General features: G+C 40.9%; 25 protein-coding genes across 40 annotated transcripts; 24 read left to right on the plus strand and 1 right to left on the minus strand.

The window, feature by feature from the left end:
- Positions 1 to 367: 367 nt before the first annotated feature.
- On the plus strand, positions 368 to 3,815 carry LOC122766122 (extracellular calcium-sensing receptor-like). Its single transcript, XM_044020761.1, has 6 exons — positions 368 to 585; positions 659 to 947; positions 1,052 to 1,804; positions 1,880 to 2,107; positions 2,196 to 2,319; positions 2,451 to 3,815. Exons 1-6 carry the CDS (start codon positions 368 to 370, stop codon positions 3,347 to 3,349), a joined length of 2,511 nt encoding a protein of 836 aa, XP_043876696.1. The 3' UTR covers positions 3,350 to 3,815.
- Positions 3,816 to 5,117: 1,302 nt separating this feature from the next.
- LOC122765740 (extracellular calcium-sensing receptor-like) lies at positions 5,118 to 11,042 on the plus strand. Its single transcript, XM_044020137.1, has 6 exons — positions 5,118 to 5,398; positions 5,476 to 5,773; positions 5,896 to 6,690; positions 6,772 to 6,999; positions 7,082 to 7,205; positions 9,985 to 11,042. The coding sequence occupies exons 1-6, from the start codon at positions 5,151 to 5,153 to the stop codon at positions 10,890 to 10,892; spliced, it is 2,601 nt and encodes an 866-aa protein (XP_043876072.1). The 5' UTR covers positions 5,118 to 5,150; the 3' UTR covers positions 10,893 to 11,042.
- An 820-nt stretch (positions 11,043 to 11,862) lies between these two features.
- On the plus strand, positions 11,863 to 16,087 carry LOC122765741 (extracellular calcium-sensing receptor-like). The gene is made up of 6 exons (XM_044020138.1): positions 11,863 to 12,148; positions 12,231 to 12,528; positions 12,652 to 13,449; positions 13,531 to 13,758; positions 13,842 to 13,965; positions 15,015 to 16,087. Exons 1-6 carry the CDS (start codon positions 11,916 to 11,918, stop codon positions 15,914 to 15,916), a joined length of 2,583 nt encoding a protein of 860 aa, XP_043876073.1. The 5' UTR covers positions 11,863 to 11,915; the 3' UTR covers positions 15,917 to 16,087.
- An 824-nt stretch (positions 16,088 to 16,911) lies between these two features.
- LOC122765744 (extracellular calcium-sensing receptor) lies at positions 16,912 to 20,975 on the plus strand. Of its 2 annotated transcripts, none has more exons than XM_044020144.1 (6): positions 16,912 to 17,168; positions 17,245 to 17,533; positions 17,684 to 18,487; positions 18,569 to 18,796; positions 18,969 to 19,092; positions 19,765 to 20,975. In XM_044020144.1, the coding sequence occupies exons 1-6, from the start codon at positions 16,954 to 16,956 to the stop codon at positions 20,658 to 20,660; spliced, it is 2,556 nt and encodes an 851-aa protein (XP_043876079.1). In that variant the 5' UTR covers positions 16,912 to 16,953; the 3' UTR covers positions 20,661 to 20,975. The 2 variants fall into 2 exon arrangements, with proteins under 2 accessions (XP_043876079.1, XP_043876080.1); XM_044020145.1 differs by having other exon boundaries at positions 17,116 to 17,168; positions 17,348 to 17,533.
- Positions 20,976 to 20,986: 11 nt separating this feature from the next.
- Positions 20,987 to 24,954, plus strand: LOC122765735 (extracellular calcium-sensing receptor). Of its 2 annotated transcripts, XM_044020130.1 has the most exons (6): positions 21,106 to 21,528; positions 21,636 to 21,921; positions 22,115 to 22,933; positions 23,021 to 23,251; positions 23,500 to 23,623; positions 23,756 to 24,953. In XM_044020130.1, exons 1-6 carry the CDS (start codon positions 21,320 to 21,322, stop codon positions 24,667 to 24,669), a joined length of 2,583 nt encoding a protein of 860 aa, XP_043876065.1. In that variant the 5' UTR covers positions 21,106 to 21,319; the 3' UTR covers positions 24,670 to 24,953. The 2 variants fall into 2 exon arrangements, with proteins under 2 accessions (XP_043876064.1, XP_043876065.1); XM_044020129.1 differs by having other exon boundaries at positions 20,987 to 21,528; positions 23,500 to 24,954.
- Positions 24,955 to 27,724: 2,770 nt separating this feature from the next.
- On the plus strand, positions 27,725 to 31,439 carry LOC122765737 (extracellular calcium-sensing receptor-like). Of its 2 annotated transcripts, none has more exons than XM_044020132.1 (6): positions 27,725 to 28,005; positions 28,087 to 28,384; positions 28,527 to 29,330; positions 29,412 to 29,639; positions 29,752 to 29,875; positions 30,399 to 31,439. In XM_044020132.1, the coding sequence occupies exons 1-6, from the start codon at positions 27,740 to 27,742 to the stop codon at positions 31,304 to 31,306; spliced, it is 2,628 nt and encodes an 875-aa protein (XP_043876067.1). In that variant the 5' UTR covers positions 27,725 to 27,739; the 3' UTR covers positions 31,307 to 31,439. The 2 variants fall into 2 exon arrangements, with proteins under 2 accessions (XP_043876067.1, XP_043876068.1); XM_044020133.1 differs by having other exon boundaries at positions 28,219 to 28,384.
- Positions 31,440 to 35,755: 4,316 nt separating this feature from the next.
- LOC122765734 (extracellular calcium-sensing receptor-like) lies at positions 35,756 to 55,471 on the plus strand. Of its 8 annotated transcripts, none has more exons than XM_044020120.1 (7): positions 35,756 to 36,024; positions 36,134 to 36,431; positions 36,550 to 37,347; positions 37,432 to 37,659; positions 45,783 to 45,928; positions 52,618 to 52,754; positions 54,426 to 55,471. In XM_044020120.1, the coding sequence occupies exons 1-7, from the start codon at positions 35,759 to 35,761 to the stop codon at positions 55,337 to 55,339; spliced, it is 2,787 nt and encodes a 928-aa protein (XP_043876055.1). In that variant the 5' UTR covers positions 35,756 to 35,758; the 3' UTR covers positions 55,340 to 55,471. The 8 variants fall into 8 exon arrangements, with proteins under 8 accessions (XP_043876055.1, XP_043876059.1, XP_043876060.1 ...); XM_044020121.1 differs by lacking the exons at positions 35,756 to 36,024; positions 36,134 to 36,431; positions 36,550 to 37,347; positions 37,432 to 37,659 and adding exons at positions 43,763 to 44,025; positions 44,109 to 44,406; positions 44,533 to 45,357; positions 45,441 to 45,668; XM_044020122.1 differs by lacking the exons at positions 35,756 to 36,024; positions 36,134 to 36,431; positions 36,550 to 37,347; positions 37,432 to 37,659 and adding exons at positions 43,763 to 44,025; positions 44,109 to 44,406; positions 44,554 to 45,357; positions 45,441 to 45,668.
- Positions 55,472 to 57,981: 2,510 nt separating this feature from the next.
- Positions 57,982 to 61,944, plus strand: LOC122765739 (extracellular calcium-sensing receptor-like). 2 transcript variants are annotated; one of them, XM_044020134.1, is made up of 6 exons: positions 57,982 to 58,244; positions 58,328 to 58,625; positions 58,744 to 59,553; positions 59,630 to 59,857; positions 59,943 to 60,066; positions 60,882 to 61,944. In XM_044020134.1, the coding sequence occupies exons 1-6, from the start codon at positions 58,012 to 58,014 to the stop codon at positions 61,793 to 61,795; spliced, it is 2,607 nt and encodes an 868-aa protein (XP_043876069.1). In that variant the 5' UTR covers positions 57,982 to 58,011; the 3' UTR covers positions 61,796 to 61,944. The 2 variants fall into 2 exon arrangements, with proteins under 2 accessions (XP_043876069.1, XP_043876070.1); XM_044020135.1 differs by having other exon boundaries at positions 58,340 to 58,625.
- Positions 61,945 to 65,743: 3,799 nt separating this feature from the next.
- Positions 65,744 to 69,916, plus strand: LOC122765743 (extracellular calcium-sensing receptor-like). Of its 2 annotated transcripts, XM_044020143.1 has the most exons (7): positions 65,744 to 65,971; positions 66,076 to 66,364; positions 66,512 to 67,324; positions 67,739 to 67,966; positions 68,149 to 68,272; positions 68,362 to 68,432; positions 68,543 to 68,634. In XM_044020143.1, the coding sequence occupies exons 1-7, from the start codon at positions 65,772 to 65,774 to the stop codon at positions 68,573 to 68,575; spliced, it is 1,758 nt and encodes a 585-aa protein (XP_043876078.1). In that variant the 5' UTR covers positions 65,744 to 65,771; the 3' UTR covers positions 68,576 to 68,634. The 2 variants fall into 2 exon arrangements, with proteins under 2 accessions (XP_043876078.1, XP_043876077.1); XM_044020142.1 differs by having other exon boundaries at positions 68,362 to 69,916.
- A 1,425-nt stretch (positions 69,917 to 71,341) lies between these two features.
- LOC122765760 lies at positions 71,342 to 73,636 on the plus strand. The gene is made up of 4 exons (XM_044020162.1): positions 71,342 to 71,528; positions 71,929 to 72,133; positions 72,664 to 72,706; positions 72,816 to 73,636. The coding sequence occupies exons 1-4, from the start codon at positions 71,383 to 71,385 to the stop codon at positions 73,436 to 73,438; spliced, it is 1,017 nt and encodes a 338-aa protein (XP_043876097.1). The 5' UTR covers positions 71,342 to 71,382; the 3' UTR covers positions 73,439 to 73,636.
- A 4,447-nt stretch (positions 73,637 to 78,083) lies between these two features.
- On the plus strand, positions 78,084 to 80,707 carry LOC122765754 (extracellular calcium-sensing receptor-like). 2 transcript variants are annotated; one of them, XM_044020155.1, is made up of 5 exons: positions 78,084 to 78,262; positions 78,387 to 78,672; positions 79,006 to 79,830; positions 79,943 to 80,164; positions 80,254 to 80,707. In XM_044020155.1, exons 1-5 carry the CDS (start codon positions 78,144 to 78,146, stop codon positions 80,455 to 80,457), a joined length of 1,656 nt encoding a protein of 551 aa, XP_043876090.1. In that variant the 5' UTR covers positions 78,084 to 78,143; the 3' UTR covers positions 80,458 to 80,707. The 2 variants fall into 2 exon arrangements, with proteins under 2 accessions (XP_043876090.1, XP_043876091.1); XM_044020156.1 differs by having other exon boundaries at positions 80,288 to 80,355.
- Positions 80,708 to 80,732: 25 nt separating this feature from the next.
- Positions 80,733 to 82,124, plus strand: LOC122765758 (extracellular calcium-sensing receptor-like). Its single transcript, XM_044020160.1, has one exon. The coding sequence runs from the start codon at positions 80,792 to 80,794 to the stop codon at positions 81,827 to 81,829; it is 1,038 nt and encodes a 345-aa protein (XP_043876095.1). The 5' UTR covers positions 80,733 to 80,791; the 3' UTR covers positions 81,830 to 82,124.
- A 1,813-nt stretch (positions 82,125 to 83,937) lies between these two features.
- Positions 83,938 to 88,399, plus strand: LOC122765742 (extracellular calcium-sensing receptor-like). Of its 3 annotated transcripts, XM_044020139.1 has the most exons (6): positions 83,938 to 84,137; positions 84,250 to 84,535; positions 84,718 to 85,542; positions 85,662 to 85,883; positions 85,980 to 86,103; positions 87,004 to 88,399. In XM_044020139.1, the coding sequence occupies exons 1-6, from the start codon at positions 83,938 to 83,940 to the stop codon at positions 87,924 to 87,926; spliced, it is 2,580 nt and encodes an 859-aa protein (XP_043876074.1). In that variant the 3' UTR covers positions 87,927 to 88,399. The 3 variants fall into 3 exon arrangements, with proteins under 3 accessions (XP_043876074.1, XP_043876075.1, XP_043876076.1); XM_044020140.1 differs by lacking the exon at positions 87,004 to 88,399 and having other exon boundaries at positions 85,980 to 86,254; XM_044020141.1 differs by lacking the exon at positions 87,004 to 88,399 and having other exon boundaries at positions 86,014 to 86,081.
- A 37-nt stretch (positions 88,400 to 88,436) lies between these two features.
- LOC122765736 (extracellular calcium-sensing receptor-like) lies at positions 88,437 to 93,718 on the minus strand. The gene is made up of 8 exons (XM_044020131.1): positions 93,460 to 93,718; positions 93,008 to 93,359; positions 92,388 to 92,675; positions 91,435 to 91,983; positions 91,107 to 91,328; positions 90,068 to 90,191; positions 89,505 to 89,977; positions 88,437 to 89,411 (listed from the first exon to the last, which is right to left on the minus strand). Exons 1-8 carry the CDS (start codon positions 93,681 to 93,683, stop codon positions 88,989 to 88,991), a joined length of 2,655 nt encoding a protein of 884 aa, XP_043876066.1. The 5' UTR covers positions 93,684 to 93,718; the 3' UTR covers positions 88,437 to 88,988.
- A 1,356-nt stretch (positions 93,719 to 95,074) lies between these two features.
- On the plus strand, positions 95,075 to 100,218 carry LOC122765746 (extracellular calcium-sensing receptor-like). Its single transcript, XM_044020146.1, has 8 exons — positions 95,075 to 95,328; positions 95,703 to 95,997; positions 96,079 to 96,165; positions 96,600 to 96,791; positions 97,205 to 97,738; positions 98,317 to 98,523; positions 98,779 to 98,902; positions 99,010 to 100,218. Exons 1-8 carry the CDS (start codon positions 95,096 to 95,098, stop codon positions 99,909 to 99,911), a joined length of 2,574 nt encoding a protein of 857 aa, XP_043876081.1. The 5' UTR covers positions 95,075 to 95,095; the 3' UTR covers positions 99,912 to 100,218.
- Positions 100,219 to 105,229: 5,011 nt separating this feature from the next.
- Positions 105,230 to 111,790, plus strand: LOC122765748 (extracellular calcium-sensing receptor-like). The gene is made up of 7 exons (XM_044020149.1): positions 105,230 to 105,481; positions 105,641 to 105,929; positions 106,012 to 106,098; positions 106,659 to 106,850; positions 107,551 to 108,084; positions 108,508 to 108,727; positions 110,767 to 111,790. Exons 1-7 carry the CDS (start codon positions 105,234 to 105,236, stop codon positions 111,660 to 111,662), a joined length of 2,466 nt encoding a protein of 821 aa, XP_043876084.1. The 5' UTR covers positions 105,230 to 105,233; the 3' UTR covers positions 111,663 to 111,790.
- Positions 111,791 to 118,821: 7,031 nt separating this feature from the next.
- On the plus strand, positions 118,822 to 131,949 carry LOC122766175 (extracellular calcium-sensing receptor-like). The gene is made up of 15 exons (XM_044020840.1): positions 118,822 to 119,055; positions 119,201 to 119,489; positions 119,571 to 119,657; positions 120,205 to 120,396; positions 121,264 to 121,797; positions 122,213 to 122,227; positions 123,573 to 123,653; positions 126,033 to 126,262; positions 126,414 to 126,702; positions 126,784 to 126,870; positions 127,408 to 127,599; positions 128,422 to 128,955; positions 129,365 to 129,589; positions 130,295 to 130,418; positions 130,523 to 131,949. The coding sequence occupies exons 1-15, from the start codon at positions 118,826 to 118,828 to the stop codon at positions 131,422 to 131,424; spliced, it is 4,011 nt and encodes a 1,336-aa protein (XP_043876775.1). The 5' UTR covers positions 118,822 to 118,825; the 3' UTR covers positions 131,425 to 131,949.
- A 2,023-nt stretch (positions 131,950 to 133,972) lies between these two features.
- LOC122765750 (extracellular calcium-sensing receptor-like) lies at positions 133,973 to 139,718 on the plus strand. Its single transcript, XM_044020151.1, has 8 exons — positions 133,973 to 134,087; positions 134,239 to 134,533; positions 134,615 to 134,701; positions 135,240 to 135,431; positions 136,238 to 136,771; positions 137,579 to 137,803; positions 138,505 to 138,628; positions 138,727 to 139,718. The coding sequence occupies exons 1-8, from the start codon at positions 134,038 to 134,040 to the stop codon at positions 139,626 to 139,628; spliced, it is 2,409 nt and encodes an 802-aa protein (XP_043876086.1). The 5' UTR covers positions 133,973 to 134,037; the 3' UTR covers positions 139,629 to 139,718.
- Positions 139,719 to 141,156: 1,438 nt separating this feature from the next.
- LOC122765751 (extracellular calcium-sensing receptor-like) lies at positions 141,157 to 150,590 on the plus strand. The gene is made up of 8 exons (XM_044020152.1): positions 141,157 to 141,251; positions 141,403 to 141,697; positions 141,779 to 141,865; positions 142,362 to 142,553; positions 145,610 to 146,143; positions 147,059 to 147,265; positions 148,916 to 149,039; positions 149,144 to 150,590. The coding sequence occupies exons 1-8, from the start codon at positions 141,202 to 141,204 to the stop codon at positions 150,043 to 150,045; spliced, it is 2,391 nt and encodes a 796-aa protein (XP_043876087.1). The 5' UTR covers positions 141,157 to 141,201; the 3' UTR covers positions 150,046 to 150,590.
- Positions 150,591 to 154,142: 3,552 nt separating this feature from the next.
- On the plus strand, positions 154,143 to 157,085 carry LOC122765757 (extracellular calcium-sensing receptor-like; the record flags this gene model as incomplete). Its single annotated transcript, XM_044020158.1, has 5 exons — positions 154,143 to 154,390; positions 154,550 to 154,838; positions 154,921 to 155,007; positions 155,559 to 155,750; positions 156,843 to 157,085. Coding segments are annotated over exons 1-5 (1,041 nt in total), but the record flags the coding sequence as incomplete, so codon positions are not given.
- Positions 157,086 to 157,120: 35 nt separating this feature from the next.
- On the plus strand, positions 157,121 to 160,423 carry LOC122765756 (extracellular calcium-sensing receptor-like). Its single transcript, XM_044020157.1, has 4 exons — positions 157,121 to 157,376; positions 157,790 to 158,014; positions 158,760 to 158,883; positions 158,973 to 160,423. The coding sequence occupies exons 1-4, from the start codon at positions 157,224 to 157,226 to the stop codon at positions 159,872 to 159,874; spliced, it is 1,404 nt and encodes a 467-aa protein (XP_043876092.1). The 5' UTR covers positions 157,121 to 157,223; the 3' UTR covers positions 159,875 to 160,423.
- A 2,798-nt stretch (positions 160,424 to 163,221) lies between these two features.
- Positions 163,222 to 169,945, plus strand: LOC122765753 (extracellular calcium-sensing receptor-like; the record flags this gene model as incomplete). Its single annotated transcript, XM_044020154.1, has 9 exons — positions 163,222 to 163,391; positions 163,547 to 163,841; positions 163,922 to 164,008; positions 165,573 to 165,764; positions 166,598 to 166,867; positions 166,928 to 167,131; positions 167,474 to 167,693; positions 168,365 to 168,481; positions 168,592 to 169,945. Coding segments are annotated over 9 exons (2,451 nt in total), but the record flags the coding sequence as incomplete, so codon positions are not given.
- Positions 169,946 to 171,709: 1,764 nt separating this feature from the next.
- On the plus strand, positions 171,710 to 220,121 carry LOC122765761 (extracellular calcium-sensing receptor-like). The gene is made up of 8 exons (XM_044020163.1): positions 171,710 to 171,801; positions 214,216 to 214,504; positions 214,586 to 214,672; positions 215,469 to 215,660; positions 216,599 to 217,132; positions 217,607 to 217,831; positions 218,532 to 218,655; positions 218,760 to 220,121. Exons 1-8 carry the CDS (start codon positions 171,752 to 171,754, stop codon positions 219,659 to 219,661), a joined length of 2,403 nt encoding a protein of 800 aa, XP_043876098.1. The 5' UTR covers positions 171,710 to 171,751; the 3' UTR covers positions 219,662 to 220,121.
- A 1,605-nt stretch (positions 220,122 to 221,726) lies between these two features.
- Positions 221,727 to 229,005, plus strand: LOC122766177 (extracellular calcium-sensing receptor-like). Its single transcript, XM_044020843.1, has 8 exons — positions 221,727 to 221,988; positions 222,140 to 222,434; positions 222,515 to 222,601; positions 223,388 to 223,579; positions 224,488 to 224,757; positions 225,488 to 225,712; positions 227,031 to 227,154; positions 227,245 to 229,005. The coding sequence occupies exons 1-8, from the start codon at positions 221,741 to 221,743 to the stop codon at positions 228,144 to 228,146; spliced, it is 2,343 nt and encodes a 780-aa protein (XP_043876778.1). The 5' UTR covers positions 221,727 to 221,740; the 3' UTR covers positions 228,147 to 229,005.
- A 1,020-nt stretch (positions 229,006 to 230,025) lies between these two features.
- LOC122766178 (extracellular calcium-sensing receptor-like) lies at positions 230,026 to 239,988 on the plus strand. Its single transcript, XM_044020844.1, has 9 exons — positions 230,026 to 230,140; positions 231,846 to 232,042; positions 233,702 to 233,799; positions 233,950 to 234,244; positions 234,326 to 234,412; positions 235,209 to 235,400; positions 236,357 to 236,626; positions 238,769 to 238,892; positions 239,000 to 239,988. The coding sequence occupies exons 1-9, from the start codon at positions 230,026 to 230,028 to the stop codon at positions 239,899 to 239,901; spliced, it is 2,280 nt and encodes a 759-aa protein (XP_043876779.1). The 3' UTR covers positions 239,902 to 239,988.
- The last annotated feature ends 6,332 nt before the right edge of the window (positions 239,989 to 246,320 follow it).

Below are 246,320 nucleotides of genomic sequence, written 5' to 3' on the forward strand. Positions count from 1 at the left end.
GACCTGAGAACAAGTCATCTCATCTGTTCCTCTTCAGTTCCCAAAATCCACTCAGAACTTGGTGAAATGGTTGCACTTGTTATGGAACAATCTGCAAAATTCACTCCAACTTTAGAATTTTATTTCCCCGAGTGAAATCATCTACTGACAAACAGTTTAACAGAAGAGTATAATTGTTATTCTGAAACTGGACTGAAATCATTTTACTGGAGTGCCCCTTGGTCTGGTCTCAAGGGATTATAAAACATGTTTGGGGGAAAGGTCAAATTAAAGCTGGTCAACCTAATTCATCTGTGATTTGTCACTGAGAGATGATCAAAGATTATAAAACATGCACTCTGTACTCATCACCTTGTGAGAGGACAAAATGTCTCCAGTGATCACGGTGTTTTTTGCAGAGTTGCTGTTCGTGCTTGCAGCAGCAGAGGATGAACCTGCTTCCTGTCAGATTCTGGGGAGTCCAGAGTTTCCTCTGTTGTCGAAAGAGGGAGATGTCATGATCGGTGGCATCTTTTCCATCCACAGCAAAATCACACAACCTCCACTTTCCTTTACGGCGAAACCGACGCGGCTCACATGCTCCAGGTAGTCGCATAGGCTTTGTATAACAAAACTGTCTCAGTGAACACAAGATTCTATGTTGTTCTTTTTGTTTCAGTGTCAACCTCAGGGAGTTCCGATTTGCCCAGACCATGATATTTGCAATAGAAGAAATAAACCAGAGTGACTTTCTTCTTCCAAATGTTTCTGTTGGATACCGTGTTTATGACAACTGTGGCTCAACATTGTCCTCCATGCGTGCAGTGATGGCCCTGATGAACGGTGATGAGCAGACTGCGGGGAAGACATGCTTCGGTAAATCAGCTGTTCATGCGATCATTGGAGAGTCTGAGTCTTCTTCAACAATAGTATTGTCGCGTACTACAGGACCGTTCAAAATACCAGTGGTAAGTAAAAAGTGCCTGTGGGGGTTATTTGGTGTATTTTGAGCAAACTCTTTCATAGTCTCTCTCTCTTGTTCTCTCTCTCTTTGCCTGTAAATGATCATCAGATAAGTCATTCAGCTACTTGTGAGTGTTTAAGCAGCAGGAAGGCATTTCCCTCTTTTTTTCGAACCATTGCCAGTGACCTCTATCAAAGCAGGGCCCTTGCTCAGCTGGTCAAACACTTTGGTTGGACGTGGGTCGGGGCAGTCAACAGTGACAGTGATTATGGCAACAACGGCATGGCCATCTTCCTTACTGCAGCCAGAGAGGAGGGTGTGTGTGTGGAGTACACCGAGAAATTTCACAGAGCAGAGCCAGAAAAACTGATGAAAGTGGTCGAAGTGATCCGTAAAAGCACCGCACAGGTCATTGTGGGTTTCCTGGCCCACGTAGAGATGAACAACCTCTTGGAGCAGCTGAGTCTGCACAACATTACAGGCCGTCAGTTCATTGGTGTGGAGGCCTGGATCACTGCTGACAGTCTTGTCACTCCCACCAGCTTTAGTGTGCTGGGAGGTTCACTGGGCTTTGCTGTGCAAAAGGCCAACATCAGCGGTTTGGATGATTTTTTGATCAAAGGTTTCTGGGAGAGAGACTGCCAGGAGAACAGTGGGGGCACCATGGCAGAGACTGTACCATGCAAAGAAAACCAAAAACTTATCGAGCTCAAAGATGATGATGATGATGATGTGGCAGAGCTGAGATACTCCAGCAACATCTACAAAGCCATCTATGCCGTGGCCTATTCTCTGCACAGCATACTGAAGTGTAATTACAACGGGGGGTGTGACAAGACAGTGAATGTAAATCCCTGGCAGGTAAAGTTAACTGATGTCAACACTCTGCATTAGTCACATGTAACTTAGTGCTAACATTCAGTTCTGAAATTTTAGGTAGTGAATTCTTTGAAACACGTGAACTTCACAATTAAAAATGGGGACCAAGTGTGGTTTGACAGAACGGGAGCTGCTGTGGCTCGGTATGAGGTGGTGAACTGGCAGCGTGAATCAGATGGGTCGGTCCTCTTTAAACCTGTTGGTTACTATGATGCCTCTCTGCCTTCAGGACAAAGGTTTGCCCTCAGGACTGAAGACATAATGTGGCCTGGAGGAAACAAAGAGGCAATTATAAAAAAGTAGCCTATCCATTTCTGCTGTGGCCTTGTAGTTTGACAATGACGTCACTGTTTCTTTCTCCTCTCATTCAAAGTTGCCTGTATCAGTTTGCAGTGAAAGCTGCCATCCAGGAACGCGTAAAGTCCTTCAAAAAGGAAAGCCCGTGTGCTGCTACGACTGCGTACCATGTGCAGAGGGAGAAATCAGCAACACCACAGGTGCCACCAACCCAACATACGGCAACTTGGACACACTGTTTGTCTGCTTGCACTGTGTCATGTTAAAGTTTGCGATGGTAAAAAGTCTTACTCGTGTTTTTGGTATGTAACAAACCACATTTCTATTACAGATGCTAATGGATGCAGCAAGTGTCCTGAAGAGTACTGGTCAAATCAAAACAGAGATGCATGTATTCTGAAAGACATTGAGTTCCTCTCCTTCCCAGAGGTGATGAGTAAAATACTTGTGTTTTTCACTCTCTTTGGAGTCGTTCTTACCTTACTTGTGGCCACACTTTTTCTGATCAATAAGGACACTCCCTTGGTAAAAGCCAACAACTCTGAGCTGAGCTTCCTGCTGCTCTTCTCCTTGACTCTGTGTTTCCTGTGTTCTCTGACCTTCATCGGCCGGCCGTCAGCGTGGTCCTGCATGCTGAGACACACTGCGTTCGGCATCACCTTTGTCCTCTGTATCTCTTGTATTCTGGGGAAAACCATAGTTGTTTTAATGGCCTTTAAAGCGACACTTCCAGGCAGTAATATGATGAAGTGGTTTGGACCGGCACAGCAGAGACTCAGTGTTCTGGCTTTCACTCTCATACAGGTTTTAATTTGTATTCTGTGGCTGACGATCAAACCTCCATTACCCTTCAAAAACATCAAACACTATAAAGAGAAGATAATACTGGAGTGTGCTCTGGGTTCACCTGTCGGCTTCTGGGCTGTGTTAGGATACATAGGACTCTTAGCTTTGTTATGTTTCGTTCTCGCCTTTTTGGCTCGGAAGTTGCCAGATAATTTTAACGAAGCTAAATTCATCACGTTCAGCATGTTAATATTCTGTGCAGTCTGGATCACATTTATTCCGGCTTATGTCAGCTCACCTGGGAAATTCACTGTGGCTGTGGAGATATTTGCTATTTTAGCCTCTAGTTATGGGATACTTTTCTGCATATTTGCTCCAAAATGTTTCATTATTGTACTCAAACCTGAACTGAACACAAAGAAACATTTGATGGGAAAAGGGTAATCACACGTGATTAAATTTGGTTTTAAAATGTGTTAAAAACCTCACAGTGTCTCTGCAGAGGCAGGAATAATAAAATATCCTTCACATCCTTTCTACAGATTATTCTCTTCCTTCCTGTAGGAATCAGTGCATCAGAAGCAAAACATCCATTATTATGTGATAATTGAACCCCCCAAAAGTATTTCTTTGTCACTTCGTGTCTCAATTTTATTTATAAAACCCAACATCACAAACACAGTTGCAGCCTATACAGCAAGTGACTCCCTTTGTCCTCAGACCCTCTGTCCTTACACCCTCACATCGAGTGAGGACAAACGCCACAAAAACCTTTCCACAGCGAAAAAATGGGAGAAACCTCAGGAAGAGCCACAGAGGAGGGATCCCTCTGTCAGGACGGACAGGTGGACATCAGATCTGTCCATTAGGACGGAGAGATGTGCTGTAGATCTGTCTGTCAGAATGGACAGATGCGCAGATTCCAAAAAAAATAAAATAAAAATATAAATCACTCATTATTGTGGTAACACCATCATAATTTACACACATTTTAGAAAATCATGTGACTCAAACTAAACATTATTGACCGGTGATTGGTCTATGTTTGTACAAATCTAAATACTGTTCATTCTCTGGGGGCAATAAAGTAATTATACCACTCATCTTAAAATCCCAGTGGACTTTCATTCGTCCACTATAACAAGCTTGATGAATTCTGTATGGAGTTTCCTTTTATATGAACATATTAAACTACATAAAAAACACATTTCCTGAAAAGTTGTGACACCTAGAAATGCAATAAAGCCTAAAATCTGTAATTTGTTGTATAACTTGAACGTTTATTTCATTCTCTTTGGATTTTTACATCTGCACACAGGAAGTGATTTGTATCACTATGGGGTCAGATAGCTGTCAAAAAGAAGCGCACATACCCGGTTGTGATTTATTCAACATGAATATGAATTGAGAACCGCGAGAAAAGTTACGACTGCGCACACACACTGCACATGCTTTCACAGCTAGCACAGAGCTAGCGCCGAGATGAACGAGGAAGAATGATTAAATTAGTAATAAACAGTCTTGTATAAGTACTTGAAAGCAATACTTTAGTATATGTACAAGCTTACCAGATCATGTTCTGATATAAAACTTAAGTTTTAGAAGTAAATGTAAAAGTATTTAAACAAAGTGAGCAATTACAATTTTGAATATGAGATTTATTGTAGCTTCTTAACAATAAAAGCATAACAGGTAGGTACAGGGGAACAACTTCAAACAACATTACAATTAACCTTCTATCATGTATGGTGACAAGCTCTCTCTCAAGCGCCCTGTGCCTGCTTGTATTTTTGAAACTTTTTGAAACTTTTTTAGTTTGTGGAGCTTCCAGACACACTGTGTTTCAATTCAACTTGGAAGTTGAACCTGCGTTTCTCTGCATGAGCTAGCTAGCAAGCTGTGAGCAAGAGATGAAACAGCAGATAGCTGAAACCCAGAGTATGGAGTGTACAATAGAAACCCGGAGACCAGAGACTTTGTGTCGGACACGGTAAACAACGAGCCGCTGGTGTGTTTTAAGTCCACTTGGAGCTGGAATCTGCGGCTAACAGCTGGTGCCGCTAAAAACAACTAGCTACAACAAACAGCCATTACGTTGCTATCTATGCAAACTATCCTGTACAAGAACCTCCCTCCTCTCGTCCCAGAGAAATTGAACATGAATATGAATTTCTAAGCTGCAAACATGTATAAATCCCAGTGCAGACTCCGATTCACATGGAGGTTCATGCCTCCATGTGGTTAAATGATCTGTCACACAATGGTGTCCCTACAGTGGTGTCCAGATAAAGGGTGGACACTTTTACAGCTGCTGTTGGTGGCATCTTTCTCTCAGGCCAAGGAGCTGATGTGCAGACAGAGAGGAGATCCTGAAAACCCTCAGGTGTTTAAGAATGGGGACATCATGTTGGGGGGAATATTCTCTTTCCACAGCAGCTGGAAAACCCGATGGGAAAACTATATTGACAAACCATCACCACTGGAGTGTACCAGGTAAATTATACACTGTGGAAATCTGTTTAAATGTAACATTTTATCATACAGGACTTTTCATTAATGTTTGCAATAAGTTTGAATTTCAGGGGTTTCCAGTTTGCCCAGGCTATGCGTTTTGCCATCGAGGAGATTAATAACTCCACAGACCTACTGCCTGCCGTCTCTCTGGGCTATAAAATTTATGACGATTGTGGCTCTGTTGGCATAAGTGTGAGAGCTGCACTGGCACAGGCAAATGGTCATGAAGTGACTTCTGCTCCATCCAACACACCATGTATCACACCTGCACAGGTGCTGGCCATTATAGGAGAAACATCCTCTTCTCCTTGTATGGCCATAGCTACTGTCATCGGGCCATTTCATATCCCAATGGTGGGTAAGTTTAAATGACTACATTTGATTCATAAAAAGAAAAAAATACACAATAATTCTACCTGCTGCTCAGAGGAGATATGATAGTGTCACTATTTTACTTTTGATATCTTCCTCTTCAGATCAGCCACTTTGCCACCTGTGCTTGTCTCAGTGACAAAACCAAGTACCCGTCCTTCCTCAGAACAATACCCAGTGACTACTACCAGAGCAGAGCCCTGGCCCTTTTAGTCAAGCACTTTGGTTGGACTTGGGTGGGAGCAATCAGAACCAATGATGACTATGGTAATAATGGAATAGCTATATTCACAGAGACTGCACAGCAGCTGGGTGTCTGTCTGGAGTATTCTGTTGCTATTTTTAGAACAGATCCACCAGAAAAAATGCAAAAGATAATTGATATTATCAAGGCTTCCACCTCCAAGGTAATTGTTGCTTTCCTCTCCAACATGGATATGGATGTGCTAATACAAGAGTTGACCCACTACAACATAACTGGATACCAGTGGGTAGGAAGTGAGGGCTGGATTAGTGATTACCAAATTGCAAAACTAGATAGGCATCACATTCTCGATGGTTCCATAGGCCTGTCCATCCCTAAAGCACATGTCAGTGGCATGAGAGAGTTCATGCTGGACGTGAAGCCACTCAATTCAAGTACTGACTTTTTCACAGAGTTCTGGGAGACATTATTTAGCTGCAAGTTCAATCAATCAAAGTCATCATTATCAGGGAATCAGAGAGAATGTACTGGACATGAAGATCTGACTGGAGTCCATAACAGCTTCACTGATATGTCACTCATGCCTATATTTAACAATGTCTACAAAGGAGTGTATGCTGTGGCCCACGCACTTCACCGTGTTCTTGGCTGTAATGAAACATGTAACAACAAGGTGCAGCCAGATCCATTCACAGTGAGTTTTAAACCTAATCATGTTTTTAATTTCAACAAAAAAAGTATGTCATATGATTAACTAAATGATCTCCTATTTAAGATTTTACAGCATGTAAGAAAGATTCACTTCAAAACAAAGGAAGGAGACGAGGTTTACTTTAATGAGGATGGAGACCCAGCAGCAAAGTATGATATTATCAACTGGCAGCCAACAGAACATGGTGTTGTGGACTTTGTCACTGTTGGTCTTTATGATGCTTCTTTACCTTCAGACAAACAGCTGAATCTGTACAATAAATCTCTCATTTTTGCACAGAACTCAAAACTGGTAAGTAACCATGATGTGACCTGTAATATAGTTGTTTAATTATGACCTGACTGAACACTAATAAGACATGTTGTTCATGCAGGTGCCTGTGTCAGTTTGCAGTGAGATGTGTCCCTCAGGAACTCGCAAGGTTCTCCAAAAAGGAAAACCTGTCTGCTGCTTTGACTGTATAAGATGTGCAGAAGGAGAAATAAGCAACGACACAGGTCCAGTAATAATCCATCAAAGGTTTTTCACTTCACTTAAAAAATCTTTGGTTAATTCTTAATCAGAGAACATTCCCCAGGGGAATTTACTATGTGATTTGTGGGGTATTTTTTAAAATTATAAATATATGAAATGATAGCAATGCAATACATACATATATATATATATATATATATATATATATATATATATCTGTGTATAAATATATATACATATGTACAAATATATACTTACATATATACACACGTGGCAAAATTGTTGGTACCCTTCGGTTAATGAAAGAAAAACTCACAATGGTCACAGAAATAACTTGAATCTGGCAAAAGTAATAATAAATAAAAATTCTATGCAATTTAACCATTTAAAGCCAGACATTGCTTTTTAACCATGCTTTAACAGAATTATTTTAAAAAATAAACTCATGAAATCGGCCTGGACAAAAATGATGGTACCCTTAACTTAATATTTTGTTGCACAACCTTTTGAGGCAATCACTGCAATCAAACAATTCCTGTAACTGTCAATGAGACTTCTGCACCTCTCAGCAGGTATTTTGCCCCACTCCTCATGAGCAAACTGCTCCAGTTGTCTCAGGTTTGAAGTGTGCCTTTTCCAGACAACATGTTTCAGCTCCTTCCAAAGATGCTCAATAGGATTTAGGTCAGGGCTCATAGAAGGCCACTTTAGAAAAGTCCAATGTTTTCCTCTTAGCCATTCTGGTGTTTTTAGCTGTGCGTTTTGGGTCACTGTCCTGTTCCAAGACCAATGACCTGCGACTGAGACCAAGCTTTCTGACACTGGCCAACACATTTCTCTCTAGAATCCCTTGATAGTCTTGAGATTTCATTGTACCCTGCGCAGATTCGAGACACCCTGTGCCAGATGCAGCAAAGCAGCCCCAGAACGTAACAGAGCCTCCTCCATGTTTACAGCAGGGACAGTGTTCTTTTCTTTATATGCTTCATTTTTCCGTCTGTAAACATAGAGCTGATGTGCCTTGGCAAAAAGTTCAATTTTTGTCTCATCTGTCCATAGGACATTCTCCGAGAAGCTTTGTGACTTGTCAACATGTAGTTTGGCAAATTCTAGTCTAGCTTTTTTATGATTTGTTGTCAACAATGGTGTCCTTCTTGGTCGTCTTGGTCGTCTCCCATTAAGTCCACTTAACTCAAACAACGACGGATGGTACGATCTGACACTGATGTTCCTGGAGCTTGAATTTCACCTTTAATCTCTTTAGAAGTTTTTCTGGGCTCTTTTGTTACCATTCGTATTATCCGTCTCTTTGATTTGTCATCAATTTTCCTCCTGCGGCCACGTCCAGGGAGGTTGGCTACAGTCCCATGGACCTTAAATTTCTGAATAATATGTGCAACTGTAGTCACAGGAACAGCAAGCTGCTTGGAGATGGTCTTATAGCCTTTACCTTTAACATGCTTGTCTATAATTTTCTTTCTAATCTCCTGAGACAACTCTTTCCTTCGCTTTCTCTGGTCCATATTGAGTGTGGTACACACCATGTCACCAAACAGCACAGTGACTACCTGTAGCCCTATATATAGGCCCACTGACTATTACAAGATTGTAGACACCTGTGATGCCAATTAGTGGACACACCTTGAATTAACATGTCCCTTTGGTCACATTATTTTCAGTCTTTTCTAGGGGTACCATCATTTTTGTCCAGGCCTGTTTCATGAGTTTATTTTTTAAAATAATTCTGTTGAAGCATGGTTGAAAAGCAATGTCTGACTTTCATTGGTTAAATTTCATAGAATTTTTATTTATTATTACTTTTGTCAGATTCAGGTTATTTCTGTGACCATTGTGAGTTTTTCTTTCATTAACCGAAGGGTACCAACAATTTTGTCCATGTGTGTAAATATATATATATAAATAAGTGTATATATGTATATATGTTTATATATATATATATATATATATATATATATTTATACACACACTTATGTGACACATACATATATCACCTACATATATACATGTATGTGATGGACACCGTTAAATGATTATCACATGATCATGTTTGAAAACAATAACCCTCAAAATACACTGGTTGCGTTGCACTACTCAGTGAATGTAATCATCATCCATCACTTCTTGTTCAAATGACCTTATTTCAAGACCTTATCCTTAAGGCCCTAGTATACTTCTGTGCACATCAGCGTGTGGCATTGCACGGACCCTGGTATACTTGCGTGTCAGGGTCCTGTGGTATCTGACTTCACCATCGGGTGGCGGTACAAGTCTGGTCGGTGGGAAAAGGAAGCATTCCGACCATCCTCCCACTGCGCGCGCTTCCAAAAACTGGGCCGTTGCTTTGTTTGTCATCAACTGTGCGCAGAAGTATACCAGGGCCGTTACACTGTCTTACACTTAAGGGATGTTTATTTTTGTGTAATTGACACTTCATTAAAATGGTGGATGATTGCTGAGATCTGTGATAGCATTTACTTACTTCCACATTTCCGTTTTAGGCTAAATATTTTTTAATCATGTGAAGCACTTCTTGTATTGTTCGTTTAATGAAAAACTTCATCTGCACAGAGGTTCCTGACACCAAATCAGATTACATGTTGGAAGCTCATAGTGTTGGTGGTGTTGATGTTGTTGGTTATTGTGATGAATAAAAGTCTGATATTTTTGTTTTTACAGTTGGTATTGGCTTATTGTTTTAAAGAACAAAAACATTACTAACTTTCAATGGCATCGTCTCTGTGAACTCAATAATGAATGATCTGCTTCATCACTACTTTTCAGATTCTGTCACCTGTGTGCAGTGTCATCCTGAATTCTGGTCAAATGAGAGAAGAGATGCCTGCGTCAAGAAGGAGATAGAGTTTCTATCATATGAAGAAATTATGGGAGCACTTCTCACTGCAGCGTCCCTATTTGGAACATTCACGACCGCTTTTGTATCGCTGATTTTTTTCATGCACAGGAAATCTCCCATTGTCAGAGCCAACAACTCTGAGCTGAGCTTCCTGCTGCTCTTCTCCTTGACTCTGTGTTTCCTGTGTTCTCTGAGCTTCATTGGCCAGCCGTCAGAGTGGTCCTGCATGCTGCGACACACTGCGTTCGGCATCACTTTTGTCCTGTGCATCTCTTGTATCCTGGGGAAAACTATGGTGGTCTTAATGGCCTTCAGGGCGACACTTCCAGGAAGTAATATGATGAAATGGTTTGGGCCTACACAGCAGAGACTCAGCGTTCTGGCTTTCACTCTCATACAAATTGTCATATGTATCATCTGGTTAACAACTTCTCCTCCTTTTCCATTGAAGAATTTTCAAGAACTCAAGGACAAGATCATCCTGGAGTGTGCTCTGGGCTCAGCTGTAGGCTATTGGGCTGTACTTGGATATATAGGAATTCTGTCCATCCTGTGTTTTATTCTTGCTTTTCTGGCTCGGAAATTGCCCGATAACTTTAATGAAGCTAAATTCATCACTTTCAGCATGTTGATATTCTGTGCAGTCTGGATCACCTTTATCCCAGCCTATGTCAGCTCTCCTGGAAAGTTCAGTGTTGCTGTTGAAATATTTGCTATTCTGGCCTCAAGTTTTGGATTGTTGTTTTGCATTTTTATCCCAAAATGCTACATTATCTTATTAAAACCAGAGAAGAATACAAAGAAGAATATGATGGGGAAGATGATACCAAACTAATTCTAAATGTAATTAGGTGGCAAGTGCCTTTTAATGCAAGTCTATATTTCATGTAACATTTTGTTTGACTCTAATATCTCATATTGTGTATAAGTAACCTGTAACATAATATGGGGGCAACATGATTCAATAAAATTAATTACAAATAAACTCAGAAGCCGAATGCATAATAATTACTTACTGATTTTGGGTTTATCACAGTTTGTAAAGTAAAGTAAAGTAAAGTAATCACAGTATTACAACATGCCTGGATGTTTTCACTTTTCAAATGACACCTTGCATTAGGTTATGCAGGACACAGTAGTCATCTGCCCCAGCTGTAATCAACTGACAGTCAGCTGACTGCAATCTTGCTCAAATCACAGCCACTCTCACACAAAGACGGTCAATTCATCCCTCACTCATTGCTTGCTACACCAATGCTGCCTCACACTGCTGCAGATCTTCAGATCAAAAGACCCAGATCACAAATTTGAAATTTCAATCAATGACTTACTATTCTTTTTTTTTTTTTGGATTTTCTTGTACATGGTTCATGTGTGTGTTTATCTGCACTGAGAGCTGTGTTCAAGGAACTTATAAAGTCCTTCAGAAAGGAAGACCCGTCTGTTGTTATGGCTGTGTACCCAGTCAAGCAGGTGAAATCAATAATCAATAAATAATAAATCAATAATATAGCAGGTAAATAACTCTCTCTCTCTCTCTCTCCATATATATATATATATATATATATATATATATATATATATACATATATACATATATGTATGTATACATATTTAATTTAATTGTATAAATGTATAAAACAAAGCAAGATATTGCTATTTCGACAAACTATTCTGTGTAGGAACCTCCCTCCTCTCACCCCGCCTTTCAGGTCCGGAGATATGAAACATGAATATTGATTTATATGCTGCAGAAATGTATAAATATATACCAGTATACCAGTATATACCAGTGCAGACTCAGATTTACACTGAGGTTCATGTGATGCCTCCACATGGTTAAATTATCTGTCACACAATGATGTCCCTGCAGAGGTGTCCAGATAAAGGGTGGACACTTTTACAACTGCTGTTGGTTGCATCTTTTTCTCAGGCCAAGGAGCTGCTGTGCAGACAGAGAGGAGATCCTGAAAAACCTCAGCTGTTTAAGAATGGGGACATCATGTTGGGGGGAATATTCTCTTTCCACAGCAGCTGGAAAACCCGATGGGAAAACTATATTGACAAACCATCACCATTGGAGTGTACCAGGTAAATCATATACTGTGGAAATCTGTTTAAATGTAATATTTTATCTAAGAACAACTAAACTTTTCATTAATGTTGCATTAAGTTTGAATTTCAGGGGTTTCCAGTTTGCCCAGGCTATGCGTTTTGCCGTTGAGGAGATTAATAACTCCACAGACCTACTGCCTGCCGTCTCACTGGGCTATAAAATTTATGACGAATGTGGCTCCATTGCCATAAGTGTGAGAGCTGCACTAGCACAGGCAAATGGTAATGAAGTGACTTCTGCTCCCTCCAACACACCATGTGTCAGACCTGCACAGGTGCTGGCCATTATAGGAGAAACATCCTCTTCTCCTTGTATGGCCATAGCTACTGTCATCGGGCCATTTCATATCCCAATGGTGGGTGAGTTTAAATGACTACATTAGATTCATAAAAATAAAAAAAATACACAATAATTCTACCTGCTGCTCAGAGGAGATATGATAGTGTCACTATTTTACTTTTGATATCTTCATCTTCAGATCAGCCACTTTGCCACCTGTGCTTGTCTCAGTGACAAAACCAAGTACCCGTCCTTCCTCAGAACGATACCCAGTGACTACTACCAGAGCAGAGCCCTGGCCCTTTTAGTCAAGCACTTTGGTTGGACTTGGGTGGGAGCAATCAGAAGCAATGATGATTATGGTAATAATGGAATGGCTATATTCACAGAGACTGCACAGCAGCTGGGCGTCTGTCTGGAGTATTCTGTTGCTGTTTTTAGAACAGATCCACCAGAAAAACTACAAAAGATAATTGATATTATCAAGGCTTCCACCTCCAAGGTAATTGTTGCTTTCCTCTCACACATGGATATGGATGTGCTAATACATGAGTTGACCCACCACAACTTAACTGGATACCAGTGGGTCGGAAGTGAGGGCTGGATTGGCGATTACCAAATTGCAGAAGTAGATAGGCATCACATTCTGGATGGTGCCATAGGCCTGTCCATCCCTAAAGCACATGTCAGTGGCATGAGAGAGTTCATACTGGACGTGAAGCCACTCAATTCAACAAGTACAGACTTTTTCACAGAGTTCTATGAGTCATTATTCAGCTGCAAGTTCAATCAATCAAAGTCATCATCATCAGGGAATCAGAGAGAATGTACTGGACATGAAGATCTGACTGGAGTCCATAACAGCTTCACTGATATGTCACTCATGCCTATATTTAACAATGTCTACAAAGGAGTGTATGCTGTGGCCCACGCACTTCACCGTGTTCTTGGCTGTAATGAAACATGTAACAACAAGTTGCAGCCAGATCCATTCACAGTGAGTTTTAAACCTAAACATGTTTTTGATTTCAACAAAAAAAGTATGTCATATGATTAACTAAATGATCTCCTATTCAAGATTTTACAGCATGTAAGAAAGATTCACTTCAAAACAAAGGAAGGAGATGAGGTTTACTTTAATGAGGATGGAGACCCAGCAGCAAAGTATGAAATTATCAACTGGCAGCCAACAGAACATGGTGCTGTGGACTTTGTCACTGTTGGTCTTTATGATGCTTCTTTACCTTCAGACAAACAGCTGAATCTGTACATTAAATCGCTCATTTTTGCACAGAACTCAAAACTGGTAAGTAACCATGATGTGAACTCTATTATGACTTAGTTAAAATGTTGGATTTAAGCTGAAAAATGTTGTTGTTGTTCATGCAGGTGCCTGTGTCAGTTTGCAGTGAGATGTGTCCCCCAGGAACTCGCCAGGTCCTTCAAAAAGGAAAACCTGTCTGCTGCTTTGACTGTATAAGATGTGCAGAAGGAGAAATAAGCAACGTCACAGGTCCAGTAATAATCCATCAAAGGTTTTTCACTTCACTGAAAAAATCTTTGGTTTAGTCTTAATCCGAGAACATTCCCCTGGGGAATGTACTGTATGATTTGTGGGGTATTTTTAAAAAATTACACACATATGAAATGATAGCAATGCAATGAATATATATATATATATATATATATATATATATATATATATATATATATATATATATATATATATATATACATGTATACATGTAGATACATATATATATATATGTATCTACATGTATACATACATATATGTATACATGGTATATACAGGTTTGAAAACAATAAACCCCAAATTACACTGCTTGCATAACAGTTGCGTTGCATCTCAGAACCGATGTCGGAGCTGATACACATCCATTCTCATCCATGTGTCAAAGGTCACTGGTTGCGAACGTCTGGGTAACGGCTGCGCGTCGTGTTCGCTCGGTTGCGGAAGTTCGGAGCGGATACGCAGCACGCACGAATTCAGCAGAATTCAGCACAAGCCCGTGGGAGTAGGAAAATACCACATCATATTTCATTAATTGTCCCTGTAAGCCCAGCGTGCTCCTGTTTCTTTGGTCGGCATAAATACTGCTCTGTTTGTTGTGTTTACAACGTGTTTGCGCGCAAGAAGTACCACGAGAAAACCTAGTCTCGCGACTCCAGTGAGACGCAAGCAGTGTAAATTGGCGTAGCTGTGGATCTTATGGAGCTGAAAGATTCTGTGAACTAACTTGATTGAATTTAACAGACATTGATAATAAGTAAAAAGTTATGCACTACTCAGTGAATTTAATCATCATCCATTACTTCTCAACATGACCTTGTCCTTAAGGCCCTGGTATACTTCTGCGCACATTGGTGTGCGGCATTGCGCGACCCCGGTATACTTGCGTGTCAGGGTCCTGCAGTATCTGACTTCACCATCAGGTGGCGGTACGAGTCTGGACACAGGGAAAACAAAAACATTCCTAACTTTCAATGGCATCGTCTCTGTGAACTCAATCATGAATGATCTGCTTCATCACTACTTTTCAGATTCTGTCACCTGTGTGCAGTGTCATCCTGAATTCTGGTCAAATGAGAGAAGAGATGCCTGTGTGAAGAAGGAGATAGAGTTTCTATCATATGAAGAAATTATGGGAGCACTTCTCACTGCAGCGTCCCTATTTGGAACCATCATGACTGCTTTTGTATCGCTGATTTTTTTCATGCACAGGAAATCTCCCATTGTCAGAGCCAACAACTCTGAGCTGAGCTTCCTGCTGCTCTTCTCCTTGACTCTGTGTTTCCTGTGTTCTCTGAGCTTCATTGGCCAGCCGTCAGAGTGGTCCTGCATGCTGCGACACACTGCGTTCGGCATCACTTTTGTCCTGTGCATCTCTTGTATCCTGGGGAAAACTATAGTAGTCTTAATGGCCTTCAGGGCGACACTTCCAGGAAGTAATATGATGAAATGGTTTGGGCCTACACAGCAGAGACTCAGCGTTCTGGCTTTCACTCTCATACAAATTGTCATATGTATCATCTGGTTAACAACTTCTCCTCCTTTTCCATTGAAGAATTTTCAAGAACTCAAGGACAAGATCATCCTGGAGTGTGCTCTGGGCTCAGCTGTAGGCTTTTGGGCTGTACTTGGATATATAGGAATTCTGGCCATCCTGTGTTTTATTCTTGCTTTTCTGGCTCGGAAATTGCCTGATAACTTTAATGAAGCTAAATTCATCACTTTCAGCATGTTGATATTCTGTGCAGTCTGGATCACCTTTATCCCAGCCTATGTCAGCTCTCCTGGAAAGTTCAGTGTTGCTATAGAAATATTTGCAATTCTAGCTTCAAGTTTTGGATTGTTGTTTTGCATTTTTATCCCAAAATGCTATATTATCTTATTAAAACCAGAGAAGAATACAAAGAAGAATATGATGGGGAAGACAACATAGTTAGGTGGTCTAGTTTTCATGTATTATTCGGTAAACCCAACTTGCGTTTCTATTACTCACATATTTTATATTGTATGTAATTAAGTACAAGTAATTGCTTCCTCCTTTCAAATGTATCACTGTGTGTAGCGTGCACTCAAACAATAAAACCTATCATTTCACAGACAAAAATATTACTTGGCTTTCATCCCCTGAGGCTTCAATTCAGCTCCTCCTTGTTGTTAAATGAGAATAAAGCTCTGCAGTGAGATGTCGAGCTTGTTGTTCTGGAGAGAGGGGGAGTGTGTGTGTGTGTGTGTGTGTGTGCGTTGATTAAAGGGTTCACTGCAAACACCTGAACTGGCTCAAGATCAGAACCAGAATACTTTATCAATAAAAAGAAGACACAGCTAATATATATATGTACATATTAAAAAACAGATGAATTGATATATATATATCGATGTATATATATATATATGGATATATATACATAAGAACTATGTGCTTAGTAAGAAACATGACACTCTCAATTGTGACAAGTAAAGACCACCCATAAATAGAATGTGTGAATGTAATGTAAAAGTAAATCAAAACAAAACGCATAATTTGCTGCCAAACTCAGAGTTTATAAAAGCACACTTATCACAATAGCAGTAAGTATAGTGAATGTTCGGCTGCAGTTGTAATAATGTGTCGTCAGGTGAATCTGGCTGTAGAAGATGCACATGATGATGATGATGATGAGGATTATAGTTTATGATTCTTGTAAACTTAGTAAACACTATTAAATGTGCTGCAGCTTGCCAGCAGACATTTGTGAAGAGATTTTGTCCTGGTTAATAGGTCAAAATAATAATCTCCCAACAAATGCAACAGTTATGACTCATGACATCATGTTGTTTTTTTTTTTTAGGGTAGCAAAGTGGTCTGACGTCATCGCTCTGGACCACAGTTACTGATGCAGAATTATAAATCTCTGCCCACAGGCCATCTTGTTTAGTTGGTTACACAGGTCTGCATTTGTGTGCCTCTTGTTTTGCACCAGATGAGAGACTATGGGTGTCCTTGCATTACTATCATGTGTACTTTTTATAGGAGTCTTTGGAGCAAATGAAGACGCCGTCATCTGTGAGATGCTGAGTAGTCCAGAGTTTCCTCTGTTATCAAAGGAGGGCGACGTGACTATCGGTGGAGCATTCTCCATCCATAGTCACATCACAAATCCTCCATTGTCCTTCACAGAACTTCCAGAGCCTCTCAAGTGCTCCAGGTACTCTTTGCTGTGTTATGCTTAATAGTTTTGTTTCATAATGGAAGAAAAGTAAAAATACTTGTGTCTCTTTCAGGATAAATTTAAGAGAATTTCGATTTGCCCAAACAATGATTTTTGCCATTGAAGAGATCAACAACAACAGTTCTTTACTACCTAACATCTCCATTGGTTATAAGCTATTCGACAGCTGCGGTTCGACTTTGCCTTCGACACGTGCCGTGATGGCTCTGATGAATGAGGAGGAGAGGACACCAAGACAGACCTGCTGGAGTCAGTCACCTGTTCATGCCATCATTGGAGCCTCTGAGTCCTCCTCCACTATTGTGATGGTACAGATTGCAGGGACGTTTCAAATACCAGTGGTAAATATTTGTCATTGAAAAAAAAAATACTTGATCTATATTACAAAAAAACAGAAGGAGCTCAAAGATCCTGAGAATGTTATTGTTTCCCTTTAACCACTCAGATATTGTCGATGTATTCTTATCTCTGTCATTCTTCTTGTCTTTCAGATCAGCCACTTTGCTACATGTGCTTGTCTAAGTAACAGGAAGGAGTACCCCTTCTTCTTCAGAACCATCCCCAGTGACTACTACCAGAGCCGGGCACTGGCTAAACTGGTGAAACACCTTGGCTGGACATGGGTTGGGGCAGTTAGAAGTGACAATGACTATGGTAACAATGGCATGGCTGCTTTTATTGCGGCTGCAAGTCAGGAAGGGGTTTGTGTAGAGTACTCAGTGGCCATTTCACGAACTGACCGCAGGGAGCAGGTTTCCAGGCTGATCAGAGTGATCCGTGAGGGAAGTGCAAGAGTTTTAGTTGCCTTTCTCGCCCAGGGTGAGATGGACATCCTCCTTGAGGAAACTTTGAAGCAAAACATGACTGGGTTGCAGTGGGTTGGCAGTGAATCCTGGATTACATCAGGTTATTTTTCCCATAAGAGGTACTCTGCCATTCTCACAGGGTCTCTGGGCTTCAACATCAAAAAGACAAAGATTGCAGGATTACGAGAGTTTCTTTTAAAAGTGGGGCCACATCAGGACCCTCATAATAATATACTGAAAGAGTTCTGGGAAGAAACCTTTGGCTGCAGTTTCCAGTCCACTCATGGCCAGACCCAGTGCCACGGCTCTGAGAGATTGCAGGACGTCAACAATCCCTTCACAGATGTGTCAGAGTTAAGGATATCTAACAACGTCTATAAGGCTGTATATGCTGTGGCACATGCTTTGCATGAAATGTTGAAATGTGGACAAAGCGGTGAAGTCGGAAACCAGTCCTGTACATGGAAAGATAATTTAGAACTAAAACAGGTGAGAGGTGAACTGCTCATTAATCAAAACAAATCAATATGAGATAGCTATTTTAACTTGTACATCACATTTCTTCACAAGGTTGCAAAGCAGCTCCAAGGTGTGAATTTCACGCTTGGGTCTGGAGAGAGAGTGTATTTTGACAAAAATGGAGACCCTGCAGCAACATATGAACTGGTGAACTGGCAGAAAAACCAGGCAGGAGACACAGTGTTTGTGGCTGTAGGGAGCTATGATGCATCACAACCAGATGGAAAACAGTTCAACATGAATGGACTTCAGATTACATGGCCCGCTGACTCCCTCAAGGTATAAATGTTTTCACTCGTTATGAAGGTGTGTGTTTTCTATCATTTTGTAACCAAGGTCACAAATTACATGCAATTTTATTTACTCTTCGTGACAAATTATATCCCTCAACTAAATGACATATTTGAACAACAACAACAAACTCTGACAGTGGTCTTGTGTATTGTTTCAGAGGCCACAGTCTGTTTGCAGTGAGAGTTGTCTGCCAGGTTTTCGTCAGGCTGTGATTAAAGGAAAACCCATCTGCTGTTTCTCCTGCATTGCCTGTGCCGCTGGAGAGATTAGCAACTCCAACAGTGAGCAAATAATAATAATGATAATAATAATGCATTTTTTTTGTGTAGCACCTTTCACAGACATGACATTCACAAGAAAACAAATTAAAAAGAGAGACCAACAAGGTAAAACAAAAACAGTAAAGACAAAAAAAGCCTCTGGCAAAAACAGACAAATCACAAGTATACAGTTAAACTCAAGGCAATAAAGAGGCCTGCACAAGCTGGTCTTTAACTGTTTTTTTTTTTAAACATATAGACATGCTGCTGTATCACTCCATCACCCTTAGTTTTAAGAGAAAAGAATCAGATTGTCTTAAAACCCGGTTTACACGGATGGGACAATTCACTGAAACCTTCAGGTGCCTGATCATGTGGAGCTTTATACTGTAATAAAATGTTGTATCTCCCTCAAAAACATAACAATGGTTATTCATAAAGCAGAAATAAATGCATTACAAATTAATGTTACCAATCATTTTGTGACACATTGTTTAAATACTTTACTTTGCCACATGCAGCTGTATTTTCATTAACACATTAATCTCAAGCCCAGTGTCAGTGTCCCAAATGTTCTGTATCCACCTTCCACCACATATAATATTATCATCAGTCATTATTATGTCAGTGAGGTTTTGATAACATGTATCTAACAGCAAAAACACATTTCAGTGACGCATGTTTCCCATCCAGATTCTGCAGAATGCTCTCAGTGTCCACTGGAGTACTGGTCAAACGAAGATAAGAGCCAGTGTGTTCCAAAGGTGATCGAGTTCCTGTCTTACAGAGAAACCATGGGTGCCCTCCTCACCTCCTTCTCATTATTTGGAGCAGGTTTAACGCTCCTGGTGTCAGGCATTTTCTTTCATTTCCGTCACACACCTCTTGTCAAAGCCAGTAACTCGGAACTGAGTTTCCTGCTACTCTTCTCCTTGACTATGTGTTTCCTATGTTCTCTGACCTTCATAGGCCAGCCCACCAAGTGGTCCTGCATGCTGCGACACACTGCTTTTGGCATCACCTTTGCCCTGTGCATGTCTTGCATCTTAGCCAAGACCGTAGCAGTTGTCATGGCGTTTAAGGCTAAAATGCCTGCAAACACACTTCCTCAGTGTTCTGCCCTGTGTCAGAGAACAAGTGTTCTTAGCTGCACTCTACTGCAGGTTATGGTTTGTGTCATGTGGCTAAGTCTCGCCCCGCCGTTGCCCCACAAAAACACTGCCATTGCCACAGAGAGGATTATTCTGGAGTGTCATTTTGGCTCTGCAATCGGCTTCTGGGCTGTGTTGGGGTATATCGGACTTTTGGCTGTGCTCTGCCTCATCCTTGCTTTTCTGGCACGGAAATTGCCGGATAATTTCAATGAAGCCAAATTTATCACCTTCAGCATGCTAATATTCTGCACAGTCTGGCTCACTTTCATCCCAGCATATGTCAGCTCTCCTGGGAAGTTCACTGTAGCTGTGGAAATATTTGCTATTCTAGCCTCTAGCTTTGGATTGCTTTTCTGTATATATGCTCCAAAATGTTATATTTTACTATTTAAACCAGAGAGAAATACTAAAAGGCATATGATGGGGAGAAACTAGTCACCTCACTATGAATATACTGTATATATGTACAACAAGTGCCCAAAATCACTTTATACCTCCTTTAAAAGTAAAGCAGAGTACAAATGACTTGCTCACATTTGTTTCTGAAGAACTGGTCATGAATGAAGTTTTGAATCCAAAACAAAAGTTAAAGTAAAAAATATCTGTAAAATAAAACTAAAATGTTTATTCAGGGAGAAATTTCATTTGCAATAATCAAAACTTCAAAATCTTTTGGATTCAGAAGTGGTTTGTTTTGGTTTGAATATATGACGTGGAAAATAGCAGCTCTCAGTGAGTGGAAAACCTTCATATGTTGCCCCATCGTCCCACTCTTCGATGGCCAACATTAATGGTTAACATTTAAATACAAATATACGATAGGTTTACAGAACCCATCTCCTGAAAGCATGCTTAGGTTATTGAAGTCATGATAATCATGAAATGGTTATGCAAAAAAAGGAAGGTCATGTTATAGGCCCATCCACCTGTCAGCCAGACTACAAGATCTGTCATTGGTGGGGAAAGCAATATTATTCACACATGTTGCATGGAAACCCCTGAGGGTTTATGATAGTTTAAAGATAAAGCCTATAAAATACTCAGCACTGAGTGTTTTGTATCTCCACCTCGAGCAGTAAATGTTCTAGTGAAGGATGATTCTGCTGAGAGCAGCTCTGCATCTTCTCTCCCTCCTGACTGTCAGAGGAGGGCAACCTGTATGTCAGACATACGGAACAAAAGAACTGTCTCAGTTTTCTAAAGAGGGAGACATCAACCTTGGAGGCATTTTCTCCTTCCATCAGAACCCAGTCACTGTCAATCCAGGTCTACAGGTGAATCCAGGAACAATCCAATGTGAAGGGTAAGGATATCACAAAATGTACTGATTGGGTTTCATTGTGTCATCCCATGTGTATAATTCATCTGTGTTTCTTCTTTTCACAAATTTTCAAACTCCTCATGTGTCAGACTGGACCCAGGAGAGCTCCAGTATGCATACACTATGATGTTCGCCATAGAGGAGATCAACAACAGCTCGGAGCTGCTGCCAGGGTTGACACTCGGCTACACAATCTTTGACTCCTGCCCCAGTATCCCTCTGTCCATCAAGGCGTCATTAAACCTGATGAACAGGTATGCCAGTGGGGAAGTAAGCTGCCCCAGACTCTCCAATGTACATGCAGTCATAGGAGAAACCACATCCACCTCCACAATAGGTATTGCACGCACTGTGGGACCCTTCCATATACCTGTGGTGAGTGTCGGGGCCACAGACATCCTCTACACAATAACTGCAGAGTGAAAATGCGCTGTTTAATGAAGAGTAATGTCATATTTGAAAATGCTGTATTATGTGTGTGATTCATATCAGGCATTGTCTACTTTCATGTCTTCACAATGTGCAGCAACATGATGAAAATGCACTATTTCTCTCTGTTTCGTTTCAGATCAGTCACTCAGCTACTTGTGCATGTCTTGGTAACAGAAGAGATTACCTGTCCTTCTTCAGAACGATACCAAGTGACATTTACCAGAGCAAAGCGTTGGCAAAGCTGGTAAAACACTTTGGCTGGACCTGGGTGGGGGCTATCAGAACTAACAGTGACTATGGAAATGGTGGCATGGCCACGTTCCTGGAAGCAGCTGAAAAGGAAGGTGTATGTGTTGAGTACTCGGTGGCTATTTACAGGACTGACCCCAGAAAGCGGTTCTTAGAGGTGGTTGATATCATAAAGAAATCCACGTCGAAAGTGATCGTAGCATTCGCTGACGGCACAGACCTTGACATTCTCATCAAAGAGCTTCATGCTCAGAATGTGACCGGCCTGCAGTGGGTGGGCAGTGAGGGCTGGATCACATATCGCTATATTGCCTCTCCTGTCAACTACGCTGTGGTTCAGGGGGCAGTAGGCTTTGCGGCACTCAATGCTCACATCCCTGGATTACAGGAGTTCCTGGTCAACAGCAGACCCTCGACCGCACCAGGAGACCGGGGACTGCTGGAGCTGTGGGAGAAGGTGTTCAGCTGCACCCTGACTCCCCATGCAGAGACTCAGGGTTCAGTGGCAGCGTGCACTGGAAAGGAGTCTCTGCGGGATACAAACACACGCTTCACTGATGTTTCAGATGCTAGTCTGCTGAATAATGTTTACAAGGCTACATATGCTGTAGGCCATGCATTGCACATGCTGTTTACCTGCAAAGATGGACAGGGGCCTTTTGAGAACAACACCTGTGCTGACAGGGAAAATATTCAACCATGGCAGGTAAATATTTACAGTGCCCCACCCATCACCAACTGTGTATGTGACATTAATAATTATATATAAAATTAAAAATAAAATTCTGTGCAGGTGCTGCATTATCTGACTCAGGTGAATTTCACCACTAAGATTGGTGAAAATGTGTTCTTTGATGAGTTGGGGGACCCTGTGGCACGTTACGCTCTGGTAAACTGGCAGATGGGTGAGACAGGTTACATACTCTTTGAGACTATTGGTTACTATGATGCTTCCCATCCTGAGGGTCAGCAGTTTGAGATGAAAGGAGACAGAAAAGCCATCTGGGCAGATGAGAGTCTTGAGGTGAGTGAACACTGAGCACCAGCTTATCATCGCTGGCTCCTCATGTCTCTGACTTTTAGTCTGGAATTGATTCCCATTGCAATTGAGTAGAGCAAATGCATTGCAAATGATCCCTGAATTATTCTCAGTGTTGTGCCAATTAATTGTGTCACTATTGACATGCAAAGACATTAACATTCTAAATAATTATCTCAAGGGGAGTCCATTCATATTAGGGTCTGATTTCCACTGCGTTCACTGTGATGCAGGTGCCGCGGTCCATTTGCAGTGAGAGGTGTTTGCCAGGGACCCGTCGGGCTTTTGTGAAGGGCAAACCTATCTGCTGCTTCGATTGCATCATCTGTGCTGAAGGGGAGTTCAGCAACAGTACAAGTGAGACAGCAGGACTCTTGGCCTTTACTCTCGCGCTCATCATGTTTCTGTTGGGCAAAATCCCTGCCAGCGCTTTACTGTTCTATCTGAGGATGTGTGTGCTGTACAGCTTAAATATATCTATGCTTTCAGATGCAGTGAAATGTGACAAATGTCCGCCCGACTACAAGTCCAATGAAGAGAGGAACAGCTGTGACTTGAAAGTCATCGAGTTCCTCACCTTCAGAGAACTCATGGGTATCCTGTTGGTCACTTTCTCTGTCTTCGGGGCGTGTCTGGCGATGACAATAGCCTTGATTTTTTTCCACTACAGACAGACTCCCGTTGTCAGAGCCAACAACTCAGAGCTGAGCTTCCTGCTGCTCTTCTCCTTGACTCTGTGTTTCCTGTGTTCTCTGACCTTCATCGGCCGGCCGTCAGAGTGGTCCTGCATGCTGAGACACACTGCGTTCGGCATCACCTTTGTCCTCTGTATCTCTTGTGTTCTGGGGAAAACCATAGTTGTTTTAATGGCCTTTAAAGCGACACTTCCAGGCAGTAACGTGATGAAATGGTTTGGACCCGCACAGCAGAGACTCAGTGTTCTGGCTTTCACTCTCATACAGGTTTTAATTTGTATTCTGTGGCTGACGATCAAACCTCCATTTCCCTTAAAAAATACAGAACACTATAAAGACAAGATTATACTGGAGTGTGCTCTGGGTTCACCTGTCGGCTTCTGGGCTGTGTTAGGATACATAGGACTCTTAGCATTGTTATGTTTCTTTCTTGCCTTTTTGGCTCGAAAGTTACCAGATAATTTTAACGAAGCTAAATTCATCACGTTCAGCATGTTGATATTCTGTGCAGTCTGGATCACATTTATTCCGGCTTATGTCAGCTCACCTGGGAAATTCACTGTGGCTGTGGAGATATTTGCTATTTTAGCCTCTAGTTATGGACTTCTCTTCTGCATTTTTATTCCCAAGTGTTACATCATTTTATTGAAACCTGAGAACAATACAAAGAAACATTTAATGGGTAAATTGACCTCAAGAGCCCTTTAATGTTTTATTTAATTAAAAAAAACAAAAACAGCAATCAATTGTCAACATTTGTCTGTCTCTAGTTTGTTTATAGATGTATTAATTATATATGAAGACATTTTAGGTGGCAGATGATTTATTAAAACTATTCTTATAGTGTTATTTATCAATAATGACATTTTCAAGAGTGTAATATTGTATAAATGATTAATTAAGACATGGAATGTGGCACTGATACCACTGATTGTGCTTGTGTAACTATTTCTTTGAGTTGTTTGACATTGATACAGTACTGTTTTATAAAAAAAATTAAACAATAAAACTCAAAAGCACTTTCGACTTCTCCCATGCTCATCAGTGTCATAAATACCCCTTCCACTGAACTTCTGCACAAGCTGCTTAGATGCTGTGTTGTTTGTCCCTTCTTGTAACATACAATATATATATAATCTATGATAAACAATATAATAAATAATATATCAAAATATTCACATAAAGTCAGTACTAAACGATCATTGTGAAGGAAAATGGGAAACCAGGAACAAGACTCCCGAGTGGCATTGTGAGTTATTTACAGATTCTGAAAGTGTGATTTCTAAGCTTTTCAACAATTCAAACACATGAATCTGCAATCTGATAATATTTGAATTTTGGCCTCAAAGATTTACACCTTCTGGGAAGCCAAGTGACAGTATCATCACATTTACAGAGTCCAATCCCCTCCCAGTCTAGCTGTCAGTAACATCTGGTATCTGTTAGCCCACAGGATAGAAACGATTGTAGTAGTTTGAACAATGCTTATCAATAGCAGGTCTTAGGACCCAGAGGGCTCGATGAAGAGGTCCCATAGGGTTCCAAGAGAAAGATAAAATGAAATATGGATATAAATTTCATAAAAATGAAAAAAAAGAAAGATAATATACTTAAAAGTTAGAGGGATCAAGGATACATATGTGACCAGCCACAAGTAAACCAGCAACATGTTGGCCCAGCACAAATCAAGTAAAGAAAATTTTTTTGAGATTGGGTTTGAAATTTCAAAGAAGCCACTTTCAAATAACAGTATGGTGGGTCTTAAAATGATGAACTTTGTATTTGAATTGATTGCTTGCTGTGAATCAATTCCTAGTTAGGGTGTGGTAACATCACATTCCAGTGCTTTTGTTGTTTTTTTGCAACCAATCATCTGCATGTCACAGAGAAAACACATGGCTACTTAATATGCTTAATATGTGTACGTTTTCACTGTTGAATAAAGATAAATAAAGAAGATAAGATTGCAGAAGAACTAAATCCCACAAATGTTTGACGACTACGTTTCATAACGAAGACGGAGGCTTTTGGTCATGCCGACACCGATCTCGATTCTGCTATGCTACCGGACTTTAGTGCTAACACGTTAGCATTTAAGCTAGCAGACTTCATCGCTAACACACTAGCATTTAAGATGGAGGACTTCATAGTCACAAACATTTCTTCAGAGCTTATTTACAACAAACAGATGGATTATTTAGCGGGCCGAAAGAGAGTGTGTTAGGAACGGAGATTACACGGCTTGGACCCAAATGCACGAGACAGGAGGCACGATGAATGATTCAAGAGTATTTATTTTCCTCTTCAGAAAAACAGGCAAATCAAAATCACTTCTTATTACTAGACTTGGCACTCGAGTTTACAAATAAAAGGCAAAGCAGGCTTGGACTCTGATGTGTTCTCTTGAAAGCGAAAACGACGCACTGTCAAATGACCTGGGGACACTATATAGGGGAGAGGGAATCAAGGGCAGGTGCGAGTGATTACTGAAGGATCACCAGGTGAAGTGCATGAGGGAATTAGGGGGGGATGTGTCAAAACAACTGAAGAAACCACGCAACAGGAAGACATGACATTTACCAAAATAAAAGGGGAAGTGAAAATCAAACCCACACCAAAAGTGACATCAACCTAACGTGACTTTAAACCTAAACTAACACAATAACTAAACTAAGCAGCACAAAAACACTAACACTTCGTGACAGAGTGGCAGGACATGAGAATAATTGAACACCTTGAGGCAAACAGACATACGGTAGTAAGCACCCCAAACCTCTTATTAACCTGAGTTTTCATTAACGTTGTTAATCTACGTTACGTTAGTGTTCATTCGAAGTCACATACAGGGATAACAAATATTTTTTCATGCTATAGCATTGTTATTAGCCATAGCTCAGTATTGTCATTTTAAAATGCAAATGATACGCACATCGAAATTTCTGTTTGATCAGATAATTGCATTATAAACTATAAGGAGCATCTATTAATACGAATAACAAACCAACCTGATGTGCTTGAATAATGTGTGAATGACACAGCTTTGGGTATTGACGGTGATGCTAATGATTGAGCAATGAGCTGAGCGTTAGCACATCCTCAGTTCATTTAGCAAAAGACAGTACGTGACACTGAGGGATGAGAAAGGTGGGGTCACACCCTGGACAGATAATCACTCCATCACAGGGCCTACATACCTACAGTCAATATAAAGTGTCCAATTAACCTCTGCATGTTTTTGGCCTGGAATAAATAATGGAAAATAAGAGATGAAATCTCTGAGTCTATGAGATAGAATATGACATGAATATAAGATAGTGTACACGAGAACATTTTGTCCTTGGTGTTTCATTTCATGAATGTACTATTGCCATTAAAATTCAGCTCTACACACTGTGGTATTCAGGTCATGCAAATTGGGCCTGTTAAAGCACTGTAACACTGTGTATCTTATGTTATCTTCTATTGTAGGAAATAAGATGGTTAAAGAAGAACTGTTGTTGGTCAGTACTGGTCCAAGAATGTGGTGGAACTGTACATATATACAGTCTTAAATATGTCCTGTGAACAATATTAACAATATATAAACTGCAAAATGAATGTCTCCACTCTGAATAGTCTCCCCATTTACAAACACATTTAAATATTCTAGTTTTTTCTCTATCCCGTACAGGAACCTCCCTCCTCTCATCCCAGAGAGATGAGACATGAATATGAATTTATATGCTGCAAAAGTGTATTAATAGCAGTGCAGACTGAGATTTACACTGAGGTTCATGTGATGCCTCTTTGTGGTTTAATTATCTGTGACACAATGATGTCCATACAGAGGTGGCCAGAACATGGGTGGACACTTTTACAGCTTCTGTTGGTGGCATCTTTCTCTCAGGCTGAGGAGCTACTGTGCAGACAGAGAGGAGATCCTGAAAACCCTCAGCTGTTGAAGGATGGTGACATCATGTTGGGGGGAATATTCTCTTTCCACAGCAGCTGGAAAAATAGATGGGAAAACTACGCAGACAAGCCATCACCACTGGAATGTACAAGGTAAATTATACAGTGGAAATCTGTTCAAATGTAACATTTTATCTACGAACAACTGGACTTTTCATTAATATTTGCATTAAGTTTGAATTTCAGGGGGTTCCAGTTTGCCCAGGCTATGCGTTTTGCCGTCGAGGAGATTAATAACTCCACAGACCTACTGCCTGCTGTCTCTCTGGGTTATAAATTTTATGACACCTGTGGCTCCATTGCCAGGGGTGTGAGAGCTGCACTGGCACTGGCAAATGGTAATGAAGTGAATTCTGCTCCCTCCAACACATCATGTGTCAAACCTGCACAGGTGCTGGCCATTATGGGAGAAACATCCTCTTCTCCTTGTATGGCCATAGCTACTGTCATCGGGCCATTTCATATCCCAATGGTGGGTGAGTTTAAATGACTACATTAGATAACATAAGAAAAGAAATACACAATAATTCTACCTGCTGCTCATAGGAGATACGACAGTGTGACTGTTACTTTTTATATCTTTATCTTTGGAGGTAATTCATGTTTTCTTTCAGATCAGCCACTTTGCCACTTGTGCTTGTCTCAGTGACAAAACCAAGTACCCGTCCTTCCTCAGAACGATACCCAGTGACTACTACCAGAGCAGAGCCCTGGCCCTTTTAGTCAAGCACTTTGGTTGGACTTGGGTGGGAGCAATCAGAACCAATGATGACTATGGTAATAATGGAATGGCTATATTCACAGAGACTGCACAGCAGCTGGGTGTCTGTCTGGAGTATTCTGTTGCTGTTTTTAGAACAGATCCACCAGAAAAACTACAAAAGATAATTGATATCATCAAGGCTTCCACCGCCAAGGTAATTGTTGCTTTCCTTTCCCACATGGATATGGATGTGCTAATACATGAGTTGACCCACCACAACTTAACTGGATACCAGTGGGTAGGAAGTGAAAGCTGGATCTTTGATTCACAAATTGCGAAACTAGATAGGCATCACATTCTGGATGGTGCCATAGGCCTGTCCATCCCTACAGCACATGTCAGTGGCATGAGAGAGTTCATGCTGGACGTGAAGCCACTCAATTCAACAAATACTGACTTTTTCACAGAGTTCTGGGAGACATTATTTAGCTGCAAGTTCAAGCAGTCAAAGTCATCATCATCATCATCAGGGAATCAGAGAAAATGTACTGGACATGAAGATCTGACTGGAGTCCATAACAGCTTCACTGATATGTCACTCATGCCTATATTTAACAATGTCTACAAAGGAGTGTATGCTGTGGCCCACGCACTTCACCGTGTTCTTGGCTGTAATGAAACATGTAACAACAAGTTGCAGCCAGATCCATTCACAGTGAGTTTTAAACCTAAACATGTTTTTAATTTCAACAAAAAAAGTATGTCATATGATTAACTAAATGATCACCTATTTAAGATTTTACAGCACGTAAGAAAGATTCACTTCAAAACAAAGGAAGGAGACGAGGTTTACTTTAATGAGGATGGAGACCCAGCAGCAAAGTATGAAATTATCAACTGGCAGCCAACAGAACATGGTGCTGTGGACTTTGTCACTGTTGGTCTTTATGATGCTTCTTTACCTTCAGACAAACAGCTGAATCTGCTTAATAAAGCTCTCTTTTTTGCACAGAACTCAAAAGTGGTAAGTAACCATGTGACCTGTACTATAGTTGTTCAATTATGACTTAATCAAAATGTTTGGTTTAGGCAGGAAAATAATCAGACATGGTTACAAAAACATGTCGTTCATGCAGGTACCCGTGTCAGTTTGCAGTGAGATGTGTCCCCCAGGAACTCGCAAGGTTCTCCATAAAGGAAAACCTATCTGCTGCTTTGACTGTATAAGATGTGCAGAGGGAGAAATAAGCAACGTCACAGGTCCAGTAATAATCCATCAAAGGTTATTTTTATCGGGTAGTCTTTTGAAAAATACAACCACATCATATTGTAAATATAATTGAGAAATTCATTCACTTTTACCCTCATGTAGGATAAAGTGGGAGACAATGTGTTATTGATATTACCATGAATTAGTTATGGACATTAAATATGCCAACTGCAGTTACAAACGGTCTCTTTCCAGATTTAGAAATGACAACTATGATTATAATTGAAATGTGAGTTTTGCACAACATTTCGTCACATCAAATCTAATGACACGTTGGAAGGTGGTGTTGAAGTCATGGGAGAGAAGTGTCTGTACTCTGTTAACGTGCTGTTGTAGAATTGAAATTAAAAAAGAAAAAGAAAAAAGAAGACGTTTTTAGAGAACCAGTAAATTATTTATTTTAGTGTCATTCTACGCTGAACTTAATAATGAATGAAAATAACCTGCTAGTATCTCATTATCATGTTGTGTTTTTCTTCAGTATCTCACATCTGCTTCATCACTACTTTTCAGATTCTGTCACCTGTGTGCAGTGTCATCCTGAATTCTGGTCAAATGAGAGAAGAGATGCTTGTGTGAAGAAGGAGATAGAGTTTCTATCATATGAAGAAATTATGGGAGCACTTCTCACTGCAGCGTCCCTATTTGGAACATTCACGACTGCTTTTGTATCGCTGATTTTTTTCATGCACAGGAAATCTCCCATTGTCAGAGCCAACAACTCTGAGCTGAGCTTCCTGCTGCTCTTCTCCTTGACTCTGTGTTTCCTGTGTTCTCTGAGCTTCATTGGCCAGCCGTCAGAGTGGTCCTGCATGCTGCGACACACTGCGTTCGGAATCACTTTTGTCCTGTGCATCTCTTGTATCCTGGGGAAAACTATGGTGGTCTTAATGGCCTTCAGGGCGACACTTCCAGGAAGTAATATGATGAAATGGTTTGGGCCTACACAGCAGAGACTCAGCGTTCTGGCTTTTACTCTCATACAAATTGTCATATGTATCATCTGGTTAACAACTTCTCCTCCTTTTCCATTGAAGAATTTTCAAGAACTCAAGGACAAGATCATCCTGGAGTGTGCTCTGGGCTCAGCTGTAGGCTTTTGGGCTGTACTTGGATATATAGGAATTCTGGCCATCCTGTGTTTTATTCTTGCTTTTCTGGCTCGGAAATTGCCCGATAACTTTAATGAAGCTAAATTCATCACTTTCAGCATGTTGATATTCTGTGCAGTCTGGATCACCTTTATCCCAGCCTATGTCAGCTCTCCTGGAAAGTTCAGTGTTGCTGTCGAAATATTTGCTATTCTGGCTTCAAGTTTTGGATTGTTGTTTTGCATTTTTATTCCAAAATGCTACATTATCTTATTAAAACCAGAGAAGAATACAAAGAAGAATATGATGGGGAAGATGATAGCAAACTAATTCTTAATGAAATTAGGTGGCAACTACAGTTGTACGTCTACATTTTATGTAATATTTTGTCAACCAAACTTGTGTTGTACAACTCTAATATCTGACATTGTATATAATGAACATAAATTATGTATTCTGCTCCTTTTGTAGAAAATGCTTTGCAACCACACAACACCAACCTAACCAACATTGATACAAATTAATGAACTGAAAGAAGGAAATTCTATTCTACTGTTTTTGTTTACAGTGTATAATATGTACAAACAGAAATGGTCTATGTGGCTGAGCAAATAACACAAAACAGGCTGATAATTGTTCGTAGACTTTACTCGCAAACTCCACATGAGACAAATTTTCCAGAGTTGTTTATGTTTCTGCAACTCAGTCAATTGGAAAGAGGTCCTGCCTTTCAGACAGTTCCTCCAATCATCATGCATCAGCTCAACGTCTGCCCCGCCCACTGTTTGATTGACACCCTGAGACGCTGAGCTTCACTGGAAGTGACAATTTTGTGGCATTCATCCAATCACCGCCTAGGCGATCGCAGTGAAAAAAAACCCTTTCTATGCCGTCTTGTAAAGAACAGTTGAACGGAGCTTCCACTGGTTTCGATGCACCGTGCTGCTGTGGGAATGTGTGACAAGAAAATTGTACATATTTGATATTTAAGATATGCTTGCTATCAGAATCGCTTCTGATATAAAGAGGTGACATAATGTAATAAGGGCTGTCAAACGATTATTTTTTTAATCGCGATTAATCAAATTTTTTCCATAGTTAACTCGCAATTAATCTCTATATTAAAAATATGGAGTTAGAATCAAATAAACACAAAGAAAAAATGTCTTTTATCTTCTATTTCTTCTTTCAAATAAAAAAGTGCATTGTAGACCCACTTGACATGTCTATTTCAAAAACACAGCACATAAAATTCCACAACAATGTGGTCTTGAAACTGAAGAGGTAGTAGACAACAAACGACAAACAGAACAGGGCCTAATGACAGTTAGATGAATGAAAAACTGCAGTCATTAGACACATCAGATTCAGAACCCTGAACTCTAAGTTCTAACTTTTTTCCTATTCATTAAGCCAATTGCTAAGGCAGACCAGTCTGGTAACGATAAACTGTCATCACCGAAAAAAAGAAAAAAAAAAAAATCTCTGACAGAACTGGACTCAGATATGTGCAGCATTATACACTCTAAAGTGAGATTTTTTGCTGGTTTACTTGGGCTTCAGCAGAGCAGAGAAAAACATTTTTCAGGCTGTTCCACCTGTTACATGTGTGTGTATGTATGTATATTCTGTTGTGCAAAATGCAATATTTAATTTTTCAAACCAAATATAAATACTAAAAAGCACATGAAGGGGATACATGATTGTATAAAGGAAGCATAATTGTTATCAAGGCCTTGTAGAACAGGTGAACCACAAGGTTCAAATTTAGGACCAATACTCTACACTTTATATATTAACAAACTCCCTTCCGTTTGTGACAATGTGAATGTACTTATGTATGCAGATGACACAATTATTTACACAAAAGGCAGGAATGTAACAGAGGTAGTGACAAAATGAACAGCAGCCATTGGAAATCTGGCCAAGTTGGTCAGAGACTCTAGTCTCACTATAAATATAGTTCCAATACCTGGGCATAATATTAGAACCTACTCTCAGTTTAAAAAAAACAAACAAAAGAAAAAACAAACAAAAGAAAAAACATAAAGATCTGCAAGACCCTGAAATTTAACCTGGTCACTTTCAAAAGCCTAATGAATTCACTCAAAATGGAGGCAGCTAAATGATTCCTGAATCCAGTGATCATACCTCATTTCTCCTTTTGCATTTCAAGCTGGTCACAAGCAAATAAACCACCTAAAGTCCATAAGAGTCACTTTACAAACAGGCACACACAACAATTTCACATACTGTCACATACTGAGGAAGCATGATATCCTAAACTTTGAGAATGTTCTTCTTTCTGATTAGTTTACAAAACCATTCACGGTCTTGCTTCCCCTACTTTTAAAAACTTTGTTCATCAGACATCTGCAATAAAACCTAGAGTTACGAGATCTACATCCACTGTAGTCTGCACAGTCTGCATTTCCATATAAATCTATAAAGCAGTGGAATTAGTGCAGTCCAGAACATTTAGAATTTTACCACTTTCTCCAGAGAATTAATGAATTATGGAATAATGAATTTATTTCTCCAGGCTACTCCAGTCAAGGACTAGTGAGGAAATACCAAAGTCAAATCCGGGGAAATCTATCCTGGTGTATTAACAAAAATTGTGGTCAATTAAAGGCCACATAGACCGGAATCTCCAATTAACGCTGCGTTTGTGTGTGTGTATTTGTGTCATTACCTCGTTTATGAAACCCTAAAGTTTCAGAACAACAGTTCAGCCACTGCTGAGAAAATAGCGTTGTATTGTTTTCCTGGGCTCTGTGAAGCGGATCGGCACTTCCGTAGGCTGATGTCGTCATCAGAAATCCTCACCACTCCTCTCACCACCGTAGCGCCTCCTGGTGCGGCACTAGTCTGGGCACATCCGGTTGCGTACATTCAACCGCAGAAGAAGAAGAACTACTCTCGTTGTAGCTGCTGTGATGCAGAGCATCCACCGTGCCAGAAGGGGGAGCTGTGTATCTGAGAGCTGGCCTATCTATTACGTCACTTCCAGGTACCTGTCCAGTCACAGGACAGTGGGAAAGCTCTCGTTGACGGGCCAATCACAACACAGTCCACGTTATGGGGGTGTGGTTTTGGTCTGAAACAGCGCGGCTGACTCACACGGGGCATCATTATGTTGGAGGAACCAACGCTATTGGTTATGAATTTTGAAGTACTTAATTATGGAATAATTAATTTCTTATAGAAAAATTTATTCAAATTGTAATCAAGGCACCACTCCTCTTAAACAGAGGTGTACAATTGGTTCTGAATGAACCATTAACTTATACCCTCCAAAATCAGTCTCATAAACCAAGATTAATAATTAATTTAATAATTGATGAATCACAATAACACATCAATGGTTAGCTTGAATTGAAGGATTAGAGGTCTAGAGGGAAGAGGTTGGCGATGTACACACTTGTGCAATATTAATCAGACCAGACTGTATTATCTTAGGAAGTCTCACAAAGCTTGGACCCATATGCACAAGACCAGAAGAAGGTTTTAAAGAGCTTAATTGACTCCTTAATTCAGCAAACAAAAGGTGAGCTGGAACAGCTCTGAAACAAAGGCTAAACGCTAAACTTGACTTTGAACTGAGAAACAAACAAAAACCTTAGCTAGACTATAACAACAAAAGATCTCTTTCTTTGTTCGTAACATGAAGTGGCACAGATACTGACAACACACGCAAGACGCTCTGGCAACAGGAAATGGGAGAAGGGAGTATATATTTAGGGAGTGAGGTTATGAGCACCAGGTGAAAACAATCAGGAAATCAGAAGAGACACAGGAGGTAGATAAACCCCTTACCAAAATAAAACAGGAAGTGACACTGAACTAAAACTAACACAAAATAAAACAGAAAGTGACACTGAACTAAAACTACTAACACAACTGATGGTGCATGACATTGTTATTATTATTTTTATTATGATTATTTTTATTAGTTTGTACAGTATTGTATTGTGTGTACAGACTAAGACGTCAAGTCAGATAGAGGTAGACTACAAATAAAGATAGTAGTTGACAAATAAACTACAACAAGATGGCAGAATCAAAGATTGCTCGTTGACCAAATGGCTGCTGTGTTTCTTTGTTAACCATTTTTGTGGGATGAGGTGCCAGGTTAGAAGTGTGCACATCTAGAGCTAGAAGCCAGGAAGCATGGACATCAAGCAAGTAAGCTCAATATAACATTTCACAAGGTTAAACAGTTTATGCTAAGCCAAGCCGTATGATGCTATGCTAGGCCCAGTTACATTACCAAGTCCTTGAAAGACGCAAATGTTTCCTTTTGAGGTGCTGTCTGTTGGTCCAGGAACTGTAGATTGTTGATAGTTTCTGGTGTCTGTTGCTCAGGTTCCTCCTTACAGAGGTGGCTAGTTGGAGCTAATATGGCTCAGGTTCTGGTGTCACTTCCTCTGATGGGAGGATAACAGGCTGCTACGAGCAGCCTGCTTGGAGATCAGCAGAAAGGGTTTACTTGTTATGTTTTAACTTTTGATAGAAGGATGAATTTGATGTTTCATTGTCTTTAAATGGCATTTATGATGATAGCACTTTAGGTAAAGTATGTTTGAGCTGCTAAGACAATAAGCGCCCCCTGAATGTTTTTCAACCTCCTTTGTTTCACCAAACCATTCTGTGCAGGAACCTCCCTCCTCTCACCCCGCCTTTCATGTCCAGAGAGATGAAACATGAATATTAATTTCTAAGCTGAAAAAAAAAGTATAAACACAATGGCAGACTCAGATTTACACTGAGGTTCATGTGATGCCTCCTTGTGGTTTAATTATCTGTGACACAATGGCATCCCTACAGAGGTGTCCAGAACAAGGGTGGACACTTTTACAGCTGCTGTTGGTGGCATCTTTCTCTCAGGCTGAGGAGCTGCTGTGCAGACAGAGAGGAGATCCTGAAAACCCTCAGCTGTTGAAGGATGGTGACATCATGATGGGGGGAATCTTCACTTTCCACAGCAACTGGAAAAACAGACGGGAAGACTATATTGACAAACCATCACCACTGGAATGTACAAGGTAAATTATATACTGTGGAAATATGTTTATGTAACATTTTATCTAAGAACTGCACTGGACTGTTGTTTCTGTATGACTAGTACGGCTACTCATATATATTTCCATTAAGTTTGAATTTCAGGGGGATCCAGTTTGCCCAGGCTATGCGTTTTGCTGTCGAGGAGATTAATAACTCCACAGACTTACTGCCTACCATCTCTCTGGGCTATAAAATTTACGACACCTGTGGCTCCATTGCCAGAGGTGTGAGAGCTGCACTGGCACTGGCAAATGGTAATGAAGTGACTTCTGCTCCCTCCAACACACCATGTGTCAGACCTGCACAGGTGCTGGCCATTATGGGAGAACAATCCTCTTCTCCTTGTATGGCCATAGCTACTGTCATCGGGCCATTTCATATACCAATGGTGGGTGAGTTTAAATGACTGCATTAGATTCATAAAAAGAAAAACACAATAATTCTACCTGCTGCTCAGTGGAGATATGATAGTGTCACTATTTTACTTTTGATATCTTTCTCTTCAGATCAGCCACTTTGCCACCTGTGCTTGTCTCAGTGACAAAACCAAGTACCCGTCCTTCCTCAGAACGATACCCAGTGACTACTACCAGAGCAGAGCCCTGGCCCTTTTAGTCAAGCACTTTGGTTGGACTTGGGTGGGAGCAATCAAAACCAATGATGATTATGGTATTAATGGAATGGCTATATTTACAGAGACTGCACAGCAGCTGGGCGTTTGTCTGGAGTATTCTGTTTCTGTTTTTAGAACAGATCCACCAGAAAAAATACAAAAGATAATTGATATCATCAAGGCTTCCACCTCGAAGGTAATTGTTGCTTTCCTCTCCCACATGGATATGGATGTGCTAATACCTGTGTTTACCCACCACAACATCACTGGATACCAGTGGCTTGGCAGTGAAAGCTGGATCTTTGATTCACAAACTGCAAAACTAGATAGGCATCACATTCTGGATGGTGCCATAGGCCTGTCCATCCCTAAAGCACATGTCAGTGGCATGAGAGAGTTCATACTGGACATGAAGCCACTCAATTCAACAAATACTGACTTTTTCACAGAGTTCTATGAGTCATTTTTCAGCTGCAAGTTCAATCAATCAAAGTCATCATCATCAGGGAATCAGAGAGAATGTACTGGACATGAAGATCTGACTGGAGTCCATAACAGCTTCACTGATATGTCACTCATGCCTATATTTTACAATGTCTACAAAGGAGTGTATGCTGTGGCCCACGCACTTCACCGTGTTCTTGGCTGTAATGAAACATGTAACAACAAGGTGCAGCCAGATCCATTCACAGTGAGTTTTAAACCTAAACATGTTTTTAATTAATTTGAACAAAACAAGTATGTCATATAATAACTAAATGATCACCCATTTAAGATTTTACAGCACACAAGAAAGATTCACTTCAAAACAAAGGAAGGAGATGAGGTTTACTTTAATGAGGATGGAGACCCAGCAGCGAAGTATGAAATTATCAACTGGCAGCCAACAGAACATGGTGTTGTGGACTTTGTCACTGTTGGTCTTTATGATGCGTCTTTACCTTCAGACAAACAGCTGAATCTGAACAACAAATCTCTCATTTTCGCACAGAACTCAAAACTGGTAAGTAACCATGTGACCTGTATTGAAGTTTTTTAATCATGACTTAATCAAAATGTTTGGTTTAAGCAGAAGAATAATGAGCATGTTGTTCATACAGGTGACTGTGTCAGTTTGCAGTGAGATGTGTCCCCCAGGAACTCGCAAGGTTCTCCATAAAGGAAAACCTGTCTGCTGCTTTGACTGTATAAGATGTGCAGAGGGAGAAATAAGCAACGTTACAGGTCCAGTAATAATCCATCAAAGGTTTTTCACTTCACTTTAAAAAATCTTTGGTTATTTGGAAGATAACATTCAGAGAACAGTTTAACTTATGAATATTGCGAGGTTGTCTTTTAAGAAAACAAACATATCATACACAGTAAAATATATCTAAATTAGTGGAAGATTCCTCTGGTGAACATAATGTATGATTGCTGTATGGTATTCTTGTTGAAATTACAATATACCAAATGGGTTAGGATTCATTTTAGAATCCGGGTCAAATTGTATATCGTTAAACATAGAAATCAATCACAAAGATTACACAGATTGTCAAAAAAACTTTAGGGGATTAAACTATTAATCCTTATCCTTATTTGTCAAATTAAAAATCACATGCATTTATGTGTACAAAGGCTGAGAGAAAAGTGATCATAAAATTCAGAGGTTTCAATCAAAAGCATTTTTTTTGGATATACTCGATAAAAACTATTGGTTATTTTATCTTTTGATACATAAATTCACTCTTTTTTTAGTTCACCCATGACATTTTTAAAGGTTGGCATTTGTTAGTTAGTTATGAAACATTACTTATTTCAAATGCTATCATATATCACTACCAACTGCCTAAGTTTAATAATCCATCACTTCTTCATGATGCCCTTATTTCAAAAAATGTTATTATCATCCCTACACTTAGTGTTTTTCTTCAGTGTCTCCATCTCTGACATCTGCTTCATCACTACTTTGTAGATTCTGTCACCTGTGTGCAGTGTCATCCTGAATTCTGGTCAAATGAGAGAAGAGATGCCTGCGTCAAGAAGGAGATAGAGTTTCTATCATATGAAGAAATTATGGGAGCACTTCTCACTGCAGCGTCCCTATTTGGAACATTCACGACTGCTTTTGTATCGCTGATTTTTTTCATGCACAGAAACTCTCCCATTGTCAGAGCCAACAACTCTGAGCTGAGCTTCCTGCTGCTCTTCTCCTTGACTCTGTGTTTCCTGTGTTCTCTGAGCTTCATTGGCCAGCCGTCAGAGTGGTCCTGCATGCTGCGACACACTGCATTTGGCATCACTTTTGTCCTGTGTATGTCTTGTATCCTGGGGAAAACTATAGTAGTCCTAATGGCCTTCAGGGCGACACTTCCAGGAAGTAATATGATGAAATGGTTTGGGCCTACACAGCAGAGACTCAGCGTTCTGGCTTTCACTCTCATACAAATTGTCATATGTATCATCTGGTTAACAACTTCTCCTCCTTTTCCATTGAAGAATTTTCAAGAACTCAAGGACAAGATCATCCTGGAGTGTGCTCTGGGCTCAGCTGTAGGCTATTGGGCTGTACTTGGATATATAGGAATTCTGGCCATCCTGTGTTTTATTCTTGCTTTTCTGGCTCGGAAATTGCCCGATAACTTTAATGAAGCTAAATTCATCACTTTCAGCATGTTGATATTCTGTGCAGTCTGGATCACCTTTATCCCAGCCTATGTCAGCTCTCCTGGAAAGTTCAGTGTTGCTGTCGAAATATTTGCAATTCTGGCTTCAAGTTTTGGATTGTTGTTTTGCATTTTTATCCCAAAATGCTATATTATCTTATTAAAACCAGAGAAGAATACAAAGAAGAATATGATGGGGAAGACAACACCAAACTAATTCTGAATGTAATTAGGTGGCAACTATTTTTCTTTAATGCATTATTCTTTAGATAAACTTGTATTGTACGTGAAAAAAGTAATCTCATAACAATTACAAATAAACGCTATTTACTTTCTGATTTCAAATTCATGACAGTTTGTAGAGTGCACTCAAACCATAAACGTGTGTATGTTAACTACAGTTTTCAACATAATTAATCAATAATAAACATATATTTATATTTGTAACTATTTATCACAGATACAATTAAATACAAAGTACTTTACAAAGATAAAACACAAATGCAACTCATTATGAACGAAGAAATCATAAAGGCCAGAATCCATCATACATGAGTTTGCAGAGGTAGATTTATTTATACATTTATTATAATACAATAGATACATTTAAAATATATACAAGTAACCAATACATAAATTAAATGTAAAATACAAAAAATGTATAGACAAAATCCGAAAAAACTAATCAGTGATGAATATTGGGAACTAAAATGTAATACAAAAAAAACAAAAAAACTATACATAAGAAAACAAACAAAACAGTAAATGAAGCAGATTGAAAGCAGTTGTAGGGCAAATTATGCTTTACCTGTCCTCAGGTGTTCAGAAAGGCTGCTGTCAGAAAATGACACCTTATTGTGGGTCTTAGTTCTAACTATTGGAATCATTAGAAGGCAACGACCCGAAGACCTGAGGGTTCTGAGCGCTGGCAATTTAAAAGCAAATCAGACAGTCCAGTTTTAAAAACCATTAGAATTATTTCAAAATAAATTCTAAAGCATACATGGTGCCAGTGACTTCAAAAGTGTTACTTGTGCACTCTTTATTTCATAATAATGTTATTGTATTACAAAGTAATTTATACTAGTAGGGTTAGGGTTAGGGTTAGCAAAATTATACTGATATCAATTATTAATTGCAATTTTAAAAATGTATTACAAAGGCAGATGATAAGATATCTTAACCAGATTTGTTTCATTCTAATCAGTGTTTGTCAAAGGTTTTTTACCTCATTTAATACACCTCTGTATGGGCACCATTAGTTGCATGAAGCACATCAAGACGGAACTCGATTTCTTGCCAAGTTCGCTGTAGCATAGCCTCATTAATGGTAGCAATGGCATCAGAAATCTTTTGCTTCAACTTAGTAATGTCCCGTATCTTTGTTCAATACACGATATCTTCAACATAACCCCATAGAAAGAAGTCCAAGGGAGTGATATCTGGTGAACGTGGTGGCCAAGGAATTGGCCCATCCCTTCCAATCCACCAGTCTGGAAATATTTGATTGAGAAACTGACAAAAATGGTTGTTGGTTGAATGTCAATAAGTTGTGGTGCCACATACTGTATTCAGTCAAAAGGTCAAGGTAAACATCTGCAGTAATTGATGCCTCATGGAAGAAAAATGCACCAATTATTTGATTGCACGTGATTCCACACCACACATTCACTTTGGGCTATCCCGGTGAACTTCCCTAGTCACATGCGGGTGTTCTGATCCCCAGATTCTCACATTGTGTTTGTTTATTTTCCCTGAAACATGAAAGGTTGCCACATCTTTTTTAAGGTTTCATTTAACTGTACCTATTTCACCAACAGGATACCTGAAACACACAATTTCAATGTGATCACTAACCTTCTATCTGGTTAAGATATCAACTGCCTTTGTAATACATTTTTAAAATTGTAAAGATACTTTATGGACACCCTGTATATATATATAATACTCATAGCATAATAACAATGATGACAATAAGTAATAATAATAGCCTCACAACTTGACCTGGATCCTGCAGCCCAGGAGTCATGGGTACCTGCAGAGTAAGCACAGGAAAATGCTTATATACTAATAATGATTTATCTCATAGATAAGATAAGACTTTATTAATCCCATGATGGGTAAATTAAGTCTTTGCGCAACATGAAGGTGGTAGAGCTCTCAACGGTCCTGAAAATTACAACCTGACCCGACCCGCAGGTCCTCCTACCAGCTGCTGCACAGCGAACAGACTGGACTACACATACTGCGGTACATTTGCCCTTTGGTCAGCGGGCAGCATCCACAACTGGTTCAATTTAGGCCGGTGATCGGTGATGGACTTGGTCGTTTTTTCCCCCAACCGGTGTGCATGCCGTTGACACACGGCTGCCAGATGTGCAGTATCGTTCTGAGTCGTTCTGCCCATAGTGGCACAAGATGCAGAGTGGGATCTTTGTCTCTGTCCAGTTCACGCTGAGCATCATAAAAGGGCTCTAAAAATGACACTAACATGCCCAAAGTGTCGGGGTTACGTACGCAGTGGCGTCAGGTCTGCCACTCTCCATCAAGCAGTTAGCCAGATTTACTCTTAACCACACATGAACAGCGATGATTCACAACAAACAACATATAATTTACAACCTGCAAGAAATGTGTTTTATGAGTGGAATAAAGGAAGCCGGAGGCCAACCCGACCCGACTCATTTGCACATTTTTTCGGCCCGAACCCGGCCCTAACCTGCGGGTCCAGTCCACAATATACATATGTACACATAGAAAAAGTATATAACTACCAAACGGGTATAATAATGATGTTAATGTGATGAACATGATTATTGTGTGGAATCTGATTGCAGTGCTGATAAATTACCCATGTAGTGCGCCTTCTTGCACTGCAGGTGTCACAGTCTTCCACTGAAATCTATCAGGGCCATGACTGTGTGGTGTTTGTCCAGTGGGCTGTCCAGGACAGAGCCTGCTCTCCTAACCAGCTTGTTCAGTCTTTTCCTATCTCTGTCCCTGCTGCCCCCTGCCCATCACACCACAAACTCACACTGAAGGCTCTCAGTCTTCTCAACAGGTGGAGGTGAGATTGGCCCTTCTTGTATAGAGTGATATTGGACCAGTCCAGTTTATTGTTAAGGTGAACACCTAGGTATCTGAATCTCTGTACCATCTCTATGTCAGAACCTTGGATATTCAGTGTCAATCACCACCTCCTTTGTCTTACTGGTGTTCAGATGCAGGTGGTGGAGAACTTCTGCAGGAGGCAGTCAAATGTTTTGCGATGGAAGTCCGAAGTGTAGAGGGAAGAGGAAGGAAGAGAGCACTGGATCAAAATCTATTGAAGAAAATATTGAATTCATTAACCCATTCATGGTCTCCTGTGGTCTGGGGCCACACTTGTCCATGGCCCGAACAGCTTCAGTCCTCTCCACACATCGTGGACGTTGCCACCCTTACAGTTCTGGATTTTGTATTTCAGCTCCTCTGTAGCTAATCCTCCCCTTTTTAATAATGTTCATAATCTTTAAATAAATAGTGAATTTGTCCTCTACCACTTCAAAGATGGGCAATTAACCTAATTTTTGTTGCTAAAACTTAACTTTCACCCTGGATTACACCAAATGTATTGCTTCTGCATGAAGTACAATTAGTACTACAGTAAGTCCAATACAACTGATATCATCAACTACTAATACAGGTACATCTCAAATTTCAGTTATTTCAGTAAGTCAACTCAAACAGTGAAACTTGTGTATTATATAAATTCAATACACACAGACTGAAGAAGTTTACATCTTTGTTTTTTTAATTGTGATGATTTTGGCTTAAATTTAACAAGAACCCAAAATTCAGTATCTCAAAAATTTGAATATGGTGAAAAAGTTAGAAGAAAAAGTTCACTATTGTAACTTTATGGTGTCACATGCCAATCAGCTAATCAACTCAAAACACTTGCAAAGGTTTCCTGAGCCTTCAAAATTGTCTCTCAGGTTGGTTTAATAGGCTACAATCATGGGGAATCAATATGACATAAAATTTTGTTGCTGAGTGTCACAATTATTGGAGATTGAACACATGTGCTTTTATTTACTATGAAAAGGACAAAAAAAAAAAACAGTTTAAATATCACCCTCCATTTTTGTTTGATACTCAATGAACAAAATTAGTCTATAAGGAAGGAAGGCTGACACTAGTGTGCTTGAGGTGGCACTGTCAAATACCATGTAAAAAATCTGAAAGAAAGTCAAAAGATAATGAAGTGGATGAGTGTTCAATCTACCTTACCTGCCTTGATGATTTTCATCATTCCCTAGAGATTAGGTTATGTCATGGCTATCGCACCAAACTGTGGGCACCTCCTTCCTCTCACCCCTCCTTGCAGGTCCAGGGATTTGAAACATCTTAATATTTTAATTTGCAGAAAATGTATAAATACCAGTGCAGACTCAGATTTACACAGAGGTTCATGTGATGCCTCCTTGTGGTTTAAATATCTGTGACACAATGATGTCCATACAGAGGTGGCCAGAACAAGGGTGGACACTTTTACAGCTGCTGTTGATGGCATCTTTCTCTCAGGCTGAGGAGCTGCTGTGCAGACAAAGAGGAGATCCTGAAAACCCTCAGCTGTTAATGGATGGTGACATCATGTTGGGGGGAATATTCTCTTTCCACAGCAACTGGAAAAACAGACGGGAAAACTACACACAAAGACCATCACCACTGGAATGTACCAGGTAAATTATATAATGTGGAAATCTGTTCAAATGTAACATTTTACCTAAGAACAGCTGGACTTTTCATTAATGTTTGCATTAAGTTTGAATTTCAGGGGGTTCCAGTTTGCCCAGGCTATGCGTTTTGCCGTCGAGGAGATTAATAACTCCACAGACCTACTGCCTACCGTTTCTCTGGGCTATAAAATTTATGACACCTGTGGCTCCATTGCCAGAGGTGTGAGAGCTGCACTGGCACTGGCAAATGGTAATGAAGTGACTTCTGCTCCCTCCAACACACCGTGTATCAGACCTGCACAGGTGCTGGCCATTATGGGAGAACAATCCTCTTCTCCTTGTATGGCCATAGCTACTGTCATAGGGCCACTTCATATCCCAATGGTGGGTGAGTTCAAATGACTACATTAGATAAGAAAAGAAAAACAAAAGAAAAAAAATACACAATAATAATGCTCAGAGGAGATATGACAGTGTGACTGTTTTGTTTCTGTTTCTTCATCTTTGGAGGTAATCCATGTTTTCTTTCAGATCAGCTACTTTGCCACCTGTGCTTGTCTCAGTGACAAAACCAAGTACCCGTCCTTCCTCAGAACGATACCCAGTGACTACTACCAGAGCAGAGCCCTGGCCTTTTTAGTCAAGCACTTTGGTTGGACTTGGGTGGGAGCAATTAGAAGCAATAATGATTATGGTAATAATGGAATGGCTATATTCACAGAGACTGCACAGCAGCTGGGTGTCTGTCTGGAGTATTCTGTTGCTGTTTTTAGAACAGATCCACCAGAAAAAATACAAAAGATAATTGATATCATCAAGGCTTCCACCTCCAAGGTAATTGTTGCTTTCCTCTCCCACATGGATATGGATGTGCTAATGCATGAGTTGACCCACCACAACTTAACTGGATACCAGTGGGTAGGAAGTGAAAGCTGGATCTTTGATTCACAAATTGCGAAACTAGATAGGCATCACATTCTGGATGGTGCCATAGGCCTGTCCATCCCTAAAGCACATGTCAGTGGCATGAGAGAGTTCATACTGGACGTGAAACCACTCAATTCAACAAGTGCTGACTTTTTCACAGAGTTCTGGGAGACATTATTTAGCTGCAAGTTCAAGCAGTCAAAGTCATCATCATCATCATCAGGGAATCAAAGAGAATGTACTGGAGATGAAGATCTGACTGGAGTCCATAACAGCTTCACTGATATGTCACTCATGCCTATATTTAACAATGTCTACAAAGGAGTGTATGCTGTGGCCCACGCACTTCACCGTGTTCTTGGCTGTAATGAAACATGTAACAACAAGGTGCAGCCAGATCCATTCACAGTGAGTTTTAAACCTAAACATGTTTTTAATTTCAACAACAAAAAAGTATGTCAGATGATTAAATTAATTATTACCTATTTAAGATTTTACAGCACATTAGAAAGATTCACTTCAAAACAAAGGAAGGAGATGAGGTTTACTTTAATGAGGATGGAGACCCAGCAGCAAAGTATGAAATTATCAACTGGCAGCCAACAGAACATGGTGCTGTGGACTTTGTCACTGTTGGTCTTTATGATGCTTCTTTAGCTTCAGACAAACAGCTGAATCTGCTAAATAAATCTCTTTTTTTTGCACAGAACTCAAAACTGGTAAGTAACCATGTGATCTATATTATTATATGTTGTTTAATTTGGACTTAATCAAAATGTTTTGTTAACGAAGGAATAATCAGTCATGCTTACAAAGACATGTTTTTCATGCAGGTGCCTGTGTCAGTTTGCAGTGAGATGTGTCACCCAGGAACTCGCAAGGTTCTCCATAAAGGAAAACCTGTCTGCTGCTTTGACTGTATAAGATGTGCAGAAGGAGAAATAAACAACGTTACAGGTCCAGTAATAATCCATCAAAGGTTTTTCACTTCACTTTAAAAAATCTTTGGTTATTTGGAAGATAACATTCAGAGAACAGTTCAAGAGAACATTCAGAGAGCAATTTACTGTATAACTATTGTGGGATAGTCTTTTTTAAAAAATGCAAATTTATCAAATAATAAATATAATGAAGAATCAAATCACCCTCCAATATTGCACACACACTGTCAAAATTTAAGTTACATTTCAGACTGAAAAACAAAAAAAAGTGACACATCAAATGTCAAAAATAAAACAATCAAAGTTTGCATCTTGTATTAAGTGCTGCTGTCCTAAAATCTAATAATAGTTTTGTATATTTGCTGTTCGGTTCCTTCATCCCAGTTATTGTGTGGGTATGTAGATAATTGTGATGAACAAAATGTCACAACCGAACAAGGACTTGAACCCAATAGCACGACTCAGAGACAACTTCCAAAAATACTATAATTTATTGGACAAAGTAACAAATAAAAATCACTCTCAAAGGGAGGAAAAGTATCAACAGAAAATCACTCTATCGAGGAATCACTAGATAAGCAAAAGGCCAAAGTAACAAATTATAATCACTCACTGGGAGGAGACAAAAGGTCTAGGCAAGGTGCCAAATCAAAATCACTCTTCACGAGGAAAAAACTCTGATGGCTCAAAAAGGGACAAAACAAAGTAGCAACTAAGAAAAGCAAAAACCTTACAAACAATTGACGTGGCATGGATTGGCGTGGGTTCTCTGGCATGACAGACAAGACGAACTGACGCAGGGCAGAGGGAAGCACAGGCTATATGTAACTCAAAGTAAATGGGGAACAGGTGGAAACAATCAGGGCGGGGAAGATAATCAGACTGGCGGGAAAACTACAGGGGAAGGGCAAGTTATCTGAAACAAGAGGAAAGAGAGATGTCAAAATAAAACAGGAAGTCACAAAACAAATAGAAGGCAAAACTAAACATAACTTAACACAACTTTCTGGATATGACAGTACCCCCCCCTCTAGGGACGGCACCTGACGGCCCAGATAACTGAGGGTGGCGTCTGTAAAAGTCTGTGATGAGGTCAGGATCCACAATAAAGCTAGCAGGAACCCATGATCGTTCCTCTGGACCGTAGCCCTCCCAATCCACCAGGAACTGCCTGCCCCGGCCCCTGTTGCGCACAGCCAGCAGAGCCTTGACTGAGTAGACAGGGCCGCCGTCGACCATCTGGGGAGGTGGAGGGGGTGCGGCTGCGGGCACCATGAGGCTTTCCTTAACCGGTTTCACCCGGCTGACGTGGAAGGTGGGGTGGACTCTCATGGACCGGGGCAAACGCAGACGGACAGCGGAAGGGCCGATGACCTTGGACACTGGGAAAGGCCCCACGAACCGTGGAGCCAACTTCCTGGAGGCGACTTGGAGAGGCAAATCCCGCGTAGAGAGCCAGACCTTCTGGCCAGGCTTGTATACAGGCGCAGGTAGGCGCCTCCGATCAGCAGCCCTCTTCATGCGGTCCACACTGCGTAGGAGTGCCTTACGGGCGGCTGCCCAGATGCGGTGGCATCGCCGGACCATGGCATGGGCCGACGGGACGATGATCTCCTTTTCTGTCTCGGAGAAGACAGGGGGCTGGTAGCCGAAGACGCACTGGAATGGAGACATGCCAGTTGCCGAGGTGAGAAGAGAGTTGTGGGCATATTCCACCCACACCAGCTTCTTGCTCCAGGAAGCCGGATTCTGCGACACCAGGCATCGAAGACAGGTCTCTAACTCCTGGTTGAGACGTTCCGTCTGGCCGTTGGCTTCTGGGTGATAACCAGAGGTGAGGCTGACGGTGGCCCCGATGAGCTTGCAGAACTCTTTCCAGAACCTGGATATGAACTGGGGCCCCCGGTCTGAAACAATGTCTTTGGGAAAACCATGAATACGAAATACTTGAGTCATCATAATCTCTGCCGTTCTTTTGGCAGATGGAAGCTTGGGTAATGCTATGAAATGAGTCATTTTAGAAAACCTGTCTACCACTGTGAGCACAGTGGTGTTTCCTTCAGAGACCGGGAGCCCCGTGACGAAGTCGAGTGAGATCTCAGCCCATGGACGAGTGGGAACAGGGAGTGGCTGCAGCAACCCCATCTGCGCTCTGGAGGAGGTCTTGTTGCGGGCACAGATGGAACACGCCTCCACATACTCCCGAACCTCCCTCTCCATGGAGGGCCACCAAAACCTCTGGGAAATGACATACATGGTCCTCTTAACTCCTGGATGGCAGGTGAGCAGTCCGGTGTGAGCCCAATGGATCACCTGTGGACGCATAACAACAGGGACAAACAAGCGATTCTCCGGACAACCACTAGGTGTCGGATTCTCACCATTAGCCTGCTTCACCTGAGATTCTATCTGCCAACTCACCGCTCCTACCACACGGTTCAGTGGTAGGATGGGCTCCGGTTCCTTGGCAGTAGGCTCGGGGTCAAACAGACGGGACAAGGCATCGGGCTTGGTGTTCTGGGACCCCGGCCTATAAGACAAAACAAAGTTAAATCTGTTAAAAAAAAATGTCCATCTGGCTTGGCGAGAGTTCAGTCTCTTTGCTTTGCGAATATATTCCAGATTCTTATGATCTGTCCATACAATGAATGGGTGCTGTGCGCCCTCTAACCAATGTCTCCACTCTTCCAAAGCTTTTTTCACTGCTAATAACTCACGGTTCCCAACATCGTAGTTTCTCTCTGCCGGCGAGAGTTTATGAGACAGGAAGGCGCAGGGATGAAGCTTGTTGTCCTTCTCAGAGTGCTGGGAGAGTACTGCCCCCACTCCATTATTGGAGGCATCCACCTCCACCACAAACTGCCGGCTGGGATCAGGAACTGTGAGAATGGGGGCAGTAGTGAATCGCACTTTGAGCTGCTGGAAGGCCTCCTCAGCTTGAGGGGACCACAAAAAGGGAGACTGAGGAGAGGTAAGTGCATGTAGAGGTGCAGCTGTGGCACTGAAGTTTCGGATAAACCTCCTGTAAAAGTTAGCAAATCCTAAGAATTGTTGAACCTTTTTGCGGCTATCAGGTGTTGGCCACTGAGCCACAGCGCTAACTTTAGCCGGATCCATTTGCACCTTTCCAGGGGCTATGATAAAGCCAAGGAAAGATACAGTGTCGGCATGGAATTCGCTCTTTTCTGTCTTGACATATAATTGGTTCTCCAGCAGTCGCTGGAGAACCTGCCGTACATGATGCACATGAGAGTCTAAATCTGGGGAGAAGATCAATATGTCATCTAAATACACGAACACAAAGTGGTTCAGGAAGTCTCTCAGTACATCGTTGATCATTGCTTGGAAGACAGCAGGAGCATTGGTCAACCCAAACGGCATGACTAGGTACTCGTAATGACCACTAGGAGTGTTAAAGCCTGTTTTCCATTCATCCCCCTCTCTGATCCTAACCAGATGATAGGCGTTTCTGAGGTCTAATTTAGTGAAAACCTTAGCTTGCTGAAGCTGATCAAAAGCTGATGACATTAGTGGCAGAGGGTACCGATTCTTAACAGTTATGTCATTAAGTGGTGCATAGTCTATACATGGTCGGAGTGTCCCATCTTTCTTTCCCACAAAAAAGAACCCTGCCCCCGCTGGAGATGAAGAGGGGCGGATAAGACCAGCCTTTAACGAGGACTCAATATACTCGGTCATAGCCTTCTTTTCGGGGCCAGAGATGGAATATAGTCTACCCTTAGGAATAGGGGACCCCGGGATCAAATCAATGGGGCAATCATAAGGCCTGTGGGGAGGAAGGGAGGTTGCCTTCTTTTTACTAAATACCTCACTCAACTCGTGGTAACATCTTGGGACCGAAGTCAGGTCAGGAGTTTCAGAGTCTGTGACATGAACAGAGGCAATGTTATCACTAGTTTTCACATTATGACAAGACTTTAAACACTTGGTTTTACATTCTTCTGCCCAGTTCAAGACCCTCCCAGTACTCCAGTCAATGTGCGGGTTATGTTTCTTCAGCCAGGGAAAACCCAAAATGAGAGGATACTGGGCAGAGTTGTATAAATGAAATTGCATAAGTTCATAGTGGTTATCAATGATAACTGTGAGCAGTTCAGTCTTGTGCGTCACTCGAAAAATCAGACTGCCATCGAGAGCGCTGGCCTCTATAGGCTGAGATAATTGTTCTGTTTTTAGCTTGAGTCTCATGGCAAAATCCCAGTCCATGAGACTTTCATCAGCCCCCGAGTCAATGAGAGTCTCCAAACTAAGTGTGGTGTTGTGATGCCTCACCTTAGTCTGGGTTAAAGCTCGAGGAGGGAATTCCGTGGAGGAGAAACGTCTCCCCAGTACCCCCCTGTCGACTGGTGAGCCTGTGCCTTTTGCCGGACACGCTGCTAGCAGATGCCCTTGCTGTCCGCAATAGAAGCACCTGCCTTCCTGCAGGCGACGACGGCGCTCCTCTGTGGACAGTTTGGTTCGCCCCAACTGCATGGGCTCCTCCACCTCCTCGGATGGCCTCTCCCTCCGGGTAATGGGTGATGGAGCACGTGAGGAGCTCCGCCAACTGGGTGTAGTGACAGCAGCGCGACCCTGATGACGACCAGCTGCAGAGGCCATTCGGCTTCGTTGTAGCTCCTGTAAGCGGTTGTCTGTTCTTATGGCCAGAGTCATTACTGAGTCTAGATCAGAAGGCAAATCTAGGGGCACTAACAAGTCTTGAATTTGATCTGAAAGTCCCTTGAGAAAAACATCATACAGGGCCGTGGTATTCCATCCGCTATCCGTGGCTAGGGTGCGAAAGCGGATAGCATAGTCACAAACAGAGTCTCTATTTTGTTTGATGTTGCTCAACTCACGTGCTTTCTCTCGGTCGGATGAGAGGGGATCGAAAGCCTTCCGCAGAGCCTGTTTAAACTCCTTGAGGGATCCGCAGATCATTGAATCCCGAGACCATTCAGCCGTAGCCCATGCCCTCGCCCTCCCGGTGAGGTGGGAGATCATGAATGCCACCTTCGATCGTTCCGTAGGAAAGGCTGAGGGCAAGTGTTCATAATGCATATCACAGTCCACAATAAACGCCCGACATCCTCCTGACTCACCAGAAAACTTTTCTGGGGGGGAAAGGCGAAGAGTCGTGGCATGGGGAGCTGAGATCAATGAAGCTCTGGTATCCGCCGGAGATGGTGTGGTCATGGTGTCTGAGGGAGAGGGATCCCTTGTGAGATGAGCAAGGACTTGATGTACTTGGTTTGCCAGGAGGTTAACTTGGGCTGTCATAGAGGCTTTGAACTCCTCCTGACTTTTAGCCATCCCCTTCACGCCACTGTGCAGAGAGGCCATGTGCTCCTCCTGCTGAGTCAGGCGGGTGTTCTGGGAGCGAACGGCCGCTGTCAGTTGTTCTGAGTCGGCTGGGTTCATGCTGGTCAGTTCGTAATGTCACAACCGAACAAGGACTTGAACCCAATAGCACGACTCAGAGACAACTTCCAAAAAATACTCTAATTTATTGGACAAAGTAACAAATAAAAATCACTCTCAAAGGGAGGAAAAGTATCAACAGAAAATCACTCTATCGAGGAATCACTAGATAAGCAAAAGGCCAAAGTAACAAATTATAATCACTCACTGGGAGGAGACAAAAGGTCTAGGCAAGGTGCCAAATCAAAATCACTCTTCACGAGGAAAAAACTCTGATGGCTCAAAAAGGGACAAAACAAAGTAGCAACTAAGAAAAGCAAAAACCTTACAAACAATTGACGTGGCATGGATTGGCGTGGGTTCTCTGGCATGACAGACAAGACGAACTGACGCAGGGCAGAGGGAAGCACAGGCTATATGTAACTCAAAGTAAATGGGGAACAGGTGGAAACAATCAGGGCGGGGAAGATAATCAGACTGGCGGGAAAACTACAGGGGAAGGGCAAGTTATCTGAAACAAGAGGAAAGAGAGATGTCAAAATAAAACAGGAAGTCACAAAACAAATAGAAGGCAAAACTAAACATAACTTAACACAACTTTCTGGATATGACACAAAAGTATTATAAGTCTTCTTCAAATTCAAGCCAAAGTTTACTTATATGTCTCCCGTTGCAGAAAGGGGACCATGCTGCAGTGCAATACAAGACATATACATAATAGATAGATAAACATAAACCATACATGCAATGCATGTAGTGCACAGAAATACATAAAAACATACATACATACGCCCATGCATATTCTTGTACATACATACATACATACATAAATACACACATACTGCTGTACAATTTGAAGATACATGTGATGCACCTCCACCGGTGCCCTGGTGCAAGTGTACACCTCTGAACACCCCTCAAGCAAGAAACTTGCTGCAAGGCCTAAGGCCCGAACCTGTCACTCAACCTACCCACCGGCAATGGCTACTGAGACGTCTCTGGGGGTCGTCCCTTTGTTAGCGTTTTGCCTTCTTATACCCAATACATCCCCAGGAGGCCAGGCGGTGAGCTCTGGCGTCACAGTGTCACCCCCCCAGTGCCAGTTTACATTGCCCCTATACAACCCAAACAGTACTGCCACATTCAACTAACCCAGGCTCCATTCATGCAAGCTCCAGGTATTGTCCAGTGTTGATACTACATAATAGGATCATCAGCTGGGGCCTTGGGTGTTATGTCACCCCCAACTCATATCCTTCCTCCTTAGCCACAGCTGAAGACTGTCTTTCTCTGCCTCCTCCGCCAGTTCTTTGATGGCTTTCCTACGCCCTGCCCCTGTGCATCCGATGTCGTGGAGCAGGCGAATAGTTGAGGACCCAACAAAGCCCCTGCATCCTACTTCAACGGGGCACATGAGGGCTTTCCAGCCAGCCTCTTTGCAAGGTAAGGTGTCGTAGGTGGCTCTGATCAGGAAGCTGAGCCTGGTTTGGGGGGTCTTCCACAGGTCGGACCTTCCCATGGCTTCCCATGACATCCAGCCTTCCCTGCTGGCTTTGCAACACCACTTTGATGTTAAGGTGCCCCTGCTTGGTCCTCGTCACTTCTGCCACCACCATGGCTTTCCGCTCATCCTTGGAGGCCTTTGACCAGAAGAGGGGGGTCTCACTCCTCCCAAGGCCTGCTCGACCCTCCTGGACTCTGCTCAGTGTTTCCTGCTGATTGCCATGTCGACCTCTTCCTGGGCTTTCCACTTCCTCCCTGTTCGTATCTGGGCACCAGCTGCTCTCACCAGTTGATCAGTGGATTCCCTCAGCTCTAGCACCATCCTAGCCTTCTCCTGCTTGTATCACAGGCCAATGGATCGCAGTGGCAGCTGCAATGTGTTCCTGCCAAAGAGGCCAACATCTGACAGGCATCTCGGCAGTCCTAGCCACTTCCTGATGAATGAATTTGCCAGCCTATCCATCTTGTCTGCCTCAGAGGAAGAGACTTTGTTCATCTTCAGAGGCCTCATCACCCTTGGGTACAGTATGAACTGGTAACGCCATACTTTGTACTTGCTGGGGAGCTGGCTCTGATTGATCCTGGCCAGGCCATCTGCATCTACATACACATCGTCATCTTTGAGATTTAAAGAAAAAGCTTACATCCATGAATATGATTGACTGGATAGTTGCAAGTTGCAAGCAAAAATACACACTCGTCCTTTGGTTTATCCAGTCAGCTGCGCAGTCACCCCAAGGCTCTGTGAACAGCAAAGGACAACAGTCCCTGCTTTCAAATTGTGTTTGTAGTGTGGCTCTTAGTTTGTCCAACTTTTTCTCCACTGCACAAGCTAGTGAACAGAAGGCTGGGCAGCAGTGGTTGAGGTGTTCAGGTGATACAGGGTGGAAGAGCCTCTACCTTAGTAACAGTCAGTCAGTCATCATCTAACCGCTTTATCCTCCACCAGAGGGTCGCGGGGGGTGCTGTGCCAATCTCAGCTACATCGGGCGATAGGCGAGGTACACCCTGGACAGTTCGCCAGTCCATCGCAGGGCCACACACAACTAGAGACAAACAACCATTCACTCTCACACTCACTCCTACGGTCAATTTAGAGTGTCCAATTCACCTAATCCCCACATTGCATGTTTTTGGACTGTGGGAGGAAGCCGGAGAACCCGGAGAGAACCCACGCACACACGGGGAGAACATGCAAACTCCATGCAGAAAGGCCCTTGTTCCAACCGGGACTCAAACCCGGGTCTTCTCGCTGCAAGGCGAGAGTGCTAACCACTACATCACCGTGTGGCCCACCTTAGTAACAACTATTGAGAAAAATACAACAAAAGGTACAAAAAAGCACAGTGATCAGGAGATAGACACTGGAGAGATATCTGTCATGGTGGCCACCATCTTGACATCATATTATTGTGTAAAAATCTGAAATTTAATAAAAATCCATCCTGTCCCTTGGTTTATAGAGAACCAGTAACATATTAATTTCAGGGTCATACTACTCTGAACTGAATAATGAATGAACATATAATGAACCTTGTATTATATCGTTATCATCTAGTGTTTTTCTCTGTTGTCTCCATCTCTTACATCTGCTTCATCTCTACTTTTCAGATTCTGTCACCTGTGTGCAGTGTCATCCTGAATTCTGGTCAAATGAGAGAAGAGATGCCTGTGTGAAGAAGGAGATAGAGTTTCTATCATATGAAGAAATTATGGGAGCACTTCTCACTGCAGCGTCCCTATTTGGAACATTCACGACTGCCTTTGTGGCTCTTATTTTTTTCATGCACAGGAAATCTCCCATTGTCAGAGCCAACAACTCTGAGCTGAGCTTCCTGCTGCTCTTCTCCTTGACTCTGTGTTTCCTGTGTTCTCTGAGCTTCATTGGCCAGCCGTCAGAGTGGTCCTGCATGCTGCGACACACTGCGTTCGGCATCACTTTTGTCCTGTGCATCTCTTGTATCCTGGGGAAAACTATGGTGGTCTTAATGGCCTTCAGGGCGACACTTCCAGGAAGTAATATGATGAAATGGTTTGGGCCTACACAGCAGAGACTCAGCGTTCTGGCTTTCACTCTCATACAAATTGTCATATGTATCATCTGGTTAACAAGTTCTCCTCCTTTTCCATTGAAGAATTTTCAAGAACTCAAGGACAAGATCATCCTGGAGTGTGCTCTGGGATCAGCTGTAGGCTATTGGGCTGTACTTGGATATATAGGAATTCTGGCCATCCTGTGTTTTATTCTTGCTTTTCTGGCTCGGAAATTGCCTGATAACTTTAATGAAGCTAAATTCATCACTTTCAGCATGTTGATATTCTGTGCAGTCTGGATCACTTTTATCCCAGCCTATGTCAGCTCTCCTGGAAAGTTCAGTGTTGCTGTTGAAATATTTGCTATTCTGGCCTCAAGTTTTGGATTGCTGTTTTGCATTTTTATCCCAAAATGCTACATTATCTTATTAAAACCAGAGAAGAATACAAAGAAGAATATGATGGGGAAGATGATACCAAACTCATTCTGAATGTGATTAGGTGGCAAGTGCATTTTAATGCAATTCTACATTTCATGTAACATTTTGTCAACCAAACCTGTCTTGTAGTACTCTAATATCTTTTATTGTGAATTAATGAATAAAATTACAAATAAACTCAGAAGCCGAATGCATAATAATTATTTACTGAGTTTCTGTTTATCTAGGAGAAAACAACCTTGAGTAACAACAAAACAATAGTAATAACAATAATACAAATATTTGTCTGTGCTTCAAAATATATTGGCAATTAGGTGTCTTCTGGATGGTGTCCTCATGGAACCGATATACAATACTTTTCTACTACAAAAGCACATAATATGTGTGTACATGTTCTTCTCTCCATCCTTTCCTGTTGATTCCATGATTCAGTACACAAGCGGATTTCATGAATAGGTTTGGTTCGGTCTTTAAACCATGGATTTGTAAATGAATGTCAAAACCAATGATAGTGAGTAGTATAGCTATATTATATTAAGATGAAAAGAATAATGACATAATTACAGGATAAAATGTTTAATTTAAAGGTTCATTTACTTGACCGTGAATATTAGTTTATACGTGTTTTTACAGTTATTATGTTGTTTTCTTGGATGCTATTTGCTTGATTTCCCATTCACTGATATACTGTATGCTAACCATCAAAAATGTTATAAAATACAAAATGTTGCTGTGACAGAACTCAGGGATTATATTATATTGTCCAAGAAAATAATGACATTGGTTTCAAATTCAAAGTCCAAATTTCTAACTGTTTGGGTATAGGTGGTTTACAAATAAAGCTAACTTATCGTTATAATTACAATGTATACAAATATAATAAATAAAATATTAAAATAAAGTCAGGCCAGAAAACCTGCAGACTCATGATCATATTATTAGGAACAATAACAACAACGTGTTAAAAGAAGTTTTATAACTCCAGATTTTTTCACTCTAATCCATGTGTTCATCATCTTTTATTTTTAATTTATCAGTAAATTTATGAACCGATCGTGACGATAAGACAAGCAGCCTCCTCGGGAATCAGTGGTGAAGTGACCGCAGGTCTCAGTGCATCACACCGTCACAGCTCCACAGTCCACACTGTCATCTGCCCCGTTTTCACGATGTCAGTATGAATCCACACAACAGTTTGTTAATACATCGATAATAAATTGGTATGTAATTGGTAGGCCAGCTCTCAGATACACAGCTCCCCCTATGGCACGGTGGATGCTCTGCATCTCAGCAGCTACAACGAGAGTAGTTCTTCTTCTTCTGCGGTTGAATGTACGCAACCGGATGTGCCCGGACTAGTGCCCGCACCAGGAGGTGGTGAGAGGAGTGGTGAGGTTTACTGATGACAACATCAACATACAGAGGTTTAGGGTTTCATAAACGAGGTAATGACGCAGATACACACACAAACGCAGCGTTAATTGGAGCTTCCGGTCTATGTCGCCTTTAAAAGAGAAGAAACCTGGAAAAAGGTAAAAAGATTTCGTATGGGAAAAAAATCCAGAAAATTATCACTATTTCAAGAAGTATAAAACTGAGATCCAACTGGATGTTTTCACTTTTTAAATGACACCTTGCATTAGGTCATGCAGGAAAAAGTAGTCATCTGCCCCAGCTGTAATCAACTAACAGTCAGCTGACTGCAATCTTGCTCAAATCACAGCCACTCTCACACAAAGATGGTCAATTCATTCCTCACTCATTGCTTGCTACACCAATGCTGCCTCACACTGCTGCAGATCTTCAGATCAAAAGACCCAGATCACAAATTTGAAATGCCAATTAATGTCGTACTTGGGCTTTAGTACATTGTTTTCTGAATTGCGCTCCCAGTTGGGCTTAGTTTATAAACAGCATATAAAGAGCAGAGCCAAGTCCTCTCACTGTGTTTATTAGTGTACTTCATAAACTATTTCTTAGCGTCTCCAACGCCGGCCGTACACCTGAAGGCACCCCAACGCCTTATGGCATATGGATTCATATGATAAACTAGAGAAACCGCAAAGGTGATTTCCTCCAAGTCCGCCTGGTTCTTTCTGCGGAAAAGATGCATTTTCTTGCGTATACTTTTGAAAGTCCTGATACTTCTGACAATGTGATGCTGATTTGCCAAAAGATTAAGTATCTCATTGTTTGTGAAACCTAGTACAATTCCATGAAATGCTCCACAGCTCTCATTTTAACAACTCTCCTCTTCTAAAACAACAGGTTAGAATATTACTTTATTATATTAACTTTACTCTCATACATTTACGACTTTATTCTCGAAGTCTGTAAAAAAAAAAGTTTTTCTCATTGTGGCCCCGATACTCCGTCGTACATATTTCTTCAGACTTTTATATATATTTATATTCAGACGTATATATATATATATATTCACATTTTCATTCAATATATATTCTTAAATGAATTTCCTGAATGGCATGCCATAATATGTATATATATGTATATATAAAGCAATTCTGGATTAAGCAAAGATATTGCTATTTAGACAAACTATTCTGTGCAGGAACCTCCCTCCTCTCACCCCGCCTTTCAGGTCCGGAGATATGAAACATGAATATGAATTTATATGCTGCAAAAATGTATAAATACCAGTGCAGACTCAGATTCACACTGAGGTTCATGTGACGCCTCCATGTGGTTTCATTATCTGTCACACAATGATGTCCATACAGAGGTGTCCGGATAAAGGGTGGACACTTTTACAACTGCTGTTGGTGGCATCTTTCTCTCGGGCTGAGGAGCTGCTGTGCAGACAGAGAGGAGATCCTGAAAAACCTCAGCTGTTGAAGGATGGGGACATCATGTTGGGGGGAATATTCTCTTTCCACAGCAGATGGAAAAACAGATGGGAAAACTATATTGAAAAACCATTACCACTGGAATGTAACAGGTAAATTATATACTGTGGAAATCTGTTCAAATGTAACATTTTATCTACGAACAACTGGACCTTTCATTAATGTTTGAATTAAGTTTAAATTTCAGGGGTTTCCAGTTTGCCCAGGCTATGCGTTTTGCCGTCGAGGAGATTAATAACTCCACGGACCTACTGCCTGCTGTCTCTCTGGGTTATAGAATGTATGATGCCTGTGGCTCTGCTGCCACAGGTGTGAGAGCTGCACTGGCACTGGCAAATAGTAATGAAGTTATTTCTGCTCCCTCCAACACATCATGTGTCAGACCTGCACAGGTGCTGGCCATTATGGGAGAAACATCCTCTTCTCCTTGTATGGCCATAGCTACTATCATCGGGCCATTTCATATCCCAATGGTGGGTGAGTTTAAATGACTGCATTAGATTCATAAAAAGAAAAACAAAATAATTCTACCTGCTGCTCAGCGGAGATATGATAGTGTCAATATTTTACTTTTGATATCTTTATCTTCAGATCAGCCACTTTGCCACCTGTGCTTGTCTCAGTGACAAAACCAAGTACCCGTCCTTCCTCAGAACGATACCCAGTGACTACTACCAGAGCAGAGCCCTGGCCCTTTTAGTCAAGCACTTTGGTTGGACTTGGGTGGGAGCAATCAGAAGCAATGATGATTATGGTAATAATGGAATGGCTATATTCACAGAGACTGCACAGCAGCTGGGTGTTTGTCTGGAGTATTCTGTTTCTGTTTTTAGAACAGATCCACCAGAAAAAATACAAAAGATAATTGATATCATCAAGGCTTCCACCTCCAAGGTAATTGTTGCTTTCCTCTCCCACATGGATATGGATGTGCTAGTACCTGTTTTTACCCACCACAACTTAACTGGATACCAGTGGGTAGGAAGTGAGGGCTGGATCTTTGATTCACAGACTATGAAACTAGATAGGCATCACATTCTGGATGGTGCCATAGGCCTGTCCATCGCTAAAGCACATGTCAGTGGCATGAGAGAGTTCATACTGGACGTGAAGCCACTCAATTCAACAAGTACTGACTTTTTCACAGAGTTCTGGGAGACATTATTTAGCTGCAAGTTCAAGCAATCAAAGTCATCATCATCATCATCATCATCAGGGAATCAGAGAGAATGTACTGGACATGAAGATCTGACTGGAGTCCATAACAGCTTCACTGATATGTCACTCATGCCTATATTTTACAATGTCTACAAAGGAGTGTATGCTGTGGCCCACGCACTTCACCGTGTTCTTGGCTGTAATGAAACATGTAACAACAAGGTGCAGCCAGATCCATTCACAGTGAGTTTTAAACCTAAACATGTTTTTAATTTGTCAGATCATGTCAGATGATTAACTAAATGATCACCTTTTTAAGATTTTACAGCACATTAGAAAGATTCACTTCAAAACAAAAGAAGGAGACGTGGTTCAATTTAATGAGGATGGAGACCCAGCAGCAAAGTATGAAATTATCAACTGGCAGCCAACAGAACATGGTGCTGTGGACTTTGTCACTGTTGGTCTTTATGATGCTTCTTTACCTTCAGACAAACAGCTGAATCTGTACAATAAATCGCTAATTTTTGCACAGAACTCAAAACTGGTAAGTGACCATGTGACCTGCATTATAGTTGTTTATATATGATTTAATCAAAATATTAAAATAATCAGACATGTTGTTCATGCAGGTGCCCGTGTCAGTTTGCAGTGAGATGTGTCCCCCAGGAACTCGCAAGGTTCTCCAAAAAGGAAAACCTGTCTGCTGCTTTGACTGTGTAAGATGTGCAGAGGGAGAAATAAGCAACGTCACAGGTCCAGTAATAATCCATCCATCCATCTATTTTCTACCACTTTAACCTCCACATGAGGGTCGCTGGTGCCAATCCCAGTTGACATAGGGCAAAAGGCAGGGACACATAGAAATAAACAACAACATCCACTCTCATAGTCACCCCTAAAATACACTGGTTGCAGAATGCACTCTGATCCACAGAGATGCAACGTAACCGTTCCGCAACCAGTGTATTTTGGAGTGTCCAATTTGCCCAATCCCCAAATCTGCATGTTTTTGTACAGTGGTAGGAAACCGAAGAATCTGGAAAAAACCCATGCACACACAGGGAGAAAATGCCCAGTAATATTCCCAAGTTTTTTCACATATTTTCACACTTCCTGGGGAATGTACTGTATAACTGCTGTGTGGTATTCTATTAAAAATGACAATTTTATCAAGCATTAGTAAGATTATGAAGAATTTACAGATATCAAGATAAGCTTCATGAATTGCTCAAATAGTCTCACAACAGGAGTATTTTCATTGTTACAGCACCAAAGACAGTCAAGGTAACGTTACAGATGTCAACTGCTGTTACGTATCTCTACTTTTGCCTCTTGCGAGTTGTAATCACCCATCACGTCTTCTCAGTTATGCCCTTATTTCAAAACATTATCCTTACAGGGAAGATGTTTTTGTTTTCATGAAACAGTTTGACATGACATGAACATGTTGAGTAAATGGTGAAGTGAAATCAATAATGAATGAACATATAATGAACCTTCTATTATTTTGTTGTCATATATTGTTTTTCTTCAGTATCTCTTACATCTGCTTCATCACTACTTTGTAGATTCTGTCACCTGTGTGCAGTGTCATCCTGAATTCTGGTCAAATGAGAGAAGACATGCCTGTGTGAAGAAGGAGATAGAGTTCCTATCATATGAAGAAATTATGGGAGCACTTCTCACTGCGGCGTCCCTATTCGGAACATTCACGACTGCCTTTGTGGCTCTTATTTTTTTCATGCACAGGAAATCTCCCATTGTCAGAGCCAACAACTCTGAGCTGAGCTTCCTGCTGCTCTTCTCCTTGACTCTGTGTTTCCTGTGTTCTCTGAGCTTCATTGGCCAGCCGTCAGAGTGGTCCTGCATGCTGCGACACACTGCGTTCGGCATCACTTTTGTCCTGTGCATCTCTTGTATCCTGGGGAAAACTATGGTGGTCTTAATGGCCTTCAGGGCGACACTTCCAGGAAGTAATATGATGAAATGGTTTGGGCCTACACAGCAGAGACTCAGCGTTCTGGCTTTCACTCTCATACAAATTGTCATATGTATCATCTGGTTAACAACTTCTCCTCCTTTTCCATTGAAGAATTTTCAAGAACTCAAGGACAAGATCATCCTGGAGTGTGCTCTGGGCTCAGCTGTAGGCTTTTGGGCTGTACTTGGATATATAGGAATTCTGGCCATCCTGTGTTTTATTCTTGCTTTTCTGGCTCGGAAATTGCCCGATAACTTTAATGAAGCTAAATTCATCACTTTCAGCATGTTGATATTCTGTGCAGTCTGGATCACCTTTATCCCAGCCTATGTCAGCTCTCCTGGAAAGTTCAGCGTTGCTGTCGAAATATTTGCTATTCTGGCTTCAAGTTTTGGATTGTTGTTTTGCATTTTTATCCCAAAATGTTACATTATCCTATTAAAACCAGAGAAGAATACAAAGAAAAGTATGATGGGAAAGATGACTCCAAACACATTATGAATGTAATTAGCAACTCGGTTTTCTTTTGTGTTTTTTTTTTAATGTATTATTCTGTTTAACTAAACATGTGCTGTACTACTCTAAAATGTATATGGAAATATGTGAAAGAAGAGTCATTGATGAAGTAAATGCTCCAGCCTAATACACAATTACTTTCTGATTTCAAATTGATCACAGTTTGTAGAGTGCACTCAAATTATGAAACCTACAATCTCATCGACAAAAACATTTGAGGCTTCACTTTAGCTCCTCCTTGTTTTTTAACTGCGTAAAAAGCTCTGCAGTGAGATGTCAAGCTGGTTGACGTGGCCTGCAGCAGAGCAGAGCTATGCTTTTGTTCAGGCTGCTCCTCGCGGTTCTGTTCATATAGAGGGAGAGTGTGTCAACACCAGGGCTCACCACAACCACCTGAAGTGGCTCAGGATGGCAACCTCATTATAGGAGGCATTTATTTTTTATTTTACAGGATCATGTATCCAAGACATTTCAGGAGTGCGGAAGTGTAACAGTAGGTGTTGCTTTTGTGGTACGTCGTAAAACAATCCTGAAATGATGCTTAATGTTAAACTAGATAGGCTAAATGATAACTGTGAAAGCATGTACATACTGAGAGCTGCCCTGGCACTGGTCAGTGGAATAAAGGGAGAACTCAGTGATGAAGGCTGCACTAATGCTGAGAAAGTACTAGCTATCCTAGCACACTCGGGATCAACACCAACTATTTCACATTACATTTACATTTTAAGCATTTAGCAGACACATTTATCCAAAGTGTCTTACAAGAGAGGAATAAGCAGAGCAAGTCTTGGAAAGACCTCCACTCGATCGGAACAGTGGACTGATAGAGGTTGAGAGTGTTAAGGCGGATACAAGTACAAAAGGAGATGCAGGGGATAGGGGAGGGGTAGGGTAAGTGCTAGGACAGAAGATGCTCCTGAAAGAGCTGGGTTTTCTAGAGCTTCTTGAAGATAGACAGAGATGCCCCTGTTCTGGTAGCATTTGTTAGGTCATTCCACCAGTGTGGAACGACACATGAAAGGCTGGATTGTCTTGAGCGGGGTGTTGGCACCGCCAGATGACAATACTTGGATGAACGGAGGGCAATCATAAGCCTTTAGGAGAGCATTTAAGTAGTTGGGAGCAGACCCATGAAGCACTTTGTAGGCTGGCATCAGTGATTTGAATTTGATGCGGGCAGCTAAGGGTAGCCAATGGAGCTCAATGAACAGAGGGGTGACATGTGCCCTTTTAGTCTGAATGAACGATTTCTGGTTAGAATGAGATCAAGCTCATTGCCAGCTTTGTGAGTTGGAGGGCTGTGAACCCGCTACAGCTCAAGGGAGTGCATCAGCAATAGGAAGTTTGAAAACCAGTATTGTCTGTTGCATTTGAAAGAGTTGTTGGAAGGTTTCATATACCTGTGGTAAGTATGTAACATTGTGTTAACTGGGCTTCTGTATACTTAAACATGTACACGGCACATTTGATGTATATCTCATTGCAGATCAGTCATTTTGCCACATGGTCCTGTCTGAGCAACAGGAAAGAGTATCCCACTTTCTTCAGAACAATTCCCAGTTTGGCAAAGCTGGTCAAATTCTTCAGCTGGACTTGAATCGGAGCAGTAGCTGTCGATGACAAATACGGGCACAGTGGCATAGCTGCATTTTATCGCATTGAGTACCACCTGATCATCTCCAAAGAATGATAAACATTATTAAACAAGCTGGCTCCAGAGTCATTGGGACTTTTATGTCTCACAGAGAAGTCAAGTTGCTGGCAAAACATGCAAACATATGCAATATGGCAATTAGGTAAATTGGAGACTGTAAATTGACCATAGGTGTGACAGTGAATGGTTGAATGGTTGTCCAGGGTGTACCCCTCCTATCGCCCTATGTCAGCTAAGATTGGCACAGAACCCCCGCGACCCTCCTGTGGAGGATAAAGCTGTAACAATTGGATGGATGAATGGAAGAAAATATAATCGTATGGAAGAGTATTAGGGCCAAAAAAAATGAAATTTGTTTTCTTTTTTTATATATAATTCTTTATACATATATTGTGTAACAATTGTAATTGACGAATCATGTGATAATACTTCATTTTGATAAATTACATAAGAAGTCCTCAAAGCAGACCCAGAATTCCCCCAACATTTAGACCAAAAAAAGAAAAACATATTCAAAAACAAGGGTAGAATCTCAAATAGACAATGATGCAACAAATTGTAAATAAGTTAGAGATACACACAAAAACAACGCTGAAGGAAAACAAAATAGAATAAATGAGTACCCGTGTGTTTAATACTCCTGTGGGGAAAACCACCACAGCGCTCCACGTTCCCACGTTACATTCACTTTAGTGGGAACAACAGATGGCACATTTGTTCAAGCATAACAATAGGAACTTTACTCATTAACTACTCTGTCAACATGTATGTTAAACTTGAATTGATTAAGGGTTTGTTTTGATCCCTCTTTCCCTGTTATTTTGTTCTCATCAATCACCTCCGGTAAACTGTATCATGTCATTGCTTCAAGCTAAATAACACATTTGTTCTGATTATTTATGAGTTAGATAACTTTGGAAACCACAAAGGCCCTAAAACAACAGTCCATAATGATTAAATGTATATTAGTATATAGTTTAATCAGGCGAGACTAGTGAATGAAACATTATTTATTATAACATGTACAAATAAAATGTGATCATAATGGACCTTATTTATCAATATGGATGTACTGTAGGCAGAGGATAAGATCAAATCTCACACCATCATGATTATTAGATAATGCAATACTTGGTCAGACAGAGGTCTACTCGCCTCGCCTCGCATTGCCTCGGCACGGTTTCCACTAGCATATTACCTTTCCACTAGCATAGTACCAAAAGCGTGCTGAGTCGGTACTAAGCGATGATTGGTCAGACTGCCGGCCACTGACTGGCCAGAGTGCCGTCACAGGAAGAGACATCCAACACAGAAATCAAGCCGATCAGTGCCGAACTGTAGATCAGTTAAAACTACTTAACAGTCCTAAAAATGTGGGTTAATGTCCAACAACTACCAGGAGTCTGGTATAAAGTCACTAGTCATTTGTTTGTGTGTGTGTGTCACGTATAAAATGAAGTCACCGCAGTTTTTCACGCAGCCGTGCAGTGATGACTCCGCCCCCAAAACCGTGCCGTGTCCTGCCGAGGCGAGTAGAGCCGGTGGAAATACGCTATAAGTCAATCAAAATGCTTTTCCACAGCATATTACCAGGAACCTTATGTACCTTGAATAGTTTTCAAGGCGCTAAAACAGTTCCTACAGAGCACCGTTTTCTGTCTTTCCATCATGGTGATAACCAGGAAAGATTGGTAAATTTAAAATCATGACAGGGTCGCTCAGTTTCCCACAGAGTCAGTACAGTCAGTTTACAATTGACTGGTTATTAATAAATTCATATAGTTAATGAGTACATTGGACATTATATACTCCATGCAGACAAGGGAATTAACAAAATGAAATTATCGAAAATCTAACTGAATAGAAGATGTGGAGAATCGTGACACCCCTATTCAATTCAACCCCAATTCAGATATGCTTCCGAATCACCAGCAAAATATGATAATTTCTACCAGGAGCCATCAACTACATCCCCCGAAGATTTAATCAGAATTCTAAACTTTTTAGGTTTAAAAAGACAAACAAACATGTCCCAAATACATATTAGAAAATAGTGGTGTAATATATTAGATCACAGTGAGCAGTGGTTAGGGTTATTTATATACAATTAAATGTTTTGCTCCTCAGAAGCTGCTCATTCTTACTTTACATGGCATCCTATGATAAAACAACCCCCCCACAGGACTTTAAACTATGAAGTAGCAGATCCCAACATTGACATGAGCTCAAATGAATGGGCACATGCTCAGTATAAAGAGTGCAGTCGAGGACAGAGCTCCAGCTCCCATCCTGCAGAGGGAAGCAATGCCACTGCTAAGTGTGTTCGTCATGCTTCTCGTGATCAGAGGCGTGACTCCTGTGTGCCGACTGTGGGCAACAGTGCAACCACCGGAGCTGACCAAAGACGCAGACCTCAGCTTAGGTGGCATTTTCACCTTTCGTACAGGTTACAAATTCAGTGTGCCCACATTTGAAAGCGTACCTGATCCTCCAGAATGCCTGAAGTAAGTATGTGTTATTATGGTGTCAGTGTGGCATTTCTGTATGAGGTGATTTCTTTATGTTTTTTGTGCAAATCTAATAATTCCAACTACTTTCTTTTGTCCAGCATTAATGCAAGAGAATTTAAATTTGCCCAGACGATGATCTTTGCAATTGAGGAAATAAACCAGAACCCTTCGATTCTTCCTAACCATACACTGGGATACAAGATATACAATCTCTGTGGAATGTCATCCATTATAAAGTCTGCTGTAGATTTAGCCAGTGGTCAGAGGAAGATCATAGATGAGAGGAACTGCACAGAGGCTGACACTGTCCTGGCCATAATAGGCCACTCTGGCTCTACACCTACCATGGGATTTGCTCGGATTATGGGACGATTTCAGATACCTGTGGTGAAAATCTTACTTTTTTTTACTTTTTGTTGAGTACATCATTTAGTCCATTGGGTTAGAATGCTTCCATAATTTGTAGCACAGTAGATATTCCTTGATGATTCCTGTGCAGTTACTAAATATCTATTTTGTTCCCCTTTGGCACAGGTGAGCCACTTTGCAACCTGTGCTTGTCTGAGTGACAGAGAGGAGTTTCCCTCCTTTTTCCGTACTATTCCCAGTGATCTCCACCAGAGCAGAGCTTTAGCAAAGCTGGTCAAGTTCTTTGGCTGGACCTGGGTCGGGGCAATAAGTAATATAAATGACTACGGCATCAACGGAATTACCAGATTTATGCACGCTGCACAAGAAGAGGGAGTGTGCATCGAGTATAACATGGCGTTTGAGCAAACAGATCATCTTCGTGAGTTAATGAAAGTGGTTGAGACGGTGAAGTATTCCACGTCGAAAGTCATTGTGGCCTTCATGTCTCACAGAGAGATTAAGGTACTTGCAGATGAACTGTACAAACAGAATATCACAGGACTGCAGTGGGTTGGCAGTGATGCCTGGATCACAGATCATTCTCTGACTGACACTGAAGGACACAACATTCTTCTGGGCTCACTGGGCTTCGTTGTAAACCGAGCTCAGATCCCGGGACTGGAGGAGCATCTCAGGCGGCTCCATCCCTCACGCTTCCCTCACAGTCAGTTTGTCAGAGACTTCTGGGAGGACACGTTTGACTGCTCACTGAACGAAACTGCTGACACACGAAGAAAACCATGCAGCGGTGCCGAGAGCTTGCAGAACACTGACACCTTTTTCACAGATGTTTCGGAGCTGAGATTCACTCACAATGTGTACAAGTCAGTTTATGCGGTGGCTCATTCTCTCCACAACCTGGTCACATGTGAAGAGGGGAAAGGCCACTTCTCTGACAGGAGCTGTGCTGATCCTGAGCACATTCAACCATGGCAGGCGAGCACGAAAGCAAACACACACACAAACGCTAACAGCGGACATGTCTGTACAATCAGAAAAAAAAACATCTGCAGTATCTGTCTCTGTCAGTTTCAGTGAAGGGACAATTACACAAAAATGGGGGACATAAGGCAGAGAACATAGGTTACATATATATATATATTTTTTCTATAGTATAATAGTGCTACTCATACTACCAGTAGCATGAATTATAGTAAAAATTATATTGATATCAATTGTAATCATAATGTTAGAGGTTATCAACAATAATAATAATAATAATAATAATAATAATAATAATAATAATAATAATAATAATAATAATAACAACAACAACACACAGTCCACTTGTGTTGGATTACTCAACGCTCAGAAATCACAAAAGAATGTCCTCTTCCTTCCTCTTTACAGGTGCTTCATTATTTACAACATATCAACTTCACAACCCTTCAGGGAGAGAGAGTGATGTTTGACCCAAGTGGGGATTCACCGGCAAGATATGAACTCATCAATTTGCAACACGTAACATCAGGGACCATGAATGTTGCCACTGTCGGCTTCTTTGATGCTACCCTGGCTCATGAGCGTCAGTTCAAGATGAATGGCGTGCAAATTGTCTGGGGAGGAGGAAGTCGTACGGTACATTTTCAGATTGCCTTGTTCTCACATTTCTGGATTGTCAGTCATAATGTCTTACTCCATAATATTTGATAATCCAGTGGAATAAATTACAGGGCGAAACGGATGTGATTTGATGTGCACTGTTGTTGACGTGAACACACTGTCGGTGACACAATTGCTCCACTGATTTTACACACCAGGTACCCGTGTCAGTGTGCAGTGACAGCTGCCCTCCAGGAAAGCACAAAGTCCTGCAGAAAGGAAAACCTGTTTGCTGTTATGACTGCATACCGTGTCCGGATGGAGAAATTAGCAACATAACAGGTTCGGCTAAATAAAAGAGAGTCAGAAATGTGCACATTACCAAGCTTAGCATATAATCTAATCAACCTCATTATCTCCTTGCAAAACAGACTCTGTGGAATGCATCAAATGTCCCATTGAATATTGGCCAAATACCAGAGGAGACACGTGCATCCTGAAGGAAATTGAGTTTCTGTCCTATTCTGAGATCATGGGAATTATTTTGACAATATTTTGTTTGGTGGGAGCAGTTCTGACTGTTTTAATTGCATTAGTGTTCTTTCACAACAGGCAGACTCCCGTTGTCAGAGCCAACAACTCTGAGCTGAGCTTCCTGCTGCTCTTCTCCTTGACTCTGTGTTTCCTGTGCTCTCTGACCTTCATCGGCCGGCCGTCAGAGTGGTCCTGCATGCTGAGACACACTGCGTTCGGCATCACCTTTGTCCTCTGTATCTCTTGTATTCTGGGGAAAACCATAGTTGTTTTAATGGCCTTTAAAGCGACACTTCCAGGCAGTAATGTGATGAAATGGTTTGGACCTGCACAGCAGAGACTCAGTGTTCTGGCTTTCACTCTCATACAGGTTTTAATTTGTATTCTGTGGCTGACGATCAAACCTCCATTTCCCTTAAAAAATACAGAACACTATAAAGAGAAGATTATACTGGAGTGTGCTCTGGGTTCACCTGTCGGCTTCTGGGCTGTGTTAGGATACATAGGACTCTTAGCCTTGTTATGTTTTGTTCTCGCCTTTTTGGCTCGAAAGTTACCAGATAATTTTAACGAAGCTAAATTCATCACGTTCAGCATGTTAATATTCTGTGCAGTCTGGATGACATTTATTCCAGCTTATGTCAGCTCACCTGGGAAATTCACTGTGGCTGTGGAAATATTTGCTATTTTAGCCTCTAGTTATGGACTTCTCTTCTGCATTTTTATTCCCAAATGTTACATTATTTTACTGAGACCAGAGCAAAACACAAAAAAGCATATGATGCGAAAACCAAATGATTCTCACTTATGATTTCACATTGTAGTGACACTATTATATGGATCCTTTAAAATTGGTCATTAATAATTGAATCTGTCAAGGTTCTAAAAATCCCATTTGGTCTAAATCATGTAAAATAACCTACATTTCTCTTTTGGACAAGATCCCATACAGTTCTGTTCAGGAATGGTCTTGTGTATCATCCGTCCATTCAATTAGTTATTTCAGCCCGGCAAACTAAAGAACAAAAAAAAAAGCAGAAAATGTTTTTTTTTTATGTATAAGCCAAATATCAGAAAAGCCACGTTTTTTTTTCCACCTTCAGTTTGAAAGGAAAAAGCAAGGAAACAATAACAAAGTAACACGTTAAACTTACGTTTTTGATACTACAGTGTGGACCAACTTCTGGTTTTATATATTAATATTTACTGAAAGGCAATAAAAAATAATAAACGTATTAAAAAGGAATAAGATTTTCCTTAACCAGCCACTGTAGTAATATTGCCCTGATTTTCAGTCATTAGGTCACATGACCTGGATGCTAATGAGCTAAAATGCTAACATTTACATTAAAATTTACATTAATTCAAAATGTATTAAAATGCAATACAAATTTCTGTATCTCAACAAGCCACCTTCTAGATAAAAGGAACATGAAAAGATGTCCATATGTATACTGTATATGTGCAAGTGTCTACATTCTTTTTAATTTAAGATATAAATAAACTATATTGTTAAAAAAAAGATCTTGTCATTTTAGCTCAATAGTTTCCAGATCATGTGACATAGGCTAATGACTCAAAACCAGTGTTTTATCATACTGACACGTCTCTTTTTCTAACCTTTTTATAACCCACGTTTTATTTTGAAAACCCGGAAGTTGGTCCACACTGTAGTACCCTAGCGCTAACTTTCTCAGCTGCGTCTGTGTATTTACCATAAAGTGTGCATCAGAAGTGTGTCCTTTTTGGTTCAAACAAAAAAACAAAAAAAAACTAACTTTCTGCTCCTTTTTTTTGTTTTTTATTTTGATAGTTTGAAATAAATGATTGAATGAATGGAGGACACACGGACCCATAAATCTTAGATTGGGTGGTGGTTTAGATTTTATTGTAAATATACTGTTTGCAAGGCAACAAAAAGTAGTCTACACTACAGATATAAACAAAACCTTACAATCAAGCCATCATTAATGAATAACCAACATTAAACAGCGGAGCCTGTGCAGTGCAGTCATGACTGTGAATGGACTGGAACAATCAGCAACAATTCTAGATAATAAACTTTTAACACAATTTATAATAATGAGCTTTTGAATTATTAATTATTAAGTGCTTGCATGGAGTTTTTTTTACATGTTTTCCCCGTGTGTGTGAGCTTTCCTCCTACAGTCCAAATTTCAAATTTTTAGAATAATTTCTAAAAATCTAATCCCCAAATTAGGTAAATTGGACTCTCTAAATTGACCATAGGTGTGAGTGTGAGAGTTAATGGTTGCTTGTCTCCATGTGACCCTGTAATGGATTGGTGATCTGTCCAGGATGTGACCCGGCCTTTAATTGAATACCAGAATTATTAGATGTTTGATCCAATAGTTTTCGGATTTAAAAATTCTATATGAAATAGTTATATCTTGTCAGTCTTGTGTCAAGTGTTTAAACTGTTGTCAGGAATCAGTTCAGAAGTGTTGCAGACAAAAAAGATTTCTGGAAAATAAACATGAACGTGTGGTACTTTTCCAGTATGTCTATCTTATATAGCTGCTTCATGCTGCTCATACATCAGAAAACTTACTCTCTCACATCTAAAAACAGTGAGGTTTTAGTCACAGACTATGATTTTGTAAATGCTGTGCATCTTGCACAGTCACCATATACAACGTGAATTTCTTGTGAAGAATTCCTGTCAGGAAACAATAAAAGCAGTCATTATTTGAAGTGTATCCTTGTATTGTGACATCACTACACAAAAAGACAAAAGTAAAGGTGCGTCCCTAAGAATGGCCCAGTACGTTCCCTCCAACAGTTCAAAAGCAGAGAGGAAGCTATAAAACTCGTCCTTCTAACAAATGCGCCAGTGCCAAAGGCGAGGCTGTGAGATGACAACAGTCAAATTTATCTTCTTAACACTGTTGACTTGGATGGTGCTGTCCGGCACGTGGCTCAGCCTGAACCGCCGCGAGCTCAGGCTGTACGGCCACGGCGGTGAGACGAAGAGCTTCTGCTCAAATGCATCGTATAAAAACGCTGTTGTTCACACATCACAACTGACAGTGACATGTGAGAGGTGAGTCAATTATTGGTAAATGACTTTACTGCCTGACTTGACTTGCTTTTTCTCCCTCTGTTTTTGTCAAAAGGTGTAGATACCCTAGTGTGGTTTCCCACAGATTCATCAGATGTAACTTAATGATTCCTCAGTGAGGAGGCAGCATAAATCATGGGGTCCTAAAGGCCCCGAACAAGACAATTACAAAATCCTCAGAGGAAATTTGATGAGTCAATTACAATTCAGTCATTTTACTCTAATTACAGACAAAATGAGAGTGTCATGTTTTAATGACGATACATTTGAATGTTGTTTGTGAGCAGATGGCAAAATAATGCAGCATAATAGTAATTAGGTGTAATGACTATGTGACATTACACTGTACAGTTTAATCATGAGCTGCTGTCTGCAACTTTAGATTTCTTGGAATATGGGGCGAGATCACAGAAGACTGCAGTTCCTTTGCTTCTCTGCCCGCGAACGTGACGTTTGTCAGGGGCTGCGTCAACACCTCCGAGCGAGCACGTGACGAGGCGCGAAACAGAAAGATCTGCATATATGATATTCAGCAGCTGTGGGCGTACTTCCAGTCAAAGACCAGCTGTCTTTTACATAGAACACAAGTGAGTACCTGAGCTGAAGTGTGAATCTAAAGGATATATTATTCTTTTGTCTATTATTTCTCACCACAGATAAGATTAGGTTTAATATTGGTCTGAAATCTGCAGCCTGTCTTCACAGTGTCGAAAGAGACTCGTGTCAGGATTTAACTTTTTTTCTTCTTAATTTGAATAACTCTCTGAAGATTTGTGTGTTTTAGTGTATCATTAGTGCTCACCCTTGGGGCTTTTGTGAAGTCATTTTATATACTGTCTCTACATAAGTATTACTTGGGCTTAGATGTTTAGTAAAATATAATTTTGTCTTTAGGAATTATTGTGGTATCTGCTGCTAGAGAACCATGAAAAGAGATTGATGTGTTACTGTTTGTTTGAAAATCCAATAGATCAATCTCTCAAAGATACAAGAATACACTTAATTCATATTCGTTTTTGCACACCTACCTTAAAAATAGTATAATGTATCCCATAGTATATATTGTCACCCACCTGTATTTGCAGAAATGTGTTTTAACAAATGATTCTGTCAACAGATAATGTCAGAGTGTTCCAAGGAGACATTTCTCACACAAGCAGGTAATATACAAGTAAAGACAAGCTCTTCATTTACAAAAAAGAGCAAATCTAATATTTCTCAGTGTTTTTATAATAAGCTAAAACCTGTTTTCTGCTGATGGCATCACAGGCAGAGTGAAGAGTGTGCGACCTTACGCCAGCAGATGGAAGGTAGAAGCTGGCCTTCTGGCAACTGTGCTACTGTTCGGAACCTACATGAAAAGAATGACGCCATCAGCGAACAGCGCTGCTCCTGTTAGTGACAGTAACTCCACAATGATGATGCTTTTAATCATGACACTGCACCGCCTCTCCCCGCCAGTCATCCAGCAGCCCTACATTACTGTGGTCATCTCTTCTGCAGTGTGTCTCTCTTATGCTTTGATTAGAGCTGCAAACGTGTCCTTGGCCTGCAAAGTTGCCTGTAAGATGATGAAAGGGCTTTGTCTGTTGCGGCAGCGGCTCTGGAGTCTGCCTTTTACTTTCATGTTGTTGTGGTTTCCATGTAGGCTACTTTTTCTCGACAAGATTGAAGACAACGATTTTGGATCGACATTAAGATACTGGGCTTTGTTGGAACTGCTGGTGACTTTGTATTGTATGTCCATCTTACTGCCCAGTTTGTTGCAGTTTATCCTGATGAAACTGGATTTTTTGAGTGTCCATTTACACGTGCAACTGGTAACATGTCTTCAGAATTCAAGGGTGCCCACAAAGTATGTTCTGGTTATGAAGATTCACAGGTTCATCTGAAGTTGTTTTTCTCACATCTTTGATTGTACCATTAATCTGTCATGATATTATTAAATTTCAGTGTCCAATGGTAGAAAAAGTCAAATAGGTTTTATATTATTTAGTGTTTCTTAATAGCAGACACTGAAGTCAAGGCAGCTCTGCAAATGCATTTGTACAAATTTCATTTTATTTAAATAAATGTCTCAGATGTGTTAATTGATGGAAATAATGCAAACTAATATAACATCTCACTTTGAGAACAATTAACTTGTTTGAAAAATCAAAAGCTAAAATCAATTTAACTAGATGCTTTGTTATTGTAAGATACTGGATGAATATACACCATGTCAAATAAAAAAAGGAGGTAATATGTACTTGTCTGTCCACTGCTCTGCTGAGAATTGACCTTTAAAACAGCAGCCTCAGGTTTTTACCATTGTCACACTTAAGAGCAGCTGTTTTTACAGGAGAGCAAATAATGCCACATTTATGTCATACAATGATTAATAATAACAATAATCAAAGTGTGCAACATTAGAACAATTACGCCACATTAAACAACATTTACATTGTGTAAACAGTGTCATCTTTTAAATATGAAGAAATTAGAAAAAACAAAACACCGTGAATATACTTTGGGATAAAGAATGAACGGATACAATTATGGAAGGCTTAACAGTTGAAATATAAAACTCCCCCGTCTCCTGCTAATTTTAGCTAAATGCTACAAAAACAAACAAACAAATCCAGGTGTATCAGGAATCACTGGACAGAAAGGAAACCAAACAAATAACAAAGAGTACAAAACACAACCAGCTCACTGAATGAGGAAGTTCACAAAGAAGGTGTCAACTCTCTGCCTTCACACTGCCTTTAAAACCTCACAGTCACACTGATTGTCCTCAGCTGTGAGGCAAACACAGGTTCAGTCAATAACAGATGATTAGCATTGAAACCTGTGACACAGATTGTGAAGCTGCGTCCCAATAGTCACAGCTTCTTCCGGGGACGGACGTCTGGATAAGGTCTTGTCCACAAAACTCACCAATAAATATTCTAATAATTTCCTAATCCTCATAAATTCTGACAGGCTGTACACTGAGAGGTCGATATATCGAAAACATATTTCATAATTTTCAACATAGTTGTTTTTTAAAATAGTGATTTTCTTCAGTCAGTTCTAGTTTTGTGCTGTACAAGTTTTAATATATTGTATGTAATACTGGATTAAATGGAGAGGACACTACTGTGTGATGTGTCTGAGAGACAAACATGGACAAGTCAAATAATTCACCTTCAATCTCAAATGTTATTAACTTGGAATATAATTTACAAGCAAAAATATCTCACTTATATCACAGATTTAAGATTTGGAGGTGAAACAGGTCAAAGGTCAAACCCAGTTAAGCTTAAATACAATTAAAAGTGAATTGAAATTACTTTAAAAAGTACATTTTATCAAATTATATCATAACTATAGCATATATTGTATTATTTTTATTTAAGAGTTTATTTATATTTATTCATGGTCTTCTCCAGGTTTTTAAAACAGCTGTAAGAATTCTGGAATATGGTTGGCCGTGAAGAATACACAAGACTTCACAAAGTCGGGCAAATGTCGGCTGCATGTGGAGCAGACAATTCCATGAATCCACACTTACAGGACGCACAAAATCTCTGTCTTAACAGGCCTGACTACATACACTGTGTGACCCATTGGCTGCAAGTCATTAAAATGATGTCCCATTGAAATCAGTGAGGTTAAACATTAGACATTAACATTAGTTACTTTGTGAAGCTAAGCTATATACAACATAAACACCAGTGTGTGTGTGTGTGTGTGTGTGTGTGTGTGTGTGCTCAATCTTGTGAAACAGGAGGTAAAGTGAAGTCACTCCCACTTCTGGAACCAAATCGTGGAGGCGTGCACAGTAGCAGTGACTGTAGACGCATGCCTCCACACAAGACGGCGCAAAGACACATTAACATAAGGACGCAGATCTTGGGCCACACGCACAACAGCATGGCTGTAGATGCGCATGTTTGATGCAAGATGGCGTCTATGAGGGAGCTCTCGTTCATGAATGAAACGTACATATAGGTCGTATGCAGGAATTACGTAGCTTCGCTGATGTCGGCATCGGCAGTCGGCTCAGTGGCGAGAGGACTGCGCCAGAGCGCGGTCGACAATGGTACGATTCCTAACTATACCCCCTTTTAATATTTTTTTAATTTTTACTACCTAACCGTGTCTTTTTTGCCCTAACCCTACCCTCAGTAACATCTGAGCATATTCGAGTTGGAAAATACTAGTAAAAACATACCTTTACGTAGCATTCAGGGGTTCGAAAAAAACGACCCACAGTCACGCTTTCACTAAACGACATAAATGTACGTTTTCAGAGGTTGAAAAAACGACCTATATATATATGTATAAACAAAATACAAACAGTTAACAAAGATAAAACAAATACAAACATGTGGGTTGGAGTTGTAGAGCGTGGATGGACAGTTGTTTGGCTCACAGCGGACAGCTGTTGGTCCTCTGCCTCTCTGGAAGAAAGCAGCTTGGATGTCAGGTTTAGAGGGAGGCATCAGCCCAGATGCGGACCTCTAGGGTGGAGGGATGGAAGCTGGCGGCTGCAGTTTCCATCTCGGGTCCGTAACTAGACGCAAAACAAGTTTATCACTTGGACAGGGAGTGTGAAACTGGCACGGCTTCTTCAGAAAGGGCATCGTTCCGGATAGTTCCGGATAGTTCGGATGAGACGGGTTGCCCATGTCAACAGTATACAGATACTGTTGGCTCTGCAGGCCTCTACCAGGTCAAGATATTTGGCCCTCTCAGTTCATGGGCCTCCTCTGTCTAGATGGGGGCTGGTATTTCGTAGCCTGGATTCCATTGCGGATGGTGTCAGGTGGTGTTTCTGGTAGGCCTCAGCCATGCAGGTTGGATGGGCTTTGGAGTACATCATACACTGCCTGGATCAGAAACTTGAGTCTTCCAGGTTCTGACTTCCAAAGTCCTGTCCAGGTGATTTTCCGGGTAGATGCTTGGTCCCAGTTGGTCCAAGCCCCCTTGCTGGCGCACTGTCCTACTGCACGGCTGCTCTTCCACCTCTGCACGGATTTTGCCCTGAATTAGTTGCCAAGTCCAGCTCGCCCAACTGCCATAGAGCCGACCATGATGCCATGTCTCAGTCTTGCTTCTGCCTGTGCGACCGGCTCCTGTGCATTCCTTCCTGTTCTGACTGCGATGCCTGCAGAGGAGATGCTAGTGTCCCTTGAGTCTCTATAGAGTAGAACCTCCTTGGCTCTGGTGACCTTAAACTCCTCTGTCAGACTAGTGAAGGGAAGCTGCAGCTTGTTGGTGTGTCCATAAAGGGCAATGCTGCTAAGGTTCTTTGGCAGCCCAAGCCACTTACACAGGAACTGGCTGATGTTTCTTTCGAAGCCCTTGACGGTGGTTATCGGTACTTTGTATATCAACAGCGGCCAGAGAAGCCTTTGCAGGATACCATGTTGATAAATCCATGCCCTGAACTTCCCTGGGAGGCCTGACTTGTCTACTGCTGATAGCCAGGTTTTCAGTTCTACTTGCGTAGACTGGACTGCTGCTGTGTCCCTCAGGATGGCGTCAAAGAACTTACATAGGCTTTTTATGGGTTTCTTGGACACCAGTGGTATTCAGGCTCCATCGAAGTGGAAGCAGTACTTTCTCCACTCTCCCCTTCCTCAGGACCGGGGACCTGGATTTGGCTGGCTTGAATGCCATTCTTGCCCATGTCATGAGCCTTTCCAGTCCCCGAAGGAGCCAGCGGCATCCTGTCACTGATGTAGCTGTGACCGTAAGATCGTCCATGAAGGCTCATATCGGAGGTTGGCAAATACCTGATTTGGACAGGGGGCACCTACATTCTACCTCTGCTGCCTTGACAAGCATGTTCATCACCAGGGGAAACAATGTCACTGATATGGTGCCACCAGTGATGATGCCTTTCTCTACGCGATGCCATGCAGATGTTGTACCACATGTGATTGAACCTGCTGTAGTAGTCCTGTATGAGCTCCTTGATCTTCTCTGGAACATCGTATGTCGCTAGAGTGGTTGCCACCAGCTTGTGTGGTATAGATCCATATGTGTTGGCAAGGTCTAGCCAAATGACTGACAGGTCTCCTCGGTTTTCCTTTGCCTCCGGATCAGCTGGGTGACCAATAATGTCTGTTATTATTGTTGCATAATAATTTACATAATAGGGGCTGCAGTCAAAGCTGCTGTATTAATAACTTTATTACAGACTCCTAACAGAAAACAATAAAACTCTTATATATGGCTGCCCCTGGTCTCTCTGTTGCCTCTTCACATTGTTTCCTTCAGCTTGTACATAAAATTCCATGATTTCAGTAACATTTGAACAAGTGCTTTAAATCCATTACTTGTGTCAGCAGCATGAGACGTGTGATTGAGACTGTGTGTATATTATAAACATCTTCTTTTCCTGCTGTACCACGATTACCAATCTAAGAATGCTCTGCCCTGTGGGGAATAAAACAACCTTGTATGAAGAGAGTATGCTGCCTGCCTTCAGCACAGCTATTATAAAAGCTGCATCCACAACTCCTTCAAAAATACAGAGCAAATATGCAGAGAGCCGTTCTCTTGTCTTTACTGATCCTCTACCTAAACACAGTGTCTGGCTGTGAACGGTTTGGTCGGTTTGATATGCCAAGTTTGTTCAAGCGGGGGGAAATAATGATTGGAGGAATTTTCCCTGTTTTCAACAAAGAGATTGGCAGCATTTATACGTTTGAAAGTGAACCACCAGGGGCAAAGTGTGCACGGTAAGTTTTACTTTTCTGTTTTGAATTGTTGTTCCTCTGCTGCTGAAAACTCATCATTGTATTAAAATGAAACAAAGCAGCTTTTTTAATTTTAAACATATTTGAATCCCCAAAACCTTTTTAGTTTTGACCTCCGAGCTTTTCGATGGACCCAAGTGATGATATTTGCAATAGAAGAAATCAACAAAGACCACACAATCCTGCCAGATATAACTCTTGGCTACAGGATCCTGAACTCATGTTCATCTCCCACAAATACTTTACGTGCAGCACTGACACTGGCAAGTGGGCAAGAGGAGAACAATTCAACATTATCGTGTTCTCCAGCAATATCAGCCCTCATAGCAGAGGCAGGATCATCTCAGTCCTTAGCTGTGGCTGGAATTCTTGGACCATTTCAAGTTCCAGTTGTAAGACATTAGTTTTTACAGTGATCTGTGATGTTTGATGCTTTTGTAGTTTGACTTGTAGTATTTTTATATAATGTAATTAAATGTAGTGTTAGTTTTTGTTTGTAGAGAAAGAGAGACTTTATATCATGTGTACAACATGTTCCATAAATCATATAGAGACACACTATAAATATACACATGCAACTTTTTCTTGCCAGTTGATTTTATAAATTACTGTTGGAGGAAATAGAGGGATAGAGAGGGAAAAGGACACAGAGAGAGTCAATAATTAATATAAAGTTAACTTTAATCTGCAAAGTTAAGCTGATATTATTTTGTTGATTTTTTTAGGTAAGTTACTTCTCAACATGCGCCTGCTTGAGTAACAGAGTTAAATACCCTACATTTTTTCGAACAATCCCCAGCGACTACTTCCAGGCAAAAGCTCTGGCAGCGCTGGTCAAACGTTTTGGCTGGCAGTGGATTGGCACTATACAGTCTGACAGTGATTATGGCCGGAATGGGATCCTGGCTTTCACAGAAGAGGTTAAGAAGCTTGGGATTTGTGTTGCATTTGTTGGAACAGTTCACCGTACATACACTGTAGATAAAATCCTGAAGGTTGTGGAAATGATCAAGCACTCAACGGTCAAAGTCATTTTGGCTTTTGTTCCTGAGGGCGACATTTATCCACTGATGAAAGAAGTAGTGAAACAGAACATTACTGGAATTCAGTGGATTGGTAGTGAGGCATGGATAACAGCAACACAGCCCTCCACACCTGAAATATATCAAGCTTTTGGTGGAGCTCTAGGATTTGTGATGCAGAAGATGGCGATACCAACTCTAAAACCATTTCTCACAAACATTAACCCGAATACAGATCTAAGTGCGGCCTTTGTCAGGACGTTCTGGGAGATTATGGTGGGATGTAAACCTGCTTTACGCAGTGAAAACACAGGTGCTGATGTGGCAAATGACATGTGCACAGGCAACGAGACATTATTGTATTCCCAGGATGCATTCTTTAATGTCACACAGCTCAGAGTGTCATATAATGTGTACAAGGCAGTCTATGCCATTGCACATGCCCTACATGAACTGGTATTCTGCCAACCAGCTGGAGGAGAAGCAGTGAGGCAATGTTTGAACATATCAGAAATTCAATCCAAGCAGGTGAGAAATGGTGCCAGTAAAATCCATCAATATCCCACTGTTGGCATATAAACAAGAAATGCATACATTTATACAGAATGAACACTATGAAACACTGTGTTCATTTTCTCAGGTCACTGCTCAGCTACAAAGGGTACGTTTCCAAAATAAATTTGGAGATTTGGTGTTCTTTGATGAGAACGGCAACCCTCCTGCTTCTTATGACATTATTAACTGGCAGCTGAGAGATGGTCAGGTCCAACATGTGACACTGGGCAATTTTGCTTCTTCTGCTAATGGTGATTATAAGCTAAGCATTCGGGAGGAAGAGATTGTGTGGAGAACAGGAAAACTGGTAAGTATAATCTTTTTCTTGCAAAAGTTTGTATGTGTGTCACATGTTGAATTTGATTACAGTATGTATGTCTGCACTGTTTTCCTCAGGTTCCCTCATCAGTATGCTCTATTGTTTGTCCAGTAGGAACCAGGAAAGCTCAAATTAAAGGAAAGCCTCTCTGCTGCTTTGACTGTATTCCTTGTGCAGATGGAACTATTGCCAACTCAACGGGTAAAGGGGAAAATGGACAGATCTACACAAAATACACATTTTTAGTGTTTGCTTATATTTTACATTTAAAAAAGCTTTGATATGCATGCATCACATAGATTGTTTTGCTTCAAAATGTAAATGATTTTCTCCTACAAAAGAATGATCTTTTTCATCTTTTGCACACACAAATTGAGTCTTTTTAATGAGGTCAGGTGACATACACAAGCACAAACAGGAGCTGTTGTGTGCCCACACTTAAATGAAAGAGTCTCAACTTTCTTGGAATCTAGTGATATTTTCATACATGGGCCAAAGAAGTAGGTCAATCTGGTATTTGTTGACCCAAAAAATGTTCACCCTATCGTCCAGTTGAAGCTGGTGAATTAGAGTATGCTCCAGACACAAAAAACCTTAAAAATGTATTAAGAGAGGATGCAGCAACTACACTGTTGTCTCAGTGTTGCTCCAACTACAAGTACAAGCACATTTGTAAAAGACACCTCTGGCTTCTTCCATGCATATGATCATCCCCTCACTTATTTTTCAGGTGCAGCAGACTGCACACCATGTCCACAAGAGTACTGGTCCAGTGACAGAAAAGATGAGTGCATTCCTAAATCAGTTGAATACCTGACATACCACGAGCCCATGGGGATAGCTATCACAGCTGTGTCCCTGCTGGGAGCCTTCTTGTCCCTGGCCACAGTGATGGTTTTTATCCAGTACAGAAAAACCCCAGTGATAAAGGCCAGCAACTCTGAGCTCAGCTGTTTCCTGTTGTTTTCACTTTTCCTGTGTTTTCTCTGTCCACTCACTTTCATTGGCAGACCTACAGTGTGGACATGCATGCTCCGCCACACAGCTTTTGGTGTGACATTTGCACTCTGTATTTCCTGTGTCTTGGGAAAAACTATTGTTGTTGTTACAGCTTTCAAAGCCACAATTCCAGGCAACAAAGTTGCAGGAAGGTTTGGACCCACACAACAAAGATTAATTGTTTGCTCCTGCACTTTAATTCAGATTGTAATATGTATCTTGTGGCTTAAGTTAAATCCTCCTTTCCCAGACATGGATTTTAGATACAGCAATAGGAAGATTGTGTTAGAATGTAACACAGGGTCAGAGGCTGCTTTCTATGCAGTGTTGGGTTATATAGGAATCCTTGCAATCATTTGTCTGGCCCTGGCATTTTTAGCAAGAAAGTTGCCAGATAACTTTAATGAAGCTAAATTTATCACATTCAGCATGTTGATATTCTGTGCGGTCTGGATCACCTTCATTCCAGCATACGTTAGCTCTCCTGGGAAGTTTACTGCAGCTGTGGAAACATTTGCAATTTTGTCCTCTGCATTTGGTCTGTTAATGTGTATATTTGCCCCAAAATGCTACATAATATTGATCAAACCAGAGAAAAATACCAAGAAACATGTCATGACAAAAAAAATACAACAACAAAATGTGACTTCTTAGTTATAAAACATGATGATACTGTTAAAATGCTGGGGAGGAACTTCCAGGAGTCACGTTTTGTTGGTTACGGGTGCAGTTTAAATGGCATATGTCAAACCAAAGTCAAGGAAAGCCATTAGTGTAATGACATTGTCATGTTCAGCTCAGGTAATTATCAAAACACATCAAGTCAGTAGCAACTGGACTTGAAATTTTCATCACCAGTGTTTGTTTTTTAAAAGGGTTCAATGTGACCATGCCATTACAAAATTACTGTTGAATAAAAGTTGAAGGCAAAAACTGTCATATGAAATAATTTTGGCATTTTTCATTTCAATTGTCATGTTTTCTTAACACTGTGTATTTGGGTATTTTATCACTCACTCAATCAATCAATCATACTGTAATGTCCAGCCAGATGCTTGAAATGAAGAATGCAGGGTTAGTCAACAACAGTGACTTTATTGAAGACACTGAACGGTTACTGTAGGCCGTAACCACGCCAAAACAATAAGAGCAACAAATCATCAGCTCTGCTGAGAACTTCTGCTCTCACTCGAATACTAGCAAAACACACAGTTATTGTGCCAACAACAGTGCAGTGGCTTGCATTGTTGCCTCACAGAAAGAAGGTCACCAATTTGAATCCCTGTTCGTGTGGAGGTTACTTGTTCTCTCCGGTTTCTCCAGGTTCTCCGATTTCCTCCCACAGTCCAAACACAGGCAGAGATTAAGGGTGCATTCACACCAGCCCTTCTAAATCAAATAGCCTAGTTAATTCCCAAAGAGGGAAATTCTTCTGTTACAAAAGCACTTGAATAAAAATGAACAATCAGCAGAGCCACCGCTCCCTTTACCCCTGACCAATTATGCTTAGGGCCCCCAAAAGCTTATCAGTGGCCCTGCACATCAGGTTGGCTTGTTATTCATATGAATAGTAGATGCTGACATGCTCCCGTTACAGCTTATGATACGATCATCTGATCGAACACAAGTTTCGATGTGTAACATTTGCATTTTAAAACAACAATACTGAGCTAGCTAATAATGTAGTAATAATGTAGCAACATAATGTTCTGAAATGCACAGTGGATTATTAAAAGACAGCGTCCAGCATGCTTTCTTTTGTCGTCATCTCAGAAGTGACTATAGTGTCTGTTCACCTCAAGGTGTCCAGTTATTCTCATGTCCTGCCACTCTCTTTGGCCGTCTGTGGGTGTTGACCCTGCGATGGACTGAAGACCTGTCCAGGTTGTGACATTGCCTTTGGCACAGTGTCTGTTAGGAATGGCTCCCCGTGATCCCCATGTGGAGGATACAGTGGTAGACAATGAGTGAGTTAGTGAGTGAGTGAGTTATTGATTTAAACTTGAGTCAAGAAATTTCAACTGTGATTGAGAACTTTGAACTGTGAAGGGCAGTATTACATCTCTCGGGATACACCCCGCCAGGAATTATTATAAGACGAAGAGTGAGTTATTGTGCAACCTACCAACAACAGGAGGTTCACCTAATGTCAAAAAAAATATATATAATTACATGAAAGTTCCAATTATTCCATTATATTACATACTCCATTACCAGTGAAACAACAGCAACTGATGCCAAGTTTATATGCACATTGAAGGCAAAATGTCACCAAATAATTTTCTAATGATTCATTTTTTTAATATTAATAATTGTATTAATAATATACAGTATACAAGACAGTACTTGTATAGTGTTACACATTTGCTTCTGGTGTCTCTTTTGGATCGACCTGTTTTATCTCATAATTTTTAAATTTTTCAGTTTTTTTCTCCCAAATGTAATTCTCTACATGTCTCCATATTCTTCATACCATAATACAATCCCCTTCATCTGCCTCCTCTTGTCTTACTAACCCTGCAGAACTGTAGGTGTTTTTCTATAATGAATCCATTGCTTGCATTGCGAGCACATGTTTTGAATGTGTGTGAATATTAAAGTAAAAACATCCTCTTTTCCTGCTGTACCACGCTTACCAATCTAAGAATGCTCAGCCCTGTGGGGAATAAAACAACCTTGTATGAAGAGAGTATGCTCCCTGCTTTCAGCACAGCTATTATAAAAGCTGCATCCACAACTCCTCAAGAAAATACAGAGCCAATATGCAGAGAGCCGTTCTCTTGTCTTTACTGATCCTTTACCTGAACACAGCGTCTGGCTGTGAACGATTTGGTCGGTTTGATATGACAAGTTTGTTCAAGCGGGGGGAAATAATGATTGGAGGAATTTTCCCTGTTTTCAACAAAGAGATTGGCAGCACATATACGTTTGAAAGTGAACCACCAGGGGTAAAGTGTGAAGGGTAAGTTTTACTTTTCTGTTTTGAATCTGCTGTTGAAAACTAATCATTGTATTAACATAGTTGCAGCTGCTTTAAATTTTAAAACATGTTTTAATTCCCAAAACCTTTTTAGCTTTGACCTCCGAGCTTTTCGATGGACCCAAGTGATGATATTTGCAATAGAAGAAATCAACAAAGACCACACACTCCTGCCAGACATAACTCTTGGCTACAGAATCCTGAACTCATGTGCATCTCCCACAAATACTTTACGTGCAGCACTGACACTGGCAAGTGGGCAAGAGGAGAACAATTCAACATTATCGTGTTCTCCAGCAATATCAGCCCTCATAGCAGAGTCAGGATCATCTCAGTCCTTAGCTGTGGCTGGAATTCTTGGACCATTTCAAGTTCCAGTTGTAAGACATCAGTTTTTACAGTGATCTGTGATGTTTGATGCTTTTGTGGTTTGACTTGTAGTATTTGTTTTTAAAAGTTATTTAAAATGTAGTGTTAGTTAGTTAGAGAGAGTCATTAATTAATATAACGTTAACTTTCATCTGCAAAGTTAGGCTGATATTATTTTGTTGATTTTTTTTAGGTAAGTTACTTCTCAACATGCGCCTGCCTGAGTAACAGAGCTAAATACCCTACATTTTTTCGAACAATCCCCAGCGACTACTTCCAGGCAAAAGCTCTGGCAGCACTGGTCAAACGTTTTGGCTGGCAGTGGATTGGCACTATACAGTCTGACAATGATTATGGCCGGAATGGGATCCTGGCTTTCACAGAAGAGGTTAAGAAGCTTGGGATTTGTGTTGCATTTGTTGGAACAGTTCTACGTACATACACTGTAGATAAAATCCTGAAGGTTGTGGAAATGATCAAGCAGTCAACGGTCAAAGTCATTCTGGCTTTTGTTCCTGAGGGCGACATTTATCCACTGATGAAAGAAGTAGTGAAACAGAACATTACTGGAATTCAGTGGATTGGTAGTGAGGCGTGGATAACAGCAACACGGCCCTCCACACCTGAAATATATCAAGCTTTTGGTGGAGCTCTAGGGTTTGTGATGCAGAAGATGGCGATACCAACTCTAAAACCATTTCTCACAAACATTAACCCGAATACAGATCTAAGTGCGGCCTTTGTCAGGACGTTCTGGGAGATTATGGTGGGATGTAAACCTGCTTTACGCAGTGAAAACACAGGTGCTGATGTGGCAAATGACATGTGCACAGGCAACGAGACATTATTGTATTCCCAGGATGCATTCTTTAATGTCACACAGCTCAGAGTGTCATATAATGTGTACAAGGCAGTCTATGCCATTGCACATGCCCTACATGAACTGGTATTCTGCCAACCAGCTGGAGGAGAAGCAGTGAGGCAATGTTTGAACATATCAGAAATTCAATCCAAGCAGGTGAGAAATGGTGCCAGTAAAATCCATGAATATCCCACTGTTGGCATATAAACAAGAAATGCATACATTTATACAGAATGAACACTATGAAATGTCTAACACTGTGTTCATTTTCTCAGGTCACTGCTCAGCTACAAAGGGTACGTTTCCTAAATAAATTTGGAGATAATGTGTTCTTTGATGAGAACGGCAACCCTCCTGCTTCGTATGACATTATTAACTGGCAGCTGAGAGATGGTCAGGTCCAACATGTGACACTGGGCAATTTTGCTTCTTCTGCTAATGGTGATTATAAGCTAAGCATTCGGGAGGAAGAGATTGTGTGGAGAACAGGAAAACTGGTAAGTATAATCTTTTTCTTGCAAAGGTTTGTATGTGTGTCACATGTTGAATAAAACATTTGATTACAGTATGTATGTCTGCACTGTTTCCCTCAGGTTCCCTCATCAGTATGCTCTATTGTTTGTCCAGTAGGAACCAGGAAAGCTCAAATTAAAGGAAAGCCTCTCTGCTGCTTTGACTGTATTCCTTGTGCAGATGGAACTATTGCCAACTCAACGGGTAAAGGGGAAAATGGACAGATCTACACAAATTATATATTTTTAGTCTTTGCTTATATTTTACATTTAAAATAAAAGCTTTGATATGCATGCATCATATAGATTTTTTTTCCCTTTACAATTTTTCTCCTACAAAAGAATAATCTTTTGCATCTTTTGTACACACAAATTCATTCTTTTTAATGAGGTCAGGTGACATACATCAGCACAAACAGGCGCTGTTGTGTGCCCACACTTAAATGAAAGAGTCTCAACTTTCTTGGAATCTAGTGAGCGCGTATTGTGGCGAGCTTCAAGTGGGAGACAGATCTTTAGTTTAACACGGATCTAGCGCTACTTTCTTATCCGTAACTTTATTGACAACCTGAGACATAAATATTGATGGACATCATCACCGCCCCACCACACTTGGTCATGGTGACACATGGCACATAGCAAAATCTCTGTCTCTGCTAATTTAACACCAAACATCCCCAGAACACAGCAGGGCACAACAACAACACTCAGAACATGCACACCAAACATCTGAAACACTTCACAACAACAAGTTTTATCAACACACAAGAACCCACTCCCATGAGTCTCTGCGCCATCAGCGCTCACTGTCCGCAAACGTTACTGCTCTGATCACTACAGTATTCATACATGGGCCAAATAAGTAGGTCAGTCTGGTATTTGGTACTCAAAAAAGTTTTCACTCTTTATCATCCAGATGAAGCTGGTGAATTAGAGTAGAGACACAACAAACTTTAGAGGAAATTCCTTTTCTGAAAATGTATTAAGAGAGGATGCAGCAACTACACTGTCATCTCAGCAGCTCCAACTACAAGTACAAGCACATTTATAAAAGACACCTCTGGCTTCTTCCATGCATATGATCATCCCCTCACTTATTTTTCAGGTGCAGCAGACTGCACACCATGTCCACAAGAGTACTGGTCCAGTGACAGAAAAGATGAGTGCATTCCTAAATCAGTTGAATACCTGACATACCACGAGCCCATGGGGATAGCTATCACAGCTGTGTCCCTGCTGGGAGCCTTCTTGTCCCTGGCCACAGTGATGGTTTTTATCCGGTACAGAAAAACCCCAGTGATAAAGGCCAGCAACTCTGAGCTCAGCTGTTTCCTGTTGTTTTCACTTTTCCTGTGTTTTCTCTGTCCACTCACCTTCATTGGCAGACCTACAGTGTGGACATGCATGCTCCGCCACACAGCTTTTGGTGTGACATTTGCACTCTGTATTTCCTGTGTCTTGGGAAAAACTATTGTTGTTGTTACAGCTTTCAAAGCCACAATTCCAGGCAACAAAGTTGCAGGAAGGTTTGGACCCGCACAACAAAGATTAATTGTTTGCTCCTGCACTTTAATTCAGATTGTAATATGTATCTTGTGGCTTAAGTTAAATCCTCCTTTCCCAGACATGGATTTCAGATACAGCAATAGGAAGATTGTGTTAGAATGTAACACAGGGTCAGAGGCTGCTTTCTATGTAGTGTTGGGTTATATAGGAATCCTTGCAATCATTTGTTTGGGCCTGGCATTTTTAGCAAGAAAGTTGCCAGATAACTATAATGAAGCTAAATTTATCACATTCAGCATGTTGATATTCTGTGCGGTCTGGATCACCTTCATTCCAGCATACGTTAGCTCTCCTGGGAAGTTTACTGCAGCTGTGGAAACATTTGCAATTTTGTCCTCTGCATTTGGTCTGTTAATGTGTATATTTGCCCCGAAATGCTACATAATATTGATCAAACCAGAGAAAAATACCAAGAAACATGTCATGACAAAAAAAATACAACAACAAAATGTGACTTCTTAGTTAAAACATGATGATACTGTTAATAGCATATGTCAAACCAAAGTCAAGGAAAGCCATTAGTGTAATGACATTGTCATGTTCAGCTCTTTGAAATGGTGATAATATCAGTTTGACTCCTCGATGAAGGTTTGAGAGTGAAACACATCAGTGTTTGTAGATTCTCATTCATCCAGGTAATTTTTATCAAAACTCATCGAGCCAGTAGCAACTGGACTTTTTCATTAATGTTTGTTTTTCTAAGGGTTCAATATGACCATGCCACGACTTTCTAATCTTTCAAGAGATAATGACTTAGAGCCTCTCAGGCTTTGTTCATGTAGATTATGTTGCATTAAATTGGTTAATTGTTTACTGTAAATTCTATAAAGCAAGATCTATTTCATCATATCATGCACTTCAGTGTCTGGATACAAGTAATGACTGTTCTGTACAAAATTACACTGTCAAATAAAAGTTAGAGACAAAAACTGTCATGTGAAATAGTTGATATATATCTTTTTTATTTTTTACCGAGTGTCATTCGTCACTTTTTTTATGCTTGTTTGCCTGGCTAACAGCAACCAAAAGTACAGCCTTTTGAGCAGTGGAAGTCGAGGGGTGTGCGCCACCGTCCACCCCTGTTTGATACCTCAATGTTTTCATGTCTTGCTATCAGGGCGTCCACTAGGATAGAATTACGTCCTCCTAGACGTTTTACCAATCACTCATTTCATAATATACCAGCAACTGAGATACAATAATGCTAATGCTACTGGGTTAGATGACTGACAGTTAAACTGAGTTTCTTAACTCTGTGTGAATGTTGGTATTTTATCAATCAATCAACATATCAGTCGATCAATGAATTTGGCTTTTTTATATAGCTATTTCCGTACACATAAATTGTACCAAAAAGTGCTATACACAATTAAATGAACTCTCCACATCCCATCCCAACCCCTCATAGAAAGAGACAAAACATTTGTTTTATTGTATTTCCAGCCTAAATATTTTAATTGAATAGTATACAAATAAGTGTAATTAACATTAATAGTTGGTTATTTTCACTGAGTCACTCAGTGTTCACCTTTGTATCATGTTTCGTTTGCTGTTTTTGTCTGGTTTCAGAATAATGACATAGCACTTTGGAACAAAAATACAAAACAGAAGTCCAAATGCTGAAGCTAAAATGGCAAAAATATGGACAGCCACTGTGTACTTTCCAGCTGTGCTCACATAAACTGGGATAAAAGTAATCCACACCGCAAAGAATATCAACATGCTGAAGGTGATGAGCTTTGCCTCGTTAAAATTATCAGGGAGCTTTCGAGCCAGAAAAGCCATTAGGAAGCACATGCAGGCCAAGATACCGATGTATCCTAGAACACACCAGAAGCCAACGTCTGAGCCAGCAACACATTCAATGATGATTGTAGCACTATGGTAACCTGTGTTGCTGTTGGCATGTGGTGGGTTAGTGAGCAGCCAGATAAGACATATTATTACCTGTGTAGAGGGAAACATGGGATTATAATCAATACAGGTAAAAATGAATGGATACAGTAGCTGAGGTTTAGGAAGATTTATATTTTTACTAACCTGTACAGTTGTTCCTAAAAGCACACTGGATCTCTGCTGGCATGGTCCAAACCACTTCATGACATTACTTCCTGGCAATGTGGACCTGAAAGCCATGAGGACCACGAGTGTCTTTGCCAGGAGGCATGAAATGCAGAGGGCAAAACTGATCCCAAATGCAGGGTACCTGATACGACAAAGCCAGTCTGAGGGCTCACCAATGAACAACAAGCCAACGAGGAAACAGATGGCAAGAAACACCAGCAGGAGGAAGCTCAGCTCCATGTTGTTGGCTCGTACCAGTGGTGTTTTTTTATATGCAAAGAAAATGGTGATGATAGAGAGGGTTATACAAGCTCCGAGGATAGACACAACACACAGCACTGTACCCATTAACTCATGGAATGACAGAAACTCAATAGTCTTTGGGATGCAGTGGTGTCTGGCTTTGTTGGGCCATGTGTACTTTGAACAGCGGGAACACTCTAAAGAATCTGGAGACAGAGAGGAGAGATTTGTTTGTGGTTAAGAGAAGACACTTTAAAATAAACAGTCCAGTATTTAAAATGGAAAACCAAACACACCACTCTTATTACTAACTTCTCCCTCAGCACAGGGGACACAGTCGAAACAGCAGACAGGTTCTCCTTTTCTCCTGGCAATGCGGGAACCGGGTGGACAGCTATCACTGCATACAGATCGGGAGGCCTGAGAAACAAAGTTAAGCAATTCAGAAACACTAATCTCAGTATCATGACACGCTTTTGTCTGTGTTACTTAGAAAGTTATTTCATTTAACATTGCACTATTGCACTATACCTCTTATACAAGATGCTTCCTCAGTTCTCAGGGTTTGTGAAATGTCGGCAGTGTTCACTAAGTTGTTGGGTTGTTCCAAAGTGTGATAGAAACTGCAATTGAGGAGTTGTGTTGCATAGTTATTTTATTTCTCCAATGCACAGGTCAGTATGTTCCCTACTTCATTGGAAGTTAATCTTCTGGGTGTGAGTGTGTATGATCTTTGGGGTGTACCAGTCTTTGTTTAAGGCTGTGGCTGGGTTTGAAAATGGAATAATGTGATGTTTGTTGAATATCATCTTGAGTTGTTTTTTTTCGGTACTCCCAACTCATATTCTCTCAAAAGTCCAGTTGGGTTTTCCAACACCTGAGTTTTGAGTAACTCATGTGTTGGAAACAACCCACTGGTGCCCATGGAAAGGAGTTCCAGCACTGCCCACATTTCACAGAGGTTAAATTCATGGGTTTTAACACAAAGTTTCAGAACTGAAGAGGCCTATAGGATGAAGGTAAAATGTCAAAGGGCTAGTATAAGAGTGTAAGTGTAAAAGCTAGTTACGTATGATAATAGGGTTCCCATATTCAAATTATGTTAATATACCCTCCTAAAACCTTAAAAGCTGTAATACAATCATGCATTCTTATTAAATACATTAACATACACATTTTAAATGCAATGTTATTACATTATTGGTTTTATTTTTGAAATACTCAAGAAAGCGTATTGCACAATAATACAAACACATTGGCTGATGTTTTGATCAACAGTGCATACAGTATTCTCAGAGGCGAACATGGCCTCAAGCCTGTTTGTGAAGAACACACCTGCTTCCCAAAAGGCCACTGAATCAGTGAGTCGTTTATGACCACGCTGGATCCAGCAGGTGACGCTGCATCATACAAACCTACTTTAACCAGATGTAGTGAGCCATCTGGATTCCTCTGCCAGTTCAAAAGATCATAATAAGCAATTGGATCACCATTCTGATCAAAAGATACTTTGGTCCCCAGGACAGAAAAATTAGCACGTTTCATGTAATGGACGAGCTGAGGAGGGAAGACATGTATATTATCTCATTTATGTGTTTGTCATCTCTCACACCCTTTTGTTACTTCATCTTCAAATTAAGATTTAAGCGAGAGTTCTACTCACATGCTGAGGTTTAAGGTTTTTAGGGTCTGCACAGGTGCCATTAAGGAAAGGGCCCTTTCCAACTTTGCAGTGACTCATATCTTGCAAGGCGTGGGCCACCAGATACACAGCCTTGTAGACATTATAGGACACGCGTAACTGTGTCACATCAGAATAAGAAGAGTAAACATCCTCTAAATTCTCTGTTCCTTTACATGGCAGTCTGTCATGATAGTTGACCATGTGAGAGTGGCTGTTCACTGACCCATTGAGCCGACAGTTAAACAGCTCCTCCCAAAATTCTGCCAAAAAAGCAGATGTATGAACAGTGGAGGGTTTGAGGCTAAGAAGATGCTGCTTCAGGCCTGGAATCACATCAACTCTCTGGATGGCAAATCCCAGTGTTCCCTTCAGGAGATCTCCAAAGTTTTCCCAGAGCAAAGTGGCAGTAGCCCAGGCTTCACTGGCAATCCACTGCAGGTCGGTTATGTTCCGACGTCTGATCTCTCTTAGAATGACCTGCATCTCTGACTCACTGCAAAAGTTAATGATGACCTTTGAGGACGCCATCTAAAAAGGAAGTGTTTAAGTGTTAGAGTTGAAGAGATTTATTGAAGTGATAGTGTAATAGATCTCATCAAGAAAGGTTGACTAATTTACTGCACAAATGAATACAGGGGAAAAAAGGCATGTGCACTGGAAAAGAGTACCAACATATAATATAAAATGTAAATCTGTTTGACATGCTTCAAATGCAGATTATACATATATATATACTATATATGTATAATCTCTTTCTATATATATATATACATATACATATCAGGCTTAAATAATTTCCATATTAATCTAATTTAAAATGTTTTAGTTTGTTGTCAGAGATGTAATTCGAATTTTGTAATTTACAGGTGCAAACATTCAGAAAGTTACATCACACTTCACAGTCTTTGCTGGGTTTTGAGATATCAAGTTACCTGAATAACATCAACAAGCTCATCTAGAGCCTGGCGACTGGGATTTACAGGGTAGAAATGTGTGTAGGCAACACACACTCCAAACTGCACAGACTCCTGGAGGAAGTGTTGAATGGCAAAGCGAGCGTAGTCAGATTCTACACCAATGACTCCCACCCAGGTCCAACCAAAATAGCTAACCAGACTGGCCAAGGCTCTGACCTGGAAAGCATCACTTGGCATCGTGCGCATGAAAGTGGGGAAATCCTGTTGGTTACTGAGACAGCTGCAGGATGCAAAATAGCTCACCTAGTATTATAAAACACAACAATTGTTGTCAAGAACCCTCCTGCTTAACTAAAGATGCTTTGAACGACCATTGTTTTCTTTTGTTTCTCCTGTATTTTAAATCAACACATTATCTGAGTCAAGTCAAGACCTCTACCAAGTTAAGGCTGATTTTTAAAATGAAAATGTCGTCTTGACTTTTAAAAATGCACTTGTATTATAAAATAAGCATAACACAAACTGATATTCTGAAGAGACATTTTGCAAATGTAAGGCACACCAAAGATTTGGAAAAACAATAAAAGACAGGTTAATATATTATCACATTATTACCACAACAAAACAACCCTCACCAGTGGTATATGGAAAGAACCCAGGCTTCTTAGCAGAGCCATAGAAACCCCTGAGGCAGCCCCTCCAATGATAACTGGTGACACACTCCTTTGTACAGAAGCACAGCTTAATTTTGACTCATTAATGTTCCTTTCTACACCTTTGTCTCCACTCTCACTGCCAACTCTGGAGCCTCTCTCTGGCTGTCCATTCACCAGCAGCAATGATTCTCGCAGGGCTATAGGAATGTCGTCGGAGCTGTCACGAATGTGGAAGCCCAGTTTAAGCTCAGGCAGGAAGTCACTGTGCTGGTTGATTTCTTTGATTGCAAAAATCATGGTCTGAATCCAGCGCAAGGCACGAGAGATAAAACTGTGACGATGTAAAAAGCACAAAGCACAAGTATACACGTTTAAAAAATATTCTAGACACACAGAATTCAACTTACACAAGTCAGTTAATCACCACTCACAACTTGTATGCAATAGGAGTTGGTTTGGTTCTGTAAGTTGGAAGAGAAGACACTGGTCTGTAGTGTAAAGGAAACAAACCCCCTATAACTACATCGCCATCTTCATACAGCCTGTTCTGCTCCTCTTCCCCCAAAAAAACACAGATATCCTGGGCAGCAGGTGAGCCAGGTGTGCCCCGAAAGAAAGAAAGCAACATGAGAAGCTTTGCAGCCCACAATGTCATACTGCTAAACTGAATATACAAGAGCAGCTGTCCGTCTGATCACATGCAAATGAATACCATATTTCAGGACACAGCTAATTTATACAGTTTAATGCAGTTGTGGGAGGGGCAGTTAGGTCTCAGCTGGACCTTTAATTTCATTCATCCTGTGAAAAACATGGAATGAAAATTGTCAATCGGGTCCAGCAGAAATATAAAAAAATATCCAAACTAGTAAAATATGCACCTTAAAGAGTAACTAAACACTAGTGTACAAGGTTATCTCGTAATATTATTCAGTGATGCAGGTCCAGCTCTTGGTAGATTTGTGTCAAGTTTTGTGGAAGAGCCATTCTGCCCAGCGACAGTGAACACTCCTTTCTGATTGGCTAATTCAAGACCGCTGCATGAATGAATTACGCAGCGCAATCTGCCTTCGTGTCACCGATTCATAGATTATCACTTCATGTGCGGTGACTTTTATCACTTATCAGTGTGAGATACGTCGCGTGGCATGTGAGCGTGGAAACTTATTGAAATGCACGTGTCTCACGCTGAATGCAGCTCTAAGCTGCCACCGGAGATGCAATTTCCGCAAATCCCCGCCCCCCCACTCCACAAACTGGTAGAATGTTGCTCTGCTGTTTGTGTGAGCAAAATAATCTGTAAAGCACTGTTATTATCTGGCATTGCTATCCCAGGATGCATTGGTGTCATTCCCACTTCTGAGTTACGCTAAAAATAGTGTCTTCTGTTTTCTTTATTAGTCAGAAAAGCAGAGTCGCGATTGTTTTCCTACATTTTATTTTGAGTTGCAGATGCTGACTCAGGATGTCTTGACAGCTCTCGCTTCCTCAATTTTCCAGCCAATTTAAATAATTTATCCGTCAAAATGTTCAAGTTGGTGAGGACATGCTAGCAGACAATTTGAGTTGTTTCTGATTATTTACTCTTTATAGTATTGAATGTTTGTTTGCATGTTATTCGTGCTCAGTGTCAGAAAAAAAAAACAAGTTTGGGGAGATTCTTCAGGTACACAAATACAAACTCCAGCAACCATTAGTCATATTTCTTTAATGGTAATTGTTCAAGGGTCATAGTCTTGAGTTTTTTCTGTCTGCATGTTGACATTGAGTAAACAGATGGGTAAAATTAAACACAAACATTTAAATAGAAACACAGAGAGAAATACAAACAGCAGGATCACAGCATTTTCAACTAGGTTTTCATTGACAGTTGGTTTAGGGCCTTAGCTTTTCCCCCACAGTTTGCATTCACCCACTTTAGTTCCTGATTGTGGACTGCTGTCCAATCCAAAGCCACTCTGTCATTAATAAGATGCAAGACTCAGAAGGTGAGCTACTGCAGCGTTTATAAAGTGTCTCACCTTTTGCTCTGTCCCTCTCATTCTCTCCTCATCCCAGAAAAACATTATGACTTCACTTGCTTTATTTTCTTTGCTTTACTCTGTCAGTGTCCTCACTTTAACTGATAGCTCACTTTCTAGCATCACAACAGCCTCAAAGTGCACTCTTCTGAACAGCTTCCAGCCGGGCTTTGTGGTCAAGGGGGACTATGTCATTGGTGGGATTTTCCCCCTTCATTATAACCAGGAGATGCCAGACCTTAACGGCACCTACAGACCACCACCGGTAAATTGCAATGGGTGAGTTGATAAGACTGCACAATTTTTCTATTAAGTATAAAAGTAGACTAAATATTTTACTTCATCAGCTTTTGTATCAAGGGAAAGGCAAAAAAGGGGAATTTAAGCAAGTTGCCAGAGACACTGACAGGAGTTAATTTGTTCACAATAATGGAGAACTCTCAAATTAATGTCATATTTGTGTAATGTATGTGTCCCATTTTTCTCAGGAGGCTGGTTCTTAACAGAGCCAACTCAATATTTCTTTTTAGTTATCATCATGAAGATTTTCTGTCTTTTAAGCAATTTTGCGTCCATTAATATATCCTGTACAACTTTCTGAATAACACACTATTTTGGAATAATCAGACTACATTCATCTGTATCGGCCACAGATTTGATCCTAGGGCTTTCCGGTGGGCTCAGACTATGAGACTGGCAGTGGAGGAGATAAACCAGAATCCAGTGCTGTTGCCGAATCACACTCTGGGCTACAAAATCTTTGATTCATGTGCATATCCACTGACAGGACAGAGAGCTGTTTTAGCGACACTGAATGGGGTGAGTGAGGAAAACTCATTCACTCACCAATGCACCAATGCCTCACCGCTCCTCGCTATTGTTGGAGAATCTGGATCTGCTCAGTCTATTGTTGTGTCAAGAATCTTGCAGCCATTCAGGATCCCCATGGTAACAGTGACTTCTATTTATGTCAGTCATCACATAAAGGTTATTCTATGCTCAGTAACACTGCACTCTATTTTTATACAGATCAGCTACTTTTCTTCATGTGCATGTTTCTCTGACAGACAAAAATTCCCAAACTTCTTCAGAGTAATTCCTAGTGATGACTACCAGGTAAAATGTAAAACATGTGGTCAGTTATTGTTTTCAGTGAAAGCTTGACACCTTTATTACTCTGCTGTCTTTATTATCATTATTATTATTATTATCATTGTTATTATTATTATTATTATTATTATTACTACAACTTTTAAAGTACCCCTTATATTCTGTTACTCGTGGCTGTGATAGATTTATTGATGATGTCTGTTTTATTTTGTTAGTCTCTCTGCTAGTTCTGGATTTAACTATATGTTTATTCTTTGAAATCCTAAATATACACAGCCAGGCGTTAAATATATGCAGCATTGCTTAAATTTCAACCCTGTCAAGTGAAACAATATACATATATGTGTGATTGTTTTGCTAAGCCATAGTATTTTTTGAAAGTTTTTTGATGTCTTTAATATGAAACTGAGTGAGTTGATTGTGTTTTCTGTGGAGCCCAGGTGAAAGCCATTGCACAGCTGCTGGTGCACTTGAACTGGACTTGGGTGGGGCTGCTGCGAGGAGACCATGAATATGGCCGGTTTGCTGTACAAGGTTTACTGAGAGAATTACAGGAAACCAAAGTATGTGTAGCGTACCAAGAAATGATTCCTCTGCTGTACAATCGCCAGGTGGCACTGAAGATCATGAAGGTATGGCTCCATATTATTATTATTGTTATTCACATCCACATCCTGCTAATTTATTTATTTATTTTTTTTTTTCTTAGATATTTTTGACGTGAGATTGTAAGTGGTCAGGTAGTGGCATACATCTCTTTAATGAATCCCATTAAGTGTTGTTGGGGACAACATTTAGTGGCAATAATTTGATTGATAAATAATTATTTTAAATATTTTTTTATTAAATATTTTCGAAAAAATTATTCAATATTAATTTTATCAGATCGGGGCACCACCCGGAAAATTGTGCCTCATTGGGCTCAGCACTGCTTATCAGTGTGGCACGATACTTTCTTCATTGTTTTTCATTTATAATTGTGGAATCTGTTTCATGTATTTGTATTTGATAAATATACCAGGCATTTATCTGACCCTCTGTAAAGGTGATGCGTAGCTCTTCTGCAAAAGTGGTGGTGGTATTTGCAGGCCAAGGGGCGATGACACCTTTCTTGAGAGACTACATGACTCAGAACATCACTGGAATACAGTGGGTGGCGAGTGAAGCCTTGGTCACAGCATCAGTCTTTTCAGGGAGAGAGTATTACCCTTACATGGGAGGAACCATTGGGTTTGGCATCAAAAAAGGTCATATCTCCAGACTGGGTGACTTCCTGCAGACTGTAAACCCTAAGCGATATCCTGACAATGTCCTGGTGCATGAGCTGTGGGAGTCTCTATATGGTTGCAGTCCTTTTCCATCCTCTGTCACCCCGATGCCGCCCTGCTCAGGGCAGGAGACTCTGCTTGAACAGAACTCAGCCTACATGAATACATCCAGCCCTAGAGTTGCCTATAATGTCTATAAGGCTGTATATGCCATTGCTCATTCCCTGCACAACCTCCTTCTCTGTCAGCCGGGGAGGGGACCTTTCCAAAACAACTCATGTGCTCAGAGCAACAACATACACCCTTGGCAGGTACTGTATAATCCACTATATCTTTACCATTACAAACTGTGGGTCAAAGCCTTGTGGTGGGCAGATGGACCTCAGACCATGATAACAATCTCCCATCTACCAAAATCATGTAACATACTGTACATATCCATCCATCCAGGAGGGTCGCACATGGTGCTCTGCCATTCTCAGCTGACATAGGGCGATAGGTGGGGTACACCCTGGTCAGTTAACCAGTCCATGGCAGGTCCACATATAGAGACAAACAACCATTAAACCATTCACACTCACTCTCACACCTATGGCCAATTTAATGTGTTCCATATTGTACATTTGACAAACACAAAAATCTAAATTAAAATATATTTAAATCTTAATGAAATATGTTTATGGATATTTTTAAATTGTTTATAGTTCCATTGTAAACACAGCACTGGACTTCTCACTTATGGCAATAAGTGTCAATCAATGTCAATCAATAGTGACAGTGGATTTAGGGGCCTTCAAAACTCGGCAAGACAGCATTTTACTGAAAAAAACACAATTCAGTGTTTCATTATGTGCATTTCCTAATTTTGAAGTTGCAACACTACCTCCAGGAAGTGAACTTTCAGATTGCTGGTGAAGAGGTGGACTTTGATGCCAAGGGTGACTCTGTACCCTATTATGATATTATCAACTGGCAGAGAGGCCCAGAAGGAAACATTGAATTTGTCAATGTGGGTTTGTTTGATGGGACCAAGGCTGTTGGAGAGGAGCTGTTGATCCAGGAGGACGGGATAAAGTGGGCAGGACATCAGAGTGAGGCAAGCTGCACACACCGTGTTTTTACCTTCATCAGATGCCAACTGTTGAAGTTCTGTAGATTGAGATGGAGGTTAGTCAGGTGGACAGAACAGACTGGATCTGATATTTATTTTCATACACGCCAAATAATAACGTACATTATCTCAAGACACTGTATGTAGACAACATCAAGGAGAGCAGAGCAACCCAACAATTCACAAAATGAGCAAGCACTAGGCAGTGGTTTACCAATGCACATGGTCTTTCCACTCTAGGTGCCAGTATCTGTGTGCAGTGCCAGTTGTCTTCCAGGCTTCCGGAAGGCTGTCCGTCGTGGGGAGCCTATCTGCTGCTTTGACTGTGTACCATGTGACAGTGGCAAAATTACCAATCAGACTAGTAAGTTTGAGCTGAACAATAAAAAGTCAAAGCAAATCCATTCTTACAATTGTAGTACAGAAATAATCTTGCAATACTGAAAATTGTTCATACTTTCTTCCCTTTAGCCTCAGTAGATTGTACAATTTGTCCTGAGGACTTCTGGTCAAACAAAGACAGAACAGCCTGCATCTCCAAGAAAGTGGAGTACTTGACCTTTGATTCATTGGGAATAGCCCTGACAGTGATGTCTGTTGTGGGCGCCTGCTTCACTCTGGCTGTCTGTGGAGTCTTCTTCTGTCACAGACACACAGCCATTGTCCGTGTGAATAACTCTGAGCTCAGTTTCTTCATACTGTTTGCACTGACTCTGTGTTTCTTGTGTTCTCTGCTTTTCATTGGAAAGCCAACATATTGGTCCTGCATGCTGCGCCACACTGCCTTTAGCATCACATTTTCACTGTGTATTTCCTGTATCCTGGGGAAGACATTGGTGGTACTGGCTGCATTCACTGCCACCAGGCCAGGGCATAACATCATGAAGTGGCTGGGGCCTAAGCAGCAGAGGACCATCATCTCCAGCTGCACTCTGGTTCAGGTGGTTATCTGTGCTGCTTGGCTCATTGACGTTCCCCCGTTTCCATCCAGAAATACACAATATGAACATTCAAAGATCATACTGGAGTGTAGTGTTGGCTCTAGCCTGGCATTCTGGTGCGTTCTTGGATATATTGGTCTACAGGCCTGTCTGTGCTTTGTATTGGCTTTTCTGGCCCGAAAGTTGCCGGGGAACTTCAACGAGGCCAAGTTCATCACATTCAGCATGCTGATCTTCTGTGCTGTGTGGCTAGCATTCATCCCTGCTTATATCAGCTCCCCTGGAAATTATGCAGATGCAGTTGAGTCATTTGCCATCTTGGCCTCCAGCTTTGGCTTATTGTTCTGCCTGTTTGCTCCTAAGAGTTACATTATTTTACTAAAGCCTGAAAAGAATACAAAACAACACCTGATGGGGAAAGAAAATAAATGATGAAACACAAATTAACGCAAAGCTATTGAGTCAGTAGCAAATGAACTTGTAGATTTCTTTCGGTGACTTATGGATAACTAACCATTTAAAAAAACATGTTCATTAATCAATGATGTTTTGATATTGATATTTCTTTACAGATATGACTCTAGTGTACAAAATTGATCCAAATCACAAGGTACATTATCTCAAGACACTTAATATATTACAGAATCCTCACAATATTATCTTTTTTTTAAACAATAAATTCACTAAAGAAGCATGTACAAGATTGTACTAAATGTGTTGGCTGTCAAGAAGATTTAGATTACAGGGAACCTTCATAGGATGCTTGCAGAAAAGCAGTTATTACAATATGTGTAACAAAATGACAGAAATATTGGTTATTGTCTTGACTCTAGACTTGCAGAGGTGAGAATTGAACCCACAATCTTCCAGTACAAAAATGACTCGCTCTAACCCTGCACATCATAAAAAGTGTAGGATGGTCTCTTCAGTGGAGTGCATACACTCTCTCTCTGTATATGCAATACACTGACAAGTATATACATTTGCAATCAAACTTATTCAATCCCTGCTGCAAATTAGGTTTATTGGCAAATGTCCAAACTAGCAGCTGTTTGCAATGAACACATCATACAATAACAATTTAATTTGCTTAACACAAGTCATATTACAAGTGGTTTCATCAAGTTCAACACAAATTGCCACTTTTAACACATCTTTAGTACTTAGTAGATCACCCTTTTGCTGGTATGACACAAGCTTCTGGCAGTGTTCCTGAGGAATCTTAGGCCATTCCTCAGGGGCAAATGCCTCCAGTTCCTTAATAGTCTTGGGTTTGCATGCTCCAACCAACTTTTTCAAATCCCACCTTGAGACTTTCAATGGAGTCAGGCGACTCTGATGGCCACTCTAGTATCTTCCAGGACTTCTTCTGAAACCAAACCCTGGTGTACTATGCTTGGGATTATTGTCCGGTTGGAGGGTCCAATGACACCCAAGCTTCCTCACACTAAAGTTTTCCAGTGCCAGAGGAAGGGAAGAATGCCCAAAGCATCACTGTGCCACTGCCATGTTTCACTGTAGACAGTGTGTTCTTTGCTTCATTCTTCTCCTCCAGACTGATCCATAGGCCTGACAACTTGTAGTAAACTTCTAGTATTGCTTCATCACTCAACAGAACAGAATCCCAAAACTTTTTGGCTTATTTATATAGTTTAAGGCAAAGTGGAGCCGACTTTTCTCGTGCCTTTGGATCAATAAGGGTGTCTTGGAATTCGGGCATGGAGCACTCCAATTCAATTCAAATTCAAATTGAATAGTTTTATTGATCCCCAAGGGGAAATTCAAGGACCCAGTAGCTTAAGACATCACGCACAACATACACTTACAACATAAACAGTATGATAAAAAAAAAAAACAAATCCAGATGAATGACATGGACAGTTGTTTGAAAAGCAGCGCACAGTCTTTGTGGGAACTACAACATCCATGCAGAAGTTCAGGTAGTCAGTTGTGCAATGTGTGACCTCCTCTAAATCCTCTCCATTCTGAAGCACACTCCAGTCAGTGGACTCAAAACAGTCTCTCAAGGCCTCTTCTGCTTCTGGTGTCCACTTTCTGAAGGTGGGTGTGGCAACCGGTAGCCTCTGTACTTTTGTCTTGTACATTGGCTGAAGATGAATGAGGTTGTGGTCTGACTTTCCCAGTAGGGGTAGGGGGGTGGCGCTGTATCCCTCATGTTTGCATACATGAGGTCTATTGTCCTATTTTATAGCTGGGCATTCAACAAACGTAAAAAATGAGTGAGGGTGGAATCCAGTATTATGTGATTAAAATTTCCAGCGATAACCCTAACCCTGGCAGCTGTGTGGCAACGGCATGTGCACCAGTTGGGGGAGAAAATGTCCATCACTGATCTCCACAAAGCCGCAACATTCCTGTGGCTGAAATTCAACCAGTTGTGGATGCTGCCATCTGACCAAAGTCCTGTCTGTTAACTGTGCAGCAGCCGATAGTAGACGGGTTCGGGCGGACAATTCATGCTAGTGTGTCCGGCCGGGTCAGGTCAGGCCCACGCAGGTCGTGCGTGGGCTGGGTCAGGTCGGGTTGTAATTTTCAGGCCGTGGGGATGCAGCTAGTTAGCCACGTCTCGGACTACATTCCCTGTTCAACTTCTGTTTAGTTACCAGGGCAGCCAGTTTGTCAGTCTTATTAGCCAGTGAGTTCACGTTCCACATCACTATTGACTTTAACTCCCGCTTTGCAACCCCGAAAGCACCACAATTTCTCTGGGATGTTAACGTGAACACCACCAACATTTCTTCGTAGCGCGAGCAGTTGATTCTTTGTATAAACAAGTTTGTCTACACAGCCACGTCTGCCACGTCCAAGTTGTGTAACCACTGTTCCTTTAACTTTGAACTTAAAAACTATACTTCCAGCTGTATCTATAGTAACATTTGGTGCCTTTGTTCTTTTTGTGTCATTTTCCTTGTTTGTTCAAGGCAATGATCTCTTCTCTGAACTTTATGGACAATTCACTTGACTTACCCATATTTCTAAAATGCACTTAAACGTCAAGGTTATTTAAGGTGTTCTATCTAGGTCTTATTTGTACCCAAATGTTTAAATGCACTTTTGTAAGTCGCTTTGGATAAAAGCGTCTGCTAAATGACATGTAATGTAATGTAATCTCAAGCACACCAGATGCAACTGGTGTGCTCGCTCCGTGGAAATAACTAAATAAAATAAATAATTTAGCCCAGTGGTCTGAAGGAGTTTATGGTGGCTCGCATGTGGTAAGCCTTCCAGTATAGGGACTCCAGGCATGTTAAAGTATCAGCAGCTATCATTGAGGTGAGGACAGGAAGAAAATGGAGAGCGGAGAAGGAAGATCAGATGGCCGAGTCACACCTGAGACAGAAGGAGCTGGTGGGCACTATTGCAACCAGCAGAGCAGGTTTTGGCTACTTCCGAAAGACCCAGGTCAGCAAAGTGCAGTAGGGCTCTGGCAGCAGGGAGCATGGACCAGGTGGGAGAGTACTCTGCAGCGCAGGATCAATTGGTCTAACATCGTACAGGCAGATTTCTGTCGTGTCCGGTTCCTGATGCAGGCAGTCTATGATGCCTTGTCAAGCCCAGCAAATCTCGTCTGGCCAAAGAGAAGACACACTCCTGCCCGCTTTGCTCTGGAAGAGGCTCATTGGAACATCTCCTCAGCAGCTGCCAAAAGGGTCTTGCAGACGGCCACTATCATCTGCGACACGACCAGGTGCTTAGGGCATTCACAGAGTGTCTAGATTCAGCTATTAACACCAGCAAACTTCACAGCCCACCAAGGAAAGCAGTCATCCTAATCAGAGCTGGGTAGAAACACCAGGCCCTTGAAAACTAACAACAGGCCTTCTCACAGCCTCTGATTGCCAGCTGCAAGCTGACCTTGGAAAGCAGCTGACATTCCCACAACATATCACAACATCCTCACTCCGTCCAGACATGATCATCACCTCTGAGGCTTCAAAACACCTGATCATGCTAGAACTGACAGTGCCCTGGGAAGAGCGCATAGAGGAAGCAAAGAAACTAGTGCAGGAGTACAGCGGTAGAGGCTGAAGAACCTTCTATGAGCCCATAGAGGTCGGCTGCAGAGGGTTTGAAGGACGCTCACTCTGCAAGGTCCTTACTCGGCTGGGCATAACAGGAGCATAGAAGAAGAGGGCCATTAAATCAGCCAGCGAAGCTGCAGAGAAAACCACTAGGTGGCTTTGATTGAAAACGGCTGATCCGTGGGTAGCTGCTGGGATGCAAGTCGGGCCTGATCAGCCCTGGCTGGGTCACCTGGGCGAGTGTGTATGTTGTGAGACCTCAGGTTACACTGATGATGCATCCCAGTGAATCCTGGAGGTGTTTCCTGAATAATATTGATGTGCCATGGTGGACATCTCATCATTACATTACATTGCTAATTACAGACAACTCTCCAAACTTCCATTCTTTTCTAAAGTCCTGGAGAAAGTTGTTTTTTATCCAATTACAGTATTTTTTTAGACACAAATAGTATTCTTGAGGTGTTTCAGCCCGGGTTTAAAACGCTAATGTATCATCTTGAATACTGGGTGGTTATAAAAGGAGCAGCCCTGGACTGGTTTCATACCTACCTGTCTGAGAGAAGTTTCTGTGTGAGCCTTAACAACTTTGAGTCCTCTTTAGCTCCACTGTTGGGAGCTGCAGGGTTCCATTCATGGACCTGTCCTCTTTTTCTTGTACTTCCTTCAGGTTCTATTTTGAGAAAAGATGGCATTTATTTCCACAGCTATGCAGATGACTGTCAAATTTACATACCACTAACCACTACTCTGTCCACTCACTATTAAAATGTGTTAATGACATTAAGGCATGGATGCCATTAAACTTCCTGAGTTTGAATGACAGAAAAATGGAAGTTATATTGTTCTGTCTGAGTTGTGCTCCTGACACCCAACTTATTGACCTTGGCTCCTTCTATAAGAACCACTGTTACCAATCCAGGGGTGAAAATAGACTGTGAGTCGAAATTTGACAGTTCAATACTGCTTTTCTCAACTGAGGCAAATGGCTAAGATTAGGTCAGTTCTGTCCAGCAGAGACTTTGAAAAACGTTTACATGCTTTTATCATGACCCGTCTAGACTGTTGTAATGTCCTCTATGTTGGAGTTAGCCAGGCCTCCCTTTCTTGCCTACTGCCTGTTCAGAATGCTGCCGCACGCCTTGGTCTGGTCACGCTGCCAGGTGGCATGCATGTACTGTAAATGAAACCTTGTACCATTTGCCATTGGGGTGACAATTTATACGAAGGACCACGGAATAATTTTAGCACAAATTATTGAATATGACAGAAATACTAAACAAAGACCCAAAACACATTTATATGGAATAAAACAAACAACGATGAATATCATTCAAGAAAAGTTCTTGGGGTCATGTCAAAATAAGCTCTGAGGAAAAGTACAGTAATCGAGTCTTTACTTTCATCTTTTTGGCAGTGACCAACAGAAATCATGAGAGATACAAATGCCTCTTGCCTCTTCTTTAAAAAAAAAAAAGAATAATAACAGGTACATTATCATGTGAGACTCTATTTGTTTGTGTACTTGTCTTTATTTTTTTTCATAGTTTCGGGCCTTAGCTTTTTCCCCACAATTCAGCATTAACCCACTTTAGTTCCTGATTGAGGACTACTGTCCAATCCAAACCTCAGGTGTGAGACTGTAGACTTTATAAATTGCCTTATTGTTTGCTCTGTCCCTCTCATTCTCTCCTCAGCCCAGTGAAACATTATGACTTCACTTGTTTTATTGTCTTTGCTTTACTCTATCAGTGTCTTCACTTTAACTGATAGCTCACTCTCCAGCATCACAACTGAAGCTCCACCAGCAGCCTCAAACTGCACTCTTCTAAACAGCTTCCAGCCAGGATTTTTTGTCCAGGGTGACTATGTCATTGGTGGGATTTTCCCCCTTCATTTTAATCTGAAAATGCCAGACATTAACAGCACCTACAGACCACTACCAATAAATTGCCATGGGTGAGTTTCATAGATGATAGTGGGAGGATTTTACTTACATTTTCCTGTATAAATTATGTCTAATTTTGCACTCTTAATATAAAATGGAGTAGACAGAATGTGTTAATAATCATTAGAGTCTTTATATGAACAGACTACATTCATCTGTATCGCCCACAGACTTTATCCCAGGGCTTTCCGGTGGGCTCAGACTATGAGACTGGCAGTAGAGGAGATAAACCAGAATCCAGTGCTGTTGCTGAATCACACTCTGGGCTACAAAATCTATGATTCGTGTAGATATCCACTGACAGGACAAAGAGCTGTTTTATCGATGCTGAATGGGGTGAGTGAGGAAAACTCTTTTATGTGGACAAATGCCTCGTCACTCCTTGCTGTGATTGGGCCTTCTGGATCTGCTCAGTCTATTGTTGTGTCAAAAATCCTGCAGCCATTCAGGATCCCCATGGTAACAGTGACTTGTATTTATGTCAATCATCACAAAAAAAATTATTATTTTCTCAGTAACACTGCACTTTGTTTTTACACAGATCAGCTATGCTTCTTCGTGTGCATGTTTGTCAGACAGAGTAAAATATCCAACCTTCTTCAGAGTAATTCCTAGTGATGACTACCAGGTAAAATGTAAAACATGTGGTCAGTTATTGTTATCAGTCAAAGCTTGACACATTTACTACTCTGTCATCAGAAAGAATTTTTACAACCACCTTTAAAATTGATGTAAATCTTCAAACACTGAAAAATGAATTGAAATATATGAGTTTTCCTCTTTCCTATATGCTGTTTGTCTTCTTTACAGTTTTGGTCCTTGTAATAATCACTGATAATTGTTATCAGTACATTTAAATTATATTTGTTTGTATTGTTAAATCTTTATTATTGATGTTTGTCAATGTCTTCATTATAAGTCGTTCTGCTTTTTTTAGAGTCTTATATATACAGCACTGCTTACATTTTATTAAGATGTAACAATGCTGGTGTCGTCCCAATAATGAAATAATACATCAATATTTCTTTGTTCTGCCAAACTTCCATGCCTTATAGTTTACAGAATACATCCATGTTATAACAGGGCCCTAATCCAAATAATTTATGAAGATATTGCTTTTTATTTGTTCAAGTTTTTTAATGTCTGCAATATGAAACTGGGTGAGTTGTCTTTTTCTGTTGAGCCCAGGTGAAAGCCATTGCACAGCTGCTGGTGCACTTTAACTGGACTTGGGTGGGGCTGCTGCGAGGAGACAATGATTATGGCCGCTTTGCTGCAAAAGGTTTACTGAGAGAATTACAGGAAACAAAAGTATGTGTAGCGTACCAAGAAATTATTCCTCTGCTCTACACTCGCCAGGGGGGACTAAGGATAATGAAGGTATGAAAACACTGTGGGCACTATTGACTCCTTTCCCGCTTTAAACTACAGTTTTTTTCATTCACCCATTCACACACTGCCAGGACAGTAATGTGAGGTTAAGTATCTTGCCCAAAGAAACATCAACATGTAGACTCGTGGAGCCAGGAATCAAACCCTCAACCTTTCAGTTTAAAGACAACTCACTCTACCACTGACCCTCTTTAATATGTTTATATAACACCACGGGTTGCATTAACCAAATATTTTCCATCATTTTTAAAACGGTGACGGAAAAATCTGAGGTCCACAATAAGTCAGTACATGTGCTTTTAATCAGAAATGACAAAAGGATAAGAGTTGCAAAATGCAAGACTATGTCTAGAAAATAAACAGGGTCATTACACGAAGAAGATGAAAAATGTTACAGGTGAAACTATTGAGGCAGAGCATAAAATCTCAATGGTGGGAAAATAAAGGGTGTGAGGTCAATAGACAATATTAGCGCCAACATACAACAGGAAATGATGAATCATGTAAACAAAAACATGACTTCACTTCTTTTCTTCAAAATTAACTCCTGAAATATTGCCTTCTAAGATCTACACTAGAAATACTAGTTATTTTTCACTGTGTACATCTGAGTTTTTCTTATTGTCAATCGGTTTTGATTTTGTCTCTGTGTAAAACTCTGTCATCTACATTATCTGACTCTGTAAAGGTGATGCTTAGCTCTACTGCAAAAGTGGTGGTGGTATTTGCAGGCGAGGGGGAGATGACACCTTTCTTGGGAGACTACATGACTCAGAACATCACTGGAATCCAGTGGGTGGGGAGTGAAGCCTTGATCACAGTATCAGCCTTTTCAGGGAGAGAGTATTACCCTTACTTGGGAGGAACCATTGGGTTTGGCACCAAAAAAGGTCATATCTCCAGACTGGGTGACTTCCTGCAGACAGTAAACCCTAAGAGATATCCTGACAATGTCCTGGTGCATGAGCTGTGGGAGTCTCTGTATGGTTGCAGTCCTTTTCCATCCTCTGTCACCCAGATGCCGCCCTGCTCCGGGCAGGAGTCTCTGCTTGAACAGCACTCAGCCTACATGAATACATCCAGCCCTAGAGTAGCCTATAATGTATATAAGGCTGTACATGCCATTGCTCATTCCCTGCACAACCTCCTTCTCTGTCAGCCAGGGAAGGGGCCTTTCCAGAACAATTCATGTGCTCAGAGCAACAACATACATCCTTGGCAGGTACTGTATAATACACTGTTATTTTACCATTACAAATTGTGGGTCAAAGCCCATTTACCAAAGTCATGCAGCATAATGTACATATGGCAAACACATTTTCGGTGTTGCCTCTAAATTTAAAATTTTAACCTAAAAAAAAAAAAAATCAAGATAAAACACTTTCATTAATAATATATTTTATGAAAATGTTTAAGTTGTTTATTGTTCCATTGTAGACACAACAAGATATTTTAATTTCCATGTGATGTGTTCACTTTAACGGTTTGTTACATTTCTACTACTATACAAATTTAGGCTGTGGATTTTTAGGGGCCTTAAAACCTCAAACTCTGAAGACTGGGAAGCTCTGCAAGACAGCATTATACTGAACACATTGTTTAAAGCAATTCAGTGTTTCTTCTTGTGCATTTCTTAATTTTCAAGCTGCAACACTACCTCCAGGAAGTGAACTTCCAGATTGCTGGTGAGGAGGTGGACTTTGATGCCAAGGGTGACTCTGTACCCTATTATGATATTATCAACTGGCAGAGAGGCCCAGCAGGAAACATTGAGTTTGTCAACGTGGGTTTGTATGATGGAACCAAGGCTGTTGGAGAGGAGCTGTTGATCCAGGAGGACGGGATAATGTGGGCAGGACATCAGAGTGAGGCAAGCTGCTCACACTGTGTTTTTACCTTCATCAGATGCCAACTGTTGAAGTTCTGTAGGTTGAGATGGAGGTAAGTCAGGTGAACTGAACAGACTGGATCTGAAACAGGATAATTTGTTTTCATACACAACAAAGTTTCTAAGCCCAACTGGATTATGATGTCTTTGGTAAACTACTATCCACTGTGTTTACCTCATTGATCTTTCTTCATGGAATGTAAGAGTGAATGGTTGTTTGTCTCTGTGTGCTGGACTGGTGACCCCTCCTGGGTCTGACTCCGTATTTTGTTCTTTGTCAGCTGGGATTGGCTCCAGCTCCCACGACTCTCATGTGTAGGATAAAGCAGTAGACAATGAATTAATCTTTCTTCATGACATTAAAGGCTTCTGAAAGATGTGGCACAGATTTACAGCTAAATATATTTAAGAGAACCACAGGTTTTGGAATAGCTTATGGGCAGGAACCCAGTCCTCAGTGTACACCTTACAACCATGTGACCATCAAAAAGTTGTTTGATGACGACTGGCATACCTGTAGACAAGGGCTGGGCGATTTTATTTTTATTTTTTTAATTTATTTTAATATATATCGAGATATAAACAAGATATAACACGGGACAACATCGCTATCAATAATAGTTCATTTTGCGTTAAAATGACAATACATGGGCCGCAAGTTTGCACCTATTTCTCCTCTCCCTGCATCCCTATACACACACACATACCCTTTGTGCTCCCCCTCCCCTCTCACCTACACTCAGTAACAACATGGAGACGAGGATGATGATGATGAGGAGGAGTTGGATAGTAAACGAAAAAAACAATGGCTGGATAATTTGGAGGTGGTTTGGTTTTAAAGTGTCAGATGACCAGCAACAAAATGTGTTCTGGAAAGAATGTCGGTCTTTTGTCACGCACTGACTGCTATTGCTATGGAACCGGGAGGAAACTGTTCCCATACACATGCGCTTGCCTCCTGAGCAATGCTCACTTTAGCAGATACTCCACCTTGTGGCCAGAAAGAGAAAGACACCTCTCTGTGCAACTTCTCATCACAGAAACTGGAGCACAGATACTATTTTATGATCTCCACAGAACAATACATACAAAAATGACATTATAAACTCTGAACATTTGAAATGAAATAACTTGAAAACTATGTATGGAGGGGTCCTTACACTAGTGTTATCATATTTCCATCATCTGTTTTTGTTGTTTCTTTTCTTTATGAAATAACAGTTTGCAGTGCAGTTGCAGTAAATACGTCAGTGGAAAGGTGTTTATTGTTACTGTAAAAATTGTAACAGTATTGTATTTTTTAATTAATTACTGTATATTATTGTCATGCAGGAAAGATTTCTTATTTTTTTCAAGGAGCATTTTTATTTCTGTGACCTCTGATATTTGGCATGTGGCTTGAACTTATAAAAGACTGTTTGTTTATTGTTTAAAGGGTTTGGAAGACATTTTATCTGATATGCTATAATGCTTTGGGGGAAACCCCAATTATGTCACAGAAAAAATATTGAGATATATATCGAGTATCGCCATTCAGCTAAAACATATCGAGATATGACTTTTAGTCCATATCGCCCAGCCCTACTGTAGACTATGTCTGACATCTGCAGACAAAATACTTCATATCTAACCAGCGTAAAACTCAGAACACTGTGTTAAACCCACTTGAGAAACTAGAAGTGACACATACTTCATTGACATGTGGTTTGGAGGAATGTTCCATCTGTCAAAAGATTAACCAATAAAATGTACCAATATCAGCACATGGTTTCTCCACTCTAGGTGCCAGTATCTGTGTGCAGTGCCAGTTGTCTTCCAGGCTTCCGGAAGGCTGTCCGTCGTGGGGAGCCTATCTGCTGCTTTGACTGTGTACCATGTGACAGTGGCAAAATTAGCAATCAGACAAGTGAGTTTGAGCTGAAATATAAAATGTCAAGGCAAATCCATTCTTACAATTGTAGTACAGAAGTAATGCAAGACTGAAAATTATTCATGCTTTCTTCCCTTTAGACTCAGTAGATTGTACAATTTGTCCTGAGGACTTCTGGTCAAACAACGACAGAACAGCCTGCATCTCCAAGAAAGTGGAGTATTTGACCTTCGATTCATTGGGAATAGCCCTGACAGTGATGTCTGTGGTGGGCGCCTGCTTCACTCTGGCTGTCTGTGGAGTCTTCTTCTGTCACAGACACACAGCCATTGTCCGTGTGAATAACTCTGAGCTCAGTTTCTTCATACTGTTTGCACTGACTCTGTGTTTCCTGTGTTCTCTGCTTTTCATTGGAAAGCCAACATATTGGTCCTGCATGCTGCGCCACACTGCCTTTAGCATCACATTTTCACTGTGTATTTCCTGCATCCTGGGGAAGACCCTGGTGGTACTGGCTGCATTCACTGCCACCAGGCCAGGGCATAACATCATGAAGTGGCTGGGGCCTAAGCAGCAGAGGACCATCATCTCCAGCTGCACTCTGGTTCAGGTGGTTATCTGTGCTGCCTGGCTCATTGATGTCCCCCCGTTTCCATCCAGAAATACACAATATGAACATTCAAAGATCATATTGGAGTGTAGTGTGGGCTCTAGCCTGGCATTCTGGTGCGTTCTTGGATATATTGGTCTACAGGCCTGTCTGTGCTTTGTATTGGCTTTTCTGGCCCGAAAGTTGCCAGGGAACTTCAACGAGGCCAAGTTCATCACATTCAGCATGCTAATCTTCTGTGCTGTGTGGCTAGCATTCATCCCTGCTTATATCAGCTCCCCTGGAAATTATGCAGATGCAGTTGAGTCATTTGCCATCTTGGCCTCCAGCTTTGGCTTATTGTTCTGCCTGTTTGCTCCAAAGAGTTACATTATTTTACTGAAGCCTGAAAAGAATACAAAACAGCACCTGATGGGGAAAGAAAATAAATGATGAAACACAAATTAACCCAAAGCTATTGAGTCAGTAGCAAATGGACTTGTAGATTTCTTTCGGTGACTTATGGACAACTAACCATTTAAAAAACATGTTCATTAATCAATAATGTTTTAATATTGATATTTATTTACAGATATTGATTCTAGTATTCAAAAATGACTTTTACAACCCCAGTGCTTGCTTGGTGTATTTGTGTGGGTATGTCTGTTTTGACTCTCAACCTCCTGCACACAGGAGTCTTGAGTTGGTTAACAGTGGAGGCAATAAAAGGTGCTGCAGCTTTGTGAGACCTTGATGGTGTTCATACTCCTTTTTGTGGAAAGGAGGGTGTTTGCTGTGGTGTTTTCCCTCCTTGGATGTGTGTATGTTTTTTCTTGTCTATCAACCTGGTTCTTTGTTTGGCTATTTTTGAGACCAAAACGTCAGGTTTGAACTCCTTGGAACTTGAATCTACTTTTAAATAAAGTAAAATATTGTATTTTTATGTGTCAACTGCCCCTGCTGCCCTTCTTTTCTAACCCCGGTGTATTATTGTTGTTTTACAAGCCAAGTTCCCTTTCCCCTTGGCCACGGGCTGCCCAACAACAACACTAAGTCTGGGTTTAAAATCCTACTCTGCACTATTAAGGGTTTTTAATGGCATATTCTTAGCCAATCTCTCGGGGAAGCAGGAGACGTGGTGACCTGAGGCAGAACACCACAAATGGGTAATCCGGAAGTCAGAGTTGTAATGTCACAAAATAAAGTCTACAACGTTACCACTGGTGGAGCAAAACAATCTGACGCTGCTGACTGGGATGGCAAGGCTTAAGAAAACTCATGATTGATCGTCAGGAGCAGGTGAGGAGGACCCGCCGCAGGTGTTGCTGATCACCAGCGTCATCAGTGGAAGTAGGTCAGCCACGCCTTCTGCAGAGAGAGGGGAGAGAGAGAGAGAGCAGCACGGAGGAAAACCACAACAATAATAATAGTGGAGGAGAGTGGGATCGTGACACTTTGACCAACAAGGGTCCTTTTTTTCACGACATCCTGGATGAATGCCTAACTGAAACGTGGCAACAGCCCAGTGATTATTCACAATTAAATGAATGTATCCCTCCTGGGTTTGTTTACATCTGCAACAAATCTCATGCCAAAGGAGAGTCCGCTCCGATCAACAGTCGTGCCGGGTACAGAGGGACGCCCAGTCTTACTTCTATGAAAAAATCAAAGAAGGCTAATCTGTGGAACGAGTCCACAAATAGGTTCTTGAACAGCTTGCTGCTGGAAGGGGCTTAACGGTGCAGTTACGTCCGCCATGAAGAAGTTGGAAAGACTGGGTGATCTAATCTATGCCTATGGAGTGGAACGATTTGAAGTGGTCGAAGGCAAAGGAGCTACTCCGTTAATTCCAATTCAGGTCCAGAAGCATCTCAGTCGTCAAGGGGAAACTTTCAGACCACTGCTGTCACATTGGCGAGGAACCCATTCCAACAGTCTCCGAGAAGCCTGTGAAGAGTCTAGGTCATTGGTATGATGCCTCCCTCAAAGACAAAGAGCAAATAGAGCAGCTCAGGAAGGAGGTAGCCAGCGGCCTGGAAAACATCGGCATTGTGCACTCGTGTGCGATGGCGGTGCGCATGAGTGCAGCGGCTTCTCTAGCTCCCGGATTTATGCCCAATTTAGTTGGTTCCACAGCCAACTGTAATTATTCTGCTTGTGTAAACGAGCGTGCAAACTGACGGATTATATACAGCCGAACAGTACTTCTCGAGATAGGAACTGTTTGGCTACAATTACAACAACAACAACAACAACTACAACCTCAGCTCCTGAGCTCAGAGCTAAGCTAGCTAAGCTACGGCTCTGGAGGACACCGGACTGGTGTAGCAGAGTGCTGCGGGGAGATGGCAAGAGGAAGCAGCATGAGTGAAAACAGAAGCGGGGCAAGCGGGCCAACAGACCACCGATCCCATCCGTGTTCCTGGCTAATGCCCGCTCACAAGACCGTGTATACTCCAACATTTGACGTGCATATAGATCCGTGCCCTGCCTCCCCCTCTAGTTCTCCGATCACATCTCCATCATGCTGGTCCCTGTTTACCAGCCACTGCGTAGACACAACAGACCTGCACAGATGACGATCACGGTGCGGCCCAGTGATGCTGACGCCAAACTGCAGGACTGCTTTGAGTGAAAAACAGATCCACAGAGGACGACATCTCTTCTGTGGTCCACACAGCCCTCAGTCACCTGGAGAGCAAAGACTCCTACGTCCTTCTGCTCTTCCTCGACTTCACATCAGCCTTCAACACTATCATACCACAGACTGTGATCCATAAACTGTTTTCACTCAGACTGAGCCCCCTCCTCTGCAACTGGGTCCTGGACTTCCTGACAGACAGGCCGCAGTCAGTGAGGATCCACGACATCTCCTCTACCTCCATCACCCTCAGCACTGGCTCCCCCCAGGGCTGCGTGCTGAGCCCTCTTCTGTTCACCCCGCTCACACATGACTGCTCACCTAAACATCCGAGCTGTCATATTGTGAAATTTGCTGATGACACAGCAGTTGTTGGACGCATCAGCAACAACGATGAGTCAAGCCACAGGCGGGAATAGGAACACCTGGAGTGTTGGGACAGGGAAAACGGTCCAGCCTACATCCAGGACATGATCAAAACCTACACCCCAGCCCGCCCACTCCGCTCAGCATCTGCAAACCGGCTTGCTGCCCCCTCACTGAGAGGATCACAGAGGCATTCCCAGATCTTGAGACTGTTTACTGTCCTAGCTCCCAAATGGTGGAACGCCTCCACCTCTTCTGCCGCAACTAAAAACACATTTCTTCCGACTCTACCTTGACTAAGACGACGGCGACAAAAAAAAAACAAACTTGTTAAAATCCCAAGTCTCCACCTCACCTGTCTCCTCCTCACCTGCCTCATCACTGCCACACCTACCTGGACCACACCCCTAAGGCTATATAATCCGCCCCTTCTGCCCTTTGACCCCCCATTTTCCCTCCAAACAATCCACGAGAACAAAGGAACACTGGCTGTGAGTTTTAAGGACGTTTACTCATTTAATGATTCATTTGGTTGATACTACATATTGTTTAAAGATTTACTTATTGTTTGTGTTTCTTTATACTAGATTCCTCAGTTTAATCCTTTGTTAAAGAGAGGAAAGTAAGAGTGGATGCAATATTGATGTAAGTCTAAGACAACCTAATTTCTTATTGTATATTTGATACTTGCTAGATTGTAATATTTCCTTTATCATTTTCATATAGACAAATCATCCACCATTACCCCTCATCACCAACTACCGTTACTTGAAAATAAAATATTGGAACTTGGAAAGCTGCCTGGATCCTGTGTTTAAATGTGCACCCAACATATGATGCATTTGTACCCAAATGTTTAAATGCACTTATTGTAAGTTGCTTTGGATTAAAGCATCTGCTAAATGACATGTAATGTAATGTAAAACAACATATGCATCAACATAAAGAAAACAAAGGAGATGATGGTGGATTTCAGGATGGGCAGACATCCCACCCATTCTCCCCTGCATATCGGAGGATCAGCGGTGGAAGTGGTCTCCAGCTTCAGGTACCTGGGCGTGCATCTCAAGGACAACCTCACCTGGAGCAGCAACACTTCCAGCCGGGTCTGGAAGGCACACCAGCGTCTGTACTTCCTCAGGAGGCTGAGACGCGCTGGACTTGGAAGGTCAGCCCTTATCACCTTCTACAGATGTGTAGTGGAGAGCGTCCTGTGCTCCTGCATCACTATGTGGCACGGCAGCTGCTCTGCAGCAGAGAAGAAGGCTCTTTAGATAGTGGTGAAAGCTGCACAGAGAACTGTGGGCAGCAGCCTTCCCACCACCATGGACATCTTCACCTCCAGATGCAGGAAAAGGGCCACCGGAACATCAAGAGCAGGACAACAAGACTGAGAAACAGCTTCTACCCTGGAGCTGTCAGACTCATGAACTCTCTGTAGTCCCCATAGCCTTGCTGCCCCCACCCCCACGGACTGTACTTCTGCACATGCCCCCCCAAAAAAACAAGCAACCCCCCTGGAAACAGGGGGCAAACCGCCCCCATCCTGGCCACCAGGAGGAAGTGGACCCCATAGGCTGCAACTGAGCAGGCAAAGGCAACACTCAGACACAGGGACATAGGGACATCTTGGGCCGAGTGCAGGAAGGGAGGAATGGTCTTGGCCTTGGGGCCAGTGCACCAGCATGGATCAAGGCCACTCCATCTGAGAGACGCAAGCTGGTGGTCCAGGAGGTACGTCGGGAAGCGAAAGCGGGAAGGTGCGCACAAGCGGTGGCGCAGGCAAAACAAGGGCAGTGGATAGCATGGGAAGGAGTGAAGAAGAGGAAGATCTCCTGGTAAGAGCTGTGGGAGATAGAGGCATTCAAGACAAGCTTTACATCAGGGCTGCCTATGATGTCCTGCCTTCTCCTGCAAACCTAAGCCAGTGGTATGGCCAAGACACCACATGCCCTCTGTCTAAGTCCAGCAACACTGTTTTGCCTCACATTTGACATCATAAAAATAAATGGGACTTATAGACTGATGCGACTTATATATGTTTTTTTCCTCTTCATGGCTTATTTTTTAACAGATGCAACTAATACTCCAGTGCGACATGTAGTCTGGAATAAACGGTAAAACTGACTAAAACCTTTTTGAGTTTTCCTCAACTACAACTGGACTAAAACTGTCACATATAGAAATGACTAAATGTGACTAAAACTAATTACCATTTTAGTCCAAAAGACTAAAACTAAGACTAAATCTAGAATGGCTTCCAAAAACAACACTGGTTCTGTTGTGATTTAAGGATATTTTTGCCCTTAATGACAGTGAGGTGGGTCTAACACACCTGGTGGAACTGATGCTAGACCTATTAAAATGTGTCCTTCTCGCCTTACCCTGGCTTGCCAGGACACTGCTCACAAGGAGCTGGAGAAGATGCTGAAAGCCGGCATCATTCAGCTGTCCAATAGCTCATGGGCCTCTGCTGTGGTGATAATGCCTAAGAAAAATAGCACACGGATGAATCTTTCTTTGTGACTACATAAGGTCACAAAGAAAGATTGATACCCCCTTCCCAGAAATCCTTGGACTTGGTGGGGGGTTCTTCCTGGTTCTCCAAGCTAGACCTCTGGAGTGGGTACTGGCTGGTTCCATTGTCTCCAGAGTCTAAACCAAAGACTGTGTTTTGCACCAGCAGAGGGCTATGGCACTTCAAAGTCCTTAGCTTTGGCCTTTGTAATGCCCCGGCCACTTTTGAGAGATTGATGGACAGTGTGTTAAATGCTGTGCCCCGTCAGCAGTGTCTTGTGTACCTGGATGACCTATCGATTCATGGGAGGTCCTCTGAGGAGGTGTTGGACTCTATGGAACATGTTTTGGAGAGAGTGGCAGCTGCAGGCCTCAGGTTGCACTCCGACAAGTGCCACTTCCTAAGGAGGGAGGTGGAGTTGCTGCGCCACAAACTGGGCCGATATGGCATCGACACACTGTAAGGGAAAAAATGGTGCCATCAAGGACTGGCCCACCCCCACTGACCAGACCCAACTTAAAAGGCCCAACAAGAAAGCACCCCTATGGAAAGCGTGGCTGTGCACATTATGGGCCCTTTACCGTGTACAGACCAGGGAAATTGTTATGTTCTATTCTGAAGTGACATGAAGCCTATGCCATCTCGGACCAGGAGGCTGAGATCGTGGCGACACCTTAGCGGAAGAGGTGTTTGGCACGGCTGAGACTGTGCATAGTGACCAGGGAAGGAATTTTGAATCCAAGGTGTTCACTGCCATGTGCAAGTGCCTTGGGATGCAGAAAACCCACACAACTCCACCTCACCCCCAAAGTGATGGCATGGTGGAACGTTTAAACAGGACTCTCGCCCAGCAGTTAGCCATCCTTACAGCAGACCACTGGCCCAACACCCATTTTCTCCTTGTACTCATGGCCAACCAGTCAGGGGTCCAGGATTCGACCATGTGCCCGCCTGCTTAGCTAATGATGGGCAGGGAGCTGAGGACACCTGCAGAACTGGCCTTTGGTTTGCCACCGGACACAACAGCCACACCGTCTGGGCCAGACAGGCAGCTGCAGGACAACATGGAGATGGCACATGCCTTTGCTTGGGACCAACTGCAAGTGGTGTGTTCAGTCCCTGCAGGCACTGAACACACTGCTTTAAGAAAAAAAAATTGGATTGGATGAGACCAAGAGGTTTTTTTTTTTTTTTAATACCACATCAAGTGTTATACTTAGGAAATACAAATTTTTCTTTTCATTGTGATCATGCAAATTCACTGCTGTGCCACAGCCACACCCTGTAAGGTAGCTTGGAACCTTTGGTAACTTTTAATGTTTAATGTTTAGAGATCACGCCAATGTTCTGTACAAGTCTTAATAATGAGTTCAACTCAGTAGTTCACTTGATCTTTGACTAGTTCTTGGTCTGATCACCCTGCCAAGTTAAATCCATGTACTGTAAATGAAACCTTGTACCATTTGCCAATGTGGTGACACTTCGGAGCACAATAGAATAATTTTAGCACAAAATTACTGATATGAAGTACTTTAAAATATGACAGAAATAATAAACAGAGACCAAAATACAAAATGAAAATTTAAATCTTAATATGAAAAGGAAAAACTTGCAATTATGAATGGCATTTAAGACTAGGTGAAAAGTTCCTGGGGTCATGACAAAATGAACTCTGTGATGAAGTAAAGCAGTCAAGTCTTTACTTGCATCTTTTTGACATTGACCAAACTGTTAATATATAATAATATATAACTATAATAATATATAATAATAATATATAAATAATAATAATAATAATAATAATAACAATAATAATAATATAATATAATAATAATATATAATAATAACAGGTTCATTATAATTTCTTTATATATGTATTGTCTTTTGTTATTGCTTTGTTTAGGCCCTTAGCTTTTTCCCCACAGTTTGCATTACCCCACTTTAGTTTCTGATTGTGAACTACTGTCCAATCCAAAGCAACGCTGTCATTAATATGATGCAAGACTCACAAGGTGTGATACTGTAGCCTTTATAAAGTGCCTTACTGTTTGCTCTGTCCTTCTCATTCTCTCCTCAGCCCAGTGAAACATTATGACTTCACTTGCTTTATTTTCTTTGCTTTACTCTGTTTTCAGCTCACTTTTCCACATCACCACTGCAGCTCCACCAACAGCCTCAAAATGCACTCTTCTAAACAGCTTCCAGCCAGGATTTGTGATCCAAGGTGACTATGTCATTGGAGGGATTTTCCCCCTTCATTTTAATCTGAACATGCCAGACCTTAACGGCATCTACAGACCTCCACCAATAAATTGCAGTGGGTGAGTTTCATAGATGATATTGGGAGGATTTTACTTACTTTTAAATGATGTCTAATTTTGCACTTCAAGATGGCGTAGACGGAATTTGTTTATCATCATTAGAGTTTTCAAATAAATAGACTACATTCATCTGTATCGGCCACAGATTTGATCCCAGGGCTTTCCGGTGGGCTCAGATTATGAGACTGGCAGTTGAGGAGATAAACCAGAATCCAGTGCTGTTGCCGAATCACACTCTGGGCTACAAAATCTTTGATTCATGTGGATATCCACTGACAGGACAGAGAGCTGTATTATCGATGCTGAATGGCGTGAGTGAGGAAAACTCTTCTATGTGCACAAATGCCTCGTCATTCCTCGCTGTGATTGGGCCTACTGGATCTGCTCAGTCTATTGTTGTGTCAAGAATCTTGCAGCCATTCAGAATCCCCATGGTAATAGTGACTTTTATTTATGTCAATCATCACAAAAATATGATTATTTTCTCAGTAACATTGCACTTTGCTTTTACACAGATCAGCTACGCTGCTTCATGTGCATGTTTGTCAGACAGACAAAAATATCCAACCTTCTTCAGAGTAATTCCTAGTGATGACTACCAGGTAAAATGTAAAACATGTGGTCAGTTATTGTTTTTGGTCAAAGCTAGACAAATTTACTACAAATTTAGAAATAATTATTACAGCTACCTTAAAGCTATAAAGATATAAACAAGAGGCAATTCTTTAAACACTGAGAAATGCATTTAAATATATAAGTTTTCCTCTTTCTTATATTATGTTAGTGCTCTTTTCAGGTGTGGTCAATATAATAATCTTTGTTGATGTTATAATCTTTATTATTTGTTTGGTGTTTGTTTATATATTTTGCACTTTTTCACTTCTGCTTGTTTTTTCTTATATGTACAGCACTGCTTACATTTTATTTAGATGGAACAATGCTTATACTGTATCTGCCATCCCTGTCAATAATACATCCATATTTCTTTGTTCTGCCAAACTTCCATTCTTTATCGTTTACATAATACATACATGTTGTAGCAGGGCACAAAACCAAATCATTTATGAATATATTGCTTTTCATTTGTGAACGTTTTTTTAATGTCTTTAAAACTCAACTGGGTGAGTTGTTTTCTTCTGTTGATCCCAGGTGAAAGCCATTGCACGGATGCTGGTGCACTTTAACTGGACTTGGGTGGGGCTGCTGCGAGGAGACCATGATTATGGCCGCTTTGCTGCAAAAGGTTTACTGAGAGAATTACAGGAAACCAAAGTATGTGTAGCGTACCAAGAAATTATTCCTCTGCTGTACAATCACCAGGGGGGACTAAGGATAATGAAGGTATGAAAACACTGTGGGCACTGTTGACTTCTACCTTTAAGAGGTCTATATTTATATAGAGCATTTCTACTGTTGATGACCAGTCAAAGCTGCTTTACCCTACAGGTTTTGTCATTCACATATTCACATACATTCAAATATTTACATTGCATCTATGTGGAGCACATTTTTTTGTGTCAAACATCGTTCATACCCATTCACACACTGCTGGTATAGTACTGTGAGGTTAAGTGTCTTGCCCAAAGAACATCAGCATGTTGACTAGCAGGGCAAGAGTGCAAGTATGTGGTGTGCGGTAATGTACCTCAAGTCTGGCATATTACTACAAATATTATTTGTAGTAATATGTTATGCATCCCAGGCTTATAATGAATTATAATTTACTTGTCGTGATTTGAATTGTAACTCTCAGACCATGTATCAATAAAAAAATTTCCTAAGACATGATTTAAATATGTCCACAATGGCTCAGTGCATGTGCTTTCAATCAAAAATGACAAAAGGGTCACAAAACGCGAGACAATGTCCAGAAAATGAAGAGGGTCATAACACGAGGAAGATGAAAAATGTCACACTGAAACTATTTGGGCAGAGCATAAAATCTCAATGGTGGGAACATACAGGGTGTGAAGTCAAGAGACAATTAGTACTAAAATACAACAGGGAGTGATGAATTATTATGAACAAAAATGTGACCTAACTTGGCCAAAAATATTTTCTTCAAAATGAACACCTGAAACATATTAAGGTCTACAGAAATACTAGTTCTTTTTCATAGTGTACATCTGCGTTTTTCTTATTGTCACTCAGTTTTGTTTTGTCTCCTTGTAAAACCCTGTCATCTATATTATCTGACCCTTTGTAAAGGTGATGCGTAGCTCTACTGCAAAAGTGGTGGTGGTATTTGCTGCTGAGGGGGAGATGACACCTTTCTTGAGAGACTATATGACTCAGAACATCACTGGAATACAGTGGGTGGCAAGTGAAGCCTGGGTCACAGCATCAGCCTTTTCAGGGAGAGAGTATTACCCTTACTTAGGAGGAACCATTGGGTTTGGCATCAAAAAAGGTCAAATCTCCAGACTGGGTGACTTCCTGCAGACAGTAAACCCTAAGAGATATCCTGAAAATGTCCTGGTGCATGAGCTGTGGGAGTCTCTATATGGTTGCAGTCCTTTTCTATCCTCTGTCAACCAGATGCCACCCTGCTCAGGGCAGGAGACTCTGTTCGAACATAACTCAGCCTACATGAATACATCCAGCCCAAGAGTTGCCTATAATGTATATAAGGCTGTATATGCCATTGCTCATTCCCTGCACAACCTCCTTCTCTGTCAGCCGGGGAGGGGACCTTTCCAGAACAACTCATGTGCTCAGAGCAACAACATACACCCTTGGCAGGTACTGTATAATCCACTATTTCTTTACCATTACAAACTGTGGGTCAAAGCCTTGTGGTGGGCTTTGTAAGTATTGTAGATGGACCTCAGACCACAAAAATAATCTCCCATTTACTAAAATCATGTAACATACTGTACATATCCATACCCATATCCATATAGTTAAAATTTAAATCTAAATGAAATATATTCATGAATATTTTTAAATTGTTTATTGTTCCATTGTAAACACAGCACTGGACATCTCACTTATGGCAAAGAGTGTCAATCAATGTCAATCAATATTGATTGTGGATTTTTAGGGGCCTTGAAAACTCAAAACTCTGAAGACTGGGAAGCTCTGCAAGACAACATTTTACTGCAAACCTTGTTCAATGCAATTCAGTGTTTAATTTGTTCATTTCCTAATTTTCAAGCTGCAACATTACCTCCAGGAAGTGAACTTTCAGATTGCTGGTGAGGAGGTGGACTTTGATGCCAAGGGTGACTCTGTACCCTATTATGATATTATCAACTGGCAGAGAGGCCCAGAAGGAAACATTGAATTTGTCAATGTGGGTTTGTTTGATGGAACCAAGGCTGTTGGAGAGGAGCTGTTGATCCAGGAGGACGGGATAAAGTGGGCAGGACATCAGAGTGAGGCAAGCTGCTCACACTGTGTTTTTACCTTCATCAGATGCCAACTGTTGAAGTTCTGTAGGTTGAGATGGAGGTAAGTCAGGTAGACAGAACAGACTGGATCTGATACAGGGTCATTTGTTTTCATACACAACGGAGATTCAAAGCCCAGCTGGACTATGATGTGTTTGGTGATTGACTATCCACTGTTGTTTTCCTCATGGATCTTTCTGTATAGAATGTAAGACTGAATGGTTGTTTGTCTCTGTGTGCTGGACTGGTGAGCCCTCCTGGGTCTGACTCTGCCTTTTGTCTTCTGTCAGCTGGGATTGGCTCCAGCTCCCCACGACCTTCATGTGCAGGATAAAGCAGTATACGATGAATCAATCTTTCTTCATGACATTAAATACTTCTGAAAGAGCTCCCATAGATCTAAGGCTAAATATATTTAACAGAACCACAGGTTATGGATTAGCTTATAGGCAGGAACCCAGTCCTCAGTATACACCTTATAATCATGTGACTATCAAAATTGAGAAGGCACACCAGCGTCTGTACTTCCTCAGGAGGCTGAGACGCCCTGGATTGGATTTTTATTTCGTTTGAGGGACAGCAACATCTACTCCTACTGATTTTGATGGCGGGCCTTCTTAGTGCTATCACTTCATGCAGTGCCACGATGTGTCAGAAACTGCCACCGGACTTCCAAGCCAAGGTCGACAATTTCCGTGCATTCCTCCTCACATTTGACATCATAAAAATAAATGTGACTCATAGACTGATGTGACTTATATATGTTTTTTTCCTCTTCATGGCTTATTTTTTGACAGATGCAACTAATACTGCAGTGCGACATGTAGTCTGGAAAATACAGTAAAACTGACTAAAACCTTTTTAAATTTTCCTCAACTACAACTGGATTAAAACTGTCACATATAGAAATGACTAAATATGACTAAAACTAATAAGCATTTTTGTCCAAAAGACTAAAACTAAGACTAAATCTAGAATGGCTTCCAAAAACAACACTGGTTCTGTTGTGATTTAACGATATTTTTGCCCTCAATTAGAGTGAGGTGGGTCTAACACACCTGGTGGAACACAGGTGATGCTCGACCCCTTAAAATGTGTCCTTCTCACCTTACCCTGGCTTACCAGGACGCTGCTCACAAGGAGCTGGAGAAGATGCTGAAAGCCGGCATCATTCAGCTGTCCAATAGCTCATGGGCCTCTGCTGTGGTGATAGTGCCTAAGAAAAATAGCACACGGATGAATCTTTCTTTGTGACTACATAAGGTCACAAAGAAAGATTCATACCCCCTTCCCAGAAATCCTTGGACTTGGTGGGGGGTTCTTCCTGGTTCTCCAAGCTAGACCTCTGGAGTGGGTACTGGCTGATTCCATTGTCCCCAGAGTCTAAACCGAAGACTGTGTTTTGCACCAGAAGAGGGCTATGGCACTTCAAAGTCCTTAGCTTTGGCCTTTGTAATGCCCCGGCCTATTTTGAGAGATTGATGGACAGTATGTTAAATGTGCCTTGTCAGCAGTGTCTTGTGTACCTGGATGACCTATTGATTCATGGGAGGTCCTCTGAGGAGGTGTTGGACTCTATGGAACACGTTTTGGAGAGAGTGGCAGCTGCAGGCCTCAAGTTGCACCCCGACAAGTGCCACTTCCTAAGGAGGGAGGTGGAGTTGCTGGGCCACAAACTGGGCCGATATGGCGTCGACACACTGTAAGGGAAAAAATGGTGCCATCAAGGACTGGCCCACCCCCACTCACCAGACCCAACTTAAAAGGCCCAACAAGAAAGCACCCCTATGGAAAGGGTGGCTGTGCACATTATGGGCCCTTTACCCAGTACGGACCAGGGAAATTGTTATGTTCTATTCTGAAGTGACCTGAAGCCTATGCCATCCCGGACCAGGAGGCTGAGATCGTGGCGACACCTTAGTGGAAGAGATGTTTAGCACGGCTGAGACTGTGCATAGTGACCAGGGAAGGAATTTTGAATCCAAGGTGTTCACTGCCATGTGCGAGTGCCTTGGGATGCAGAAAACCCACACAACTCCACCTCACCCCCAAAGCGATGGCATGGTGGAACGTTTAAACAGGACTCTCGCCCAGCAGTTAGCCATCCTTACAGCAGACCACTGGCCCAACACCCATTTTCTCCTTGTACTCATGGCCAACCAGTCAGGGGTCCAGGATTCGACCATGTGCCCGCCTGCTCAGCTAATGATGGGCAGGGAGCTGAGGACACCTGCAGAACTGGCCTTTGGTTTGCCACCGGACACACAGCCACACCGTCTGGGCCAGACTATGCCAGGCAGCTGCAGGACAGCATGGAGATGGCTTTGCTTGGGACCAATTGCAAGTGGTGTGTTCAGTCCCTGCAGACACTGAAAATAATTGCATTGGACAAGACCAAGAGGTGGGCCACACGGTCGTATAGTGGTTAACACTCTCGCCTTGCAGCAAGAAGACCCGGGTTCGAGCCCCGGTTGCAACAAGGGCCTTTCTGCATGGAGTTTGCATGTTCTCCCCGTGTGTGCGTGGGTTCTCTCCGGGTTCTCCGGCTTCCTCCCACAGTCCAAAAACATGCAATGTTTGGATTAGGTGAATTGGACACTCTAAATTGACTGTAGGAGTGAATGTGAGAGTGAATGGTTGTTTGTCTCTAGCTGTGTGTGGCCCTGCGATGGACTGGCGAACTGCCCAGGGTGTACCCCGCCTATCTCCCGATGTAGCTGAGATTGGCACAGCACCCCCCGCGACCCTCTGTAGATGATGATGATGAAGACCAAGAGGTTTTTTTTTAATACAACATCATGTGTTATACTTAGGAAATACAAATTTTTCTTTTCATTGTGATCATGCAAATTCATTGCTGTGCCACAGCCACACCCTGTAAGGTAGCTTGGAAGTTTTGGTAAATTTTCATGTTCAATGTTTAAAGATCACGCTGATGTTATGTACAAGTTTTTACGAGTTTAACTCAGTAGTTCACTTGATCTTTGACTAGTTCTTGGTCTGAATACCCTGCCAAATTTCATGCATGTACTGTAAATGAAACCTTGTACCATTTGCCAATGTGGTGCCACTTCAGTTTGTACGGAGCACCATGGAATAATTTTAGCACAAAATTACTGATATGAAGTACTTGAAAATATGACAGAAATAATAAACAGGGACAAAAACACCTTAATATGAAAAGGAAAAACTCAAGAGTGAATGTCATTTAAGACTAGGAGAAAAGTTCCTGGGGTCATGACAAAATGAGCTCTGTGATGAAGTAAAGTAGTCAAGTCTTTACTTGCATCTTTTTGACATTGACCAAACTGTTAATAATAATATAATAATAAATAATAATAATAACAGGTTCAATATTATTTATTTGTGTATCGTCTTTTGTTATTGCTTTGTTTAGGGCCTTAGCTTTTTCCCCACAGTTTGCATTACCCGACTTTAGTTTCTGATTGTGAACTACTGTCCAATCCAAAGCAACGCTGTCATAAATATGATGCAAGACTCAGAAGGTGTGATACTGTAGCCTTTATAAAGTGCCTTATTGTTTGCTCTGTCCTTCTCATTCTCTCCTCAGCCCAGTGAAACATTATGACTTCACTTGCTTTATTTTCTTTGCTCTACTCTGTTTTCAGCTCACTTTTCCACATCACCACTGCAGCTCGACCAACAGCCTCAAAATGCACTCTTCTAAACAGCTTCCAGCCAGGATTTGTGATCCAAGGTGACTATGTCATTGGAGGGATTTTCCCCCTTCATTTTAATCTGAACATGCCAGACTTTAACGGCATCTACAGACCTCCACCAATAAATTGCAGTGGGTGAGTTTCATAGATGATATTGGGAGGATTTTACTTACTTTTAAATGATGTCTAATTTTGCACTCTTAATTCAAGATGGAGTAGACTGAATGTGTTTATCATCATTAGTCTTTTCAAATGAATAGACTACATTCATCTGTATCGGCCACAGATTTGATCCCAGGGCTTTCCGGTGGGCTCAGATTATGAGACTGGCAGTTGAGGAGATAAACCAGAATCCATTGCTGTTGTGGAATTACACTCTGGGCTACAAAATCTTTGATTCATGTGGATATCCACTGACAGGACAGAGAGCTGTTTTATCAATGCTGAATGGCGTGAGTGAGGAAAACACTTCTATGTGCACTAATGCCTCGTCATTCCTCGCTGTGATTGGGCCTTCTGGATCTGCTCAGTCTATTGTTGTGTCAAGAATCTTGCAGCCATTCAGGATCCCCATGGTAATAGTGACTTTTATTTATGTCAATCATCACAAAAATATTATTATTTTCTCAGTAACACTGCACTTTGCTTTCATACAGATCAGCTACGCTGCTTCATGTGCATGTTTGTCAGACAGACAAAAATATCCAACCTTCTTCAGAGTAATTCCTAGTGATGACTACCAGGTAAAATGTAAAACATGTGGTCAGTTATTGTTTTTGGTCAAAGCTGAACAAATTTACTACTCTGTCATCAGAAATAATTATTACAGCTACCTTTAAAGCTATAAAGATATAAACTAGAGGCAATTTTTTAAACACTGAGAAATGCATTTAAATATATAAGTTTTCCTCTTTCTTATATGATGTTAGTGCTCTTTTCAGGTTTGGTCATTATCATAATCTTTGTTGATGTTATAATCTTTATTATTGATTTGTTTGTTGATATCTTTTTCACTTTTTCACTTATATATACAGCACTGCTTACATTTTATTTCGATGGAACAATGCTTATGCTGTATGTGCCATCCCTGTCAATAATACATCCATATTTCTTTGTTCTGCCAAACTTCCATTCTTTATCGTTTACATAATACATACATGTTGTAGCAGGGCACAAAACCAAATAATTTATGAAGGTATTGCTTTTTACTTGTGAACGTTTTTTTAATGTCTTTAAAACTAAACTGGGTGAGTTGATTGTTTTTTTTTTGTTGACCCCAGGTGAAAGCCATTGCACGGATGCTGGTGCACTTTAACTGGACTTGGGTGGGGCTGCTGCGAGGAGACCATGATTATGGCCGCTTTGCTGCAAAAGGTTTACTGAGAGAATTACAGGAAACCAAAGTATGTGTAGCGTACCAAGAAATGATTCCTCTGCTGTACAATCACCAGGGGGGACTAAGGATAATGAAGGTATGAAAACACTGTGGGCACTGTTGACTTATACCTTTAAGAGGTCTGTATTTATATAGAGCATTTCTACTGTTGATGACCAGTCAAAGCTGCTTTACCGTACAGTTTTTGTGTCAAACATAGTTCATACGGATTCACACTGCTGGTACAGTACTGTGAGGTTAAGTGTCTTGCCCAAAGAACATCAGCATGTAGACTAGCAGGGCTGCCAAGTTGTGAGCAAACCTTGGAGTGCGAGTTTGTGGTGTGCGGTGGTGTACATCTCGTCTGGCATTTTACTACAAATATTATTTGTAGTAATATTTTATGCATCCCAAGCTTATAATGCATTATAATCTATTTGTCATGATTTGAATTGTAACTCTCAGACCATGTATCAATAAAAATAAATCCTAAGACATGATTTAACTATGTCCACAATGGGTCAGTGCATGTGCTTTCAATCAAAAATGACAAAAGGGTCACAAAACGCGAGACAATGTCCAGAAAATGAAGAGGGTCATAACACGAGGAAGATGAAAAATGTCACACTGAAACTATTTGGGCAGAGCATAAAATCTCAATGGTGACAAAATACAGGGTGTGAAGTCAAGAGACAATTAGTGCTAAAATACAATAGGGAGTGATGAATCATGTAAACAAAAACGTGACCTGACTTGGCCAAAAGAAAATTCTTCAAAATGAACACCTGAAACATACTAAGGTCTGCAGAAATATTAGTTCTTTTTCATAGTGTACATCTGGGTTTTTCTTATTGTCACTCAGTTTTGTTTTGTCTCCTTGTAAAACCCTGTCATCTACATTATCTGACCCTCTGTAAAGGTGATGCGTAGCTCTACTGCAAAAGTGGTGGTGGTATTTGCTGCTGAGGGGGAGATGACACCTTTCTTGAGAGACTACATGACTCAGAACATCACTGGAATACAGTGGGTGGCAAGTGAAGCCTGGATCACAGCATCAGTCTTTTCAGGGAGAGAGTATTACCCTTACTTGGGAGGAACCATTGGGTTTGGCATCAAAAAAGGTCATATCTCCAGACTGGGTGACTTCCTGCAGACAATAAACCCTGAGAGATATCCTAACAATGTCCTGGTGCATGAGCTATGGGAGTCTCTGTATGGTTGCAGTCCTTTTCCATCCTCTGTCACCCAGATGCCACCCTGCTCAGGGCAGGAGACTCTGCTGGAACAGAACTCAGCCTACATGAATACATCCAGCCCTAGAGTAGCCTATAATGTATATAAGGCTGTATATGCCATTGCTCATTCCCTGCACAACCTCCTTCTCTGTCACCCAGGGAGGGGGCCTTTCCAGAACAACTCATGTGCTCAGAGCAACAACATACACCCTTGGCAGGTACTGTATAATCCACTATTTTTTTACCATTACAAACTGCGGGTCAAAGCCTTGTGGTGGGCCTTGTAAGTATTGCAGATGGACCTCAGACCACAATAACATCTCCCATTTACTAAAATCATGTAACATACTGTACATATCCATACCCATATCCATATAATTAAAATATATTTAAATATTAATGAAATATGTTCATGAATATTTTTAAATTGTTTATTGTTCCATTGTAAACACAGCACTGGACTTCTCACTTATGGTGACAAGTGTCAATCAATATTCATTGTGGATTTTTAGGGGCCTTGAAAACTCAAAACTCTGAAGACAGGGAAGCTCTGGAAGACAACATTTTACTGCAAACCTTGTTCAATGCAATTCAGTGTTTAATTTTGTGCATTTCCTAATTTTCAAGCTGCAACACTACCTCCAGGAAGTGAACTTTCAGATTGCTGGTGAGGAGGTGGACTTTGATGCCAAGGGTGACTCTGTACCCTATTATGATATTATTAGTTGGCAAAGAGGCCCAGAAGGAAACATTGAATTTGTCAATGTGGGTTTGTTTGATGGAACCAAGGATGTTGGAGAGGAGCTGTTGATCCAGGAGGACGGAATAATGTGGGCAGGACATCAGAGTGAGGCAAGCTGCTCACACTGTGTTTTTACCTTCATCAGATGCCAACTGTTGAAGTTCTGTAGGTTGAGATGGAGGTAAGTCAGGTGGACAGAACAGACTGGATCTGATACAGGGTCATTTGTTTTCATACACAACAGAGATTCAAAGCCCAGCTGGACTATGATGTGTTTGGTGATTGACTATCCACTGTTGTTTTCCTCATGGATCTTTCTGTATGGAATGTAACCAATGGTTGTTTGTCTCTGTGTGCTGGACTGGTGAGCCCTCCTGGGTCTGACTCTGCCTTTTGTCCTGTCAGCTGGGATTGGCTCCAGCTCCCCGTGACCTTCGTGTGCAGGATAAAGCAGTAGACGATGAATGAATCTTTCTTCATGACATTAAATACTTCCGAAAGAGCTCCCATAGATCTAAGGCTAAATATATTTAACAGAACCACAGGTTATGGATTAGCTTATAGGCAGGAACCCAGTCCTCAGTGTACATCGTATAATCATGTGACTACCAAAAAGTTGTTTGATGACTACCTGCATACGTGTAGTCTAGACTGACATCTTCAGACCAAATCTAACCAACATAAAACTCAAAAAAACTGAGAAACTAGAAGTAACAAATACTTAACTGGCAAGTGGTTATGAGGAATTTTCCATCTCTTAATATATCAACCAATAACATTTAACAATATCAGGTTAAATGTGCTCTCCACTCTAGGTGCCAGTGTCTGTGTGCAGTGCCAGTTGTCTTCCAGGTTTCCGAAAGGCTGTCCGTCGTAGGGAGCCTATCTGTTGCTTTGACTGTGTACCATGTGACAGTGGCAAAATTAGCAATCAGACAAGTGAGTTTGAGCTGAACAATAAAATGTCAAAGCAAATCCATTCTTACGATTGTAGTACAGAAGTAATGCAATACTGAAAATTGTTCATACTTTCTTCCCTTTAGATTCAGTAGATTGTACAATTTGTCCTGAGGACTTCTGGTCAAACAACGACAGAACAGCCTGCATCTCCAAGAAAGTGGAGTACTTGACCTTCGATTCATTGGGAATAGCCCTGACAGTGATGTCTGTGGTGGGCGCCTGCTTCACTCTGGCTGTCTGTGGAGTCTTCTTCTGTCACAGACACACAGCCATCGTCCGTGTGAATAACTCTGAGCTCAGTTTCTTCATACTGTTTGCACTGACTCTGTGTTTCCTGTGTTCTCTCCTTTTTATTGGAAAGCCAACATATTGGTCCTGCATGCTGCGCCACACTGCCTTTAGCATCACATTTTCACTGTGTATTTCCTGCATCCTGGGGAAGACCCTGGTGGTACTGGCTGCATTCACTGCCACCAGGCCAGGGCATAACATCATGAAGTGGCTGGGGCCTAAGCAGCAGAGGACCATCATCTCCAGCTGCACTCTGGTTCAGGTGGTTATCTGTGCTGCTTGGCTCATTGACGTTCCCCCGTTTCCATCCAGAAATACACAATATGAACATTCAAAGATCATACTGGAGTGTAGTGTGGGCTCTAGCCTGGCATTCTGGTGTGTTCTTGGATATATTGGTCTACAGGCCTGTCTGTGCTTTGTATTGGCTTTTATGGCCCGAAAGTTGCCGGGAAACTTCAACGAGGCCAAGTTCATCACATTCAGCATGCTGATCTTCTGTGCTGTGTGGCTAGCATTCATCCCTGCTTATATCAGCTCCCCTGGAAATTATGCAGATGCAGTTGAGTCATTTGCCATCTTGGCCTCCAGCTTTGGCTTATTGTTCTGCCTGTTTGCTCCAAAGAGTTACATTATTTTACTGAAGCCTGAAAAGAATACAAAACAGCACCTGATGGGGAAAGAAAAGAAATGATGAAACACAAATGAACCCAAAGTTATTGAGTCAGTAAGAAGTGGACTCTTACAGTGACCTATTGATTACTAACCATTCAAAAAACATTAATTAATAATTATTCAACGTTGCTTTGATTTTGATAGTTCTTTACAGATATTGATTCTAGTAAAAATGACTGTTATAACCCCAGTGCTTGCTTGGTGTATCTGTGTGGGTATGTCTGTGATGACTCAGTTGGTCATCAGTGGAGGCAATAAAAGGAGTCAGTAGGCACTGGACTCTTTCAGTGACTTATAGATAACTAACCATTTAAAAAAACATGTTTATTAATCAATATTGCTTTGATATTGATATTTTTTTACAGATATTCATGGATGTCAAGAAGATTGAGATAACATGTAACCTTCACAGGATGCTTGCAGTAAAGCAGTGATTACATATGTGTAACAAAATGACATAGAAGTATTGGTTCCTTGTCATTTCTATGGTAGATCATAAACTTTGGTAGACTACAACAAAATAAACAATGCAGTGATATTTCCACCTTTGGCAAAGTCTCCTTCATAGCTGTTGAATATTTGTACCAGCTCTCACCAGTTAATGGAAAGCCCCTTTGCACAGAGCAAGTAAATACTTTGGGAAATACTTTGTATCAGAGTTTGTATAGAGTTGACAGAAATAGTGCAAAAATAGATAAATGGTCTGCATTTATAAAGCACTTCCAGTCTTGATGAATTCTAGCTACTTTACACTACACTGCTGCCACAGCCCTCAGGGGCAATGTGGGGTAAAGTTTCAGTCCATGTAAACTAGCAGAGCTTGGAATTGAACCCACAACCTTCCAGTTACACACAAACATACATATATATATATATATATAGACCTGTGGCTGTTCATGTTCGTATAAGTGATTTATCTGTGTTAACTTTTCGTATCTTGTTTCACATTTATTTATTTCCTTATAGCACCACTGCTCTTAGCACGGATGCAATTACCTAGTGAGATAGAAGATTTCCTTTGATCTGTGAAACGACAGTTCAATATGAGTCACAAACTATGTGATCAGAAGCAACATCCCTACGTGTTTTCTCTGATTGCTTTGGGGGTTTATGATTTTTGTAAAACTGGTTCTTATAGAAGGAGCCAGACACAATTTTTTTCATTAAAAAGTTGTTCAAATGTCAGTGAATAGTCCTCTTAAAAAATAACATATATACAACTGATGGTTATTGTGTCACAGAGATGAAGGAGAAGAAAACATCCATCTCCATCCAGAACTGTAGAGGTCCATTGTTGTTGTGAGGCTGCAGAGATGAAAATGACTTCAGGAGTGCTGTTCAACGACCCAATGACTTAAGACACACCACACACAGCTGAACATGTCAGAGTATAGGGTGGTCTCTGAAGTTTGATACATTTTAGGGTTGTGAGTAAAAGATAATCATAACAGAACTCAACTGAGCTAAAACTCTCCAAGAACTTCCAACTGTACACCGTTTCTAATTTGTAGAATAAAGTGTGAAGTGTGAATAAAGAGTCAATAGTGGGTACATTAATGACTCAATCTGCTATAGTGTTGGATGTTCTGTTCCTTGAATTTCATACTGTAACTACTGTTGGTAATACATTATCCTATACCTGTAGTAACAATACATACATGCCTCTATACAAGTTTTTTTAGCTGAGATAGAAGCAAAGCCTCTGTTCTTTCATATATTTCTGACTGTATACCACTATGTACCAAACTCAACTCAACTCATCACAAGGCCACATATAGAGACAAACAACCATTCACTCCCACGGTCACTTTATAGCATGCAGAACTCCATGCAGAAAGGCCCTTTTTCAAACTGAGGCTTGAACCCAGGTTCTCCCGGTTCAGAGATTTTACTGTTCCCTCAGGGTCAAGGAACTTACTGTTGGGGGCAGTGTAATGACCCCTAAGGAACGTGTGTGTTCCAGTGAGCTGTTCTGTGCACTGTGTCTTTAAGCTAAGGGAGCTATGTGCATGTGTCTGTTATTGTTGCTCTGGTTAGTGAGAGAGAGTTTCTGGTGTGGGTTACGGCCAAAACTTTAGCACATGTTCTTTGTACTTTCTACTTGTTCCATAACCCTCAGAATCTTTTAAGAAATTAAAAAAAAAAAATGATCAAGAGTTTACATAGGTAATCTGAATGTTGTGTTGCATAGTGATCATGCAAATGCACTGCTGTTTGTTTTATTTGTCTTTGTTTTTTTTCTTTGTTTAGGGTGCTTTTACCGCACAGTTTGCATTAACCCACTTTAGTTCCTGATTGTGGACTACTGTCCAATCCAAAGCCACTCTGTCATTAATAAGATGCAAGACTGAGAAGGTGTGATACTGTAGCCTTTATAAAGTGCCTTATCTTTTGCTCTCTCCCTCTCATTCTCTCCTCAGCCCAGTGAAACATTATGACTTCACTGGCTTTATTTTCTTTGCTTTACTCTGTCAGTGTCCTCACTTTAACTGATAGCTCACTTTCCAGCATCACCACTGAAGCTCCACCAGCAGCCTCAAAGTGCACTCTTCTAAACAGCTTCCAGCCAGGATTTGTGGTCCAGGGTGACTATGTCATTGGTGGGATTTTCCCCCTTCATTTTAGTCTGAAAATGCCAGACCTTAATGGCACCTACAGACCACCACCAATAAATTGCAATGGGTGAGTTTCATAGTTGATAGTGGGATGATTATACTTACTTGTTCCTGTAAATTATGTCTTATTTTGCACTCTTAATATAAAATAGACTAGACAGAATGTGTTTATAAACATTAGAGTTTTTATATGAACAGACTACGTTTATCTGTATCAGCCACAGACTTTATCCCAGGGCTTTCCGGTGGGCTCAGACTATGAGACTGGCAGTGGAGGAGATAAACCAAAATCCAGCACTGTTGCCGAATCACACTCTGGGCTACACAATCTTTGATTCATGTGGATATCCACTGACAGGAAAGAGAGCTGTTTTATCGATGCTGAACAGGGTGACTGAAGAAAACTCTTCTATGTGCACAAATGCCTCGTCACTCCTCGCTGTGATTGGCGGTTCTGCATCACCTCAGTCTATTGTTGTTTCAAGAATCCTGCAGCCATTCAGGATCCCCATGGTAAAAGTGACCTTTATTCATGTCAATCATCCCAGAAAATGTATTATTTTCTCAGTAACACTGCACTCTGTTTTTACACAGATCAGCTACACTTCTTCATGTGCATGTTTGTCAGACAGACGAAAATATCCAACCTTCTTCAGAGTAATTCCTAGTGATGACTACCAGGTAAAATGTAAAATGTGTGGTCAGTTATTGTTTTCATCCAAAGCTCAACATATATATTTTTTTAATTATAACTACCTTTAGAGCTTTAAACTATAAAATTCAAACAACAGGTAATATTTGAGAAATCCATTGAGGGTTAAATCCATGGATTTAAATATATAACTTTTTCTCTTTCTAATATTCAGTTTGTCTTCTTTTCTGATTTGGTCATAATAATAATATTATATGGTCTGATGATAATATTTAAATTTGTTATTTATATATGTATTGTTATAATCTTTATTATTGATGTTTGCCAATGTCTTTTCCATTGTTAGTCTTTCTGCTTGTTTCAGAGTCTTAGAAACCACAGCACAGTTTGCATTTTATTAAGATTGAACAATGCTTACATGTGGCGTCCCTAACAAACAAAGGATACAGACATGTTATAACAGGGCACAAAACCAAATAATTTATGAAGATGTTGCTTTCTTTCATCAAGTTTTTGAAACTTTCCTGGTTTGAAACTGAGTTTATTGTCTTTTTCTGTTGAGCCCAGGTAAAAGCCTTTGCACGGCTGCTAGTGCACTTTAACTGGACTTGGGTGGGGCTGCTGCGAGAAGACAATGATTATGGCCGCTTTGCTGCAAAAGGTTTACTGAGCGAATTACAGGAAACCAAAGTATGTGTAGCGTACCAAGAAATGATTCCTCTGCCCTACAATCGCCAGGCGGGACTTAGGATAATGAAGGTATGAAAATGCTGTGTGCACTGTTTACTTCTACCTTTAAGTGGTCTGTATTTAAATACAGTAATTCTAGTCTTGATGACCAGTAAAAGCTGCTTTACACTACAGTTTATGTCATTCAACCCATTCACACCTTTATACATTGCATCTATGTGGAGCACATTTTGTGTCACACATCTTTCATACCCATTCACAGACTGCCAGCACAGTAATGTGATGTGTCTTGCCCAAAGAAACATCAGCATGTAGACTCAGTTGAAAGACTGATAATGTGATAAATAATAACACCCTCTGAAACACTAGGGGCTGGGTAGAGTGGTGATGTGTTCCTATAACAAAATCTAAACAAAAGCTTTTAAAGCGTTAACATATTAACTCATAGAGCCATAAAAGCACATGGACCTCCTTGTCATTAAATCGTCATTAAATTTAGACACACAAAAAACTGTATCTTTGTCTCACTTTCATCCATTTATCTCATCAGGCCCATATTAGATCAATAGATGAATAATGTCACAGGTGAAATTATTGGGGCAGATTAGAAAATGTCAATGGTTGGAAAATTCAGGGTGTGAAGTCAAGAGACAATGTTAGTACCACCATACAACAGGAAATAAGTAAACAAAAACATGACATGACATTGGCAAAAAAAGTATAACCTATAACACCTGAAATATCGCCTTATATTAAGGTCTATAGAAGTACTAGTTAAATTTCACTGTGTACATGAGTTTTTCTCATTGTCACTCAGTTTTGATTATGTCTCTGTGTAAAACCCTGTCATCTACATTATCTGACCCTCTGTAAAGGTGATGCGTAGCTCTACTGCAAAAGTGGTGGTGGTATTTGCAGCTGAGGGGGAGATGACACCTTTCTTGAGAGACTACATGACTCAGAACATCACTGGAATACAGTGGGTGGCAAGTGAAGCCTTGGTCACAGCATCAGTCTTTTCAGGGAGAGAGTATTACCCGTACTTGGGAGGAACCATTGGGTTTGGCGTCAGAAAAGGTCATATCTCCAGACTGGGTGACTTCCTGCAGACAGTAAACCCTAAGAGATATCCTGACAATGTCCTGGTGCATGAGCTGTGGGAGTCTCTGTATGGTTGCAGTTATTTTCCATCCTCTGTCACCCAGATGCCGCCCTGCTCAGGGCAGGAGTCTCTGCTGGAACAGCACTCAGCCTACATGAATACATCCAGCCCTAGAATCGCCTATAATGTATATAAGGCTGTATATGCAATTGCTCATTCCCTGCACAACCTCCTTCTCTGTCAGCCAGGGAGGGGGCCTTTCCAGAACAACTCATGTGCTCAGAGCAACAACATACACCCTTGGCAGGTATGGCATAATCCACTATTGTTTTACTATTACAAACTGTGGGTCAAAGCCCTGTGGTGGGCCTTGTAAGTATTGCTGGGAAAACCAGTGGGAGTTAGGACCAGGACACAGACTTAGAGCTGAGCAACAAACAGGTTTATTTGGTGGAAAAGTTTAGCAGGAGGTGGGCTGAAGATGGCAGTTGGAGGGTAGCGGGCAGGTAGCTGGGAAAGGAGCAGGTCCAGGGAGGCAGCAAGCAGGTTGGAGGATCTTCTGAAACAAGTTCACAGAAGCACTGGGAAGAATCAGTTTGAAAACTTCAGCCTGACGTAGTTTACCACTCATGAACGGAAACGATCTGGCAGCGAGTAGCTTGAAAGCTTGAGTATTTGAGCAGGGACTTGATGAGGTGATTGGCACCAGGTGTGAGCTGCAGCTGCCTGAGCCTGGGACCTGCTCCTAGTGAGAGAGTGACACCACAGGGAGGGAGGGGGAAATTCAGGAAAAAATTAGTCTGCCAGGCATGGATATGACAATTGCAGATGGACCTCAGACCATGATAACAATTTCCCATTTACCAAAGTCATGCAGTATAATGTACATGTGGCAAACATATTTTCTGTGTTGCATCTAAATTTTGACAAAAAAAAATCCAATATCTAAATTAAACATATTTCATTAACATTGAAATATATTTTATGAATATTTTTAAATTGTTTATTGTTCCATTGTAGACACACAAAGATATGTTAATTTCCATGAGATGTGCTCACGTTAACGTTATGTTACATTTGAGTGTTTCATGTAGTGCATTTCTTAATTTTCAAGCTGCAACATTACCTCCAGGAAGTGAACTTTCAGATTGCTGGTGAGATGGTGGACTTTGATGCCAAGGGCGACTCTGTACCCTATTATGATATTATCAACTGGCAGAGAGGCCCAGCAGGAAACATTGAATTTGTCAACGTGGGTTTGTTTGATGGAACCAAGGCTGTTGGAGAGGAGCTGTTGATCCAGGAGGACGGGATAATGTGGGCAGGACATCAGAGTGAGGCAAGCTGCTCACACTGTGTTTTTTCCTTCATCAGATGCCAACTGTTGAAGTTCTGTAGGTTGAGATGGAGGTAAGTCAGGTGGACAGAGCAGACTGAATCTGATATTTATTTTCATACACAACGGAGATTCAAAGCCCAGCTGGACAATGATGTGTTTGGTGACCTACTATCCACTGCTGTTTCCCTCATGGATCTTTCTTGAAGGAATGTAAGCGTGAATGGTTGTTTGTCTCTGTGTGCTGGACTGGTGACCCGTCCTGGGCCTGACTCCGCCTTTTTGTCCCACGTCAGTTGGGATTGGCTCCAGCTCCCCGCGACCTTCATGTGCAGGATAAAGCGGTAGACAATGAATGAGTCTTTCTTCATGACGTTAAATATTTTTGAACAAGCTCTCATAGATCTACAGCTAAATATATTTAACAGAACCACAGGTTATGGAAAAGCTTATGGGAAGGAATCCAGTCCTCAGTGTACACCTTACAACCATGTGACCATCAAAAAGTTGTTTGATGACGACTGGCATACCTGTCGTTTAGACTGACATCTGCAGACCAAATATATCAAACCAACATAAATCTCAAAACACTGTTAGAAGTAACAAATACTTAATTGGAAAGATGGTTTGGAGGAATGTTCCATCTGTGAAAAGATTAACCAATAAAAATTTACCAATATCAGCACATGGTCTTTCCACTCTAGGTGCCAGTATCTGTGTGCAGTGCCAGTTGTCTTCCAGGCTCCCGGAAGGCTGTCCGTCGTGGGGAGCCTATCTGCTGCTTTGACTGTGTACCATGTGACAGTGGCAAAATTAGCAATCAGACAAGTGAGTTTGAGCTGAACAATAAAATGTAAATCCATTCTTACAATTGTAGTACAGAAGAAATGCAATACTGACAATTGTTCATACTTTCTTCCCTTTAGACTCAGTAGATTGTGCAATTTGCCTTGAGGATTTCTGGTCAAACAATGACAGAACAGCATGCATCTCCAAGAAAGTGGAGTACTTGACCTTTGATTCATTGGGAATAGCCCTTACAGTGATGTCTGTGGTGGGCGCCTGCTTCACTCTGGCTGTCTGTGGAGTCTTCTTCTGTCACAGACACACAGCCATCGTCCGTGTGAATAACTCTGAGCTGAGTTTCTTCATACTGTTTGCACTGACTCTGTGTTTCCTGTGTTCTCTGCTTTTCATTGGAAAGCCAACATATTGGTCCTGCATGCTGCGCCACACTGCCTTTAGCATCACATTTTCACTGTGTATTTCCTGCATCCTGGGGAAGACCCTGGTGGTACTGGCTGCATTCACTGCCACCAGGCCAGGGCACAACATCATGAAGTGGCTGGGGCCTAAGCAGCAGAGGACCATCATCTCCAGCTGCACTCTGGTTCAGGTGGTTATCTGTGCTGCTTGGCTCATTGACGTTCCCCCGTTTCCATCCAGAAATACACAATATGAACATTCAAAGATCATACTGGAGTGTAGTGTGGGCTCTAGCCTGGCATTCTGGTGTGTTCTTGGATATATTGGTCTACAGGCCTGTCTGTGCTTTGTATTGGCTTTTATGGCCCGAAAGTTGCCGGGAAACTTCAACGAGGCCAAGTTCATCACATTCAGCATGCTGATCTTCTGTGCTGTGTGGCTGGCATTCATCCCTGCTTATATCAGCTCCCCTGGAAATTATGCAGATGCAGTTGAGTCATTTGCCATCTTGGCCTCCAGCTTTGGCTTATTGTTCTGCCTGTTTGCTCCAAAGAGTTACATTATTTTACTGAAGCCTGAAAAGAATACAAAACAGCACCTGATGGGGAAAGAAAAGAAATGATGAAACACAAATGAACCCAAAGCTATTGAATCAGTAGGAAGTGGACTTATACATTTATTTTAGTGACTTATGGACTAACTAACTATTTAATCAATGTTGTTTTGATATGGATATTTCTTTACATATACTGATTGATGTCAAGAAGATCTAGATAACATGGAACTTTCACAGGATGCTTGCAGAAAAGCAGTTATTATAATACAGTATGTGTAACAAAAAAACGAGAAGGACATATAAATATTGAATCTTGGTCATTTCCATGGTAGATTATAAACTTTGGTAGACTACAACAAAATAAACAATACAGAGATTTTTCCACCTTTGGCAAAGTCTCCATCATAGCTGTTTAATATTTGTATCAGCTCTCACCAGTAAAAGGAAAGCCTCTTTAGACAAAGTAAATAAAGACCATCTTATGGGGAAATACTTTATATCACGTGGAGTTGACTGAAATAGTGCAACAAATGTAAATGGTCTGCATTTATATTGCATATTCACACTGCACCCAACCTCCTTTGCCCCTCCCATGGATGATGAGCCCATGGGAAGTAGAGACCCAAACACCTTAATAAGAAATGGAAAAACTTGTTGAAAGTCAATTATGTACAACAAGTATTAGGGCCACATTGAGAAAAAAAAGCACACAGTTAAATAATAAAGTTGCACATTTAAGAGATTGAAGTCGTAATATTCTAACGTGTTGTTTTAGAGGAGGAGAATTGAGGACTTGGATGAAATTGCTGCTTTTGTGGAGGGGAAAATAGCTGGAACTGGTCGACTGCAGGGTTATCAGTGCAAGCATCAGTGCGAAATTCAGAAGGGTTTTGTGGTTTCTCTAGTTTATCATATGAATCCATGTGTCTTAAGGTGTTGGGGCCTCTGCAGGTGTACTGCCGGAATCGGAGACACCGCGCTCTCTGGACCTCGACTCCTTCTGGGTCCAAAATCTTAATTATCAGTCAGACTGTCACTTGAGAAACCTCAAAGCATCATGACAAAATCATCTCTAAGGAAAATACAGTTGTTTATCTTTACTTTCATCTTTATGACAGTAACCAAACAGAAATCATGAGTAACATTAATGTCTGTTGCCTCTTTACATTTAACAAAAAAAATAATCATTTATAACAGTACCATACAACGGTTATTATATGAGACTATTTGTTTGTGTATTTGTCTTTGTTTTGGGCCTCAGCTTTTTCCCCACAGTTTGCAATAACCCACTTTAGTTCCTGATTGTGGACTACTGTCCAATCCAAAGCCACACTGTCATTAATAAGATGCAAGACTCAGAAGGTGAGCTACTGTAGCCTTTATAAAGTGCCTTATCATTTCCTCTGTCCCTCTCATTCTCTCCTCAGCCCAGTGAAACATTATGACTTCACTTGCTATATTTTCTTTGCTTTGTTCTATCAGTGTCCTCACTTTAACTGATAGCTCACTTTCCAGCATCACCACTGCAGCTCCACCAGCAGCCTCAAAGTGCACTCTTCTAAACAGCTTCCAGCCAGGATTTGTGGTCCAGGGTGACTATGTCATTGGTGGGATTTTCCCCCTTCATTTTAATCTGAAAATGCCAGACCTTAACAGCACCTACAGACCACCACCAATAAATTGCAATGGGTGAGTTTCATAGTTGATAGTGGGAGAATTATACTTACTTTTTCCTGTAAATTATATCTACTGTTGCACTCTTAATATAAAATGTACTAGACAGAATGTGTTTATAAACTTTAGAGTTTTTATATTAACAGACTACATTCATCTGTATCAGCCACAGACTTTATCCCAGAGCTTTCCGGTGGGCTCAGACTATGAGACTGGCAGTGGAGGAGATAAACCAAAATCCAGTGCTGTTGCCGAATCACACTCTGGGCTACAAAATCTTCGATTCATGTGGATATCCACTGACAGGACAGAGAGCTGTTTTATCGATGCTGAATGGGGTGAATGAGGAAAACTCTTCTATGTGCACAAATGCCTCGTCACCTCTCGCTGTGATTGGGGCTTCTGGATCTGCTCAGTCTATTGTTTTGTCAAGAATCCTGCAGCCATTCAGGATCCCCATGGTAACGGTAACTTTTATTTATGTCAATCATCACAAAAAATTTATTCTTTCCTCAGTAACACTGCACTCTGTTTTTACACAGATCAGCTACTTTTCTTCATGTGCATGTTTGTCAGACAGACAAAAACATCCAACCTTCTTCAGAGTAATTCCTAGTGATGACTACCAGGTAAAAAGTTGAAGCACTTTTACACATTTACTACTACTGTCATCAGAAATAATTCTTATTATTACAGAAATACTTCTTAATAATAAGTACCTGAAAAGTTTCCCTCTTATATTCTGTGAGAGTTCTTTTCAGGTTTGGTCATTATAATAATCACGGTATATTTCAATTTTTGTTTATTGTTATAATCTTTTTTATTGATGTTTTGTCAATGTATTTTTCATTGTTAGTCTTTCTGCTTGTTTTAGAGTCGTATATATATACAGCACTGCTTACATTTTATTAAGATGGAACAATGCTTATGTGTGTTGTCCCTAACAAATAATACATAAATATTTTTTTTTCTGCCAAACATCCGTGCTTTATCGTTTACAGACTACAAACATGTTATAACAGGGCACAAAAACAGATAATTTATCATATTGGTTTTAATTTACAAATGTTTTTTGTCTCTGAAATGAAACTGGGTGAGTCGAATGTCTTTTTCTGTTGAGCCCAGGTGAAAGCCATTGCACGGCTACTGGTGCACTTCAACTGGACTTGGGTGGGGCTCCTGCGAGGAGGCCATGATTATGGCCGCTTTGCTGCAAAAGGTTTACTGAGAGAATTACAGGAAACCAAAGTATGTGTAGCGTACCAAGAAATTATTCCTCTGCTCTACAATCGTCAGACTGGACTAAGGATAATAAAGGTATGAAAACACTGTGAGCGCTGTTGACTTCTACCTTTAAATGGTAAGTGTTCTGTATTCATATACAGCTTTTCTAGTGTTGATGACCACTCCAAATGTGCTTTACACTACAGTTTTTGTCATTCACCCATTCACATAGAGTTCATTCACATTTAATGTATACATTGAATCTATGTGCAGCACATTTTTTTGTGTCACACATCTTTCATACCCATTCACACACTGCTGGTACAGTAATGTGAGTTTTGCCCAAAGAAACATCAGCATGTAAGTCCCGTGGAGTTAGGAATCAAACCCTCAATCTTTCAGTTGAAAAACGACTCACTCTACCACTGACCCACTGTTGCCCCTTAAATATGTTCTTACCACAAGATAAAATAGGAACACCCTCCGGAACTCTAGGGGCTGGGTAGAAGTGTGATTTGATGCTATAAAATATGAACTTTTTAGTCTTTTAGTCTAGTCTTTTTAGTTAAACATAGGAGATGCCATCAAAGATTGATAGCCAGAGGGAGCTCAACACAGGGCACTCGACTTATTGCCAGTTGCCAGGTCACATCCGGTATCTGCAGATTAAGATCCTCCTCCCATTTGGACTTTATATGGTGAAGGGAAGGAGCAGCTACATTTTGGATTGTATCATATACAAATGAAACAAAGCCTTTTGTTTGTGGATCCCTGCTAACACAATCATGGATCCAATCATCCTCTATAGCTACTAGGGAAGGTAAAAAACATGTCCTAGTGTAATTTCGAATCTGCAGATATCTGAAGAAATGGGTGTTTGCAATGCCGAAACGCACCTTTAGATAGTCAAATGAAATAAAAAGGCCAAGGTTGTCAAGGATGGGCAATTTATTATGTCCAAAATGTACTCTTAATTGTGACCAGATTCGGAGGGAGTTCCCAATTATTGTATTATTTGTGTGATAGCGCTTGCTAATCGGCATCGGAGCACACGCCAAGGCAGCCAGTGAGTTGGGGGAGCTACAGTGTTGTTCCATAAGTAACAATACTGGTGCCTCATGTTCAGGGATGTTAGATGTCCAATATGAAAGGGCATGAAGGTTAGCTGCCCAGTAATAGTACATTAGGTTTGGTAATGCAAAACCCCCATTTTCCCTGGGCCTCTCCAGAAAAGTTTGCCTAATTCGTGGCACAGTTCTGTTCCATATAAAGGTGGATATGTATTTATTAATTTCAGTAAAGAATGCTATAGGAATAAATGTGGGAATTGTCTGAAAAAGAAATTATAGTTGTTTTTATGGAGTTAATTCCTCCTGCCAACGATAATGGGAGGGACAACCATCTTGTCAAGTCTTGTTTAGTTCTGTCCAGTTCCAGTTAAAGGCGACATAGAATGCTTGTATCACACATATATGTTAGTTATGGAGGTCTACTTACATATATTAACTTGTTTTCATGATGAAAAACCTCCTAATCGCTGCAAACGAGCCGATCAAAATATCTCCTCACTGACGCTCTCGTCAGCCGCGCGGTTTCAGACCAAAACCACACCCCCAGAACGTGGACTGTGTTGTGATTGGCCAGCCAACGAGAGCTTTCCTACTGTCCCGTGATTGGCCAGGTACCTGGAAGTGACGTAATAGATAGGCCAGCTCTCAGATACACAGCTCCCCCTTCTGGCACGGTGGATGCTCTGCATCTCAGCAGCGACAACGAGAGTACTTATTCTTCTTCCGCGGTTGAATGTACGCAACCGGATGTGCCCAGACTAGTGCCCGTTCCAGGAGGCGCTACGGTGGTGAGAGGAGTGGTGAGGATTTCTGATGACGACATCAAATTAAGGAAGTGCCAATCCGCTTCGCAGAGCCCAGGAAAACAATACAACACTATTTTCTCAGCAGTGGCTGAACTGTTGTTCTGAAACTTTAGGGTTTCATAAACGAGGTAATAACGCAGATACACACACACAAAAGCAGCGTAAATTGGAGCTTCCGGTCTATGTCGCCTTTAAAGTTATTTTTTTAAAAAGATCAGTAACATGTACACCTAGGTATTTAAAGGAGTCATATGTAATCTTAAATGTGAACATGTCAAGAGGCCTCTTTTTTTGTATTATTTGGTTGACTTCCTGCAGACAGTAAACCCTAAGAGATATCCTTATTTTGTAACCAGAAATTACCCCAACTTTAGTGATTAGGTCTAATGTATCTGGGTGTGAAAGGTACAAAAGGAGATTTGGCTTATATAGTATGTTAAAGAGAGCTAGTTGCCTGCCAGTCATAAAGCCTGTCTGATCTCTGTGGATTATATTGTATATGGTTGGTTCAAGTCTCGCTGCAAGGGTCTTTGTTAAGATTTTATAATCAGAGTAAGCTGATTGGTCACTGAGAGTCACATTTTAGCGGATCTTTACCCTTTTTGAGAAGAACAGATATAGTTGCCTGCGTCATCGTTAAGGGTAGAGTTTTCCTTTGGAAGGCTTCTTCATATACTTCGCATAGAAGTGGCACCAGTTTAACAGAAAAGGCTTTATAAGGGTAGCTGTCCGGGCCGGGCGACTTCCCAGATTTGGATGTTTTAATGGCCCTTTCAATTTCAGCCTACATTGGTGGTTTCTCAAGCACATTGATACTGTCCTGATCCAGAGACGGCATAATTCTGTAATCAGTGTTGTCACCTGCTTCAGATTTATATAAGTTTTTGTAGAATTCTCGAAATTGTTTATTAATACTTTTTTGTTTTGTGATGCTACCGCCGTTATCTAATCCAATTTCAGTAATGAAGCTTAACAATGTCCAGAAAATGAAGAGGGTCAGAACACGAGGAAGATGAATAGATGAAACTATTTTGCCAAAGTATAAAGTGCTGGGAAAATACAGGGTGTGAAGTCAAGAGACAATTAGTACTAAAATACAACAGGAAATGATGCATCATGTAAACAAAAGCATGACCTAACTTTGGCAAAAAAAAGTCTACTAGAAATAGTACTTATTCTTGACTGTGTACATCTGAGTTTTTCTTATTGTCACTCAGTTTTGTTTTTGTCTCTGTAAAACCCTGTCATCTACATGATCTGACCCTCTGTAAAGGTGATGCGTAGCTCTACTGCAAAAGTGGTGGTGGTATTTGCAGGCCAAGGAGAGATGACACCTTTCTTGAGAGACTACATGACTCAGAACATCAGTGAAATCCAGTGGGTGGCTAGTGAAGCCTTGGTCACAGCATCAGTCTTTTCAGGGAGAGAGTACTACCCTTACTTGGGAGGAACCATTGGGTTTGGCATCAGAAAAGGTCATATCTCCAGACTGGGTGACTTCCTGCAGACAGTAAACCCTAAGAGATATCCTGACAATGTCCTGGTGCATGAGCTGTGGGAGTCTCTGTATGGTTGCAGTCCTTTTCCATCGTCTGTCACCCAGATGCCGCCCTGCTCAGGGCAGGAGTCTCTGCTGGAACAGCACTCAGCCTACATGAATACATCCAGCCCTAGAGTTGCCTATAATGTCTACAAGGCTGTATATGCTATTGCCCATTCCCTGCACAACCTTCTTCTCTGTCAGCCGGGGAGGGGGCCTTTCCAGAACAACTCATGTGCTCAGAGCAACAACATACACCCTTGGCAGGTACTGTATAATCCACTATTGTTTTACCATTACAAACTGTGGGTCAAAGCCCAGTGGTGGGCCTTGTAAGCATGTTTGGTGGACTTCAGACCACGATAACTAGTAATGCATCGAAAAGTCGTCCACCGAAAGACCGAAAGGCCGAAAGACTTTTAAGACTGAAACAAAGCGACCAAAACTGCGGCAAGCACGTGCCTGTCTATTAGTGTCTGTCCAAGATCAGTTTGGAACACCAATTAAAAGGTTACAACAAGATGTGAGTACACGGTGGAACAGCACCTATGCACAAAAGCGAAACTTGGCTGCATTAACATGACATTCACTCAAATTCCTTGCACTTTGTTGCGGGTGTATTTGATCCTCGTCACAAAGATCATTACTTGGATGTGGGGATAAAGCAGCATGTCGAGAAATGATCCAGGTTGCGTTGGATACGGAGCAACTGCTTGGAGACGGAGAAGCATACAGTGCAGGAGCGGTGCACTGTGGAGCGGTGCACTGTGGAGCGTTGCGCTGTGCCTGATTTTTGATTTCAACCAACAATTTTCATTTTGGTGCATCCCTAACGAAAAATATTTCCCATTTACCACAGTAATGTACCATACTGTACATGTCACATACATATTTTCAGTATTATAAAAAATCGAAATACATTTAAAATGTTACTGAAATACATTTATGACTTTTTTTTTCTTCAATTGTTTATTGTTACATTGTAAAAATAGCACTGGACATTTGATGTGTTCATGTTAATGTGATGTTACATTTTACCATACAAATTCAGGCCATGGATGTTCAGCTGGATTTTTAGGGGGATTGAAACCTCAAAACTCTGAAGACTGGGAAGTTCTGCAAGACAGGGTTAGTGTTTAAGCTAATTCACTGTTTCATTTTGTGCATTTCCTAATTTTCAAGCTGCAACACTACCTCCAGGAAGTGAAATTTCAGATTACTGGGGAGGAGGTGGATTTTGATGCCAAGGGTGACTCAGTACCCTATTATGATATTATCAACTGGCAGAGAGGCCCAGAAGGAAACATTGAATTTGTCAACGTGGGTTTGTTTGATGGAACCAAGGCTGTTGGAGAGGAGCTGTTGATCCAGGAGGACGGGATAATGTGGGCAGGACATCAGAGTGAGGCAAGCTGCTCACACTGTGTTTTTACCTTCATCAGATGCCAACTGTTGAAGTTCTGTAGGTTGAGATGGAGGTAAGTCAGGTGGACAGAGCAAACTGGATCTGATATATATTTTCATATACAACAGCGATTCAAGGCCCAGTTGGACTATGACTGTTGTTTTCCTCATGGATCTTTCTTGATGGAATGTAAGAGTGAATGGTTGTTTGTCTCTGTGTGCTGGACTGATGACCCATCCTGGGTCTGACCCCGCCTTTTGTCTTCTGTCAGCTGGGATTGGCTCCAGCTCCCCGCGACCCTCATGTGCAGGATAAAGCAGTAGACAATGAATTAATCTTTCTTCATGACATTAAATGTTTCTGAAAGAGCTCTCATAGATCTACATATAAATATATTTAACAAAACCACAGGTTATGGAATAGCTTATCAATTCAATTCAATTTTATTTGTATAGCGCCAAATCATAATTACATTTTCTCAAGACACTGTATATAGACAACATCATGGAGAGCAGAGGAACCCAACAATTTACACAACTAGGCCTCAGTGGAGAGAAAAAAAACTCCCTTTTAAAAAGAATAAATCTCTGACATAACCAGACTCAAAGATGTGCAGCCATCTGCCTCGACGGGTTGGGGTGAAAGGAAAAATGGGGGGCAGAAAGGGGGGAGAGAAAGGACAAGAGAGAGATGATGTAGAGACAGAAGAAAGAGACCAGAAACAGATACAAAACAATTGTATCAAGTTATTTGTTTATACAGGACAGTTCTGAGTCTGTGATGAAATGTTTATAGAACTACAATGTCATTTATATAAGCAGCAGCAGAGATTGTTGATAAAAAAACATACTGATATCAACTTTAATTAAAGCATAATAATAATGGTGATGATATGTATGATAATATAAGCCTCAAAAACTGGATCTGGATCCTGCAACCTGTAAGATGAGGACACAGAGAGAGAGTGAGAGAGGAAAGGAAGGAAAGACACAAAGTCGTATTTATACCCTGACTGTGAGAGAGTGAGTGTGAATGCATCACAGGAAATTCCCCCAGCAGTCTAGGTCTACAGCAGCATAACTAAGAGATGGTCCAGGTTTCCCTGAGCCAGCACTTAACTATAAACTTTATCAATAACAAAGGTTTTAAGTCTCACTTTAAATATAGAGAGAGTTTCCGACTTCCGAACTGTCATTAGAAGCTGGTTCCACAGGAGAGGAGCCTGGTAACTGAAGGCTCTGCCTCACATTCTGCTCTTACAGACTCTGGGAACCACAAGTAAACCAAACTGTACGGGGAGCCAGTGCAGAGAAGCTATCCCTGCAGTTATATGGTCTATGTTTCTAGTTCCTGTCAGAACTTGTGCTGCAGCATTTTGAATTAACTGAAGGTTTTTAACAGACTTGTTGGACCATCCTGTTAACAAGGAGTTACAGTAATCTGGGCAGGAACCCAGTCCTGTGTGTGCACCTTATAACAATGTGAACACTGTATAACTCAAAACACTGTGTTAAACACACTTGATTAACTAGAAGTAACAAATAATTTATTGACAAGTGGTTTTGAGGAATTTTCCATCCGTTAATAAATTAACCAATAAAAATGTACCGATGCACATGGTCTTTCCACTCAAGGTGCCAGTGTCTGTGTGCAGTGCCAGTTGTCTTCCAGGCTCCCGGAAGGCTGTCCGTCGTGGGGAGCCTATCTGCTGCTTTGACTGTGTACCATGTGACAGTGGCAAAATTAGCAATCAGACAAGTGAGTTTGAGCTTAACGATAAAATGTCAAAGACAATCCATTCTTACAATTGTAGTACAGAAGTAAAGCAATACTGAAAATTGTTCATACTTTCTTCCCTTTAGATTCAGTAGATTGTACAATTTGTCCTGAGGACTTCTGGTCAAACAATGACAGAACAGCCTGCATCTCCAAGAAAGTGGAGTACTTAACCTTCGATTCATTGGGAATAGCCCTGACAGTGATATCTGTGGTGGGCGCCTGCTTCACTCTGGCTGTCTGTGGAGTCTTCTTCTGTCACAGACACACAGCCATCGTCCGTGTGAATAACTCTGAGCTCAGTTTCTTCATACTGTTTGCACTGACTCTGTGTTTCCTGTGTTCTCTGCTTTTCATTGGAAAGCCAACATATTGGTCCTGTATGCTGCGCCACACTGCGTTTAGCATCACATTTTCACTGTGTATTTCCTGCATCCTGGGGAAGACCCTGGTGGTACTGGCTGCATTCACTGCCACCAGGCCAGGGCACAACATCATGAAGTGGCTGGGGCCTAAGCAGCAGAGGACCATCATCTCCAGCTGCACTCTGGTTCAGGTGGTTATCTGTGCTGCCTGGCTCATTGATGTCCCCCCATTTCCATCCAGAAATACACAATATGAACATTCAAAGATCATACTGGAGTGTAGTGTGGGCTCTAGCCTGGCATTCTGGTGTGTTCTTGGATATATTGGTCTACAGGCCTGTCTGTGCTTTGTATTGGCTTTTCTGGCCCGAAAGTTGCCGGGGAACTTCAACGAGGCCAAGTTCATCACATTCAGCATGCTGATCTTCTGTGCTGTGTGGCTAGCATTCATCCCTGCTTATATCAGCTCCCCTGGAAATTATGCAGATGCAGTTGAGTCATTTGCCATCTTGGCCTCCAGCTTTGGCTTATTGTTCTGCCTGTTTGCTCCAAAGAGTTACATTATTTTACTGAAGCCTGAAAAGAATACAAAACAGCACCTGATGGGGAAAGAAAAGAAATGATGAATCACAAAATAACAAAGTTATTGAGTCAGTAAGAAGTGGACTCTTACAGTGACTTATTGATTACTAACCATTCTAAAAACATTAATTAATAATTATTCAACGTTGCTTTGATTTTGATATTTCTTTACAGATATTGATTCTAGTATTCAAAAATGACTGTTATAACCCCAGTGCTTGCTTGGTGTATCTGTGTGGGTATGTCTGTGATGACTCTCAACCTCCTGCACACAGGAGTCTTAAGTTGGTCATCAGTGCAATAAAAGGAGAGTGAAATACCTTGCTCTGCCCTTTTTGTGAGCTGAGGTGCTGCAGCTTTGTGAGACCTTGATGGTGTTCATACTCCTTTCTGTTGAAAGGAGGGTGTTTGCTGTGGCGTTTTCCCTCCTTGGTTGTGTGTATGTTTTTTTCCCCTGGGGTTTTCTTGTGCATTAACCTGGTTCTTTGTTTGGCTATTTTTTTAGAGACCAGCACTTCAGGTTTTAACTTCTTTGAACTTGAATCTAATTTTAAATAAATAAAGTAACATCTTGTGTTTTGATGTCTCAACTGCCCCTGCTCCCCTTCTTTTCTAACCCCGGTGTATTATTGTTGTTTTAATGGTCCCTTCATCTCCCGAGCAAAAGTCAGAAACATAACAATGACACTAAAAAAAGTCTATTTAGAATGACAAATATATTGAGGCTGTAGTAACAAGACCCCGACATTCTCTGAGATTGTTTTTACAAAACATCCAAGGTTGAGATGTACACATCATTGAACTAAAACATGATAGCAAGATATTTGAAGCTTACATCATCTATATCACAGAGACATGGCTGCAACACCATAAGTCACACAATAACATTGATGTGCCATAGTGGACATCTCATCATAAATTCAGGTCAGATTCACACAGTAAGATGGCATTTTTCACTGTAATTCAAACCGAGACTCGGTTTGTCAAGGACTTGCCTCACATTATTTTCATATCAAGTAAAGGTGTGGGTCATAACACCCATGAGGTCTTGATCCCTCTATGTTTGCTAATTGCAGGCAAATCTCCAAACTTCCATTATTTTCTGGAGAAAGTTTTTTTTTTTTTTTTTTACCAAATTACATTTTTTTTTTTTAGACACAAATAGTATTCATGAGGTGTTTCAGTCTGGGTTTAAATTCCTACTCAGCACAGAGTCTGCACTATTAAGGGTTTTTAATGCCATATTCTTAGCCAATGACTTTGGTAACTGGGTTATCCTTGTGCTGCTTGATTTGCCTGCTGCTTTGAATACAGTTGAACATACCTCTCTAATGTATCATCTTGATCACTGGATGGGTATTAGCAGCCCTGACTGTCTTCAAACCTATTTGGATGAGAGAAGTTTCTGTGTTAGCCTTTGAGTCCTCTACAGCACCCCTCCGCTGTGGGATGCCGCAGGGTTCGATACATGGACCTCTCCTCTTTTCATTGTACCTGCTTCCTTTAGGTTCTATTTTGAAAAAAAAAAATGGCATAATTTGTTTCCACTGCTATCCAGATGACACATTAACATATCTCTAACACTGGTGCAACTGGCCGCTGCTGCTCTCTGCCTCCTGGATTTGTTTTCTCGCTTTGTATCTGCCTCTACTGCTCAATCAACCAAAGATTGTTCTTTCAGCCAAAGGAACAATAGTTTGTCTTTTTTTGAAAACTTCTAAGTCTTGTTTTGATGGACTCTAGCAAGCATCTTGGTCTTCTTACAAATGCACAAACACATTCACCTGCCTCTTACCTGGTTCTTCACCGGCTTGCTGCTGCTACTACCGTCTACGGAGCCGGTGTTTGGTTGTTTCACCACTGGGGCAACAATGTGGATCACTGCTCTGCCTGTGTGGATTATTGATGCCTGGGCTATTTCCATCATCCTCTATCCAGCCAAAATCAAAGAAGGCTAGTCAGTGGAACGAGTCTACAAATGGGTTCTTGAACAGCGCCCTGCTGGAAGGGGCTTATCAACGGTGATGAAAATATATGATTTTGCTGACGGGCCTTCTTGGTGCTATCGCTTCATGCAACGCAATGCAATCAGAGCACGGACCAGGATGTGTCAGAAACTTCCACTAAAACTATCACATATAGAAATGACTAAATGTGACTAAAACTAGCATTTTTGTCCAAAAGACTAAAACTAAGGTTAAATCTAGAATGGCTGCCAAAAACAACACTGGTTCTGTTGAGATTTAATGACATGTTTGCCCTTAATGACAGTGAAGTGGGTCTAACACACCTGGTGGAACACGTCACAGACACAGGTGATGCTAGGCCCATTAAAGTGTGTCCTTGGGTTGCCTTCCCCTGGCTCGCCAGGAGGCTGCTCACAAGAAGCTGGAAAAGATGCTGAAAGCCGGCATCATTGAGCTGTCCAACAGCCCATAGGCTAAGAAAAATAGCACATGGATGAGCACAAAGAAAGATTCATACCCCATTCCCAGAAATCCTTGGACTTGGTGGGGAGTTCTTCTTGGTTCTCCAAGCTAGACCTCTGGAGTGAGTACTGGCAGCACTGGCAAAGACTGCGTGTGCACCAGCCGAGGGCTTTGGCAGTTCAAAGTCCTTAGCTTTGGCCTTTGTAATGGCCCGGCCACTTTTTAGAGATTGATGGACAGTGTGTTAAATGCTGTCCCCCGTCAGCAGTGTCTTGTGTACCTGGATGACCTATTGATTCATGGGAGGTCCTCTGAGGAGGTGTTGGACTCTCTGGAACACGTTTTGGAGAGAATGGCAGCTGCAGGCCTCAAGTTGCACCCCGACAAGTGCCACTTTCAAAGTTGGGAGGTAGAGTTGCTGTGCCTCAAACTGGGCCAAGATGCCGTTGACACACTGGAGGGGAAAATTGACGCCATCACTGGCCCACCCCCACTGACCAGACCTAACAAGCAAACACCCCTATGGAAATGGTGGCTTTGGACATTATGGACCCTTTACCCTGTACGGACCAGGGAAATTGTTATGTTCTCGTAGCAATGGACTACTTTATGAAGTGACATGAAGCCTATGCCAACCCAGACCAGGAGGCTAAGACCATGGCAACACCTTAGTGGAAGGGATGTTTGGCACGACTGAGGACACCTGCAGAACTGACCTTTGGTTTGCCACCGGACACAACAGACTCACCCTCTGGGCCGGACTATGCGAGGCAGCTGCAGGACTGCATGGAGATGGCACATGCCTTTGCTTGGGACCAACTGCAAGTGGTGTGTTCAGTCCCTGAACACACTGCAGACACTGATGCCCCCCGCTTTTTTTTTTTTTGTTAAATGGATTGGATGAGACCAAGAGGTTTTTTCAATATGACATCATGTGTTATACTTAGGAAATACAAATTTTGCTTTTAATTGTGATCGTGCAAATTAACTGCTGTGCCACAGTCACACTCTGTAAGGTAGCTTGGAACCTTTGGTAACTTTTCATGTTTAATGTTTAAAGATCACACTGATGTTCTGTACAAGTCTTTAGAATGAGTTTAACTCAGTAGGTCACTTGATCTTTGACTAGTTCTTGGTCTGATCACACTGCCAAGTTTCATGCATGCACTGTAAATGACACCTTGTACCATTTGCCATTGTGGTGACACTTCAGTTTGGACGGAGCACCATGGAATAATTTTAGCACAAAATTACTCATATGAAGACCCAACTACCTTAATACGAAAAGGAAAAACTTACAATTATGAATCTCATTTAAGACTAGGAGAAAAATTCCTGGGGTCATGACAAAATGGGCTCTTTGATTGTAGTCAAAGACTTGACGTCAAGTCTTTACTTGCATCTTTTTGACAGTGACCAAACTGTTGCCTCTTACATAATTATATATAATGTATTATATAATACATAAAACAATAATAACAGGTTCATTATCATATGAGCTGCATTTCTTTGTGTATTGTCGTTATTATGTCTTTGTTTGGCCTTAGCTTTTTCCCCACATTTTGCATTACCCCACTTTAGTTCCTGATTGTGAACTACTGTCCAATCCAAAGCCACTCTGTCAATAATAAGATGCAAGACTCAGAAGGTGTGATACTGTAGCCTTTATAAAGTGCCTTATTGTTTGCTCTGTCCTTTTCATTCTCTCCTCAGCCAAGTGAAACATTATGACTTCACTTGCTTTATTTTATTTGCTCTACTCTGTTTTCAGCTCACTTTTCAGCATCACCACTGCAGCTCCACCAGCAGCCTCAAAGTGCACTCTTCTAAACAGCTTGCAGCCAGGATTTTTTGTCCAGGGTAACTATGTCATTGGTGGGATTTTCCCCCTTCATTTTAATCTGAAAATGCCAGACCTTAATGGCACCTACAGACCACCACCAACAAATTGCAATGGGTGAGTTTCATTGATGATAGTGAGAGGATTTTACTTACATTTTCCTGTATAAATGATGTCTAATTTTGCACTTTTAACATAAAATGGAGTAGACTGAATGTGTTTATAATCATTAGAGTTTTTATATGAACAAACTACATTCATCTGTATCGACCACAGACTTTATCCCAGGGCTTTCCGGTGGGTTCAGACTATGAGACTGGCAGTTGAGGAGATAAACCAGAATCCAGTGCTGTTGCCGAATCACACTCTGGGCTACAAAATCTATGATTCGTGTAGATATCCACTGACAGGACAGAGAGCTATTTTATCGATGCTGAATGGGGTGAATGAGGAAAACTCTTCTATGTGCACAAATGCCTCGTCACTCCTCGCTGTGATTGGGCCTTCTGGATCTCCTCAGTCTATTGTTGTGTCAAGAATCTTGCAGCCATTTAGGATCCCAATGGTAACAGAGACTTTTATTCATGTCAATCATCACAAAAAAATGTATTATTTTCTCAGTAACACTGCACTCTGTATTTACACAGATCAGCTACGCTTCGACGTGTGCATGTTTGTCAGACAGACAAAAATATCCGAACTTCTTCAGAGTAATTCCTAGTGATGAATACCAGGTAAAATGTAAAACATGTGGTCAGTTATTGTTTTTAGTCAAAGCTCGGCACATTTACTACTCTGTCATCAGAAATAATTTTTACAACTACCTTTAAAATTAAATCTATGATTAAAAAAATTGAAGTAAATATTCAAACACTGAGAAATTTATTCAAATATATGAGTTCCTCTTTCTTATATCCTGTTTGTCTTCTTTTTTGTCATTGTAATAATTATTATCATCAGTACATTTATATTATGTTTTTGTTGTATTGTTAGAATCTTTATTATTGATGTTTGTCAATGTCTTCATTGTAAGTTGTTCTGCTTGTTTTAGAATCTTATATATACATCACTGCTTACATTATATTAAGATGGAACAATGCTTATGTGTCATCCCAATAATGAAATAATACATCAATATTTCCTTGTTCTGCCAAACATGATTTGTTATAAGAAGGCACAAATCCAAATAATTTATTAAGATATTGCTTTTCATTTGTGTAAGTTTTTTTTTAATGTCTGCATTATGAAACTGTGTGAGTTGATTGTCTTTTTCTGTTGAGCCCAGGTCAAAGCTATTTCACAGCTGTTGGTGCACTTTAACTGGACTTGGGTGGGGCTGCTACGAGGAGACAATGATTACGGCCGCTTTGCTGCAAAAGGTTTACTGAGAGAATTACAGGAAACCAAAGTATGTGTCGCGTACCAAGAAATTATTCCTCTGCCCTACAATCGCCAGGGGGGACTAAGGATAATGAAGGTATGAAAACACTGTAGGCACTGTTGACTTCTACCTTTAAGTGGTCTATGTATATACAGCATTTATTGTGTTGATGACCACTAAAAGCTGCTTTACACTACAATTTATCTCATTCACCCATTTACATACATTCACACATTTATACATTGCATCTATGTGGAGCACATTTTTTTGTGTCACACATCTTTCATACCCATTCACACACTGCCAGCACAGTAATGTGAGGATAAGTGTCTTGCCCAAAAACACATCAGCATGTAGACTCATGGAGCCAGGAATCAAAGGCTCAATCTCAAACCCACTGCCACCTCTTTAATGTGTTTTTTCCACAAGATTAAATAATAACACCCTCTGGGACTCTAGGGGCTGAGTAGAGTGGTGATTTGATGCCATAAAAAAATGAACTAAAGTTTGTATAGCATTAATGAGTTTCTGTTTCAGTTAAAGACACTTTTGTGCTGCTAACACATATTAACATATAAATACATTAAAGCCCCTATTTGTGGACCTACTGTTATCATTGCATTTAGACACTCCAGGAGAAAACTGTATGTTTGTCTCACTTTCATCTATTTATATCATCAGGCCCATATTAATTCCAGAGTCATAACGCAAATTGTGACTCTCTGACCATGTACAGGATCAATCAAAAAAAAAATCATCACTTAACATCACATCACTTAACTAAGTCCACAATAGGTCAATACATGTGCATTCATTCAAAAATGAATAAGAATCACAAAATGCGAGACAATGTCCAAAAAATGAAGAGGGTCATAACACGAGGAAGATAAATAATGTCACAGGTGAAATTATTTGGGCAGAGCATAAACTGTCACTGGTGGGAAAATACAGGGTGTTCAAGTCAAGTGACAATGTTAGTACCAAATCACATAAACAAAAACATGAATTTACTTTGACGAAAAAGTATTTTTCTCCAAAAGAAAACCTGACATATTGCCTTATAAGGTTTGCACTAGAAATACTACTTATTTTTCATTGTGTACATCTCAGTTTTTCTTATTGTCACTCAGTTTTATTTTTTTCTCCTTGTAAAACCCTGTCATCTACATTATCTGACCCTCTGTAAAGGTGATGCGTAGCTCAGCTGCAAAAGTGATGGTGGTATTTGCAGCTGAGAAGGATATGACACCTTTCTTGAGAGACTACATGACTCAGAACGCCACTGGAATCCAGTGGGTGGCAAGTGGAGTCTTGTTTACATCATCAGTCTATTCAGGGAAAGAGTATTACCCTTACTTGGGAGGAACCATTGGGTTTGGCGTCAGAAAAGGTCAAATCTCCAGACTGGGTGACTTCCTGCAGACACTGAACCCTAAGAGATATCCTGACAATGTCCTGGTGCATGAGCTGTGGGAGTCTCTGTATGGTTGCAGTCCTTTTCCATCCTCTGTCACCCAGATACCGCCCTGCTCAGGGCAGGAGACTCTGCTGGAACAGCACTCAGGCTACATGAATACATCCAGCCCCAGAGTCTCCTATAATGTCTATAAGGCTGTATATGCCATTGCTCATTCCCTGCACAACCTCCTTCTCTGTCAGCCGGGGAGGGGGCCTTTCCAGAACAACTCATGTGCTCAGAGCAACAACATACACCCTTGGCAGGTACTGAATAATCCACTATGTCTTTACCATTACAAACTGGGGGTCAAAGCACAATGGCGGGCCTTGTAAGTATTGTAGGTGGACTGCAGACCACGATAACTATCTCCCATTAACCAAAGTCATATCTTCTAAAGCTAACTAATTCATAATATATTTAAATCTTAATGAAATATGTTTAGGAATATTTTAAAATACTTTATTGTTCCATTGTAGACACAAGACATTTTAATTTCCTTGCGATGTGTTTACTTTAATGTTATGCTACATTTCTACTACTGCACAAATTTAGGCCATGGATTTTTAGGGACCGTAAAACCTTGAAACTCTGAAGACTGGAAAGCTCGGCAAGACAGCATTTTACTGAAACAAACGCAATTCAGTGTTTCATTATTGTGCATTTATTAATTTTCAAGCTGCAACATTACCTCCAGCAAGTGAACATCCAATTTGCTGGTGAGGAGGTGGACTTTGATGCCAAGGGCAACTCTGTACCCTATTATGATATTATCAACTGGCAGAGAGGCCCAGCAGGAAACATTGAATTTGTCAATGTGGGTTTGTTTGATGGAACCAAGGCTGTTGGAGAAGAGCTGTTGATCCAGGAGGACAGGATAATGTGGGCAGGACATCAGAGTGAGGCAAGCTGCTCACACTGTGTTTTTACCTTCATCAGATGCCAACTGTTGAAGTTCTGTAGGTTGAGATGGAGGTAAGTCAGGTGGACAGAACAGACTGGATCTGAAACAGGGTCATTTGTTTTCATACACAACAAAGTTTCTAAGCCCAACTGGATTATGATGTGTTTGGTGATTGACTATCTCCTGTTGTTTTCCTCACGGATCTTTCTGTATGGAATGTAATAGTGAATGGTTGCTAAGAGTGAATGGATGCTAAGACTGAATGGATGCTGTGTCTCTGTGTGCTGGACTGGTGACCCGTCCTGAGTCTGTCTCTTTTTGTCCTATGTCAGCTGGGATTGACTCCAGCTCCCTGTGAACCTCATGTGCAGGATAAAGCGGTAGAAAATGAATTAATCTTTATTCATGTTATTAAAGGCTTCTGAAAGAACTTTCATAGATCTACAGGTAAATTAATTTAACAGAACTACAGGTTATGGACTAGCTTATGTGCAGGAACCCAGTCCTCAGAGTCCATCTTGCAACCATGTGACCATCAAAAAGTTATTTGATGACTACCAGCATACCTGTAGTCTAAACTGACATCTTCAGGCCAAATATATGTATCTCACCAACATAAAACACTGTTAAACACAGAGAAACTAGAAGTAACAAATACTTTATTGATTTTGAGTAATTTTCCAAATATTAATAGATTAACCAAAAACATTTAACAATATCAGGTTAAATGTTCGCTCCTCTATAGGTGCCAGTGTCTGTGTGCAGTGCCAGTTGTCTTCCAGGCTTCCGGAAGGCTATCCGTCGTGGGGAGCCTATCTGCTGCTTTGACTGTGTACCATGTGACAGTGGCAAAATTAGTAATCAGACAAGTGAGTTTGATCTGAACAATGAAATGTCAAAGCAAATCCATTGCATTGTAATGCAATACTGAAAATTGTTTATACTTTCTTCCATTTAGATTCAGTAGATTGTACAATTTGTCCTGAGGACTTCTGGTCAAACAACGACAGAACAGCCTGCATCTCCAAGAAAGTGGAGTACTTGACCTTCGATTCATTGGGAATAGCCCTGACAGTGATGTCTGTGGTGGGCGCCTGCTTCACTCTGGCTGTCTGTGGAGTCTTCTTCTGTCACAGACACACAGCCATCGTCCGTGTGAATAACTCTGAGCTCAGTTTCTTCATACTGTTTGCACTGACTCTGTGTTTCTTGTGTTGTCTGCTTTTCATTGGAAAGCCAACATATTGGTCCTGCATGCTGCGCCACACTGCCTTTAGCATCACATTTTCACTGTGTATTTCCTGCATCCTGGGGAAGACCCTGGTGGTACTGGCTGCATTCACTGCCACCAGGCCAGGGCACAACATCATGAAGTGGCTGGGGCCTAAGCAGCAGAGGACCATCATCTCCAGCTGCACTCTGGTTCAGGTGGTTATCTGTGCTGCCTGGCTCATTGATGTTCCCCCGTTTCCATCCAGAAATACACAATATGAACATTCAAAGATCATACTGGAGTGTAGTGTGGGCTCTAGCCTGGCATTCTGGTGTGTTCTTGGATATATTGGTCTACAGGCCTGTCTGTGCTTTGTATTGGCTTTTCTGGCCCGAAGGTTGCCGGGAAACTTCAACGAGGCCAAGTTCATCACATTCAGCATGCTGATCTTCTGTGCTGTGTGGATAGCATTCATCCCTGCTTATATTAGCTCCCCTGGAAATTATGCAGATGCAGTTGAGTCATTTGCCATCTTGGCCTCCAGCTTTGGCTTATTGTTCTGTCTGTTTGCTCCAAAGAGTTACATTATTTTACTGAAGCCTGAAAAGAATACAAAACAGCACCTGATGGGGAAAGAAAAGAAATGATGAAACACAAGTTAATGAGTCAGTAGCAAATGGACTTGTATATTTCTTTCAGTGACTTATGGATTTCTAACCATTTAAACATGTTTATTAATCAATGTTGTTTTCATATTGATATATCTTTACAGATATGACACTGTAGTGTACAGAATTGATCCAAATCACAACATTATCTCAACACTCTTTATATAGTAAGACAGAATACTCACAATTGTTTCAATGATTTTTGTTTTATCAATAATAACAATAAATACACTAAATGTACAAGATCAAAAAAGAGTGTAGTCAATTTGTTTACTGTTAAGAAGATTTAGATTACATGGAACTTTCACAGGATGCTTGCAGAAAAGCAGTTATTACAATATGTGTTACAAGACAACATAGAAATATTGATCATTGGTCATTTCCATGGAAGAACATAAACTTTGGTAGACTACAACAAAATAAAAAATGCAGTGATATTTCCACCTTTGTTAAAGTCTCCATTATAGCTATTGAACATTTGTATCAGCTCTAACCAGTTAAAGGAAAGCCTCTTTACACAGAGCAAATAAAGACCAACCTATGCATATTCTAGTGTATAGTTTTGCTATTCTCCATTCACTCACTCTTTCATACTGCACATCTTTCATACCAATTTGTCCACTGCTGGCACAGCCCTCAGGGGCAACATGGGGTTTAGTTTCTTGCCCATGTCAACTATAAGAGCTGGGAATTTAACCCAAATAATTCCAGTTCAAAGATGACTTGCTCTACCCCTGCACATCATGAAAAGTGTTCAATGGTCATGTCAGTAGATTGCATATACTCTCTCTATATATGCACAACACTGACAAGTATATATAGCTGCAATAAAAATGATTCAACCCCTACTGCAAATTAGGTTTATTTGCAAAATGTACAAACTAGCAGCTGTGCAAGAACAATTTAAATAGCTTAACACAACTAATATTGCAAGAGGTTTCTTCAAGTTCAACACAAAATGCCACTTTTAATGCATCTTTTTAATAATACATAGCCAGACACCAGTTTCTGGCAGCGTTCCTGAGGAATCATAGCCCCTTCCTCCTGGGCAAAGGCCTCCAGTTCACTAATATGTTTGGGTTTGCGTGCTGCAACTGCCTTTTTCAAATCCTACCACGAGACTTTCAATGGAGTTCAAGTCAGGCAACTCTGATGGACATTCTAGTATCTTCCAGGACTTCTTCTGAAACCAAACCTTGATGGACTATGCTTTGATTAGTGTCCATTTGGAAGGTCCAATGATGCCCAAGCTTCAGCTTCCTCACAGAAACCATGACATTTTCTCCCAGGATTTCCTGATACTTGACTGAATCCATCTTTCCCTCCAGACGCTAATGTTTTCCAGTGCCAGAGGAAGTGAAGAATGCCCAGAGCATCACTGTGCCACTGCCATTCTTTTCTGCGTATGCTTGGTTCTTCTCCTCCAGACGTAGCGTTGATCCAAAGGCCTGAAAACATCCAATTTTGTTTCATCCCTCAACAGAACAGAATCCCAAACTTCTTTGGCTTATTTATATGGTTTAAAGCAAAGTGGAGCCGACCTTTCTTGTGCTTTTGGGTCTATAGTGGTGTCTTGGAATCCGGGAATCCTTGGAGCCCTTCGGCGTTTAGTATGTGACTTACTGTAGAAACTGCCCCTAAGTCTTGCTGCAGGTCTTTTGCAGGCAGTCGAGGGTTTTTGACCACCTGTCTCCTCAGGAATCTGGTGACAGGGGTTGAAAGCTTCGTCTTTCTGCCACGTCCACGTCAATTAACAACTTTTCTTTGAAAACCATTCTTCCAACTGTACCTATAGTAACATTTGGTGCCTTTGCTATCTTTTTGTGTCATTTTTCTTGTTGTTCAAGGCAATGATCTCTTCTCTGAACTTTTTGGACAATTCTCTTGACTTAGCCATATTTCTAACATGCAGTCAAACGTCATGGTCAACAGTCCAGTTGTTTGAGTTTTGTTCTAGCTCAACCACATCATATGCAACTGTGGTAAAGTGGTGGTAGGTGAGAGGAAACCAACAACGCCACCTCAGGGAATTTCACCCCAAGGAAATAACTAAATAAAATATTCCATTTAGCCCACTTTAGGGCTCACCCTAGACTAAGGACACAGATTCAAAAGCAGTTGAGTTGGGATTTCAAAAATAAACAGTATTTTATTTTCCATATGATTGCTTGAAATATTAATTCATAAAACATTAAACTGTTTCACAGTACTCACACACTCAAACTACTCTTTACACCCACAAAGCTGTGCCTAACTAAACATGACACCCGGGCGAGGGCTGGGGACGAAAATTTGGAAAACCTCCCTCAATTGGCTAAAATAAGCTGATAAGCTGCTCTTCATTCTTAAATCACAGCCGAAGCTCAGAGGGGATCAGGTTTTTGCAGTTGCAGCCCTTAAATTGTGTTGTGGCCTACCATTACATATGAGGCAGATCATTGTCTATACTCACATGTTTTGTCTTTTCTGTTTTGTTTTGTTCTTTTCTTTTTATTGTTTTTATTAAACACAGCAGTTGACCAAACAGAGAGACTTTGGTAGCTTTTCATGTTTAATGTTTAAAGATCACACAGATTCTATACGAGTCCTTAAAAGGACTTAAACTCGGTCAGTAGGTCACATAATCTATGTTTAGTTCTTGGTCTGATCATGCTACCAAGTTACATGTATGTACTGTAAATAAAATGTTGTACCATTTGCCATTGGGATGACACTTCAGTGTATACACAGGACCACAGAATCATTTTAGCACAAAATTACTGACAAATTTGAAGTATATGTGTTATGATAATATGACAGAAATACTAAACAGAGACCCAAACAACTTTATATTAATTGTAAACACTTGCAATGTTGAATATCATTCAAGAAAAGTTCCTGGGGTCATGACAAAATCAGCTCTGAAGAAAAGTCTTTACTTTCATCTTTATGACAGTGACCAAACAGTAATCAGGAGAGAAACAAATGTCTGTTGCCTCTTTACATCAAAAAATAAATAATAACAGGTACATTACCATATGAGACTCTATTTGTTTGTGTATTTGTCTTTACTTTGTTTTGGGCCTCAGCTTTTTCCCCACTGTTTGCAATAACTCACTTTAGTTCCTGATTGTGGACTACTGTCCAATCCAAAGCCACTCTGTTAGTAATAAGATGCAAGACTGAGAAGGTGTGATACTGTAGCCTTTATAAAGTGCCTTATCGTTTCCTCTGTCCCTCTCATTCTCTCCTCATCCCAGTGAAACATTATGACTTCACTTGTTTTATTTTCTTTGCTTTACTCTCTCAGTGTCCTCACTTTAACTGATAGCTCACTTTCCAGCATCACCACTGCAGCTCCACCAGCAGCCTCAAAGTGCACTCTTCTAAACAGCTTCCAGCCAGGATTTGTGGTCCAGGGTGACTATGTCATTGGTGGGATTTTCCCCCTTCATTATAATCTGAAAATGCCAGACCATAACGACACCTACAGACCACCACCAATAAATTGCAATGGGTGAGTTTCATAGATGACAGTGGGAGGATTTAATTTTTTTTGTTCCTCTAAATGATGTCTATTTTTGCACTCTTAATAATAAATGTGTGAGTAGACAGAATGTGTTTATACTCATTCGAGTTTGTATATGAACAGACTACATTCATCTGTATCAGCCACAAACTATTTCCCAGGGCTTTCCGGTGGGCTCAGACTATGAGACTGGCAGTGGAGGAGATAAACCAGAATCCAGTGCTGTTGCCGAATCACACTCTGGGCTACACAATCTTTGATTCGTGTAGATATCCACTGACAGGACAGAGCGCTGTTTTATCGATGCTGAATGGGGTGAATGAGGAAAACTCTTCTATGTGCACAAATTCCTCGTCACTCCTCGCTGTAATTGGGGCTTCTGCATCTGCTCTATCTATTGTTTTGTCAAGAATCTTGCAGCCATTCAGGATCCCCATGGTAACAGTGACTTTATTTATGTCAATCATCACAAAAAATTTATCAATATCTCAGTAACACTGTACTCTGTTTTTTCTCAGATCAGCTACTTTTCTTCATGTGCATGTTTGTCAGACAGACAAAAATATCCAACCTTCTTCAGAGTAATTCCTAGTGATGATTACCAGGTAAGATGTAAAACATGTGGTAAGTTATTGTTTTCAGTCAAAGCGCGACACATTTACGACTCTGTCATTAGAAATATTTATTACAACTTAGCATTAAAATGTAAAATCAAAACTATGAATAAACAACAGGCAAATCTTTAAACACTGAGCAATGGATTTAAATATATACGTTTTCTTCTTTCTTATATTGTGTTTGTCTTCTTTGCAGGTTTGGTCATTATAAAAAGTAATATATGGTCTGATGATAATCATCAGTGTATTTAAATATATTGTCTATTATAACAATCTTTATTATTGATGTTTGTCAATGTCTTTTTCATTGTTAGTGTTTCTGCTTGTTTTAGAGTCTTAGAAACCACAGCACTGCTTACATTTTATTGAGATGGAACAAAATACGTTTAGTCCCTATCAAATAATCAGTGTTTGGAATAACGATGTTTAAAAGAACGGCGTTAGGTCACGGCGTTATTTTTTCAGTAACGGGGTAATCTAACTAATTACTTTTCCCGTCGTTACAGCGCCGTTAACGTTACTGGACGTAAAATGCGGTGCGTTACTATGCATTGATTGAATAAACTGTGTAATCCCAATGCACCTCTGGCTCACAGCCAGTGAGGAGGTGGGTGAATAACGAAGTAAGCGATTATGATTGACCAATGCAGAGTCACGTTTCACGCATTCCAGCATACGCGCCACACACACACACACACACAACTGCTAAACAGAGAATCGATGAAGCAGCAGAGATGGCGAGTCAGGATTCCGATGTAAAGTTGGCATTTTCATTGTTTGTGTCGATAAAATCACTTCTTCAAATTCATTGTGATCAAAGGCAAGAATGTACATGTAATGTGTACATTATGTCCCGGAGCAAGAACTCCGTTGTAAGCAATTCTAATTTAATGAAGCATCTCACAACGGCACATGCATCTACTAAGTTAGTTGCCAAAAACACCGATTATTGAGAGTTTGATTTATTTAATAAAGAATAAGACTACAGAGCTAAACACACTTTTTTGTTGTTTAAAAGTTTACTTTTGTTGTCTCAGGTTGAGAGAGTTTGATTTAATTTGCTAGAGTTAAATGCACTTTATATGGTGTAACTGTTTACTTTTCTTACAAAGATAATACTTGAAGTGCAGGATAAACATCTTGCCGTCTGTCGACGTGCAATAAATATAGAAAGTTGTGTACAAACATCTCGTCTGTTGTACTCATTTCAACTGACTTGTGAAAAAAAAATCCAAATTCTTTGACATATAGCAACTTTTTTTTCACAGTAACAACTTACTTTTATTATAAAGTAATTCAGTAACTAACTCAGTTACTTTTTGGAACAAGTAGTGAGTAACTATAACTAATTACCTTTTTAAAGTAATGTTCCCAACACTGCAAATAATACATCAATATTTCTTTGTTCTGCCAAACTTCCGTCCTTGATCATTTACATAATACAAACATGTTATAACAGCGCACAAAACCAAATCATTCATGAAGATATTGCTTTCTTTCATCAAGTTTTTGATAAGTAATTGAGTTGATTGTCTTTTTCTGTTGAGCCCAGGTGAAAGCCTTTGCACAGCTGCTGGTGCACTTCAACTGGACTTGGGTGGGGCTGCTGCGAGTAAACAATGATTATGGCCGCTTTGCTGCAAAAGGTTTACTGAGAGAATTACAGGACACCAAAGTATGTGTAGCGTACCAAAAAATGATTCCTCTGCCCTACAATCGTCAGGCAGGACTTAGGATAATAAAGGTATGAAAACACTGTAGGCACTATTGACTTCTACCTTTAAATGGTCTGTATTTATATACATAATTTCTAGTGTTGATGACCACTCAAAGCTGCTTTCCACTACCGTTTTTGTCATTCAACCATTCACATAAATCACACATTTATACATTGCATCTATGTGGAGAACATATTTGTGTGTCACACATCTTTCATACCTATTCACATACTGCTGGCACAGTAACTGAAACTCTAGGGGCTGGGTAGAGTGGCAATTTGATGCCATAAAAAATGAACTAAAGTTTTTATAGGGTTTTAGAGTTCCTGTTTCAGTTAAAGACACTTTTGTGCTGCTAACACATACTAACACACCATTAAAGCTCCTATTAGTGGACCTACAGTTAACATTCAGTCATGACGTGAATTGTAACTCTCTGACCATGTATCAATAAAAACATTTCCAAAAAACATTTAGTCCACAATAGGTCAATACATGGGCATTCAATCAAAAATGACTAAAGACTCACAAAACACGAGACAATGTCCAGAAAATGAAGAGGGTCAAAAGAGGAGGAAGATGAATGATGTCACAGGTAAAATTATTGAGGCAGAGCATAAAATCTCCATGGTTGGTAAATACAGGGTGTGAAGTCAAGAGACAATGTTAGTACCAAAATAAAACAGGGAATGATGAAATATGTAAAACAAACAAACAAAAAAAGTAATTTCTTCAAAATAAACTCCTGAAATATTGCCTTATAAGGTCTATACTAGAAATACTATTATCACTGTGTACTTTTGAGTTTTTCTTATTGTCACTCAGTTTTGCTTTTGTCATTATCTGACCCTCTGTAAAGGTGATGCGTAGCTCTACTGCAAAAGTCGTGGTGGTATTTGCAGCTGAGGGGCAGGTGACACCTTTCTTGAGAGACTACATGACTCAGAACATCACTGGAATACAGTGGGTGGCAAGTGAAGCCTTGGTCACAGCATCAGTCTTTTCAGGGAGAGAGTATTACCCTTACTTGGGAGGAACCATTGGGTTTGGCATCAGAAAAGGTCATATCCCCAGATTGGGTGAATTCCTACAGACAGTAAACCCTAAGAGATATCCTGACAATGTCCTGGTGCATGAGCTGTGGGAGTCTCTGTATGGTTGCAGTCCTTTTCCATCCTCTGTCACCCAGATGCCGCCCTGCTCAGGGCAGGAGTTTCTGCTGGAACAGCACTCAGCCTACATGAATACATCCAGCCCTAGAGTTGCCTACAATGTATATAAGGCTGTATATGCCATTGCTCATTCCCTGCACAACCTCCTTCTCTGTCAGCCGGGGAGGGGACCTTTCCAGAACAAATCATGTGCTCAGAGCAACAACATACACCCTTGGCAGGTACTGTATAATCCGCTATTTCTTCCCATTACAAACTGGGGGTCAAAGCCCAATGGTTGGCCTTGTCGTTTTGTAGGTTGACTTCAGACCACAATTACTATCTCCCATTTACCAAAGTCAAGTGGCACAACTGTACATATGGCAAACACATTTTCTGTGCTGCATCACAAATCTAAATGTTAATCTATAAAAAGATTTAAATTCTAAGTGACACATATTTTAAAATAGGGCCTTCAAACCTCAAAATGCTGAGGAATGGGAATCTCTGCACGACAGCATTTTACTGAAAACCTGGTTTAAGGCAATTCAGTGTTTCATGTTGTGCATTTCCTAATTTTCAAGCTGCAACACTACCTCCAGGAAGTGAACTTCCAGATTGCTGGTGAGGAGGTGGACTTTGATGCCAAGGGCGACTCTGTACCCTATTATGATATTATCAACTGGCAGAGAGGCCCACAAGGAAACATTGAATTTGTCAATGTGGGTTTGTTTGATGGAACCAAGGCTGTTGGAGAGGAGCTGTTGATCCAGGAGGACGCGATAATGTGGGCAGAACATCAGAGTGAGGCAAGCTGCTCACACTGTGTTTTTACCTTCATCAGATGCCAACTGTTGAAGTTCTGTAGGTTGAGGTGGAGGTAAGTCAGGTGGACAGAACAGACTGGATCTGATACAGGGTCATTTGTTTTCATACAAAACGGAGATTCAAGGCCCAGCTGGACTAGGACAGTGGATAGTCGTTTGGTGAACGACTATCCACTGTTGTTGTCCTCATGGATCATTCTTTATGGAATGTAAGAGTGAATGGATGTTTGTCACTGTAGACTGGACTGGTGACCCGTCCAGCTCCTTGTGACCCTGATGTGCAGGACCAAGCGGTAGAAAATGAATGAATACTTCTTCATGACATTAAATCTGTTGAATAAATATATTTAACAGAACCACATGTTATGGAATAGCTTATGGGCAGGAACCTATTCCTAAGTGTACATCTCATGACCATCAAACAACTGTTTGATGACTACCAGCATACCTGTAGTCTAGACTGACTTCTGCAGAACAAATATATCAAACCAACATAAAACTCAAAACACTGTGTCAAACACACTTGATAAAGTAGAAGTGACACACACTTCATTGACAAGACGGTTTGGAGGAATTTCCCATTTGTCAATAGATTAACTAATGAAATGTACCAATATCAACATATGGTCTTTCCACTCCAGGTGCCAGTATCTGTCTGCAGTGCCAGTTGTCTTCCAGGTTTCCGGAAGGCTGTCCGTCGTGGGGAGCCTATCTGCTGCTTTGACTGTGTACCATGTGACAGTGGCAAAATTAGCAATCAGACAAGTGAGTTTAATCTGAACAATAAAATGTCAAAGTAAATCCATTCTTACAGTTGTAGCACAGAAGTAATGCAATACTGAAGATTGTTAATACGTTCTTCCCTTTAGACTCAGTAGATTGTGCAATTTGCCTTGAGGATTTCTGGTCAAACAACGACAGAACAGCCTGCATCTCCAAGAAAGTGGAGTACTTGACCTTCGACTCATTGGGAATAGCCCTGACAGTGATGTCTGTGGTGGGCGCCTGCTTCACTCTGGCTGTCTGTGGAGTCTTCTTCTGTCACAGACACACAGCCATCGTCCGTGTGAATAACTCTGAGCTCAGTTTCTTCATACTGTTTGCACTGACTCTGTGTTTCCTGTGTTCTCTGCTTTTCATTGGAAAGCCAACATATTGGTCCTGCATGCTGCGCCACACTGCCTTTAGCATCACATTTTCACTGTGTATTTCCTGCATCCTGGGGAAGACCCTGGTGGTACTGGCTGCATTCACTGCCACCAGGCCAGGGCACAACATCATGAAGTGGCTGGGGCCTAAGCAGCAGAGGACCATCATCTCCAGCTGCACTCTGGTTCAGGTGGTTATCTGTGCTGCCTGGCTCATTGATGTCCCCCCGTTTCCATCCAGAAATACACAATATGAACATTCAAAGATCATACTGGAGTGTAGTGTGGGCTCTAGCCTGGCATTCTGGTGTGTTCTTGGATATATTGGTCTGCAGGCCTGTCTGTGCTTTGTATTGGCTTTTCTGGCCCGAAGGTTGCCGGGGAACTTCAACGAGGCCAAGTTCATCACATTCAGCATGCTGATCTTCTGTGCTGTGTGGATAGCATTCATCCCTGCTTATATCAGCTCCCCTGGAAATTATGCAGATGCAGTTGAGTCATTTGCCATCTTGGCTTCCAGCTTTGGCTTATTGTTCTGTCTATTTGCTCCAAAGAGTTACATTATTTTACTGAAGCCTGAAAAGAATACAAAACAGCACCTGATGGGGAAAGAAAAGAATTGATGAAACACAAATGAACCCACAGTTATTGAGTCAGTAGCAAATGGACTTATAAATTTCTTTCAGTGACTTATGGATTTCTAACCATTTAAACATGTTTATTAATCAATGTTGTTTTCATATTGATATATCTTTACAGCTATGACACTGTAGTGCACAGAATTGATCCAAATCACAACATTATCTCAACACACTTGATATAGTATGACAGAATCCTCACAATATTTTCAATAATTTTTGTTTTATCAATCATAACAATAAATACACTAAATATACAAGATCAAAAAAGAGAGTGGTCAATTTGTTTGCTGTCAAGAAGATTTAGATTACATGGAACTTTCACAGGATGCTTGCAGAAAAGCAGTTATTACAATATGTGTAACAAGACAACATAGAAATATTGATCATTGGTCATTTCCATGGAAAAACATAAACTTTGGTAGACTACAACAAAATAAACAATGCAGTGATATTTCCACCTTTGGTAAAGTCTCCATCATAGCTATTGAACATTTGTATCAGCTCTCACCAGTTAAAGGAAAACGTCTTTACACAGAGCAAATAAAGACCAACTTATGCAGAAATACTTTGTATCACATAGAGTTGACAGAAATAGTGCAACAAGAAGATCAAGACTGCAACTCACATACATAATATACATAGATAATACAACTTTTTTGCCTGTTAAACAACATTGATAAATGTTCTCTATATAGCTCTTTTCTAGTGTATAGTTTTGCTATTCTCCATTCACTCACTCTTTTATACTGCACATCTTTCATACCAATTCGCCCACTGCTGGCTCAGCCCTCAGGGGCAACGTGGGGTTTAGTTTCTTGCCCATGTCAACTATAAGAGCCGGGAATTATTTAACCCAAATAATTCCACTTCAAAGATGACTCACACACTCAATCTACTCTTTACACCCACAAAGCTGTGCCTAACTAAACATGACACCCGGGCAAGGGCTGGGGACGAAAATTTGGAAAACCTCCCTCAATTGGCTGAAATAAGCTGATAAGCTGCTCTTCGTTCTCAAATCACAGCTGAAGCTCAGAGGGGATCAGGCTTTTGGCAGTTGCAGCCCTTAAATTGTGTTGTGGCCTACCATTACATATGAGGCAGATCATTGTCTATACTCACCTGTTTTGTTTTGTTCTTTTCTTTTTATTGTTTTTACTAAACACAGCAGTTGACCAAACAGAGAGACTTTGGTAGCCTTTCATGTTTAATGTTTAAAGATCACACAGATTCTATACGAGTCCTTAAAAGGACTTAAACTAGGTCAGTAGGTCACATAATCTATGTTTAGTTCTTGGTCTGATCATGCCACCAAGTTACATGTATGTACTGTAAATAAAACGTTGTACCATTTGCCATTGGGGTGACACTTCAGTGTATACACAGGACCACAGAATCATTAGAGCACAAAATTACTGACAAATATGAAGTACTTCAAAATATGACAGAAATACTGAACAGAGACACAAACATCTTTATATTAAATGTAAAAACTTGCAGAGAGAGAAACAAATGTCTGTTGCCTCTTTACATCAAAAAATAAATAATAACAGGTACATAACATTATTATATAATTATCACTCTATTTGTTTGTGCATTTGTCTTTTCTTTGTTTAGGGCCTCAGCTTTTTCCCCCACAGTTCAGCATTAACCCACTTTAGTTCCTGATTGTAGACTACTGTCCAATCCAAAGCCACTCTGTTAGTAATAAGATGCAATACTCTTTATAAGATGTTTTATAGTTCACAGAATACATTCATGCATGTAACAGGGCAAAAGACCAAATCATTTATGAATATATTGCTTTTCATTTGTTCAAGTTTTTTAATGTCCACAATATGAAACTGTGTGAGTTGATCTTCTTTTTCTGTTGAGCCTAGGTGAAAGCCATTGCACAGCTGCTGGTGCACTTAAACTGGACTTGGGTGGGGCTGTCCAATCCAAAGCCACTGTGTCATAAATAAGATGCAAGACTCAGAAGGTGCGATACTTTAGCCTTTATAAAGTGCCTTATTGTTTCCTCTGTCCCTCTCATTCTCTCTTCATCCCAGTGACACATTATGACTTCACTTGCTTTATTTTCTTTGCTTTACTCTGTCAGTGTCCTCACTTTAACTGATAGCTCACTTTCCAGCATCACCAGTGCAGCCTCAAAGTGCACTCTTCTAAACAGCTTCCAGCCAGGATTTGTGGTCCAGGGTGACTATGTCATTGGTGGGATTTTCCCCCTTCATTTTAATCTGAAAATGCCAGACCTTAATGGCACCTACAGACCACCACCAATAAATTGCAATGGGTGAGTTTCATAGATGATGGGAGGATCTTTTTTATTTGTTCCTCTAAATTATGTCTAATATTGCACTCTTAATATAAAATGTAGTAGACAGAATGTGTTTATAAACATTAGAGTTTTTATATTAACAGACTACATTCATCTGTATCAGCCACAGACTATTTCCCAGGGCTTTCCGGTGGGCTCAGACTATGAGACTGGCAGTGGAGGAGATAAACCAGAATCCAGTGCTGTTGCCGAATCACACTCTGGGCTACAAAATCTTTGATTCATGTAGATATCCACTGACAGGACAGAGAGCTGTTTTATCAATGCTGAATGGCGAGAGTGAGGAAAACTCTTCTATGTGCACAAATGCCTCGTCACTCCTTGCTGTGATTGGACCTTCTGGATCTGCTCAGTCTATTGTTGTGTCAAGAATCCTGCAGCCATTTAGGATCCCCATGGTAACAGTAACTTTTATTTATGTCAATCATCACAAAAATGTCATTCTTTTCTCAGTAACACTGCACTCTGTTTTTACACAGATCAGCTACGCTTCTTCATGTGCATGTTTGTCAGACAGACAAAAATATCCAACCTTCTTCAGAGTAATTCCTAGTGATGACTACCAGGTAAAATGTAAAGCATGTGGTCAGTTATTGTTTTCAGTCAAAGCTCGACACATTTACTTCTGTCATGAGAAAATATTTTTACAACTATCTTTAATGCTATGAATTGTAAAATTAACACTATTAATAAAACAGAGGTAAATCTTTAAAATATGAGAAATGGATTTAAATATATAAGTTTTCCTCCTTCTTATATCCTGTTTGTCTTCTTTTCAGTTTTGGTCATTGTAATAATCACTGATGATAATCATCAGTACATTTAAATTATTATTATTATTTTGTATTGTTATGATCTTTATTATTGATGTTTGTCAATGTCTTAATTGTAAATCTTTATGCTTGTTTCAGAGTCTTATATATAGCACTGCTTACATTTTACTAAGATTGAACAATGCTGGTGTCGTCCCAATAATGAAATAATACATCAATATTTCTTTAAACTTCCTTGCTTTATAGTTTACAGAATACATCCATGTTATAACATGGCAAAAGACCAAATAATTTATGAAGATATTGCTTTTCATTTGTTCAAGTTTTACAATGTCTGCAATATGAAACTGTGTGAGTTGTCTTTTCTGTTGAACCCAGGTGAAAGCCATTGCACAGCTGCTGTTGCACTTTAACTGGACTTGGGTGGGGCTGCTGCGAGGAGACAATGATTATGGCCGCTTTGCTGCAAAAGGTTTACTGAGAGAATTACAGGAAACCAAAGTATGTGTAGCGTACCAAGAAATTATTCCTCTGCCCTACAATCGCCAGATGGGACTAAGGATAATAAAGGTATGAATACCCTGTGAGCACTGTTGACTTATACCTTTAAATGGTCTGTATTTATATACAGCATTTATTGTGTTGATGACCAGTCAACACTGCTTAACACTTCATTTTATGTCATTCACCCATTCACATACATTCACACATTTATACATTGCATCTATGTGGAGTACATTTTGTGTCATACATCTTTCATACGGATTCACACACTGCCAGCACAGTAATGTAAAGATAAGTGTCTTGCCAAAAGAAACATCAGCATGTAGACTCGTGGAGCCAGGAATCAAACCCTCAACCTTTCTGTTGCAAGAAGACTCACTCTACCACTGACCCAGCATTGCCCCTTTAATGTGTTCTTAGCACAAGATTAACACTCTTTAACTCTAGAGTGGTGACTTGATGTTATAAAAAATGGACTAAAGTTTGTATAGTGTCTTCAGTTAAAGACACTTTTGTGCTGCTAACACATATTAATACATACATACATTAAAGCTCCTGTTTGTGGACCTACTGTTGTCATTAATCTTAGACACTCCGGGAGAAAACTGTATCTTTGTCTTTCATCCATTTACGTCATCATGCCCATATTTGTTCCAGAGAGGAGAGGAAGGGAGTCATGACGTGGATTGTGACTCTCTGACCATATATCTAAAAAAAACTTTTCCTAAGAACATCACTTAACTAAGTCCACAATAGGTCAATACATGTGCATTCAATCAAAAATGACCAAAGAATGACAAAACATGAGACAATGTCCAGAAAATGAAAAGGGTCATAACACGAGGAAGATGAATAATGTCACAGGTAAAATTATTCAAGCAGAGCATGAAATCTCAATGGTTGGTAAATACAGGGTGTGAAGTCAAGAGACAATGTTAGTACCAAAATACAAAAGTAAATGATGAAATATGTAAACAAAACCTGAGTTGACTTTGACAAAAAAATATTTTCTTTAAAACGAACAACTGAAATATTGCCTTATAAGGTTTATCCTAGAAATACTAGTTATTTTTCACTGCGTACAGAGTTTTTCTTATTGTCACTCAGTTTTGATTTTATCTCCTTGTAAAACCCTGTCATCTACATTATCTGACCCTCTGTAAAGGTGATGCGTGGCTCTACTGCAAAAGTGGTGGTGGTATTTGCAGCTGAGGGGGATATGACACTTTTCTTGAGAGACTATATGACTCAGAACATTACTGGAATCCAGTGGGTGGCGAGTGAACCCTTGGTCACAGCGTCATTATTTTCCGGGAGAGAGTATTACCCTTACTTGGGAGGAACTATTGGGTTTGGCATTAAAAAAGGTCATATCTCCAGACTGGGTGACTTCCTGCAGACAGTAAACACTAAGAGATATCCTGACAATGTCCTGGTGCACGAGCTGTGGGAGTCTCTGTATGGTTGCAGTCCTTTTCCATCCTCTGTCACCCAGATACCGCCCTGCTCAGGGCAGGAGACTCTGCTGGAACAGCACTCAGCCTACATGAATACATCCAGCCCTAGAGTTGCCTATAATGTATATAAGGCTGTATATGCCATTGCCCATTCCCTGCACAACCTCCTTCTCTGTCAGCCAGGGAGGGGGCCTTTCCAGAACAACTCATGTGCTCAGAGCAACAACATACACCCTTGGCAGGTAGTGAATAATCCACTATGTCTTTACCATTACAAACTGGGGGTCAAAGCATTGTGGTGGGCAGATGGACCTCAGACCACGATAACGATCTCCCATTAGGATAAAGCGGTAGAAAATGGATAGATACATACAGAGACAAAACAACCATTCAAACAATTGCGCTCACTCTCACACCTGTGGTCAATTTAGAGCAGGGGTGTCAAACTCATTTTGTTCATGGGCCACATACAGCACAATTTGATCTCAAGGGGGCTGGACCAGTAAAAATAGTAAAATAATAGCATAATAACCTATGAACAACGAGAACCCCTTTGTTTTTCCTCCTTTGTTTTACATTTACTGAAGGATAATTTTACAAAACATGAAATTTATTGAGAAATATAAGTGCATTTCAACAATATCATGCCTAAATTTACTATGTACACAGCACACTGGATATATAAAGGCACAAACATTTAGTCACAGGTATCTGGAGCTTTTGACATTACGTTTAGATTAGTGTGAAATTTTAACAAATTCATCCTGTGGGCCGATTGGACCCTCTGGCGGGCCGGTTCTGGCCCACGGGCCGTATGTTTGACACCCCTGATTTAGAGTGTCCCATATTGTACATATGACAAACACAAAAATTTAAAATTAAATGTATTTAAATCTTAATGAAATATGTTTATCAATATTTTAACAATATTGTTTATTGTTCCATTGTAAACACAGCACTGGACTTCTAACTTATGGCAATAATTGTCAATTAATGATTGATTTACTTATAATGTTAGACAAGACATTTCAATTTCCATGTGATGTGTTTACTTTAACGTTAATTTACATTTCTACGACTGTACAAATTTAGTTTGGGATTTTTAGGGAATTTGAAAACTCAAATCTCTGAAGACTACGAAGCTCTGCAAGACAACATTTTACTGAAAAAAACACAATTCAGTGTTTCATTTTGTGCTTTTCCTAATTTTCAAGCTGCAACACTACCTCCAGGAAGTGAACTTTCAGATTGCTGGTGAGGAGGTGGACTTTGATGCCAAGGGCGACTCTGTACCCTATTATGATATTATCAACTGGCAGAGAGGTCCAGAAGGAAACATTGAATTTGTCAATGTGGGTTTGTTTGATGGAACCAAGGATGTTGGAGAGGAGCTGTTGATCCAGGAGGACGGGATAATGTGGGCAGGACATCAGAGTGAGGCAAGCTGCTCACACCGTGTTTTTACCTTCATCAGATGCCAACTGTTGAAGTTCTGTAGGTTGAGATGGAGGTAAGTCAGGTGGACAGAACAGACTGGATCTGATACAGGGTCATATGTTTTCATACAAAACGGAGATTCAAGGCCCAGCTGGACTATGATGTGTTTGGTGACCTTCTATCCAGTGTTGTTGTCCTCATGGTTCTTTCTGTATGGAATGTAAGAGTGAATGGTTGTTTGTCTCTGTGTGCTGGACGGGTGACCCGTCCTGGGTCTGACCCAGCCTTTTGTCCTATGTCAGCTGGGATTGGCTCCAGCTCCTCACGACCCTCATGTGCAGGATAAAGCGGTAGAAAACGAATTAATCTTTCTTCATGATATTTAAAGCTTCTGAAAGAGCGCGCACATATTTACAGATAAATATATTTAACAGAACCACAGGTTATGGCTTAGCTTATGGGCAGGAAACCAGTCCTCGGTGTCCATTGTAACCATGCGATGATCAAAAAGTTATTTGATGACTAACATCATACCTGTAGTCTAGACTGACATCTTCAGGCCAAAAATACGTATCTAACCAACATAAAACACTGTTGAACACAGTTGAGAAACTAGAAGTAACAAATACTTTATTGACTTTGACAAGTGGTTTTGAGGAATTGGCCATCTCTTAATAGATTAACCAATAACATTTAACAATATCAAAACATGGTCTCTCCACTCTAGGTGCCAGTATCTGTGTGCAGTGCCAGTTGTCTTCCAGGTTTCCGGAAGGCTGTCCGTCGTGGGGAGCCTATCTGCTGCTTTGACTGTGTACCATGTGACAGTGGCAAAATTAGCAATCAGACAAGTGAGTTTGAGCTGAACAATATAATGTCAAAGCAAATCCATTCTTACAATTGTAGTACAGAAGTAATGCAATACTGAGAATTGCTCATACTTTCTTCCATTTAGACTCAGTAGATTGTACAATTTGTCCTGAGGACTTCTGGTCAAACAACAACAGAACAGCCTGCATCTCCAAGAAAGTGGAGTACTTGACCTTCGATTCATTGGGAATAGCCCTGACAGTGATGTCTGTGGTGGGCGCCTGCGTCACTCTGGCTGTCTGTGGAGTCTTCTTCTGTCACAGACACACAGCCATCGTCCGTGTGAATAACTCTGAGCTCAGTTTCTTCATACTGTTTGCACTGACTCTGTGTTTCCTGTGTTCTCTGCTTTTCATTGGAAAGCCAACATATTGGTCCTGCATGCTGCGCCACACTGCCTTTAGCATCACATTTTCACTGTGTATTTCCTGCATCCTGGGGAAGACCCTGGTGGTACTGGCTGCATTCACGGCCACCAGGCCAGGGCATAACATCATGAAGTGGCTGGGGCCTAAGCAGCAGAGGACCATCATCTCCAGCTGCACTCTGGTTCAGGTGGTTATCTGTGTTGCCTGGCTCATTGATGTTCCCCCGTTTCCATCCAGAAATACACAATATGAACATTCAAAGATCATACTGGAGTGTAGTGTGGGCTCTAGCCTGGCATTCTGGTGTGTTCTTGGATATATTGGTCTGCAGGCCTGTCTGTGCTTTGTATTGGCTTTTCTGGCCCGAAAGTTGCCAGGGAACTTCAACGAGGCCAAGTTCATCACTTTCAGCATGCTGATCTTCTGTGCTGTGTGGCTAGCATTCATCCCTGCTTATATCAGCTCCCCTGGAAATTATGCAGATGCAGTTGAGTCATTTGCCATCTTGTCCTCCAGCTTTGGCTTATTGTTCTGCCTGTTTGCTCCAAAGAGTTACATTATTTTACTGAAGCCTGAAAAAAATACAAAACAGCATCTGATGGGGAAAGAAAAGAAATGATGAAACACAATTAACCCAAAGCTATTGAGTCAGTAGCAAATGGACTTCTTTCTTTCGGTGACTTATGGATAACTAACCATTTAAAAAAAAATGTTCATTAATCAATGTTGTTTTGATATTGATATTTCTTTACAGATATGACTCTGTAGTGTACAAAATTGATCCAAATCATAAGGTACATTATGTCAAGACACTTTTATATATTACAGAATCCTCACAATATTTCTTTTATATCAATAATAACAATAAATACACTAAAGAAGCATGTGCAAGATCAAAAAGAGGGTAGTAAATTTGTTGGCTGTCAAGAAGATTGTGATAACAGGGAACCTTCATAGGATGCTTGCAGAAAAGCAGTTATTACAATATGTGTAACAAAATTACAGAAATATTGGTTCTTGACTTGACTCTAGACTAGCAGAGGTGGGAATTCAACCCACAATCTTCCAGCACAAAAATGACTCGCTCTATCCCTGCACATCATAAGAAGTGTCAGATGGTCTCTTCAGTGGAGTGCATACACTCTCTCTCTGTATATGCAATACACTGACAAGTATATACAGTTGCAATCAACATTATTCAACCCCTGCTCCAAATTAGGTTTATTGGCTAATGTACAAACTAGCAGCTGTTTGCAATAAACACATCAAACAATAACACTTTAAATATCTTAACACAACTAATATTTTAAGTGGTTCCTTCAATTTCAACACCAAATGCCACTTTGAACACATCTTTAGTACTTAGTAGAGCACCCTTTTGCTTTTATAACACCAGCTTCTGGCAGAATCTTAGCCAATTCCTCAGGGGCAAAGGCCACCAGTTCCTTAATATTCTTGGGTTTGCATGCTCCAACAGACTTTTTCAAATCCCACCTTGAGACTTTCAGTGGAGTTCAACTCTGGTGGCTCTGATGGCCACTCTAGCATCTTCTAGGACAAACCTTGGTGGACTAAGCCTGGGATTATTGTCTGGTTGGACGCCCAAGCTTCAGCTTCCTCGCAGACAGCGTGACATTTTCTCCCAGGATTTCCTATAACTTGATTTAATCCATCTTTCCCTTCACAGGCAATAATGGATAAGGATTTTAAAATGGAGAAAGAGATAAATTCAGTGGTCAAATCAAGTTTTTTCCATCTGTGACTTTTATCCAGGGTTAAGCCTCTCTTTCTCGTCTGCAGCTGGTTCAGAATGCAGCAGCTCGTCTCTTAACTGGTACTTGTAAACATAAGCAAAATCTCCCTTGTTCTAGCTGGACTTCACTGGCTTCCTGAGCGTTTTAGGATTGATTTTAAGATTTTATTATTAACATATAAATCATTGCACAGACAATCTCCACAGTATCTCATAGACCTTTTAAAACCACTTAATTTATCCAGGACACTCAGATCATCTAACCAGCTGCTTCTGGCTGTCCCGAGTACTAGACTAAATCTTAGGGGGGACGAGGCCTTTTCAGTTGCAGCTCCAAAGCTCTGGAATGCTCTGCTGCCACATATTCGGCTGTCCCCCACACTGCCTTTTTTTTAAATCAAACCTCAAAACGCGCTTTTATTCCTTGCTTTTGCCTCAGCATGAGAGTTGCCTATTTTAATCCATCTTTCCTTTCCTATTGGTCTTAATGCTTTTATTATTTTAATGTTCTGTTGGTATTAAGTTGGTCTTAGTGTTTTCTTATGTTGTTTTATGTCTAACTGCACAGCACTTTGGTCAACTTTGTTGTTTTTAAATGTGCTTTATAAATGAATTTGGATTGGATTGAACTAAAACATGATAACAGAAGCATGAACATTTATATTACATAGCTGGAACACCATACGTCACAATAATATTGATGTGCCATGGTAGACCATGTTCCATCTCATCATAAATTCAGATCAGATTCACACAGCAATTTTTCACTGTATTTCAAACTGAGAGTGGGTTTGTCGAGAACTTGCCTCACATTATTTTCATACTCTGAGTATGTGAGTATAGGTGTAGATCATGACACCTGTGAAGTCTTGAGCCCTCTGTGTTTGCTAATTAAAGACAAATCACCAAACTTCCATTCTTCTCTAAAATCCTGGAGAAAGTTGTGTTTACCCAATTACAGTCTCTTTTTTAGACACAAATAGTATTCATGAGGTCTTTCAGTCTGGGTTTAAAACTGTAAGCCCTGAACTGGTTTCCTGCCTACATGCCCGAGGGAAGTTTCTGTTAGCCTTAAAGACTTTGAGTCCTCTACAGCACCCCTACACTGTGGGGAGCTGCAGGGTTTGATTCTTTTAATTGAACCTACTTCCTATTTCTCTAAAATATGGCATTTGTTTCCACTGCTATGCAGATGACTCTCAAATTTACGTACCTCTAACAATAAATGACTCTCACTCTGTCCACTCATTGTTAAAATGATTGTTAATGGCATTAAGGCATGGATGGCATTAAACTTCCTGAGTTTGAATGACAGAAAAACAAAAGTTATAGTGTTCTGTCCGTGTGGTTCTCCCGACACCCAACTTATTGACTTTGGCACTTTGGCTCCTTCTATAAGAACCACTGTTACCAATCCGGGGGTGAAAGTAGACTGTGAGTTGAAACGTGACAACAACTGTCTTGCAAAAAACTGCTTTTTTCAACTGCGGCAAATGGCTAAGATTAGGTCTGTTCTGTCCAGCGGGGACTTTGAAAAACTTTTTCATGCTTTTATCCTGACCAGTCAAGACTGTTGTAATGTCCAATATGTTGGGGCTAGCTCTGCTTCCATTTCTCACCTCAGCCTATTCAGAAAGGACACACAGCAGATCAGCTGCTCTTAATTCTGAAATCACAGCTGAAGCTTATCGAGGATCAGGCTTTTGCAGTTGCCTAAGTTATGGTATAGACTGCCATTACAAATTAGGCGGATAATTGTCTACTTGGATGTTTTTTCTTTTATGTTGTTTTGTTAAAATACTACTGCACAGCTCTTTGGTCTGTCGTTTTTAGTCAGGCTTCCTTCTTCTTACGAATGAAAGGTGATGAGCTGATGGTGTAGAAAGAAACCTCTGACATGGGATTCGTACCGAACAAAGGGATTTTAATTTGGTAAGTCAGGCATCAGGCCGAGTGCTCGGGAGAATGTGTTCCTGCCGAATCTCCGGACAATTCTGACCAGAGAAGAAAAGTCTACATCATCATCCTTTACTTCACATTTGCCCATTTTAGGTATTCTAGAAGCCCCTAGCGATAAACAGAGACGACCCAATTTGGGCCCCCCCTCCGTCTTTAGGGGCCACATCTAAGCACATGCCAGTATAATCAAGAACATCTGTTCAAAGCATACATCTACTCTTCAATGTAAACCTATCGTAAATGTAACCCCAAACTCCATCCCATCCTGAGGAACCTCCTGCTCCTCAATTTAATGAAGTTTACATTACAAACATATTTGAGACAGAATGTACCTGTGTTAATGTGTTCATCTAAGTCAGATACTTCAGGTCAACTGTTGACTGTTGATGACACATCAAGGTTTTTTTAAAGGATATCACATGTTATACGTGGTAAATCTGAATTTTGTGTTTCATAGGGATCATGCAAATTCACTGCTTGTAAGGTGGCTTTGAACATTTGGTAAGTTTTCATGTTTAATGTTTAAAGATCACACAGATTCTGTACAAGTCTTTAGAAGGACTTAAACTCAGAAGGTCACATAATCTTTGTTTGGTTCTTGGTCTGATAATGCTGCCAAGTTGCATGCATGTACTATAAATTAAACCTTGTACCATTTACCATTGGGTGACACTTCAGTTTAAACAGAGGACCACAGAATCATTTTAGCACGAAATTACTGACAAATATGAAGTATTTGAAAATATGACAGAAATACAACACAGAGACCCAAACACCTTTATCTGAAATGTAAAAACTTGAATGTTGAATATCATTCAAGAAAAGTTTCTGGGGTCATGACAAAATCAGATCTGAGGAAAAGTGATTTACTTTCATCTTTTTGACAGTGACCAAACAGAAATCATGAGAGAAACAAACGTCTGTTGCCTCTTTACATCAAAAAATAAATAATAACAGGTACATTATCATATGAGACTCTATTTGTTTGTGTATTTGTCTTTTCTTTGTGTTGGACATTAGCTTTTCCCCCACAGTTCAGCATTAACCCACTTTAGTTCCTGATTGTGGACGACTGTCCAATCCAAAGCCACTCAGTAATAAGGTGCAAGACTCAGAAGGTGTGATACTTTAGCCTTTATAAAGTGCCTTATCATTTCCTCTGTCCCTCTCATTCTCTCCTCATCCCAGTGAAACAATATGACTTCCCTTGCTTTATTTTCTTTGCTTTACTCTCTCAGTGTCCTCACTTTAACTGATAGCTCACTTTCCAGCATCACAACTGCAGCTCCACCAGCAGCTTCGAAGTGCACTCTTCTAAACAGCTTCCAGCCAGGATTTGTGGTCCAGGGTGACTATGTCATTGGTGGGATTTTCCCCTTTCATTATAATCTGAAAATGCCAGACCTTAATGGCACCTACAGACCACCACCAATAAATTGCAGTGGGTGAGTTTCATAGATGACAGTGGAAGGATTTTATTCATTTTCACCTCTAAATTATGTCTAATTTTGCACTCTTAATATAAAATGTAGACAGAATGTGTTTATAATCATTAGAGTCTTTATATGTACAGACTACATTCATCTGTATCAGCCACAGACTATTTCCCAGGGCTTTCCGGTGGGCTCAGACTATGAGACTGGCAGTGGAGGAGATAAACCAGAATCCAGTGCTGTTGCCGAATCACACTCTGGGCTACAAAATCTTCGATTCATGTAGATATCCACTGACAGGACAGAGCGCTGTTTTATCGATGCTGAATGGGGTGAGTGAGGAAAACTCTTCTATGTGCACAAATGCCTCGTCACTCCTCGCTGTGATTGGGGCTTCTGCATCTGCTCAATCTATTGTTTTGTCAAGAATCTTGCAGCCATTCAAGATCCCCATGGTAACCGTGACTTTTATTTATGTCAATCATCACAAAAAAATGTATCAATATCTCAGTAACACTGCACTCTGTTTTAACTCAGATCAGCTACTTTTCTTCGTGTGCATGTTTGTCAGACAGACGAAAATATCCAACCTTCTTCAGAGTAATTCCTAGTGATGACTACCAGGTAAAATGTAAAACATGTGGTCAGTTGTTGACACATTTACTACTCTGTCATCAGAAATGTTTATTACAACTTTGCATTAAGTGTAAAATCAAAACTATGAATAAACAACAGGCAAATCTTTAAACACTGAGCAATGGATTTAAATATATGAGTTTTCCTCTTTATTATACTGTGTTTGTCTTCTTTTCAGGTTTGGTCATTCTAAAAATATTTCTTTGTTCTGCCAAACCTCCATCCTTGATCATTTACAGAATACAAACATGTTAGAAAAGCGCACAAAACCAAATAATTCATGAAAACATTGCTTTCTTTCATCAAGTTTTTGAGAAGGAACTGAGTTGATTGTCTTTTTCTGTTGAGCCCAGGTGAAAGCCTTTGCACAGCTGCTGGTGCACTTTAACTGGACTTGGGTGGGGCTGCTGCTGGAAAACAATGATTATGGCCGCTTTGCTGCAAAAGGTTTACTGAGAGAATTACAGGAAACCAAAGTATGTGTAGCGTACCAAGAAATGATTCCTCTGCCTTACAATCGTCAGGCGGGACTAAAGATAATGAAGGTATGAAAACACTGTGGGCACTGTTGACTTCTACCTTTAAATGGTCTGTATTTATATACATCATTTCTAGTGTTGATGACCACTAAAAGCTGCTTTACCCTGCTGTTTTTGTCATTCAACCATTCACATAAATCACACATTTATTATTGCATCTATGTGGAGAACATTTTTTTGTGTCACACATCTTTCATACCCACTCACATACTGATGGCACAGTAATGTGAGGCTAAGTGTATTGCCCAAAGAAACATCAGCATGTAGACTCATGGAGCCGGGAATCAAATCATTAAGCTTTTAGTTGAAAGATGACTCAACACTTACCCACACCCTCTGAAACTCTAGTGTAACTCTCTGACCATGTATCAATAAAAACATTTCCTAAAAATATCATCTAACTGAGTCCACAATAGGTCAATACATGTGCATTCAAACAAAAATGACACAATCACAAAATGTGAGACAATGTCCAGAAAATGAAGAGGGTCATAACACGAGGAATATGAATAATGTTACAGGTTAAACTATTGAGGCAGAGCAAAATTTCTTCAAAATGAACACTGAACTGAAATATTGCCTTATAAGGTCTATACTAGAAATACTAGTTATTTTTCACACACAGTTTTGATTTTATCTCCTTGTAAAACCCTGTCATCTACATTATCTGACCCTCTGTAAAGGTGATGCGTAGCTCTACTGCAAAAGTGGTGGTGGTATTTGCTGCTGAGGGGGAGATGACACCTTTCTTGAGAGACTACATGACTCAGAACATCACTGGAATCCAGTGGGTGGTGAGTGAAGCCTTGGTCACAGCATCAGTCTTTTCAGGGAGAGAGTATTACCCATACTTGGGAGGAACCATTGGTTTTGGCATCAGAAAAGGTCATATCTCCAGACTGGGTGACTTCCTGCAGACAGTAAACCCTAAGAGATATCCTGAAAATGTCCTGGTGCATGAGCTGTGGGAGTCTCTGTATGGTTGCAGTCCTTTTCCATCCTCTGGTACCCAGATGCCGCCCTGCTCAGGGCAGGAGTCTCTGCTGGAACAGCACTCAGCCTACATGAATACATCCAGCCCTAGAGTTGCCTATAATGTATATAAGGCTGTATATGCCATTGCTCATTCCCTGCACAACCTCCTTGTCTGTCAGTTGGGGAGGGGGCCTTTCCAGAACAACTCATGTGCTCAGAGCAACAACATACACCCTTGGCAGGTACTGTATAATCCGCTATGTCTTTACAATTATAAACTGTGGGTCAAAGCCCAATGGTTGGTCTTGTAGTTTTTTAGGTGGACCTCAGACCACAATCACTATCTCCTATTTGCCAAAATCATTTAGCCCACTGTACAAATGGCAAACATATTTTCTGTGTTGCATCTGAATTCTGAAATGTAATCCAAAAATATCTAAAATCTAAATAACACATATGCCATGAATATTTAAATATATTTTTTTGAACATTTTTAAATTGATTATTGTTCCATTGTAGACACAACAATATATTTTTATTTCCATGTAATGTATTCACTGTAACATTATGTTACATTTCTACGACTGGATTTTTAGGGGCCTTAAAACCTCAAAACTCTAAAGACTGGGAAGCTCTGCAAGACTACATTTTACTGAAAATACGCAATTCAGTGTTTCATGTTGTGCATTTCTTAATTTTCAAGCTACAACATTACCTCCAGGAAGTGAACTTTCAGATTGCTGGTGAGATGGTGGACTTTGATGCCAAGGGCGACTCTGTACCCTATTATGATATTATCAACTGGCAGAGAGGCCCAGAAGGAAACATTGAATTTGTCAATGTGGGTTTGTTTGATGGGACCAAGGCTGTTGGAGAGGAGCTGTTGATCCAGGAGGACGGGATAATGTGGGCAGGACATCAGAGTGAGGCAAGCTGCTCACACCATGTTTTTACCTTCATCAGATGCCAACTGTTGAAGTTCTGTAGGTTGAGATGGAGGTAAGTCAGGTGGACGTTTTCATACACAACAGGGATTCAAAGACCAGCTGGACTATGATGTGTTTGGTGACCTTCTATCCAGTGTTGTTGTCCTCATGGATCTTTCTTTATAGAACGTGAGAGTGAATGGTTATTTGTCTCTGTGTGCTGGACTGGTGACCCATCTTGGGTCTGACTCCGCCTTTTGTCCTATGTCAGCTGGGATTGGCTCCAGCTCCTTATGACGCTCATGTGCATGATAAAGAGGTAGATAATGAATTAATATTAATGACATTAAAGGCTTCTGAAAAAGCTATCATAGATCTACAGCTGAATATATTAAACAGAACCACAGGTTATGGAAAAGCTCATGGGCAGGAACCCAGTAATCAGTGTACACCTTATAACCATGTTGTTTGATGACTCCCGGCAGACTAGACTGACATCTGTAGACCAAATACTGTATATCTAACCAACATAAAACTCAAAACACTGTGTTAAACACACAAACTAGAAGTGACACATACTTCTTTGACAAGGGGTTTTGGAATTTTCATCATTTTCCATCTGTTAATAGATTAACCAATAACATTTAACAATATCAGGTTAAATGTTTGCTCCTCTCTAGGTGCCAGTATCTGTGTGCAGTGCCAGTTGTCTTCCAGGCTTCCGGAAGGCTGTCCGTCGTGGGGAGCCTATCTGCTGCTTTGACTGTGTACCATGTGACAGTGGCAAAATTAGCAATCAGACAAGTGAGTTTGATCTGAACAATAAAATGGCAAAGCAAATCCATTCTTACAATTGTAGTACAGAAGTAATGCAATACTGAACATTGTTATACTTTCTTCCCTTTAGACTCATTAGATTGTACAATTTGTCCTGAGGACTTCTGGTCAAACAACGACAGAACAGCCTGCATCTCCAAGAAAGTGGAGTACTTGACCTTCGATTCATTGGGAATAGCCCTGACAGTGATGTCTGTGGTGGGCGCCTGCTTCACTCTGGCTGTCTGTGGAGTCTTCTTCTGTCACAGACACACAGCCATTGTCCGTGTGAATAACTCTGAGCTCAGTTTCTTCATACTGTTATCACTGACTCTGTGTTTTCTGTGTTCTCTGCTTTTCATTGGAAAGCCAACATATTGGTCCTGCATGCTGCGCCACACTGCCTTTAGCATCACATTTTCACTGTGTATTTCCTGCATCCTGGGGAAGACCCTGGTGGTACTGGCTGCATTCACTGCCACCAGGCCAGGGCACAACATCATGAAGTGGCTGGGGCCTAAGCAGCAGAGGACCATCATCTCCAGCTGCACTCTGGTTCAGGTGGTTATCTGTGCTGCCTGGCTCATTGATGTTCCCCCGTTTCCATCCAGAAATACACAATATGAACATTCAAAGATCATACTGGAGTGTAGTGTGGGCTCTAGCCTGGCATTCTGGTGTGTTCTTGGATATATTGGTCTACAGGCCTGTCTGTGCTTTGTATTGGCTTTTCTGGCCCGAAGGTTGCCGGGAAACTTCAACGAGGCCAAGTTCATCACATTCAGCATGCTGATCTTCTGTGCTGTGTGGCTAGCATTCATCCCTGCTTATATCAGCTCCCCTGGAAATTATGCAGATGCAGTTGAGTCATTTGCCATCTTGGCCTCCAGCTTTGGCTTATTGTTCTGTCTGTTTGCTCCAAAGAGTTACATTATTTTACTGAAGCCTGAAAAGAATACAAAACAGCACCTGATGGGGAAAGAAAATAAATGATGAAACACAAATTAACCCAAAGCTATTGAGTCAGTAGCAAATGGACTTGTAGATTTCTTTCGGTGACTTATGGATAACTAACTATTTAAAAAGCATGTTCATTAATCAATGTTGTCTTGATATTTCTTTACAAATATGACTGTAGTGTACACAATTGATCCAACTCACAAGGTACATTATCTCAAGAAAATGTATATATTACAGAATCCTCACAATATCAATGATTTTTTAAATCAATAATAACAACAAATACACTAAAGTAACATGTACAAAAAAGAGAGTAGTAAATTTGTTGGCTGTCATGATTTAGTTAACAGGGAACCTTAATAGGATGCTTGCTTGACAATTGGTTATTACAACATGTGTAACAAAATGACAGAAATATTGGTTCTTGGTCATTTCCATGGTAGATCATGAACTTTGGAATACAGCAAAATAAACAATGTAGTGATATTTCCAACTTTGGCAAAGTCTCCATCATTGATGTTGAATATTTGCCACACAACCAATGTGTGCTTGAGACTACATGTGATTTGCAAATGCAAGCTTTTATGAGCTATTCTATTCAGCCATCACCATGTAATGACTGGGCAATACCACTCACCTTTATGGACAGGTGACTGCACATCTCATGCGTGCCATACCCTCCTTCCTGAATCAGCGCCATGCTGTGATCACTGTTTGGCATGGTTGTGACCACTAGATCTGTGACCAATACTCTCTAATTGTATGGAGTGAAGTGTACTCCCTGCACTGTGGGTGAACACATTGGCGTCAGAGGTTGCTGTGGACAGCAATCAAGCTGTGTGCGCTCTCTCACTCAAACCTCTCAACCAAATTGCAGAGCCACAGTTTGGGTGGGTCTTATACCGGCTTAGGGGTTTCACGGGGTTAAATACCTCTAAGCTAATGTCATCCTGTCCACATTTGGATGTGGTCATAGGTGGAGTTAGAGTGCCCTGTTTTCTATATATTTGTTCTATGGTTTTCATAGTTACAGAAAACTGTTTCCTCCAAAGTTTTGAGCCGAGGGGACATGCATACCTGCAATCTTGTCACTGGCTTTAGCTTAGAGGTAATGGTTTATCTATCCCTTATATTGACTACCTAGAGCTAGATGTTAAGATTTTTGGTAAGTTTTTGCCACAGTGCAGGGTGTTCATTGTTATGGAAATTCATCATGTCAGGTTCCTGGAATTTTAAGAATGAATGTGATTCCCTGGTGCTACCAATAGCTCTTTGGGCAGTACGGTTTGGCATTGTTTATTTGCCTTCAGTATCTACAGCCCCACAGCCCGTTGTGCAGACCTTACAAAATTAAGGTTTGCACAAGAAATAGGGCTAGTATGCAGTCCCCTCAAGGTGATTCAGGTAAGGTAAAGGTTTGTGGTAATAAGGCTTGGCGTATCGTAGGGGTACCCTAAAGGTGCAGGACAAGGTAGAGGCTGTGGATTTGTCTCCATTGTCCATTGAACAGCAGGGAAAGGTGAGATTGTTACTTCAGAAGTACAGCTCTGTCTTTTCTAAACTTGAGGGTGACTTGGGTTGCAGCAACCTTATAGCCCATAATATCACTCTGTTAGATCATGTTCCTGTCAGGTAGTGTTATAGACGCTTACCCCCTTCTGAGTATGAGGTTGTGTATTGAGGGTTTTTTCACTGAATCGACAGAAGCATTTTGGACATACAACAGAGCTGAACTGTTAGACTTAGCAGAGGACATCACCACAACATACAAGAACTTTATCCCATCAGAGATACAGTATTCCCCCTGGGAAACAAAGATTCCCCCAGGACAAACATGGTAACGGAGGCAGTGCAGACGAGGGAAGGCAAATTTGTACAGACCATCGATACCTAGCCTTTTTCTGACCAACGTTCGGTCTCTCCTCAACAAGATGGATGAGCTAAGACTGCAGAGGCTATCAACATGGGTGCTCCAGGTTAAGGAATTGTCAATATTGACACCAAGATATTTGTATGAGTGGGCTTGAGCAATAGTTTGGTTGTGGATGACGACAGGCCTGTGGTCACGACTCCTGTTGGTGATGGTGTTTTGCTGCTTCAGGACCTGGAAGACGTGCTTTGATAAATGGAACCATGAATTCTGCTGTCTACCAAGAAATGCTGAAGGAGAATGTGTGGCCATCTGTTCATGAACTCAGGCTGAAGCGAACTTGGGTGCTGCAGCAGGACATTGATCTGAAGCACACCAGCAAGTCCACTTCTGAATGGCTAAAGAAAAACAAAATTAAGACTTTGGAGAAGGCCTGGTGAAAGTCGCGACCTGAATCCTATTGCGATGCTGTGGCAAGTCCTTAAAAAGGCGGTTCATGCCCAAAAACCCTCTAATGTGGCTGAATTACAACAATTCTGCAAAGATGAGTGGGCCAAAATTCCTCCACAGCGCAGAAAAAAGATTAATTGCAAGTTATTGCAAACTTGATTGCAGTTGTTGCTGCAAAGGGTGGCCCAACGAATTATTAGGTTTAGGGGGCAAACACTTTTTCACACAAGGCCATTTAGGTTTTTTCCCTCTCTTAATAATAAAAACCTTCATTTAAAAAACGCATTGTGTTTACTTGTGTTGTCTTTGACTAATATTTAAATGTGTTTGATGATCAGAAACAAGTGTGATAAATATGCAAAAAAATAAGAAATCAGGAAGGGGGCAAACACTTTTTCACACCACTGTATATGTGGAAATATATGGATGGATGGATTAATGGGATGCTCTTAGTATAATTATGAATATAAATATAAATGAGCGCTATAAATATAAATCTTGTACAGATTATTATAAGGGACAGTGAATACGCTATATTAATAGACATGGATAAATGCGAATACAGATTCACAAAATAATATACAGATTGTGGATAGCTTATTAGGTGGTATGAACATTGTAACTGTCTTTGAGACAGATTTCATTGTTATAAACTGGAGTTCTTTAAGTGTTCACATTAATAAATAGGAGACAAAAGGGGCTGTACATTTATGCATAAGTGAATTAAATTATGTCTGTATGATAATTTTAATGTCACTTAAATACCTTGAAGTAAGGTCATTTTATTTTGAAGTGCATGCTCACATGACTGGGGTCAGTTTTGAGGTTAAACTGAGGGATTGTGGGTCAGAAGCGGGAACACTGTCATGGAGACATGAGGTTAAGATTTCATAAGTTTCTGCACTGTGTTCAAGAGGCGCACACGGTAATTATACTCATATTAATTGTTATATGTATTTAATTTTTGGTTTGTTAAAATAAGCCTCAATGGACTTATATGGACTTTTATGTTTGTATTCATAGTTTTCACGGTGTCTTATGATTTATTGATGTCGACGGCGAAGGAGAAGAAAATAAACAGAAAATCAAGACAGCTGTACGAATCGTGGCCTTTTTGTTGAACCTGTGTAGCTACAGTGAAAACGTACCGCCGAGGCGGCCAAAAGTTGAGAAGCGAGAGCTGCGAGTGTCCGAGCCAGCGGGAAGAGTGACTGCTGCCGCTACGTGGGGTTGTAACGTTCACGGAGCCGACGAGAGAGAGGACGTCAGCGTCATCCGCAAAATACGGCGATTTCGTTACGGCTTGCTGACGAGAGAGAGGACGTCAGCGTCATCCTCAAAACACGGCGACTTCGTTACGGCTTGCTGACGAGAGAGAGGACGTCATCGCCAACCGCGACGTACCGCAATTCCACCAACAGAGGGCAGAGTTTAACAGCAGGTGCCACAGCGCTTCACATATCCTTACCTGGTTTCACCTGGCATTGTTTACAGCATTAAGGCAGACGAGAGCAGCTCTGCAGTAAGCATTTGATTTGACAATGTCAAGCCTTCAACTGTATGGACATTTGTAAATGTTGAAAGAATTGAACTCTTTGAAATTTGTTGTGCATTGCAATAGAGGTTTATAAGAGTAACTATTGCCACTGGTACATATACATGTTTGTAGTAATTTAGTGATAGACACGGTAACATTTCTATCTCGTTACAATGTCAATGCTTAGTGAAAAATCACAGTGTGGTGGTCCTAGTGAATCAATTGAGTTCCTTCAAGCAGAGTTATCAAGGTTAAAGGAACGGTTAACATTACAAACAGATGAGATCGAAATAGAGAGATTAGAGTCACTTATAGGTGATATTCATGCTAGAATACAAATTCAAAATGTATCACAATCTGAGCCTACCTTCACCAGCAAAGTTGAACCCCGTAAATCCTCAAGAGATAGAAGGTTAACCCCAAAAATGCTGGAGTTGAAGCAACAGGAGGCCTCTCAAAGGGAGAGTAAATTTGTCATACTGTATGACAAGTGGAAAGGACAAATTAAAGATACCCGCTCCTCACTCAAAGATGAGTGTTCTGACAAAGACTTGTGTCACATGATGGACGCTGTAGAGGAGCTAGAAACTCAAGTGAAAGACGCATATGGAAATATTCGATTAGTGTCTGCACCTTCTACTGATATCAGACGAAAAATGGATTCCTGCACAGCGGTAACTGCAGATGTGATGGCGCTAATGAAAGTACGCATGAGTGAAGTGGGGCTAGAGGAGTTTGATGCTATGGCAGAAAATGCAAGATTGCACATGGTACTTGACAGAGAGTATGCCAAGTCGATATTTAGCACCTCAAACCCTAAATCTTCTGTTGGTAGCCACCACTCAAGATGTTCATCAGAACAACAAAGCATCACAGCAAAAAGAGCAGACTGTGTTGCACAATATGCCGCAAAAAGGGCAGAAATGGAAATGGAGGAGGCAATCGCTACACAAAAGCAGGAACTCAAAAGACTAGAAAATCAGCGCGATCTTCAAGTGATAGCTGCTAAGATGAAGGCTTATTCTGAAGCAGGCTCCGGTGAAGCCCCTGGAACTGTATGCAGTGAGGTTAACCATTGTCCTCCTGTGTCTATTAAAAAAGAGACCAAAGAGAAACAATTACATCAAATCTCCAACAATGAACTAGCGAGCCCTGCTAACAATGAAGTTTCATTAGTACAAGCCTTACATGACACAATGGCTCTCACTAGACTCCCAGCACCAGAGCCTTCGGTGTTCTCAGGAGACCCGCTTAAGTTCTTAGAGTGGAGTACTAGTTTCAAAGCATTGATAGAACGGCGATGCACGAATCAAGCCGACAGGTTGTTTTATCTACAGAAGTACATCAGTGGTGAAGCACAATCAGTTCTGGAAGGAAGCTTCTACAGGAAGGATGAAGAAGCTTACAATCAAGCATGGGAGGCACTGAATTCACGATATGGCCATCCTTTTGTAATTCAGCGTGCATATAGAGAAAAGCTGAACAATTGGCCAAAGATCAATTCACGAGATTCTATTAAACTCAGACAATACAGTGATTTTCTGACTACCTGCAGCAATGCTATGCCACACATTAAAGGTCTTCAGGTGTTAAATGACTGCGAAGAAAATCAGAAGATGCTCCAAAAACTCCCTGATTGGGTGACATCACGCTGGAACCGTCATGTTACAAAACAGTTGCAGGGAACACATGAATACCCCAGTTTTAAGGAGTTTGCCAAGTTTTTGGCTCAAGAGGCAGATGTAGCATGCAATCCTGTAACATCCTTTCACGCCTTGAAGTCATCGGAGGAAAGGCCATCCAGAGATATGAAGCGTCCAAAGGCAAGTGTGTTCGTCACAAACACAAAGGAGCCAGATAAATTTAAAACAGTAATGAGAACACAAGGCATTGTAGAGAACAGCCTTAAAGATGCCAATCAATCCAAGAGGACGAACATGTCATTTTATTCTGCAAGTCCAGTTAAATGCATGTACTGCAGCGAAAGTCACTCCATTCATAAGTGTCAGACATTTACTAATAAGTCAGCAGAAGAAAAGAAAAGTTTCATACTTCACAAAAACTTGTGTTTTGGCTGTCTTAAAATAGGACACAATTCAAGAGACTGCAGGAACAAGGCAACCTGTACTATATGTAAAAAACACCATCCAACACCGCTGCATGAGTATCGCAGCACTACCCCAGACACAACCGCTCATACTGTCCAGGCAGAAGAAAATTCATCTTCACTTTGGTGCTGTGTAGACAAAGGTGATGGTGGGAGCACGTCAATGATAGTGCCAGTATGGATATCATCAGTCACGTCCCCTGAAACAGAGAAATTAGCATATGCTCTCTTAGATACCCAGAGTAGCAGCACTTTTGTAGACAAGGAGGTATGTGAGAAGATGGGTGTAGATTTAGAGCCAGTCAAGTTGAAGCTTACCACTATAATGGGAAAAGATTCCATTGTTCAGAGTGAGAAGGTTAGTGGGCTTAGAGTTAGAGGGTTTACCTCAAGAAGCTTTATCAACTTGCCACCTGCATTCACCAGAGACTTCATCCCACTTGAGCGCTCACATATCCCGACTCCTGCAACAGCTAAGAGATGGAAACACCTGAATGCCATAGCACAGGAAATGCCAGAGTTGCTAGATTGTGAAGTTGGACTCCTGATAGGATATGACTGCTGTAGAGCACTAGCACCACGACATGTCATTACTGGAGGTGATGAGGAGCCATATGCAGTTAAAACTGACTTGGGATGGAGCATTGTTGGCAGCTCACTAAATATGGCAAGGTCAACAGTAGTGACAGGGCTGTGTCATCGCGTAGCAGTCAAAGAACTCCCAGCATTAACACCAGCTGCTGTCATTAGCGTCCTGGAATCCGACTTCAAAGACACAAATCCTGGAGAAAAGACAGTATCACAGCATGACATCCAGTTCACACAATTTCTGAATGAAAGAATACAGCAGAATACAGAGGGTCACTTGGAAATGCCACTTCCATTTAAAACACGTCCACTTTTGCCTGGAAACAAACAACTAGCCCTGATTCGACTGAGGCACCTAAAAAGAAAGTTTGAGAGAAATCCCAAATTCAAAGCGGACTATGTTCAGTTTATGGCAGGAGTCATCGAGGGAGGTGAAGCAGAAAGAGCTAAAGAGTCACCAGATGTTGGAAATGTATGGTACATTCCACACCATGGGGTTTATCACCCAAGAAAACCCGAAAAGATCAGAGTTGTATTTGACTGTTCAGCCAAGTATGAAGGCACAGCTCTGAATGATCACCTGCTAACCGGACCTGATCTCACAAATGGCCTGACAGGGGTGCTCTGCAGATTCCGCAAACATCCAATAGCCATAATTTGTGATGTGGAAAAAATGTTCCACAGATTTCACGTGAGCAGGGAAGACAGAAACTATTTGAGGTTTCTTTGGTGGGAAAAAGGTGATACAGAGTCAGAGCCAAAAGAATACCGCATGAAGGTTCACCTCTTTGGAGCAGCGTCCTCCCCAGGGTGTGCCAACTTTGGTATGAGGTACTTGGCAAGCAAAAATGAAGAAGAGTATCCATCTGCGGCCAACTTCATTAAAAGGAATTTCTATGTTGATGATGGCCTCATCAGTGTGGAATCAGCAGACACCGCCATCAAATTAGTGAAAGAGATACAAACTGTGTGTGCAAAAGGAAACTTGCATCTGCACAAGTTTGTTTCCAATAATAGGGAAGTTTTAGAGTCAGTACCCGACAGTGAACGAGCTAGTGGAGTTCATGACGTAAACTTCAGTCAAGAGGATCTCCCTATCCAGACTGTGTTGGGAGTAAAGTGGAATGTGAGCAATGACACCTTCTCCTTTAGTGTGACCCTTGATGAGAAACGAGCAACACGGAGAGGAATTCTTTCAACCGTAGCCTCCGTGTTTGACCCACTTGGCTTTCTAGCTCCCTTTCTTCTTTTGGGAAAGAAAGTGCTTCAAGAGATGTGTCAAAAGGGCATAGCATGGGATGAACCACTGCCCAGAGAGTTGCAGCCACAGTGGGAGAATTGGCTGAAAGATTTAGAGAATCTGCAAAAACTCCAGATCCCTCGATGCTTTGCTCCTGAAACCTTAGGGAAGGCTCAAAGAATTGAGTTGCATCATTTCTCAGATGCAAGTAGCTATGGGTATGGGCAGTGTTCATACATCCGAGTAGTCAGTGAGGATAAAGTTCATTGTTCCTTAGTCATAGGCAAGGCAAGAGTTGCTCCCTCAAAGGTAGTAACCATACCAAGGCTTGAGTTAACAGCTGCAGTGGTGTCCTCAGCAATCAGCAGCATGTTAAGGGAGGAGCTGGAGCTCAAGGTGGATCAGGAGTTCTTTTGGACAGACTCAAAGGTAGTTTTAGGCTACATTGCTAATGAATCCCGGAGGTTTCACGTTTTTGTCGCAAATAGAGTCCAGAGAATCAGAGAAACAACTGACCCAGCGCAGTGGTATCACATTGACACTGATCAAAATCCGGCTGATCATGCCTCCAGAGGCCTCAAGGTGGCAGACCTGATCAATTCAAACTGGTTTTCTGGACCAAAGTTTCTCTGGGAGAGACAGATTACCACCCCAAAAACAACAACAGAGCTCATGGTGGGAGATCCTGAGGTAAAAACAGTTCAAGCATTGCAAATCAATGTACTCAAGGATGATAACTTTCTGGAGAGATTCACACGATTTTCTAAGTGGTTTACTGCTTTGAACGTAGTGGCTCGGATTCTTCAGTTAGCAAAAAAGAACAAATCATCAGAGCGCATAATGGTTGAGGACAGGAGAGAGGCTGGTTTGGTGCTTGTGAAACTAGCTCAGAAAGAAGCCTTCAAAGAGGAAATACAGAAGCTTAAGCAAGGAAAACTGTCAAAAAACAATAATTTGTTCCAGCTTGATCCGATACTGCAAGAGGGTGTCCTTAGGGTGGGAGGGAGAATAAAAGCAGCATCCTTACCTCTAGACCTAAAACATCCTGCTATCCTACCAAAAGATGGTGTAATCACACGACTGATCCTGGATTACTGCCATGAGAAAACTCAGCATCAGGGCAGAGGTCAAACACTTAATGAAGTGAGAGCAAATGGCTTCTGGGTGGTTGGTGGCAGTAAAGTTGTGGCAAATCACATCAAACAATGTGTACCATGCAGAAGAGCTCGCAGACCAACAGAAACACAAAAGATGGCTGATCTGCCTGTGGATCGTATCGACCCCTCGCCTCCATTCTCATTTTGTGGGATGGACTGTTTTGGACCCTTTTACACAAAACAAGGTCGAAAGGAAAATAAAAGATATGGTCTGATATTCACATGTTTTTCATTGAGAGCCATTCACATAGAAATGCTTGAAGATCTAACAACTGATGCTTTCATTAATGCCTTGCGCTGTTTTATAGCTATCCGTGGAGCTGTGAGACAGATCAGATCAGACCAAGGGACAAATTTTGCAGGGGCTAAGAATGAGCTCTCAAAGGCTTTAAAGGAAGTGGACAAAGACAGATTGGCTGCTTATCTAGCAGAGAAGCAGTGTGATTTCATTATGAATGTACCTGATGCTAGTCACATGGGGGGTGTTTGGGAACGACAGATCAGGACAGTAAGGAGTGTTATGAACTGGGTTCTCTCAAAGAGTGTTGGGAGGTTGGATGATGCTTCCTTGAGAACATTCTTCTATGAAGCCATGTCAATAATAAACAGCCGTCCACTCACCACTGACAGCATCAGTGATCCAAAAGGTCAAGAACCACTCACTCCGAACCATTTACTTACCATGAAAACCTCTGTCCCTCTGCCCCCTCCTGGAAAATTTGTGGCAGAAGATTTGTACACCAAGAAAAGGTGGCGCAGAGTTCAATATTTGACAGAGCAATTCTGGAGTAGATGGAGGAAGGAATATCTGGCAAACATCATTCTTCGGCAACGGTGGCACTCTCCACAACGGAATGTTAAGATCGGAGATGTTGTTATTCTCAAAGAAGAAGGGACTCCCCGCAATGACTGGAGATTGGGAAAAGTGCTGGATGTTTGTACAGATGATGATGGTTTGGTGCGGAAAGCGACCATACAGATAGGAAACAAGAAATTAGGGAAGGAAGGTCAAAGGCTCACTAATTCGTCTATTATTGAGCGTCCTATTCATAAGTTGGTCGTGATAGTGGAAAGTAACTAAAGGTAGTTTCATAGTTCTTTAACACATACTTGTGTAGGGAGCTTTAAACTTTGTGTAGGGTTTGATAAATTACTAGATTTATTTAAGGTTGAAGGTTTTCATAAATCACAGTAATTTGATGGGAGTGTAACTGTCTTTGAGACAGATTTCATTGTTATAAACTGGAGTTCTTTAAGTGTTCACATTAATAAATAGGAGACAAAAGGGGCTGTACATTTATGCATAAGTGAATTAAATTATGTCTGTATGATAATTTTAATGTCACTTAAATACCTTGAAGTAAGGTCATTTTATTTTGAAGTGCATGCTCACATGACTGGGGTCAGTTTTGAGGTTAAACTGAGGGATTGTGGGTCAGAAGCGGGAACACTGTCATGGAGACATGAGGTTAAGATTTCGTAAGTTTCTGCACTGTGTTCAAGAGGCGCACACGGTAATTATACTCATATTAATTGTTATATGTATTTAATTTTTGGTTTGTTAAAATAAGCCTCAATGGACTTATATGGACTTTTATGTTTGTATTCATAGTTTTCACGGTGTCTTATGATTTATTGATGTCGACGGCGAAGGAGAAGAAAATAAACAGAAAATCAAGACAGCTGTACGAATCGTGGCCTTTTTGTTGAACCTGTGTAGCTACAAACATTCTAAATAATAAATAAACAAAAACAAGTGTAGACATTCTTCGATGGGCAGAGTTCAAAGGGGAGGGTGACTGGTGTGAGGTGCTATGCAGGGGGGTCAGTGGGGGGCAGCGATCAGAAGGGAGTTAGAGTTCAGAGATCGGGGGGCAGGTGGCTCTTCTACAATTTGCATTTGTCTTCATCTCTTCCATAATGGCTAATCTCTCTTCTAGAAGATCTTGGGTTCGTCCTTCTGGGAAGTCAGGAAGAAAATTGACTTCAGCTTTTTAAGCATTCTTGGGCTTCTGTTTTGGTCCTGAAGAGCAGCGATTAACTTGAAGTTCCTGCCACACAGAGCTTGTTCCTTTAGTTTCCCATTTTTAATTTTAAGGCGAATTTCCAGCAGTACCAACCCTTGGCAGACCCAGGCTCCCTCAGGCAGGGATGTGTTTTGATGAGACTGTGCAACAATGTCATACTCTTCTCGAGATGGGTAGGCAGTGTATGAGTACATTACTTCTGCTAATTTTTCAGATTTAGTGTCTCTTCTTATATTAAGCAAGGTTCCATTCTCTTGGTATGCTTCATTACCCCTTTTAAGCTGCAACTCAACATTATACGAAAATCTAGGAATCTCAAATGCATCAGGCCACGGCCGATGGCAGGGGGAAATGCCCTCGCAAGCCAATGAGGATGAAGAAAAACTTGCCGTATCCAATGTTGAATCAGTGTGATATGACTCACTGGCCTGCTTGACAGTTATCTTCAGTGTTGCCTTCCTCTCAGGAAGATAAGACAAGCTCATCAAGTTGCAGAGCTCATTGTCAAACTCCCTATTTTCATATTGGACCAAACTAATGCTAAGTAATACATGATAATGATTGTAATATAGTATTAAACAGTTAATTGAGGCTTAATAATGTACTAACTAACATTCATAAAGGGACCCTTGTTGTAAAGTGTTACTGTCACCAAAAAAACAAGATATCCATGTAAATGTTCTAATGTATTTATTGTTTCTGTATTTCTTGAATCTTCAATAAAATCTCGAGATGGACATGAATCCAGATAAGATTTGAACATGATCACAAAGTTCACTATACAGCCTCTCATGAAAAAAGCAATCTGTAGCAATCTTCTCTTTGGATATTTTCAACACATTCCAAGATGTTGTTAAACAGATGTCTAATGTGATTTGCATTGCTACTTAGTCCCAAAATGAGAAACTGCACTTGACAACAAAACAGGATGACTTTGAATAGCATCATTCTGTAGGTGTGCTCTTCAATTCCAGGTGAGGACCAAGCTAAATAGATCTTGAAAATGTATTTCCTGCTTTGAGAGTGACTTTATCACAAACAGGACTGGACCCAGATGCAGGACGGTGGTAAGTAAAAATTGTTTATTTTTTTATCACCCAAAGACAGGTGGACAGGCACGAAGATCCTCAAATATGCGACTAAAGCGCAGTCGTGGGATCAGTGTGGAACAGGACACTGACTCCAACAGGCAAGCAAAGATTAAGCAGAGTCTCAGAAGCACGCACATGCAATTAAATCCACTGAGCAGTGAATCACAAAACAGAGGCGAGAGCTCAAAAAACAACATGTTGCTCTGGCTATGGACAGAGACAAACTCACAACCAGACAAAGGAAGGGGGAGTGGTTAAATACACTGAGGAATCAGGGAGACGACGAACAGCTGTGACGAACAAGACACAGGTGAAATAGGTTGGGTAATTACAAAGGGGAAAAGAAAAACTGCACAAAGAGAAGGGACAAAAACGACTTTCACAATAAAATGACAGTGACAATGGAGCATGACAGACTTCCTGTTTAAGGAGGAACTTCCTGTATCAGTGAAAGTAATGGATACCACAAAAGATGAGTGTTAAGAATATACATATGCTAAAGTGACAACATATGTATGTGGGTATGCTGTATGTATGTGAGAATGTTTGAATGTGAGAATGAAAATATGTATATGTAAGAGATAGAATGTATGTGTGTAAAAGTAAATAATACATATGCGTGAAAGTGTATATACAATATGTGTGAGAGTGAAAATGCATATATGTTTTCAAAAGTAAAATGTATATATGTGAAAAGAACAGAAGTCAAGTCTTTACTTTCTTCTTTTTGTCATTGACCAAACAGAAATCATGAGAGAAACAAATGTCTGTTGCCTCTTTACATGAAAAAATAAATAATAACAGGTTCATTATAACATGACAATGCATTTGTTTGCGTATTTGTCTTTGTTTTTTCTTTGTTTAGGGCCTTAGCTTTTCCCCACAGTTTGCATTACCCCACTTTAGTTCCTGATTGTGGACTACTGTCCAATCCAAAGCCACACTGTCATTAATAAGATGCAAGACTCAGAAGGTGAGATACTATAGCCTTTATAAAGTGCCTTATAATTTCCTCTGTCCCTCTCATTCTCTCCTCAGCCCAGTGAAACATTATGACTTCACTTGCTTTATTTTCTTTGCTTTGCTCTATCAGTGTCCTAACTTTAACTGATAGCTCACTTTCCGGCCTCACCACTGCAGCTCCACCAACAGCCTCAAAATGCAATCTTCTAAACAGCTTCCAGCCAGGATTTTTTGTCCAGGGTGACTATGTCATTGGTGGAATTTTCCCCCTTCATTTTAATCTGAAAAAGCCAGACCTTAATGGCACCTACAGACCACCACCAATAGATTGCAATGGGTGAGTTTCATAGATGATAGTGGGAGGATTATACTTACTTGTTCCTGTAAATTATGTCTAATTTTGCACTCTTGATATAAAATGTAGTAGACAGAATGTGTTTAAAATCATTAGAGTTTTTAAATGAACAGACTACATTCATCTGTATCAGCCACAGACTTTATCCCAGGGCTTTCCGCTGGGCTCAGACTATGAGACTGGCAGTGGAGGAGATAAACCAGAATCCAGTGCTGTTGCCGAATCACACTCTGGGCTACAACATCTATGATTCATGTGGATATCCACTGACAGGACAGAGAGCTGTTTTATCGATGCTGAATGGGGTGAGTGAGGAAAACTCTTCTGTCTGCCCAAATGCCTCGTCACTCCTCGCTGTGATTGGGGCTGCTGGATCTGCTCAATCTATTGTTTTGTCAAGAATCCTGCAGCCATTCAGGATCCCCATGGTAACAGTAACTTTTATTTATGTCAATCATCACAAAAATGTATTCTTTTCTCAGTAACACTGCACTCTGTTTTTACACAGATCAGCTACGCTTCTTCATGTACATGTTTGTCAGACAGACAAAAATATCCAACCTTCTTCAGAGTAATTCCTAGTAATTACTACCAGGTAAAATGTAAAGCATGTGGTCAGTTATTGTTTTCAGTCAAAGCTCGACACATTTACTCTGTCATCAGAAAAAAATGTTACAACTACTTTTAAAGCTTTAACTGTAAAATTAAAACTGTGAATACACAACAGGAAAATCCTTAAACACTGAGGAATGGATTGACGTGTATAAGTTTTCCTCTTTTTTCAACCTGATTAACACATTAACAAACATATTCTGTTTGTCTTCTTTTCAGGTTTGGTCATTATAATAATAGTATATGGTCTGATGATAATCATCAGTAGATTTAAATGTTTCTGTACTGTTATAATCTTTGTTATTGATGTTTGTCAATGTCTTTTTTTTTGTTTGTCTTCCTGCTTGTTTTAGAGTCTTAGAAACCAAAGCACTGCTTACATTTTATTTAGATACATTTTTATTTAGGAACATTACTTATATGTGTCGTCCCTAACAAATAATAGATCAATATATATTCTGCCAAACTTTTATGCTTTATCGTTTCCAGCAGTGTTTCCAGCACACCTGATTCAAATGGTCAGCTCGTTAACAAGCTCTGCAGAAGCCTGGTAACGAGCTGTTCATCTGAATCAGGTGTGTTGGAGCAGGGCAGTGTCTAAAACATGTGTTTGCTGAGGACCAGGTTGGGAAACACTGGTTTACAGAATACAGCCATGTTATAAGGCACATGGCACAAAACCAAATTATTTATGAAGATATTACTTTTCATTTGTTCAAGTTTTTAATGTCTGTAATATGAAACTGGGTTAGTTGATTGTTTTTTTCTGTTGAGCCCAGGTGAAAGCCATTGCACGGATGCTAGTACACTTTAACTGGACTTGGGTGGGGCTGCTGCGAGGAGACAATGATTATGGCCTTTTTGCTGCAAAAGGTTTACTGAAAGAATTACAGGAAACCAAAGTATGTGTAGCGTACCAAGAAATGATTCCTCTGCCCTACACTCACCAGGGGGGACTAAAGATAATGAAGGTATTAAAACACTGTGAGGACTATTGACTTCTACCCTGCTTTAAACTACAGTTTTTGTCATTCACCCATTCACATGCATACATTGCATCAATGTGGAGCACATTTTTTTCTTTCATACCCATTCACACACTGCCGGCACAATGAGTATAAGTGTCTTGCCCAAAGAAACATCAACATGTAAACTCGTGGAGCCAGGAATCAAACCCTCAACCTTTCACTTGAACGACAACTGACTCTACCACTGACTCTAGCGGCTGGGTAAAGTGGTGATTCGATAAAAAAAAAAATGAACTACAGTTTTTATAGTGTTGTTGTTGTTAGTATAGTTCTGTTTCAGTTAAAGACACCTTTGTGCTGCCAACACATATTAATACATATTAACACATTACATCTCATATTTGTGGACCTACTGTTGTCATTAAATTTAGACACTCCAGGAGAAAACTGTATCTTTGTCTCACTTTCATTTATCTCATCAGGCCCATATTAGATTTAGAAAGGACAAGGAGAGAGTCATGGTGTGAATTCTAACTCTCTGACCATATATCAAAAAAACCTTTACAAAGAACATCACTAAATTAAGTCCACAATAAGTCAGTACATGTGCTTTCAGTCAAAAATGACAAAAGAATAAGAGTTGCAAAACGAATGAATAATGTCACAGGTATAAAATCTTATTGGTGGGAAAATACAGGGTTTGAAGTCAAGAGACAATATTAGTGCCAAAATGCAACAGGAAATGATGAATCATGTAAATTATAACATGACTTCACTTCTTTTCTATACTAGAAATACTAGTTATTTTTCACTGTGTACATCTGAATTTTTCTCATTGTCACTCAGTTTTATTTTGTCTACATTTTCTGACCCTCTGTAAAGGTGATGCGTAGCTCTACTGCAAAAGTGGTGGTGGTTTTTGCAAGCGAGGGGGAGATGACAACTTTCTTGAGAGACTACATAACTCAGAACATCACTGGAATACAGTGGGTGGGGAGTGATGCCTTTATCTCAGTATCAGCCTTTTCAGAGAGAGAGTATTACCCTTACTTGGGAGGAACCATTGGGTTTGGCATCAAAAAAGGTCATATCTCCAGACTGGGTGACTTCCTGCAGACAGTAAACCCTAACAGATATCCTGACAATGTCCTGGTGCATGAGCTGTGGGAGTCTCTGTATGGTTGCAGTCCTTTTCCATCCTCTGTCACCCAGATGCCGCCCTGCTCAGGGCAGGAGACTCTGCTTGAACATAACTCAGCCTACATGAATACATCCAGCCCTAGAATCGCCTATAATGTATATAAGGCTGTATATGCCATTGCTCATTCCCTGCACAACCTCCTTCTCTGTCAGCCAGGGAGGGGGCCTTTCCAGAACAAATCATGTGCTCAGAGCAACAACATACATCCTTGGCAGGTACTGAACAATCCGCTATTTCTTTACCATTACAAACTGTGGGTCAAAGCCCAATGGCCTTGTAGTTTTGTAGGTGGACTTCAGACCACAATCACTATCTCCCATGTACCAAAGTCATGCAGCACAATGTTACATATAATGTAACATATTTTTTGTGTTTAATCTAAATTCCAAGTTTTAATCTAAAAAAAATTAAACACATTTCATTAACATTTAATATATAGTTTATGAAAATTGTTTGAATTGTTTATTGTTGCATTGTAGAGACAAGAATATATTTTAATAGATATTTTAAAATGTGATGTGTTCACTTTAACGTTTTCTTAAATTTCTACTACTGTACAAATTTAGGCCTAGGATTTTTAGGGGCCTTAAAACCTCAAAACTCTGAAGACTGGGAAGCTTTGCAAGACAGCATTATACTGAAAACGTTGTTTAAAGAAATTCAGTGTTTCTTTTTCGTGCATTTCGTAATTTTCAAGCTGCAACACTACCTCAAGGAAGTGAACTTCCAGATTGCTGGTGAGGAGGTGGACTTTGATGCCAAGGGCGACTCTGTACCCTATTATGATATTGTCAACTGGCAGAGAGGCTCAGAAGGAAACACTGAATTTATCGATGTGGGTTTGTTTGATGGAACCAAGGCTGTTGGAGAGGAGCTGTTGATCCAGGAGGACAGGATAATGTGGGCAGGACATCAGAGTGAGGCAAGCTGCTCACACTGTGTTTTTACCTTCATCAGATGCCAACTGTTGAAGTTCTGTAGATTGAGATGGAGGTAAGTCAGGTGGACAGAGCAGACTGGATACAGGGTCATTTGTTTCCATACACAACAAAGTTTCTAAGTCCAACTGGATTATGATGTGTTTGGTGACCTAATGTCCACTGTTGTTTACCTCATTGATCTTTCTTTATGGAATGTAAGAGTGAATGGTTGTTCGTTTGTGCTGGACTGGTGACCCCTCCTGGGTCTGACTCCGTATTTTGTCCGATGTCAGCTGGGATTGGCTCCAGCTCCCCACAACCCTCATGGGCAGGATAAAGCGGTAGACAATGAATGAATCTTTCTTCATGACATTAAAGGCTTCTGAAAGAGCTCACGCAGATTTACAGATAAATATATTTAAGAGAACCACAGGTTATGGAATAGCTTATGGGCTGGAACCCAGTCCTCAGTGTACACCTTACAACCATGTGACCATCAAAAAGTTGTTTGATGACGACTGGCATACCTGTAGACAAGGGCTGGGCGATCTTGATATTTTAATATGTATCGAGATATAAACAAGATGTAACACGGGACTATATCGCTATCGATAACAGTTCATTTTGCGTTAAAATGACAATACATGGGCTGCAAGTTTGCACCTATTTCTCCTCTCCCTCTTCCTGCGTTCCTACACACACACACACACACACCCTTTCTGCTCCGCCTCCCCCTTCACTCTCACGTACACTCAGTGACATCATGGAGACGGAGTTTCTTATTGAAATAACAGTTTATTGTGTAGTTGCAGTGAAGATGTCGGTGGAAAAGTCCTCATTGTTACTGTAAAAATTGGAACAATATTGTATTTTTGAATTAATAACTGTATATTATTGTCATGTAGAAAAGAGATTTGTTTTATTTTGTTCAAGGAGCATTTTTATTTCAGTGACCTCTGACATTTGGCATGTGGCTTCAACTTATAAAAGACTGTTTGTTTCTTTTTTAAAGGGTTTGATATGCTATAATGCTTTGGGGGAAACCCCAATTACGTCACAGAAAAAAATATTTAGATATATATCCAGTATCGCCATTCAGATAAAAAATATCAAGATATGACTTTTAGTCCATATCGCCCAGCCCTACTGCAGACTATGTCTGACATCTGCAGACAAAATATTGTATATCTAACGTAAAACTCAAAATACTGTGTTAAACACACTTGAGAAAGTGGCACATATTTCAGTGACAAGTGGTTTTGAGCAATGTTCCATCTATCAAAAGATTAACCAATAAAAATGTACCAATGCACATGGTCTTTCCACTCTAGGTGCCAGTGTCTGTGTGCAGTGCCAGTTGTCTTCCAGGCTTCCGGAAGGCTGTCCGTCGTGGGGAGCCTATCTGCTGCTTTGACTGTGTACCATGTGACAGTGGCAAAATTAGTAATCAGACAAGTGAGTTTGATGTGAACAATGAAATGTCAAAGCAAATCCATTGCATTGTAATGCAATACTGAAAATTGTTTATACTTTCTTCCCTTTAGATTCAGTAGATTGTACAATTTGTCCTGAGGACTTCTGGTCAAACAACGACAGAACAGCCTGCATCTCCAAGAAAGTGGAGTACTTGACCTTCGATTCATTGGGAATAGCCCTAACAGTGATGTCTGTGGTGGGCGCCTGCTTCACTCTGGCTGTCTGTGGAGTCTTCTTCTGTCACAGACACACAGCCATTGTCCGTGTGAATAACTCTGAGCTCAGTTTCTTCATACTGTTTGCACTGACTCTGTGTTTCCTGTGTTGTCTGCTTTTCATTGGAAAGCCAACATATTGGTCCTGCATGCTGCGCCACACTGCCTTTAGCATCACATTTTCACTATGTATTTCCTGCATCCTGGGGAAGACCCTGGTGGTACTGGCTGCATTCACTGCCACCAGGCCAGGGCACAACATCATGAAGTGGCTGGGGCCTAAGCAGCAGAGGACCATCATCTCCAGCTGCACTCTGGTTCAGGTGGTTATCTGTGGTGCCTGGCTCATTGATGTTCCCCCGTTTCCATCCAGAAATACACAATATGAACATTCAAAGATCATACTGGAGTGTAGTGTGGGCTCCAGCCTGGCATTCTGGTGCGTTCTTGGATATATTGGTCTACAGGCCTGTCTGTGCTTTGTATTGGCTTTTCTGGCCCGAAAGTTGCCGGGAAACTTCAACGAGGCCAAGTTCATCACATTCAGCATGCTGATATTCTGTGCTGTGTGGCTAGCGTTCATCCCTGCTTATATCAGCTCCCCTGGAAATTATGCAGATGCTGTTGAGTCATTTGCCATCTTGGCCTCCAGCTTTGGCTTATTGTTCTGCCTGTTTGCTCCAAAGAGTTACATTATTTTACTGAAGCCTGAAAAGAATACAAAACAGCACCTGATGGGGAAAGAAAAGAAATGATGAATCACAAATTAACCCAAAGGTTTGAGTCAGTAGCAAATGGATTTGTAGATTTATTTCAGTGACTTATGGAGAACTAACCATTAACAAACAACAATCATCATCATGTTGTTTTGATATTGATATATCTTTACAGATATGACTCTGGAGTAAAATTTATCCAAATCACAAGGTGCATTATCTCAAGAGAGTTTATATAGTAAGACATAATCCTCACAATATTATGAATGATTTTTTTTATCACTAATAACAGTAAATACACTAAAGAAGCATGTACAAGATCAAAAAAGAGGGTAGTCAATTTGTTTGCTGTCAAGAATATTTGATAACATTGAACTTTCACAGATGCTTGCAGAAAATCAGTTATTACAATATGTGTAACAAAATGAGATACAAATAATGGTTCTTGGTCATTTCCATGGTATATCATAAATTTGTATCAGCTCTCAGTAGTTAAAGAAAAGCTTCTTTATACAGAGCAAATAAAGACCAACTTATGGTGAAATACTTTGTATCACATAGAGTTGACAGAAATAGTGCAACAAGAAGATCAAGACTCCAACAAACTCACATACTACATACATATTAGCTAATGAAACTTACTTGAATTGCCTGTTAAACAACATCGATAAATGGTCTGTGTTTATATAGCTCTTTTCTAGTCTACAAATTTACTATACACCCATTATTTCATACTGCACATCTTTCATACCCATTCACACACTGCTGCCACAGCCTAGCAGACTAGCAGAGCCACAAATTGAACCCACAACCTACCTGTTCAAAGATGACTAGCTCTACCACTGCATATCATGAATATTACAAGAGGTTTCTTCAAGTTCAACACTATGAAATTAAAATTATTTAACCCCTTCATGACTATGGCCAGACACATTTGTTCAAGGCAATGAGCTCTTCTCTGAACTTTTTGGTAGGTGGGGGTGGGGGTACCATGAAGATAGTCACTGCCACATGTTATGTGTTGTTTGAGCCCCTGTTTTCTGGGCTACCTGCTGGTTTGCTTGCTTCACCAGCTCTGGTTAGAGTGATTAGTGGTAGAGCATACAAACCTATTGTAAATGTAGGATCCATTTACATGTTGCATACCATTGTAGGCAAATTAGAGGGCAAAACAGTAATAACTGGTGTGTTCCAGTGTAGTCAGTGTCTGCTCACAGTCTGCTACACATGTGCAGGACCAGTTAGAGGCTGTAGATTTGTCTCCATTGTCCAGTGAACAGCAGGTCAGATCGTTACTTCAGAGGTACAGGTAAGGGGGTGGAGTGGCTCAGTGGTTAAGACCGGTACCCTATGTGCGAAAAACATCATGGTCGCAAGTTCGATTCCACCCCTCGCTGATTGTACTCAATACCATTGTAAGTCGCTTTGGATAAAAGCGTCTGCTAAATGACATGTAATGTAATGTAATACAGCTTGGTCTTTTCCAAACACGAGGGTGACTTGGGTTGAAGCAACCTTATAGCCTGTCAGATAGCGTTATATAACGCCAAACCCCTTCTGAGGATGAGGTTGTGAAAGACCATATACTGGGAACACATGACAGCGTGATCGGACGCAGCAGCCAGACTGCACACAATGTGTGTATTTCGTGTATTTTCACCGGACCCAGAGAAGCATTTCGGACATAGAACCAAGCTGAAATGTGAGAATTAGCAGAGGAAATCTCCACTACGCACAAGAACTTCAACTTCAACTTTATCCCATCAGAGATACACCATTCCCCCTGGGAAACAAAGATTCCCCCAGGACAAATACGGAACCGGAGGGGCCACAGACGAGGGAAGCAAGGAGGGCTAAGGACTAGGCTAAAGGCGAATCCCTACAGACCATCGATACCTAGCCTTTTTCTGACCAACGTTCGATCTCTCTTCAACAAGATGGATGAGCTTGCGCTTGAGACTGCAGATTACATCGAGCCATATGGCGTACTATGCCATGAGAATGATGGAGATGTGGCTGAACTCAAATACGCCACATGATGCTATTGAGTTAGCCGGCCGCATTGTTTACCGAGCAGATCGCAACATCAACTCTGGTAAGAGCAGAGGCGGGGGACTGTGCATCTACATAAGCAACAGATGGTGCACCGACACCAGAAATATTGAAACACACTGTTCTCCAGACACTGAGGGAAATCACATCAGTCTTATTAATGGCTGTCTACATTACACCACAGGCTAATGCTGAACTAGCGTTGGAGCAATTGCAGAGTGCCACTACAAATTACATGATGGCACAGCCAGACAGCATTGTTATAGCATCTGGAGACTTCAATCATGCTAAACTCAACACTGTCATGCCTAAGTTAATCATTATTGTAACTATCCCTACAAGAGTACTTGTGCACCTGTAAAGATTGTCTCCAAATTGTATAGAGGTCTACAAAAATTAAATGGAAGGAACTCACTATATGTAAAATGTAAATGGGAGCTTGAGCTGAATATTAAACTGTCAAAGAGTGATTGGCATTCCATGTGTAAAACTCAACAAACTTCCACTAGCTCTAAAAGATGGAGGGAGTTTGGATGGAAGAATTTAATTCACTTCTTTTTTTTGAACAATGTTTTTATTGATTTTCAATGAGAACATATAAACAAATCGCCCCATACCAAACCAGTTACACAATAATACACAAGCAAACCTTGCTGTATACACAGACACCAAAATAAAATAAAATAAAAATATAATAATAAAATAAAATAATTAAATAAAATTAAAATATTAAATCAAATTGTCACACTCTATAGTCTTACAAACAAGTATGATCTATTGTTGCTTGAGAAAGTTAATTAAGGGTGTCCACACCTCTTCAAATTCTTGTGCTTTACCCCTAATTACATAGGTTAACTTTTCTAATGTAACACACCTTGCCATCTCCCTAATCCAAGATTGTGTAGAGGATACTTCAGTTTCCCTCCAAGATATTGCAACCATCCTCCTGGCCTGCAGGAGGCCAAAGTTGATCAAAGTCTTACACTTAGAGTTTACAGAAAAGCAATCTGGGTATATCCCCAAAATACAGAGTTTAGCTACGCAGGGTACCCGAGTGCCTGTAAGCAAACTTAAAGTACAGGCAACCAATTTCCAAAAAGCTACCAATTTCGGGCATTCCCATACACAATGAATTAAAGTACCTTTCTCAGTCAAACATTTCACACATGTATCTGGAATGCCAGGGGACCACTTGTTGAGTTTCTCAGGGGTTATGTATGTCCTCATTAACCATTTGTGTTGTAACAGTTTCATTCGAGTATTAATGGTTTGAGATTGAGCTTTTAAACAAGCTTTCGCCCACTCAGCTTCTTCAATATCTTCCTTAATATCCAAACTCCATGCCCTCCTTCTATCATGACTAGATTCCTCATCATGCGAGACAAGTGCAGTATAGAGTGTAGAAATTTGCCGTCTACCATTCATGTGTTTTAACACAATACCCTCAAGACATGACAGCGGCGGCTCATGCGTAGCCTGGTGACACCTTGATAAAATGAAGTGCCTCAACTGTAAATACTTAAAAAAATGTTTTTTTGGAATTAAATATTTCACACAAAGGTCATTAAATGTTAATAAATTGCCCTGAACATATAAGTCTCCAATTTTTCGTATCCCCCTGTTGGCCCAAGCTCGAAAACCACCATCTGCCCTGCCAGGAGTGAACTGCGCATTATCCCATATAGGTGAAAATTGAGAGATGGGGGGTGTATCACCCATATGTCTATGAGCCCTAAACCAAATATCAATAGAGTTTTTAAGAAAGGGATTTGTTGTTTTTTTCTTTAAAGTTTTAAAATCTGCTGAATATAAGTATAGGCTTAATGGCAACTTAGACACTGATGCTTGTTCAATAGAAACCCATGCTGGAGGAGAGTGTGTATCAAAGTAAAACATAGAACTACGCAGCTGAGCAGCCCAATAATACCACTGTAGATTGGGCAACTGTAATCCACCCCTATCATATGGCAAATATAGTAATCTTAGTCTTAATCTAGGTTTTTTACCGTTCCAGATAAATCTACAAAACGCACTATTAATGTCATTAAAAAAGTTTTTGGGCAATGGTAATGGGAGTGACTGAAACAAATATAAGAATTTTGGCAAGATAGTCATCTAATTAAATTAATCCGGCCAATCATTGATATTGGCATTGTCGTCCATTTTTCAAGTGAATCTTGTACCTCTCTCATCAGCGGGTCATAGTTTGCTTCAACAACTGTATTCATTTGGGGAGTAATCTTGATCCCAAGATAGGTAAATCCCTCCCTCGCACTAAAAAAAGGTGTATCTATAACCGGATTATTTCTCTCTTCTTCATTCAAGAAAAGTATTGAAGATTTTTCATTATTAATACTGTATCCAGAAAACTGACCAAATGTATTAATTAAATGCAATAACGTCTGGACACTGTTTGATAAGTTTGACAAAAAAAGAATTACGTCATCTGCATATATCCTATGGTCATGACCTCCAATTGTTATACCTGATAGATTAGCTTCAGCTCTAATGGACATGGCTAAAGGCTCAATGGCTAAAATAAACAATAATGGGGAGAGGGGACAGCCCTGACGGGTTGACCTCTCTAACCTTAATGGGCCTGATAAAATGTTATTCGTTCTTACACAAGCTGTAGGACTAGTATACAATAACTTTACCCATTTCATAAATTTTCCCCCAAGTCCATATCTTGGCAACAAATCAAACAAATAAGGCCACTCGATTCTATCAAACGCTTGTCTAGCATCTAGAGAAAGAAGTGCCGTATCCCACATGCCTTAAGGCTCCCACCATCGTTCCAGTACCAAGGAAAACCACAGTGAGTTGTTTGAATGACTACCGCTGAGTTGCTCTCACACCCATTATCACTAAATGTTTTGAGAGATTAATTCTCCCACAAATTTAAACTGCAATCCCTCCACAGTTTGATCAACACCAATTTCAGTATTGGACTAACAGATCAACCGATGATGCAGTTATCACAGCTCTGCACACAGCACTCACACATATAGACCACAGCAACACATATGTTAGAATGCTTTGTGGATTATAGTTTGGCATTCAACACCATTATCTCAAATAAATATGAAACTGAGCAACCTGGGGCTGGGCAGCTGTCACGGCACATGGCGTATTGGATTTCCTCACAAACAGGCCTCAGAGGGTCAGGATGGGATGCTACACCTCAGCCACACTGACTCTAAGCACCGGAACACCTCAGGGGTGCGTCCTAAGTCCTCTCCTCTAGTCTCTCTTCACCTACGACTGCTCACCCATTTAAACCACTTTCAATGGGCAGTGTGCTACCTAGGCCATGTCATCTCTTATAGGGACGTTTCCACAGACCCAGCCAAGGTTGAGGTGGTAGCCAACTGGAAGCCCCCCTCTCTACTGTCTCTGAGCTACGGTACTTCCTGGGGTTTGCCAGCTACTACTACTACTAGCTACTGTCGCTTTGTGGACGGGTTCACCAAGTTGGCCACTCCACTGCACACGCTGGTAGCAGAGGTGGGAGGCACTAAGCCAAGGAGGAAGTCGGAGTAGGACATCATCAGCAGCTGGACAGAATAGTGTCACGCAAGTTTTGAGGCACTGAAGACCAAGCTCACCACAGCACCTGTGCTCGCCTACGCCGACTTCTCCCTAGCATTAATCCTGGAGGTTAGATGCCAGTTTTGGTGGACTTGGAATGGTACTCTCTCAAGAGCAAGGAGGCAAGGTCCAGCCAATTGCTCATGCCAGCTGAGGTCTGAGGCCCACAGAACACAATATGTCAAACTACAGCTTAATGAAACTAGAGTTCCTAGAGTACCTGCTAGGCCAGAAGTGCATTGTCTACACCACCAATAATCCACTCAGCCACTTGTCCTCTGCCAAACTGGGGGAAGTTTGCATCCTTTGCTTGTATCCTTTGACTTTGGAAGCAGCAATACAGACAACTCTACCACTGGCCAGCATTCTAATGTCCACCACCCTCCTAGACCAGTGGGGGAATCAGCTCACAGGGCTGCAAACTCTTCTGCTCCTGTGTCAAGTGCAGTTGTCTCTATTTTTAGGCAATGGAACTAGGTTTGGTAACCTTTGTTTTATCCATTGTCGGGGCGATGATGAAAGGAGGAGAGGTAGATTGTGGCAGAATTAAGATGACATGATTGACGTCTAGGGTGTCCCTTTAATTGCTCCTCTTACTTGTAAACCAGTCACTTCAATCTATTACACACAAATTACAGGTTACCGCTGAGAGTGGCTGCGTGCACCCAGCGAGTTCGCTCCCCCATGCGCTTCTGTGAACTGAACTGAATTGCACTGATATTAGGTATGCAGACTTAATGGTGCTCAATTCAATTGATATTTTTAAGAAAGTTCATTCAAGGGACAACAGGCTTGGTTTGGCGCCTTGGCAGTTCCACGCACGCCCGTGTTCCTTGTGCTCTCCCTCACTCTTTCACAATACTGGAGCACTGCTGCTTTGCCTACAGCAGAAACTGCCTTGCTCACCTTTGCTTTGCTTGCATGATTGATTAGGTTTAATAATAATAATATAATAGAGAGGATGGACTTTGGTCATAGTTTGACACATTTACTTGTATTTAAGCACGTGTCTGGTAAGTCACCTCTAGAATGTTTATTTATTCATTTTTGTTTGATTATTTGAGTAACCAGGTGCTTTTTTGTTAATTGGGTCATTTCATTTACTTTATTTGTACAATTCGATTTCAAAATTATCTTTGACTTGATATTAACTTGTATTGTTTACTGGTTATCCTTTTATCAGGTATGTGATATTTTATCACAATATCAGATACATTATCATATGTGACTCTATTTGTTTAGGGTCTTAGCTTTTTTCCCACAGTTCAGCATTAACCCACTGATTGTGGACGACTGTCCAATCCAAAGCCACTCTGTCTTTAATAAGATGCAAGACTCAGAAGGTGAGATACTATAGCCTTTATAAAGTGCCTTATAATTTCCTCTGTCCCTCTCATTCTCTCCTCAGCCCAGTGAAACATTATGACTTCACTTGCTTTATTTTCTTTGCTTTACTCTGTCAGTGTCCTCACTTTAACTGATAGCTCACTTTCCGGCATCACCACTGAAGCTCCACCAGCAGCCTCAAAATGCACTCTTCTAAACAGCTTCCAGCCAGGATTTTTTGTCCAGGGTGACTATGTCATTGGTGGGATTTTCCCCCTACATTTTAATCTGAAAAAGCCAGACCTTAACGGCACCTACAGACCACCACCAATAGATTGCAATGGGTGAGTTTCATAGATGATAGTGGGAGGATTGTACTTACTTGTTCCTGTAAATTATGTCTAATTTTGCACTCTTAATATAAAATGGAGTAGACTGAATGTGTTTATAATCATTAGAGTCTTTATATGAACAGACTACATTCATCTGTATCGCCCACAGACTTTATCCCAGGGCTTTCCGGTGGGCTCAGACTATGAGACTGGCAGTGGAGGAGATAAACCAGAATCCAGTGCTGTTGCCGAATCACACTCTGGGCTACAAAATCTTTGATTCATGTGGATATCCACTGACAGGACAGAGAGCTGTTTTATCAATGCTGAATGGGGTGAATGAGGAAAACTCTTCTATGTGCACAAATCCCTCGTCACTCCTCGCTGTGATTGGGGCTTCTGGATCTGCTCAATCTATTGTTTTGTCAAGAATCCTGCAGCCATTCAGGATCCCCATGGTAACAGTAACTTTTATTTTTGTCAAACATCACAAAAAATGTATTCTTTTCTCAGTAACACTGCACTCTGTTTTTACACAGATCAGCTACTCTTCTTCATGTGCATGTTTGTCAGACAGACAAAAATATCCAACCTTCTTCAGAGTAATTCCTAGTGATTACTACCAGGTAAAATGTAAAACATGTGGTCAGTTATTGTTTTCAGTCAAAGCTCGACACATTTACTCTGTCATCAGAAATAATTGTTACAACTACTTTTAAAGCTTTAACTGTACAATTAAAACTATGAATACACAACAGGCAAATCCTTAAACACTGAGAAATGGATTGACGTGTATAAGTTTTCCTCTTTCTTCAACCTGATTAACACATTAACAAACATATTCTGTTTGTCTTCTTTCCAGGTTTGGTCATTATAATAATAGTATATGGTCTGATGATAATCATCAGTAGATTTAAATGTTTCTGTATTGTTATAATCTTTGTTATTGATGTTTGTCAATGTCTTTTTCTTTGTTAGTTCTCCTGCTTGTTTTAGAGTCTTAGAAACCAAAGCACTGCTTAGATTTTATTTAGATACATTTTTATTTAGGAACATTACTTATATGTGTTGTCCCTAACAAATAATAGATCAATATATATTCTGCCAAACTTTTATGCTTTATCGTTTCCAGCAGTGTTTCCAGCACACCTGATTCAAATGGTCAGCTCGTCAACAAGCTCTGCAGAAGCCTGGTAACGAGCTGTTCATCTGAATCAGGTGTGTTGGAGCAGGGCAGAGTCTAAAACATGTGTTTGCTGAGGACCAGGTTGGGAAACACTGGTTTACACAACACAGCCATGTTATAAGGCACATGGCACAAAACCAAATTATTTATGAAGATATTACTTTTCATTTGTTCAAGTTTTTAATGTCTGTAATATGAAACTGGGTTAGTTGATTGTTTTTTTCTGTTGAGCCCAGGTGAAAGCCATTGCACGGATGCTAGTACACTTTAACTGGACTTGGGTGGGGCTGCTGCGAGGAGACAATGATTATGGCCGTTTTGCTGCAAAAGGTTTACTGAGAGAATTACAGGAAACCAAAGTATGTGTAGCGTACCAAGAAATGATTCCTCTGCCCTACACTCACCAGGGGGGACTAAGGATAATGAAGGTATTAAAACACTGTGGGCACTATTGACTTCGACCCTGCTTTACACTAGTTTTTGTCATTCACCCATTCACATGCATACATTGCATCAATGTGGAACACATTTTTTTCTTTCATACCCATTCACACACTGCCGGCACAATGAGTATAAGTGTCTTGCCCAAAGAAACATCAACATGTAAACTCGTGGAGCCAGGAATCAAACCCTCAACCTTTCAGTTGAACGACAACTGACTCTACCACTGACCCTCTTTAATATGTTTATATTACATCATCTGAAACTCTAGCAGCTGGGTAAAGGGGTGATTCGATAAAAAATGAACTACAGTTTTTATAGTGTTATTGTTGTTAGTATAGTTCTGTTTCAGTTAAAGACACCTTTGTGCTCCCAACACATATTAATACATATTAACACATTACATCTCATATTTGTGGACCTACTGTTGTCATTAAATTTAGACACTCCAGGAGAAAACTGTATCTTTGTCTCACTTTCATTTATCTCATCAGGCCCATATTAGATTTAGAGAGGACAATTACAGAGTCATGGTGTGAATTCTAACTCTCTGACCATATATCAAAAAAACCTTTACAAAGAACATCACTAAATTAAGTCCACAATAAGTCAGTACATGTGCTTTCAGTCAAAAATGACAAAAGGATAAGAGTTGCAAAACGAAGAAATTAAAGAGGGTCATAACACGAGGAAGATGAATAATGTCACAGGTATAAAATCTTATTGGTGTGAAAATACAGGGTGTGAAGTCAAGAGACAATATTAGTGCCAAAATGCAACAGGAAATGATGAATCATGTAAATTATAACATGACTTCACTTCTTTTCTGTACTAGAAATACTAGTTATTTTTCACTGTGTACATCTGAATTTTTCTCATTGTCACTCAGTTTTATTTTGTCTACATTATCTGACCCTCTGTAAAGGTGATGCGTAGCTCTACTGCAAAAGTGGTGGTGGTTTTTGCAGATGAGGGGGAGATGACACCTTTCTTGAGAGACTACATGACTCAGAACATCACTGGAATACAGTGGGTGGGGAGTGATGCCTTTATCTCAGTATCAGCCTTTTCAGAGAGAGAGTATTACCCTTACTTAGGAGGAACCATTGGGTTTGCCATCAGAAAAGGTCATATCTCCAGACTGGGTGACTTCCTGCAGACAGTAAACCCTAAGAGATATCCTGACAATGTCCTGGTGCATGAGTTGTGGGAGTCTCTGTATGGTTGCAGTCCTTTTCCATCCTCTGTCACTCAGATGCCACCTTGCTCAGGGCAGGAAACTCTGCTGGAACAGCACTCAGCCTACATGAATACATCCAGCCCTAGAGTCACCTATAATGTATATAAGGCTGTATATGCCATTGCTCATTCCCTGCACAACCTCCTTCTCTGTCAGCCAGGGAGGGGGCCTTTCCAGAACAACTCATGTGCTCAGAGCAACAACATACATCCTTGGCAGGTACTGTATAATCCACTTTGTCTTTACAATTATAAACTGTGGGTCAAAGCCCAATGGTTGGCCTTGTAGTTTTGTAGGTGGACCTCAGACCACAATCACTATCTCCTATTTGCCAAAGTCATTTAGTCCACTGTTCAAATGGCAAACATATTTTCTGTGTTGCATCTGAATTCTGAAATGTAATCTCTAAAAATATCTAAAATCTAAATAACACATATTCCATGAATATTTAACTGAAATTAAATAAAATTTTATGAACATTTTTAAATTGATTATTGTTCCATTGTAGACACAACAATATATTTTTATTTCCATGCAATGTATTCACTGTAACATTATGTTACATTTCTACGACTGGATTTTTAGGGGCCTTAAAACCTCAAAACTCTAAAGACTGGGAAGCTCTGCAAGACAACATTTTACTGAAAAAAACACAATTCAGTGTTTCATGTTGTGCATTTCTTCATTTTCAAGCTGCAACATTACCTCCAGGAAGTGAACTTTCAGATTGCTGGTGAGATGGTGGACTTTGATACCAAGGGCGACTCTGTACCCTATTATGATATTATCAACTGGCAGAGAGGCCCACAAGGAAACATTGAATTTGTCAATGTGGGTTTGTTTGATGGAACCAAGGCTGTTGGAGAGGAGCTGTTGATCCAGGAGGACGGGATAATGTGGGCAGGACATCAGAGTGAGGCAAGCTGCTCACACCATGTTTTTACCTTCATCAGATGCCAACTGTTGAAGTTCCGTAGGTTGAGATGGAGGTAAGTCAGGTGGACAGAACAGACTGGATCTGAAACAGGGTCATTTGTTTTCATACACAATGGAGATTCAAGGCCCAGCTGGACTATGATGTGTTTGGTGACCTTCTATCCAGTGCTGTTGTCCTCATGGATCTTTATTTATACAATGTGAGAGTGAATGGTTATTTGTCTCTGTGTGCTGGACTGGTGACCCGTCTTGGGTCTGACGCCGCCTTTTGTCCTATGTCCTTATGACGCTCATGTGCAGGATAAAGAGATAGATAATGAATTAATATTGATGACATTAAAGGCTTCTGAAAGAGCTCTCATAGATCTACAGCTGAATATATTAAACAGAACCACAGGTTATGGAAAAGCTTATGGGCAGGAACCCAGTATCAGTGTACACCTTATAACCATGTGACCATCAAAAAGTTGTTTGATGACTCCCGGCAGACTAGACTGACATCTGTAGACCAAATACTGTCTAACCAACATAGAACTCAAAACACTGTGTTAACTAACACACAAACTAGAAGTGACACATACTTCTTTGACAAGGGGTTTTGGAATTTTCATCATTTTCCATCTGTTAATAGATTAACCAATAACATTTAACAATTTCAGGATAAATGTTTGCTCCTCTCTAGGTGCCAGTATCTGTGTGCAGTGCCAGTTGTCTTCCAGGCTTCCGGAAGGCTGTCCGTCGTGGGGAGCCTATCTGCTGCTTTGACTGTGTACCATGTGACAGTGGCAAAATTAGCAATCAGACAAGTGAGTTTGAGCTGAACAATAAAATGTCGAAGCAAATCCATTCTTACAATTGTAGTACAGAAGTAATGCAATACTGAAAATTGTTCATACTTTCTTCCCTTTAGACTCAGTAGATTGTACAATTTGTCCTGAGGACTTCTGGTCAAACAACGACAGAACAGCCTGCATCTCCAAGAAAGTGGAGTACTTGACCTTCGATTCATTGGGAATAGCCCTGACAGTGATGTCTGTGGTGGGCGCCTGCTTCACTCTGGCTGTCTGTGGAGTCTTCTTCTGTCACAGACACACAGCCATCGTCCGTGTGAATAACTCTGAGCTCAGTTTCTTCATACTGTTTGCACTGACTCTGTGTTTCCTGTGTTCTCTGCTTTTCATTGGAAAGCCAACATATTGGTCCTGCATGCTGCGCCACACTGCCTTTAGCATCACATTTTCACTGTGTATTTCCTGCATCCTGGGGAAGACCCTGGTGGTACTGGCTGCATTCACTGCCACCAGGCCAGGGCACAACATCATGAAGTGGCTGGGGCCTAAGCAGCAGAGGACCATCATCTCCAGCTGCACTCTGGTTCAGGTGGTTATCTGTGCTGCCTGGCTTATTGATGTTCCCCCGTTTCCATCCAGAAATACACAATATGAACATTCAAAGATCATACTGGAGTGTAGTGTGGGTTCTAGCCTGGCATTCTGGTGTGTTCTTGGATATATTGGTCTGCAGGCCTGTCTGTGCTTTGTATTGGCTTTTTTGGCCCGAAAGTTGCCAGGAAACTTTAATGAGGCCAAGTTCATCACATTCAGCATGCTGATCTTCTGTGCTGTGTGGCTAGCATTCATCCCTGCTTATATCAGCTCCCCTGGAAATTATGCAGATGCAGTTGAGTCATTTGCCATCTTGGCCTCCAGCTTTGGCTTATTGTTCTGCCTGTTTGCTCCAAAGAGTTACATTATTTTACTGAAGCCTGAAAAGAATACAAAACAGCATCTGATGGGGAAAGAAAAGAAATGATGAAACACAAATTAACCCAAAGCTATTGAGTCAGTAGCAAATGGACTTGTAGATTTCTTTCGGTGACTTATGGATAACTAACCATTTAAAAAGCATGTTCATTAATCAATGTTGTCTTGATAATTCTTCACAAATATGACTGTAGTGTACACAATTGATCCAACTCATAAGGTACATTATCTCAAGACAATGTATATATTACAGAATGCTCACAATATCAATGATTTTTTAAATCAATAATAACAACAAATACACTAAAGAAGCATGTACAAAAAAGAGAGTAGTAAATTTGTTGGCTGTCATGATTTAGTTAACAGGGAACCTTCATAGGATGCTTGCTTGAAAATCGGTTATTACAACATGTGTAACAAAATGACAGAAATATTGGTTCTTGGTCATTTCCATGGTAGATCATAAACTTTGGAATACAGCAAAATAAACAATGCAGTGATATTTCCAACTTTGGCAAAGTCTCCATCATTGATGTTGAATATTTATGACTCACACTGATGGCTGATTGAATTCTCTCTGGTGATGTCAGGACACCTGCAAAGAATGTGGATCACATGCCCCAACTTGCCACACAACCAATGTGTGCTTGAGACAATATGTGATTTGCAAATGTAAGCTTTTATGAGCTATTCTATTCAGCCATCACCATGTAATGACTGGGCAATGCCACTCACCTTTATGGACAGGTGACTGCACATCTGATGCGTGCCATACCCTCCTTCCTGAATCAGCACCATGCTGTGATCACTGTTTGGCATGGTTGTGACCACTAGATCTGTGACCAATACTCTCTAATCGTATACGAGTGAAGTGTACTCCCTGCACTGTGGGTGAACACATCGGCGTCAGAAGTTGCTGTGGACAGCAATCAAGCCGTGTGCGCTCTCTCACTCAAACCTCTCAACCAAATTGCAGAGCCACAGTTTGGGTGGGTCTTATACCGGCTTAGGGGTTTCACATGTTTTGGGAAATACCTCTAAGCTATTGTCATGACTTTATCACAAACAGGACTGGACCCAGATGCAGGATGGTGGTAACTAAAAATTGTTTATTTTTTTAGCACTCCAAAAACAGGTGGACAGGCACGAAGATCCTCAAATATGCGACTAAAGCGCAGTCGTGGGATCATCGTGGAACAGGACACTGACTGGAACAGGCAAGCAAAGATTAAGCAGAGTCTCAGAGGCATGCACGTGCAATTAAATCCACTGAGCAGTGAATCACAAAACAGGCAAGAGCTCAAAAAACAACATGTTGCTCTGGCTATGGACGGAGACAAACTTACAGACAAAGGAAGGGGGAGTGGTTAAATACACTGAGGAATCAGGGAGACGACGAACAGCTGTGACGAACAAGACACAGGTGAAAATAGGCTGCACAAAGAGAAGGGACAAAAACGACTTTCACAATAAAATGACAGTGACAATGGAGCATGACAGACTTCCTGTTTAAGGAGGAACTTCCTGTATCAGTGAAAGCAATGGATACCACAAAAGATGAGTGTTAAGAATATACATATGCTAAAGTGACAACATATGTATGTGGGTATGCTGTATGTATGTGAGAATGTTTGAATGTGAGAATGAAAATATGTATATGTAAGAGATAGAATGTATGTGTGTAAAAGTAAATAATACATATGTGTGAAAGTGTATATGTGTGAGAGTGAAAATGCATATATGTGTTCAAAAGTAAAATGTATATGTGAAAAGAACAGAAGTCAAGTCTTTACTTTCTTCTTTTTGTCAGTGACCAAACAGAAATCATGAGAGAAACAAATGTCTGTTGCCTCTTAACATCAAAAAATAAATAATAACAGGTTCATTATAACATGACAATGCATTTGTTTGCGTATTTGTCTTTGTTTTTTCTTTGTTTAGGGCCTTAGCTTTTCCCCACAGTTTGCATTACCCCACTTTAGTTCCTGATTGTGGACTACTGTCCAATCCAAAGCCACACTGTCATTAATAAGATGCAAGACTCAGAAGGTGAGATACTATAGCCTTTATAAAGTGCCTTATAATTTCCTCTGTCCCTCTCATTCTCTCCTCAGCCCAGTGAAACATTATGACTTCACTTGCTTTATTTTCTTTGCTTTGCTCTATCAGTGTCCTAACTTTAACTGATAGCTCACTTTCCGGCATCACCACTGCAGCTCCACCAACAGCCTCAAAATGCAATCTTCTAAACAGCTTCCAGCCAGGATTTTTTGTCCAGGGTGACTATGTCATTGGTGGAATTTTCCCCCTTCATTTTAATCTGAAAAAGCCAGACCTTAATGGCACCTACAGACCACCACCAATAGATTGCAATGGGTGAGTTTCATAGATAATAGTGGGAGGATTATACTTACTTGTTCCTGTAAATTATGTCTAATTTTGCACTCTTGATATAAAATGTAGTAGACAGAATGTGTTTAAAATCATTAGAGTTTTTAAATGAACAGACTACATTCATCTGTATCAGCCACAGACTTTATCCCAGGGCTTTCCGCTGGGCTCAGACTATGAGACTGGCAGTGGAGGAGATAAACCAGAATCCAGTGCTGTTGCCGAATCACACTCTGGGCTACAACATCTATGATTCATGTGGATATCCACTGACAGGACAGAGAGCTGTTTTATCGATGCTGAATGGGGTGAGTGAGGAAAACTCTTCTGTCTGCACAAATGCCTCGTCACTCCTCGCTGTGATTGGGGCTGCTGGATCTGCTCAATCTATTGTTTTGTCAAGAATCCTGCAGCCATTCAGGATCCCCATGGTAACAGTAACTTTTATTTATGTCAATCATCACAAAAATGTATTCTTTTCTCAGTAACACTGCACTCTGTTTTTACACAGATCAGCTACGCTTCTTCATGTACATGTTTGTCAGACAGACAAAAATATCCAACCTTCTTCAGAGTAATTCCTAGTGATTACTACCAGGTAAAATATAAAGCATGTGGTCAGTTATTGTTTTCAGTCAAAGCTCGACACATTTACTCTGTCATCAGAAATAATTGTTACAACTACTTTTAAAGCTTTAACTGTAAAATTAAAACTGTGAATACACAACAGGCAAATCCTTAAACCCTGAGAAATGGATTGACGTGTATAAGTTTTCCTCTTTCTTCAACCTGATTAACACATTAACAAACATATTCTGTTTGTCTTCTTTTCAGGTTTGGTCATTATAATAATAGTATATGGTCTGTTGATAATCATCAGTAGATTTAAATGTTTCTGTACTGTTATAATCTTTGTTATTGATGTTTGTCAATGTCTTTTTTTTTTGTTTGTCTTCCTGCTTGTTTTAGAGTCTTAGAAACCAAAGCACTGCTTACATTTTATTTAGATACATTTTTATTTAGGAACATAACTTATATGTGTCGTCCCTAACAAATAATAGATCAATATATATTCTGCCAAACTTTTATGCTTTATCGTTTCCAGCACACCTGATTCAAATGGTCAGCTCGTCAACAAGCTCTGCAGAAGCCTGGTAACGAGCTGTTCATCTGAATCAGGTGTGTTGGAGCAGGGCAGTGTCTAAAACATGTGTTTGCTGAGGACCAGGTTGGGAAACACTGGTTTACAGAATACAGCCATGTTATAAGGCACATGGCACAAAACCAAATTATTTATGAAGATATTACTTTTCATTTGTTCAAGTTTTTAATGTCTGTAATATGAAACTGGATTAGTTGATTGTTTTTTTTCTGTTGAGCCCAGGTGAAAGCCATTGCACGGATGCTAGTACACTTTAACTGGACTTGGGTGGGGCTGCTGCGAGGAGACAATGATTATGGCCTTTTTGCTGCAAAAGGTTTACTGAAAGAATTACAGGAAACCAAAGTATGTGTAGCGTACCAAGAAATGATTCCTCTGCCCTACACTCACCAGGGGGGACTAAGGATAATGAAGGTATTAAAACACTGTGGGGACTATTGACTTCTACCCTGCTTTAAACTACAGTTTTTGTCATTCACCCATTCACATGCATACATTGCATCAATGTGGAGCACATTTTTTTCTTTCATACCCATTCACACACTGCCGGCACAATGAGTATAAGTGTCTTGCCCAAAGAAACATCAACATGTAAACTCGTGGAGCCAGGAATCAAACCCTCAACCTTTCACTTGAACGACAACTGATTCTACCACTGACTCTAGCGGCTGGGTAAAGTGGTGATTCGATTAAAAAAAATGAACTACAGTTTTTATAGTGTTGTTGTTGTTAGTATAGTTCTGTTTCAGTTAAAGACACCTTTGTGCTGCCAACACATATTAATACATATTAACACATTACAGCTCATATTTGTGGACCTACTGTTGTCATTAAATTTAGACACTCCAGGAGAAAACTGTATCTTTGTCTCACTTTCATTTATCTCATCAGGCCCATATTAGATTAAGAAAGGACAAAGAGAGAGTCATGGTGTGAATTCTAACTCTCTGACCATATATCAAAAAAACCTTTACAAAGAACATCACTAAATTAAGTCCACAATAAGTCAGTACATGTGCTTTCAGTCAAAAATGACAAAAGAATAAGAGTTGCAAAACGAAGAAATTAAAGAGGGTCATAACACGAGGAAGATGAATAATGTCACAGGTATAAAATCTTATTGGTGGGAAAATACAGGGTTTGAAGTCAAGAGACAATATTAGTGCCAAAATGCAACAGGAAATGATGAATCATGTAAATTATAACATGACTTCACTTCTTTTCTATACTAGAAATACTAGTTATTTTTCACTGTGTACATCTTAATTTTTCTCATTGTCACTCAGTTTTATTTTGTCTACATTTTCTGACCCTCTGTAAAGGTGATGCGTAGCTCTACTGCAAAAGTGGTGGTGGTTTTTGCAAACGAGGGGGAGATGACAACTTTCTTGAGAGACTACATAACTCAGAACATCACTGGAATACAGTGGGTGGGGAGTGATGCCTTTATCTCAGTATCAGCCTTTTCAGAGAGAGAGTATTACCCTTACTTGGGAGGAACCATTGGGTTTGGCATCAAAAAAGGTCATATCTCCAGACTGGGTGACTTCCTGCAGACAGTAAACCCTAACAGATATCCTGACAATGTCCTGGTGCATGAGCTGTGGGAGTCTCTGTATGGTTGCAGTCCTTTTCCATCCTCTGTCACCCAGATGCCACCCTGCTCAGGGCAGGAGACTCTGCTTGAACATAACTCAGCCTACATGAATACATCCAGCCCTAGAATCACCTATAATGTATATAAGGCTGTATATGCCATTGCTCATTCCCTGCACAACCTCCTTCTCTGTCAGCCAGGGAGGGGGCCTTTCCAGAACAAATCATGTGCTAAGAGCAACAACATACATCCTTGGCAGGTACTGAACAATCCGCTATTTCTTTACCATTACAAACTGTGGGTCAAAGCCCAATGGTTGGCCTTTGTAGATGGACTTCAGACCACAATCACTATCTCCCATGTACCAAAGTCATGCAGCATAATGTTACATATAATGTAACATATTTTTGTGTGTTTAATCTAAATTCCAAGTTTTAATCTAAAAAAAATTAAACACATTTCATTAACATTTAATATATAGTTTATGAAAATTGTTTGAATTGTTTATTGTTGCATTGTAGAGACAAGAATATATTTTAATAGATAGTGTTCACTTTAACGTTTTCTTAAATTTCTACTACTGTACAAATTTAGGCCTAGGATTTTTAGGGGCCTTAAAACCTCAAAACTCTGAAGACTGGGAAGCTTTGCAAGACAGCATTATACTGAAAACGTTGTTTAAAGAAATTCAGTGTTTCTTTTTCGTGCATTTCGTAATTTTCAAGCTGCAACACTACCTCCAGGAAGTGAACTTCCAGATTGCTGGTGAGGAGGTGGACTTTGATGCCAAGGGCGACTCTGTACCCTATTATGATATTGTCAACTGGCAGAGAGGCTCAGAAGGAAACACTGAATTTATCGATGTGGGTTTGTTTGATGGAACCAAGGCTGTTGGAGAGGAGCTGTTGATCCAGGAGGATAGGATAATGTGGGCAGGACATCAGAGTGAGGCAAGCTGCTCACACTGTGTTTTTACCTTCATCAGATGCCAACTGTTGAAGTTCTGTAGATTGAGATGGAGGTAAGTCAGGTGGACAGAGCAGACTGGATACAGGGTCATTTGTTTCCATACACAACAAAGTTTCTAAGTCCAACTGGATTATGATGAGTTTGGTGACCTAATGTCCACTGTTGTTTACCTCATTGATCTTTCTTTATGGAATGTAAGAGTGAATGGTTTGTTCGTCTATTTGTGCTGGACTGGTGACCCCTCCTGGGTCTGACTCCGTATTTTGTACGATGTCAGCTGGGATTGGCTCCAGCTCCCCACAACCCTCATGGGCAGGATAAAGCGATAGACAAAGAATGAATCTTTCTTCATGACATTAAAGGCTTCTGAAAGAGCTCACACAGATTTACAGATAAATATATTTAAGAGAACCACAGGTTATGGAATAGCTTATGGGCTGGAACCCAGTCCTCAGTGTACACCTTACAACCATGTGACCATCAAAAAGTTGTTTGATGACGACTGGCATACCTGTAGACAAGGGCTGGGCGATCTTGATATTTTAATATATATCGAGATATAAACAAGATGTAACACGGGACTATATCGCTATCAATAAATGTTAAAATGACAATACATGGGCTGCAAGTTTGCACCTATTTCTCCTCTCCCTCTTCCTGCGTTCCTACACACACACCCTTTCTGCTCCGCCTCCCCCTTCACTCTCACGTACACTCAGTGACATCATGGAGACGGAGTTTCTTATTGAAATAACAGTTTATTGTGTAGTTGCAGTGAATATGTCGGTGGAAAAGTCCTCATTGTTACTGTAAAAATTGGAACAATATTGTATTTTTGAATTAATAACTGTATATTACTGTCATGTAGAAAAGAGGTTTGTTTTATTTTGTTCAAGGAGCATTTTTATTTCAGTGACCTCTGACATTTGGCATGTGGCTTCAACTTATAAAAGACTGTTTGTTTCTTTTTTAAAGGTTTTGATATGCTATAATGCTTTGGGGGAAACCCCAATTACGTCACAGAAAAAAAATATTTAGATATATATCCAGTATCGCCATTCAGATAAAAAATATCAAGATATGACTTTTAGTCCATATCGCCCAGCCCTACTGCAGACTATGTCTGACATCTGCAGACAAAATATTGTATATCTAACGTAAAACTCAAAATACTGTGTTAAACACACTTGAGAAAGTGGCACATATTTCAGTGACAAGTGGTTTTGAGCAATGTTCCATCTATCAAAAGATTAACCAATAAAAATGTACCAATGTCAGCACATGGTCTTTCCACTCTAGGTGCCAGTATCTGTGTGCAGTGCCAGTTGTCTTCCAGGCTTCCGGAAGGCTGTCCGTCGTGGGGAGCCTATCTGCTGCTTTGACTGTGTACCATGTGACAGTGGCAAAATTAGTAATCAGACAAGTGAGTTTTGATCTGAACAATGAAATGTCAAAGCAAATCCATTGCATTGTAATGTAATACTGAAAATTATTTATACTTTCTTCCCTTTAGATTCAGTAGATTGTACAATTTGTCCTGAGGACTTCTGGTCAAACAACGACAGAACAGCCTGCATCTCCAAGAAAGTGGAGTACTTGACCTTTGATTCATTGGGAATAGCCCTAACAGTGATGTCTGTGGTGGGCGCCTGCTTCACTCTGGCTGTCTGTGGAGTCTTCTTCTGTCACAGACACACAGCCATCGTCCGTGTGAATAACTCTGAGCTCAGTTTCTTCATACTGTTTGCACTGACTCTGTGTTTCCTGTGTTGTCTGCTTTTCATTGGAAAGCCAACATATTGGTCCTGCATGCTGCGCCACACTGCCTTTAGCATCACATTTTCACTGTGTATTTCCTGCATCCTGGGGAAGACCCTGGTGGTACTGGCTGCATTCACTGCCACCAGGCCAGGGCACAACATCATGAAGTGGCTGGGGCCTAATCAGCAGAGGACCATCATCTCCAGCTGCACTATGGTTCAGGTGGTTATCTGTGCTGCCTGGCTCATTGATGTTCCCCCGTTTCCATCCAGAAATACACAATATGAACGTTCAAAGATCATACTGGAGTGTAGTGTGGGCTCTAGCCTGGCATTCTGGTGCGTTCTTGGATATATTGGTCTACAGGCTTGTCTGTGCTTTGTATTGGCTTTTCTGGCCAGAAAGTTGCCAGGGAACTTCAACGAGGCCAAGTTCATCACATTCAGCATGCTGATCTTCTGTGCTGTGTGGCTAGCATTCATCCCTGCTTATATCAGCTCCCCTGGAAATTATGCAGATGCTGTTGAGTCATTTGCCATCTTGGCCTCCAGCTTTGGCTTATTGTTCTGCCTGTTTGCTTCAAAGAGTTACATTATTTTACTGAAGCCTGAAAAGAATACAAAACAGCACCTGATGGGGAAAGAAAAGAAATGATGAATCACAAATTAACCCAAATGTTTTGAGTCAGTAGCAAATGGATTTGTAGATTTATTTCAGTGACTTATGGAGAACTAACCATTAACAAACAACAATCATCATCATCATGTTGTTTTGATATTGATATATCTTTACAGATATGACTCTGTAGTAAAATTGATCCAAATCACAAGGTGCATTATCTCAAGAGAGTTTATATAGTAAGACATAATCCTCACAATATTATGAATGATTTTTTTTATCAATAATAACAGTAAATACACTAAAGAAGCATGTACAAGATCAAAAAAGATGGTAGTCAATTTGTTTGCTGTCAAGAATATTTGATAACATTGAACTTTCACAGGATGCTTGCAGAAAAGCAGTAATTACTATAATAATGGTTCTTGGTGATTTCCATGGTATATCATAAATTTGTATCAGCTCTCAGTAGTTAAAGAAAAGCTTCTTTATACAGAGCAAATAAAGACCAACTTATGGTGAAATACTTTGTATCACATAGAGTTGACAGAAATAGTGCAACAAGAAGATCAAGACTCCAACAAACTCACATACTACATACATATTAGCTAATGAAACTTACTTGAATTGCCTGTTAAACAACATCGATAAATGGTCTGTGTTTATATAGCTCTTTTCTAGTCTACAGATTTACTATACACCCATTATTTCATACTGCACATCTTTCATACCCATTCACACACTGCTGCCACAGCCTAGCAGACTAGCAGAGCCACAAATTGAACCCACAACCTACCTGTTCAAAGATGACTAGCTCTACCACTGCATATCATGAATATTGCAAGAGGTTTCTTCAAGTTCAACACTATGAAATAAAAATTATTTAACCCCTTCATGACTATGGCCAGACACATTTGTTCAAGGCAATGAGCTCCTCTCTGAACTTTTTGGACTTGCTTGGGGGATACTATCCCTTACATTGGCTACCTAGAGGTAGATGTTGAGATTTTTGGTAAGATTTACCACAGTGCGGGGTGTTGAATGTTAAGGACCCCGCAGAAAATTCATCGGTGTATAGGTGGGGGTACCATGAAGATAGTCACTGCCACATGTTATGTGTTGTTTGAGCCCCTGTTTTCTGGGCTACCTGCTGGTTTGCTTGCTTCACCAGCTCTGGTTAGAGTGATTAGTGGTAGAGCATACAAACCTATTGTAAATGTAGGATCCATTTACATGTTGCATACCATTGTAGGCAAATTAGAGGGCAAAACAGTAATAACTGGTGTGTTCCAGTGTAGTCAGTGTCTGCTCACAGTCTGCTACACATGTGCAGGACCAGTTAGAGGCTGTAGATTTGTCTCCATTGTCCAGTGAACAGCAGGTCAGATCATTACTTCAGAGGTACAGCTTGGTCTTTTCCAAACACAAGGGTGACTTGGGTTGAAGCAACCTTATAGCCTGTCAGGTAGCGTTATATAACGCCAAACCCCTTCTGAGGATGAGGTTGTGAAAGACCATATACTGGGAACACATGACAGCGTGATCGGACGCAGCAGCCAGACTGCACACAATGTGTGTATTTCGTGTATTTTCACCGGACCCAGAGAAGCATTTCGGACATAGAACCAAGCTGAAATGTGAGAATTAGCAGAGCAAATCTCCACTACGCACAATAACTTCAACGTCAACTTTAACCCACCAGAGATACACCATTCCCCCTGGGAAACAAAGATTCCCCCAGGACAAATACGGAACCGGAGGGGCCACAGACGAGGGTAGCGAGGAGGGCTAAGGACTAGGCTAAAGGCGAATCCCTACAGACCATCGATACCTAGCGTTTTTCTGCCCAACGTTCGATCTCTCTTCAACAAGATGGATGAGCTTGCGCTTGAGACTGCAGATTACATCGAGCCATATGGCGTACTATGCCATGAGAATGATGGAGATGTGGCTGAACTCAAATATGCCACATGATGCTATTGAGTTAGCCGGCCGCATTGTTTACCGAGCAGATCGCAACATCAACTCTGGTAAGAGCAGAGGCGGGGGACTGTGCATCTACATAAGCAACAGATGGTGCACCGACACCAGAACTATTGAAACACACTGTTCGCCAGACACTGAGGGAAATCACATCAGTCTTATTAATGGCTGTCTACATTACACCACAGGCTAATGCTGAACTAGCGTGCCACTACAAATTACATGATGGCACAGCCAGACAGCATTGTTATAGCATCTGGAGACTTCAATCATGCTAAACTCAACACTGTCATGCCTAAGTTAATCATTAATGTAACTATCTAAATCTACTAAATTGTATAGAGGTCTACAAAAATTAAATGGAAGGAACTCACTATATATAAAATGTAAATGGGAGCTTGAGCTGAATATTAAGCTGTCAAAGAGTGATTGGCATTCCATGTGTAAAACTCAACAAACTTCCACTAGCTCTAAAAGATGGAGGGAGTTTGGATGGAAGAATTTAATTCACTTCTTCATTACACCACACATCAAAAATAAACTTTTAGGTGAACAGCAGCAATGCTGGAGACAATGTGGGGAGATTAGTGCCAATCACTCGCATGTTTTTTGGTCATGTGTAAAATTGCAGGGGTTCTGGGACAGTGTAGTTCGGATTCTGGAAGAAAACTTTTCCTACAGGATACCCAGAGATCCCCTGACACTGTACTTGGGCTTGATTCCAGAAGGTATTTTTCTGGCTGAAAAGTGACCCCCCCAAGTCTGGGACAGTGACTGGTTATTGTTGAGGAGATTTACGCGATAGAAAGACTGACTTACTATCTCAGAATGAAGGGACCCTGGACCAACAGTGGCATAAATGGTCTATGTATATGAAAAAAGATGGGTCAAACACTCAACAGACCTAATGGACAGTGATAAAATGAGCAACACGAGTGGGGTGCCTCCCCTTCACATCCCCGTCCACAAGTGTAAACTGAAAAAGCCACTTCAGCTCTGCAAGATTGGTTTGAAACCACTGACCGGCATCTTTTTGCTGACGGGACAGACCCGGAAGAACACACCACAGCTGTTCTCTCATACATAAAATTGAGACCAGCCTCCAGCCAAAACTCCCTGAAGAAGAAGACCACTGTCGCATACAGATTCATCAACACCAGGTCAGCATCAACTCCAAGAAGGCAGCAGGGCCAGATAGGGTTTCTGGACACATCCTTAAGGCCCGTGCAGACCAGCTGACAGGTGTGTTTACAACCTTATTCAACCTCTCGCTGCGACGAGTTGCTCTCACACCCATTATCACTAAATGTTTTGAGAGATTAATTCTCCCACAAATTTAAACTGCAATCCCTCCACAGTTTGATCAACACCAATTTCAGTATTGGACTAACAGATCAACCGATGATGCAGTTATCACAGCTCTGCACACAGCACTCACACATATAGACCACAGCAACACATATGTTAGAATGCTGTTTGTGGATTATAGTTTGGCATTCAACACCATTATCTCAAATAAACTGACTGTGAAACTGAGCAACCTGGGGCTGGGCAGCTGTCACGGCACATGGTGTATTGGATTTCCTCACAAACAGGCCTCAGAGGGTCAGGATGGGATGCTACACCTCAGCCACACTGACTCTAAGCACCGGAACACCTCAGGGGTGTGTCCTAAGTCCTCTCCTCTAGTCTCTCTTCACCTACGACTGCTCACCCATTTAAACCACTTTCAATGGGCAATGTGCTACCTAGGCCATGTCATCTCTTATAAGGACGTTTCCACAGACCCAGCCAAGGTTGAGGTGGTAGCCAACTGGAAGCCCCCCTCTCTACTGTCTCTGAGCTACGGTGCTTCCTGGGGTTTGCCAGCTACTACTACTACTAGCTACTGTCGCTTTGTGGACGGGTTCACCAAGTTGGCCACTCCACTGCACACGCTGGTAGCAGAGGTGGGAGGCACTAAGCCAAGGAGGAAGTCGGAGTAGGACATCATCAGCAGCTGGACAGAATAGTGTCACGCAAGTTTTGAGGCACTGAAGACCAAGCTCACCACAGCACCTGTGCTCGCCTACGCCGACTTCTCCCTAGCATTAATCCTGGAGGTTAGATGCCAGTTTTGGTGGACTTGGAATGGTACTCTCTCAAGAGCAAGGAGGCAAGGTCCAGCCAATTGCTCATGCCAGCTGAGGTCTGAGGCCCACAGAACACAATATGTCAAACTACAGCTTAATGAAACTAGAGTTCCTGGAGTACCTGCTAGGCCAGAAGTGCATTGTCTACACCGCCAATAATCCACTCAGCCACTTGTCCTCTGCCAAACTGGGGGAAGTTTGCATCCTTTGCTTGTATCCTTTGACTTTGGAAGCAGCAATACAGACAACTCTACCACTGGCCAGCATTCTAATGTCCACCACCCTCCTAGACCAGTGGGGGAATCAGCTCACAGGGCTGCAAACTCTTCTGGTCCTGTGTCAAGTGCAGTTGTCTCTATTTTTAGGCAATGGGACTAGGTTTGGTAACCTTTGTTTTATCCATTGTCGGGGCGATGATGAAAGGAGGAGAGGTAGATTGTGGCAGAATTAAGATGCCATAATTGACGTCTCGGGTGTCCCTTTAATTGCTCCTCTTACTTGTAAACCAGTCACATCAAACTATTACACACAAATTACAGGTTACCGCTGAGAGTGGCTGCGTGCACCCAGCGAGTTCGCTACCCTATGCGCTTCTGTGAACTGAACTGAATTGCACTGATATTAGGTATATAGACTTAATGGTGCTCAATTCAATTGATATTTTTAAGAAAGTTTATTCAAGGGACAACAGGCTTGGTTTGGCGCCTTGGCAGTTCCATGCACGCCCGTGTTCCTTGTGCTCTCCCTCACTCTTTCACAATACTGGAGCACTGCTGCTTTGCCTACAGCAGAAACTGCCTTGCTCACCTTTGCTTTGCTTGCATGATTAATTAGGTTTAATAATAATAATATAATAGAGAGGATGGACTTTGGTCATAGTTTGACACATTTACTTGTATTTAAGCACGTGTCTGGTTAGTCACCTCTAGGATGTTTATTTATTCATTTTTGTTTGATTATTTGAGTAACCAGGTGCTTTTTTGTTAATTGGGTCATTTCATTTACTTTATTTGTACAATTCGATTTCAAAATTATCTTTGACTTGATATTAATTTGTATTGTTTACTGGTTATCCTTTTATCAGGTATGTGATATTTTATCACAATATCAGATACATTATCATATGTGACTCTATTTGTTTAGGGTCTTAGCTTTTTTCCCACAGTTCAGCATTAACCCACTGATTGTGGACGACTGTCCAATCCAAAGCCACTCTGTCTTTAATAAGATGCAAGACTCAGAAGGTGAGATACTATAGGCTTTATAAAGCGCCTTATCGTTTGCTCTGTCCCTCTAATTCTCTCCTCATCCCAGTGAAACATTATGACTTCACTTCATGCTTTATTTTCTTTGCTTTACTCTATCAGTGTCCTCACTTTAACTGATAGCTCACTTTCCAGCATCACCACTGAAGCTCCACCAGCAGCCTCAAAGTGCACTCTTCTAAACAGCTTCCAGCCAGGATTTGTGGTCCAGGGTGACTATGTCATTGGTGGGATTTTCCCCCTTCATTTTAATCTGAAAAAGCCAGACCTTAACAGCACCTACAGACCACCACCAATAGATTGCAATGGGTGAGTTTCATAGATGATAGTGGGACGATTATACTTACTTTTTCCTGTAAATTATGTCTAATTTTGCACTCTTGATATAAAATGGACTAGACTGAATGTGTTTATAATCATCGAGTTTTTATATGAACAGACTACATTCATCTGTATCAGCCACAGACTTTATCCCAGGGCTTTCCGGTGGGCTCAGACTATGAGACTGGCAGTGGAGGAGATAAACCAGAATCCTGTGCTGTTGCCGAATCACACTCTGGGCTACACAATCTTTGATTCATGTGGATATCCACTGACAGGACAGAGAGCTGTTTTATCAATGCTGAATGGGGTGAGTGAGGAAAACTCTTCTATGTGCACAAATGCCTCGTCACTCCTCGCTGTGATTGGGGCTTCTGGATCTGCTCAATCTATTGTTTTGTCAAGAATCCTGCAGCCATTCAGGATCCCCATGGTAACAGTAACTTTTATTTATGTCAGTCATCACAAAAAATTCATTCTTTTCTCAGTAACACTGCACTCTGTTTTTACACAGATCAGCTACTCTTCTTCATGTACATGTTTGTCAGACAGACAAAAATATCCAACCTTCTTCAGAGTAATTCCTAGTGATGACTTCCAGGTAAAATGTAAAGCATGTGGTCAGTTATTGTTTTCAGTCAAAGCTCGACACATTTACTCTGTCATCAGAAATAATTGTTACAACTACTTTTAAAGCTTTAACTGTAAAATTAAAACTGTGAATACACAACAGGCAAATCCTTAAACACTGAGAAATGGATTGACGTGTATAAGTTTTCCTCTTTCTTCAACCTGATTAACACATTAACAAACATATTCTGTTTGTCTTCTTTTCAGGTTTGGTCATTATAATAATAGTATATGGTCTGATGATAATTATCAGTAGATTTAAATGTTTCTGTATTGTTATAATCTTTGTTATTGATGTTTGTCACTATCTTTTTCTTTGTTAGTCTTCCTGCTTGTTTTAGAGTCTTGGAAACAAAAGCACTGCTTAGATTTTATTTAGATACATTTTTATTCAGGAACATTGCTTATATGTGTCGTCCCTAGCAAATAATAGATCAATATATATTCTGCCAAACTTTTATGCTTTATCGTTTCCAGCAGTGTTTCCAGCACACCTGATTCAAATGGTCAGCTCGTCAACAAGCTCTGCAGAAGCCTGGTAACGAGCTGTTCATCTGAATCAGGTGTGTTGGAGCAGGGCAGTGTCTAAAACATGTGTTTGCTGAGGACCAGGTTGGGAAACACTGGTTTACAGAATACAGCCATGTTATAAGGCACATGGCACAAAACCAAATTATTTATGAAGATATTACTTTTCATTTGTTCAAGTTTTTAATGTTTGTAATATGAAACTGGGTTAGTTGATTGTTTTTTTCTGTTGAGCCCAGGTGAAAGCCATTGCACGGATGCTAGTACACTTTAACTGGACTTGGGTGGGGCTGCTGCGAGGAGACAATGATTATGGCCGCTTTGCTGCAAAAGGTTTACTGAAAGAATTACAGGAAACCAAAGTATGTGTAGCGTACCAAGAAATGATTCCTCTGCCCTACACTCACCAGGGGGGACTACGGATAATGAAGGTATTAAAACACTGTGGGCACTATTGACTCTACCCTGCTTTAAACCTTTGTCATTCACCCATTCACATGCATACATTGCATCAATGTGGAGCACATTTATTTCTTTCATACCTATTCACACACTGCCGGCACAATGAGTATAAGTGTCTTGCCAAAAGAAACATCAACATCCTGTGGAGCCAGGAATCAAACCCTCAACCTTTCAGTTGAATGACAACTGACTCAAGCACTGACCCTCTTTAATACGTTTATATAACACCCTCTGAAACTCTAGCGGCTGGGTAAAGTGATGATTCGAAGTTATAGAAAATGAACTACAGTTTTTATAGTGTTGTTGTTGCTAGTATAGTTCTGTTTCAGTTAAAGACACCTTTGTGCTGCCAACACATATTAATTCATATTAACACATTACATCTCACATTTGTGGACCTACTGCTGTCATTAAATTTAGACACTCCAGGAGAAAACTGTATCTTTGTCTCACTTTCATTTATCTCTTCAGGCTCATATTAGATTTAGAGAGGACAAGTACAGAGTCATGGTGTGAATTCTAACTCTCTGACCATATATCAAAAAAAACCTTTACAAAGAACATCACTAAATTGAGTCCACAATAAGTCAGTACATGTGCTTTCAGTCAAAAATGACAAAAGGATAAGAGTTGCAAAATGAAGAAAATAAAGAGGGTCATAACACGAGGAAGATGAATAATGTCACAGGTATAAAATCTTAATGGTAAGAAAATACAGGGTGTGAAGTCAAGAGACAATATTAGTGCCAAAATGCAACAGGAAATGTTGAATCATGTAAATTATAACATGACTTCACTTCTTTTCTATACTAGAAATACTAGTTATTTTTCACTGTGTGCATCTGAATTTTTCTCATTGTCACTCAGTTTTGATTTTATCTCCTTGTAAAACATTGTCATCTTCATTATCTGACCCTCTGTAAAGGTGATGCATAGCTCTACTGCAAAAGTGGTGGTGGTATTTGCAGGCGAGGGGGAGATGACAACTTTCTTGAGAGACTACATGACTCAGAACATCACTGGAATACAGTGGGTGGGGAGTGAAGCCTTTATCTCAGTATCAGCCTTTTCAGAGAGAGAGTATTACCCATACTTGGGAGGAACCATTGGTTTTGGCACCAGAAAAGGTCATATCTCCAGACTGGGTGACTTCCTGCAGACAGTAAACCCTAAGAGATATCCTGACAATGTCCTGGTGCATGAGCTGTGGGAGTCTCTGTATGGTTGCAGTCCTTTTCCATCCTCTGTCACCCAGATGCCACCTTGCTCAGGGCAGGAGACTCTGCTGGAACAGCACTCAGCCTACATGAATACATCCAGCCCTAGAGTCACCTATAATGTATATAAGGCTGTATATGCCATTGCTCATTCCCTGCACAACCTCCTTCTCTGTCAGCCAGGGAGGGGGCCTTTCCAGAACAAATCATGTGCTCAGAGCAACAACATACATCCTTGGCAGGTATTGAACAATCCGCTATTTCTTTAACATTACAAACTGTGGGTCAAAGCCCAATGGTTGGCCTTGTAGTTTTGTAGGTGGACTTCAGACCACAATCACTATCTCCCATTTACCAAAGTCATGCAGCATAATGTTCATATGGCAAACATATTTTTTGTGTTTAATCTAAATTCCAATTTTTAATCTAAAAAAGATTAAACACATTTCATTAACATTTAATATATAGTTAATGAAAAAATATATTTTAATAGATATTTTAAAATGTGATGTGTTCACTTAAACATTTTCTTAAATTTCTACTACTGTACAAATTTAAGCTCTGCAAGACAGCATTATGCTGAAAACACTGTTTAAAGAAATTAAGTGTGTTTCTTTTTGTGCATTTCTTAATTTTCAAGCTGCAACATTACCTCCAGGAAGTGAATTTCCAGATTGCTGGTGAGGAGGTGGACTTTGATGCCAAGGGTGACTCTATACCCTATTATGATATTATAAACTGGCAGCGAGGCTCAGAAGGAAACACTGAATTTATTGATGTGGGTTTGTTTGATGGAACCAAGGCTGTTGGAGAGGAGCTGTTGATCCAGGAGGACAGGATAATGTGGGCAGGACATCAGAGTGAGGCAAGCTGCTCACACTGTGTTTTTACCTTCATCAGATGCCAACTGTTGAAGTTCTGTAGATTGAGATGGAGGTAAGTCAGGTGGACAGAGCAGACTGGATACAGGGTCATTTGTTTCCATACATAACAAAGTTTCTAAGCCCAACTGGATTATGATGAGTTTGGTGACCTACTGTCCACTGTTGTTTACCTCATTGATCTTTCTTTATGTAATGTAAGAGTGAATGGTTGTTCGTCTATTTGTGCTGGACTGGTGACCCCTCCTGGGTCTGACTCCGTATTTTGTCCTATGTCAGCTGGGATTGGCTCCAGCTCCCCACAACCCTCATGGGCAGGATAAAGCGGTAGACAATGAATGAATCTTTCTTCATGACATTAAAGGCTTCTGAAAGAGCTCACACAGATTTACAGATCAATATATTTAAGAGAACCACAGGTTATGGAATAGCTTATGGGCTGGAACCAAGTCCTCAGTGTACACCTTACAACCATGTGACCATCAAAAAGTTGTTTGATGACGACTGGCATACCTGTAGACAAGGGCTGGGCGATCTTGATATTTTAATATATATCGAGATATAAACAAGATGTAACACGGGACTATATCACTATCGATAATAGTTCATTTTGCGTTAAAATGACAATACATGGGCTGCAAGTTTGCACCTATTTCTCCTCTCCCTCTTCCTGCGTTCCTACACACACACACACACACCCTTTCTGCTCCGCCTCCCCCTTCACTCTCACGTACACTCAGTGACAACATGGAGACAGAGTTTCTTATTGAAATAACAGTTTATTGTGCAGTTGCAGTGAATATGTCAGTGGAAAAGTCCTTATTGTTACTGTAAATTTTGGAACAATATTGTATTTTTGAATTAATAACTGTATACTATTGTCATGCAGAAAAGAGATTTGTTTTATTTTGTTCAAGGAGCATTTTTATTTCAGTGACCTCTGACATTTGGCATGTGGCTTCAACTTACAAAAGACTGTTTGTTTATTTTTTAAAGGGTTTGATATGCTATAATGCTTTGGGGGAAACCCCAATTACGTCACAGAAAAAAAATATTTAGATATATATCCAGTATCGCCATTCAGATAAAAAATATCAAGATATGACTTTTAGTCCATATCGCCCAGCCCTACTGCAGACTATGTGGCTGCAGACCAAGTGGTTTTGAGCAATGTTCCATCTGTCAAAAGATTAACCAATAAAAATGTACCAATGTCAGCACATGGTCTTTCCACTCTAGGTGCCAGTATCTGTGTGCAGTGCCAGTTGTCTTCCAGGCTTCCGGAAGGCTGTCCGTCGTGGGGAGCCTATCTGCTGCTTTGACTGTATACCATGTGACAGTGGCAAAATTAGCAATCAGACAAGTGAGTTTGTGCTGAACAATAAAATGTCAAAGCAAATCCATTCTTACAATTGTAGTACAGAAGTAATCTTGCAATACTGAAAATTGTTAATACTTTCTTCCCTTTAGACTCAGTAGATTGTACAATTTGTCCTGAGGACTTCTGGTCAAACAATGACAGAATAGCCTGCATCTCCAAGAAAGTGGAGTACTTGACCTTCGATTCATTGGGAATAGCCCTGACAGTGATGTCTGTGGTGGGCGCCTGCTTCACTCTGGCTGTCTGTGGAGTCTTCTTCTGTCACAGACACACAGCCATCGTCCGTGTGAATAACTCTGAGCTCAGTTTCTTCATACTGTTTGCACTGACTCTGTGTTTCTTGTGTTGTCTGCTTTTCATTGGAAAGCCAACATATTGGTCCTGCATAATGCGCCACACTGCCTTTAGCATCACATTTTCACTGTGTATTTCCTGCATCCTGGGGAAGACCCTGGTGGTACTGGCTGCATTCACTGCCACCAGACCAGGGCACAACATCATGAAGTGGCTAGGGCCTAAGCAGCAGAGGACCATCATCTCCAGCTGCACTCTGGTTCAGGTGGTTATCTGTGCTGCCTGGCTTATTGCTGTTCCCCCGTTTCCATCCAGGAATACACAATATGAACATTCTAAGATCATACTGGAGTGTAGTGTGGGCTCCAGCCTGGCATTCTGGTGCGTTCTTGGATATATTGGTCTACAGGCCTGTCTGTGCTTTGTATTGGCTTTTCTGGCCCGAAAGTTGCCGGGAAAGTTCAACGAGGCCAAGTTCATCACATTCAGCATGCTGATATTCTGTGCTGTGTGGCTAGCATTCATCCCTGCTTATATCAGCTCCCCTGGAAATTATGCAGATGCTGTTGAGTCATTTGCCATCTTGGCCTCCAGCTTTGGCTTATTGTTCTGCCTGTTTGCTCCAAAGAGTTACATTATTTTACTGAAGCCTGAAAAGAATACAAAACAGCACCTGATGGGGAAAGAAAAGAAATGATGAATCACAAATTAACCCAAAGGTTTTGAGTCAGTAGCAAATGGATTTGTAGATTTATTTCAGTGACTTATGGATAACTAACCATTAAAAAACAACAATCATCATCATGTTGTTTTGATATTGATATCATCGTAAAATTGATCCAAATCACAAGGTGCATTATCTCAAGACAGTTTATATAGTAAGATATAATCCTTACAATATTATCATTTTTTTATCAATAATAACAGTAAATACACTAATGAAGCGTGTACAAGATCAAAAAAGAGGGTAGTCAATTTGTTTGCTGCCAAGAAGATTAGAAAACATGGAACTTTCACAGGATGCTTGCAGAAAAGCAGTTATTACAATATGTGTAACAAAATGAGATACAAATAATGGTTCTTGGTCATTTCCATGGTATATCATAAATTTGTATCAGCTCTCAGCAGTTAAAGAAAAGCTTCTTTATACAGAGCAAATAAAGGCCAACTTATGGTGAAATACTTTGTATCACATAGAGTTGACAGAAGTAGTGCAACAAGAAGATCAAGACTCCAACAAACTCACATACTACATACAAATTAGCTAATGAAACTTACTTGAATTGCCTGTTAAACAACATCGATAAATGGTCTGTGTTTATATAGCTCTTTTCTAGTCTACAGATTTACTATACACCCATTATTTCATACTGCACATCTTTCATACCCATTCACACACTGCTGTGTTGTTTGAGCCCCTGGTTTCTGGGCTACCTGCTGGTTTGCTTGCTTCACCAGCTCTGGTAACCCCGGTAGCCGTTGCAAATCGCTTCCATTCTAATCAATGTGAGCATTCACACCGGCTGCGCTGCGGCGCGGATCAGCAGCGGCCCAGTTGGTTTTTAATTGCAGGAGTTTTGGGAGTGGATGGTGAGTATAAAGTCCTGCTAAGATGATAAAAATGTGATTCTAAAAACTTTACAGAAAGTACTTTAAGTACTGTACCTGCAAACTGTTTAATTATTAGTTAATATAGTACATGACATATTTCTTGCCTTGTCCTGATCAGTGCAAAGTTACTGGACATTTTAATGACTTTAAAATATTATATATATAGAAATACTTGACTGAATAACTTTGATGGCGAGATCAACAGTTCGTCCACGTCGGACAAGGCAAGAAATATTGTTGTTGTTGTTTCCTTTATACACACAGTCTATCGCGGGATCTCGCGTCCGTTCGAGATTATCGCTCGATCTTCCATGAATACCACTGGCTCCCAAGGCTCCGCGCCGCTGCCGTAACGCGCCCGGTGGGGATTGACGTTTGGGAGAGGACGAAGCAGAACCGCGCCGCGGCCGTTCCGCGTCCAGTGGAAATCCAGGGTTAGAGTGATTAGTGGTAGAGCATACAAACCTATTGTAAATGTAGGATCCATTTACGTGTTGCTTTTCCCTCATACCATTGTAGGCAAATTAGAGGGCAAAACAGTAATAACTGGTGTGTTCCAGTGTAGTCAGTGTCTGCTCACAGTCTGCTACACATGTGCAGGACCAGTTAGAGGCTGTAGATTTGTCTCCATTGTCCAGTGAACAGCAGGTCAGATCGTTACTTCAGAGGTACAGCTTGGTCTTTTCCAAACACGAGGGTGACTAGGGTTGAAGCAACCTTATAGCCCATGATATCCCTCTGTTAGATAGTGTTCCTGTCAGGTAGCGTTATATAACGCCAAACCCCTTCTGAGGATGAGGTTGCGAAAGACCATATACTGGGAACACATGACAGCGTGATCGGACGCAGCAGATGCACACAATGTGTGTATTTTGTGTATTTTCACCGGACCCAGAGAAGCATTTCGGACATAGAACCAAGCTGAAATGTGAGAATTAGCAGAGCAAATCTCCACTACGCACAATAACTTCAACGTCAACTTTAACCCACCAGAGATACACCATTCCCCCTGGGAAACAAAGATTCCCCCAGGACAAATACGGAACCGGAGGGGCCACAGACGAGGGAAGCGAGGAGGGCTAAGGACTAGGCTAAAGGCGAATCCCTACAGACCATCGATACCTAGCCTTATTCTGACCAACGTTCGATCTCTCTTCAACAAGATGGATGAGCTTGCGCTTGAGACTGCAGATTACATCGAGCCATATGGCGTACTATGCCATGATAATGATGGAGATGTGGCTGAACTCGAATACGCCACATGATGCTATTGAGTTAGCCGGCCGCATTGTTTACCGAGCAGATCGCAACATCAACTCTGGTAAGAGCAGAGGCGGGGGACTGTGCATCTACATAAGCAACAGATGGTGCACCAACACCAGAACTATTGAAACACACTGCTCTCCAGACACTGAGGGAAATCACATCAGTCTTAATAATGGCTGTCTACATTACACCACAGGCTAATGCTGAACTAGCGTTGGAGCAATTGCAGAGTGCCACTACAAATTACATGATGGCACAGCCAGACAGCATTGTTATAGCATCTGGAGACTTCAATCATGCTAAACTCAACACTGTCATGCCTAAGTTAATCATTAATGTAACTATCCCTACAAGAGTACTTGTGCACCTGTAAAGATTGTCTCCAAATTGTATAGAGGTCTACAAAAATTAAATGGAAGGAACTCACAATATATAAAATGTAAATGGGAGCTTGAGCTGAATATTAAGCTGTCAAAGAGTGATTGGCATTCCATGTGTAAAACTCAACAAACTTCCACTAGCTCTAAAAGATGGAGGGAGTTTGGATGGAAGAATTTAATTCACTTCTTCATTACACCACACATCAAAAATAAACTTTTAGGTGAACAGCAGCAATGCTGGAGACAATGTGGAGAGATTAGTGCCAATCACGCGCATGTTTTTTGGTCATGTGTAACATTGCAGGGGTTCTGGGACAGTGTAGTTCGGATTCTGAAGGAAAACTTTTCCTACAGGATACCCAGAGATCCCCTGACACTGTACTTGGGCTTGATTCCAGAAGGTATTTTTCAAAACAAAGACTTGTATCTTTTCAAACTACTGACCATGGCATGTAAAAAGGCCACAACATGAAACTGGCTGAAAAGTGACCCCCCAAGTCTGGGACAGTGGCTTGTTATTGTTGAGGAGATTTACGCGATAAAAAGACTGACTTACTATCTCAGAATGAAGGGACCCTGGACCAACAGTGGCATAAATGGTCTATGTATATGAAAAAAGATGGGTCAAACACTCAACAGACCTAATGGACAGTGATAAAATGAGCAACACGAGTGGGGTGCCTCCCCTTCACATCCTCGTCCACAAGTGTGGACTGAAAAAGCCACTTCAGCTCTGCAAGATTGGTTTGAAACCACTGACCGGCATCGTTTTGCTGACGGGACAGACCCGGAAGAACACACCACAGCTGTTCTCTCATACATAAAATTCTGTTCTGACTGTATGACGGGAACAAAAACAATCAAGGTCTTCCCAATCAGAAACCATGGCTACATGAAGTGACTACCCTGCTCAAGGCACGAGACTCTGCCTTTAAATCTGGTACCTTGCAGGAGTACAAAGAGGCACAGAGGAGGCTGAAAAGGGGAAGAAAAGGGGAATTAAAGAGGCTAAGTGCAGATATAAATGGTGCATAGAGGAGCACTTTACCACCAATGACTCCAAGAACATGTGGCAGGGGATCAAAAACATCACTGGCTACCTGGCTAAAAGCAACAGTGCAGCCCCAGGCCCCATGGACATCAGCCTCCCTGATACCCTGAACCAGTTCTTTGCTAGATTCGACAAGTAAAACGCTGAGACCAGCCTCCAGCCAAAACTCCCTGAAGAAGAAGAAGACCACTGTCGCATACAGATTCATCAACACCAGGTCAGCATCAACTCCAAGAAGGCAGCAGGGCCAGATAGGGTTTCTGGACACATCCTTAAGGCCCGTGCAGACCAGCTGACAGGTGTGTTTACAACCTTATTCAACCTCTCGCTGCGACAGTGCGTCGTTCCCACATGCCTTAAGGCTCCCACCATCGTTCCAGTACCAAGGAAAACCACAGTGAGTTGTTTGAATGACTACCGCTGAGTTGCTCTCACACCCATTATCACTAAATGTTTTGAGAGATTAATTCTCCCACAAATTTAAACTGCAATCCCTCCACAGTTTGATCAACACCAATTTCAGTATTGGACTAACAGATCAACCGATGATGCAGTTATCACAGCTCTGCACACAGCACTCACACATATAGACCACAGCAACACATATGTTAGAATGCTGTTTGTGGATTATAGTTTGGCATTCAACACCATTATCCCAAATAAACTGACTGTGAAACTGAGCAACCTGGGGCTGGGCAGCTGTCACGGCACATGGCGTATTGGATTTCCTCACAAACGGGCCTCAGAGGATCAGGATGGGATGCTACACCTCAGCCACACTGACTCTAAGCACCGGAACACCTCAGGGGTGTGTCCTAAGTCCTCTCCTCTAGTCTCTCTTCACCTACGACTGCTCACCCATTTAAACCACTTTCAATGGGCAGTGTGCTACCTAGGCCATGTCATCTCTTATAAGGACGTTTCCACAGACCCAGCCAAGGTTGAGGTGGTAGCCAACTGGAAGCCCCCCTCTCTACTGTCTCTGAGCTACGGTCCTTCCTGGGGTTTGCCAGCTACTACTACTACTAGCTACTGTCGCTTTGTGGACGGGTTCACCAAGTTGGCCACTCCACTGCACACGCTGGTAGCAGAGGTGGGAGGCACTAAGCCAAGGAGGAAGTCGGAGTAGGACATCATCAGCAGCTGGACAGAATAGTGTCACGCAAGTTTTGAGGCACTGAAGACCAAGCTCACCACAGCACCTGTGCTCGCCTACGCCAACTTCTCCCTAGCATTTATCCTGGAGGTAATGAAACTAGAGTTCCTGGAGTACCTGCTAGGCCAGAAGTGCATTGTCTACACCGCCAATAATCCACTCAGCCACTTGTCCGCTGCCAAACTGGGGGAAGTTTGCATCCTTTGCTTGCATCCTTTGACTTTGGAAGCAGCAATACAGACATCTCTACCACTGGCCAGCATTCTAATGTCCACCACCCTTCTAGACCAGTGGGGGAATCAGCTCACAGGGCTGCAAACTCTTCTGGTCCTGTGTCAAGTGCAGTTGTCTCTATTTTTAGGCAATGGAACTAGGTTTGGTAACCTTTGTTTTATCCATTGTCGGGGCGATGATGAAAGGAGGAGAGGTAGATTGTGGCAGAATTAAGATGCCATAATTGACGTCTAGGGTGTCCCTTTAATTGCTCCTCTTACTTGTAAACCAGTCACATCAAACTATTACACACAAATTACAGGTTACCGCTGAGAGTGGTTGCGTTCACCCAGCGAGTTCGCTTCCCCATGCGCTTCTGTGAACTGAACTGCACTGATATTAGGTATGCAGACTTAATGGTGCTCAATTCAATTGATATTTTTAAGAACGTTTATTCAAGGGACATCAGGCTTGGTTTGGCGCCTTGGCAGTTCCACGCACGCCCGTGTTCCTTGTGCTCTCCTTCACTCTTTCACACTACTGGAGCACTGCTGCTTTGCCTACAGCAGAAACTGCCTTGCTCACCTTTGCTTTGCTTGCATGATTGATTAGGTTTAATAATAATAATATAATAGAGAAGATGGACTTTGGTCATAGTTTGACACATTTACTTGTATTTAAGCACGTGCCTGGTTAGTCACCTCTAGGATGTTTATTTATTCATTTTTGTTTGATTATTTGAGTAACCAGGTGCTTTTTTGTTAATTGGGTCATTTCATTTACTTTATTTGTACACTTTGATTTCAAAATTATCTTTGACTTGATATTAATTTGTATTGTATACTGGTTATCCTTTTATCAGATACATTATCATATGTGACTCTATTTGTTTAGGGTCTTAGCTTTTTTCCCACAGTTCAGCATTAACCCACTGATTGTGGACGACTGTCCAATCCAAAGCCACTCTGTCTTTAATAAGATGCAAGACTCAGAAGGTGAGATACTATAGGCTTTATAAAGTGCCTTATCGTTTGCTCTGTCCCTCTAATTCTCTCCTCATCCCAGTGAAACATTATGACTTCACTTCATGCTTTATTTTCTTTGCTTTACTCTATCAGTGTCCTCACTTTAACTGATAGCTCACTTTCCAGCATCACCACTGAAGCTCCACCAGCAGCCTCAAAGTGCACTCTTCTAAACAGCTTCCAGCCAGGATTTGTGGTCCAGGGTGACTATGTCATTGGTGGGATTTTCCCCCTTCATTTTAATCTGAAAAAGCCAGACCTTAACAGCACCTACAGACCACCACCAATAGATTGCAATGGGTGAGTTTCATAGATGATAGTGGGAGGATTATACTTACTTTTTCCTGTAAATTATGTCTAATTTTGCACTCTTGATATAAAATGGACTAGAATGAATGTGTTTATAATCATTAG

This window comes from Solea senegalensis, linkage group LG3 (genome assembly GCF_019176455.1).
Source record: "Solea senegalensis isolate Sse05_10M linkage group LG3, IFAPA_SoseM_1, whole genome shotgun sequence".
In the NCBI taxonomy this organism is placed as follows: Eukaryota; Metazoa; Chordata; class Actinopteri; order Pleuronectiformes; family Soleidae; genus Solea; species Solea senegalensis.

What these genes read in the sequence shown, in the direction of transcription:
- LOC122766122 (XM_044020761.1), top strand. Translation starts at nt 368, where the DNA reads ATGTCTCCAGTGATCACGGTGTTTTTTGCAGAGTTGCTGTTCGTGCTT. An exon ending in TGAATGTAAATCCCTGGCAG is followed by an intron (nt 1,805 to 1,879) that starts GTAAAGTTAACT and finishes CTGAAATTTTAG; the next exon opens with GTAGTGAATTCTTTGAAACA. An exon ending in AGAAATCAGCAACACCACAG is followed by an intron (nt 2,320 to 2,450) that starts GTGCCACCAACC and finishes TTTCTATTACAG; the next exon opens with ATGCTAATGGATGCAGCAAG.
- LOC122765740 (XM_044020137.1), top strand. Translation starts at nt 5,151, where the DNA reads ATGATCTGTCACACAATGGTGTCCCTACAGTGGTGTCCAGATAAAGGG. An exon ending in TCACCACTGGAGTGTACCAG is followed by an intron (nt 5,399 to 5,475) that starts GTAAATTATACA and finishes GTTTGCAATAAG; the next exon opens with TTTGAATTTCAGGGGTTTCC. An exon ending in TTGCACAGAACTCAAAACTG is followed by an intron (nt 7,000 to 7,081) that starts GTAAGTAACCAT and finishes TTGTTCATGCAG; the next exon opens with GTGCCTGTGTCAGTTTGCAG.
- LOC122765741 (XM_044020138.1), top strand. Translation starts at nt 11,916, where the DNA reads ATGATGTCCCTGCAGAGGTGTCCAGATAAAGGGTGGACACTTTTACAA. An exon ending in TCACCATTGGAGTGTACCAG is followed by an intron (nt 12,149 to 12,230) that starts GTAAATCATATA and finishes TGTTGCATTAAG; the next exon opens with TTTGAATTTCAGGGGTTTCC. An exon ending in TGCAGCCAGATCCATTCACA is followed by an intron (nt 13,450 to 13,530) that starts GTGAGTTTTAAA and finishes CTCCTATTCAAG; the next exon opens with ATTTTACAGCATGTAAGAAA.
- LOC122765744 (XM_044020144.1), top strand. Translation starts at nt 16,954, where the DNA reads ATGGGTGTCCTTGCATTACTATCATGTGTACTTTTTATAGGAGTCTTT. An exon ending in GAGCCTCTCAAGTGCTCCAG is followed by an intron (nt 17,169 to 17,244) that starts GTACTCTTTGCT and finishes TGTCTCTTTCAG; the next exon opens with GATAAATTTAAGAGAATTTC. An exon ending in ATAATTTAGAACTAAAACAG is followed by an intron (nt 18,488 to 18,568) that starts GTGAGAGGTGAA and finishes TTTCTTCACAAG; the next exon opens with GTTGCAAAGCAGCTCCAAGG.
- LOC122765735 (XM_044020129.1), top strand. Translation starts at nt 21,320, where the DNA reads ATGATTCTGCTGAGAGCAGCTCTGCATCTTCTCTCCCTCCTGACTGTC. An exon ending in GGAACAATCCAATGTGAAGG is followed by an intron (nt 21,529 to 21,635) that starts GTAAGGATATCA and finishes CTCATGTGTCAG; the next exon opens with ACTGGACCCAGGAGAGCTCC. An exon ending in AAAATATTCAACCATGGCAG is followed by an intron (nt 22,934 to 23,020) that starts GTAAATATTTAC and finishes AATTCTGTGCAG; the next exon opens with GTGCTGCATTATCTGACTCA.
- LOC122765737 (XM_044020132.1), top strand. Translation starts at nt 27,740, where the DNA reads ATGCCTCTTTGTGGTTTAATTATCTGTGACACAATGATGTCCATACAG. An exon ending in GGCCATTTCATATCCCAATG is followed by an intron (nt 28,385 to 28,526) that starts GTGGGTGAGTTT and finishes GTTTTCTTTCAG; the next exon opens with ATCAGCCACTTTGCCACTTG. An exon ending in AGAAATAAGCAACGTCACAG is followed by an intron (nt 29,876 to 30,398) that starts GTCCAGTAATAA and finishes ACTACTTTTCAG; the next exon opens with ATTCTGTCACCTGTGTGCAG.
- LOC122765734 (XM_044020120.1), top strand. Translation starts at nt 35,759, where the DNA reads ATGCCTCCTTGTGGTTTAATTATCTGTGACACAATGGCATCCCTACAG. An exon ending in TGCAGCCAGATCCATTCACA is followed by an intron (nt 37,348 to 37,431) that starts GTGAGTTTTAAA and finishes CACCCATTTAAG; the next exon opens with ATTTTACAGCACACAAGAAA. An exon ending in CCAGCCAGCCTCTTTGCAAG is followed by an intron (nt 52,755 to 54,425) that starts GTAAGGTGTCGT and finishes TCTACTTTTCAG; the next exon opens with ATTCTGTCACCTGTGTGCAG.
- LOC122765739 (XM_044020134.1), top strand. Translation starts at nt 58,012, where the DNA reads ATGATGTCCATACAGAGGTGTCCGGATAAAGGGTGGACACTTTTACAA. An exon ending in GGCCATTTCATATCCCAATG is followed by an intron (nt 58,626 to 58,743) that starts GTGGGTGAGTTT and finishes CTTTATCTTCAG; the next exon opens with ATCAGCCACTTTGCCACCTG. An exon ending in TGCAGCCAGATCCATTCACA is followed by an intron (nt 59,554 to 59,629) that starts GTGAGTTTTAAA and finishes CACCTTTTTAAG; the next exon opens with ATTTTACAGCACATTAGAAA.
- LOC122765743 (XM_044020142.1), top strand. Translation starts at nt 65,772, where the DNA reads ATGCCACTGCTAAGTGTGTTCGTCATGCTTCTCGTGATCAGAGGCGTG. An exon ending in AGCACATTCAACCATGGCAG is followed by an intron (nt 67,325 to 67,738) that starts GCGAGCACGAAA and finishes TCCTCTTTACAG; the next exon opens with GTGCTTCATTATTTACAACA. An exon ending in GGGGAGGAGGAAGTCGTACG is followed by an intron (nt 67,967 to 68,148) that starts GTACATTTTCAG and finishes TTTACACACCAG; the next exon opens with GTACCCGTGTCAGTGTGCAG.
- LOC122765760 (XM_044020162.1), top strand. Translation starts at nt 71,383, where the DNA reads ATGGTGCTGTCCGGCACGTGGCTCAGCCTGAACCGCCGCGAGCTCAGG. An exon ending in CTGACAGTGACATGTGAGAG is followed by an intron (nt 71,529 to 71,928) that starts GTGAGTCAATTA and finishes CTGCAACTTTAG; the next exon opens with ATTTCTTGGAATATGGGGCG. An exon ending in GACATTTCTCACACAAGCAG is followed by an intron (nt 72,707 to 72,815) that starts GTAATATACAAG and finishes ATGGCATCACAG; the next exon opens with GCAGAGTGAAGAGTGTGCGA.
- LOC122765754 (XM_044020155.1), top strand. Translation starts at nt 78,144, where the DNA reads ATGCCAAGTTTGTTCAAGCGGGGGGAAATAATGATTGGAGGAATTTTC. An exon ending in GACCATTTCAAGTTCCAGTT is followed by an intron (nt 78,673 to 79,005) that starts GTAAGACATTAG and finishes TGATTTTTTTAG; the next exon opens with GTAAGTTACTTCTCAACATG. An exon ending in CAGAAATTCAATCCAAGCAG is followed by an intron (nt 79,831 to 79,942) that starts GTGAGAAATGGT and finishes TCATTTTCTCAG; the next exon opens with GTCACTGCTCAGCTACAAAG.
- LOC122765758 (XM_044020160.1), top strand. Translation starts at nt 80,792, where the DNA reads ATGCAGCAACTACACTGTTGTCTCAGTGTTGCTCCAACTACAAGTACA.
- LOC122765742 (XM_044020139.1), top strand. Translation starts at nt 83,938, where the DNA reads ATGCAGAGAGCCGTTCTCTTGTCTTTACTGATCCTTTACCTGAACACA. An exon ending in CCAGGGGTAAAGTGTGAAGG is followed by an intron (nt 84,138 to 84,249) that starts GTAAGTTTTACT and finishes AAACCTTTTTAG; the next exon opens with CTTTGACCTCCGAGCTTTTC. An exon ending in CAGAAATTCAATCCAAGCAG is followed by an intron (nt 85,543 to 85,661) that starts GTGAGAAATGGT and finishes TCATTTTCTCAG; the next exon opens with GTCACTGCTCAGCTACAAAG.
- LOC122765736 (XM_044020131.1), bottom strand. Translation starts at nt 93,683, where the DNA reads ATGACATTGTGGGCTGCAAAGCTTCTCATGTTGCTTTCTTTCTTTCGG. An exon ending in AGCTTGTTGATGTTATTCAG is followed by an intron (nt 91,984 to 92,387) that starts GTAACTTGATAT and finishes CTTCCTTTTTAG; the next exon opens with ATGGCGTCCTCAAAGGTCAT. An exon ending in AGTGGCCTTTTGGGAAGCAG is followed by an intron (nt 90,192 to 91,106) that starts GTGTGTTCTTCA and finishes TTTGTTTCTCAG; the next exon opens with GCCTCCCGATCTGTATGCAG.
- LOC122765746 (XM_044020146.1), top strand. Translation starts at nt 95,096, where the DNA reads ATGACTTCACTTGCTTTATTTTCTTTGCTTTACTCTGTCAGTGTCCTC. An exon ending in GGGCAGGACATCAGAGTGAG is followed by an intron (nt 98,524 to 98,778) that starts GCAAGCTGCACA and finishes TTTCCACTCTAG; the next exon opens with GTGCCAGTATCTGTGTGCAG. An exon ending in CAAAATTACCAATCAGACTA is followed by an intron (nt 98,903 to 99,009) that starts GTAAGTTTGAGC and finishes TCTTCCCTTTAG; the next exon opens with CCTCAGTAGATTGTACAATT.
- LOC122765748 (XM_044020149.1), top strand. Translation starts at nt 105,234, where the DNA reads ATGACTTCACTTGTTTTATTGTCTTTGCTTTACTCTATCAGTGTCTTC. An exon ending in AGCCATTCAGGATCCCCATG is followed by an intron (nt 105,930 to 106,011) that starts GTAACAGTGACT and finishes GTTTTTACACAG; the next exon opens with ATCAGCTATGCTTCTTCGTG. An exon ending in TTCCTAGTGATGACTACCAG is followed by an intron (nt 106,099 to 106,658) that starts GTAAAATGTAAA and finishes TGTTGAGCCCAG; the next exon opens with GTGAAAGCCATTGCACAGCT.
- LOC122766175 (XM_044020840.1), top strand. Translation starts at nt 118,826, where the DNA reads ATGACTTCACTTGCTTTATTTTCTTTGCTTTACTCTGTTTTCAGCTCA. An exon ending in CCACCAATAAATTGCAGTGG is followed by an intron (nt 119,056 to 119,200) that starts GTGAGTTTCATA and finishes TATCGGCCACAG; the next exon opens with ATTTGATCCCAGGGCTTTCC. An exon ending in TTCCTAGTGATGACTACCAG is followed by an intron (nt 119,658 to 120,204) that starts GTAAAATGTAAA and finishes TGTTGATCCCAG; the next exon opens with GTGAAAGCCATTGCACGGAT.
- LOC122765750 (XM_044020151.1), top strand. Translation starts at nt 134,038, where the DNA reads ATGCCAGACCTTAATGGCACCTACAGACCACCACCAATAAATTGCAAT. An exon ending in AGCCATTCAGGATCCCCATG is followed by an intron (nt 134,534 to 134,614) that starts GTAAAAGTGACC and finishes GTTTTTACACAG; the next exon opens with ATCAGCTACACTTCTTCATG. An exon ending in CAAAATTAGCAATCAGACAA is followed by an intron (nt 138,629 to 138,726) that starts GTGAGTTTGAGC and finishes TCTTCCCTTTAG; the next exon opens with ACTCAGTAGATTGTGCAATT.
- LOC122765751 (XM_044020152.1), top strand. Translation starts at nt 141,202, where the DNA reads ATGCCAGACCTTAACAGCACCTACAGACCACCACCAATAAATTGCAAT. An exon ending in ACAACATACACCCTTGGCAG is followed by an intron (nt 146,144 to 147,058) that starts GTACTGTATAAT and finishes CTAATTTTCAAG; the next exon opens with CTGCAACACTACCTCCAGGA. An exon ending in CAAAATTAGCAATCAGACAA is followed by an intron (nt 149,040 to 149,143) that starts GTGAGTTTGAGC and finishes TCTTCCCTTTAG; the next exon opens with ATTCAGTAGATTGTACAATT.
- LOC122765756 (XM_044020157.1), top strand. Translation starts at nt 157,224, where the DNA reads ATGAATACATCCAGCCCCAGAGTCTCCTATAATGTCTATAAGGCTGTA. An exon ending in ACAACATACACCCTTGGCAG is followed by an intron (nt 157,377 to 157,789) that starts GTACTGAATAAT and finishes TTAATTTTCAAG; the next exon opens with CTGCAACATTACCTCCAGCA. An exon ending in GGGCAGGACATCAGAGTGAG is followed by an intron (nt 158,015 to 158,759) that starts GCAAGCTGCTCA and finishes GCTCCTCTATAG; the next exon opens with GTGCCAGTGTCTGTGTGCAG.
- LOC122765761 (XM_044020163.1), top strand. Translation starts at nt 171,752, where the DNA reads ATGCCAGACCTTAATGGCACCTACAGACCACCACCAATAAATTGCAAT. An exon ending in GGGGACTAAGGATAATGAAG is followed by an intron (nt 215,661 to 216,598) that starts GTATTAAAACAC and finishes CCCTCTGTAAAG; the next exon opens with GTGATGCGTAGCTCTACTGC. An exon ending in CAAAATTAGCAATCAGACAA is followed by an intron (nt 218,656 to 218,759) that starts GTGAGTTTGAGC and finishes TCTTCCCTTTAG; the next exon opens with ACTCAGTAGATTGTACAATT.
- LOC122766177 (XM_044020843.1), top strand. Translation starts at nt 221,741, where the DNA reads ATGACTTCACTTGCTTTATTTTCTTTGCTTTGCTCTATCAGTGTCCTA. An exon ending in TTCCTAGTGATTACTACCAG is followed by an intron (nt 222,602 to 223,387) that starts GTAAAATATAAA and finishes TGTTGAGCCCAG; the next exon opens with GTGAAAGCCATTGCACGGAT. An exon ending in GATATCCTGACAATGTCCTG is followed by an intron (nt 224,758 to 225,487) that starts GTGCATGAGCTG and finishes GTAATTTTCAAG; the next exon opens with CTGCAACACTACCTCCAGGA.
- LOC122766178 (XM_044020844.1), top strand. Translation starts at nt 230,026, where the DNA reads ATGGCGTACTATGCCATGAGAATGATGGAGATGTGGCTGAACTCAAAT. An exon ending in AGCCATTCAGGATCCCCATG is followed by an intron (nt 234,245 to 234,325) that starts GTAACAGTAACT and finishes GTTTTTACACAG; the next exon opens with ATCAGCTACTCTTCTTCATG. An exon ending in CAAAATTAGCAATCAGACAA is followed by an intron (nt 238,893 to 238,999) that starts GTGAGTTTGTGC and finishes TCTTCCCTTTAG; the next exon opens with ACTCAGTAGATTGTACAATT.